At 35.7% G+C, this 288,358-nt stretch overlaps 11 protein-coding genes across 24 annotated transcripts in view; 6 read left to right on the forward strand and 5 right to left on the reverse strand.

Moving 5' to 3' along the window:
* Window positions 1–7,957: 7,957 nt before the first annotated feature.
* Window positions 7,958–55,683, reverse strand: LOC149953523 (four-jointed box protein 1-like). 3 transcript variants are annotated; one of them, XM_090168876.1, is made up of 6 exons: window positions 55,294–55,683; window positions 12,509–13,237; window positions 11,298–11,474; window positions 11,025–11,208; window positions 10,798–10,956; window positions 7,958–8,556 (listed from the first exon to the last, which is right to left on the reverse strand). In XM_090168876.1, exons 2-6 carry the CDS (start codon window positions 13,155–13,157, stop codon window positions 8,109–8,111), a joined length of 1,617 nt encoding a protein of 538 aa, XP_090025002.1. In that variant the 5' UTR covers window positions 13,158–13,237; window positions 55,294–55,683; the 3' UTR covers window positions 7,958–8,108. The 3 variants fall into 3 exon arrangements, with proteins under 3 accessions (XP_090025002.1, XP_090025003.1, XP_090025004.1); XM_090168877.1 differs by having other exon boundaries at window positions 55,630–55,654; XM_090168878.1 differs by lacking the exon at window positions 55,294–55,683 and adding an exon at window positions 55,095–55,112.
* Window positions 55,684–64,485: 8,802 nt separating this feature from the next.
* LOC149953524 (C2 domain-containing protein 5) lies at window positions 64,486–74,172 on the reverse strand. 5 transcript variants are annotated; one of them, XM_090168881.1, is made up of 26 exons: window positions 74,004–74,172; window positions 73,813–73,914; window positions 73,663–73,749; window positions 73,425–73,596; window positions 73,268–73,363; window positions 73,097–73,184; window positions 72,902–73,030; window positions 71,007–71,138; window positions 69,188–69,864; window positions 69,029–69,105; window positions 68,868–68,958; window positions 68,637–68,769; window positions 68,127–68,579; window positions 67,908–67,965; window positions 67,709–67,837; window positions 67,576–67,641; window positions 67,424–67,519; window positions 67,121–67,354; window positions 66,970–67,056; window positions 66,686–66,775; window positions 66,528–66,609; window positions 66,340–66,441; window positions 66,215–66,273; window positions 66,016–66,141; window positions 65,123–65,269; window positions 64,486–65,054 (listed from the first exon to the last, which is right to left on the reverse strand). In XM_090168881.1, exons 2-26 carry the CDS (start codon window positions 73,900–73,902, stop codon window positions 64,956–64,958), a joined length of 3,600 nt encoding a protein of 1,199 aa, XP_090025007.1. In that variant the 5' UTR covers window positions 73,903–73,914; window positions 74,004–74,172; the 3' UTR covers window positions 64,486–64,955. The 5 variants fall into 5 exon arrangements, with proteins under 5 accessions (XP_090025007.1, XP_090025008.1, XP_090025006.1 ...); XM_090168882.1 differs by having other exon boundaries at window positions 66,215–66,261; window positions 67,121–67,357; window positions 74,004–74,171; XM_090168880.1 differs by having other exon boundaries at window positions 67,121–67,357; window positions 74,004–74,171.
* Window positions 74,173–74,302: 130 nt separating this feature from the next.
* Window positions 74,303–80,757, forward strand: glu (structural maintenance of chromosomes 4-like protein gluon). Its single transcript, XM_090168879.1, has 17 exons — window positions 74,303–74,512; window positions 74,578–74,720; window positions 74,782–75,358; window positions 75,419–75,648; window positions 75,711–75,944; window positions 76,015–76,268; window positions 76,339–76,447; window positions 77,231–77,362; window positions 77,429–77,631; window positions 78,097–78,518; window positions 78,583–78,726; window positions 78,810–78,861; window positions 78,927–79,383; window positions 79,450–79,674; window positions 79,743–79,954; window positions 80,021–80,204; window positions 80,267–80,757. The coding sequence occupies exons 1-17, from the start codon at window positions 74,356–74,358 to the stop codon at window positions 80,597–80,599; spliced, it is 4,068 nt and encodes a 1,355-aa protein (XP_090025005.1). The 5' UTR covers window positions 74,303–74,355; the 3' UTR covers window positions 80,600–80,757.
* A 13,173-nt stretch (window positions 80,758–93,930) lies between these two features.
* Window positions 93,931–101,000, forward strand: LOC149953526 (adult-specific rigid cuticular protein 15.7-like). The gene is made up of 3 exons (XM_090169827.1): window positions 93,931–93,960; window positions 100,377–100,457; window positions 100,662–101,000. The coding sequence occupies exons 1-3, from the start codon at window positions 93,958–93,960 to the stop codon at window positions 100,998–101,000; spliced, it is 423 nt and encodes a 140-aa protein (XP_090025953.1). The 5' UTR covers window positions 93,931–93,957.
* Window positions 101,001–103,752: 2,752 nt separating this feature from the next.
* Window positions 103,753–106,723, forward strand: LOC149953527 (uncharacterized). Its single transcript, XM_090170270.1, has 5 exons — window positions 103,753–103,812; window positions 103,886–103,975; window positions 105,391–105,561; window positions 105,627–106,108; window positions 106,176–106,723. Exons 1-4 carry the CDS (start codon window positions 103,801–103,803, stop codon window positions 106,071–106,073), a joined length of 720 nt encoding a protein of 239 aa, XP_090026396.1. The 5' UTR covers window positions 103,753–103,800; the 3' UTR covers window positions 106,074–106,108; window positions 106,176–106,723.
* Window positions 106,724–109,225: 2,502 nt separating this feature from the next.
* LOC149953528 (uncharacterized) lies at window positions 109,226–111,188 on the forward strand. The gene is made up of 5 exons (XM_090169829.1): window positions 109,226–109,309; window positions 109,406–109,495; window positions 110,291–110,461; window positions 110,526–110,966; window positions 111,031–111,188. Exons 1-4 carry the CDS (start codon window positions 109,226–109,228, stop codon window positions 110,928–110,930), a joined length of 750 nt encoding a protein of 249 aa, XP_090025955.1. The 3' UTR covers window positions 110,931–110,966; window positions 111,031–111,188.
* A 5,552-nt stretch (window positions 111,189–116,740) lies between these two features.
* On the reverse strand, window positions 116,741–118,275 carry LOC149953529 (uncharacterized). The gene is made up of 3 exons (XM_090169830.1): window positions 118,222–118,275; window positions 118,042–118,146; window positions 116,741–117,967 (listed from the first exon to the last, which is right to left on the reverse strand). Exons 1-3 carry the CDS (start codon window positions 118,231–118,233, stop codon window positions 116,741–116,743), a joined length of 1,344 nt encoding a protein of 447 aa, XP_090025956.1. The 5' UTR covers window positions 118,234–118,275.
* A 4,316-nt stretch (window positions 118,276–122,591) lies between these two features.
* Window positions 122,592–129,391, reverse strand: LOC149953530 (uncharacterized). Its single transcript, XM_090170272.1, has 2 exons — window positions 129,284–129,391; window positions 122,592–123,427 (listed from the first exon to the last, which is right to left on the reverse strand). The coding sequence occupies exon 2, from the start codon at window positions 123,407–123,409 to the stop codon at window positions 122,666–122,668; it is 744 nt and encodes a 247-aa protein (XP_090026398.1). The 5' UTR covers window positions 123,410–123,427; window positions 129,284–129,391; the 3' UTR covers window positions 122,592–122,665.
* Window positions 129,255–130,750, forward strand: LOC149953531 (uncharacterized). Its single transcript, XM_090170271.1, has 2 exons — window positions 129,255–129,423; window positions 129,900–130,750. The coding sequence occupies exons 1-2, from the start codon at window positions 129,412–129,414 to the stop codon at window positions 130,659–130,661; spliced, it is 774 nt and encodes a 257-aa protein (XP_090026397.1). The 5' UTR covers window positions 129,255–129,411; the 3' UTR covers window positions 130,662–130,750.
* A 5,136-nt stretch (window positions 130,751–135,886) lies between these two features.
* LOC149953532 (uncharacterized) lies at window positions 135,887–141,040 on the forward strand. The gene is made up of 4 exons (XM_090170273.1): window positions 135,887–135,898; window positions 136,280–136,369; window positions 138,630–138,803; window positions 140,303–141,040. Exons 1-4 carry the CDS (start codon window positions 135,887–135,889, stop codon window positions 140,636–140,638), a joined length of 612 nt encoding a protein of 203 aa, XP_090026399.1. The 3' UTR covers window positions 140,639–141,040.
* A 47,658-nt stretch (window positions 141,041–188,698) lies between these two features.
* The window catches only part of LOC149953533 (TOX high mobility group box family member 4-like), a 108,455-nt gene continuing 8,795 nt past the window's right edge, over window positions 188,699–288,358 (reverse strand). Inside the window, exons 2-11 of one of the 8 annotated variants that reach the window (XM_090168890.1) lie at window positions 220,067–220,252; window positions 200,469–201,119; window positions 198,619–198,842; window positions 198,084–198,219; window positions 195,646–195,726; window positions 194,322–194,445; window positions 194,125–194,270; window positions 193,781–194,053; window positions 191,271–191,491; window positions 188,699–190,442 (exon numbers count right to left, since the gene is read on the reverse strand). In XM_090168890.1, the coding sequence (XP_090025016.1) occupies window positions 190,370–190,442; window positions 191,271–191,491; window positions 193,781–194,053; window positions 194,125–194,270; window positions 194,322–194,445; window positions 195,646–195,726; window positions 198,084–198,219; window positions 198,619–198,842; window positions 200,469–201,119; window positions 220,067–220,252 (2,115 nt within the window). In that variant the 3' untranslated portion in view covers window positions 188,699–190,369. Of the gene's footprint in view, window positions 190,443–191,270; window positions 191,492–193,780; window positions 194,054–194,124; window positions 194,449–195,645; window positions 195,727–198,083; window positions 198,220–198,618; window positions 198,843–200,468; window positions 201,120–220,066; window positions 220,253–225,369; window positions 225,514–225,826; window positions 226,262–226,646; window positions 226,766–288,358 lie in introns of those variants that run through there. The other 7 variants (XM_090168889.1, XM_090168891.1, XM_090168888.1 and 4 more) reach the window with 7 other exon arrangements.

The raw sequence follows: 288,358 nt of genomic DNA on the forward strand, positions 1-288,358 counted from the left end.
GGTGACGTCTGGTGGAATTTAAAAGAACCACGATTGTAAAGTAGACATTTTGTATCGCTTTTATTTATGATTAATATAGTATTTAGAACTTTTTATAAGATCCTTTATTCTAAAGTCTCTATTTAAATTCTAAATTTTGAAATTCAATGTTTAAAAAAATAAACGCTAGATGGCGAGAATAGCATTGAGTTTAACATCGTATGGGAGGCAATGTGACGTCATCGATATTATTTGTTATTTTAAATAATATTGACTGTCAACTGCGATTAATTAAGTAATTAATGCAAGGAATCACTTTTTTTTGTAAATTTTTAGCTTAGAGTGGAACACATTTACCAAACTTTGTTTATTAAGAGTAAATCAATGATTATCACTAGCAGATGTCGCTAGCGCATAGTGGGGACGTTGCTTAAAATAAATACGGCGCGAATTTTAAAAAAATAGTAATGTTTGAGTTGTAAGAATATTCAAAGCTCAACCCTCGCTTACTTTAAAGTAGAAGTTCGTGCTCTTTCGATTTTTCGTGACACTTTATCACACAGACGCTCGCTATCTATGTTTAAGTTTTGCGTTTAAAAAGCAGACGAATATTCGCTGCGAACATAATGAAAATCGTCCTCGACACGTGAACGGTAAACGGCAACGAAGTCTCTATTCGCTACATTAACGAGCATAGATGGCGCTACGGAGTCACGTTCTTCCGAGGTAGTGCCTATGATATAATCGTCTGCTACTGTTTAAATAAAAGAAAAATCCTTGCCTCGTAATTTCTCTGTTACCATGGAAGCAAACCAAAACAGCTTCTATTTCGTCCATCATAAACCTCGAATATGTGAAATTAGGCTTTTCATAAAGCCATCTAGCGGCCAAAACAAGAAGCTCATCAACTGTAGAATTTGTGTCTGCGATTTTCGTCTGCTACAAAGAGTCTGCTTAGCAGACGTAAAGCCAGTAATTTATGAGTGTGTTGGCCGCTAGGTGGCTCTATATAACATGAAAAGGCTAATTATGTACTATAAAACGTCCTTACGCTACTGTCTGCAAAACACTAATACCTTCTGCCAATGCCATACTTAATTAGTTTTAGACGGAAACCAAAAATATGGTAACTTTCGGTCGCGAATAGAATGGGTGTCTCGAACTCTTTGTGTCTAGGTGGCGTTTTTCTGGTGCAGTGAGACGCGCGAAAGCAATTTTCAAAAACTATAGTAAAATGGTTTCCAATATCTACTGATACCAGCTCACTAGTAAAAGTAATTTTCCTTTTTGATTAATATCCAAATATTTTAGATCATATCTTTCGGTAATTGAGCAATCGATTTTTTTTGGGTCGGTCGGATTGGGGATGCTCAAGTACTCATTTGGGGGCGCTGAACATCCCCTGGCGCCCAGGGGCGGATTAACCCTTTCGGCGCCTTAAGGCACAGAAAAATTTGGCGCTACTTCGCATTGGTCAGCTAAGGAGGGGCGTATCGGTTTTTAATAAATAAAAAAATATATTTTCGTTTCCCCAAACCTTTTCGGCGTTATTTTGAGTAGGGGCAAGCCAAGTAAATGGACCGTGGGGCTTTATCAGAGTTTTGGCGCCCCTAGAAAAATGGCAAAAAACGCGAAACTCGTATCAAATAGATCTTCGAGTAATTACTCGAAGATCTATTTGATCCGAGTTTCGCGTTTTTTGCTCGAAGACCTATTGGGTACGAGTTAGTAGTAAGTTTTTTAATTTCTTCAAATTTGTTTAGGATTTAGCTATTTTATCCCTTTAATTATGGACTAATCTACTTTTTCGCATATTTTATCATCCGATGCCAAAATTATATTAATATGCAAGTATCATTATTTATATAGTCAAATTAACGAATAACTAATAGCGTCTGCTTTAGCCACTACCTATCTAGGTTTCAATGGCGAACCAAAGGGGGCGTAGCGATAGTTTTCGTTGTTTCACTTCTGTAAAAAATGACAAACACTTACAGTCTTAGGTGCAGTGGTATGATATCGTTAATTTCACAAATAAGTTTTAGTACTATTATTACTTGGTTCAACCAGGAAAAAAAGCTTTTAACGACTAGACTAGACAAGACATAAAAATTCCAAACTCCGCAGGTATGCTAAAAGATTTTGTTTTATTTCCGAGGCGATTCTGACATCTTTATGGCTACTCTTACAAGTTAACGGAAGTTACAGACAGACATTTAAGACGTCACGTGGAGTGGCGCCATCTACAAATTACGACTCGCTTCTCTAAACAGAGAATCGTTTCTTTTTCGAAAATTGTTAACGATTCCCAAACACAGGCGGCGCTCTTAACCTAAAACTAAACCAGCTCCTAAAAAACGCATTAAAACACTCCCAAAATTTAGGTACAAACCTCAAGGAACAAATTGAGAATTTGGATCGACAAGGCTTACTGGGACCAAAAAAATAAAAATAAAAAGTAACGAAAAGTTCCTCCCAAACAGCCTAGAAAGAGAAACATTTAATCGCCCGGTTAGAAAGGGGTAAAATGTTATTTTTTCACTCGCTATCTTCGACTATGTTAGGCTTAGCACCCATTTTATCGTCACCATGGTAACGCGTGAGGTAACAAGGTACTAACAAGAACGATATGGCCTGGAGAGATTACCACTGGCGCCCCTATCAGTGCAAAACGAGCCCAGGGAAATTTATGAACACCCAGAAAGAAATTTCCGCTTGGTGGAAGTCGCTTTCGTGACCGCTGTTTATCACTGGTTTACGCGACTTCCCCGTCGTCGTCCGTCCGTACGTTCAATTAAACTGGTTTCGTATCGGGGTTTCTGACGGGTAACTAACGCGTTGGCTTGTTTCGTTCGCGGGCGAAGTGGCCAGGAGGGAAGATTACGTTAAATCTTCGGGGCTTAGGAACTCCCATCTATTTGGAGAGCCCAGTTCTTTTGGAAGTTCCGACTGCACGTTCGAGGGAAAATGCAACTCGCCAAAAGAATCGCGTGCCAGCCTGGAATATTCTCCCTTCTAGAACGTGCACGACGGACATTATTATTTTATACATCCAATAAGGATAATACATTCCGATAAACCCCGCTAGATGGCGTAAATCTCACTTGAAGAATTCAGTGTTTTTGCTATCTTAATTGCCATTTTATTATCTACTATTAAATAACATAGGAGACATTTATAACCTTTGTAACATTTTGATTCTAAATAATGTATATTTTTATTTTAAATAATAATAATAATAATAATAATAATAATAATAATAATAATAATAATCAGCTAGGCTAATACCCAAGGCACCACCTTAGGCCCAAGTCATCTAGCAACTTTTGAAGCCATTAATTCAGGTGGCCGGGTTATTATAAACTGACTAATAAACGATATAAATGAGAAAACTATGAATTTATTTGCTATAACAGCATCATTTAAGAAACCTATTTTTGCACATCAAATTTTAAAATTTCAATTTGTCGAGTTTTATATTATATTATTATTATATATAAATTATAATAATTAAATCAATAATCTAATAAATAATCTAATAAATTTGAGAGATATAAACTTTGACCTCCAATAGAGTCCAATATCACAGACCATAGATGGAATTTAGAAATTCGGACTTCAGGATAATAATAATCAGCTATGCTCAAGTCATCTAGCGACTTATAATGCCTTTAAACAGGTGACCGGGTTATAGTGCGTAGGAGAGTGGTAAGAGGGTGGTGGCAAGCCCTGCATGCCACGAGATCGAGCCAACACTAACTATTACCGTTAACCTCGACAAGTTTAATATGATAGACAGGTATCAAAATTAGTTCATTTTAATGCGCAGAAGGGTGGTGGCCAGCCCTTCACGGCACGCGAGCCAACAGCTCCCTACCCTACACTAACTATTACCGTTAACCTCAACAGGTTTTTATGGAAGTGGAAACCTAAGACCTCGGGGGAAACCCCTTTAACCAGTGGGGAGAGAGGGAGAGATCTTGCAAACTCAACGCAGGAGTTGTTCCTAGTTTTCACCCAGTGCCAATAGACGAGTAAAGAAATTGGTTGCCAGTTTTTCTTTAATTTTCAGGTGGAAGGTATTTTGAAAAAGGGGGAAGAAAATAGGGGTTATCCAGCCTAGTCACGTGGTATTTGTGATGGTAGCGACATCTTACGGCTGAGTTTTACAACTATCAACCCTTTTTGATTGGTCTATGAACGTCGGCTGCTTATGTTGTCATTTTTTGTTTACGATATACATAAAAGACCTCTTATCGTTTTACTATTATTAAATATAATTAGTTTAAATTAATTTTGTTACATGAGTGTACATGGTGGTTCAAAGTGTTGCGTTGAAGGTTGTAGAAGCTTTCCTTTTGGTAAACTTAAATCTTAATTTAAAATCACTTTCAAAGCAGACCTACATTGAAAGATGCATTAAGCCTTAACCGAAAAACATTTTTTAAGTTCGATTTGAATATTTTCAAACCTTTTTTTCTAGTTGTAAAGTTCATCTTCAGGAACTACGGTTTTCTTATTCCAAAACCGTTTAAATCATTAAAACTTAATAATTAAATAAATTACAAATATAAAATAAATTAGTAGAAATTATGTTTAATTCAGAGAAAACTGCATGGTATTAGAAGATAAAACTTATTTTATACAAGACGTTTCGAGCCGAGGCTCTTCTTCAGTCGTTCGTTAGTTTTAATTTGATTTAAAATTTTACCACGCGCCATATTCAAGTTCTAATATCACGCGAGCAGAAGGTCAGCGTGTTAAAAAATAAACAAAAGTTTTACTGATTTTAACAATTTACGTGTGTAATAGAATCAATGTAACCGATAAATCCAAAGTATATGTAAGTCAGTGTGAATTATTAAAATATAAATATAAAATAAAATAAAATTTTAAATCACAATATTACCCCAATTAGTTACTTCTTGACATCCTTTATCTAAATTTAAATTACCTAGTTTACGAATATACAATCCTTCATAGAATTTTCTTTTGTACCAATTGGTTTCCCGTTTTAAAATTTTGTAATCATCCCATTTAATAGAGTGGTTTAACGTAGACCAAATATGTTTTGAAATTCCGTTATTCATATCGCCCTTAGCCACGCAGGATTTATGTTCACGTATCCTGTCTAAAATGGAACGTTTTGTTTCACCAATATACGTTTTTCCACATGGTAAATAATAAGTTTAATATATAAAATAAATTAGTTTAAGATGTGGAACACTGAACCGCCGCTACTTGTAAAAGTGTACAAGTAGGATAATATAGGTTCTGCGCAGACTCCCGTAATAGCCAATCCGGTTCTCCTTTCCTACCCACAATTCCCTCGGAAGTTCGTTAAAAATATTTTAAATGATAAGCGGTTTTCTTTACGCGTCTATAGCTGCGATCGAACCCGTCTAATCTTGCTGCGAAGCGAAAGTGCTAACCACTCCGCCACCCCGCTAAAACTAAAGGCTACCTATTAGCAGTAGTTTATAATGTGTATCTTACAAAATTAGAAGTTTCAATGTAGGCTATAAAAATAAAATGAAATTTCAAAAACGCGAATAGGTTCAAAAGTCCATCAATAACCGGGGAAAAAAAACTAACGAAACTCGGTCCAAATAGGCCTTCGAATAGTAATCGAAATAAAAATTATGAAAATTAGACTGAATTCGGGCTAATTTTCATCATTTTTAATTAGGTTGTAATAGTGTGCTTATCAAGTTAATGTACGGGGTGATTGAAATATCGTTAATATTTAATGGACAAGGTGATTAAAACAGCGTGGTCATGGGTCTTTCTTTGAGTTAAAATTACTCTAAACTAATAAAGGACATATCTTGTACATAATTAAGAGATTAAAATAATTAAAAACCACTATTGTACAATTAAAAAGTTTTATTACAAAAACACAGCTACGGCCGTTTCGACGCCAACACCAGCTTCGTCGTCAGGCTAATATACGGCCGTAGCTGTGTTTTTGTAATAAAACTATTTTAATTGTACAATAGTAGTTTTTAATTATTTTAATCGCTTAAAATTACCCTTTGGTTGATACTTCTTAGTGGGTTAGTTATGTTAATCGACAGGGTTATTGAGATACAATTTAATGTACAAGACGATTGAAAAGTGTTAAATTGAATATTCAAAATATATTTATAGGGGAACGGCCAAGCTTCTCCAAATATCGCCTTATTTGCATATCAAAAGATCAACAAGACGTTCAATATACTTACACGTACCTTATTTGTCTTGAAAAAAATAGTTTTTGGCCTAAAAAGTTGAAACGCCACCTCGCCAGCGTCAGCACGACCTTAGCGAGCGATTTGCGAACTATCCTGACTTTTAAAAACGCGCAATTTAGGCTTAGGTCTCGTACAACTGGAACGCGCCGCGCGTGAAAAACCATTTTTTTAGTTTTTAACGGGCCATAGGGCTATCTTACTGGTTAAATCTTGACCGTTCTCCTTTAATACATCGGGGGGATGGTGTGTACTTAAGTGTCCGTGACATCTTGTTATTTTTTGGCCAAATGTTTTCTGAGTTGAACTTTTTATATAGTTCGGCTGTCTCGTCGTGGCAAAACCTAGTAAACGCAAAATTGGAAAATTTCGAGTTAGAAATAAGCTAATTTCTCGCCACATCGCGGAAGTATACACCTCATATCACGGCTCACAATTTACCCCATTTATTACTCAGTGATGGGCACTCTCCTCTCACCGTGAGATCAGTGAGAGTAATTGAGAGGAGGTGAGATGCTCTAAGCTTCCAATGGAGAGGAGCGTGAAATGAGTTTCCAAGCTATGAATTTAAGGGAGAGGAGAGTGAGAGAGGAGGTAAGATTTTTCAAAGAAAGTGATTGCAGTGTGCGCGAGGTTAGTTTAATTAGCGAAATTCGATGAGAGGAGATGAGCTCAGAAGTTAGTTTACGGTGGTGAGAGGAGATGAGTTTGAGTTTAAAATTTTGGAAACGGGAATGAGATGGAGTGAGAGTTATCACAAAATTCTTAAAAATGCCCATCACGCCTAACGATGAAAAATGTATAAAATAAACTGCGGAAGGCTATTTATAAATATATAAGTTATATTTTCCCTCTGTAATAAACTATTATATTTTTAACCATGCACTTTGAAAAAACTCAGTTTGAACCTCTGATATTAGTGTTCGCAGTTTCCTCCAGCTAGGTGTCGCTATCTAATCTGAAAAGGTTAGCCATTAAAACCACCGCAATTTAATGCAAATTATTAATAGACAGTATTAAATTATTTTTTTTTATTTGATTAGAAAAATTGGGAGTATTTTTACAAATAAATTATTAAGTCAAACTATGATACAATTCAATTTTATTTAAAAGTTTCTATCGTTTTGTGTTTAAAACGTTTGATATGAATCGGCGTTAGGGTCAATGAGGTAAATTTTTAAGAGCAGCCACAGATTAGATGGCGCCACTAAGTACTCGAAGGGTTAAGATACTTCCACCAATAAAAAAGCGTGACCTTTCAAACGCTTTCCCATTGGTGGAAATACCTCAACTCGCCTAGTACTTACAAGGAGACTACCCGAGGTGGTTATCAGCGATTTTGTTGAAACTCGGGGGTTAGGTAGACCTTATGGTAGTATGAAAATTCGCAAAGGGAAAAGTTGCAATGGGCTTTAGTTTTCCTATGGCAACCCAAAATGGTTTTGACCTCTCCATTTAAAAAAGCATGGGATTTTCTAGGTTACCCAAATTTTGTTAAAATTTAACCAAAATTTATCAATTTTAGCCAAAAACATTGATCAATTTTACCCAAAATAGGTCAAATTAATCTTTTTGGGTATGTTTTGAAAATAAAAAAATTTCAAATTTTTTAAGTAAGTACCCTGTGAAACCGAGAAAATCCCATGCTTTTTTAAATGGAGATTTTTTTGTTATGAGAGATCAAAAACATTTTCGGTTGCCATGGAAAAACTAAAGCCCATTGCAACTTTTCCCTTTGGCAAATTTTCATACTACCATAAGGTCTACCTAACCCCCGAGTTTCAACAAAATCGGTGATAACCACCTCGGGTAGTCTCCTTGTTAGTGGCGCCATCTAATCGGTGGTTGCTTTTAAATTTCTCTCATTTCCAAAACGTGATTGGTCAATGGAGGGGGCGTTTACGTGACGTCATTTTGGCACCGGGTCACGTGATCGCGAACTTCGCCGAGTCGCTTCTTAAAATTGGCGATGAAATGAACGTTTTTTGTGACGTCGGGGAGTTTTTTAAACAAAGGTTCTCGTTTGACGAGAAAGTCCAACAGCGTCCGAGCGGGTCGCTTTTTTTGCGCCAACCAATTGACGCGTTGAACGGTTGAACGTCGAAAAACGCACGTGGTGTTCAACATGGCTTCGTGGAATTGTACGAAACGATTGGCGCTACTCCAATCGTTGGTTCCTCCGCCATTTTGAGAGCCGTACAGTAACGAATACGCGTCCAACAAACCGCTTTCGTTGTCGATCAACCAAATTGTGTTGGCCTTCCTCGATTTGACCAAATTGTGAATCGTCTCCAACAGAATCGAAGGTTTCTTTTCGCGATCCGCCGCGTCTTGCATACTGGCCACCCTAAAGGTCAAAAGGTCATTAAGAAATGTCTGTCAATGTAAAGGGTCATTTTTAGAGAAGCAATGAAAAAATAGGTCATAACGCGTCAAAATCGCGCTAAGCCTAATAGCCAGCTAAGGGAATTGACGCAAAAAATGGAGTGAAGTCTAGAATAGCTTCCCCCAAATGAATCTTTACCAAATGTGGTTCTTAAAAATTCCTCTTGCTTATGCAATAAGAATTTCGTGGCGGAAACGTTTTTTTTTTAATTTGAAAATTAAAGCTAAAAACTTACGTTCTACAGCGTTATTTTATTCATATTTATGTCTATTATTAGTGAAGTAGGGTAAACGACGATTTGAGGAAAATAACTATTCGGTGGAGTAGGGTACATGATGATTCCAGGAAAATAACTATTCGGTGAATAGGGTACACGACGATTTCAGAAAAATACCTATTCGGTGAAGTAGGGTACACGACGATTTCAGGAAAATAACTCTTCGGTGAAGTAGGGTACACGACGATTTCAGGAAAATAACTATTCGGTGAAGTAGGGTACACGACGATTTCAGGAAAATAACTATTCGGTGAAGTAGGGTACACGACGATTTGGTTTATTCAGCTATTTCACTTTTTTTGCCGTTAGGGACTAGTTACGATGTCAGTAGGTGGGATTTTTATATAAACACACAGTGATTTTAGAGAACTGGGGTTGGAGGGCGCCGCGAATTAAATAGTTACTTTGGTTTTATTGTAGTCGCGTGTTCGGCTGCATCGTAACTTTTTCGATTTTCGCCCTCGGCGGGTTACATTAATTTTCAATAATGAATTACTCGGAAAATAATTATTTACGCCAAGAAATTTTTGCATAGAAATAATACTCAAAGAAATAAAAAAAAACAAAGAGATGGGGGCGGCTATTTTTTAATTTTGCCCAAAACATGTATTAGGCCTAACGGAAATTTCTGCGTCTATACCATAGGTCGACACTCACAATTGTCAGTGAGACTGGGTCTAAATTGAAGAGCTATTTAATGAAACCGTCATCAGAAAGGTATAATAATACTCAACTGTTCTCAGTTGCAGGTTAAGAAAGGCAAAATATCTAGTATATTTGGCGGAACGATACTAGCACGAATTTCCGGTAAATCGTCGACGAAAATCTCGAATTTGGCCGGTTTACGGTTGAATTTCTAAATATACCCGCGCGCGTTATATAATTTTGGAAAAGAAAGACTATTGTGTTATATTTCAAACTGATAAGTAATTCATTAATAAGATATTAATTAATATTAATAAGATATTAATTAATATTAATTAATATTAATAAGATATTAATTAATATTAATTAATATTAATTAATAAGATATAAAAACCGTTGTAATAACTTATTTTTAGTGTTACAAGTGAAGAATACCTAAGCAAATTCGGTTTGCCGAGTCCAGGGTAAGTATATTACCACTTTGACGTGATTTGATGATTGTTTAGTAGCATAATACTATAAATTCGCTATAATGAAGCTTATAAATAATAATATATATTAAATATTTATTGATAACTTTGATATTTACGCAATAGACATTTCTAAAATGGATTAATATAACACGAGCAGGATTCTTTAGGAATTCAAAAGAAAATAGGCGAAATTCTTAATTTCCGCCGACGATTTACTGGAAAGTCATGCTAGTATCTTTCCGCCAAATGTACTAGGTATTTTGCCTTTCTTAACCTGCAACTGAGTACAGGCATCACCCTAGGCCCCAGTCATCTAGCGACTTTTATTGCCTTTAATTCAGGTGGCCGCGTTAAATTGCGTATAGAAGGGTGGTGGCAAGCCCTTCAAGCCAACAGCTCCCTACACTTAATAGTGCTAACCACTATCGCCACCCCACCTGATTTGCGCCAACCCAATAAAAACTGGCAATAGGTGCTTTGAAAAACCTTTCGCGTTTAAAGTTTTAAACCAAGGATGATCTATACCTACGTTTCAGGTTTGCCAAACGACGTTTTGGAGAGCAAACTACTTTTCGCTACAAAGACTAAATATAGCGCTCACTACATTTGCTAGTCCTAGGCCGCGTTAATTTCTTCTTTGCTACGTGTCGAAAACAAGATGTTTCAAAAGTTTTACGTTGGCGGTATAGGGAGTTAGAGGCTTCTCTTATTATAGGCTTCTGGTTTTACCTTCCTGGTAGCCTAGTCCACGTTAGGAGCAAACAAATCAAATTTCTAATCGTGAAAATTGATAAAAACGAGACGTACCGATCGTAATTTCCGGTGATGTAATCGAAAAGTATCAAATCGCTCCATTGCATTAACTCTACCAGCTGATTGGTCGATAGGTCCCGCAGTTCATCGCTCATTGGTCGAATGGTTTTCTTCTGCCTGAGCGCTTTCAGTATCAACCTCGGCATCTTATCTCTAAAGGATGATGTTAAAATAAAGGGTTAAGATATTACAAGGAAGACGAGACGAAATGCAATTACTACCTTTCGAGGCCGTCGATCCATTTGATCAGCGCCACGGTGGCGTTGCGTTCCCAACCGGCCTTGTCCAAGGAACGCGCGACGTCCGGACTCGTCCACTGACGGCCAGCGTTGACCGACGACAGCGTGACGGGTGGTATGACGCTGATACCGAGTAGACGTGAGAGATAAAAAGACATGACTTCTCCTGAAACGGAAAGATTAGAGACGCGCGTCAATTAGCTTCTGTCGGTTGACGGCTCTTTTATTTTTAGGCCTTGGCTCGGTTTAACGAACCTTGTACGAGATAGTGATGGGGAGATCTGTATCGGGCGCAGGCGCGGCTCCCGTCTTCGAAGACGACAAATTGGTTCTTGGGTCGGCCGCAACGGTTCCAAGTGGGCGCCTCCACCCGCGCCACCCTCCCGTTTTTGGTTGATCGCAGGAACGATAACACCTCTGCGTCACTCATCCCTTGAAGCGGCGATGAGAAAAATTACAAGATTAAAATCGCTAAATTTCAATTATGGCTGGTTTTCACTAGGTCAGAAACGTCGACGCAAAAAACTCGTTAGGCTTAAGGACTGCTTTTTACTAGGGCCAAAACGCCATAACGGTGAACGTCGACGCAAAAATTACCGTTAGGACTAAGGGGTGGTTTTTACTAGGGCAAAAACGTCACGACGGTGAACGTCGACGCAAAAATTAACGTTAGGCCTAAGGGTTGGCTTTTACTAGGGCTAAAACGCCACGACGATTAACAAAGACTCAAAAATTCCCGTTAGGCTTAAGAGGTGGTTTTGACTAGGTCCAGAACGTCACGACGGTGAACGTCGACGCAAAAATTACCGTTAGGCCTAAGGGGTGGTTTTTAGTAGGACAAAACCTCACAACGATGAACAAAGCCGCAAAAATTACCGTTAGGCCTAAGGGTTGGGTTTTAGTAGGACAAAAACGACACGACGGTGAACGTTGACGCAAAAATACCTGTTAGGCCTAAGAGGTGGTTTTTAGTAGGGCCAAAACGCCACAACGGTGAACGTCGACGCAAAAATTATCGTTAGGCCTAATACCATATTTTTGCGTTGACGCGTTTTTGCCCTGCTAAAAACCAGCCCTTAGACGCTTCAATGATACAATATCTCCAAGACATCTGACTAAACGTAACAACGGTTCCTAGTTTTCATTTATCCAAAATCCTCCCATAAAACAGACTTGATGAGGTAGTTCGCAGCCAATGAAATTGGGAATCGTTGCTACGTTTTGTCGCTTCTTCTCGAAGTGAGAGCTTTGGACAAAATGTTTCCGGTTCATCGGTCAGCCTGGCTAGTCAAAGAAGCCCAGAATAATCCATTCTCAAGTCTAAAAAAAGTCGACGCTCGCCATTCGTGGTCACGTCTTTGGCCCAACAGCAAAAACCATATGAAGAGTACCTTGCGCGTCCAAGCTCTATGTATCAATAAATCTTAGGTATTGGGACGCGAAATACGAATCCGATAAACACACACCTTTAGGGTAGCCCTTCTCCAATTCTTTACTCCAAAAGATGCCGTCGCTGATAACTACACCACCATTTTGACTAGAGTTCAGTAGGACATCTCCGCTAATATTCGTCCTAGTGACGCGACCGTCCACCGAGGTGACCATATCGGTCTCATTGTCCGCTTCGACGCCGGTGGCGTTGGCCATATCGTAATCGAAATCACCGACTCTAAAAACCGGGTTCGGATTGTCCGCGTCGTCATCTTCGTAATTCAAGTCACTCTCGTACGACTCATTCGCGTCTTCGACGATATCGAAGTCCACGTTGTAGTCGTCCGACTTTTCGTCCGTCAACCTATCGGAGTCCCTCGACAGGACGTCATTGCCCGAATAGGCCACCAACAAACGCAGTTTTCCGCCAACGTAGGAGATGGCGCTCGATATGGATGTCCCACTGACCACCCCGCCACTGACGCTGCTCAGAAACATCGAGGGTTCCGTCCGGATCTTGCTGGCCATCTTGGACCGCCCACCGTGTTCCGAGAGGAGAGTGCTGGGCTCCGGGTGTCGGTGGTACTCGCGCGTGACGCCGTTCAAGGTGATCATGACTAGACCTAACAGGAAGAGGCAACAGACTCCCAACATTCGCCTCCATAACAACTGATACACTCGCATCTTGGAGGTCAAAGGTCATCAATGAATATAACCCTCCTTGATCAACCGAATTCATTGTCGTAGAATGATACGCTGGTAATCTGTGAATAAAATAAAACGTGTGACTAAGGGTTTTTGTTTACAAAGAATTAGCCGCTGCAGTTTACATAGAGACACCTAGGAGCCACAAACGCAGCACTGCCCACACAAGGGGAACGCAACCCGTCAAAAGTCGTGCATTTTATTGTGTACAGTTTTCATTGGTTAGAAGCTTTCGCGCCTGCTGCCGTTGGAAGGGGAAAATACGGAAATTGTCCCCCCCCCGCCCGTAATACGTGCAGCTTAAAGGTTCGTCCAATGAAATTTGTACACAACGCTGCGGTAGCTTGTTTAACCTGAAACGGCTAATTTGAAGTTTGGAGTTTCTCTAAATACGAATAAAGTGCTTACAGAGAAACAAACATTTAGAATGAAGCCCTCAGAGTTTCGGTACAAATACCATAATTTCGTATCATGTTACAAATGGTACTATTATTTTGAGAGCGTACTATATAGTACCAAAATGTAGCACATTTCCAACCGATTTACTATAATTGTACTATTTTTATATTTAAATTATTTCTACTACTAAAATAACAAGAATTTCTTATTAACTATACATAAAATCGTCGCCTGAAAGCAAAAACCACGTAACTTCATACTAATTAAAAGTATAGTTGAATTTACGTAGTTTTTGCTTTCAGGTGACACGTTCAAATGTTGCCAGATCACATGATAGTTGATACCAGATAAATAGATATTTCTAATCGAAGCGCGGCAAAATTTCAAAAAACGTTCTAGTTCCGATTTCTATACTGACTATACATCCACTCCTCATGCAGAAACGGCACACGAGAACAGTTATCTGCATGTTTAGCAACAAACACTTTAAATTAAAAGTAATTAATACTATTTAATATTAGTACCATCAGTAAACTATAGAAGTATACACTTGGAATGTCTTGGTTCCATTGGGACGGTGATACGAAAGCGCGTCGAGAAAAAGGCGGGGCTTAACTACGTCAAGTGTAAGACGTAACGCGACATTTCTAATTCATTGGCTCGAGGTTTGACGCGAAAAGAATGCGTCGTCATGGTAACAAATAGGCGATCTTCCCGCGCAAAATAGGCTTATTTAAAAACCTCAATTTGTTATTGTTCTTAATATTTTGAAGTAATTATAATGTTCTTCGCGAAAGAAGTGTAGTGATACCTAATTTCAGGTATTTGTAAGGTTATAAAAGAGATAATCAGGTAAGCTAATAATATAATAACCATGACTAGGCTTAATGACGAGTTTTCGTCGAATGAGGGTAGCGAGGCGCGAGAGTTTTTCCGTGAGTTTTCCCCGCTTTAAGACACGCCCATTTCTACGAGCTTCATCACGGCCGTAAAAATCTTCCTTGGACCGCTTGGACATTCCAAGTGTACCTTTTTTTTTATTATTCAAAGAAGAAAGGGCTGATTGAATCTGAGAAGACCGCGAGCCCGGCGAAGACACCATCTGATTAATCAGGGCGAGAGATGTGTAACGGCCACGCCAACGGGGGGATACGTGGGGACACGGGTGGGGACACCAGTGGCGGAAGTATTCCGACCACCCGTTGGGGGACTGGTGGTCGTCCTCACACGGCCATCCACAAACTCTGCCTCCCGGACGCCTGGGATTACAGGAGTGAGCCACTACTCCCGGCTCAAGTGTATACCTATATATTTCCTGGTACCATAATTCCTATTGTTGTACTCATTGAGTTGGGAATAAATAGAGGTACAACTAAATCTGGCTGGCGCGGGACCAATTTCTTTCAATAAGGAAACTTTATCAACTTTATCGTTCTACCGTGGCGGCATCTGTCTCTGGTGGTGGCCACTATATGGCAATTGAATTTTTGCGCGAATCTGACGCGAAATTAAAATGTATGATTTCACGTAACAAACAAACCTTTGAAGTTGTTTAAAAATACAAGTTACGGTGAGTTAGCTAATAATTATTTATTTTTAGCCATATAACTTTACAAAATATAGATGGCACTACCGCCTAATTATAAAGATGAATTTCGTACAGTCTTCTCAGAACAGGTCCCGCGTAACCATGGCAACCGAAATCGTAATTGTAATTCTAGCAGTATTATTCCCAATGGACGCTTCAATAAAAGATACTCGGTTTTTACTCCCCTCTCCAAATTCATCTGGGAAGGAGCTATTTCCGGTCGGTCGGTTAAACGGTTAGAATGGCTAGCCAAAAAGTCATATTTAAGCCAATTGGAGACGCGTTTTTGCCCTCATGAGAATTTTGCGTCAGATAAGAAACGCGTCGGCTCACGTGTATAAGGAACATACTAATGTTAATTTTCGATAATATATTTTAAGGTAAAATATATAATGTTACTAAAACTAAGTATAAGAAGATATTATTATTATTATCATCCTCTTATGTTATAAATAATTAAAATTATATGTAATATTTTTATAATACCGTACAATTTTAAAGCTTCTCATGGAGGCAGAGTTAATTCATTTCGTATAAAATTCTCTTTTGGAAAAAGATGAAAACTCATTCCTTTAGAACTAAATATTATTAATTTTGCAGTACGGTATGCAACAAGTGTTTCCTTTTAACCAGGTAACTTTTTTGGCATGTTAAGGCTTAGCAAAAAACGGATGTTACTTTCGAGAAAGTTTCCAGCTTTCTAATATTTCAACAAGCACTATATAAATAATAACTTATGAGTCCTGGCTGTCGTAAATATTACTTATTGGCAATTTCTGGGAAGATGTTTTATTTAAGCGCCTATTCAATGTTTGTACTATAATTCTTTAACCTTTGTACAATAATTCGATCAGAAAAATCTGGCAACGCTGTGCTCTAGGGCTCTGTTCAGTATCAAAATGGCGCTCGTTATTAGGTGTGTGAGGAAGTGTGGGGATGGGCGTTTAGAAATGACGCGTTCGTCTCCTCGACACTAACAACTGGCTGCGGAGGCGAAGAAAGACAAGCGATTGCGGGCCGACCCTCTAATAAAAACATTTTCGCGTCGGGACGAGATGTAGAAAAGAAAATAGCGTTAAAAAAATATAGCCGAGGCTTAGGGTTCGCGTCTGTACTCCAGTTTGTTTATTCGCCCCAATGGCTAAAGCACACGCGATAGAAGTCTTCAACAGCTGTGCCTGTCCAAGGACGTACTTGGCGTAAAAAAGACCAACTGGACAGGACCCAAAAGTAACTGAGTCATCGTCACTTCAGATCAAATCGATACCGTTATCAAAGCGCAAATAGAAAGGATTTTCACCATAAATAAAAGATACGGTTTACTGTACTTTAAGGGTCACATAATTAAAATGGGAAAAATTAAAGCCAGAATTTCAAAATGCTTTTTTTTTCCCAAATACAAAATGCCAAATACTTTCTCCATAACTGAAAATGCAAAATACTTTCTCCATAACTCAAAATGCAAAATACTTTCTCCATAACTCAAAATGCCAAATACTTTCTCCATAACTGAAAATGCAAAATACTTTCTCCATAACTCAAAATGCAAAATACTTTCTCCATAACTCAAAATGCCAAATACTTTCTCCGTAACTCAAAATGCAAAATACTTTCTCCATAACTGAAAATGCAAAATACTTTCTCCATAACTCAAAATGCCAAATACTTTCTCCATAACTCAAAATGCAAAATACTTTCTCCATAACTCAAAATGCAAAATACTTTCTCCGTAACTCAAAATGCCAAATACTTTCTCCGTAACTCAAAATGCAAAATACTTTCTCCGTAACTCAAAATGCCAAATACTTTCTCCATAACTGAAAATGCCAAATACTTTCTCCGTAACTCAAAATGCCAAATACTTTCTCCGTAACTCAAAATGCAAAATACTTTCTCCGTAACTCAAAATGCCAAATACTTTCTCCATAACTGAAAATGCCAAATACTTTCTCCATAACTCAAAATGCCAAATACTTTCTCCGTAACTCAAAATGCAAAATACTTTCTCCATAACTCAAAATGCAAAATACTTTCTCCGTAACTCAAAATGCAAAATACTTTCTCCGTAACTCAAAATGCAAAATACTTTCTCCGTAACTCAAAATGCCAAATACTTTCTCCATAACTGAAAATGCCAAATACTTTCTCCGTAACTCAAAATGCCAAATACTTTCTCCGTAACTCAAAATGCAAAATACTTTCTCCGTAACTCAAAATGCCAAATACTTTCTCCATAACTGAAAATGCCAAATACTTTCTCCATAACTCAAAATGCCAAATACTTTCTCCGTAACTCAAAATGCAAAATACTTTCTCCATAACTGAAAATGCAAAATACTTTCTCCATAACTCAAAATGCCAAATACTTTCTCCATAACTCAAAATGCCAAATACTTTCTCCATAACTGAAAATGCCAAATACTTTCTCCATAACTCAAAATGCCAAATACTTTCTCCGTAACTCAAAATGCAAAATACTTTCTCCATAACTGAAAATGCAAAATACTTTCTCCATAACTCAAAATGCCAAATACTTTCTCCATAACTCAAAATGCAAAATACTTTCTCCATAACTGAAAATGCAAAATACTTTCTCCATAACTCAAAATGCAAAATACTTTCTCCATAACTGAAAATGCAAAATACTTTCTCCATAACTGAAAATGCAAAATACTTTCTCCATAACTCAAAATGCCAAATACTTTCTCCATAACTCAAAATGCAAAATACTTTCTCCATAACTCAAAATGCAATGTAGTTTCCTAGAAATACAAAATGCAAAGTAGTTTCCTAGAAATACAAAATGCAAAATGCAAAGTAGTTTCCTAGAAATACAAAATGCAAAATGCAAAGTAGTTTCCTAGAAATACAAAATGCAAAGTAGTTTCCTAGAAATGCAAAATGCAAAGTAGTTTCCTAGAAATGCAAAATGCAAAATAGTTTCCTAGAAATGCAAAATGCAAAATAGTTTCCTAGAAATACAAAATGCAAAATAGTTTCCTAGAAATACAAAATGCAAAGTAGTTTCCTAGAAATACAAAATGCAAAGTAGTTTCCTAGAAATACAAAATGCAAAGTAGTTTCCTAGAAATACAAAATGCAAAATGCAAAGTAGTTTCCTAGAAATACAAAATGCAAAATGCAAAACACTTTTTCTGGTGATAGCAAATACGACCAATAAAGTTTTGGCATTTTTAAAGTTCAAATTTAAACGATTTGAATTTTAAGAGTGGGGCCTACATAATCACGTGTTATGGGAAGCAGGAAAAAATGCTTGTGACGGAAGGAGAGAAGTTAGCTAAAATTTTGCCTGAATTGTTTGGACGATTTTCTGGACCTTTAAAACGTTTGTTAGGTCATTGTTTAGGACGGCGTACGCTTTGGATGACCGATACCCGCGGGACAGTACCCGTATTTTACAATCATTCACCAACCATCGCGTGAACACATTTCAATTTTGACTATTGAAGTGTACACATCCGCGGTTTGGCGGTAAATCGGCCCCCATTTAATAGCCTAGATAAATTTATATAATACGAACTTCAGCTAATACTCAAACCGAACTTTTCCAAATATCATTCCAAAAAAAGAGTACTATCCGGAGGGGATGTAGTTAAAGGTTGAACCCAGCCGAAAGTTTTACTACATGTGTCGCATTTTGTTTTTGACACGAGCAATTTTTCGGCTTTCCTTTGATTGATGCCTGTTCGCCATAAAAAGAGAAAACCCACCAAGGCTTAGTGCTTTAGCAGACATCATAGACTACTCCAAAATAGGCGCAAACTTTACCACCCCGTTCGCCTTTAACCTCGAGTGGGGGGGTGTCTGTTCGAGACTACCAAAGGACCCCAGCCAGACATTTTTTTACGATCTTCATCTGGCTGTTTTTCGCATATGGCGGGGGGATGGGAAATGGGGTTGCGGGCCCCGGGACACGTAACTGTCCTAACGGCGTATTTAGTACCAAACTCCTCGAGCGCCATATATCACCCTGACGTGACCTCCGCGAAACCCCGCCGTTTCCAGCGTCCTTTCTGATTGGGACAAAATTCGAGCCAAATATTGGATTCGCTTGGAACCGTATCGAAAGGACGGATATTTTTAGAGTGTCACCGTGGCGGCGTACGTGGCTGCTAACTTATTCAGAGGGTAGGAGGAATCCTTACAAAGGAGACCAAACCAGGAATAGATGGGACTTTAAATTACTTTCAAATGCCTGTACAATCGTTTGAAAAATTTGGGTCGAATTTCAGGGCCTTCATTTTGCCAACTCCATCCTAAATAGGCAAGTTGCGGTAGCTTGTGCAAAGAATATAAAGCCCGTAGCTCCGTCTAGTGGAACTTTTGCGCCTCTCGTTTTTAAAGAGAGACCGGGTTGCGTTAACCGTTTCCGGTTACTCTGATTTGCTTTGCCAATTCGATCCTAAATAGGCAAGTTGCGGTAGCTTGTGGCACTGATGGGTGAAAACTCGGTGCCACTCTTTCCTTTGACTTTGCAAGCTCTCTAAACCACTGGTTAAAGGGGTTTCCCCCGAGTTGTTCGGTTTCCCCTTCCCATAAAAACTTGTTGTAGGGAGCTTTTGAGTCGCGTGGCATGAAGGGCTTTCAACCACTCCTCCCACGCATTGTAACCCGGCCACCTGAATTAATGGCTTTAAAAGTCGCTTGATGACTTAGGCCTAAGGTGGTGCCTAGCTGATTATTATTTTATTATTATTATCATAAGTTAATGATACCTCTAAGTAGACAAATGGCTATGCTGCCTATGGCGGATATGCTTGTCCAAATCGACCTATGTCTCTCCGTACTGCGTATCAAAGTAGCCTTAACAAACACTTGGAACTGCCGAAGCTGACGTTTCTTTAATCCCGTTTGGTGCAAGGCTAGCTTGAACTTCCCCAAAAGAGATACATTTCGGTATTCCCTTAGAAAATTCGTTCCCCCCACAGAGGCAAAAGAGCGTTTTTTTGCTATTGGTTTATTTCTCTCAGCCCAATATAGTTTCATTCTCGACCGCACAGCGGCGCTGGGTCCGAGATATTTTTCAAATCTTTCATTTTCGCGGGAATCGGAGAGACAAGATTTGACATCACATTTTCTGGACAAAGATTCCACCTTGAAAGGGCTTATTTGTCTACTTAGAGGTATCATTAACTTATGTTATTATTAAATGGTTATTTGAACTCAGCTATCGCAAAAAGTGGATTTACTTTTTAATTATCGAATTAAATTAAATCTTGAGCAAAATTGAGATGAGGGAAAATTTTGCCGCTTAAATATGAGCCGAATGAAAGGAGCAAAAATTTTGCCGCTGAAAAATGAGCCAAAAGAGAGAAGATAATATTTCCGCTCAAAAAAATGAGCGGCAGAAGAGGAAAGAAAATTTTGCCGCTCTAAAATGAACGAAATGAGAGGAGCGAAAAGAGACATGTTTTACCGCTCAAAAATATGCTTGGGGGAGCGTAATGAGAGGAGCGGTTCTTTAACTAAATTGCCCATCACTGCTCTGTGCTGAGAGCTAAACCTTGATTGCGCAATAGCTCTGAAAATCATTTCAGTTATAATTTTTCCTAATGGACCATTCTATAATATACTACTTATGTGATTATTTACTTTTGTGTATAGAGAGGCAGAAGGTTTAGCCTGATTTTTCATGAACCAGGGAGGCTCAAAAAAGGATTCTCTGGCAAACCTGCTAACCTAGTAGTCTTGATAAAAAGTGGATTTTTTATCAAAATCCTAATCATTTAACGGTTATAGTTTTATACAAACCATTATAAATAGTTAATTAACTATATCTCATTAATTTGATAAATAGTTCAGTTATGGACTTACTATATTTTGAAATATACTATATTAACGTAGGCTACCTTAGCTATATTTTGAAAATCGAGCTTATGGGTGACGGCTCAGAACGTACCAATCAAATAGGAATGAGCGTATGCAGAATTTTTAAAACCAAAGTATAAATAAGTTACTGAAGTAGCGCTATGTCTTTGTTAAAATGTTTGGCCTGTTTAGCTAGGAATTTTTAGAAAGGTCTATTGACATACTTATGGTTATTATGTTACTTATGATAATATGTATAGAGAAATAGCTAGAAATTCATTATGGGTTCATAAATAGGGGTAAAAATATGGGCTCAGTGCAGAGAACTAAACTTACATTGCGCAATAGCTCTTTAAATCAGATGATAATGTTATTGTTCTTCGGTTACTTATGCTTTGACTAGTATCTGATATCGAAAAATCGCAGTAGATGGCGCCACAGCAAATATTAGTATTATTATTGTGATAGTGATGATGAGTCTCTGACTAGAAAATTGTAAAAAAATGAAAGACTAGAACACGTTTTTAACCTAGGCTTAATGAAGCAGCCCCTATGTTTTAACTACGGCCAACCCCGTACTGTTTAGCGCGTTATAGAAGTTGGCAGTGCTATGATGGATTTCCGGGAACATTTTAACAAGTTAGCTAATACCAAAACAACTTACGCTATCGCCTATTGAACCATCGACAAACTACTACCGGACTTGTAATGTATAAGCTTATACATTTTCGTTTACATACTGCCGCGCCAAAATTTCTGGGGACGGCCAGCGCCACCTAGTGAATTTTCTTGCATTTAAGAATCGCGTACAAGATGGCAGCCTCCATGCAAAGAGTATGGAAGTAATAGAGATAAAACCACCGGGAGAGGTCCGCAACGAAACGTTCACCACCGAGGGGGTTGATAATGGGGGAAAACATCTGTAAACCGAGCTTCAAAATAGCTACCGCAGCGCCATTTCGGGATTCTTGTCCTGCTTTTCGTTTTGAAACTTTTGGTAGATTTCACTTTGCCATATTTATGATCTAAATTCATTTTCAAATTAAAAAGTTACTCTAAGGAAAGACCAAGCGCTATCAAAGAATTATCTTTGGCGCTATTGTTGCAATTAAATTTGTGCCTTTTCGATTACGAAGAATCCCGGAATGGCGCTGTGGTTGCTATTTTGAAGCCCGGTTTCCAGAGGTTTTTCCCCATTGTCAACCCCCTCGGTGAACCTCTCCCGGTTTTTTTATCTCTATTACCTCCATACTCTTTGCTCCATGGAACCAGAACTCGAGTGAGAAACTTGTAGAGTTACTTATTGATTAATACTAAACCATTACTAAACCATTACTAAACCATTACTAAACCATTACTAAACCATTACTAAACCATTACTAAATTAATACGAAATGTTCTTGTTGCTCTAGGTATTATTGAAAATCAGGGTTGCCAAAAAACCGGCTTTTTTAAAAATTGAAAAATCCCGTATGGTTAAATCCGGTTGTAACCGGTTAAAACTATTAATAAAAAATGATCAAATTGCTTATATCAAGCCCTCATTGCTCAAATTGCCCGATTTCAAAATTAAGTTTTTGCGCGTGACAGTACCTTTACATTGTGAGGTATAGCAGACTTATTTACCCGCTTTTATACCCTAACATGGCAGCGTATTTTCACGCGCAAAATTAATTTTAAGATAAACTAATTGCTTATATGTTAGCTCTCATTACTCGCGACAAAAAGTGAAGGTTAAATTTTGTCAATGTTTCTAATTAATTTCTCAATTTTTTTTATAAAAAAATTGGTTTTAACCATGGATTTTATTTGGTGGTTAAATCCGGCTTAAACCAGGGCATGGGTCTTATGTCGCTTTTGACCAGGGTGGTTTAATCCAGTCTGGCTGGCTCTTGCCAACCATGTTGAAAATAGATTGTAGTTTGTCGATGCTTAAACCTCGCAACTTTTTAATCGTAACACTATTTTTCTGATAACGTCATCAACATGGAACTATTATACCAAAATAAACCAGTCACACGAATATTCAAATGAAAGACTTAATTTATTCATAATCGAAACGGCGTCGCCTTATAGTTAATTTTCCTCGCAATACGGTTTGTCGAAGCTCAGCCAGAGTCCGCCGACCTGAGCGACGTAAAATCGAAAATAGGGGCTCCGGATGAATTACGACTGCAGCGCCACCTCCCAGTCGCCGAGAGAAACTTCAGTCGAGTGCGCACCCCCCTTACCTACCCCCTGCCCTTATCTCATTTGCATAATGTCGCCGCTTTCGTCCAGAATTCACGCAATTATTATTCAAGAGGCGTAGGACCGAAATTCTCACTTATTAACTATCTGGAAACCCCCCCCCTCCTCACGCCCGTAACGGCCCCTCCCCCTCTTTAGATTATGCCCCCCCCCTCTTTCGTAAGCGTCTTTTGGGTCTTTTTCAAATGAACGCCGACCAAAACGATTCTTAATTCTTTTTATGGCCTGGAAATAAACCCTCCTTTTGCCTTCTTATTAACCGAGGCTTAAGTTAGTCGCTCGATTTTTACCGAGAGTTTAATTGTATTTTTAAAAATTGTGGGAAGATAATTAAGAGTTATACGGGAAGGTATTTAAAAATATATATTGAAGAATTTTAAGAATACGATTCAAAATTGCGAGAAGATATTAAGATAAATGCGAAAATGCGAGACGATATTGCGATAAATGCGACACGATATTGCGATAAATTCGACCCGATATTAAAAAGCGAGATGATATTAAAACGCGAGACGATATTAAAACGCGAGACGATACTAAAATTCGACACGATACTAAAATTCGACACGATATTAAAACGCGAGACGATATTAAAACGCGAGACGATACTAAAATTCGAGACGATATTAAAAAGCGAGACGATATTAAAACGCGATACGATATCCGCGAGACGATATTAAAATTCGACACGATATTAAAATTCAACACGATATTAAAACGCGAGACGATATTAAAACGCGATATGATATCCGCGAGACGATATTAAAATTCGACACCAGATTAAAATTCGACACGATATTAAAACGCGAGACGATATTAAAACGCGAGACGATATTAAAATTCGACACGATATTAAAATTCGACACGATATTAAAATTCGACACGATATTAAAATTCGACACGATATTAAAATTCGAGACGATATTAAAACGCGAGACGATATTAAAACGCGAGACGATATTAAAACGCGAGACGATATTAAAACGCGAGACGATAATAACTCAGAATTTTAATATCAACTCTTTTTGCGAGAAGATATTAAAACAATTGCGATAAAAAAATTAATTTATACTCCCGATTACAGTTCTATTGAGTCGGATTCCCGATTACAGTTCTATAGAGTCGGATTCCCGATTACAGTTCTATAGAGTCGGATTCCCGATTACAGTTCTATAGAGTCGGATTCCCGATTACAGTTCTATAGAGTCGGATTACCGATTACAGTTCTATAGAGTCGGATTCCCGATTACAGTTCTATAGAGTCGGATTGCCGATTACAGTTCTATAGAGTCGGATTCCCGATTACAGTTCTATAGAGTCGGATTCCCAATTACAGTTCTATAGAGTCGGATTCCCAATTACAGTTCTATAGAGTCGGATTCCCGATTACAGTTCTATAGAGTCGGATTCCCGATTACAGTTCTATAGAGTCGGATTCCCGATTACAGTTCTATAGAGTCGGATTCCCGATTACAGTTCTATAGAGTCGGATTGCCGATTACAGTTCTATAGAGTCGGATTCCCGATTACAGTTCTATAGAGTCGGATTACCGATTACAGTTCATTAATAATATAATTCCGATTACAATTTTATAGAATTTCAATAGAAAATAGTTTTAATGCAGATTTATATCAGAAACTATATAATATTATGACGTTTTATCCACATGAGTCTAAGTCATATCTATAATAATGACCGCCATTACCCGGGAATAACCTGAAAAATTAAACCATGCCGTTCTGGGCGACATCATAAAAACTACATTACCAAATGTTTTAGAATAAATTAATACGAAAGCCGCTAGCGATCGGGGGCCCGGTGTACGGAAATTACGACCGTATCACATTACAGCAACAGACGCTTTTTCGGGCTCTTGTCTGCTGAATCCAGTTATGTTAAATGCACGGGGTTTTTTCATCCTTAAGTATGAAATTAAAAAAAAACTAATAGTTCTGAATTATTCATGAACTTCATCGGAAAAAATACCGATTCCTTTTTGCCTTAATAGTGGGCAGGGCCTGGGCAATTAGTTTGGAAAATTTTAAAGAAAAACTCATTAGCGCCGTCCCCATCCCAATTAATAACGTCTGCTATTAATGAAATATACCACATCACAAAATTTGATAGAAAATATTATTTTCCAACCTTTTATTGGTTATTTGAATAGGAATTAAGCAAAAGTGTGTAAAAAAATTAATGGTCTAGTGAACACTACCAAGTTAGATTGACGAAACGGTACCAAAATACTACTGTTACGGTAATTTTTAAAAGGAATATGAACGTGAGGTTTATTTTTCTAACACTCGTGGCGCTGGCGTATACTTTTTCAGAGGCTGTGTGTGTCGACTCTGTCGAGACAAATACTTTAAATTCAAATATTTTAATATAATAATAATTATTATTATTATGTAGCCTACAAAAGTATTTTTTCAATTATTGTGGCATAAAGATAAATATTAGCAACGTCTGGTAATATTAATTTTAATATGATCGTTTCACTTTAAAACTAAATATAATAGAGAGGTTAAGCTAGCACCCGAAAACACGTAAGAAAATCTTGAGTGTAGGCGTACACCTCCTACAACTTTTACAAGTTCCCCGTACACGTTTCCTTGTACAGGCTTAACCTGTCTAAATATTGTTTATATTTAAATTAAGATCATTGTAGTAACATTTAATAACACCACAAGTAACGGCACTATTTTAAGTATCACACGTTCATTATGACCCCAGGAAACACTCTAGTTGTTTATAGGAAATTATAGGAGTAATTTTTAGGTAAATATAGGAAATTATAGGAATGTTCAGCAAATTTAAAGGAAATTAAGGGAATAATAATTAATAAAGTTAAAACAAATGCTTTTAAAACGAACTTTGGTTGAATAGTAATACAGGGTGTTTACTAAAAAATGAACCAGCGTGAATATCTCAAAAGCTGTTTTAGGTACGATTTTGAAATTTTCAAGTCGTATACAAGATGTAGGGGAATCCTACTGCAAAAATTTCGATGACCTTGAACACTTTTCTAATTGGAACCAACTTTCTAACAATTACGGTTCTCGCGTTAGTTTTTGGATGACCTTGAAGACATGGTTCAAGGTCATTTAAATTTTTAAACTAAAGACCCTCAATCCTGATGACGATGTGTAGCAAGTTGTAGTACTCTAACACGAGTATCTTTAGAGTTATCAGCTCCCGAACCTCGCTTTCGACACGTTATCAACTTAACTAACTTCTTGTTTTTCATCTAGCATTTCTCGGCTTCCTATTGGTCAAATCCGATCAGGTCCAAGCTATTTGTACTTAAAACGTCACGTGGAACACTTTTCTTATTGGAACCAATTTTGTTACACTTACGGTTCTCGAGTTAGTTTTTGGATGACCTTGAAGACATGGTTCAAGGTCATCGACATTTTCGCAGTAGGTTTCCCCCTACATCAGGTATACGACTTGAAAATTTCAAAATGGTACCTAAAACAGATTTTAAGATATTCGCCCTGGTTCATTTTTTAGTGGACACCCTGTATTACATTTAATATGAAAACAGAAGACTTTGTGACTAGATAAATTTATTGAAGTAAAATTGCATTTTCATTTTAAAACAGCAGCCAGCCCGGCCCAGCCGTAAGAGTCAATGATATTTATTAGTGTTTTAGTAAAAGGCTGGCGGTTTTTGAGCGCCTACTATCGAATTTTAAAATTATATTGAAATCCAAGCGCGAAGTACGAAAAATACAAAAAATGTCAAATTATAGGAATACGAAAAATTATAAAATGTAGGAAAAATTATAAAGTTAAGGAAAAATTATAAAATGAAGGAAAAATTATAAAATGAAGAAAAAAATTATAAAATAAAGAAAATATTATATAATAAAAGAAAAATTATAAAATAAAGAAAAAAATATAAAATATGGAAAAAATTAAAAATGAAGGAAAAATTATAAAAAGAAAAAATTATATAATAAAGCAAAAATTATAAAATACAGGAAAAATTATATAATAAAGGAAAAATTATAAAGTAAAGAAAAAATTATAAAATAAAGAAAAAATTATATAATAAAGGAAAAATTATAAAATAAAATTATAAAATAAAGAAAAAATTATAAAATAAAGAAAAAATTATAAAAATAAAGAAAAAATTATAAAATAAAGAAAAAATTATAAAATAAAGAAAAAATTATAAAATAAAGTAAAAATTATAAAATAAAGCAAAAATTATAAAATAAAGCAAAAATTATAAAATACAGGAAAAATTATAAAATACAGGAAAAATTATAAAATACAGGAAAAATTATAAAATACAGGAAAAATTAAAAATACAGGAAAAATAAAAAATAGGAAAAATTGTAAAATATAGGAAGTTATAGGAAGACAATCGAAATATAGGAAATATTATAAAATATAATTGTAATTGTATAACAGTAATTTCTTAAAGACAATGCGTTTCATCAAAGACCACATCAATCAATAAACCAAGTATTTTACCACAGTTTACACGATTTGTTTCTAGTCTTTGTGAACTGTCAAGTAACGAAGAATCATTGATAAATCTCTCTAAATCAATAACAGAGCCCAACCCAGACAGACAGCTAAAAATATTTCGCAAATAAAAGCGGATATGAAACCAGACTGCCATTTCCTAAAATTTCCCGCCAAAGTTTCGCCATAAGTATCTTGGTAGACGCGACTGAGGAAACGGGGGAAGGCGAACAACCCAGCGCGCAGCGGCTAAGCCTAATCTCCCACGATAATGGGGGCCGGCTTTTGTAACAGTCAAGCTCGATAAACTGCTGTCGGCTATAGAGGGCGCCACCACCACCCCCGGGTGAAATCGTGACTGCTTCCCCCTCACTCTCTAAATTCGCATCGATGGGTCGGAGCATCTTCCGGAAGAGAAACTATGACGTGAAAGAGGGGGGGGGGTCTGAATCCTCTCCTCCCCATCGTCTCATCTTGAGCTTCCTCCACCTCAATTCGGAAAAATCGAGAGACGGGTTGAAAAATGGGCGGAAAATCCGATCCAGAATCCAGATGCGAAGGGGGCACAGCAAAAGGGGGATAGATAAATACAATAGAACGAAGGGAGCGCTGATTGTAACGTTTTTGGGGAGCTAACTACAGTTCCCCTTTATTAAAAAGCTAAGCCTTTTTGAGGGAGAGAAATCGACCAAATCGAAGTGAAAACGTAGAAGGGAAAAGCAACGTGGACTGAGATTATTTTAAACAATTGACTTTGACGCGAATGTCGACTATCGAAACACTATTTTAAAAAATCTCTTATTCAGCTATTTAACGTTCAAAACACTATTTTAAAAAATCTCTTAATCAGCTATTTAACGTTAAAAAACACTATGTTAAAAAATCTCTTAATCAGCTATTTAACGTTAAAAAACAGCATTTTAAAAAATCTCTTAATCAGCTATTTAACGTTCAAAACACTATTTTAAAAAATCTCTTAATCAGCTATTTAACGTTCAAAACACTATTTTAAAAAATCTCTTAATCAGCTATTTAACGTTCAAAACACTATTTTAAAAAATCTCTTAATCAGCTATTTAACGTTCAAAACACTATTTTAAAAAATCTCTTAATCAGCTATTTAACGTTCAAAACACTATTTTAAAAAATCTCTTAATCAGCTATTTAACGTTCAAAACACTATTTTAAAAAATCTCTTAATCAGCTATTTAACGTTCAAAACACTATTTTAAAAAATCTCTTAATCAGCTATTTAACGTTCAAAATAGAGTTGTAAATCGGAAAATAAGGTTTTGATTCCATGAATAGCCTAATATTGTTCACAAATTTAAATTTATATACATTTTCACCTCATTTGATCCGAAGTTATCAGACTGCTATACTCCCCATGTTGAAGGCGTTTTCCTTATGAAGTTAGAATTTGAAATTTTGCGAGCTCTTAGGCCGAAAAAAAAAACGTTGTTTTTACGAAACCATTTTTTATGGATAGAAATAGCTATACCCACAATTCCCTAGTGCAATGTATCGTGTCAAAATGTGGGAATGGAAATTAGCTTTTATTTGACTCGATTTTATCATCACTTTCATCAGGAAAACGCCCTCCGATTCTGAGCGCTATTTCGATAACTTCGGTTCATTTACTTCTGATTTTATCGAATCCAAAAGTTAAAACTAAACGTCTGATCAAATAATAATCCCGAAAAAATATAAAATAATGTATGTTTTAATTTTTCCGATTTGCGAAAAATGTTCCGAATTTAATTTTTCTGGAAAATTAACAATTGTAGTTCAAAACGATATTTAAAAAAACCTCTGAATCGGCTATTTATCGTTCAAAACACTACTTTAAAAAAACCTCCAAAAAAACCAATTAGGGAAAAATTATAAAAAAAATAAATGTATCTGGATCGAGCGGACGTTAAAAATAGAATCAATCAAGAAGCTTCTGAAAAGCAAAGCATTTAGCCACTTCTCATTTTTTTAACAAAGGGAGTCAGACGGCTGTTGGAGGAAATCACTTTTTCGTTCGCAAAGAAAGACTACCACCCGGGGAGGCAGGAAACGGGGGGGGGGGGACGAAATCGATGTATCGATTCTTTCCAAAAAAAACCGGGCAGTAACAAAGAAAACTAAACAGCCCCAACGTCAAGCCATTCCTAGTTAAACCGTTTTTAAACTCGAGACAAATTATTCATCAGCTAAAAAAGGGCAACGCCAAAAGACAAAAGAGTTCCATTCTGTTGTGTCACACGTTTTTTTGTTTACCAATTAAAAAATCTGCGAGGGATAATTTCAAAACGTTGTCAGAAGAATATTATAAAACACTTATAAAATATATTACGTATACTTCTGATACGACATATATAATTATAAAGATATTTTATACAAGGTGTTTCAAAAGGTTATGCAAAAATTTGAAGGAGTTGTAGGGTGGTGAGTTGAGAAGTATGCCTGTTATTTGTCCCCATTTTCCTACGATGAGTTAAAAGAGCCCCAGAGAGCTTCAAAGTGTGGCCTACCAGCCCCTGGAAGTAGGCTGCAACCTACTTATATTATATTTATGCTTATATTAAACAAAAAACACTTAATAAAAGATTATATACTTCTTAAACTTACACAAAAGAAACACTAAAAGATTTTATATACTTTTGATATAACCAGAAAGATATAAGACATATTTAACGAGATACGTTATATTTTACACATACGGGGAGATTAAACCAGGCATTGAAAACTAGCTTCATTCTTTAAAAAAAGTCTTTTGTATAATTCAATTTTATATTAATTTCTACTTAGATAGGCACGAGGGAGGGTGGTGGGAAAACTTCAGAAACGTGCGCTAGAAATCGTTTCAACACAGTCATGGTATAAAATTAATAAATAAATACTATTGGTATATTTTTAAACAATTATTTTTTAAATATAAAGACACAAAAGTATCCTTGAGTGAGGGTTCCGAAGTGGTATTTAACAAGTGGTAAATAATGGTAAATAACGTTATGGTATAAATTGAGAAAAGTGGTAAATAATGGTAGATAATGGTAAATAATGTTTCCATGAATTATTTGTTCGGTTTGAGTCTATTTGATCGATTCCCAAATGATCGAACGGATCCCATTTGATCGAATGGCACTTGATCGAACGAAATTTGATCGAAAGCTACTGTAGGGTAAAACTACTATTTTTTGGGAGTAAATCGAAAAGGCAACGGTGCATACGCGCCTACGGCGCGCGTACATCAACCTAACCTAACCTAACCTAACCTAACCTAACCTGACCCTATTTATATATATCAAAAACAACGGGCCGTTATCGTCGATGTCATAAAAAATTCCATCATATAGTGTATAAAGTAAAAACCTCTTCATCTTTGTGGCTTAATACAGTTAAAGCAATGAATTATTCCATCATTATTCCTTCTGCACTTAAGCAATGAATTATTACATCATTATTCCTTCTGCACTTAAGCAATGAATTATTACATCATTATTCCTTCTGCACTTAAGCAATGAATTATTACATCATTATTCCTTCTGCACTTAAGCAATGAATTATTACATCATTATTCCTTCTGCACTTAAGCAATGAATTATTACATCATTATTCCTTCTGAACTTCATATTGACATTCGGTAAAATAAAAACATACCAACTGGTACTATAAATACTTTTGAATTCGATCAAATGGTATTCGATCATTTGAAGGTTCGATCTTATGAAACAAATGACAAATGGGATTCGATCAAATGGAATTTCGATCAATTGCAACGTATAATGATCGACTGTGGTATTGTTTGGAACACTGCCTTGATTTTTCTGGTGAACGTTTACTTAAATTAGAGTCTTTCAAAGCGCCGTAAAAATTTGTTCGTTTTGAAATTGAAATAAAACATTTTTACACGGGGGGGGGGGGGGCAAGGTGGAGAAAATCAGGTTTAGCGCAGCCTGATTCATTTTGACAAGAGTGGTCGTAAAAATATATAAAAATCTCCGCGGGAGATCCAAAAAGGAAAAAAAAAACAAGTCTTACGAAGAACCAATTCCAAATATTAAAACAAGCCGGACACCGACATAATAGGATTCACGCGCGGGTTCTAGTAATAATTTATTCATTGCCGTTAGACCAAACGCAAGAAAGGGGAATTAAATCAATTTTATTTAAATTAAATCATTTATTGAAATCGAAGTAATTTTGAAAACGTCAATAATTCGTTTTTCTAAATATTCTAATTAAAGAGCACGCCATATGAAATATATCAATTCAAGGCAAACGAAATTACTTGCAATAGTTAAATGACAAACGAAATTACTTGTAATAGTTAAATTTCAAACGAAATTACTTGCAATAGTTAAATGGCAAACGAAATTACTTGTAATAGTTAAATGGCAAACGAAATTACTTGCAATAGTTAAATGGCAAACGAAATTACTTGCAATAGTTAAATGGCAAACGAAATTACTTGCAATAGTTAAATGACAAACGAAATTACTTGCAATAGTTAAATGGCAAACGAAATTACTTGCAATAGTTAAATGGCAAACGAAATTACTTGCAATAGTTAAATGGCAAACGAAATTACTTGTAATAGTTAAATGACAAACGAAATTACTTTTAATAGTTAAATGGCAAACGAAATTACTTTTAATAGTTAAATGGCAAACGAAATTACTTGTAATAGTTAAATGGCAAACGAAATTACTTGTAATAGTTAAATGGCAAACGAAATTACTTGTAATAGTTAAATGGCAAACGAAATTACTTGTAATAGTTAAATGGCAAACGAAATTACTTGTAATAGTTAAATGGCAAACGAAATTACTTGTAATAGTTAAATGACAAACGAAATTACTTGTAATAGTTAAATAACAAACGAAATTACTTGTAATAGTTTAATTTAATTAATGTTCATTTAAATTAATTTGTAACAATAGAACTTATAATAATCAAATTTAATTAAGTTTAATTTAAATTAATTTATCACGGGGAAAGATCAATAAAACGTACAATCAATTAAGTAAAAAAAATAATACTTACTTACTTTTAATTTCAAATAATCATAAAAAATATTAAAATAAAAAATTCGATTTAAATCAAATAATTTTAATTTTTTTTCTTCAAAATGATATTCCACAGCTTTTCAATAGTCAATCGAGTTACTTAAAACAAGCTTGACGTAGTAAACTGGTAACAAAAATGTTTGAAACACACAAGAGGATTTCAATAACTCCGTTCAAACAAGAGAGTCTTTGGGTGGAGGGTAAGAAACAAGTTAAAAAATACAAGCAAGTCTCAGAGTGTAAAAACGAAAAGAAGTATTTCCCTTATCTGGGTGTTATAATCGGCAAACTCAAGGGAAACATCTTGTTCCATCAGTTACCGAAACGAACTCCCCCTCGCCAAACCAATCCCCCCCCCCCTCCTCGTCGACCCCATGGCCAAAAAAACTGTCAAAATCACTTCGAACGTGTTTCCAAAAAGTGCCTCCCATGATTCGCTCGCTTGTCCACCCAGAGACGGTACACAAGAACAAGGAATGGCATTAGGCGCTTTCGAAAGAGGAAACAGTACACCAAACCGAATGCTCCATTTCAATTTTGTTAAACTACGTCGTAGCTGCGTTGTTGTTCGATTTAAAACAATTTTGTTTAAATCAGTTATTTAAAGTAGAATATGTATTTAAAACAGTTACTGCTGACTAAATTACAAGTACTAATTAAAATTAATTTGAATTATTTTAAATATTGGTTGAGGATTTAAAACAATTTTGTTTAAATCAGTAAAGTAAAATATGTATTTAAAACAGTTACTGCTGACTAAATTACAAGTACTAATTAAAATTAATTTGAATTATTTTAAATATTGGTTGAGGATTTAAAACAATTTTGTTTAAATCAGTAAAGTAAAATATGTATTTAAAACAGTTACTGCTGACTAAATTACAAGTACTAATTAAAATTAATTTGGATTATTTTAAATATTGGTTGAGGATTTAAAACAATTTTGTTTAAATCAGTAAAGTAAAATATGTATTTAAAACAGTTACTGCTGACTAAATTACAAGTACTAATTAAAATTAATTTGAATTATTTTAAATATTGGTTGAGGATTTAAAACAATTTTGTTTAAATCAGTAAAGTAAAATATGTATTTAAAACAGTTACTGCTGACTAAATTACAAGTACTAATTAAAATTAATTTGGATTATTTTAAATATTGGTTGAGGATTTAAAACAATTTTGTTTAAATCAGTAAAGTAAAATATGTATTTAAAACAGTTACTGCTGACTAAATTACAAGTACTAATTAAAATTAATTTGGATTATTTTAAATATTGGTTGAGGATTTAAAACAATTTTATTTTAATCAGTTATTTAAAGTAGAATATTTATTTAAAATAGTTATTGTTAACTAAATTACAAGTACTAATTAAATTTAATTTAGATTATTTTAAATTATAGTTGAGGATTTAAAACAATTTTGTTTAAATCAGTAAAGTAAAATATGTATTTAAAACAGTTACTGCTGACTAAATTACAAGTACTAATTAAAATTAATTTGGATTATTTTAAATATTGGTTGAGGATTTAAAACAATTTTGTTTAAATCAGTAAAGTAAAATATGTATTTAAAACAGTTACTGCTGACTAAATTACAAGTACTAATTAAAATTAATTTGGATTATTTTAAATATTGGTTGAGGATTTAAAACAATTTTATTTTAATCAGTTATTTAAAGTAGAATATTTATTTAAAATAGTTATTGTTAACTAAATTACAAGTACTAATTAAATTTAATTTAGATTATTTTAAATTATAGTTGAGGATTTAAAACAATTTTGTAAAAGTAGAGTATTTATTTAAAATAGTTACTGTTATCTAATTTTAGTTTAAGATTTAAAGCTATTTTATTTAAATCGATATTTAAAATAGAATATTGATTTAAAATAGTAGTGAAAACTAAATTACAAGTACTAATTAAATTTAATTTAAATTAGTTTAGGATACTACGTCGTAGTAGATCTCGCTTTTGTTCGATTTAACTCAATTTCATTTAAATTAGTGATTAAAATCGTGATTTAACTCAATTTTATTTAAAATAGTGATTAAAAACGTGATTTAACTCAATTTAATTTTAACTAGTTATTAAAATCGTGATTTAGCTCAATTTCATTTAAAATAGTGATTAAAATCGTGATTTAACTCAATTTCATTTAAACTAGTGATTAAAATCGTGATTTAACTTAATTTCATGTAAATTAATGATTAAAATCATGATTTAACTCAATTTCATTTAAACTAGTGATTAAAATCGTGATTTAACTTAATTTCATGTAAATTAATGGTTAAAATCATGATTTAACTCAATTTCATTTAAACTAGTGATTAAAATCGTGATTTAACTTAATTTCATTTAAATTAATGATTAAAATCGTGATTTAACTCAATTTCATTTAAACTAGTGATTAAAATCGTGATTTAACTTAATTTCATGTAAATTAATGGTTAAAATCATGATTTAACTCAATTTCATTTAAACTAGTGATTAAAATCGTGATTTAACTTAATTTCATTTAAATTAATGATTAAAATTGTGATTTAACTCAATTTCATTTAAATTAATGATTAAAATCGTGATTTCGCTCAATTTATTTTCTTAATTATTGGTTTATATTGCGTATTTCCGAAACTGTACCAAATTAGTTTATTAAAATATTTAAGAATTAAAAATAAATAGATTGTTTTATCTTTTTTTAATATGAAAAAAAAACCATACATTTTTATATATATTAAAATTCTAAAGGGATATTTTCGAAGACAACCCAAAAAATACACAATTTATTCCAAGTTCCGTTTATAAATTATGAATTTTGGAATTTTATTATTTCTAACATGTTCACTATAGGTAAAATTGACCTTGACAAGGCCACGTTTTGATATTCATCTAATTAAAACAATAAATAATATAAAAACCGGGAAAATGTTCAACGTGAACCGACTACATTAAATTTGGCAATTATGTGTACGCTTAAATACAGGCTTTTACGAATATGAAAGGATTGGCCGGCATCGCTAAAGAAATATTATAAATTTACGAATATTGCAAATCCGGTCTTTGACAGGAAGGTGCGCCGTAAAACCTGTCAAAAGGTTCAATTTTTTAGATATGCGTGTTTGGAAAATGAATTAAAAAATTGCGTCGAAGGGTACTATATAAACGCATTTTTAGCCCCAGTAGAACTTTTTCGATTTAATATTTACACCCAGACTAGACAAAACTATTTTCAAATTGCTAGTTTTATATACTTCTCAGGGCCCCCACTCAAATCTTAAATTTTTTATATTAATATAGTTATAGGACTTTATATTACTATTTTTTCAAAATTATAGTATCTTATAGGACTATTTTTCAAAATTATAGGACTTTATAGGACTATTTTTTCAAAATTATAGGATTTTATAGTCCTGACTATACAGGGTGTCCACTAAAAATGAACCAGGGCGAATATCTCAAAATCTGTTTTAGGTACGATTTTGAAATTTTCAAGTCGTATACAAGATGTAGGGGGAAACCTAATGCGAAAATGTCGATAACCTTGAACCATGTCTTCAAGGTCATCCAAAAACTAACTCGATAACCGTAGTGTTAGAAAGTTGGTTCCAATTAGAAAAGTGTTCCACGTCACATTGTAGGTCTAATTAGCTTTGATTCGATCGAATTTGACCAATAGGAAGTCGAGGAACTGTTTTTCAAAATCACAAAGGTCGTTAAAATGAAAATTGAAAGAAAACGCACCTAACTCGAAACCAATTCGTGTTACATCGAAATTTGCTAGACAAACTCATTATGGTGGGAGTTTTTCAAGTTTGTAAAATTGGATGACCTTGAAGACGTGGTTTAAGCTGATTCAGTTTCAAGTTATTTCTCAAGGTCATTTTTGAATGTCTTTGAAGACATGGTTCAAAACTACTTTGACGAGAAAGTGGTGATTAGCAAATTTCCTATTGAAACCTAGTTTCTAAACCCAATGGATCGCGAGATAATGTTTTCACACCTTAAACCACGTCTTCAAGGTCATCCAATTTTACAAACTTGAAAAACACTTTTCTAATTGGAACCAACTTTCTAACACTTACGGTTCTCACGTTAGTTTTGTATGACCTTGAAGACAATTTTTAAACTAAAGACCCTCAATCTTGATGAGGATGTGTAGCAAATTTCAGTACTCTAAAACGAGTATCTTTGGAGTTATCAGCTCCCGAACCTCGCTTTCAACACGTTATCAACTTAACGACCCTCTTGTTTTTCATCTAGCATTTCTCGGCTTGCTATTGGTCAAATCCGATCAGGTCAAACCTGCATGTACTTAAAAAGTCACGTGGAACACTTTTCTAATTGGAACCAACTTTCTAACACTTACGGTTCTCGAGTTAGTTTTTGGATGACCTTGAAGACATGGTTCAAGGTCATCGACATTTTCACATAAGGTTTCCCCCTACATCTTGTATACGACTTGAAAATTTCAAAATCGTACTTAAAACAGATTTTGAGATATTCGCCCTGGTTCATTTTTTAGTGGACACAATGTATATGCTATTTCATTTACTAACCTTATGCATTTAAAAACAAAATCTATATTTAGTAAAATAAATCTTTGATTTTCGATTGAAAAACAGAAACTATTTCACCATTTTATCACAAAAATATACTAGTAGCTTACCATGTTAACAATACCAAAAGTAAAGACTAGAATTACTTTGTATAGGAATTTATCTTATATAGCTAAATCTAGCAATTTAACCGAGTGACGGGATTTGAAATGGGCAAAATATCAAAATTATATGACTTTTTAGGGATTTGCCTAATAACATACGATTTTATAGTACATTTTTGAAAATATAGTATTTTATAGGAATTATAGAACCTCTGGGGATCCTGTACTTATATTACTATATATACTAATATAATTTATACACTTTTGATATTACTTATAATATAAAAAAAATGTATATACTTCTGATATGGCGTATAATAAACATAAAACAATTTTATATACTTCTCATATTGCGTTTATAATAAACATTAAATATGTTTTATATACTTCTGATATTGCGTATAATAAACATTTATAAAATATATTTTATATACAGATCTGATATTGCCTATAATGATAAACATTTATTAAATATATTTTATATACTTCTAATATTACGTATAATAATAAACATTTATAAAATATATTTTACATGCTTCTGATATAACGTATAATAATAAACATTCATAAAATATATTTTACATGCTTCTGATATAACGTATAATAATAAACATAAAATATATTTTACATACTTCTGATATTGCGTATAATAAACATTTATAAAATATATTTTATATACAGATCTGATATTGCCTATAATGATAAACATTTATTAAATATATTTTATATACTTCTAATATTACGTATAATAATGAACATTTATAAAATATATTTTACATGCTTCTGATATAACGTATAATAATAAACATTCATAAAATATATTTTATATACTTCTAATATTACGTATAATAATAAACATAAAATATATTTTACATACTTCTGATATTGCGTATAATAAACATTTATAAAATATATTTTATATACAGATCTGATATTGCCTATAATGATAAACATTTATTAAATATATTTTATATACTTCTGATATTTCGTATAATAATAAACAAAAAATATTTTATATACTTCTGATATTACGTAGAATAAACATTTATAAAATATATTTTATATACAGATCTGATATTGCCTATAATGATAAACATTCATAAAATATATTTTATATACTTCTAATATTACGTATAATAATAAACATAAAATATATTTTACATACTTCTGATATTTCGTATAATAATAAACAAAAATATTTTATATACTTCTGATATTACGTATAATAATAAACATTTATAAAATATATTTTACATACTTCTGATATTGCGTATAATAAACATTTATAAAATATATTTTATATACAGATCTGATATTGCCTATAATGATAAACATTTATTAAATATATTTTAGATACAGATCTGATCTCTTACGACTGAAGTAACCATATATTTTATTTAATGCCAGCTGGTGATTTTGGTAAATTCCCATAATTTCCCTACAATCACCTTAACAGCTGCTTCTATTTGAGTACTTTCTTCCTTTTGACTATGAAGTGTCCAAATATTTTTTTTCGAGCTTTTAAATATTTAGATATGCGTGCGAAACCCCACTCAATTATTGGTTCAATTTTCGAAAACAAACCATTGTAACGATATCCCAATATTGCGTTCATACTCCATTTATAATATTCCAGTGCTTTAAAAATACTTTTTTCGAATATTAAGCATATAACTGGTAAATAATGGTATTGGTAAATAGTGGTAAATAATGGTATTGGTAAATAGTGGTAAATAATGGTAAATAGTTGTAAATAATGGTTAATAGCGGTAAATAATGTTAAATAATGGTAAGTAATGGTAAATAGTTGTAAATAATGGTTAATAGCGGTAAATAATGTTAAATAATGGTAAGTAATGGTAAATAGCGGTAAATAATGGTAAGTAGTGGTAAATAGAGGTAAGTAATGGTAAATAGCGGTAAATAATGGTAAGTAGTGGTAAATAGAGGTAAGTAATGGTAAATAGTTGTAAATAATGGTTAATAGCGGTAAATAATGGTATTGGTAAATAGTGGTAAATATTGTTAAGTAATGGTAAGTAATGGTATATAGCGGTAAATAATGGTAAGAAGTGGTAAATAGAGGTAAATAATGGTAAATAGTTGTAAATAATGGTTAATAGCGGTAAATAATGTTAAATAATGGTAAGTAATGGTAAATAGCGGTAAATAATGGTACATAGCGGTAAATAGCGATAAGTAATGTTATAAATGTTGTAAAATGTGGTTAAATGTTGATAAATTTTGTTTAATGTGGTTAAATGTTAGTAAATATTGCTTTATATTGTAGGACATTATGTGAAATCAAGAAAATCATTCTAAAAACGGTATATATCAACTTTAGAAGATCTGAAACTTTAGGTTTACGCTCTAAATAATGTAAATAATTCCTGGAAATATATTATTTACCAATATCTACCACGTATCCAATTATATATCATAACGGTATTTACCATCATTTACCACCTGTTAAATACCACTTAGAAACCCTGTAATATTCCTTTATATCGAAAAAATATTCAATTTACGCAGGTGAGCTTACAAGGAGACTACCCGAGGTGGTTATAACCGATTTTGTTGAAACTCGGGGGTTAGGTAGACCTTATGGTAGTATGAAAATTCGCAAAGGGAAAAGTTGCAATGGGCTTTAGTTTTCCTATGGCAACCCAAAATGTTTTTGACCTCTCCATTTAAAAAAGCATGGGATTTTGCTAGGTTACCCAAATTTTGTTAAAATTGAACCAAAATTTATCAATTTTAGCCAAAATCATTGATCAAGTTTACCCAAAATAGGTCAAATTAATCTTTTTGGGTATGTTTTGAAAATAAAAAAATTTCAAATTTTTTAAGTAAGTAAGTACCCTGTGAAACCGAGAAAATCCCATGCTTTTTTAAATGGAGATTTTTTGTTTTGAGAGATCAAAAACATTTTCGGTTGCCATGGAAAAACTAAAGCCCATTGCAACTTTTCCCTTTGGCAATTTTCATACTACCATAAGGTCTACCTAACCCCCGAGTTTCAACAAAATCGGTGATAACCACCTCGGGTAGTCTCCTTGTTAGTGGTATTTGTGATTTAAAATCACACAAGATTAAGCTCATTTTTGGTACTGACTTTAAAATGATAAAAATTATTTAAAGCATTCGGTAAAGTTAGTATTTCCAGCGTCAATACAGAAATTAGAATTAAATCTATGTAAGGCAATGGCCACCGAATTTTTTCCCATCAAGAACCATTTCCCCAAAACTATTTGAGCCGTGAAATGTAATGTACAAACCAGAGCGAAATAAAATGTTGGGAAAACTTTTCCGCTAAAAATAAACAGTCTAACTATAAAGCGAAACAGTTTTCGGAGTAAAAATGTCAAATGTCCGAAATAACTAGTCGCGTTGCCCAAAACCTTTCAACGGGTCCTCCCAATAGTTGATTTTATAAAATAAAAAGTGGTCTTGCCCAACTTGTTAAAATGTCACAAGACCCAGCTTTATTTGTGTATTCTTCGCACGAGCGATTTGCACGCGCTCTAGAAAAAGCTATATTCCTCGCGACTGTAGCGCGCGCTCGTAGGCTTGTCAAAGTAAGAGACTGTGACGTATAACATTTCAACAAGAAGGCCACGTTAGTTTATAAAAAGAACTATTCCAGAAATTTCATTTCCAACAACCAGAAGTATTCGTAGTTTGCCTGGTGTGTATGGCCTATTATCGTGGCCATGGTAACGCGTTGAAGGTAGGCCACGTGATTTTTTCGCGGGATCGTGCGGCGTTTGAAACCACGGACCGATTTACCTCAGTAAGAAACGAATAAAGTTTATAGCTCTGGTGTTAGGATGTTATATCGACGCCCCGCCCTATTTAGACTCCATCTTGATTTTTAGGTCTTTCGCGCCATCTCTAGAACGGAATAAGAAATATTAACCATTAATTAAATAGTTTGATATATTAAGTTTTAAAAATTCGTCATATTTTATAATATAGCTCAATTACATTTCATTCATATTAAATTTTGTTGTTTTATTTTAAATGAAATTTATTAATATATTAATAATAAATATAAAGTACTTATTTCATACAGGGTTGCCACAAAATTTTGAGATTCAAATTCCCTAATTATTCCTTGACCATTTTAAGAGATTTCCCTGACTTTTAAAGGCAAAATTATTATTTTATATTTTACTTTTATAATAAGTTAAATTTAAATGGACTTATTTCGGTAAAAAGGCTATTGCAATGTTGAAAAAATTAGCCAAACTTTCAAGGAAATAAATGACAATCATAGAATTTGTCATAGATCTAGAGTAAAATTAACTTCAAAAAGTGTCAAGACTAAATTGAATTCCCTGACCTTTCCCTTCAGGACTTTTTACAAATTCTTAAAATTCATTGACTTTTTAGGTCCATTTTTAAATTCCCTGACTTTTCCTTGATTTCCCGGACGTGTGGCAACCCTGTTATATTTAACATTCCCCTTACAGTATTTTCCAAAGTATATTTAGAAGTAAAACTTTCCATTATGAATATTTTCGATTTCGGTCAATAGAGCAACATTTTTGTCGGTTGCAGGTAATCGTATTAATATTACACATGTAATCGTATTAATATTACACATGTAATCGTATTAATATTACACATGTAATCGTATTAATATTACACATGTAATCGTATTAATATTACACATGTAATCGTATTAATATTACACATGTAATCGTATTAATATTACACATGTAATCGTATTAATATTACACATGTAATCGTATTAATATTACACATGTAATCGTATTAATATTACACATGTAATCGTATTAATATTACACACGTAATCGTATTAAAATTACACACGTAATCGTATTAATATTACACACGTAATCGTATTAATATTATACACGTAATCGTATTAATATTACACATGTAATCGTATTAATATTACACATGTAATCGTATTAATATTACACATGTAATCGTATTAATATTACACATGTAATCGTATTAATATTACACATGTAATCGTATTAATATTACACATGTAATCGTATTAATATTACACATGTAATCGTATTAATATTACACATGTAATCGTATTAATATTACACATGTAATCGTATTAATATTACACATGTAATCGTATTAATATTACACATGTAATCGTATTAATATTACACATGTAATCGTATTAATATTACACATGTAATCGTATTAATATTACACATGTAATCGTATTAATATTACACATGTAATCGTATTAATATTACACACGTAATCGTATTAAAATTACACACGTAATCGTATTAATATTACACACGTAATCGTATTAATATTATACACGTAATCGTATTAATATTACACACGTAATCGTATTAATATTACACATGTAATCGTATTAATATTATACATGTAATCGTATTAATATTATACATGTAATCGTATTAATATTACACATGTAATCGTATTAATATTATACATGTAATCGTATTAATATTACACATGTAATCGTATTAATATTATACATGTAATCGTATTAATATTATACATGTAATCGTATTAATATTACACATGTAATCGTATTAATATTATACATGTAATCGTATTAATATTACACATGTAATCGTATTAATATTACACATGTAATCGTATTAATATTACACATGTAATCGTATTAATATTACACATGTAATCGTATTAATATTACACATGTAATCGTATTAATATTACACATGTAATCGTATTAATATTACACATGTAATCGTATTAATATTACACATGTAATCGTATTAATATTACACATGTAATCGTATTAATATTACACACGTAATCGTATTAATATTACACATGTAATCGTATTAATATTACACATGTAATCGTATTAATATTACACTGGTAATCGTATTAATATTACACACGTAATCGTATTAAAATTACACATGTAATCGTATTAATATTACACACGTAATCGTATTAATATTACACATGTAATCGTATTAATATTATACATGTAATCGTATTAATATTACACATGTAATCGTATTAATATTATACATGTAATCGTATTAATATTACACATGTAATCGTATTAATATTATACATGTAATCGTATTAATATTACACATGTAATCGTATTAATATTATACATGTAATCGTATTAATATTATACATGTAATCGTATTAATATTACACATGTAATCGTATTAATATTATACATGTAATCGTATTAATATTATACATGTAATCGTATTAATATTATACATGTAATCGTATTAATATTATACATGTAATCGTATTAATATTATACATGTAATCGTATTAATATTATACATGTAATCGTATTAATATTAAACATGTAATCGTATTAATATTATACATGTAATCGTATTAATATTAAACATGTAATCGTGCAGGTTCTCCCTCGCGTAAGTCGGTTCTTGGTGACACTATAAGGACAGACTTGAGCCATTAAAAAAAAGGTCCGATTTCCCCTTCTGAGTTATAACAATAGAGAAAACCTATTTTTAGAAGCACCAAAGTGGCTCGAAACCTCTTCTACGAAACGTCTCTATCGAGACCCCCTACAAGAATTTATTTCAACTTCGAGAGAATAACTACACTCTGAAGATCCGAGGGCATTTGGGTCGAATTTTCCCCAAAACTGGAATTATAGTATCAAAGCATGGACAGTAAATTGCAAGGTCGTTTGTGCCACGTGATATTAAAATTTCAAAATGCAAGTCTAATGCGGTTGATATTGTTACGTAATTTTTTGCGCTTTATATTTTAGTAATTTTTAATTTTGGTTTTTAATTCAATAAAAACTATCAACTGATATTTAGTATATCATATTTAATCTATAAAAACGTGAAAAAATACCTTTTGGCGTAAAAATGTACTTCGTGTTTATCTTTTTTCTTTTCGAACAATATCGTCCACTCTTAGTGATACTTGTTTTTTTTTTCAAATAACCTTGGCCGACTCCCTTAGTGTGATTGGTTTACGGGGGCTAAAAAACAGGCTTTTTACCGATCCTCTAAAATCTACTATCCATGATCGAAGTCCAAAAGTAATCGAATTTTCTAAAAAAAACTATATTACAAAAGTACGTCCAACTTTGATTACTCGCTATACCATGGTAGCACTTGATCATAGTTGGCCGTACTCATATATTTATCGCGTCATCCCCTTCTAAGTTCCACGGCCTATTTCGTTCCTACACACTTGATTAATCTAAGAAGGTACCAAACAAACACTCCAAGGAGTATAATATTTACATTATTATATTATATTATATTATTATATTACTCCTAGTAAGGAGTAATATAACCGACTGGAAACGGCGTTCTTAGCATGGTTGGACATAAGGATATTTTTTTAGTAGTTAGCCTGACTAGTGAGCCTCCTATCTTCATTTATTTTAGAAAAAAAGGGGGGTAAAAAACAAGTTACGGAACAGCCAACATTTTGGCCGATCACAATTTTTTTTAATCAAACGGGATTGATGATTGATGAATTTTTGATACGCCATATTTGCCATGTTTAGGTTTATTTTTCACTAGTCAATTTGACTAGTGAGCACCCATATTTCGATTAATTTTAGTAGTATTTATTTTAGTAGTCAAATGCCGTGACTAGTGCCTTATGTCCAGCCCTAGTTCTTAAGTTAACAGAGAGCTACTTTCTAAAATTTATTTAATTCTCGCAAAAATTTCGGATTATCGAAATGTACTATAATTATAGTACGGTTGGCAACGCTGCCTGGTACTAGGGGGGGGGGGTTCTTTTCAAGTTCATACTTTGGAGTCGAAACCTTTTATAACAGCGTTTAAATGAAAATACTGAATATTACAATTTTCCTGCTCAACAAATCTCGATAATTATATTAGGTTTTAAATTTCAAGCGAGGGGCAGGTCACTTCCTTGATTAACGACGCACCCCTCAAAGATTAAATCCGATTTAATCGTGATTATTTTGATTAAATTCAATTTAATCGTGATTAAGTTGATTAAATCACGTTTAATCATGATTAAATTATTAAATCTGATTAAAATTATTAAATCTGTTTAAAATGATTAAATCCTGATTAAAAAATTATATCGTGATTAGTATGATTAAATCGTACTTAGTTTTGATTTTATTGATAAATTATCTATTCGACCTATTATATTGATTAAATAGTGATTAAAATGATTAAATCGTGATAAAAATGATTAAATCTAATTAAAATGATTAAATCTAATTAATATTATTAAATCTAATTAAAATGATTAAATCTAATGAAAATGATTAAATCTAATGAAAATGATTAAATCTAATTAAAAATATTAGATCATGATTAGAATGATTAGATCTCGTTTAAATCGTGATTAGATTTTTTAATCTTGATTACCCTGATTTAATCATTTTACTATGATTAAGACGCACCCAAAATGGAAGTGACCTGCCCCTCGATTTCAAGTAACATGCTTTTTTAGTAATCGTAACTTCTAGGCCTTGTATATTATAAATGAGATCCGAGACACATTTAAAATAAAGCTAGGGTGTTTGTGTCCAGAAAACAAATGTTGGTCTTTTGTTGAATATGCTCACAGCCATACATTAATCGCTATTTAGTATTACTTAGAAAAGGTTATATTTTCGACGTGTACTCGGGTTTAGCAAATATTTCTAAAATGTGTTAAAATTCTATCGTAACTGTACGCGTTTTCTTTAGCAGGTTTAACCGATTTTAAAGAATTTAATTTCACAATCGTCTAGATACTCCCGACGTTGTCGTTCAAATTTCTAAAACATCTTGCTTAACATTTCTAATCTAAAAAATTCCCTAACTTCAACCTATTCAAATTTATTGGTATCAAATTAGTTGTTCTGATCAGATGCACCAAAAATGGGTTTATATTAAATTTTGGTGGGACGCGATAGTAGTGTAATAATAATAAAGTTTATTAAACAGGAAAATAAAGTTTACACTTATTGCGCCCTGCTTTAGTAGGGAATGGAGGTAATATAAAATACCACGAAAGTTACGCAAAAATAAGAACGAAATAACAGCAATGGCGATGGATATGGCAAAAGGTACAGTTGGGAAAAGTAAAATATAAATAATTTTTTTTGTCGTGTTATACAACTATATACATGAAAAATATTTACGACAATTATTCACAAGAGGGCGAACTATACTGTTACTTGTATGAAATTTAGAAGTTGAGTTTCACTTTTAAAAATTATTTCGATTATAGCAATAATCAGGGGCGTAGGAACCGGGAGGGGCAGGGGGGCAATGCCCCTCCCTAGAATTTTGCTGGGAGGGGCAACTAATGTTATTGCCCCCTCCAACCTTTGGTCAGTTGAAATCTTCAAAAGGCTCAAATTATCATTTTAAAAGCATATACAGTTTATAGAACCTCAACTGTGTTTAAATTTCAGTCTTTTCCCGCCAATTTACATAGTAGTAACAAGTACACACGCATTCGGAGAAGCTACACTCCAAAAATTAAAAACCATTCTCCAGACCCCTTTTCGTTTATCTTTGCCCCCTCCAACTTCTAGAACGTTCCTACGCCCCTGGCAATAATATATAGTAAGTGGTAAAAGGTTTAATTTAATAGACCCATAACAAAAGAGGGGCCGCAGACGAGGCTTAAGTGAGACCTTTGGACGGAACATTCTGTTTGTGACGTTTTGAACCACGTGACCGCCATTGAAATATACAGGCGGAAGTAAGGAAACGGATGTTCCGTCCAAATGCTGAGTTGCCAGGTAAATATGTTAATTTTCGGCCCCCCAACTTTCAACATGGGTCTATTCGTTGAATTTCCAAAACAAATTATATCTAAACACAAATAGTCACCTACACGGAAAAAGTTCCCCAAAAATTGTACGAAACAAATTGGCCTTTAAAGTTGTAAAGTTCAAACGCCCCAAGTTTAGTCATTCTTCCAAAATAAAAATAAATAAATTCTTGCATGGTTTAAATAATAAAAAAATGTCCAAAATATATAAAAATTTACGACGCTTTAAGGGTTAGGAGCATCTCATATATTCTTGTTTTGTACTTCGAGAAAACTGTCCAAATGGAATCGCGTAAAAAATCCAGGAGAAAAACAGAAAAGAATGGATTCTCTGTGCGCGGGCACTTGACAAAGAAACGGGAACCGGCCCATTTATTTTCAACATAACAGTGTATACAAAAGCAGGATGCTAGTGAAGGGAGGGGTCCTAGTTCCCCCGCGAAGGGGCCGAAAGAAAGCACCGAAAAACAGGGCAGAAATTCGAATCCCCGAACGGAGGACCTTTTGGGGATAAAATGACGAGATCGCCCGAAAAACGGCACCTCGGCAGGTTTTTATCTACGCCTCTTCTCGCAACTAAATATAACTAATATAATGGAGGGAAATGTCTCTATGTTAAATAAAAAGAATGTTAAATATTGGTCAATGTTGGTAAATGTTAAAAGATGCTACCAAATGTTAAAAAATGCTACAAAATGATAAACATTTTAAAAATGATAAACATTTTAAAAATGATAAACATTTTAAAAATGATAAACATTTTAAAAATGATAAACATTTTAAAAATGATAAACATTTTAAAAATGATAGAAAATGTTAAAGATGATAGAAAATGTTAAAGAATGATAGAAAATGTTAAAGAATGATAGAAAATGTTAAAGAATGATAGAAAATGTTAAAGAATAATACAAAATATTAAAAAATGATAGAAAATGTAAAAAAATGAGAGAAAATGTTAAAGATGATAGAAAATGTTAATAAAATGATAGAAAATGTTAAAAATGCTGGATAATGTAAAAATGCTGGAAAATGTTAAAGAATGATAAAAAAGTTAAAAAATGCTGGAAAATGTACAAAAATGCTGGAAAATGTACAAAAATGGTAGAAAATGTTAAAAAATGCTGGAAAATGTACAAAAATGGTAGAAAATGTTAAAAATGATAGAAAATGTTAAAAATGATAGAAAATGTAAAACAAAATATTAAAAAATGATAGAAAATGTAAAACAAAAAAAGAAAATATTACAAAATGATTGAAAATATTAAAAAATGTTGTATAATATTATGTGAAATCCAAGAAAATAACTCAAAAACGTAATATATCAACTTTAGAAGATCCTAAACTTTATTTTAACTACTTCACAAGAGTGTTCTAGATCCCACAAATAGGTTTAAATTTTGAATACGGTAAATAATTCATGAAAATAGGGTACATTAAAGCTAAAATCTCGACTTGAACGTAGTTTAGGTTTTAAAATTAATAAGGACACTTGTACATAAAATAACTTAAAAACAACAACATCCACTTCTTGTACAATAAAAGTTTTTATTTTTAAAAACGCCAACTAGTCTCGTTACGTTTTTTAATTATTTCTAACGACTCTCTAACATTGAGTTTTAAATAATTGTCAATTTTAAATAAACGGGTAGTTTTTTCGCAATCAAGTTTGTGTCCAGTGTTAGATACATGTTCGGCTAGGGCTGATTCATTAATTTTTAAATTGCGGACGGCAAACTTGTGCTCATTAATTCTGAATTTAAAATTTCGTTTAGTTTGTCCTATATAGACAGAGTCACAATTACAGGGGATTTGGTAAATTCCGTAATTTTAGGAAAGTTTAATTTTATCTTTGGTGGAAGTAAAAAGTGTTTGTAATTTATTAATGGGTTTATAAACAGGTTTTATATTAATTTTACTAAATTCATTGCCAATAGTACTCGAGACATTAGTATACGGTAGAACTACAATATCCTACAATTATTTAAAACTCAATGTTAGAGAGTCGTTAGAAATAATTAAAAAACGTCATTCTGACGAGCACCTATTAAATAGAGATGACGGTCCAGGCAGTTTTGTCGCTTTGTTTTGGTATAAAAATCTGTTTTGATTTGTTATTTTTAACCTCTTTTAATCTCTTTACCCGACACGTCGCTTTGTATGTACTACGCTTGAGTTAGACCTGAAGGGCTAACGAAACTAGTTGTCGTTTTTAAAACTAAAAACGTTTATTGTACAAGAAGTGGATGTTGTTGTTTTTAAGTTAGTTTAGGTAAAAAGGAAATTTGAAGTCAGTTTATTGTATTTTATATAGCATAAGTTTTTGGAAAATAAAGAAAAATATATAATTTCTGTAGTAAAATCACGTTGTTTTATATTAAAACACTTAATTAAAACGTAAAAAGTATGTAAAATAAGAAAATAGTGTAATTATAGAAAGTTATGGAAACACATTGAAAATGTAGAAGTATGTAATATTTATATATATTGCAAGATGACTTTCTATACTGCCTGTAACCCGAGATTAGAATTTGGTAGTCCACCCCTACCCCTTCTTAGCTTCAGTTTACATTCGTTGATTAATGATGGTTAACTGCGCTAACGGAGTCACCAAAGTAACAGCGCGGCTTACGACGTTAAATGAAGAATGCAAAACGTTGCTAGGAAACGACACAACGCGCTCGAAAGGAGGATGGTGGGTACAGTCTTAACACTACTCTAGCCACGATCCTTACAGCCTTAGCGAGGCACCAAATGAGAAGGACGTACTAGACTATACGACATTCAATGTCTTCCTATTGGCTATTTTTTATTATTAAGCCTTTCAACTTAATTAATGAAGGCAATTGGATTTCGGCCGCTCGCTCCAATTAGTTCAGAACCCAGATAACAGGGGTAATCCTACAGACAGGCGGACTGAGGGAGGGGGGGGGGCGAAGTGGGGGTGGCTAAGGCGGCAATGTGGTCCCCTGTCGTGGGGTGGACTACCCTTTCTGGGGAGTTAAATTTCCTAACTCGATTAGACCTCGAAGAACAAAGGAGGCACTTATTCCGAGACTCTCTGTGAAGGAAATTTCCCGCGGACGACTTGGAATCGAGTTAATCCAGAATAATGAAAGATTTAAATTAACGATACTAGATTCTCTTCTCCCTCTTACTTAGGAAAGTGGGGGGAGATTACGCTAGGCAAGGCGGTCAGCTGCTCGCGTATTTAATGTTAAAATCAATACATTGTTGAAGATACTACTCACGATCGAAACAAGTTCAACACAGGTTTTAACGAACTATTGTATCAAAACGCAACACGCGATCGAACTGAAAAACACTGGGATTTACAAATTGCGGTGCATATCGAAATCTTTTTCTGAATTCCGTAGTTTTACAAAGATTTTTAAGCCTTTTCATGAATTTTTATATTTTGAATTCCCCACCAACTACCGCCGACCACATTGCCCCCTGAATACCACACGACCCAACTCCCCCCCCCCGACTACCACACGACCAAAATCCCCCGGACTACCAACGACCAAATTGCCCCGCCGACCACCACACGACCAAATTCCCCCCGACTACCTCTGACCAAATTCCCCCGCGACTATCTCTGACCAAATTCCCCCCGACTACCACACGACCAAATCCCCCTCCCCCGACTACCACACGACCAAATCCCCCCTCCGACTACCACATGACCAAATCCCCCCTCCGACTACCACATGACCAAATCCCCCCGACTACCACCGACAAAAATCCCCACCCGACTACCTCTGATCAAATTCCCCCCCCCCCCCCCCCGACTACCACCGACCAAATTTCGAAAAACCCTTAATCATATTAGGATTTCGTATTTTGATTTCACCGTACAGCGTAAGGAGATAATTAACGAGCGTCCGACCCCTCGACCGGAACCAAACCCAAAATTTTAAACATTTAAAAAACGATTAAATCAATAGTTAATTTGTGTAATTACCTTCTTAATGATACCATACTCATCGAGATAAAACCAATCCGTTATATTAGTTGTATCTTGTCAAGTACAGAAGCCAACGTACAGAAATAATCGCGCCATTCAATAAAACGATTTAAAAGTTTTCATAGCAGGCTTATCAGAGCGAAATCATTGGAGCCATAGTTCCAATAAAATACACGAGAGGGCGTCATTTCGCACCTTTTAAAATAATAGAGAGATGGCAGATAAAAAGGCTGACTAAAAAGACGCGGATAAAAATGACAGGAGAGAAGATTTACAATAGAAGATTGGCGCCTCTACTAAATCCTCGAGACGATGACGATAATAAATTATATCGAGCGAGCTTATCGAGATGGGCTCAGCTTGTCAAAATACTCGAAACTTGAAATTCGCCGATTCTCGATTATCAGGTTCTGCTAACGCCGATAAAAGTGAAGAACTACGCGTTAAAAAGAAAATTGCAAAGATGAAAGAACACTACGATAAAAAAAAATTGATCCTAGCGAAGAGATGAAAGATAGAAAAATGAAGTGCCAGAAAACTAATTCTTATTCCTGGATGGAGATCTGCGGGACTTGGCCTTCTCGGGTTAAAGAAAAATAATAAAACAGACGGGTCGACCAAAAAAAAACAGCAACGCAACGAAACAAACTACTTCGTTGTTCATTAATCAACGGATGAAAAACAAGATAGCCACGGGTATAAGACCGTTTACTCTCACCCACAAATTAAATATTTAAACACATTTAGGACTTCTATTATAGGCGACAACAGGAATCCGTACCTCTACTTGGAATGCTAATCGCGGCAGATTTTCGTATCGATGTGGCTGACGGTTTTTTTGACGTCACTATGCTAACTTAACAAACAACAACGTGAGAGGGGAGCGCGCGCAGAGGGGATTTTTCCGTCAGAGTGATCTTACCATAAGCAATACGGCAAGATAAGCATTCCAAGTAGAGGTATGGATTCTGGCGACAAAAATTGGAGGTTGATATTGTATATTGGCTTTAGAAAAAGAAAATATTATAAATCTGAGGGGTACGTCACCATACTCTAGGGTGTCCCAATAATCATGATTTAAATAATAAAAATTTCCTAATTATTTAATCGTTTCAAATCACGATTAAATCATTCAAATTTAAATTTAATCAATTTAATCGTGATTAAATGACTAAAAATGTTATAATTATATAATTATTTAATCGTTGCAATCATGATTTAGTCATTTCAATCACGATCAAAAAAATTCGGTTTAATCCATTTATCCATGATTTCATAATTTCAATCACGATTAAAAACTACAAATTTCGATTTAGTCCATTTAATCATGATTTTACTTCTTGAGGGTGCCCTACTAATCTTGATATAATCATTTTAATAACGATTTCATCTTTTGAGGGTGCCATAATAATCTTGATTTAATCATTTTAATAACGATTTCATCTTTTGAGGGTGCCCTAATAATCATGATTTAATCATTTTAATAACGATTTCATCTTTTGAGGGTGTCCTAATAATCTTGATTTAATCCTTTTAATAACGATTTCATCTTTTGAGGGTGCCATAATCATCTTGATTTAATCATTTTAATAACGATTTCATCTTTTGAGGGTGCCATAATAATCTTGATTTAATCATTTTAATAACGATTTCATCTTTTGAGGGTGCCATAATGATCTTGATTTAATCATTTTAATAACGATTTCATCTTTTGAGGGTGCCCTAATAATCTTGATTTAATCATTTTAATAACGATTTCATCTTTTGAGGGTGCCCTAATAATCATGATTTAATCATTTTAATAACGATTTCATCTTTTGATGAATGCCTAATAATCATGATTTGATCTATTTAATAATGATTTCATCTTTTGAGGATGCCCTAATAATCATGATTTAATCATTTTAATAACGATTTCATCTTTTGAGGGTGCCCTAATAATCTTGATTTAATCATTTTAATAACGATTTCATCTTTTGAGGGTGCCCTAATAATCATGATTTAATCATTTTAATAACGATTTCATCTTTTGAGGATGCCCTAATAATCATGATTTAATCATTTTAATAACGATTTCATCTTTTGATGAATGCCTAATAATCATGATTTGATATATTTAATAATGATTTCATCTTTTGAGGATGCCCTAATAATCATGATTTTATCTATTTAATAATGATTTCATCTTTTGAGGATGCCCTAATAATCATGATTTTAACTATTTAATAATGATTTCATCTTTTGAGGATGCCCTAATAATCATGATTTTATCTATTTAATAATGATTTCATCTTTTGAGGGTGCGTTAATAATCATGATTTTATCTATTTAATAATGATTTCATCTTTTGAGGGTGCGTTAATAATCATGATTTGATCATTTTAATAACGATTTCATCTCTTGAGGGTGCGTTAATAATCATGATTTGATCATTTTAATAACGATTTCATCTTTTGAGGGTGCCTTAATAATCATGATTTGATCATTTTAATAACGATTTCATCTCTTGAGGGTGCGTTAATAATCATGATTTGATCATTTTAATAACGATTTCATCTTTTGAGGGTGCCTTAATAATCATGATTTGATCTATTTAATAATGATTTCATCTTTTGAGAATGCCATAATAATCATGATTTTATCTATTTAATAATGATTTCATCTTTTGAGGGTGCCCTAATAATCATGATTTGATCAATTTCATTATGATTTCTACTTTTGAGGGTGCGTTAATAATCGTGATTTAATCATTTTAATCGTGATTTCATCTTTTGAGTATGCCCTAATAACCATGATTTAATCGTGTTAATTGTGATTTCATCTCTTGAGGGTGTCCTAAATTCCTAATGATCAGGATTCAACTATTTCAAATAATTGAGATAACATGAGCAGGCCCATTTTTAAACTACCTGACTTTACACTGATTTCCGTGGCAACCCTGTATTATAAATTTCTATTTGCCCAAATTTTGATTGTACTAGAATTTTTCCCGTACAAAGGTTGCATTTTAGTATAAATCTACGACAGCACCTACGACAACATCTATGACAACACGTTCTACAACAACTACTACAGGTCCCGATTCTTTATACGCGTTCGATTTGCGATAATCCGCAATAGACTAAAGAATAAACTTAGATTCTTCAGCTACGCATTCAGAACTACTCATCTTTCGCATCACAGCCGTTTCAGGGCTACCCGATCCGAAATGGCCCGTAGGCTCGAATCGGTTTTTCACGCCCCTGAAGCTCAAAGCGGTTAGTTGAATACTATAAAAGTTTTAGACCTATTCGGGGGAACGGCAGACCATACATAAAAGTACAACCAACTTTGGGAGCACAATTAGAACGGGGGTATAAGAGGAGAGCTTCCAAAATTTGAAACGGTGCGAAGATTGAAGTGATTTACACCCCTGCGAAGGGAATAAAATATAGGGTAGACCCGGTATGAGAGGGGCAAGCCAACCGTTTGACCTTTTACGTTTTTCGGCAGGGGTGGGGCCGAAACCACCCAGACCCATTTTTCTAATAAAACGATTCGAAGCCTGAGGGTCAACTTCCTATGATTTCAGGGAAACGTAGTTTAGAGAGTTATTTTAAGGGAAGGTTTTGAAGAGTTTTTTCCTCTTTATTATAATGAGGAATGCGTGTGATCTTAAGTAACGTAATACGTTTAAGTGTGACAAGTTTTATTTTCTCAACACAATCCTTTTTGTTTAACTAGTAAGTCATAAAACTAAGGATTGACAAAACCTTCGAGATATTTGATACTGGTCTTTGGAATTTCCAAGTAATGATAACTTATTGGCAATTTAAATGCTTTTCAGAGTAATAAATAAATTTTACTTTCACAAAATAATTATCAAATATTAAATTGGCTTGAAATATTTACTAAAAACCACTTTCACCCAACTAACTCGACAGTGATTCTTCAAACAAAGAGTAGACAGTGACGAGTTTCCTGTTCCCAAAGTTCCGATAACGAAATCATTCTGATATCGTTTAGTGTCAAACTTATAGTTTTATGTTATTTATGATATTAAGTATTTCAATTAAACCCCTTACCTTATCGTTCTATTGTAAAACTAATTTAAATCAAATGTTTAAAAAACTCACGATTAAATTCTCCATAGATTATGGTTAAAGTAGATATTTTTAAGGTCCAGATGTAACTCTTTACATCCACGTGTTCGATGGTTAATTGTCACCGACGTCCGTAGAAAGTCACATGTTCAGTCTATTCACCTGGTACCTACATTGTCAACAACACAGGTGACAGCTTTAAATAAATCAACTAGTTGGCAATAAAACGACGCGCTTACGTCTTCATTGAACGTTAGTGTAATTAAAGTGAACAATTTTAATATCAAGTAATAACGCGGAAACCCTAAAGCAAGACTCAAAATAATTGGGACGCGAAATCGAACGCAACATTCGCTACGAAATCCTTACCGTCTCTGCCAGACCGAAAAATTTACTCCGAGACTCCGCCAAAACTACCTTCAGTCTCGGAACACCGGCCCAAAAATTAAAAAAAAAAACGGTTCAGCTCAGTTCAGTTCAGTTTGACTAGGGAGTTCGATTGGTAGAGTACGGAAAACGTAACGCCATCTATCGCTCATTTCTCGGCTACACGATTTTGATATTTTAAGTATGAAGAAGGCAATCGGCGTATAATTATTGCACATTTTAAAGAAAATATTTTTTAAAGAGTTTGTTTTTACCAGAAATTATTATTATATAGAAATATTCAATTCCGTTTCAATGTCCAACTATCGGAATTCTAGATCTAGGAAGGATTTTGACAATACGAAAAAATTGTGAAACGCGTTTCATCCGTGATATGTTTATAAAACATTTATAAAATATATTTTACGTAGTTCTGATATTACCAGAAGTTTATAATATATTCTACCAGATAAGTATCCATCCCTCTATATTGCTAATGGGCAATATATAATATGCCCGCTGATTTTTCAGAAAAAAATAGTGGCGAGCTGAAATTAGCAATTGTAACATTTTATCAGACGCGTTTGATACACGCTGTAAATTTTCAGCCATGATGTTTGTGGGGTATTTAAAACAAATAAACGTTATTCCTATTTCCCCCAAGCGGTGATTTTTGGATTCTTATAAAGGAACAATGATAAAGCTGAGTATTTTCACAGGGTTTCCACGCAGTTTTCGTTTTAATTTATTAAATTTCTAGTGAAAATTATTTAGCAACACGGTTTATTAACGACACTGAAACAGGACTAGCATACATTTTCGAGGAAGAATAAATTGTTCCTTTATAAGCTTTCCCTCAGATCGCACACAACGCGTTGTAATCAGGCTTGGAAATAAGCGGTGGTCACTGGGTCAAAGACCAGTTTATTAATTGCTCGGACCAGTTTTTTTATTCAAAAGCTAATGGTTCACTGGGCCAATGTCCAGTTTATTAATTCAAAATTATCTACCGTATTATTAACCAACGGACGCTTCAATAAAAGATACTCGGTTTTTACTCCCCTCTCCAAATTCATCTGGGAAGGAACTATTTCCGGTCGGTCGGTTAAACGGTTAGAATGGCTAGCCAAAAAGTCATATTTAAGCCAATGGGAGACGCGTTTTTGCCCTCATGAGAATTTTGCGTCAGATAAGAAATGCGTCGGCTCACCTGTATAAGGAACATACTAATGTTAATTTTCGATAATATATTTTAAGGTAAAATATATAATGTTACTAAAACTAAGTATAAGAAGATAATAATATTATTATTATCATCCTCTTATGGTATAAATAATTAAAATTATACGGAATATATTTATGTTACCGGGCAATTTTAAGGCTTCTCATGGAGGCAGAGTTAATTCATTTCGTATAAAGTTATCTTTCAGAAAAAGATGAAAACTAATTCCTTTAGAGCTAAACGTATTACCTTTGCAGTACGGTATGCAACAAGTGTTTCCTTTTAGCCAGGTAACTTTTTTTGGCCTGTTAAGGCTTAGCAAAAAACCGATGTTATGTTCGAGAAAAGTTTCCAGCTTTCTAATATTTCAACAAGCACTATATAAATAGTAACTTAATAATAATAATAATAATAATAATCAGCTATTACCGTTAACCTCAACAAGTTTTTGTGGAAGGGGAAACCGAAGATCTCGGGGGAAAACCCCTTAAACTTATGAGTCCTGGCTGTCGGAAATATTACTTCTTGGCTATTTCTGGGAAGATGTTTTATTTAAGCGCCTACTGGTCTACGTGACCACTTAAATAATTCAAGAGTTGGGAGTCACTGGCCAAATAGACCAGTTTAGAAATAAACCTTATTTCCAAGTCTGACCACAAGTCATCTTTAATCATAAGTTGGCTTAAATTGAAATTGTAGTGAAGTTTATTAATACGTTGCCTTCAATTGTAAATGGAAGTAATGGAATGCTTCATTTGTCATAATTTTATTGGATTTGCCTTAATTTTTTCTAAGCAAAGCTGTTTAAAAACAATAAAAATATAGAAAAACATTTGAAATTAAGCATTTACAACTAATTTTTACAAAAGGTAAATCAGGAGATTCAATCTCTTCATTGGGCAAAAACATTAATTTTGAAGCGTTTTTGAAAGTTTACCCCTGAAATTATATTTAAAACAAACAATTTAAATGTTTTTAAATATGTAATAAAGGAAAATATTTTAACTTACGCAATAATTCGTAAATGTTTTTATAACTCTTTTAACTATTAGCGTAAGGATAGAACGAATCAATATCAATTTTAAAACAATTTATGACTACATCGATGATAATTAAAATTGTAATACTAACCATTCGACTTTTTAGATTTGGGTTGTTTCTTTTGATAATAAGCGTGATCCATTTTTAGCCCGAGGCCCGAACGAAGTCTAGATACCGAAGCAGAAGAACCCCCACTTCTCCCACTAGTGAATGCATGAGACAACGCATTTCGCGTACGTTTCTACCCCCTGTTCTTACGCAGTTTCCAGCGGTGTGCCCCAATGGTCCGTGTTAGCCGACGGGCTAACCACTCTTAGAAAGTCTGTACATCGATTACGCCGGATTACGCTTAGATTAGCACTGCCAAAGGCAGGGACTTCAAAGATTACACGTAATCCCATTAGTACAGTCAAAGGTACGGCTTTGTACAACGATTACGTGGAGTGATCAGCCCCTCGGTGTTAGCTCCCTTGTTGTTCGCAATTTATATTAATGATCTACCTTCTACCGTCTTAAACTCATTTGCCAGCCTGTTTGCTGATGATACTAAACTCATTAAAGCTCTGGCATCTCTGACCTCTTCTACCGAACTGCAACAAGATCTCTTCCGTGTGGAGGCATGGGCTGCTGAATCTGGTCTCGGGTTCAACACAACGAAATCCAATGTTCTTCACCTCGGAAAAGACAACCCAAAGACAACTTACTACCTTTATGGACAAGCGATACCATCAGTAAAATCTGTTCGAGATCTTGGCGTGCAAGTGGACGAAAAGCTATCCTTCTCTGATCACTGTAGGATTATTGCAAAGAAAATCAACATGTTCACTGGTCTTGTCCGACGCACTTTTCTCTTTAAAACACCTTAAGTCATTAAGACCATTTTTACAACTTTATCTTACCTTTACTGGATTTTGCTTCACCAGTTTGGTCCCCCCACTTAAAAAGAGACTTGGACCTCATAAACAAGTCAGTCAACAAACTCACTAAATTAGTGCCAGCCTTTCGGAACGAAACAGCTGCGTACCGACGTAATTTTCTTCATATACCAACTCTTCAAGAGCGTCATTCGGCTACAGACCTGGGAGAAGTTTTTTCAATTTTATTTTACGAGAAGGTGATTTTTTCACTCGTTCTTCTACAACATTTACTCGAGGGCACGACCAAAAACTTTTTGTACCGCGTGTGACTACTTCGATCCGCAAGCACAATTTTTTCACTCGCACTGTCCCACTCTGGAATCAGCTCCCACAGTCAACGGTGTCTCTCAAATCTAAACCACTCTTCCTTAACAACCTTCGCACCCTCTGAACGCCTATAAGCAGCCTCTGGCGGCTTTGGTGCATTAAACAAAGAAGAAGAAGAAGATACATCTGAAAGCCTTGTCAAAACTAAATTTGCTATTCCTCTTCTACATGATGAAGGCCTCTGACCCAAGTTTGATGGCTACTATCCTCACTGACCATTTCATCTCTGTTTCCTCTACCTTCAATCAATCATTTTCGCCCTGTACTGTGCCTCCCACCCCTGGCAGTGCTCAGCCTTCTCTCGAATCCTTTTCTTGTACTACGGCGGATGTACACAAACCCAATCTGCTGGCCCCGATGGGCTACACCCGTTCCTGCTTAAACTCCTAGGCAATACGCTAGCCTCTCCGTGATCATGTACAATATTAGTTTCACTACAGGGATTGTACCACAGCAATGGAAGAGTGCCAACATCACTCAGATTCATAAAGCGGGTGCCCGTGACAGCCCCGCCAACGGCGCCAATTACCACCCTATTGCCAACACCAGTCCCGTTGCTCGAATTGGAGAACACTTGGTTGATAAACCAATCCGCGCCTTCCTGGAGGACATCAGTTTTCTCCATCCCTCTCAACATGGATTTCGCGGCAAACATCCTTGCATCTCAAATCTCTTGTCTTCCACCAACGACTGGACCACCTGGTTGGATGAGGGGAAGCCTGACGATGTCATTTATTGTCCTGAGTTGTTGTTCCACTAGGATCACTGAACTTCCTAAAGTAACTTTTACCAAATCACCAATTTGAATAGCCCGCCGTTTGTTAACATTTCAAATTGCCCCGAGACTTAAGAAAACCCAAACTTTTACCTGTACAACGACACATTATCGTCCACCGCAAATCGTTTTCTTCATGTGGAAATGAAGCATCGAGTAGCCATAACAACAAACAATGCAATAGTTATCCAAAACGTTTGCATATAAGACAAAAATCTTTGCGAGTAAAGAAACAGTCTACCATGTTTAAAAACTACATTAAACTCGATTGACGTGGGCCAATCAAATGCTGGTTTTAAACTTTCTTAAGGTGACGTAATCTAAAATCGAATTATTATTTTCAGAAATTCAAAGTTTCAAACTAGATAGCAACGAGTCGTTGCCGTAATCACACTTTGAATCGTGATTGGCTGATAATGACGAAACCTTCGTCACCAATAATAATAAAATAATTTAAGTGTCTGGGCTAGGGCCGACTTTGACCTCGCGCTATAGCGGCCAACCCATTCGACAAAATTCCGTGAGCATTGATTTTCCCGCTATAACTTATACAGTTTTTTTATATTGGCTTCAATGCAAAAACTATTCAAAAAAATAACCGCTAGGGCCGCTCAACTCAATACAGTTATCATTTGCTCGTAGGTTCACATAATTATTAGAAACTTGAACGAATGGGTTTCCCGCTATAGCACGAGATCAAAGTTGGCCGTGTCAGGGAGGGGTTTAGTGCCCCCTGGCCGTGTCTGGGCAAAGCTCCTACTTGGCAGCGGCGCGTGGATTTGAGACGTACTACGACGCGTGATATTTTATATTTGCTAAGTGTTAGGCCTAACGTTTTTTTTTTAAACAATGAGCGGTATGGATGACGTTAAACTTTTAATTTTCGAAGCGTTTGATAGCAGCATCGAAATGCCCATTAGTTCTATGTTAGACTCAATACGGGAGTTAAATAACAACGCTTTATTAAAACTTACCTCAGTTTTCGGAAAATTCGATCGCGACGACTGGGCCGTTCTCCTCGAAAACATCCACAAATCTTCCAAGGCTTACGTTGGTATTCACACGGGGACTGCCACCGTAAACGAACTCGACGTCGTGAAGACCCATTCTCCAGATACCGAAGAAAGGCACAAACAGGAATGCAAAACCAGATCATTTTTACTACGAGAAATCGTCATTTTCCTAACTAAATGCTTTGCCCTAATACCATCATCGGAAGCGAGAGCCTTGCTAGATACCGTCAAGTTATTTAAACCTTTTCTGGAGTCCGTCTCACTGAGCGACAAGGGTTTGCAATCACCGTGGTTAGAGGATGCAATTACCACGCTTTTTGAGCAATATTTCCAAAAAGACTTGGCAGAGAAAGAAACCATAGGCTTCGCGGCTATCAGGTACCTTTTGAAACGTTACTTTCAGAAACCAACTGTGAAATATATAGCTAAGATAGCAAAACTAAAACAAGCCGTCCGTTCACATTTCTTGCTGAACGACGACTTTAACTGGGAGTTAATGGAAGACATTTTGTCCAACCACAAAATGATTTCCAGAAACGACGGCCAGAAATTCGTGGTTGTTTTCTTTTGTCTCGGTCGAACGGTACTTCGAAAGGTGCACGCGATAGTTAAAATCGTACTCTGCAACTGTACGTTGGATCACGCTCTCTGTCTGGGACAAATTTACCATCGCGTTTGGTGCAACGTCAAAGATAAACGCAAGGAAGTCTTCGAAATAGAATGCATCCAGGACATCATGTTGGGTGCCATCTACGGCGACCGTCAGACACAAAAGAAAATCGTCGTGGCGTACCAACACTTTCTGTCGTTTTTTCACAAGCGAAGTTACAATTCGGGTGTCAATTGCCTTCTGCAAAAAATGTACGAGCCAATATTGTGGGGAAATCTAGAAGTTTGCAATTGCTACGTACGGGAAAATGCTACCATCATCTTGTTCGATTGCTTCCCGTTGATTTCGAAGGCAGGGAATCGGCTAGTTGCTTTGGAGAAATTCCACAAGCAAATAGACTGTATGATCGAGAAATTATTTGACTTGGAGGTGGACATTCGCGATGTGGCCATCAGAGGAACCCCAAACGCCGTCTTTCGCGTTTGGTCGGATCTAGCACCCTACCAGATCCGAAGATGGTTCAAAGTCATCTTCAACAGATGTCTTCCCGATTCCTCGACGTTCAAACTCAGAAAAGCAGCCGTTTACTGTATACATAACCTCGTTCAACACGAGCAAGCTTTCGAATACTGTAAATCCCACTTGCACAAATTAAAGGACAGGTTCCATGACGTATCGGAGGAGGTTCGGATCGACGTTTGCAGACTTTTGAAGACAATGAAACACGCCAAAATAGTGAGCTTGAGTAGTATAGTCAAACCAGACGAAATGTTGTACCGACTAGCCAAAGACGACAGTCCCAAAATCCAAATGGCGTTGACAGAACTCGTCCAGGAAGCGTTTTTCACAACAGAAAGCTGGAAGGATCTCGAAAGACTTAACACCTGTGTGAAATTAATCGAGAAGAATGAGGAAGCCGCTCGTATTTTCTACACTAATCTTCCGGCTTTCGTGGATTTAGAAGATCTTGCGAAGTTCGTGATCACTATCTTAAATGCCATTCACTATCACTGCAAAGAGGAATCTAGATTGGGAAGGCTACGATTTTTGGAGGACGTAGAAAATGTCATGGTCGTATCGCAGCGCGATCCTGTATTGAGCAAACCTGTAGTGGTCTCCGCCCTCTTTAACATAGTTTCCATATTATACATGCGAATCGCGAATCTACTTGTCAGGGATGAATACAAAGAACTGGAAACCCGCTTCTATAAGAAAGTAAAAGTTTTATTACCGAGATTAATAAGAAAATACCTAGTATCCGACAACGTCCACAAAGATTTCTTGTTTATGGCCAGTATGTTTAATGGTATCACAGAACCCAGTTTAGCAACCGAATGCATGAACAGAATTTTCTTATTGGATAACGCCACAGCTAGCGAGAGAGACTACAACACTTATATCCTGAGCATTTACTATCTAGGCTGCGTCGAACCACTATTAGACAAGTTAACGAGTGACATAATCGTTACCAAAAAGGTCGTCTATGGCACATTAGACATTGTCCTGGCAAAAACCGCACCCAATACTGTAATAGACTCGTTGGACTTGGATAACACCAAACCAACCCTGGCAATTCGAGTTATCAAATCCCTGATCAAACGAAAAGCAGATGTTGTTGTAACACACAGAGATAAATTTTTGAGAATACATCAACAACTGGAATTCATTCTTACAGCCATTGAAGCTTTAATTCGCAAACAACTCGAGGAATTAACTATACCTCGTGAAGTCCTGACAGAAGGGTTGGATCTGTACTGCTTCCTTACAATATGTCTCCACAAACCAGAAGAGGACTTCGATGTCAACGACGTCATCTACGCCATGATCAAATGGGCCCTACCTTTACAGCGACGGGCAATGTATTTAGAAGGCACTAAACAGGGCAAGCGCAAGTCCATCATTGAAGATTATGTTTACGAAATTCTTCAATGCTCTTACGTATCCATCATTAAGACCATCACTGATTCATTCCAACTCAGTTTGGTTAACAACCAGTCAATTAAGGACATTATCTACTTCAGTGAATTGATACAAGAGCGCAATACCGTGATAGAATTGGAAATTCCAATAAGCTTATACCTAAAACTATTTGAAGAGTTTGTAGATTACTTACTGCATCGAGACGATCTAGGTTGGAATGATTCCAGCTTAAGTCTTCAAAACTTCAGTAGCCTTTTTCAGTCTTTGTTACGAAGGGTCAAAACCGAAAGCGAAAGGTCTGACCTTAGTAACTTTTTACCCATATTCCAGAAAGTCTTGAACAAAGAAATCACAGTAATCCTCAAAGAGAGGGATAAAAATATGTGGGTTCAAAATTTCATTGAGGACATAATGTCCACCATTTTCAACTACATCTATCAAAAGTTACCAAACACGGTACAGTTGTTTGATTTAAACCTAAATTCGCTCGGCACTGTATTAGTGGACCTTTTGCTCAAAACACCTCTATTCGACTCACTGCTCGGGTATATCATTGTACTGGTTAATGAAGAATATAGTCAGAAAAATATTTATAGCTTCATAACTATTTACCATATTGTAAGATATATCATTGAAAAAGTGTGGGAAGATAGCATTAATTTCAATGACTGGGTTAACATGATTGATATAATTTTGGAAAATTTGAAGGATAGGGAACAGGACCTGTGCAATGGCGCTGATGACACTGAGAAGACCAAAAACACTATTGACTTGTTAAAAGTTAAACTACTGGAATTAAAAGTCACCAATAAATCCATTGATGAGACTTTCTAAATAATATATGTAATATATATATAAATATATATATGTTTGTTGTTAAGGTTCAATAATAATATTTTAACAAATTACAATTGTTATAAAAGCTTTGTAACTCCCAATGAAATGGTTTATTTTAAATTGAGTTTTCAAATTATTGCACCTATTCAAGTATCTTACATTAATTAAAATACCTTATTGTAACAAATCAATGACGATTTCAAGTTAACAAAATTTTATGAAAACTAAGTTTCAAGAAGAGAAGAGTTAGTGATGATAAAAATTGGTTAGCCTGCACTCGAGATGATCATGATACAGGCACTCGTGGGGGGTATGTTGCGCTTTTTTAAGTCTTTTCCCCTATTCTTTCTGCTTTGAGAAAATCTTAGTAAATTATCTAGAAAGCCCTCAAAGGCTATTTATTTTTTGCATAGAACGGTATTTTCAACTTTCTCTCATTAAAAAGAAATGCATTATAATTAGGGTTAGGAGAAAATTTTAGTTATTGGAATGTAAAAAATAAAATCTTAAAAAAATTGCACAATACTTAAGAGAAAAATTATCTCCTGAAAAATTGAGATTCTAATAATTACGTTTTTAACTAAAAAAATGTAATTTATAATCTTTAACTATTTTAAAAGAGAGATTTGATTTAAAATCCGTATAAAAGCAATTTTTTAAATTACAACTAGTCGTAATTAGGGACTGAGGGTTGACCCGATAAATGCTGAGAAGTGGAATATTGAACACTAACTGCGTCGCCAGCCACGTTAATTAAACACTGACCCTGTTAATTAATTAGTGAATTAGAAAAATTAGTTTAGAGATTGCTTAAAATAGTTGAAGCTTATTAACCTGATTCTTATGTGGATTATACATTAAAATACATTTGGTCATTTGGAAAGCTATCATGGCATTTCCCCCAAGACTGGCTACATGTGCGCGTACGATTGCAAAAACCTCAGTGACGAAACTTTGAATGAATCCACTCAGACCACCGGACTAAAAGAAGAGAAAAATATTTGCCAGATGTAGATATCGTTATTTGTTATAAGAATATTCATTTACTCGATTTGTTAGTTTTTGATTTAATCTAAACCATAAGTAACATTATATTAAAAAATATTTAGCTAGTTTGGTTTAAAATTATAGTACAGTGGTGTATCTACAAAGGGGTGGGTGACTTGGCCAACTGCCTGGGTGTATAAATCACTTCCAAAAAGTATTTGTCAGTTAACAAAAGGTTTTAAGTAATTTTTTTACCCAAAAAGAGTTAAATAAATTGAAATTTGGGTAGCAAAAAAAGCCCAATTATTTTTAAATAAAATATGGGAGATATTCAAGAATTTGCCCTCATTAGTCTACTGTAATTATATAATATTTCAAATATGTAAAATGAAGTATAAAAATATGCTATATGATCCAATTATTGAAGTTCAGCACTTCAATTTTCAACCAAGGTTCGTAAAACCATGAATAGGTATATTATATTAAAATTTGGAATTAGAGATAAAATTTCAACTGTGTGGCAGCCCCGCACACTCACTCTTTGGGCACCAATTAAAACTTGGAATTAGAGATAAAATTTCAACTGTGTGGCAGCCCAGCACACTCACTCTTTGGGCGCCAAATTTAAACTAATGGAAGAGGCATGCAAGTATGGTAAATTTAAACAGTGTTAACCTCATAGTTATGGAACATATTTAGCCAAATTTTTTTCCAATAAAGTAATTGAAAATGAAACTGACCTCTCTAATGCTTGTACTTTCTCTGATGAAGAAGAAATCAAGATTGCCCAAATAGTGTTCGATTTTTCCACCAGGAACATAGCTGAGCGGCGTCAGTTCAATTCCAAAATGTTCACGACGAACACTCTACAAAATAAACCCAAATTAAACTATTTTGCTAGAATAACTGTGACAATGAATGGAAACTAAGTATATATACATGGCAATTGAACCTTCCTTCTGCAGACTGACTTAAGGAAATTTGAGCTTTAGGTTGAGCTAGGGTGTAAAAACTTTCATTATCAAGCAAACACTATTAAACTAAGAGTAGAGAGGGGTATTTACTAGGTTTCTCCGAATAGGAACGTGTTACTTCGGAACCTTTATCAATATCCATGTTAAACAATAAATCAGGCTCTGATTCAGTCCCGACACTTGGCAATGAGTCTATATTTCGTAACAAATACTTTAACATTCTCAAAAAAAAAACAATGTAAACATAAAGAATAAGAATGAAAAAGAGAGAAACTAACTATGTTTAGCTTTGCTTTTTTGACTAGCAATAGATAGTAAACCTGGATCGCCCAGCCCAACGGCTATCCCATTTGCATAGACCTAATAGAGCGTATCATAAAAGCATTTTAAGTCAAAAGCACAACAACTAGGACTATTTATTAAGGGTTAGACTGACTTGAAGTTCATCTTGATCGATTAGATCTATTTGGAAATGTAAACCAGCGATGCAACAGGGTGCAAGCTTCCGTAATTTTACAAATAAGCTCTGCAGAAAAATTTAGAACCATAATGTAGATATGTAAAGCTCACTATAGCAAAATAGTAAGTTAGTAACAATTTAAGATAGTAAGATTTAAATTATTTCCCAGAAATTCTTAAGGCAAGGTAAACTGGTTGGGGATTTGGTCAAGGTTTGCAATTATGACCATTAAATTCCAAGAATTTAAAAGAATATACTACCTGCAAAAGAAACTCAAAATGTTGACCAAATTTACTGCTGATTTGATGTGTTGCCATAATTTTGGTTCTGTACACTCTCGTAAACATCTACAGGAACAAAAACCCTTTAAACGTTCCCAATTAAAATAAAATTATCTAGTAATTTAAGTACCTGAATATTTGAAATAAAATTATCCATTCCCGGAAGGGTCTCAGTATTGCATAGATCAAATCCAGGAGGTGGTTTAGGGTCGTTTAACAATGACAAAATATCAACATCTGCATCATCTACTTCCAACACAAAGGCATCCTTATTGCCTGAGGAAAAATCAACATCACCCAAGAACTCCTCTATCACAGATTCTCCTTCCTCCGTCTTTCCATTTACATGCTCCTCAACTGTCTCCTGCTTTATAAGTATTAATGCATTTAAATTAATATTCAAGTTTTGTAAAATTCTTCAATGAACGCTTACAATTACTGGTGGCCGAAGTTCATAGCATTCTTTATTCCTAATCACGGTGTCTTGCACCAATTTTTGCATTTCAATCATTTTAGAGGCATCGGCACCCTACATCAATTCAAAAAAGAATGAATTACCTAAAGTAAAATATTTAAAAAAATTACCTTTACACAAGTTATTTTGGGTATTGTAGGAACGGGTAATGCAGTCAGATAAGCTCCAGTACCTGACTATACAACAAAATACAAGCTTTAGTACCATCTGACTAAAGAAAAAATTATATTATTTTAGGCTTACAGCTATTCCTATGATAACTTTTTCTCCAACAGCAATACTTAGATGAAGCCCAAAGAGCCCATTCATGCCTTTCACTTTCAGTTTGGCAAGAAGCTGCTTATGCAATTCATACTCCAAAAATGGGAGACCCTAATATTCCAAGTTTACATTGCTTTAAACAAGAACAAAATGTTATAAAACATAAAAAAATACGACTAACATCACTAATGTCTTTGGCATTTTGTTCCCCCTTACTATCTTTCTTTACACGAATCACTCTAAAAGAAAAATGTAAATGAATCTTAGGATATGTATTAAGAAAAGACCAATGAAAAGCAAATAGCCAATGAACATAAATGGACCTCAAAATTTCGCCTTTGTTACAAAAGTACTTTTAGTTAATCTAAATACTATTTAGGCAATAGACAGAAATACGAACCTAGCTTGAATAAAACACCCTTTACCGGTAATGGGTATACCGGGTGGCGGTTCGATAGTCATAAATAAAACGTCAGGTACTTTGGAACGTCTGCATATGGCACAGTAAGTGAGATTAGAAGAAAAAGGCACACTGGCTTCGCTGTATGGAATATGACACAAGCTGCAAAGGGTATTATTTGACAAATCATGATCGCCCCGAGTTTGATTTGCTAGGTTAACATCAACCCTCAATGGCCTCTCTTTGTCTTTTAGAATAGATGTATCTTTCTCCTTCTCACATTCAACGAGTCCCGAACTGACTCTCCTGTCCATACCAGCGACTGGACGTGATGTCAGAGCAAGACCCAGCATGGGGGCATTATTGGCCCCGGAACTAAAATTATTGTCGTATTCGCCGGCTGGTAATAGAATGGCCGCTGTCCCACTCGCTGATAAGATACATACGTCGTCACTATAATCAAGAATATTCAATTTAAGCAACACAAAAGTTCCATGTGACAAAAAGTACCTTATATTGGTTGATTCGCAATAGCCCAAGACAACATTACAACCTAAGGCTCTGGTATGAGATCTAATTTCTTTACGTATTTCAGTCCACCATGCATCTCTCGTCTCAGGGTCATCAGGATTGTTAATTTGGTCTAATTCAAAAAAAAGGTCCAAGCAGTTTTGAGAATTTTAACTTCTAGAATTTGCACCATCAAAATGTGCCAGTCACAACATTTCAATTCAAGGTTACCAAGTAATTTAACGGATCTTGCTGAAACAACGCCACCAATGTGTTGAATAACATGGGATGGAAAATTCTTCATCGTTATAAACGGATATTCCTTAAAAATCATACAAAGATATAAAATTTTGGTCATGATGGTGAGGATTATAGAGCTGGGCAATAAATACCAGCATGTCCAATCCGTCTTTGTTTAGTGGTGGACGATGAACAGCTGATTTGCCTCCACTTCCTCCACTTCCTGTCCCTGAAATATATATGGTTGAGTATTAAGGTAGAAAATCGCAAGATTTTTACCATTTAAGATAAAAACTAAATGGTCTCCTCACCTTTAGGAGTTGTGCTTAGATCAGGATCTGATAACCTACGAACAGCCAATGTTCCAATTCCAGTTTTCGTTGGCGAATGTTGCATTTTGTTAATAGGAACTGCGCCAACAGGAGAAATGTGTCCATGTTGAAGGGTGGCTGGTGGATTATCATCAAGACCAGGTGACCTACTGGGGCAAGAAGGATCGGAACATATTCTTTTCAAAGTACCGCCGCCACCATAATTAGCTGATGGCGTTGGGAAAGAAGAGGTAGAAGGTTGAGAAGTGACCCGTTTTATCCTTTGCGTTAATCTTAAGCTGGCCTGTCTCCTAAACCTCCCAACTTCCGGCGGTGGTTCACCACCAGATGGTTTGACAGAACCAACGCGGCATCGAGCCGTGCAAGGAGGTGAGGGCATACGGCACGAAGAACTTATTTGGCATTTTGGCAATGGTCGAGGTGAGCATGGCAGCCATTTGAGCGGCGAGGGAGACCTGGAGCCACCTCGTCCCCCTCCGCCAAGGATGCAACTTTGACGATGTCCGCAAGGCGGAGAGGGCGGGGAACAGGATGAGAGGGAGGCCGTGGATAAGACACGACGCAACGATGTAGAGGGAGACGTGCGTTTACGATAGACAGGAGCAGGGCAAAGAAGAAGCGACGGGGATGAGCCAGATGTACTCAAGTATGGAGCACTTTTGAAGAAGAGAGAGTACCACACCACCAACCACCAGCACAACATGAAAAATATAACCAAAACCAAGAAAAAATACAGGATAGGAACGTATTGCAAATGGGAGAAAAGAAAAACAAAAAAGAAAAATTTGCAAGCTCAGAGAAAGAAAAGACAACCATAAACATTGGCTAGGCCTAATATGAATATGATATCCATCTCAAAAAATTACAGTTTAGGACATAAAGAATCTATAATTATACACTCAATGTTTAGGGGTCTAAGGCTGCAAAGAATTAAATCATTAGAGATGGATGTCACTTATATGCTAAAAACTGACAAATATAAGACCAGAAGAAAATGAAACAAAGTTATCAAATAGGCTTCTACTAGTGAACAGTAAATTTAATGAACTCTTACGCACAAAAACTCCCTTCCATTTGAAGGGAACTTCAGTTATTTATTAGAAACCCCAAATTTAATTGTTTTAGAGACTTACTGTTAAAATAGGCAAGGCAGTTAACTTAATTTTAACTTGTCATTATGTTCGCTAGAAAGGAGGGATGTATTAGTTGAGGATTCTTTAAAAGAGCATTAAAACTAATGCTTTCAATAACTTCTGTTCATTAACTTCTGATAAGACTAATTAAAATTAAACATCTACAAGCCACAACATGAGGATTTTTTTAGTGAGTTGCCGGGCATTTAGTGGACGTAATTTAGCGAGCTAACGGTTACCCAATACAATTATATAGATACACGGTAAATCTTAAAAACATGGAGTCAAAAATATAATCCAATTCTACAGTTGCACTACAAAAAACATGCATTATCATTAATATTTCACGTCTACATGCTTTGTTACGCCCACTTTAATCACAATAAGCTTTTTTGGCCATTAATTTTATTATACCTAAAAGACTTAAGGCTGGCATGATCCTAGACCATTTTTAAAATTTTCTTAGTTACTTATGTTATTATATGGGGAACAAACATAGCTGAGATTAGGCAAATAGGATTAAATTAGATCAAATTTATCAATATTAAATTATACACGGTTGTTTTCCACAAAATTATAAAAACACGGAAAAATGATTGTAGGTCTTAACTGAGCAAATTTTAATATAGGCAGATCAAAAAATTAACAAAATTTTCAAAGCTTACTCCCTGTTTGATTCTTTTGGCGGTGACATAGTTAGCGTTCCTTCACTAACTAAACGAACCAAAGTAACGGCAGTTCCAATACCGCGAACTACAATGCCAGATTCTCCCTCCATATCAAAACACTGATGGTACCTAAAAAAAATTTAGTAAGTGTTATAACTGAATAACATAATCTATAATGAGAAGAGTATCCTTCTGGGTCATGAAAATGAAATCAACAAATAATTAAATGGGTTGAGAATTTAATTTTTAGCTACCAAGACCAATCAAAAATTTTCAGCTTTATTTAAGAATATTAGTAAATATTATTTGCTTTATTTATAAACCATATTTTTCCCCATGTAATTGTTTCAGAAAAATCTCCATATAATGTATTTTTCATAAGGCTGGGCGAATAACTGAATTATTCAGTCAAATAGATATTCAATTCACGCCTCTTTCGGTATTTGATCAAATACTGAATAACATTTCTATTATTCCATCTTTATTATTCTTTAAATATACTCTTATTCCCGCCTCCCCAATTGGTCTGTGCCACCAAATACTTGTCTAAGGTGAGGGTGAGATGATCCCTATATTTTTATTTTTAAATAAAATAAAATTCTCGTCCAAAGTTAATTGAACTGATTTTCATAAGCTAAATTCTTCAATATTATAGTAGTACCATAGATTGTGTATTGAAGTGTTATTTTAAAATTAATAATATATATTTTTTTGAGATAATGGATGGTACTTAAACTCATACCGTTCTACCGTTTAGATATTAAAGTTTAATATATTTTGACTATTAGATCTGTTATTCGACTAATATTCGGCATATTACTCAACGAATATTTCTGCATATTACTCGACGAATATTTCTGCATATTACTCGACGAATATTTCTGCATATTACTCGACGAATATTTCTGCATATTACTCGATGAATATTCGGCATATTACTCGACGAATATTTCAGCATATTACCCAACGAATATTTCAGCATATTACTCAACGAATATTTAGGCATATTACTCAACGAATATTTAGGCATATTACTCAACGAATATTTAGGCATATTACTCAACGACTATTAAGTCATATTACTCAACGACTATTAAGTCATATTACTCAACGAATATTCGGCATATTACTCTACGAATATTTCTGCATATTACTCGACGAATATTTCTGCATATTACTCGATGAATATTCGGCATATTACTCGATGAATATTCGGCATATTACTCGATGAATATTCGGCATATTACTCGATGAATATTCGGCATATTACTCGACGAATATTTCAGCATATTACTCGACGAATATTTCAGCATATTACTCGACGAATATTTCTGCATATTACTCAACGAATATTTCTGCATATTACTCGATGAATATTCGGCATATTACTCGACGAATATTTCAGCATATTACTCGACGAATATTTCAGCATATTACTCGACGAATATTTCAGCATATTACTCGACGAATATTTCAGCATATTACTCAACGAATATTTAGGCATATTACTCAACGAATAATTCGGCATATTACTCAACGAATAATTCGGCATATTACTCGATGAATAGTCCGGCATAGTACTCGACGAATATTCTGCATATTTCTCGAAAAATATTCGGCAAAAACTAATATTCGTTTCGATATTCGATTAGAAAAATTTCGGTATTTGATATTCGTCTTGATAAGCTTAAAGTGCTATTCGTCCAGCCTTAATTTTTCATTACTATTTTTTGCTTTAAGATAGTTAAAAATCAGTGAAAGAGTCTACGAAGGTACATGTTTCACGGGAATAACATTAGCAGTACATGAAGATGAATACATTATAGCCTCCTGGTTAAATTTAGTTTATCATTTAAGTTTAAGACAAAGTAAAAGCTGGTGTAAATAAATACCCTATCACAGCATTTCCCCCAAGTTCCAACGCTTTAAGACCAATTTTTCGTTGTACTTCACCAGATAGTTTGGAAAATAAAGTTTGGCGGGCTTCATTTGAAGCTCTAGGAGTTCTGATTTTATCTATCCTATTTTTAAATTAATAATCCACTATAAACACATAAATTTAAATTAAAGTAGTGTTTATATTGTACCATTGATATTCGGGATCATCATTTACAACCAATTCTTCCACAAAGCCAAGAATAGCTTGAGCCCGGTAGCAAACTGGAACTCCATGGCCTGAAAAAATATAACATCAGCATCTGACAACATTTCAAACCCATGTATAAATAGTTTGTATTATGTTACAGACTAGGACTTACTATAAAAAAATAACACTCCACAAGACGACTCACGATATTTGTTTGAATCACTAAAAAGATCTACTTTAACCATCACATGAATTTCTCCTCTCAAACCTAAGAATTTAACAGCTTGAATTTTAAAAACTGTTAAACATTTATAAATAAACAAAATTACCATGCATTGTGTCGTATATTGGAAACCAGCCTGACATAACAGGTCCAGTTTCTTTATTCAACAAAGGATTTAAATCTATATACACTTTCCCAATTGCATCGTTTGCACTGTAGGTGTCATAATCCATAATTCTAACTTGCAATGGTTCATCTTGAAGTTCCTCATCATCCACCTTAATAATAATAATAATAATACTTTTAATAATAAAAGGAGAAAACCTAAATACAAGAATTCTTACTTCAAATTTAAACCACTCCGAATTCCATTGAGGGTTAAGTGATCTACGACAAACTTCAGTTTTGTATGTTGTGTTGCCCAGTTTTACCTTAAAAGGTTTTGAGATATAATTCAATAGATTTTATAAGTTGATTTTATGTTTATAACATACTTCAACGTATGCATCTGACGTATCACTAGCTTTGTCCATAACAGGAAGGTTTCTTCCAGCCAATATTCTTACTTTAACTTTTCCAGGCATTTTGTTGCGCTTCTAAAATTTAGTAATACACTGCCTGTCAAGCCAAGGCTTAAAGAAATAGAGACATTTAAGAACCAAAGTTCATTTTGTAACCAACTTACGCAATTTGCTTCTGTCTTTAATACGTTAAATCATTTATTTACCCCAATTGCTTAACGAAACCCTACAATTACAACAAAAAGTATATGAAAAACATTTACAGATCCAACGCCTCCAGTCGAAACAGAAACAAACTACGTCACCACGGCCATCTGGGATCCATTTCATAGTTAGTGATCGGATCTAAGAAGTTGGCCGTGTCTTCTCGCTTCGATCATTTATTTTATGATCCGTAGAAGAACTGTGCTCTTTGGTAATTATGTGTAGTCTGTGCGTTTAATTTGGCGGGAATATACAATAGAAATCTGCAAATTAGTCAATTTCTAATTTACAGCTTTTAATATTTGAAAAGTAATGAATAGTGCAAGGCCGAAGGCCAGAAAAAGTGGCCAGGGTCAAACAGCTGGTGCAATGGCTCGTAAATCTACAAAGGCAACTGAACCTTGCGAATCCACTGACGATTTGGCATTAGGTCTTGAAGAAGAATTGGATGAAGAAGAAGGAGGGCTTCGTAAGTTACGTTTATGGCAATATAAGAGCTTTGGTTTCGATACACCCATTTTCCTTGAAATTTAGGTATTGGTGATATTTATGTTCCACCACCGCCACCACCATCACTTACGTATGATTGTACTGGACCACGATTGATAATTTCACACATTGAGAATATCAATTTCAAATCTTACGCTGGAAAAGAAATACTGGGTCCTTTCCACAAAGTACACTTTGTATATATTAGTAAAATTTTTATTAATAACCACAAACGTTTTTGTATTACAGAGTTTCACATCTATTGTTGGTCCTAATGGCAGTGGAAAATCAAACGTTATTGATTCTATGCTGTTTGTTTTTGGTTATCGAGCGCAAAAAATTCGATCTAAGAAAATTTCAGTTTTAATTCATAACAGTAATAAACATCCGAATCTTCAAAAATGCACAGTTACTGTCTATTTTGAAAAGATTTTGGACAAAGGAGATGATTTTGAAAAAATTGAGGGAACCAGCTTCAAAGTTTCACGATCTGCTTTTAAAGACAATTCTTCTTTTTACGAGATCGATGGACGTAGAGTTACTTTTAAAGAAGTTGGCAAATTGTTAAGGCTTCAAGGCATCGATTTGGATCATAATAGGTTCCTAATTTTGCAAGGGGAAGTGGAACAAATAGCCATGATGAAAGCAAAAGCCCAAACTGAACATGATTGTGGGATGTTAGAATATTTGGAAGACATAATTGGCAGTCATCGCTTCAAGAAACCTATAGAGACTTTATCTTTACAAGTTGAGGAGTTCAGTGAGCAAAGAACAGAAATGTTAAATAAGGTTAAAACCCTTGAAACTGAGAAAAACTCACTTGAGGGTAAATTATAATTATACTTTAAGGAGTTTTAAGAGTTCTACATGTTACTTTTCAATTTAGGTCCACGGAATGAAGCTGTGCAGTATCTAAAAAAAGAAAACAAAATTACGTTTTTGAAGAATAAGCTCATGCAGGGCCTGAAATTTGATAAAGAATCCCAATTAAAAAAGGCAAATGACAGGTACGAAGAATCTAAAAAAGAACTGGAAATAGTTGAAAAACAACTTGCCAAAGTTAGAGATCAACAGGAAGAAAAGGAAAAAGAACACAAAGCTAAATCCAAAGAGGCGGTAATACAAAGCTTAATGTAATATTGTTTTTTTTTATTAAAATATTATTTCGATATTTTTAGGCAAAATGTGTTAAAAAGTATGAAGAAAAGGATGCTGAGTTTAAAAAACTAGAAAATAAAGACACTGAGCTACGGGAGGGCTTAAAATACGCTAAAACTAAGATCAAAACTTACAAAAAACAACTGGTAACGGAAGAGGAAAAATTGAAAGAATTACAAAATCTTCCTGAGCAAGTCGAAGCCCAAAATAAAGAGCTAGAGAAGGAAAAAATTAAACTCGAAGAAACATTGGCTGTAATAAACCTTATATTTATTGATATACGATTCTGCATTGGTTCTTAAGAATAAAATTTTTAATTAATAGAAAGAAGAAACAAAATTGGCAGCTGTGATGGCAACTTTAAGGGATGAAACAAAAGAATTGCAACAAGAAAAAGAGCAACACGAAAATAAACTAATCGGTTTGAAGGCTAAAGTTGATGAGACCAAATCTGCTCTTAACATCTTGCAAACAGAGTTGAATGTTTATCTCAGTGCTGAACAGAAGGAAAAGGACAAGATGGAATCGTTGACGCAAAATTTTGATAAAATTGCCAGTGATATTAAAGATAAAGAAAAGTATTTTCTTTGACTTAAACATATACTTGGAGTTTATGTTAATTTTTATTTCTTTTGTTTTTCATGAAAGAAATATGCAAGAAGTTGGAAGACAAATACCAATTACAAGACAAAAATTGCAACAAATTCAAACTGATTTAAAGGAAGCCAATAACAGAGAAGCCACTTTGTCAGCGAAGGTGTATATTACCACTTATTCTCACTAGGCATGTGCGAGTACTTGATTTCGTTTGAATACTCTGCTCGAAGCTCGAAAAGCCTTTATTGAAAAGCTCAAAAATGGTTTGAGCCTCAAATCAAGGCCTAGGCTTAACTTTTAAGTACTCGAAACTATAGCGAACTAACACTCCGTAGCTTTGGCTGTGGCTGTCATGTTGGGTAGAATTTTTTTCCAGTAGGATAAAGCATGGGTGACGTAGAACTGTTAGCTCCCTATTATTCTTACCAAAGCACTACTCACAAGCTTTTAGAAATGGGGGGAAAAGCTACTTAAAAATTCCCTTTTGGCCCGCCTTATGATCTCTTATTGGGTGAGGTACAAAATCCTAGTTGTTTGTGATTGATCATTGATTTACATAACGTAGGGTGCCCTAGCTGTTTATTTTCAGTTGTTTGGCAGTTCATCAGTCCCCTATTTTCTTGTTGTAATCCCTTGTATGGCCAGTTATTAATTTAGAATTCACGTAAAAACTCTCGCAGTAAATATTGTTTTAATGAAGAAATAGTAGAACCTAGTGATAGAGCTGTAACCCTAATTTTTCGAATACTAGAAACCCCCTATATAAGCTAAGCCTAATTATTCGAGTACTCTAAATCACTTTTTAAGCTAAGCCTAAAAGCTCTATACTCGAAAAGTGAAATTTTTCATAATCAAAGCTCTACTCGAAACCCAAAAATCATGGCTCGCACATGCCTAATTCTCACAAATTGAACTAAATCAATATAATTTCTTATACTTATAGTTACGATCTGACAGGATGAGAGTTGAAGAGACACGTACAAATCAACAAGCTACGAGGAGTCGTGGCCGTGTTTTTAATGAAATTATGAAGCTTAAGGATAAAAAAGTTATAAGGGGAATTTACGGACGTTTGGTACATTTCCTATTGAAAATGTCAAATGAAAGCAAAGTAATAACTTTAAGCTTTGTAATTTAACAGGGTGATCTTGGTGCTATTGATGAAAAGTATGATGTTGCGATATCGACAGCATGTGGTCCATTGGATAATTTCGTAACTGACACAATGGAAACTGCCCAAGCATGCGTGCAACATTTAAAAGCTAATGATGTTGGTGTTGCTACCTTCATCGCCTTAGACAAGATGGAAAGATGGATTCCTTACACAACGCAACGAATTCAAACGTATAAAATTATTCTAAATCTTTAAAGCAACTGTCGGCTCTATCATTGCCACCTGTTATTAGAGATGACTATGAATCTATCCGATTCTTCAAAAAAACGACTTTACTGGACAGCGTGGTGCCATCTATTAATGGCAAAGGAAGCTAAAATTCAAAATAGCAAAAAAATAATGTCGTCAGAGAACCATTTATAATTATTATAATTGGACAACTTATACTCTACTTAGCGGACTTTAACCTAAATTGTATATCCCATATAAAATAGATTGTTAAAAATTACTATAAGTTAAGTTATGGTCAAATTTAGAAAAGAACCAATCAACGCGAGGGGTACTTTTGGGACAAAATGTAGCTTCAGCATCTTGTTTTGATTTCGATATCTGTTGAAAAAGAACTACTTCACATCGAGCCAACAGTTGCTTTAAATTAATTTGCAAATGGAATTAATCTCTTTCTATTTTAACAGGCCCGAAAATGTCCCGCGTCTCTTTGATTTAGTGAAAGTCAATGATAATAGAGTTTTGTCTGCGTTTTATTACGCATTGCAAAATACATTAGTGGCGGAGAATCTGGATCAAGCAACGAGGATTGCCTTGCAAGGAACTACTCGTAACAGAGTCGTAACTCTTAAAGGAGAATTAATCGAGAAAGCTGGTACTATGAGTGGAGGTGGAGGCAGAGTCAACCGTGGGCGAATGGGTCAGTCAGTTGTGGTTGGGCAAGCTGGCCATGAGATGGATAGTAGTATGGACATCACTGGACTGCAACGAGAAATAGATGCCGTTTCTAGAGAAGTCGAGGAGTTAAGAACCAATATCAGGTCTTTTGAGGAACAAGGAAGAAATCTTGAAAGAGATTTTCGTATTATGGGCCAAAATAGAGAAAAATGTAAGATTGATTTTAAAATTTTATACTTATGAGCAAAATTGTTTACAGGTCTTTCCTATCACAGGGGGGCGTGAATTGGAACTTCTAAATGTCCAAATTAAGGGGCTAGAAACACAAATAAAAGAACAAAAAGAAAGAGTTGACGCAGCAGCTCCCGATCAGAATGAAGTGAAAAGGATGCAGAAACCCATAGATACAGCTAAAATAGGTAAAATTTTATTTCATTTCACTTGTTGAAACGTTTTTTTAATACCAAGTGGTGTAATCTATCTTTAAAAATTATATTTGCAGACTTTGACAAAGCGAGTGAGGCTGCTGGAAAAGTTTCCACTGAAGTAAAACGGTATGTTTCCTTAATGGAAATTACTATTAAAATTGTTGAGTGTTTTTCTTTTTAAATATGATTAGAGTTCAGGAACATATTGACGAGATATCCAAAAACAAAATGGGCAATGTAAAAAAAACAGTCAATTCTCTTAAAAAGAAACTTAGTGAAATACAGACCGAAATAACGAAAGGAAACGTGGCCGCCAAAAGTGCTGGGAGAAATACAAAAAAGTGTGAAGAAAAGATTGCATCTTTGAAAGAAGACATTGCCGAATTTGAGAAAACTATCGCTACTGGCGGAACGCAACTGAAGGATCTAGAAATTGATGCTCATAAAATTATGGAAGAATGTAAAGTTGCCAATGATGCCAGGGCGATGATTGAGGATCAATTAAAAGCCATTGTTAAAGGAATTGCGGAAATTCGGAATCAGTCAAAGCACTTACAAGAAGAGCATATAGATACCAAAAACGAGTATGAAAAATATTCTACTATCGTTGGAGAACTGAAGAAAAATATAAAGTTGTACGAAGAACAAGTAAGCAGGCGTTGTTACTTGTTTAAAGACTTGGGGGCAATTACCCAAATTTTCCATTTTACTTAGCTAGAGAAACTGACTTTACATAAAATAGATGAATTAATCTCCACGGGTGATGAAGAAGAAAATTTCACTGAATTGCCAAAAATAGCGGAGGATGAACTGGAAATTTTGGATTTGGGCAAAATACGATATGATATAGGAACAACAGAGCAATATTTGAAAGATAAAAACTGTAATATGATGGCCATTGAAACGTTTAAGCGTAAAGAAATACAATACCTAGCTAAGGTAGGTTAAGTTACAAGGATCTTATGAACTCGAATTGTTGAATTAAAGTTAGATTCAATCACAACTAGGTGGATGAGTTAGAGAAAATAACGGAAGAACGAGACACCAAACGAAAATACTACGATCAGTTGAAGAAGGAGAGATTGACTGATTTTATGAATGGGTTTACGCTAATTACTAATAAGCTGAAAGAAGTTTATCAGATGTTAACCCAGGGCGGAGATGCCGAATTGGAACTTGTTGACTCTTTGGATCCATTTTCAGATGGAATTGTGTTCAGGTAATACACTTCAAATTTGTTATAAGCCAAGAAATTAGCTTATGATATAACTTAATTTACAATTAGTGTTCGTCCACCTAAAAAATCTTGGAAAAATATCTCGAATCTTTCTGGTGGTGAAAAAACCCTCAGTTCCTTAGCACTTGTCATGGCCTTACATTACTACCGCCCAACACCGCTTTACGTTATGGACGAAATTGATGCGGCACTTGACTTTAGAAACGTGTCCATTGTAGGGCACTATATCAAGGTTAACAACGCAATGTTTTTTAAATGATGATTGATAATTAATAATGATCCATATAAATGCAGGAAAGAACCAAAAATGCCCAGTTTATAGTCATTTCTTTGAGGAATAATATGTACGAGTTGGCTGACAGGCTAGTCGGCATTTATAAAACATATGACTGCACGAAATCAGTAACGTTGGACCCAAATAAACAAATTGAAGTAGCTGTGACTGAGCCAGTGAAAGCAATAGAAACATTAAAAACAACATCAGCAAAGCCAACAGTAGTGACGGAACCAACAGTTGTGACTGAACCAACAGTTGTGGCGGAGCCAACCGTAGTAGCGGAGCCAACCGTAGTAGCAGAACCAATGGAAGCCGTGGAGCCAATGGAAGAAACAGAACCTGAGCTTTAACTCCAATTTAATATTTGTTATTTCACCATGTATATATTGTTTTAACATTTTGCTACATAAAAGTTATTAAAAACATTTTACTTCTTAAAACACACAATGATAAGTCTTTGGAATAAATTAATTTTACATCAATAAATAAAATTTTTACTTTTCGAAACGTCCCTTGTAACGAACGTTGCTTTTTAGGAACGTTTATTGTTAGATACCTCGCTTGTTATCAAAGACTATATATTACGCTTCGCTCACTAGACAGGCGTGTTCCTAGGAATAACCTGTTAACACCTCTGTAGCACTGTAAAAGCTGGGTAATATTTTGACCCGCGGCTAGAGGCGCCACTAGTAACACAGCTAAAGCTAGGGGAAAATTTTGACCAGCGTCGAGATGGAGCCACAATCGGTATGCAAGTTGAGCCATAGAACACGCCTGTCTAGTAACCGAAGCGTATATATAGTCTTTGCTTGTTATGGACGTTCATTGTTAGTTACTTCGCTTGTTAGGAACGTCACTTATAAGCAGGCCCGGTCCTACCATAAGGCAAACGGAGCGGCCGCTCCAGGCGCTAAGTGTCGGGTCGCCTCAGTGGTAAGGGAAAAAAATATTTTTATATTAGGGGCCAGCAAGGGGGGCGCCATAATCGGATCCATCCTAAAACTTGCCTCGGGCTGGCACTGCTTGCAGGGAACGTCCCTTGTTAATAACATCACTTTTAAGGAACGTCGCTTGTTAGGAACGACCATTGATAGGAACGTCGCTTGATAGGAACGACTCTTGTTAGAAACGTCACTTTTAAGGAACGTCCCTTGTTAAGAATGTCGTTTGTTAGGAATGACCCTTGATATGAACGTTGCTTGTTAGGAACGTACCTTGATAGGATCGTCACTTTTAAGGAACGTCGCTTGTTAGGACCGTCAGTCAGTGACGTATCTAGGGTTGGGTACGGTCCGCCCCGGGTTCCACCCGTTTGGACGTTATTTGGGGGTGACACCCGACTGTGAAAAAACAAAAACTTACACAAACTACCATGATATCCACCCCGGGTGTCACCCATGCTAGCTACGCCACTGCCGTCACTTGCAAGGAACTTCCCTCGTAGAGTCGTAGGGATCGTCACATGTAAGGAACGACCCTTGATAGGAACGTCCCTTGTAAGGAATGATTAATTTATTAGGGGAGCTTGGTAGGGGTGGGACTAAAATTCCAAAAACGTCAGAGGTGACGTGGTTTTGGGGTATTATTTTTCGAGGGGAAGGGACCATGTGGTCAGAAATTTTTATACCGGTGCTCCAAGCGATCAAACAGCCTACTACACCGGTGGTCTCATCAGAATGCCCTACGCCAGCGTCCACAAGCCCGGACAGGTGACAAATCCAGCATGGGTAGTAGAGCCCTACTACTGATAGTCTCAACCTCCAAAAAGCGCAACAATGGGACGACCAGCCCCCACTTCGCGCACAGCTGTGAGTGGATGCTATAGCAACTCCAGCCGACACCCTACCTACGTAGGTAAAGAGCCATGCCCTTTGGAGAGAGCTCCTAAAGGGGAACTACGAGCACACAGCGGTCCACATAACCCGGTGGGCTCCAAAAGGCCGGGAAACAGGCTGCCCTTCTTGTTTTTATACCCCCTTTTACCCCACTAGTCAGTGATTACTAAAATAAATTAAGATTATAGGCTCAATAGTCAGGCTGACTACTTAAAAATATCCCCATGTCCAAACCTTGTAGCACCTATAATCTAGCGTCTGCTACCTAGAAAGTCATAAGAACGTTTTTTCTTAAATTAACTTATCAAAATAGAAGAAAACGACTCAAATATTATGTTAAAATGCAAGTATCATTATTTATAAAGTCAAATTTAGAATCCCGATGAAGAAAATCTAATAGCGTCTGCTTTAGCCGCTACCTATCTAGGTTTCAAAGGTGAAACAAAGGGGGCGTAACCATAGTTTTTGTTCGTGTATAGTGATTCTCACGAAGTGGAAATAACTACAAACTTGGTTAATTATTCGCGACAAAAACGAGTCTAGGTGACGCTGTGGCATGTGTAGGATCTGTTTTACCCCTAAGTCATGAAGTTAATTTTGACCAGTACTATGATCCACTGCTTATACGAAGAACGTATTTAGGTTCCTAAAAACTGTTGGATCGGCTCCAATAAAAGTATAAATTATATTAAAAAAATAAATAATAAAAACTTTGTATAAATAGTTCGGTATTCCCTTGTGTTGGGATCAGTGTTGGTGTTGCGTTTTAACAATAAAGATTTGGTAATGTTAGCTGTAGTAAGTTCTTATAGCGTTACAACAGTTTTGGCAACGGTGGGATACGCAAGATGTCGAAAACCGAAGACCCACAAGCCGTTGGCTGATCTGGGTGATTTCCTCAACGCTTTCACGCGACAACAACTGACAGCTCAACAACAGAACCAACCTCTCATCAATCCCCTCACAAAAAATATCAGGCATCCTAGTACGTCCACTTCCATGACCACGGTGGCTTCCTTGGACATTCCAGTTTTTGAATGGGATGATTGTGATGGTGAAAAATTCGAACAATGGTTGAAGAGATTCGAATATATCTTGGACATCAGCGCTCCCAATCTCACCAACCGTGACCGAGTCAAATACCTAGTTTCGAAATTTTCGAACGAAGCTTTCAGCGAGTATTACAAATTGTGTATGCCCAAAGAGCCGACGGAATTTCCGTATGACACGACGGTAACCAATATCAAGAAACTCTTCGGTAAGAAACGAACTATTTTCATCGAACGTTTCAATTTTATGCGTATTCAGCGTCAATCAGGTAAGTAATATAGTCAGTATTTCAATCGAGTAAAACTTCTTCTAAGGACCAATTTGGCACTCTAGTGGCCTTGTATCTGCTTGTATGGATAATCGCGGCCGGAAGATGAACCAATAAGAACGATAATCTTGCGGCGATTGAATGCCGAGGTTGGCATCAAACTCAAGGAGTTAATAGACGAAGTCCTAACCATCGTTGCTATGAGGACTGAACAGATCGTGTTTCAAGGGAACACTATTCCGGAGAACAGCGTCCGCAAACAGAATTCCGAGCAGAGTTCGTCCAAACCGCCATGGAAGCGTCGTTCTCGATCAGCGTCCAGGTCAGCGAAACCACCAACATACGCTTGTTTCAGATGCGAAGTGATGCACTGGGTCAAAGATTACTCACACGCCAAGGCTACTGTCTCAAATGTTCCCGAATTGGTCATCTCGTCTCCCAATGTGAGAATCAACATAAGCGTCAACCGCACTCGAGGAAACGGGGAAAGAATGAAGTCAAAGCCATTCGCTCCCCACGGTTCGACTAAACTCGATGCGTCCATCGAAGCTCATCACTCGGGAATTCCTATTTAACAACGTACCAGTAACGTTCTGCTTAGAAAGCGTCGCCGAAGGCAACATTATCAATCAATCAACGTATGAGCAGAATTAGATTAGATTAGCCTGAAATTTTGGAAACGCAAATGCCTTACAAAAGCAAGGGGTTAACATTCTTTCTCGTTGAAAATTCCACCCCCTCAAGAGGTGAGAAGTTTCTCGAGGGACGCTGGGTAACGATACCGCCATCTAACGAGAGCTAACGAAATGAAAATATCGTCTGCTATATCGTAACGTTCGTATTCGTACGTTTTACAAGGCTTATATATTAAGTGTTGTTAGCGAGCGGTTTTTAGACATGGAAGGGTGGGACTGGGATGACACCTATTTACATAAGTTACTAATATATTTAAAGAAAGATGTAAGTTTATTTGTTCAGTCAAGAACCGTGTTATTTAAAACATATGCTTCAATATTCTATACATTTTTTATTTGACCCACTCATTTGACAGTTATTGTTAAGTATTCTTAAAGCCCCTACATCAAATATCTTAGAATTTTGAGCTCTATTTAATGAAACTAATCACAGTGTTAAATATAAATTAACCATAATGTTAAACTAAAAAACTTAAATAACTTTTGAACCATGCATACAAATTAATTATAGTTTTTAAGCCTTATAGAACTCGATCAACCCCTACGATAAAATATAAAATTAAGATAATTAATTAAACCATTCCCTCAATATAAATTATAAACTAAATCCCTGCCTTCAGCAAGGCTAAAATTAATCCCTCGCTAATGAAAGTGTTTTTCTCTCGATCACAAGAGCATTCCGATCCATCCCAACCAAGGTTTTTCCCCAAAACTTTCTGAACTAGACCAGTAAAATCCCCTTAGCTCACAGCGATCCCATGAAATCATTTCAAGTCCACAAGCTTCATATTAACTATCAGGTGGTAAGATCCCAAGAAAAGTGCACGTTTTCCAAGGTTGCCGCCATAGGGTCGCGAGGGCGCCTGGACATTTCCGCTTGGAGACAAAAAGAAGGTAACCTCGAGCAAAGAGTATAAAAACTACGTAACCTAGAGATATAATGACGGTCGAAAGCAGTAAAGAAAGTTGTAGCAACCGGGGGGGAAGTCACTCAGTGAATTTGCACTTCAAATTTCGGTACCGCAGCGCCACTACGGCAGTTTTAAGTGGCAATCATTTTGATTTAGTTCAACATTCTTGAAAATTCCTTTAGGAATTGGTTACCTTTAAGATTTGGCAACGTTAGAGAACAAACGCCTTATTCTTCACTTTTTGAAAATAAACACCGAAACAACGAATCCACAAATTCTAACTAAAAAAATCACGAAACAGTAACCAATTACTGTCACTTTTTTGAATTGACAGATATTAGACAATTAAATATCCAAAATGCCAAATTTAGCACCTCCGCAACACCGTAACTGCCATTTTTCTCCGGTTTTATTATTTATTGTACTAAATACTGCCGTAGTGGCGCTGCGGTACCGAAATTTGAAGTGCAAATTCACTGAGTGCCTCCCCCCCCCCCCCCGGTTGCTACAACTTCCTTTACTGCTTTCGACCGTCATTATATCTCTAGGTTACGTAGTTTTTATACTCTTTGCCTCGAGACTCCCTGGCATCCCACCCCCCCCTGCAACCCCGAGCGACCTTTCGTAAATCAGACGACGTCATACGTACCATGACAGGACACGAGTCTTAGGTACACCAATGACCCACGTAAAATGGGAGGTCACCAATTACTTTTGTTTCAACTCCGCCTACAATCCCCGGAACAAAACCAAGAGACAGAGCCCCAAAGAGACAGAACAGATCTCGAGAGAACTGGAGAGAACTCTGCTTCTCGGGCAAGAGAAGAACCATGTCGAAATAAATATAAAATAATGTGCGATGAAGTCACGCTTAGATATTAATTAACCCTCAATACAACCCTCATGACCGTAACAACCCTCACTGATTGCCTAGATGACCCGCAGCCAGGACATTCCGACCGGAAGAGCATAATCCAAGCAGTAATAAGGCTGAGAGGCGTAATGCTCTCAACACCCTCGAATCACCCGTTGATCACCCAATATCTAGCCGTACCGAGAGAAGAAAGCCAGATGACCGAGACCGACTCCCTAGCCTAGCCGGACATTTCAGACCGAAACCCGAAGTACCTAAGCTAAGGCTAGGCTCTCTCTCTGAAACCGGGGAGCATCTCAGTCTACTGTAGGGCAAGATCAGTTCCCTACGCCGCTCGTGAAACCTGAATTAATGGCTTTAAAAGTCGCTTGATGACTTAGGCCTAAGGTGGTGCCTTGGGTATTAGCCTAGCTGATTATAATTATTATTTTTATTATTACGTTCTTAAGGCAGTCGAGCATACACATTGGGCCGCTCCGATAGCGAGTATTGGGAAACTAATGGTACTATTCGTCTTGGTGCAGACTTTTCTACTGGGTTAAGGGACGCCATAGCACTCAACCAGTACCCATTGTAACGATAGTTTTGGGTTAATTAAAATAAATAATTAACATCGCCATAATAATTTAAATATTATAATATAGGCCTAAAACATAATTTCCAAAACGTTAGGAAAGGGAGTGTTGGGAAAGATGGTCAATTTCCGCTCCTGGCCAGCTGGTTTTTACCCTAGAACATCCCCTCTTTCTTAACAATAGAACGCGAGGGTTTACACCTTTTGTTATAGTTTTTTAAGTATGTATATAGTTACTTCCAAATGTTTCGGGAAGATTCCATACGGTTCAAAATATCGCGATTTGTGAAAATACCCGGACGGTAGTGACGTAGATGGGAAAGTTTAGAAAGTGTGTGTCGTGTGGTGAAATACTGGACGGGAAAGAAAAATAAGTGAGAAGCGCAAAACGGCAGAACGAACTTGGACGTTCGACTAACCACGTCTATCCGACTTCGACCAGAAGCTGAAACTCTACGCTCCACAGTCGTGAACAGTTTAAATTAGGGAAGTCGTCAAGTAGTTGCCGAAAATGTAGTTTTCGTTCACCGATGGGACTCTTCGACCAGCCACCAACTACGCTCTGTCGACGGGATCGACCCCAGCAGCCATAGGACGCCTGAGCCGACGCTCTAATGAGCCCACGCAGAGATAAGTAACATTTGACTCGCTGGGTTACCCAGATTGCACGCATAGGCCATTCGTTGGCATTATCAAGAACTTCGTGTTCGTCGTTTTGAGGAGTTCGTCTCCGCTTTCGATAATTAGTCGCGCATTAGGTAGTCAGTGGGGTACCCCGTTTTTGTTCGTCAAAAACCTAATTTAGAAATCTAAAACTATACTCGTCACTACCGAACCGAAAAATAACCAAGATTGCTGTTTATTATCTTCCACTTAATGTCAGTGCCGTTTTAATCATTTCATTTAATGTATAATCTAAAGAATTTGTAATGAGTATAATATTTTAATAACATTTTAGTATAAGAATTTAGGATAGCGTTCAGCGTAGGGACTTTAGCCATTTAGCTTTTAGGTTTTTAGTAGTGTTTTAATTGTCTTGTAAGTATTTTATGTTAATATTAAACGTGTTTTTAATCTTTAAACCTTTGCGTTCTGAATCGTCCTTAATCATAAAACAGTTTTGATTAGATTTATTTGTAGCGTTATAGATTACGCTGGTCAGGATGGGTAATCTGCTATCTTAACCAGGAAACCGTTACACCATTACCATTGCCGGAAAACATTTTCACCACACTCAACAGGGGAAAGGTTTTCTCACAATTGGAATTGTCCGAAGCATACTTGTAGGTAGAGCTGGACGACGAATCAAAAGGAAGGTCTTTGTTCGGTTTCCACACACAAGGGAAATTTCCAGTACCAACGACTTCCGTTTGGAGTAAAATCGGCTCCCGGCACTTTCCAAACAATAATGGACCGCATGCTCGCTGGGCTCGAATTTGCAACATCTTTATCGTCAGTCGGGACTTCGAAGAGCACAAGCGACATCTTCAGGAAGTTTTCTAAGATTATGGCTTCATACTTCGTCTTGAGAAATGCAAGTTTTTAATGAAGCACATTAAATATCTTGGTTTCATTATTGACAGTGTTGACCAACTCCCCGACCCGGCGAAGATAAGGGAAATAGTTCATTTCAATGCTCCGTTAGTTCCTTGGAATGGTAAACTATTACCAGGTTTTTGTCACTAACACGCGATTTATCCGACAGCGACTGGATGAGCTATTAGAGACAAGCTGAAAATGGCCCTGGACTTTAAAGTGTCAGGAAGCGTTCGAGAAAATCAAGGGAATTCTACAATCCGACCTTCTCCTCACGCATTTCGATCCAACTCTCGATATCATCGTGGCGGCGGATGATTTGGACTACGGAATTGGGGCTGTCCTTCCGCATCGGTTTGCCACATGGGACGATTCAGGCCGTAGGCCATGTCTCCAAAGCGTTAACACCTGCTGAAAAAAATTACAGTCAAATAGAGAAGGAGTGCCTTGCTCTTACCTTCGCGGTTAAGAAGTTTCATAAGATGATTTATGGTCATCTTTTCACGCTGCTCATAAACCACTTCTGTCAATTCCGGTGCACACAGCTGCAACCGGCTACAACGCTGGGTACTCATTCTGATAGCCTACAACTTCAAGATCGAGTACCACACGACGACGTCGTTTGGACAGGCGGATGCGCTGTCCCGCCTAATCTCATCGCAGCCTTCCCCAGAGGATGACATAATCATTGCCAGTCTGCAATTAGTTTCAGATGTTCAAGCCGTAGCCAGGAAATTCAGACAGTGATTCGCTATGATCCACTCATGCAGACGGTAATGACCTATATAAAAACTAATTGGCCTTCACTCAAGGAACTACAAGCCCTGCGGGAGGGGACAGAACTGGAGCAATTCTATCGGCTCAGGGAACTGTTCACCATCGAGCAAGATTGCATACTTCTACGAGACCAGGTCGTAATTCCTCGCAAACTGCAGATCCCGGTTCTGAAATTACTTCATCGTGGACACCCAGGAATCAGTAGAAGGAAGTCCTTAGCTCGTACTCATGGCTACTGGCCATTTCTGATTCCCAAATCGAACAGTACGTCGCACGATGTCCTAGGTGCATATCGGCCGCGAAACTACCGCCTAAAGCTGTACTATGTTCCTGGCCGAAAACCGACAAGCCATGGCAGCGAATTCACCTTGGTTACGCGGGTCCTCACAACGAACATCAGTACCTTCTCGTCATGGATTCCTATAGCAAGTACCCTAAAATCTTCGACTTTAAATCTACACGGCGTTAGCCACAATCTCATCGCTGGACAACCTTTTCACACATCGTAAGTGACAAAGGAACGCAATTATCTTCTAGGAATTACGCCACGTCCCGTCGCAGTAAAGGGATCAAGCGCATTTTTTCCCCACCTTACCACCAACAGTCCAATGGCCAGGCCGAGCGTTTTGTGGATACGTTCAAAAGGGCCCTGGTGAAACTGAAGGGAGAAGGGAATGTTCCATACATGCTGAAAGTTTTCCTGCTGACATACCGATCAATCCACGCCGAACTATCGTATCGATGGCAAAGGTCCGGCGGATTTTTTCCCGGGGTGGAAACTTGGAATTGATTTGGATCTTATACAACCTCCAGAACCTCCATCGTCAGTCCGCGACCGTATATGCCAGACAGCAAAGTGCTAAGACCTGGCTCCCGGTACGAGCTAAAGCCGTTCGGGGTGTCGTGTATAGCGTTCTCTACCAAAACCTTCCATCCCAAAGCAGCTTCAAACGCGACTGGACGTTTTTGGTTATGTCTGGCTGTCGTAAGTTCTTTAGGTGGCGCTGCGGCATGTGTAGGATCTGTTTTACCCCTAAGTCATGTAGTTAAATTTGACCAGTACTATAATCCACTGCTTATACGAAGAACGTATTTAGGTTAATAAATACCTTGAATGGAAATTTGGAACCTGATACCGACATGCGGTTATATGTTTTACCATATGTAACATAATCACTCATAAGTATGCCGTAAAAGTATTTTCGTTAATGAAACCTTGTTCACGGGATATAACGTAAATTACGTCACAATTCCGTGACGAAATTTACGTCATCAACTTTACTGATTGGAAACGGAAGTTAGTGATAATTCCTCGCGCGTTTCTGGCTTTGCCCATGTCAAGTTAAGCTCGTGTCTCGTGATCACGAGATTTTGTTTCCTTGGTAACATTTTCAATCGCGCAAGGATTATAAGCATTTTTGCATTTTTGGGTGAAACAAGGTCTCATTGAATTTTTTTCAATGGAAATGTTATACAGAGGCATACTTATGAGTAATTATGTTACATATGGTTTTAAGCACTGAAATTGCCAGTATTGGTATTGTTGTTAATATATGACCCAAGTTTAAATTAGGGTAATATTTTAAGTACTAAGTATTCGAATATCAAAATACGTTTTTCAAGGTCACCGAAAAAGCTCGTAGTGATTATTTTGGTTTGCGTATAGATCCACCTAGCGGTCAACGAAAGCAATTCACTTATACCACCTTCAGAAGATCGTAAATAAAGCCGATTTCGGTCTTTTATGAAAGAAGTTTTCAACTACCTATCCTGCTTGATACATGTACCTCCGCCGGCTCCCGTTAATAGACGCTTCAATAAATCATCCTCCCGGGAAATCTCCAAGAAGTAATATTTCCGAGAGCCAGGACCTGCAACAAGCGTTCCCGGTTTGTTATGGGGGTTTCAAGAATTTCCCGCTACGCGGTGCGGGGGTCGTGAAAGCCATTTCTGTTATATATATATGGCTTATATATATCCAGGTAACACTATTATAATATGTAACAAAATTTGCTCATAAGTATGCCACTAGCTCTATTTCTGGTATGTTCCCATTTAACTCAATTTTACCTTCTCCCAAAAACATGGTGTCCCATTTGTCCCAATTCCATCTCTCCGAACCCTAGTTCATTTAACCCAAAAATATGTATTCCCATTTTTCCCAACGATCAAGTTTCCCAAAAATATGGATTCCCCTTTCTCCCAATCATTATTTTCCAAATATATGGTAATTGCGCGGTTTTAGATCTCATCGGTACGAGTCGATATGTCGAGAAAAATACAGCGTAACATTTTGACGGCATTATATTTTTGGACGACATTGTCTAATAAAATAGGAAGGGGCCCATATGTGAATTGACTTGGCGTTAGGTTAGGTTAGGTTAGGTTAGGTTTACCATATTCATATGGGCAAAATTTGATGTACTTGCATATTAAAATAAAACTTAGATTCATGTTTATACCAAGTGTAATTTTGGGATAAATGGGATTTGGGATAACTATTTTGGGACAAATGGGATTTGGGATAACTATTTTGGGACAAATGGGATTTGGGATAACTATTTTGGGACAACTATTTTGGGACAAATGGGATTGGGACGAATAGGATTGGGAGAAATGGGAATTGGGAGAAATGGGATTGGGAGAAATTGGAATTGGGAGAACTATTTTGGGCGAAATGGGGGTAAACCCTCTTTCTTCACTAACGGTTTGTTCACAGATATTGCGTCATCTGTACCCTACGTAATATTTTATGTCATATTTGACGTCATCGAATCTCAAATGCCGATTATGCCGTCGCACAATTGGCTCTACGCATAGATATAAGAAATGTATATAAAGGTCTAGATAAATTTCGGGTCGTCTAAGCCTAACATAAAATACGGAGTTGACCCCTAGCAGACACCGAGGAAGGCACGTGACCAAGAGCGCGAGCTCTCTTAGCATTTTAGTACTAAGTGCTTGATCTTTCCGCAGGCGGAAGTCTTTAGACACCATCTGTTGGTGACTTTTAGTATAATTTTTAAGCAGGAGACAATGGCTCTCGCGACGATAGCACGAGCTTTCTTACCGATAGATAGCGCGTTATAATTATAGCCTGCAGAAATTACGCGTTTCTGCTAGCTGTCGCCTCCGTATTCACTCCCTTTGAAATATTTTATCTAGACCTTTATATACGTTTCCTATATCTATGGCTCTACGTCTGATAAACCGACGGCCATTATTTTAGTAAACAAACCCGTTTGAACCACTAAGGCAAAGCTTAGGAGCTAAAATGAACTACAATATAGTGCCAAGTTTTGTTAATGTAATTAATTTGCAAATTAATGAAGCAGGTTTAGTGGGAATAATAGTTGAAATTCAGGTTGAGCTTTTCTGGCGCATCTACAAGGTGCCTGGTTGGAGTCTTTGCAGATTCTTTTGAGCCTAGGCCTAACTCTTCTAGGCTTGATATGGATTTTAATAACGCTGGTGAAATATCCCACTTCGACGACTTGTTCCATTTTCGGTATTGGTCATTTTCCCCAACCTTTTCTTTTTCTAAACTACTCATTATTTAACTTCATCCACACAAACCGAGCGAGTTTATAAATTTCAATAAAGCTACATTGGGCTGATTAAATTCCGACCGTCCGACGCAAAAAATTCCTTCTCAATTTAGAGGTTTTCCATTGGCTTAAATAAATATGTTACTAGCCAATAGTGTGACTCCCAAAATTACTAGGTTGAATAAAATGGTTAAAATCTAACGTAGTCCACCTTTTTAGTTTTACTGGTTCGTGGTGAAACAAACCGTTAGTGAATATTTTTGAATGGAATAAAGGTACAGTGGCATACTTATGATTAATTTTGTTACATATGCTATTACTAATCCAAGCTAAGACTCAACTAAGAAATTATTATCGAACACTGGACTAAATTATTGGATATTTTGTACAAAATAATAATAGACCAACTAATTTTATCGTACAATTCAGAAAACAATGTAAGAGATTGTACGCCAAAGATTACGATCAGAAAATGCGCGTACAGTGTAATCAAAATCGCGCCTTAATAAAATATATTTTCGAAAAAAGCGGTGAATATCCCGTTATCTATCGAAACCAGGAAATATAGAAAGAATGTAAATCTCCTCAGTACGGATATTGGGCGTTGGTTTCCCCGAAATTCTTGTTTTCCTATTTAGATTGAAAGTGAAAAAAATCTAGATCTGGAATAAAGAACCAGATTGTAAATTTACATCCACATTGTACACGAGTATCATACGCGTTGAATCTTCGCCAAATGTTGTTCCTTAAAAACGCCCAAACCAAAATAAAGAAAGCAAAAATATCAACGACGAAAGATTGCCTTTTTATCAATAGGCTTCGAGCTTAGAAAAGATAGCGCCATCTACTTTAATGCCTGTCAACTTAATGTGTGAAGAAATAGCAGACAACCTTTGAATATGAATGTTCTTTAACTGAAACGTTCATCTTTTATATCTAGAAAATTTTGAATGAGCAGACAGCTTTCACATATTCGATTTAAAACTCAGTCGGTAGGCGGCGATACTTCTGACCAAAGTTTAAACTACGCACGAAGCTTATACATAGGCATATTTACTAATATATAAATCATATTTTCCCAATGCAATGGCAAGAAAAAGTCAGTATTTTACGAAATCGATCGACACGAACTATTTTTTATCTCATATGGGAAAATCAGTAGGATCTGTATACATGTTATGCAGGAGCATGTATAGGCGAATAACATTACATGGAGATTTATTCATTTCTTTAAGTGTGTTTTATATACTCCTGGCAATATTTACGGTTATATTATTGCGTCGTCTTCTTACAGTTTAAAAACCGCCAATTTGGGCTAGAAAAAACCCAGCTGGCATTTTGTAGTTGTTCCGTCAAGTTGAATTTAAGGGGGGGGGGGGAATCGTTACCTCCCTCTGAAGGTCGCGCGCGCTATGTCTTTGGAATAGAGCTGATAATTTACCATTTTCGCTGTTATTAAACGAGACTAGCGCCGCCTGGTACCGCATCTTATCAAACGCGCGGTTTACAATAAATAATAACGGGTATCTTAAAAACGTCGTACGTGAGCTCCAATTTTTTTGGCAGGCGCCAAATAATGAGGGTTGTTTTTTTTTTGCAACAGGCTTCTTACTGGCAGGGCGTGAAAGTGGCTGCGTAAAATGGTATTGTAATTTGGTGGTGTTTCGCCGACAGGAATGTTTCATTGTTTCTCTGGGATTGTAACCGTATAATGATGATGGCTCTAATCCGATACGGCTGCTATTTATTGCCGAGAAAGTGGATTACAGATGCACTTTACACGCTTGGTCGCTTATTGCGAATTTGCAGAATACTTGAGATATTTCTTCGTAATTCGATAACTTAAGATGGAATAAATACAAGGAGATCAACCGAAAATTTAAATTCCTTATGGGAAAATTTTTATTGTATTCGTCAACTTACAAGGAGAGTACCCGAGGTGTTTATTGCCGATTTTGTTCAAAGTCGGCCTTAATGTAGACTTATATGAGATATGAAATTTCCCATTCGATTTGCCATGGCAACTGAAAATGTTTTTGACCACTTAAAACAAAAATAAGAATTTTTCTCTTTTTAACCCAAAAAGTGTTACAATTTTACCACAAAAAATGTTCCAATTTACCCAATCTTGATGAAATTTACCCAAATGTGGTCCAAATTACCCATTTCGTGATTTTCAAATTTAAAAAAAATTTCGTAAATGGAGTTTTTTTTTGTTTTAATTGATCAAATACATTTTCGGTTGCCATGGCAAATCGAATGGGTAGCGCCACGTCTCCTTTTGGGAAATTTCATATGTCATATAGGTCTACATTACGCCCGACTTGGAACAAAATCGGCAATAAACACCTAAAGTACTCTCCTTGTTAGATTATACAGGATAATTTTTTTTAATTGTATTCGTGCATTTATAGGATTATACAGGTAACGAAAATTTATTATAGTCGCTAATTTATAGGATTATACAGGATACAAAATTTGATAATATTCGTCAATTTATAGGATTATACAGGACACGAAATTTGATTAAAGTCGCCATTTTATAGGATTATACACGACACGAATGTTGATGGCATTCGTCAATTTATAGGACTATACAGGACAGGGAATTTTATATTCATCAATTTATAGGATTATACTAAACACAAAATTTTATTGTATTCATCAATTTATAGGATTATACTAAACACAAAATTTTATTTAATAATAATAATACCCAAGGCACCACCTTAGGCCTAAGTCATCAAGCGGCTTTTGAAGCCTTTAATTCAGGTGGCCGGGTTACAATACGTAGGAGGGCATGCCACGCGAGTCAACAGCTCCCTACACTAACTATTACCGTTAATCTCAACAAGTTTTTATTGTATTCATCAATTTATACGATTATACAGAACACACAATTTTATATTCGTCAATTCATACGTAAGATATTATTATAATTAGGGGAAATTTTTACAATAAAAATAAAGAGTAAAATAGGAACCAAAGTTTTGAAAATTTCCAATTAGTTGTAAATATTGTGTATCAGGTTTGCCTATTTACTAAACTTCTCTTAAAAAAAAATTTACTTACTTTACGTTACTTTGTGTAAAATACATCCTATAACGTGAAAACATTACAAACTTATGATGGCACTAACTTAATTAAAAAACTTTTAAACAAATGCTTACTAATTAAGTAACTCAAACCTATCAATATACCGAACAATACTCCTTTACAAAAAAAGCAAAATTGCGTAACATGTCGGAATTTTTGAAAAAGAAAAATCTATAACGAATTATTACCTGTCAGGTATTTTGATGATATTTTAGAATCTTAAACTTCGATTTGAAACTATCGAAAATATCTTTAAATTTCCCGGAACCTTTCAATCTATTTGTTAAGAGCGTAAACAGTACTAAAATGGAATTAAAAATACATTTGAAATTTCGAAAACTCACTGAAGGTCAAGTCGTTTCTTTAGCTTCAAAACCAAGTAACTCGACTTACGCTTATTTGGGTTTTTCTTGTTGTTCGAAAGAGTATTTAGAAAGTAATTTACACTAATTTTTTAAATAGTTGTTTAAAACGTATTTCTTAAATTATAGATTTTTTAATTTTAAAAATACAGCTTAATATTGAAATGAAATTTTTCTCTAATTTCATGTTTTAAGATACCTGTTTTTGGAACTAAGGTAGAGCAATTGGGGAAATATTATTGCAACCACGTAATTTCGATCAATTTGACAAGATTTTGTCAGCAAATTTGAGGGTGGAAAAAACTACCTTCACCCGATTGATACACAAGATTGAACGCGAAATACACAATTAACACTTAATAACAGATTTTCTGCTTCCTCAATTTTATCCTCGTTTTAAGATGGCCGTCACATTTATTCGCGCGTCAGGCTTAAATAAACTGAGTTCAGATTATTTAAGCCATGGCTTAAAGGGCATATGAACTTCTACATTTATGGTGGATCAACGAATTTCGCCTTTATGCCAACAGATTTAACAGAATCTAGCTGTGATTGGTGCTTTTTACGTCAAAAACAATTTGTAGTTAATGTTAGCAGACGTTTTTTCAATTTAGTTTCTACTCCCTTTTAGTTCATAGTCCCTTTAAGAATTTAACTGCTCGGATCTGCTCTCACTAAGACTGGTCACTTTAAATTCGGGACAACTTTTTCAAATGATTATGTTTCCCTTTAACGCGTAGCCGTCAGTCCTTCCAGCCACAAACTATCAGATTATAAACTTCGAAGTAAAAAAATCCGGGAGGAAAGATTAAGAAAATTAATTTATTCAATCCCACGTTATTAATTTAATATCTAGGGTTAATTTAATGATTACGTAGCACATCCGGGATCCCCGAAGAATACGCCCGACTTTTGAACCCTAAAAAGCGGGCGTCACGTAAAGGAAAACGGTTCCCCATTGTTGTGGCCAAATTTCGTGCTCAGTAACAAACAAAAAAAAATCAGTGAGAAAAATAAAATGAGAAAGAACTTTCATTCTTTGCGGAATCACGGCGAGGCTTAGCAGAGCCAAAAACGAAACTCTCGGACGTATTTAGGTGAAGGTCGACTGAAAACTTTCGCGTCGGCCCAAACATATTCTACAACCACCACACCCAAGGACCAAAGACCCAACGACCACGCGCTCAGTACTTATCCACGCAGTGGCCTGGTATTTGGATACCAGAATTTATTTAGTTTAGAAGAATTTATGTCGGATTTTGTAAATTCCGACAGTTCTCAAATAATGATAAATATTATATGAATTTTATTATTTGATTGTCGTACAAATTTTTTTCAGAAAGCTTTAAAATTGGTTTTTAAATTTTTTTTTTAAATATAAAAAATAATTTAGTCGAATTAAATAAGATTTCTTTTTATGGCTCTTTAAGTATTTAATGCCGTTTTGCCATAAAATTCTCAATTAATTTATCGGTCGTATTAAACCTTTTAGTACACTATCCCTTATTAAATATTTATTTTCAAATTGAATTAATCCTTATTAAACGTTTAAATTAAATTAATCCTTATTAAACGTTTAAATTGAATTAATTTTTATTAAACGTATAAATTAAATTAATCCTCATTAAACATTTAAATTGAATTAATTTTTATTAAACGTATAAATTAAATTAATCCTTATTAAACGTTTAAATTAAATTAATCCTTATTAAACGTTTAAATTAAATTAATCCCTATTAAACGTTTAAATTAAATTAATCCTTATTAAACGTTTAAATTGAATTAATTTTTATTATCAAATATTTCTATAACTTTATTCCTTATTAAATAGCTAAATTATATTTATTATTTAGACTAAATTAGTATTTAAATAAAATGTACTCTTATTAAATATTTGAATTAAATCAATCACCTTATATTACTCCTTATTAAATGTTTATATTTAGACTAATTTAGTATTTAATTTATATTTAGAATAATTTAGTATTTAAATTATATTTAGACTAATTTAGTATTTAAATTATATTTAGACTAATTTAGTATTTAAATTATATTTAGAATAATTTAGTATTTAAATTATATTTAGACTAATTTAGTATTAAAATTATAATTAGACTAATTTAGTATTTAAATTATATTTAGACTAATTTAGTATTTAAATTATATATAGATTAACTTAGTATTTAAATAAAAATCTATTCTTATGAAATATTTAATTAAAAATGTATTCTTATGAAATATTTAAATAAAAATGTATTCTTATGAAATATTAAAGTTAAAATTTATTCTTATGAAATATTAAAATTAAAATTTATTCTTATGAAATATTAAAATTAAAATTTATTCTTATGAAATATTAAAATTAAAATTTATTCTTATGAAATATTTAAATTAAATTAGTCATTATCAAATATTTAAATTAAATTAATCATTATCAAATATTTAAATTAAATTAATCATTATCAAATATTTAAATTAAATTAATCATTATCAAATATTAAAATTAAAATTTATTCTTATGAAATATTTAAATTGAAATAATCATTATGAAATCTTTAAATTAAATTAATCATTATGAAATCTTTAAATTAAATTAATCATTATGAAATATTTAAATTACATTAATAAATATTAAATTAAATTATAAATAATTAAATATTCACATTAAATTAATTATCACAAAATATTTAAATTCAATTAATTATTACTAAATATTTATATTAAATTAATTATCTATAACAATTTACCTTAAATTAATTATCACTAAATATCTGCGTTAAATTAATTATCACTAAATATTTGCGTAAAATTAATTATCACTAAATATTTGCGTTAAATTAATTATCACTTAATATTTACGTTAAATAATTATCAATAAATATTTACATTACCTTATATCTTATGGAATATTTAAATGAAGTTAATAATAATTGATTATTTAAATTACTACAGAAAAAATTTAAATCCTTTCCAAAAATTTATATAATTTATGGATTTTATAACCGCGTTTATAACTTATATCAATGCTTTTTAAGTAAAGTGATTAATCAAAATAAATCTTCTAAATTTACATATTTAGATATTTGATCAAACGTTTATAAAAATACATATTAATAAAGAACCTTGAAAGAAGTAATCCACTTCAACACGGAACACAATTTTTTTTAATACTATTGTTTTAATCTTAGTATGTAAATTTATCATATCTGGCGGTCAAAACGGTATTCTTCATTTTGAAATTGATAAATATCCCTTTTGTGGAATTTTGGGAAATTTAAAATAATTAAATTCGAGGGAAAGCTAACAAAGAGTGTTTGACCCTCAGAAAGGTGTCGGAGATGCAACCAAGCGTGAGAATGCACTTGGCCGAGAACATTTTTCACCATGGCGTACACCTCGTATTCTCTTTAGATTCGCTGTAAAAGGATTCAATTAAACACTGTTTCACCTATTAAACAAAGCTAAGCTTGACTTGGCGCATTTTCGCGGTGGTAAAAGTAATGAATTATCTTTCAAACCGGGGTATATAAAGCTTGTTGATTTAGAATCTCAGCCCATTTCAAACTAATTCTGAAAATTTCGGTACCAGTATCAACTGTTTACCATTTGCAATCATGTCTTTGAAGGTATGTTTAAATACTTAACTGTTATTACCAGTTAAATAGTTCATAAATGTTAACTAAATAAATCAGGATTTTAGTGTCTTCTCGAAGGTTCTGAATTGGTTTTTAACACTTTTACGTTAGTGGACTTTAAGGAAAACTTAAATATAGTTAATAGCAACTAAGGAAAAAGCTTTAAATATTATCAGAAATGTATAAAATACCGAATATTATTCGTTTGAAATATGTACCTCCAACTATATTTTTCAAATCGGTTTTTGAAGAAAAAATAGTTCAGGGCGAAATAAATAATCTGGTGGTTTCTTAAACCATTAAATCCGGAAATTATAGATGTAAATATCCCTAACTGGGGGTACTTTTAAATTTTTCCGCATTTTATTTTTCCGGAAAATTAACTCTACTTTATGAAAAATAGTATCAAAATATTATTTTATTGTTTATTTTAAAATCTCAAAGTTAATCAGGAAATTGTTTTGTACGGGAAATGAGAAGGAGAGAGGTGTTCAAAGTCGGGCGTAATGTAGACCTATATGAGATATGAAATTTCCCGAAAAGAGACGTTGCACTACCCGTTCGATTTGCCATGCCAACCGACAAGGTTTTTGACCACTTAAAACAAAAATAAGATTTTTTCCTTATTTTACCCAAAAATTGTTACAATTTTACCCCAAAAAATGTTCCAATTTACTTAATCTTTATGAAATTTATCTAAATGTGGTCCAAATTACCCATTTCGTGATTTAATTTTTTTTTTAAATTTTCCCATGCTTTTTTAAATGGAGATTTTTTTTGTTTTAAGTGGTCAAAAACATTTTCGGTTGCCATGGCAAATCGAATGGGTAGTGCAACGTCTCCTTTTGGGAAATTTCATATCTCATATAAGTCTACATTACGCCCGACTTTGAACTAAATCGGCAATAAACACCTCGGGTACTCTCCTTGTGAGTCCTTAAATAAGAAACCTTTTGTTTAATACAGGTAATAACTCTGGTAGCTCTGGTAGCGTGCGTCAGTGCTGGCCACCTTGGAGGCAAAAGCGTCACCAACAGGCAACAAGACGTAAAAGACTCTTAAGCTGGTTTCACACTCGACGGAAAATTAGCAGCGTAAAGTTGAACGTTAGCGGTATATCGAATGGGAATCAATTTTCAGCTCGGCGTTTATTATCGTCTTTCCGGCATATTTTCCGTCGAGTGTGAAACCAGCTTTAAGCGGGGAATAAGAAGGCGACCATCTAACTTTCCAGATTCTACCATTCCTCAGGGTCACGGCAACTACGCTTTCAACTACCAAATCGTGGACCATTTGGGCGCTTCCAACGGCAGATCCGAGACCGGGACTCCCCACGGAGTAGTTGGATCGTACAACATCGCGGACATCGACGGGCGAGTGCGTCGGGTGGACTACGTGGCTGACCACAACGGATTCAGGGCCAAGGTGCACACCAACGAACCGGGAACGGCACCCAGTTTACCATCAGCCGCCATCATCGATTCCGCGTCTTCTCCTCATGTTGAGAACATCGGCTATGGACCCGCAGTAGCTAGTCCCCATTTAGCTGGTTACGGTGGTTATGGACTGAACGGTTACGGATACTACTAAACGCTATGGTATACAATTAAGCTCCGCAAATTGTTCAATATCAAGAACGTATTTAGGTTAATGAGAACACACGACCCGTTTTGATAAGACAGAAGTACAAACCAATGCGGCACTAAAAATCGCAATTTAAATGGAAAAAAGTCCCTATATCGGTAGTGAACGTGGTTTAAAATATTTTTCAATGATACAATATTTACAAATCTATGGTGATTTAAAAATATGTTATTAAATTCAGCTTTAATTGAAGTCGCTCCAACTAAATTAATAGTTAAATTTAACTTTTACATAAATATAATAGCAGATATTTGACGTTCTTTCGATCGATACTAGAGGGCGTGATACAATTGAATAAATATGGAGAGTTTCCGTTTGAGGGAAGATCTGAGGTATTAGATCATGTTAGTGGATCTCGAAGGGAGACTCGTAGGTTGTCAGTACCTAAATAAGTTCTTGTAAATACCAAAGGATTATTTTAATTTATTTTTAGGCTTAGGCAATGGTGTAGCTTGCGCGTTTAATTATTTAAATTAGGGCTTTGATATTTGCTTAAAACACGGTTTTCTATAGCTCCTAATTTTCGTTATCTAAGGGTTATCTATAAATAAAGTCTACTTTAATGCGACAATAATGTTAAAAATTAAATGTTTTCTAGGACAAATTTCTTTTAAATAGTTGTTAATATGTACTTCGATTTCTACTTCTAAGTTTTATTTAAAGTATAATTTATTTGTCAATATAATCTGGAATTTATAATATGCTTTATTAATTAACGCTACGCTGCTAACTATTATAATATGATTTATTAATTAACTAACTAAATTTGCAGCTTAGGAAATTAAAGTTGAATAAAATGTGGCTATAAAAATATGTAAAGTGTAACACCAATTTATATAGTATATTTAAAAGTAATAAAAAATATTATTTTAATTGTATCATCCTTGAGTGTGTAGAAAAAATATATAATGAGGATAATATCTAGGCTAACGGAACTAATAAATGAGCTGATTATCGCCAAATTGGATATTTCGAAACCGTCTTTATACACTTTCTACGATTTCATCCTCACATGGTTTAGCAATTGCTCACTGAAGCGATCACCAAGTATTAACAATTTAAGTCGCAATTTTTATCGAATTAATTCGACAATTTAGTAACGGAAATTATTTACAGAGATGCAATAAACCATTGTCTTTTGATATGACGAATAAAATGACCCAAAATAATGCAAAGATAAATTTTAATTTAGGTTTGTGTATTCGAAAAGCAGGCTCCGGGAAAGAGATCTGTTTGAAATGTATCTAGTTTATAAAGACCGTTGCTATAATCTTGGCACCACACCCGATTTATTTTTGTCGGTAGTTGTTCGAAGGTTAACCGCCTGACGAGTACAACGGTAGTTCGATATTTAACGTAAATAAAAACATGATTGACTGTACACAGGAGTGTATGATTCTTAAAATTTGTGTTGCAAGAAATGAAGGTTTGAATTCGAACTACTTAAAAAGCAATAATCAAAATTGATCGGTAATAAATATTTTTAATTAGACTCTTTGGATTCCGGGCTCATTTTTATTTGACCTTTTTTATTTGTATTGATACAACTGAAACTAATTATTTGAGTTTGACGGTGTAAGATTTATTTTACATTGAACGTTTAACTAATAAATTAAGTGATAAATTAAACGAGAAATATCGAACAGTCATGCAATTGCTGTCAAGAATATAACAATAAATTGAAACGTACAACTCACATATAAATTATATTATTTTAATTAAGTTATTTTTCTTCATCTAAAACACGTTGTGAAAAATTAAAAAAAATTTGAATTCGTAATTTTGATTTCGAAATTGAATTATGGAAATTGGCTTTATTATGGTATGGTAATTTTAAGTAAAAGTTAAAACTTACTGAGAAATTGAAACCGAGAATAATGGAAATAATCCGGGTCGCCAAAGGGTTAAAACAAGTTAAAAAACGGAAGTGGTTCTATTTGAAACGACACAAAACTAAAAACCAAAAACTTGTAAATGACAATAACGACCACCCGAAGGCAAAACACATTTCCAGTAGAAAGTGGAACTTGCAATTAAATTATTCTTAATTGTACGTTAATTAAAATCAGAGGCAATTAACAACAACACAAAAGTAGGGAAATTAATGAAAACCAAAATAAGGGGTTGAATTCGAGCAGTCACATCCGTAACCTTCAAGTCCGATAATGTTTTTTCTTTATCCCTCAATTTAAAATTCATTTTCAATCCCATTGGAGTGTATCATTCGTGAGAAACTAGATTATACCTACGTAAAAAACACGCCCATAAATTAAACAAAATAGCGTACATTTTCAAAAAGGAAATACCAATTTTCCCGCGTAACCTTCGGATAAAAACGAGAAAAGTCGAAATAAAAGAAATTTAAAGGTTATCGTGTAAGTCAAGAAGGGGGAACACACCCTCCTACGCCAGGATGGTCACTAGAAACCCCCCCTGGCTAATGTTGTTTCGGTACTTATATTTGTAAATAACGGGAATTTATACAAGGCGACGCCTTTAAGGGCCGATCCGACTCTCCATCGAACAATACCTTCATTACGGACACCCTTGAAAAACGTATCCTCGAGGTGGCTAGATGAGTCTGGTACAGACGCCTCTTTGTTGTTTGGCCCCTGGGCCAATAAGGAGGATGAGGTAACTCGCGGGTATATATAAAGGGTTTCGATGGCTGGTACCGGCACAAACCGTTCGAACTTCGAAGCAGTTATCGCAGCTAGGAACTACCGTGTTTGAAGTACATATCACAATGGTCGCCAAGGTAATTTCTCGGTGGATTATGAACCGTAGCGTTTCGATGATGATTTTTCAATTTTCAATTGGTTTTTTCTTAGTTCGTCGTATTAGCAGCCCTCGTGGCTATCGCGCACGCCGGAGTGGTTGGACCCCACGGTGGTACCAGCATCAGTAGCAGGCAACAAGATGTAAGATTGCTTTCCTTTTCGTAGTTTAAGTTTAGTGTCAACGGATGGTGAGATGTTCGCTATTTAGCGTCATCATAGCTAATTGAATTACTGGGAATGACCATTCTGAGATTTGTAGTTGTGGAAATACGAATACAATGAGCTCCTTTTGAAATGCCTCTCTTTGAAACGGATACAGCCATTTTTAAATGTGGATTCTTGGTTTAAATGGGAACGTTTTTGAAATGTGGCACTTTGGTTAAAGGGGAACTTTATTGAAATGTGGCACTTTGGTTAAAGGGGAACGTTTTTGAAATGTGGCACTTTGGTTAAAGGGGAACGTTTTGGAAATGTGGCACTTTGGTTAAAGGGGAACGTTTTTGAAATGTGGCACTTTGGTTAAAGGGGAACGTTTTGGAAATGTGGCACTTTGGTTAAAGGGGAACGTTTTTGAAATGTGGAACTTTGGTTAAAGGGGAACGTTTTTGAAATGTGGCACTTTGGTTAAAGGGGAACGTTTTTGAAATGTGGCACTTTGGTTAAAGGGGAACGTTTTGGAAATGTGGCACTTTGGTTAAAGGGGAACGTTTTTGAAATGTGGAACTTTGGTTAAAGGGGAACGTTTTTGAAATGTGGCACTTTGGTTAAAGCTGGGGAACGTTTTTGAAATGTGGCTATTTGGTTTAAGGGGAACCTTTTTGAAATGTGGAATTGGTTTTTAAGGGAACCTTTTTGAAATTTGGCACTTGGTTTAAACGGAAACCTTTTGAAATTTGGCACTTGGTTTAAGGAGATCTTTCGAAATGTGGAACTTTGGTTTAACGGGAACGTTTTTGAAATGTGGCACTTTGGTTTAAGGGGAACCTTTTTGAAATGTGGAATTTGTTTTAAAGGGAACCTTTTTGAAATTTGGCACTTGGTTTAAAGGGAAACGTTTTGAAATTTGGCACTTGGTTTAAGGAGATCTTTCGAAATGTGGAACTTTGGTTTAACGGGAACGTTTTTGAAATGTGGAACTTTGGTTTAAAGGGAACGTTTTTGAAATGTGGCTTTCTGGTTTAAGGAAATCTTTTTGAAATGTGGCACATTGTCTATGAAACATTTAGAACAGTAACATTTTGAAATGTGACACTTTATACTAGGGTAACATTTTTGAAATTTGACACTTGTACTAAGGTAAAATTTTGAAATGTGACACTTAGACTAGGGTAACATTTTGAAATGCGGTACTTCGGTAAGGGGACGTTTTTGAAATGAGGCACTTTCCTAGATTAAACTTTTTGGAAATGGGTTGATCTTTTCAAAATATGTTTCAAAAGTCCTATTGAAATGAAATATGACCCATTTATAAAAATAGACCCAAAGGTACTATGCTATTAATTTTGAAAATCAGATATTGTTACGTTCGGTTAGATATTAAGATATGTCAATTTTAGGACCATGGCAACTACGCCTTCCAATACCAAATCAATGACGGTGCCTCGACCCATGGTCGCGCCGAAGCTGGCAACAAAGCCGGAGTCGTTGGATCTTACAATTTGGGCATCATCGATGGTCGCAAGCGTCAAGTCAACTACGTTGCCGACGGACACGGATTCCGCGCCAAGGTCGCCATTTTTGAAAATGACGTTATATTTATTCCATTCTCTAAAATATATTTTATCAAAAACAGGTCGCTACTAACGAACAAGGAACCGCCCTCTCCGCCCCAGCCTCCGCCATCATCGCCTCCCCCTACACCGGCACCGCCGCCGTTGGCCACGCCCCCGCCATTGCTGTCGCTCCAGCTGCCGCCATCGCTCCAGCTGTTGCCATCGCTCCAGCTGCCGCTTACGGAGCTGTTGCCGCTGCTCCAGCCTTGGCTTACGGAGGTTACGGAGCTCTTGCCGCCGCTCCAGCTGTTGCCGTCGCTCCAGCTGCCGCTTACGGAGGTTACGGAGCCGTCGCTGCTCCAGTAGGAGCTTATGGAGTTGCTGGTTTGGGAGGATACGGTTTGGGAGCTTACGGAGCGGGAGCTTACGGAGCGGGAGCTTACGGAGCGGGAGCTTACGGAGCTGGAGCTCATGGTCTCGGAGCCTATGGCGCCGGTTACGGAATTGGAAAGCACGTCCTCGGTTAAACAAACTCCAAAACGCATTCATCCATAGTTCAAAGGTCAGTTATAGATCGCTTTAGTCATAGGTAACGAAAAATATCCTAACTTGAACTCATTTCACAACAGAAAATACGTTTATTCGCCGATCCACGTCATTTTGTGTCTTGGATAACCAGTGAGAAATACTGCCAGTTTTATATGAAAAACACAACGTAGTTCCGAACTGTCTCTTGTCCCGTATTTATCAAACTAGCAATTATTATTTTACCTTTTCGTCTACACTTTTGCCAAAAATGAAAATCAGTTTCTTGACTTCCCTCACGAACTACCTTCGTCACTTTATTCTTTATCCCAAGCCTGTCAAACAGCTCAGCTTTTGCCAAAAACTTAAGAAACAAACACCGCGAAGAAAACATTTCTTCGTACGAGATACCCTAAATTATTATTATTATTATTATTTTTGTATCCCAGATACCGTCGTCGTGTTCGTGGTGAGAGAATTGTAATTAAGAACAATTATTTTAGTTCGGATCGTGACGGCGAATGGATAACTACGGGCTCTACGCCAAAATGTATGCTAACGGTTTCTTGTAAAAAGCGAGCGGTTTTTCAAACGTTTCCTCCTTTGTAGAAATTTCAACGAAACTTTTAATAAAATGCGGTGCTCAAATATATTTATTTTCGTATCGTTTATTTTGGTTTTAAGCCTACTAATTTTAACCGTGAATGATTATGATAACCATTTCAATCATTTCACACACCGCTATTAAATTTTATTATTAAATAAGTAGAATATTTTAGCATTAACGTAAGTAACTGAAACAAGTACCTTTGAAGGTTCGAAGTATTTTCCAATGGGTATCAGTGTGAACTTGTGAAGGTGCATGTTTCAAGCGAATAAAATTAGCAGAATAGGGAGATAAATAATTAAATCTAAATGCGTATTATCATAAGACTAAGTTTGAAACGAATTTGAAAGTTAGACAAATGACCGACCAAACTGGCTACATTAATCCATCTGGTGGTGAAAAATTGTAACTTATGCCCAAATCCCCCAACACGCGTGCTACCGGATGGCAAGAGGTAGTATAGATAGTAAGGGTGGGGGTGGAAGGATTTGCTATTTTTATCCGCCAGGTAGCGTAGATTCTTTTTTATTTTGGCCCCACACCTGCCTAGTCCTGAATACATGCGCCTTTATGCCCAATTCAAACTTAGGGGTGCCTTGATAGTCTTATGGTATTATATACTTCTGGTATTATATACTTCTGGTATTATACGCTTCTGGTATTATATGCTTCTGGTATTATATGCTTCTGGTATTATATGCTTCTGGTATTATATGCTTCTGGTATTATATGCTTCTGGTATTATATGCTTCTGGTATTATATGCTTCTGGTATTATATGCTTCTGGTATTATATGCTTCTGGTATTATATGCTTCTGGTATTATATGCTTCTGGTATTATATGCTTCTGGTATTATATCCTTCTGGTATTATATCCTTCTGGTATTATATCCTTCTGGTATTATATCCTTCTGGTATTATATCCTTCTGGTATTATATCCTTCTGGTATTATATCCTTCTGGTATTATATCCTTCTGGTATTATATCCTTCTGGTATTATATCCTTCTGGTATTATATCCTTCTGGTATTATATCCTTCTGGTATTATATCCTTCTGGTATTATATCCTTCTGGTATTATATCCTTCTGGTATTATATCCTTCTGGTATTATATCCTTCTGGTATTATATCCTTCTGGTATTATATCCTTCTGGTATTATATCCTTCTGGTATTATATCCTTCTGGTATTATATCCTTCTGGTATTATATCCTTCTGGTATTATATCCTTCTGGTATTATATCCTTCTGGTATTATATCCTTCTGGTATTATATCCTTCTGGTATTATATCCTTCTGGTATTATATCCTTCTGGTATTATATCCTTCTGGTATTATATCCTTCTGGTATTATATCCTTCTGGTATTATATCCTTCTGGTATTATATACTTCTGGTATAAGTAATCAGAAAAACTGTTTGTGTTTAAAGGGAACATGCGTAACTTCTTGAGGATTCTATATAGAAGAACCCAACAATTTTGGGGACTATTTCCCTAACAAACCAATTAACAGATACTAGGTTATGTTCCCTTTAAATGGGCATCCATTTTGAAATCCAATATTGACGTCAACGGCAACAATTGGAATAAACCTGCAGGGAAATAACTAACTACCAAACTAAGACGTATCAGCTAAGTTTAAAAAACTTCCGCCATTTGATCGTTTTTGTATTACAATTACTCTTATATAGTTATGACCTAATTTATTGGCAGTTGCGCGGTAGATAGTAAATAACAAATGAAGAATTTCTCCTTGAAATATGTCACCCTGGACCATAATTATAAGCCATAAAAATTGGACCTTATATAATAAGACACATCGCGAATCAATGTCGCTCCCCAAATATTTTAATAGCTTTCAAACGAAATCAAGTCTGACCAAATCTAAAAATCCGCGACTGATAGTTAAACTTTCGTAACAATCAACACAAAATCCAGTCCAGTATAAATTTTGCACTAATGGTATGATCCTTCAATTAATGCTTATAGGAATACCAACCGCTACTAGAAACATTATAAGTATTTAAAACTAAACTATATACTTTCATACACTATATTAACAATATTTTTATGGAATGTAAGCCTTCCCAGAATCAACGCGGACTTATACGATTGCCCGTTTTGTAAATTTTACCTTCCCTAATCACGTGCTGGTTATCCCTGAACCACCTTATTCAAAGGCTCTATTAGCGAGGATTCACCTGTAACTACGTCCGAGAATGGACAAGTTATAGACGCTACGCGTTTTGGAAGCAGAGGTGGGATTACGAAGCGTCAATATCAAAATAAACTAACACCACCCACTTAGTACCTCCGCATCAGATGACGCGTTGATCTATAGCACCACCCACTTAATCAAACGCCACGAATATGAATATGGTGGCGCCGACAAAACGACCTTTTGATTTCAAGGGCCCAGCCCAAACGCGGTATGTTCGATAAATAAAAATAATAAACAACTTCGAAAAAAAGTGACAAATCCACATTTAACGGGATAATTAAAGTTCGCAACGTACGATCTGGCATTGAATCACGGCGGGTATATAAGATGGGGAAATCTAAGAATACGGCATTGTACAGCGAATCATCGAATATAGACAAACAACACTCTACCAGAATAATGGCTCTCAAGGTATATTCTGACGATATTCTCTGTTGGATTAATGTGTTTCGTGTCCCGCGCGATGTACTTATCCGTTACAATGGTAACCTTTGTTTCCCCATCTAGTTTTTCGCTTTATTGGCCATGGTGACGGTGGCAAGAGCCGGAGTCATCGCAGTCGGCGGTGGTACCAGCGTCAACAGTAGGATTCAAGATGTAAGTAGAAAGATATTTTGTTTTGGCAACATGCAATGATGTTAGCGAAATTATTTACCATTATTGAATGGTTGTTTGATATTCATTGAAGAACTTTGGGTGCTCGGGTATCTGTAAGATAAATAACTCAAAGTCAAGTTGGAATCTCTAGTTGAAATTGTGAATTTGGTATTTATCCCAACGTCGGATTTCGAGCGTGAAAGTTGTTTAATGAAAAATGAACCACCATTCAACAGTGGTAAAGTATTGAATTAGACAGGTCACATAAATATGGCAAATTAGTTGCTTTAGTTAGTTAGCCGAAATTTGACTTTGATACTAAAGACTGTTATTTAAAAATATTTCATCATTTCAAATTCGAAATTCACCACTTATTTTATGGCTATTGAATTAGCCTAGCTGATTATTATTAATATTATTATTATTAGCTACCTCATAGCAATATTCTAATAAAATTTAAATATAATTATTCGAAATTGTACTATGAGTTTACCATGATAATTTTTTCTAAGTTCCAAGTTACCGATATGAGAAAAGCATTAATCAATAGGCCAATTTCAATAACAATACCGCCATCTATCGGCTTAAAAATATTTGCTCTGAATAAGGCAGCTCGTTCTTAAAAGTACCATCTTGGCCAATCGCACTAAAATAAAAGCGCGTGTCAAAACAATTAAAGTAGGCTGTACTCGTGGTATTTGAAAACACCTTTACATTATTGAATCTGGCGAATTGTACTGGAAAATAATATTTACCAATCATTAAACCCCAAAAACATTGTTTATAATAAAACAGGATGCTGGAAACTACGCCTTTCAATACCAAATCACCGACGCTACTTCCACCCATGGCCGAGCCGAAGCCGGAAGCAAAGCCGGAGTAGTTGGATCCTACAACTTGGGAATCATCGATGGGCGCGCCCGAAAGGTGGACTACGTCGCCGACGGAGCCGGATTCCGCGCCAAGGTCAGTACTTCCGAAAGTAACGCGATGTCTCGGCAAATACTAAACACTCTTACCTCAAAACCAGGTCGCTACTAACGAACAAGGAACCGCCCTTTCAGCTCCAGCCTCCGCCCTGATCGCGTCGACCAATGTTGGAACCGCCTCGGCTCCGGCTGTAGTCGCTACATCCAACTCCATCATCGCCGCTCCGGCCGTAGCCCCCGCTAACGTCGTGGCTGCTCCAGCTACCGGCCCAGTAGCGGTAATCGCAGCCGCGCCGGCCCCAGTAGCCATAGCGGCTCCAGGACTCATTGGTGCCGTTCCGGCCTACGCCGCCGCCGCCCACCCATACGCCGCCGCTCACCCATACGCCGCCGCTCCATGGGGTGGAGTGGCCGCTCCATGGGGTGGAGTCGCTCCTTGGGGTGGAGTTGCTCCTTGGGGAGGCATCGCTCCGTGGGGAGCCGTAGCCGGTCCATGGGCTGGTTAATTGCATTTTACTTCGTACCCTAGTAATAGTACAAAAGTAAATTTGACAAATTATAAATTTTGTGAATTTTTGTGAAATTAATTTTCGTATTTCTTGACAGTTTTGTCCACGTTCTAGCGATCATTTTCAATCTACCACTTTTCCCTGTTAATTCCCTTTTTCGAGAGATCAGAATGTAACTAACCGTCTCGCGACAACTACATCGAACTTGACAGACTCTCCTCTCTCTCTCTCATTTCAACTAATATTTATGTATATTTCGCGACGATGTTGAAAATAAAAACCTTTTTAAAACACGATTGAAATTCGCATATTAATTATCGTATATTTTTATATTTAATGTACAGAAAAGAATTCTTAACAATATGGACAATATCTAAAACAGCACTCATAGCGAAAAAACATCATATTCGTTGATCCACTATCGAACCTTCTTTAAACTCCTCCCTTTAAGCTAGGAGCAACAAACACCAGAAGAACGCAGCTAGCCTTTCAAAGCGCTAACGCAGTGTTGTGTACAAATTTCATTGGACGAGCCTTTACGCTGACAGTGACAGGAAAATACCCGTGGTGGTTATCACCGATTTTGTTGAAACTCGGGGGTTAGGTAGACCATAAGGTAGTATGAAAATTGCCAAAGGGAAAAGTTGCAATGGGCTTTAGTTTTCCCATGGTAACCGAAAATTTTTTGACCTCTCCATTTAAAAAAGCGTGGGAATTTCTCGGTTACCCAAAATCCTTGATCAATTTTACCCAAAAATAGGTCAAATTCATCTTTTTGGGTAAGTTTTGATAATTTTTTCAAATTTTTTAAGTAAGTAAGTATCCTGTGAAACCGAGAAAATCCCATGCTTTTTTAAATGGAGATTTTATTTTGAGAGATCAAAAACATTTTCGGTTGCCATGGCAAAACTAATGCCCATTGCAACTTTTCCCTTTGGGAATTTTCATACTAATAGAAGGTCTACCTAACCCTAGAGTTTCAACAAAATCGGTGATAACCACCACGGGTAGTCTCCTTGTGAGTGTTTTACCGAAAGGGGGGAGACAATTTCGGAATTTTCCCCTTCCGTCGGCAGCAGGCGCTAAAGCGTTTAACCAATGAAAATTGTACGTAAGAAAATGCACGATTTTTGACGGGTTGAGTTCTTCTTGTGTTGGGTGCTGTGTTTGTTGCTACTAGCTTTAAGCCATATGTGTAAAAATAGGTATTTCTATAAAATACGGGAGGTCACGTGTAAATGTGTTGTCTACGTCACTAGCTATAACTATTGAAGATATAGAGCACGCGCTCGAGTCGATAAAGATTTTGGAATTAGAAGTCCACGTGCGAAACGCGCGTGCCAATAAAGTACTAAAAAGTCTAAGCTCGTGACGCGGAGAAAACATTTTATAATTTTAATTTTTTTCTGGTTTTATTTTATGGAAACACTTATTGTTGTGTTAAGATAGTATTTAGTTTAGTTAGAGGTAAGATGGCGGAGTGGTTAGAACTTTCGCCTCGCAGCAAGAGACGCCGGGTTCGATCAAAGCTTGAGACACTCGGAACAACTCTTTCCTCGTTGAGTTTGCAAGTTAACTCCGCACTGGTTAAACGGGTCTTACCCCAAGCTCTTCGGTTACCCCTGTCCATAAAAGCTTGTTGAGGTTAACGGTAATATTTACAATTGTTAGTGTTGGGAGCGGTGGGCTCACGTGGCTTGAAAGGCTTGCCACCAACCACCTACGTAGTATAACCCGGTCACCTGAATCAATGGCATTAAAATTCGCTAGATGACTTGAGCATAAGCTGGCCTAAGCCTAGCTGATTACAAACTTGATTTTGCTGGTCGAAAGATCAATATCGTTGTAGACTGCTTTGTTATGACGAATACTCGCCAATTAGACTTTCAAGTTAAAATAGAGAAGCTCCCTTAGCTGCATTACTTTTAAAATATCTAATGATCGTCTGCTTGGGAGAGTTTCGTATGGCCAACTTCTCATTTGGCCGACCACAAAATACACGTTACGCCGACTGTCCATTGGGCCGACTGCTCATTTGAACGACTCAGTCGGTCAAATGAACTGCTCATTTCACCGACTGTTATACTATAGCCTGTCTTTAGTGTTAGGTTGATTTATAGAACGGGCAATGTATTCTAAGTATTGGCGCCCCCCAGCCCCGTTCTTTATAACCAAGCTGGGCCTTCTAAAACGCGACCTAGAGGACAGAACCTAGCCAAACGCACCTAGTATCGTCCAACCGCCAAATGAGTAGTCGGCCAAATGGACAGTCGGACAAATGTTCAGTCGGCCAAATGAGCAGTCCATTTAGCTGACTTCTCAATCGGACAAATGGGCAGTCGGCCAAATGGACAGTCGGCGTAACGTGTATTTTGTGGTCGGTCAAATGAGAAGTCGGTCAAACGAAACTCTCCCATTTGGCTGACTACTCTTTTAGCCGAAATTCTGGTCAGCCAAATGAGCAGTCCATTTAGATTTTCACTAATATGGACTGAACCAGGGCAATAGTTATTACGTCTAGTAATACATAGCATATGGCCAAATGAGCAGTCGGTCAGATGAGCAGTCGGTCAAATGAGCAGTCGGTCAAATGAGCAGTCGGCAAAAACGAGCAGTCGCCCAAATGAGCATAAGTATATGTATTTGTACCCCGCTGCTCCGCCTTAAGCACTACAGCGGCCACCTAAAACAACCAGCCCCGGACAAAAGTGCGCTTTGCGAAACAACGTTCGGCCAGTGAGACAGCCATTTTGACCGCCTCACATATAGCAAAAAAACGCCCTCATCACGGCCCAACAAAAGGCGACACCATGGGCTGCCCGAGGCCCACCCTCGCACAGCTGAGGACTAGAGTGGCTTCCTCTTCCACTGCAAACTACCCTCCTTAGTAGGTCACAGAATGACGAGTGTGGAACACCCATGAGGTTCCAGTGACCCAGCGCCCCGATCACATGACCTTGAGAGCCGGGTATGGAGCCCCCCACAGGCTCCAGTGACCCCATCACACCAAATGAGCAGTCGGTCAAATGAGCAGTCAGCCAAACGAGCAGTCGGCCAAACGAGCAGTCGGCCAAACGAGCAGTCGGTCAAATGAGCAGTTGGCCAAACGAGCAGTCGGTCAAATGAGCAGTCGGTCAAATGAGCAGTTGACCAAACGAGCAGTCGGCCAAATGTGCAGTCAGCCAAACGAGCAGTCGGTCAAATGAGCAGTTGACCAAACGAGCAGTCGGCCAAATGAGCAGTCAGCCAAACGAGCAGTCGGTCAAATGAGCAGTTGACCAAACGAGCAGTCGGCCAAATGAGCAGTCGGTCAAATGAGAAGTTAGCCAAACGAGCAGTCGGTCAAATGAGCAGTCGGCCAAATGAGCAGTCAGCCAAACAAGCAGTCGGTCAAATGAGCAGTCAGCCAAACGAGAAGTCGGCCAACGAGCAGTCGGTCAAATGAGCAGTCGGCCAACGAGCAGTCGGTCAAATGAGCAGTCGGCCAAACGAGCAGTCGGTCAAATGAGCAGTCGGTCAAGTGAGCAGTTGACCAAACGAGCAGTCGGCCAAATGAGCAGTCGGCCAAACGAGCAGTCGGTCAAATGAGCAGTCGGCCAACGAGCAGTCGGTCAAATGAGCAGTCGGCCAAATGAGCAGTCGGCCAAACGAGCAGTCGGTCAAATGAGCAGTCAGCCAAACGAGCAGTCGGCCAACGAGCAGTCGGTCAAATGAGCAGTCAGCAAAACGAGCAGTCGGCCAACGAGCAGTCGGTCAAATGAGCAGTCGGCCAAACGAGCAGTCGGTCAAATGAGCAGTCGGTCAAATGAGCAGTCGGTCAAATTAGCAGTCGGCCAAACGAGCAGTCGGTCAAATGAGCAGTCGGTCAAACGAGCAGTCGGCCAAATGAGCAGTCGGCCAAACGAGCAGTCGGCCAAACGAGCAGTCGGTCAAATGAGCAGTCGGCCAAACGAGCAGTTGGACAAATGGGCGGTTCAATTGACCGACCAGAATTTCGGCTAAAAGAGTAGTCGGCCTTATATTCTGTTCATTTGACCGACTTTTCCAAGATCGTTCCAATAACTTTAAAATGTCTGATTTTCAATTTAATTGAGAACAATCAAATTTTACTTTTCATCGTTGCAGTTTATTTATAAAACATAGTAACTTTTTTTTAACCAAATAGGCAGTCGGCCAAATGAGCAGTCAGCCAAACGAGCAGTCGGTCAAATGAGCAGTCAGCGAAACGAGCAGTCGGCCAAACGAGCAGTCGGCCAAACGAGCAGTCGGTCAAATGAGCAGTCGGCCAAACGAGCAGTTGGACAAATGGGCGGTTCAATTGACCGACCAGAATTTCGGCTAAAAGAGTAGTCGGCCTTATATTCTGTTCATTTGACCGACTTTTCCAAGATCGTTCCAATAACTTTAAAATGTCTGATTTTCAATTTAATTGAGAACAATCAAATTTTACTTTTCATCGTTGCAGTTTATTTATAAAACATAGTAACTTTTTTTTAACCAAATAGGCAGTCGGCCAAATGAGCAGTCAGCCAAACGAGCAGTCGGTCAAATGAGCAGTCAGCGAAACGAGCAGTCGGCCAACGAGCAGTCGGTCAAATGAGCAGTCAGCAAAACGAGCAGTCGGCCAACGAGCAGTCGGTCAAATGAGCAGTCGGCCAAACGAGCAGTCGGTCAAATTAGCAGTCGGCCAAACGAGCAGTCGGTCAAATTAGCAGTCGGCCAAATGAGCAGTCGGTCAAATGAGCAGTCAGCGAAACGAGCAGTCGGCCAACGAGCAGTCGGTCAAATGAGCAGTCAGCAAAACGAGCAGTCGGCCAACGAGCAGTCGGTCAAATGAGCAGTCGGCCAAACGAGCAGTCGGTCAAATTAGCAGTCGGCCAAACGAGCAGTCGGTCAAATTAGCAGTCGGCCAAATGAGCAGTCGGTCAAATGAGCAGTCAGCGAAACGAGCAGTCGGCCAACGAGCAGTCGGTCAAATGAGCAGTCAGCAAAACGAGCAGTCGGCCAACGAGCAGTCGGTCAAATGAGCAGTCGGCCAAACGAGCAGTCGGTCAAATTAGCAGTCGGCCAAACGAGCAGTCGGTCAAATTAGCAGTCGGCCAAATGAGCAGTCGGTCAAATGAGCAGTCGGTCAAATGAGCAGTCGGTCAAATGAGCAGTCGGTCAAATTAGCAGTCTGCCAAACGAGCAGTCGGTCAAATGAGCAGTCGGTCAAATGAGCAGTCGGCCAAACGAGCAGTCGGTCAAATGAGCAGTCGGTCAAATGAGCAGTCGGCCAAACGAGCAGTCGGTCAAATGAGCAGTCGGTCAAATGAGCAGTCGGCCAAACGAGCAGTTGGACAAATGGGCGGCTCAATTGACCGACCAGAATTTCGGCTAAAAGAGTAGTCGGCCTTATATTCTGTTCATTTGGCCGACTTTTCCAATATCGTTCCAATAACTTTAAAATGTCTGATTTTCAATTTAATTGAGAACAATCAAATTTTACTTTTCATCGTTGCAGTTTATTTATAAAACATAGTATCTTTTTTTTAAAACAATATACAATAAAAAATATATCATTTGAGAACAATCCAGATTATGGCATAGGACAAGGTTCTCACTTTATAGTAACAAAAGACGAAAACTCCCAATTAATTAACTAAACAAAACAAAACAAAACAAAACAAAGAAGTAAAATCAAATTTAACAATATCAAAACTTAACAATGGACTTTCTAAAATGAGAACAAAACAAACCAAATTCAAAAATTTCAAAACACAAAAACATTAGGAAAGAATTTAAAAATTTAAACCTATTAAGCTCGTTTACCACCATGGGTTGGCCATGGCCCATGGGTTGGAAGAGGCTGCAGCGGCGCCCTGTGCTTTGGCCAAAGCGTTTTGAGCCTGAACTTGCGCGGCTTGAGCGGCGAGCTGAGCCTTGACTTGAGCTGCCGCAGCGTGAGCGGCGGCTTGAGCCTTGGCTTGATTGGCGGCGGCTTGAGCGGCAGCTTGGGCCTTGGCTTGATTGGTGGCGGCTTGAGTGGCAGCTTGGGCCTTGGCTTGAGCGGCGGCGGCTTGAGCGGAAGCTTGCGCTTGAGCTTGAATCTTGGCTTGAATGGCGGCGGCTTGGGCAGCGGCAGCGTGTTTAGCTTGAGCCGCAGCTTGGGAAGCTTGAATCTTGGCTTGAATGGCGGCGGCTTGGGCAGCGGCAGCGTGTTTAGCTTGAGCCGCAGCTTGGGAAGCTTGAGCCTTGGCGACGGCTGCGTGAGCGGCTTGAGCTTGAGCGGCACGGGCAGCGGCGGCTTTGGCAGCTAGAGCTTGGGCCTGAGCGGCTTGAGCTTGGATGGCTTGAAGGGCGGCGGATTTGGCGGCGGCAGCTTGAGCTTGAATTTGAGCGTTAATAATGGCTTCGGCTTTAGCTTGAGCGGCGGCGTTGGCGGCAGTGGCGGCGTTTGCGGCTGGATCGTACGCTTGTCCCGGGGCTCCTGGACCAGGAACGTGAAGAATGTTGGTAGAGTAAGTAGCTGGGCCGGAACTGGAAGAGGGAGCCCATGAGGCCGGAGCGGAGTAAGTAGTTGAGCCGGAACCAGAACTAGAACCAGAACCGGAACCGGAAGAGGGAGCCCATGAGGCCGGAGCGGAGTAAGTAGTTGATCCGGAACCAGAACCAGAACCAGAACCGGAAGAGGGAGCCCATGGGGCCGGAGCAGGAGCGGAACTAGCCCAAGGTCCAGCGGCGGAGTTTCCAGCGGCTGCGGATGCGGCGACCGACCAAGGGTTGTTGGGGTCAACTGGAGCCATTGGCAGAGCGAACGGAGAGCTGTATCGAGCATCGGCCGGGTAGCTGGCAGCGGTTCCTTGTTCGTTCGTGGTCACGGTAGCTTTGAACCCAGAAGCGTCAGCGGTGTAGCTGACACTACGACGTCTGCCGTCTGGGTCGTTGATGCTGTAGGAACCGGCAATGTTTCCAGTGCTTCCAGTCTCTCGCCTTTCGTTGGAACCTCCTTGGGCGTCGTTGATGTTGTAGTTGAAGTTATAGTTACCGTTTGGCTTAAATAAGACGCGAAAACAACGTTTACACCAACCCAACAACATTCAACCCAATACCCTCTCCTAAATCTTACATCTTGGGATCTGGATCCGGTACTGGTACCACCGGCCCACCAAGGAGTGGCTCCTCCGTAGTACCCGGCTTGGGACAAGGCGACGAAAGACACGAAAAAGACTACCTAAAAATACCAACCCGAAAACGGTTAGAAAGTCACCCAAAACTTCGTCGTTTAAATACGGAAGAAACTTCTTACTTTGAAAACCATGTCTCCGGATGAATCGAAATGTTTCTTAGTTAATTCCAAGAGGAGCCGAAGACGACTGATGACTTCGACCACGATTCCAGGATCTTTTATACCCAAAATATTGCCCGTTATAATCCGTATTAATTAGTAAAAGGAAAAAAAAATGTCCAGTCAGTCTGAAAACCCCCCAACACTTTTAAGAAATTTTAATTTGTCTAATCTATTTCGTTATAGTTTGCTCAAATGTTTGTCGGCAGACTTTTAAGGAGGGGGTCGGGGCTACGGGAACAACTTTCAACCCCGTCATTCAAGGTATCAATTACCTATTAAAAGTGTATATTGATACGCGAATATTAAGGTTGTCCGGATTTTTGGCCATAATTACAAATTCCTGATAATAGTACGTATAATTAACGCGAGTTTTTGTAAGCGTTTCGGATGTCGGAAGATTTGATGGCGAGGGAAGCGGTAATGATGCCTCGAACTGGTCTTGATCGAAGTAATTGGCTGGCTTCAAGAATTATTTAAAAAAATCGTTATACCGTTATCTACGAAGGCCAAGATGCTGTCGAAATTGTTTCAAGATTTCGATGCCGTTCTAATTTTAATGAGTTGAAATATTAAAATTTATTCTCGCGCGTTCGCGTCTAGAAAGGTTATTGTTAAATTGATGAATTTCACTTGGCGTAATGTTTCAAATCGAGGATGAGTTGGTCGCCGTTCAGAGCGTCGCTTCATTTGGTTGCTCAAGTTTGAACACTTTGAAGATGGCGGAATCTGGATAAGAGTAAATATGTTTCAAAATATTGTTGAAATAATTTGCATGGTGAAGTTAAGGAGGGCATTGTTTTACAATTTTCTTTTAAAATAATGAAGAAACCTTAAATGTGTCGCCATAAATATACGTAGTTAGAAGTTAGTTGAATCTACGACGCCAATATTGGTCTGAGTATTTCTGGTATGAATCCAAAATCTACCGGGCAGCCACTTGTGTATTCTTGAGGACACTTTTCTTGGTAATACTAAATAATCGCCGTTGGTTAGTGATAATATCACGTTATAATGTACAATAAAATTAATTTTTAAATATTCCCTAGTATTAACCCAAATATTCCGAGAATTACCCCTAATATTACCGAGGATTACCCCAAATATTCCCGAATATTACCCCAAATATTTCCGAATATTACCCTAAATATTTCCGAATATTACCCCAAATATTATCGTGTATTTCCCAATCTTCTTGTGTATTTCCAAAATTTATCGTGTTAACTCACCGTGTTTTTTAAAACTCCCAATGTATTTCTAAAATTCCCTGTCTTTTCTAAAATTTACCGTGTTTTTTAAAAATCCTCATGTATTTTTAAAATGTCCCATGTATTTTTAAAATCCCCATGTATTTCTTGAACGGATTGAATTTTGAACGGATTGAAGTTTCAAAGTATTGAAGTTTGAACGGATTGAAGTTTCAAAGTATTGAAGTTTCAAAGTATTGAAGTGTTTTTAAAACGATTAAAAATTCCCATATTTAAAAATATTAAATCTTTGGTTTGAAAACTTTGCTTTCAAATTTATTGAACGGGTTGAACGAATTTTTACGGATCGGATTATTTAGAATGCTGAATATCGGACGGTTCAGACTGCAATTATCACAGATTGAACGGTTTGAAATAGAATCGATAAATGATAACCCGGATTCGTAGCGAAAGGATCACGAAAGCCCCAATGACTTTCAGAAATTACAGGAAAATACTATTTTCGACAAATATACTTTTCGGAGATTCCTCAATATTATCCTCATGCTCCTAAAAAAATTAAATACACTCCTTACACGGCAGAGCAATTAATATTAAATATTATACCGATTAAAATTCCAATTAGCAATTAACACGGTGATTTCTGCGGTTATCAGGGGACAAAAAAGCTCACATTCGCTCTTAATTATTAAAAAAACCGGCGGCTTGGTCAAAAATATCAATTAGAAGACTTTTTTTTAATATATTCTTAAGATATAAATCGTATCAAGAATAACTTCAAAGCATAGCTTCCGGGGAAAAAACAAGCGAATAAATATATTTTAAATTTTCAAATTCTCATTTGTCCAGAACAGCGATAGTATTAATCCGGCGAATTTTCGCTCCATTTTCGAAGGTTAAGATCATTATTTAGAATTAATTAAGAAGTACATGTCCCGAAGGCGGGGGGGGGGGGGGAATACGGAAATATTTGCGCTGTCGTTGAAAGGTTTAGAAGAGCGAGCCGTCAAATACCTGTTCACCTAATAATACAACGTCCTTCAGAACGCCTCTAGGTCAAATCATTATTTCTTCAAACTAATTGGTGGTTGCATTTTTATCTAACATCTAGTGAAAGTTCTCGAACGTTTTCACTTTTCTAATTCCCGCACTTCGATTAGATTTCATTTTGTAGAACGATTAAGTAGTACGTGTCCACGAGGCTAACGTCTAGAACACATTCGTGCAGGCCCGTCTTAAGACCTTTTGGGGCCCTGGCTTAAATTATTTCTTAAGACCTTTTCGATCCCAAACGGTCAGCCTTTGTATGTCCGTTGTCTAAATTCAACTACGCAATAATCAAACCAAAACTTTTAATTTCAAAAGTATAACATAGGCCTACTGAAAATAAGATTTTTACTGACAGTGACTCGCTGTTAGGTTTTAGAAATTGTAGGTACCGTATGATACGCGATGAGTCAAATTACTTTAGACGTAACTAAAAGATACATAATATTAAATGAGCATAAATAATATTTAACCATCTAAAAACTTATCCCTAGAGTAGAAGCGGTATGGCTGACCTTTCCGGGGCCCCAAAACTGGCTGGGGGCCCTGGGCTGTAGCCCATTTAGCCCATTCCTTAAGACGGCCCTGAATTCGTGGAACGCGTTCAAAAACGTGGTGCTTAACCTATAAATTAAAAAGCTTAGTCATTAATGAATACGGTTAAGACGACAAAACTAAGAGAGGGTTATGACTACGGGGTCGAACATAAGAAAAAAAAGCAGTCCACATTCTTGACCCTTGTCCCTGTGGATGACCCGACCTGACGTCAACTCCACCGCTTAATTCAATAACCTTTGTTGCACTGTCAGTTCATAAATACCCTTATCTACAAAGCATACCTAGTTTCATTGTTATATAGGTTGAAGGGAAACAAAACTAAATGGCAGATTCTGTTCAAACTGCACAGTGACACTGGAGAAACTGAGAAACTGTGGTATAGTTCCAAAGCTATATCTTAAGTCTTTTCCAATTGTAATGCAAATAGACCAATTAAACCGACCTAACTTGTAACGCTCGTCGCTTATTAGAAATACCTTTTCCCATGTTATCTTATGGATATCTTAAGTCTTATCCAATTTCTATGCAAATGTATAAATCTACTAACAAGGACAGTACCCGAGGTGTTTATGGCCGATTTTGTTTAAAGTCGGGCGTAATGTAGACCTATATGAGGTATTAAATTTCCCAAAAGGTGACATTGCACTACCCATTCGATTTGCCATGAAAATGTTTTTGACCACTTATTTTACCCAAAAAGTGTTACAATTTTACCCCATAAATGTTCCAATTTACTCAAATTTGATTACAATTTACCTAAATGTGGTCCAAATTACCCATTTCGTGATTTTAACCGATAAAATCCTATGCTTTTTTAAATTTAGTTTTTTGGTTTTAAGTGGTGAAAAACATTTTCGGGGGCCATTTCAAATCGAATGGGTAGTGCAACGTCTCCTTTTGAGGTCTCATATAGGTCTACATTACGCCCGACTTTGAACAAAATCTGCAATAAACAACTCGGGTACTCTCCTTGTAAGTGTATTGTTGGAACGTTTATATGGTTATTAAAGGGAATATTTAAACTAGGGCTGATTGGCGCAAGATTTGAACATTTAGTTCAAACTTCCTTAAGAACATTTACAAAACTAGACCAGACAATGTCGGTCAGAGAATAGAATTTAATCGATTTAAAGAGTAACTTTTTCTAAGAATTAATTAGTTTCATTTCGGTAAATTAATTAATCCTAAGAACTCGATGACCCCGGTCGATAATGGGTCGTGGGTTGTGAGAGTATCCCACCGTAAAATAAATATCTTCTTATTGTTCAACAGTCGAACTGGTTCGAAGGGCTGGGTTTAACCTACTTCACAGAATGCATCTGTCTCTCTAGCGCTTAATTGGAAAGAGCAGTTAAGCCATATTATATTCAATCTATCGATATTCAAATTAGACTAATTAGAACGTTTAAAAAGAAAAACCACCCTTCAACACGCGGAGTTAATTAAGACGATTCGCTGACTTTGCCCCAGATATCGTTAAAATAAACAGCAACAATAATTAATGGTTAGGAGAAAATAATTTATTCTCTTTTTGTTTGATGTGACTGATAGTAGCGAAGTATGACATACAAAGCGTCCTTTTGATTAAAGCTTTAGATGATGTGCTTGGCGCTGAGGTATGGGGCACCAACGAGGCCGGAGTTGAGGAGTGGGGATCCGTAGATGCCGGAGTTGAGGACTGATGATCCAACGAGGCCGGAGTTAAGGAGTGGAGCGCCGTAGAGGCCGGAGTTGAGGACTGGAGCGCCGTAAACGCCAGCGTTGAGGACTGGGGATCCAACGAGGCCGGAGTTGAGGAGTGGAGCACCGTAGAGGCCAGCGTTGAGGACTGGGGATCCAACGAGGCCGGAGTTAAGGAGTGGAGCTCCGTAGACGCCAGCGTTGAGGAGTGGACCAGCGGAGTGGGTGACGACGGTCTTGCTGGTAGTGGCCAATGGAGCGGCCAAGGCGATTGGAGCGGCAACAGCGACTGGAGCGGCGGCGGCAACGGCGATTGGAGCTGGAGCGGCGGCGACTGGTCCGGCGTATGGGGAGGCGATGAGGGTGGCGGCTGGGGCGGACAGGGCGGTGCCTGGCTCGTTGGTGTGGACCTTGGCGCGGAACCCGGCGGCGTCGGCGACGTAGCTGACGACGCGTTGGCGTCCGTCGATGTCGGCGAGGTTGTAGGAGCCGACGACTCCGTGGGCGGTGCGCACTTCGGAGCGGCCGTTGGTGGCGCCCAGTGGGTCGACTACTTGGTGGCTGAAGGCGGCGTTGCCCAGAGTGTCTTGGCTTTGTTGGGCGACGCTAACGCCTCCGGATGTGGCCACGACTCCGGCGTAGGCGGTGGCCAACATGGCGAGAACGACGGCGTACTGTTTTCAAAAGACAAAAAAATATAATAATTAAATTTTAAATCGCAGTAAGTTCGATAAGAGTCAGTATTTTTGGCTATAATATGAAAAGTAAATTTCACTCTTAAATATTTACTTCGGATAATATTATTAAAAAAAAACTATTTGGAGTAATGAAATTGGCAAACAGATTGAAAAGCAATTTTACCTGGAATGCCATTGCTACTGGTGTAGGATCAGTCAAATCTTAGTTAAAAGACTAGAGTACTGAATGGTTAAATGTGATCGACTGAGTGGTCGGCGGTCCTTTATATAGCGGGGCCCACACCGAATCCAACAGTCACACCCATGGGAGGGGTACAGCAGCTAGAGTCCTCATTGATTGATAAGTTAAAGGTGCACCCCCCAAATGGAATACAACACGTTACCGTCTTCACGGTACAAAACGTACGTGTTCCGAAGCACCCCGGAGGACAATTTCAGTAGATTAATATTTAGAGGTCAGGTTGAGGAACAGACTGGGGAATCTACGTTTTGGCGAAACTGGTTCACCTTTCTTTTCCCAAATGAGCCGATCACAATGAGAAAATAATGTCTCTATAAATATTAGCAGGGTGTAGTGATATAGACAATATACGCTAGCGGTGGCCCCCAAATTGAATACTTGACAGAAACACGACCGTTTTAGATTTATCGTTGCGGAATTCTAATGTCGCGGGGAATTTTGCCAGAAATTCACTGATTTTACGGTAATTGGAATACGTGGTGGTTAATATTAATGGGAGACCACGGAAAAGGTCAAAAACATTTATTGGAATAATGGGGAACATTAAATTGTAGTCGATTTATAGGATTTAAAGGATAATTTTTTGTAAGGTAAAAAAAATTGTTGCAATAAAAAAATTCAAAAAAATTGTAGAAAAAATAGAAAAATTTAAGTTTATTTATAGGATTTTATTAGTGATTTTTGGAAAAAAAATAAAAAATATAGATTAATTTTTGTTGAAATTACAATTAGATATAGATTTTGGAAAAAATTATGCGGATTTTACGGAGTTCAGTAGAATTTGTGGTAGTTAAAATTAATAGTTAACCCCAGAAAAAGTCAAAAGATTTTACAGGAAAAATAGGAAATTTGTAGTGGATTTATAGGATTTTATAAATTTTGTGGTTTTTGTAAAATAAAGAAACAATTTAGAGAATGTTTTGGTAAAATTAAAAAAATATAGAATTTGAAAAATATATAGGATTAAAATTGAAGAAAAAATATACGATTGAAATTAAAGAAAAAATATACGATTGAAATTAAAGAAAAAATATACGATTGAAATTAAAGAAAAAATATACGATTGAAATTAAAGAAAAAATATACGATTGAAATTAAAGAAAAAATATACGATTAAAATTAAAGAAAAAATATACGATTGAAATTAAAGAAAAAATATACGATTAAAATTAAAGAAAAATATACGATTAAAATTAAAGAAAAAATATACGATTGAAATTAAAGAAAAATATACGATTAAAATTAAAGAAAAAATATACGATTAAAATTAAAGAAAAAATATACGATTAAAATTAAAGAAAAAATATACGATTAAAATTAAAGAAAAAATATACGATTAAAATTAAAGAAAAAATATACGATTAAAATTAAAGAAAAAATATACGATTGAAATTAAAGAAAAAATATACGATTAAAATTAAAGAAAAATATACGATTAAAATTAAAGAAAAAATATACGATTGAAATTAAAGAAAAAATATACGATTAAAATTAAAGAAAAAATAAACGATTAAAATTAAAGAAAAAATATACGATTGAAATTAAAGAAAAAAATACGATTGAAATTAAATCTGATATTTTAAATTACTATTTTGTGTCAAATTAATGATTGATTTCTTGTTTTTAACGTTAACTAATCTGAATTAAATGGAGTTACTTCTTGTAACTAAGTTTGTTGACAAGTATAAAAACTAGTTGGTTCATTTGCATAATTTCATTGAAGAAAATAGTAATCAACCAATTTAAATAAAATCAAGTTATTTAAAATTATCAATTATTTGACATTTTTTGCCTAGTAGATTCATTGCAGTATTAACATTTAAATAAAATAGTTATTTTAATCAAAAAACCTTGGGTAGAAAGTGTAAAGAATCTTAATTAATTTCATTTGTATAAAGTTCTACAATTTATTTTATAAAACCGTGATTTTTTTAAATTTTAAAGAAATTAGTAAAAAGAACCCTTTAACTGAACACGCTTTTCATGGTCAAGTCCAATAATATAGTCACGAAATTTAAATTTCTGGAATTTAATAGCAAGCGGAGGCTATACCTTCTCAAATAATTAGTTGCATAAGCATTAACCATATTTCACCTTGGAAAGAAAACATTTTTTACTTTTGAGTTCCAACGTTATAGATTTACTAGGAATGGCTGGCCGGCTGGTAAGTGTTTACTTTCCCAGGTTCATATTAAAAACCTGATTAATCTATTAATTTGGATAATCATGTAGAAGTATGATTTTTTTGGTTAGAGCATCTGTTTAACTACAACATCGACCTGAAAAATGTCAAGTGCAAACAATTTTAATATTAAAACTTTTGATCTTCAGAGCGCTATTTATATTTCATGAAGAAAACTAATTTAACGTGTTTAAAACATTTTAAAAGTATTAAAATATTACTTACGTGTTTGCGAAATTTTAAAATTTTAATTGTTGTTTATCATAACGCCATCTATATTTAGTGAAATTAAATTCAGAATTATTATGCCGTGCTTTAAGTATATTTCTACCATTTAATATTTCAATTGAATACACGTCTAACCAAATGGGGGAGCATTAGTAAAAGACATTTGTCACTTAGTTGAATATTCCTTTATTCTCGATTACCATTTGCGCAGTCGCAAGTGATGTCATTGATTTATCTGAGGGTAGCTCTTACTTTTATAGTCTAAACATGTTAACCATGGTTATGATATAGAGATAAATAATATAATACAATAAATCGTACCACCTAAGGCCCAAGTCATCTTGCGACTTATAACGCCTTTAAGCAGATGGTCGGGTCAGGGCCGTGCAGAGGGATCCTGGGGCCCGGGGTCAAATTTACTCGCGGGCCCCTCGAATTGCACCCCTATCGAGCCCTGAGAACGTTTCCCAAGTTATCTTGATTTGCACCCCCCTTGAACTTCTTCGATGGGCCCTACAGCTACGGGCCCCCCTACAAGTCCCTCATGGGCTTTTCGCCCAGGCCCCGGGGATTTTGCCCCCCCTGCCCCCTTCTGCACGGCCCTGGGTCGGGTTACAATGCGTAGGAGCCACGCGAGCCAACAACTCCCTACACTAACTAGCTATTACCGTTAACATAATATTCATAATATTACCAAGAATGTATTTATTTATACTCAGGGAGAATGTATATGTCGAGACTATCGACGGACACGTTGAGGCCCTAACCCCGTCACGCTAAGGGGGGGGGGGGAGAAAAGGAGGCGGTCTTATTTTTTGCGTCCTCGCAGCAGCGTTAATCTCGTCGAAAAACGTAATTTTTTAAGAACCAATGAGATTGCAGTATTATTTGATTTTATTAAAGCGGAGGAGCATACCGGGGGGCCCAACGGGTGGAATTGGAGAAACGCTAAAAATAATCTCGACATATTCATTCTCCCTGATTAAAAATAAATACATTCTTGATATTACTATAGAAATATTATATTTAATAATATAATATCTTCATATTTTAAATATGCAAAGGTCCTTTGAAATCATTTCAAATGACAAGGTTGCCAGTTAGTTAGTTAGTTAGTTAGTCTCCTAACAAAATGTGAGTTTTATCCTTTAAATAAAGTTTTTAATAATTTTTTAAAATTAGGGCGATTGGCAGCAAAGCCAAAATAGTCCTTCTCCCTTAATAGAAATAAAGATATTCTTGACTGGAGCTTTGATCTCAAAAGTGTAATTTGCCTCGCGGCCACTTGTTTTTATTATAAATGACACTTGGGTAACGCTATCAAAAATAGATTTCAGAAGAAAATTAAAAGATAATTACCACTTTAACAAATTCTTCGAAATGAAAAGCGGTTTTGTTATTGGGAATTCAATTCAATAACGAGCGACCTTGCCAAAAACGTCATTCTTTCAAATAACAATTAATGGAATTGTAATTACACTTTCATTCATGTTCTTTATTTTTCTCAAAGGTCGTATAATTGTACGCAGCTGCGACTTCCGTCAAAATTAACGCCTGAAGTTAAATAAATGGTTAAATTAGTACAATTTAATTGAGAATATAACGTGGGTTTATTCGTTTAAGGAATTACGTACACTATGAAAAAAATTAAAATTTATTTAATTAAATATTAGTTTAATTTGGTTTCTACCAAAAGTAGATGCTATATTTCAAAGGATAAAATTTCGAAATGACTAACTTGGTACAATTTAAATTAACAATAAAATTTCGGTTTATTCGTTTAAGGAATTTTCACGCACATTTGTGAAAATAACTGATTTAATTAAATATTAGTTTAATTTGGTTTCGGGAAAAAAGTAGATAGTGAAATTTTGAAATTTATTCCTATCGAAATGTGAAACGAACACGGAACTCGAAAAGGTCACCCGAAATAATTTTGGAAAATAAACCCACCCATATAACCATTTCCAAAATGTTTCAGAAAAAATTATATAGAACTTTTATTGATAAATACCTACATGTAGGATATATTCTAAAATAAATAAGTATTTTAAAGCAAATACTTGTGGGACAAATTCTAAAGGTATTTTTTTTTATTTTTAATAAGAGCTGGTGTGTAAAAACGACGTTGTCTCTAGCACCTAGTTAAAGAAATGCATTTGTAAACTGACTAATAAACGATATAAATGAGAAAACTATGAATTTATTTGCTATAACAGCATCATTTAAGAAACCTATTTTTGCACATCAAATTTTAAAATTTCAATTTGTCGAGTTTTATATTATATTATTATTATATATAAATTATAATAATTAAATCCATAATCTAATAAATAATCTAATAAAATGGGAGATATAAACTTTGACCTCCAATAGAGTCCAATATCACAGACCATAGATGGAATTTAGAAATTCGGACTTCAGGATAATAATAATCAGCTATGCTCAAGTGATCTAGCGACTTATAATGCCTTTAAACAGGTGACCGGGTTATAGTGCGTAGGAGAGTGGTAAGAGGGTGGTAGCAAGCCCTTCATGTCACGCGAGCCAACAGCTCCCTACACTCACTATTACCGTTAACGTCTACAAGGCATAGCTATGGTAAAAATTTCATTAAAATCGGACAAAAATCGAGGATTTTTGTATTTCGTCATTTGAATCGGATAAGAAACCTTAGCAATGTTATATTTTTCTTAAACCTTTTGTAGGAGTTATAAGCCTAAAATTTATTGAATTTTTTGCATTTGCCATGATAAATTTCATATCTAGATATGCCAAAATCGAAAAAACAAAATAACCGAAAAAAAAGCATGTATTCCAATTTTGAAAATATTGAAGTGGACACAACGACCAAACGGGAGGGAACCAAAGTGACTGTGGCACTGACAGTAAATTAAAAGAATAATTAATTAACGCTAAAGGGCAAACCCAACCCTTTAAAAAAATTTGAACAACTTAACTGGATTCAAAGCGATAATACCATTTTTTTATGTCCGTCGAGGTCGTCCACTTTTTGAGGGGTGATTTTCCCAAAAGACAACGCGCAAAAAACGCGCGCAAGAGAGAGAGTGGGATTGTAACTTTTTCCAAAAAGGGAAGACATATTTGAAAAGGATTTATAAGAACTTTGTATCGATGGAAATTAAATAATTTGGAGGTCGCCAAAAATATGTCTATATACCTTTGCAATTGGGCTGTCTTGGGTGTGACTTCTGGGCGTCAAAAGTCCAGCTCGAGTATATAAAGCGGAGCCGGTGGTGCTGAGGACACACTCGTTCTTGCGCTCGCAACAATTCCACGACTTCAGAAATGGCATTCCAAGTAAGGATTTTACTAGCTAATCTATAAGGATTTAAAGTGGTGCTTTTTTGGTTCACTAGATACCCTATTAAACTTTTCAAAAAATTGCTTAACATATAAGGATTGAGAATAGGAAAATTAGAACTTTTTAATCGTAATTTTGTTAGATTAACCCATTGAGTTTATTCTATTACTAGTTGACCAAAATTAGGATTTTTCCACTTTCGCGGTAAATATTGTGTAGTAAAATACTTTTGATATTATAACCAAATATACCGACGCTAGTCGAACTTACTGCAAATTAAAATATAATTATTATAATTTTAATTTTTTTTCTGAAAACAGGAGTTTTAATCTGTTTGCCAATTTCATTACTCCAAATAGTTCCTGTAGAATAATATTATCAGAATGAAATACTTTAAGAATGAAATACTGACTATAGCCGAACTTACTGCGATTTAAAATTTAATTATTATGTTTTTGTCTTTTGAAAACAGTACGCCGTCGTTCTCGCCATGTTGGCCACCGCCTACGCCGGAGTCGTGGCCACAACCGGAGGCGTTAGCGTCGCCCAACAAAGCCAAGACACTCTGGGCAACGCCGCCTTCAGCCACCAAGTAGTCGACCCACTGGGCGCCACCAACGGCCGCTCCGAAGTGCGCACCGCCCACGGAGTCGTCGGCTCCTACAACCTCGCCGACATCGACGGACGCCAACGCGTCGTCAGCTACGTCGCCGACGCCGCCGGGTTCCGCGCCAAGGTCCACACCAACGAACCAGGCACCGCCCTGTCCGCCCCAGCCGCCACCCTCATCGCCTCCCCATACGCCGGACCAGTCGCCGCCGCTCCAGCTCCAATCGCCGTTGCCGCCGCCGCTCCAGTCGCTGTTGCCGCTCCAATCGCCTTGGCCGCTCCATTGGCCGCTACCAGCAAGACCGTCGTCACCCACTCCGCTGGTCCACTCCTCAACGCTGGCGTCTACGGATCCCCACTCCTCAACGCTGGCCTCTACGGCGCTCCACTCCTCAACTCCGGCCTCGTTGGATCCCCAGTCCTCAACGCTGGCGTTTACGGCGCTCCAGTCCTCAACTCCGGCCTCGTAGGTTCCCCACTCCTCAACTCCGGCCTCTACGGTGCTCCACTCCTTAACTCCGGCCTCGTTGGATCTTCAGTCCTCAACGCCGGCCTCTACGGATCCCCACTCCTCAACTCCGGCCTCGTCGGAGCCCCATACCTCAGCGCCAAGCACATCATCTAAACGCTCAACCGGTTTTTAAAATATTGACAATGCCTATTCACCTGTAAACTAGACAGTCAAAATAAAAGAATAACTTATTAAGTTTGTTTGTTAAAAAAAAGGGACAGTATTTCGTTTCTTTTATATATTTTCAATAAGCCAATTAAGTTAAGTAGCCCAGTGGTTTGCAATCGGCCTTTCGATCCTATTCTTCGACCACACAAACGATAGAGCCGCGCGAAACAATCACAGAAAAAGTTCAGCTTTCTTACGAAACAATAAAAAATTCTGCCGAGATAAAAAATAAAATTGTGAGGGTAGTAGAAATGTCAATTTGTCAAAAACATTATTGTTTAAATTTCTTTTCGTTGAAACTTCCTGAAATTCTACCAAATGTTTCGTAATACAAAAAAAACGTTGAATTTTGAAACCCGATAATTTTATTCAAAAATATTTTAAAAAGCCTATTTATAAATTTAAAAAATGGGTTAATTATAATTGATCCAAATTGAAGATATTTGGGCATTTATCGTCGGGTTTAATTTCATGAAAAATTCGGTTTTTGAAGTACGCTACCTGAGAACAAAAATCAAGCAAGTGGCGAGACGTTATTTTTTTAAATAACAATAATTTAGTATTATTACATTAGAAAGTGTAATGAAATAATCCAAACATTTTTTTACAATTTGTTTTGATTATTACATTACTGTTGTTATTACTAAAGATTTAAAATTTTAATAACTGTGTATTAAAAATTAATTTTTGGACTTACTTGACTTTAGTTATGAAATAGAAACATTAAACAATGAAGAGGTTAAGCTCGAGTTATAAAGTGTAGAACAGCCTATTGTTTAGTGCTTAAAATAATTTTGACAATTTTAAATTTAAAAGTAATTAAGTTATTACGTTTTAATTCGGACCCCCGGAGCTAAACAGGCTGAGCAAGCGCCCAAACTACCCTTTAGTTAGGACCTTATATCTCGTTAACTATTGATATTAGAATTATCAAAATTATTTCAAGCACTAGAGGAAGGCTCAGCCTAATAAGAAAAATATAATTCAATTCTGTAATTGTTAAAACAGAAACGTTCAGCTTGAACGAAAAAGAGGCTTTTATTGTATTCTTCCCCCTTAATCTCTCTAGTATAGAGTTTTAAACTTATAAAATTTTTATTGGGTTTTAGAAGAACTTGTCGTCTACGCGTTTTAATTACGTGTTTATTAGGGCGCGCTTAACCTCCGTATTTAGCGCGGGTTACCTACATTCTTTTATTGTATCGAATTGCGGAGCACTTTCGCTAAAAACAAAGGGGCACCCGTGGACGACCGTGCCACGTTATTAAAAACCAGTTTGCAAGCGGAGACCTTGAGACGGTTTTTGCCCAGAGCTTATTAGAAAAACGCTCTGAAATACGAAAATTGGAAGATTTATAAATGATGGTAGAAACTAAATATATTACACGAAGGATTCGTCAAATTCGTGAAGTGACTTCCAATTGAATGCTGATAAGTTTACCAAATTAAAGTTAATCTATAAACAAAATCAAATTTAAAATTTCCAAAATTGAAATGAAAACGTTTTATTTTGAAATGAAAACGTTTTATTTTGAAATGAAATTTTTTTTAACTTGAAATGAAAGATTTTTAAATTGATATGAAAACGTTTTAGCTTGAAGTGAAAACGTATTAACTTGAAATGAAAACGTAGAAAATGAAAATTAAAACATTGAAAATGAAAATGAAAATTAAAACATTGGAAATTGAAATGGAAATGAAAACATTGAAAATTGAAATGAAAATTAAAACATTTAAAATTGAAATGAAAACGAAAACATTGAAAATTTAAATGAAAATTAAAACAAAAATGAAAATTAAAACATTGAAAATTTAAATGAAAATTAACACATTGAAAATTTAAATGAAAATTAACACATTGAAAATTTAAATGAAAATTAAAACATTGAAAATTTAAATGAAAATTAAAACCAAAAATTAATATTAAAACATTGAAAATTTAAATGAAAATGAAAATTAAAACATGGAAAAATTAATGGAAAATTAAAACAAAAACGAAAATGAAAACGTTTTAAATTGAAATAAAAACGTTTTAAATTGAAATGAAAACGTTTTAACTTGAAATGAAAACGTTTTAACTTGAAATGAAAACATTTTAACTGGAAATGAAAACGTATTAACTTGAAATGAAAACGTATTAACTTGAAATGAAAACGTTGGAAATTGAAATGAAAACGTTTTAAATTGAACAGAAAACGTTTTAACTTGAAATGAAACGATTGAAAATTGAAATAAAAACGTTTTAGCTTGAAATGAAAACGTTTTAACTTGAAATTAAAACGTTGGAAATGGAAATGAAAATTAAAACATTGAAAATTTAAATGAAAATTAAAACAAAAATTAAAATTTAAATGAAAATTAAAACATTGAAAATTTAAATGAAAATTAAAACAAAAATTAAAATTTAAATGTAAATTAAAACAAAAATTAAAGTTAAAACATTGAAAATTTAAATGAAAATTAAAACAAAAATTAAAGTTAAAAGATTGAAAATTTAAATGAAAATTAAAACATTAAAAATTTAAATTAAAATTAAAACATTGAAAATTTAAATGAAAATTAAAACAAAAATTAAAATTAAAACAAAAATGAAAATTAAAACAAAAATGAAAATGAAAACGTTTTAACTTGAAATGAAAACTTTAAAAATGGAAATGAAAAAAATGAAAATGGAAATTAAAACATTGAACATGGAAATGAAAACATTGAAAATGGAAATTAAAGCAATGAAAATGGAAATTAAAACATTGAAAATGGAAATTAAAACATTGAAAATTTAAATTAAAACATAGAAAATTGAAATCTTGAACAATATCAATCTTAAATAATTCAATAAGGATTTTTTCTACTAATAAAAAGTAAAACGATAAAAATTTTAAATTGAAATCTTTCTCGAAAATATTAATCCGAATTAATTGAAATAAGGGTATTTTATCCCTAAAACTAAGTGGAATTTAGAAAAAAATGCATTCTTGTTTTTAATATACCTTAAAATAATCAGTATATTTGCGAAAATTAGTTAATAAAAATATATTTCAAAATTAAACTTTCTGCAAGACAAGACAAAATTGGAATAGGAAATACAATATTTGAAGCCGCTCTCAATAAGAACCTTTAAACATTTTATTAGCTATCTAAGCTTAAAAAAGGTATTGAGACGTCAAGATTTAAACCCAATGCCGCAGGGTTGTTAATTTTTTCAATAAGATCGAAAACAAACGATTTAATTTAAAATGATTTCGAATTTTATTAATTTTTTATTATGCTATTTTCCTCTACAAATTAATCGATAATTCGTGTGCACCGGAAAGGTAAACTAAAATTAACAATTATATTCATTCCATAGGATAATTAAAATTTAAACTAATATTAATTACATAGGATAATTAAAATTTAAATTAATATTAATTACATAGGATAATTAAAATTTAAATTAATATTAATTACATAGGAAAACTAAAATTATTCTTAATTACATAGAAAACTAAAATTATTCTTAATTACATAGAAAACTAAAATTATTCTTAATTACATAGAAAACTAAAATTTAAATTAATACATAAGGTAAACTGCAATTTCATTTAATACTTAATTACGTAGGACAATGAAATTTAAAATAATCTTAATTACATAGGTAAATTAAAATTAAAATTAATATTAATTAAAAACGGTGAACTAAGAATTATATTAAACTTATTTACATATGGTAAACTAAAATTTAAATCTGGATTCCACAGTAGTAATTTAATTTTACATTTACCTACATAAAACTGAAATTTAAATTAATTTTAGTTACATACGGTAAACAAAAAAAATAATAAATCATATAGCAGGGATTTAAATCAACGATTTAAAAAACCATTTTATTTCAAACAAAATAATTTAAATCGTTGATTTCAAACAAAATAATTTAAATCGTTGATTGCAAACAAAATAATTTAAATCGTTGATTTCAAACAAAATAATTTAAATCGTTGATTTCAAACAAAATAATTTAAATCGTTGATTGCAAACAAAATAATTTAAATCGTTGATTTCAAACAAAATAATTTAAATCGTTGATTGCAAACAAAATAATTTAAATCGTTGATTTCAAACAAAATAATTTAAATCGTTGATTTCAAAAAATAATTTAAATCGTTGATTTCAAAAAATAATTTAAATCGTTGATTTCAAAAAATAATTTGAATCGTTGATTTCCAACAAAATAATCTAAATCGTTCATTTCAAACCAACTAATTTAAATCGTTGATTTCAAAAAATAATTTGAATCGTTGATTTCCAACAAAATAATCGAAATCGTTCATTTCAAACTAACTAATTTAAATCATTGATTTCAAACCAATTAATTTAAATCATTGATTTCAAACAAATTAATTTCAATCGTTGATCTTAAACAAATTAATTGAAATCGTTGATTTCAAACAAATTGATTTAAATCGCTAGTTTCAATTAAATTAATTAAAATCAAACATCCATGAACATGGGACCACCAGCGTGATTTCTCCACAATTTAACAAATAAAAACAAGACACCAATTAAAATAAAATATTATAAAATTGAAGTGATAAAAGATAAAATTCAAACACGTCACCCTACGGAACACAAAAGCTCAACACCAAAGTACAGTAATTTTCTTTGAAAAAAGAACAGACTTTAAACTTTTAAAGTGTATGAAAATACCAGCGTACTCCAAGTACCAAGTCAACCGAAACCAATGTCGAATAAAGCACTTCGTCCGAAGGCCGAAACGAGAAATTGGCCCGGACGGTGTTAGAGCACCAAATTAATCCATCAATATGAAACTCCACAACGTCGCCCGTTATACGCGGTGTAAAAAAATGACGGAAATAAGTTACGCTTCCCGGCGAGCTCACGATCAAAGTAGTTTAAGTAATACAACTCCAAAACGGGTAGAAAAATGCGCTTATCCAACTAGCTATAGAAAGGGGTGATTTGGGTGTGCGGGGGGCGCGGGATTCCGGACACGGGGCGGGGGACGCGGAGGGCGGGGGTGGCGGCTGGAGTCCCAAATGTGCGAGGCAACCCCTAGCTCTTGGAGGTCAGCTCAGGGTGTCCCGCCTCTCTCTCGACGGGTATAAAACAGCGCGGACCACAGTGGTCAGAGTCAGAACCGATTCGACTTCCAAGCAAGCCTTACCCCCAACAAAATGGTCTTCCAGGTAAGGATATACCATTCTATCCGCGGCATTACCTCCCAGGTGCTGGTCTCTTTAAAGGACAATGGATTGTTATTCTTCGCAAATCGTGTCGACCCGAATTCGCGTTTCTTTTATATTCGCATTTATCATTTTGGAAGGGCTAAATTCCACTTTCGATATTCGGATTAAAAATATTGAGTTCCTTTCGAGAGTACGTCCGGTTATTAAGTTTCCTTACTCGGGGAGATGGTAATCGAGAAACTGCAAAAGTAAATGGGTTTGGTCTTTTTGATGTAACCGATACGATGAAAGCGTGTTCTCGGGTTTCGGGGTGCTGATGTGGTTCCCAAGTAAGAATGGCATTTTATTATTTAATGATGTGTGTGTGGTGTCTTTGTACAGTGTGCCGTTGTACTCGCCCTTGTGGCTCTCGCCGCTGCCGGAGTAGTCCCCACCCACGGAGGCACCAGCGTCAGCTCCAGGAAACAAGACGTAAGTTACCGACAATTATTATTATAACAATTTTAATTGGGTTTATATCTATTTATGGGGAAGTGGTTGAGTAACTAGTTTCGATAACTAGTGGCTTCTTCAGATTGAGTTTCGATTACCAAATAGGTGGTCCGCTTGAGTTTCGGTCACTAATGGAGTCTACATATACGTTTCCCTTACGAATGGAATTCTCAGAATACGTTTCAATTAACAATCGAGTTCTCAAATTGCGTTACGATTAACAATGGAATTCTTGGATTGCGTTTCGATTAACAATTTAATTCTTGGATTGCGTTTCGATTAACAAATCAAGTACTCTGATTGCGTTTCGATTAACAAATCAAGTACTCTGATTGCGTTTCGATTAACAATTCGAGTACTCAAATTTGGTTTCGATTATCAATGCAATACTCTGATTGCGTTTCAATTACCAATGGAGTTCTCAAATTTGGTTTCGATTATCAATGGAGCACGCAGATTGCGTTTCGATTATCAATGCAATACTCTGATTGCGTTTCAATTACCAATGGAGTTCTCAAATTTGGTTTCGATTATCAATGGAGCACGCAGATTGCGTTTCGATTACCAAGGGGGTTCTCGGTTATCAAAGATTGTTAACGAGTAATGGAGTTCCAAAGATTGTTAACGAGTAATGGGGTTTCAAAGTTTGTTAACGAGTAATGGAGTTCCAAAGATTGTTAACGAGTAATGGAGTTTCAAAGATTGTTAACGAGTAATGGGGTTCCAAAGATTGTTAACGAGTAATGGAGTTCCAAAGATTGTTAACGAGTAATGGAGTTTCAAAGATTGTTAACGAGTAATGGGGTTCCAAAGATTGTTAACAAGTAATGGGGTTCCAAAGATTGTTAACGAGTAATGGGGTTCCAAAGATTGTTAACGAGTAATGGAGTTCCAAAGATTGTTAACGAGTAATGGAGTTTCAAAGATTGTTAACGAGTAATGGGGTTCCAAAGATTGTTAACGAGTAATGGGGTTCCAAAGATTGTTAACGAGTAATGGGGTTCCAAAGATTGTTAACGAGTAATGGGGTTCCAAAGATTGTTAACGAGTAATGGAGTTCCAAAGATTGTTAACGAGTAATGGAGTTTCAAAGATTGTTAACGAGTAATGGGGTTCCAAAGATTGTTAACGAGTAATGGGGTTCCAAAGATTGTTAACGAGTAATGGGGTTCCAAAGATTGTTAACGAGTAATGGGGTTCCAAAGATTGTTAACGAGTAATGGGGTTCCAAAGATTGTTAACGAGTAATGGGGTTCCAAAGATTGTTAACGAGTAATGGAGTTCCAAAGATTGTTAACGAGTAATGGAGTTCCAAAGATTGTTAACGAGTAATGGGGTTCCAAAGATTGTTAATGAGTGATGGGGTTCCAAAGATTGTTAACGAGTGATGGGGTTCCAAAGATTGTTAACGAGTAATGGAGTTCCAAAGATTGTTAACGAGTAATGGGGTTCCAAAGATTGTTAACGAGTAATGGAGTTTCAAAGATTGTTAACGAGTAATGGGGTTCCAAAGATTGTTAACGAGTAATGGGGTTCCAAAGATTGTTAACGAGTAATGGGGTTCCAAAGATTGTTAACGAGTAATGGGGTTCCAAAGATTGTTAACGAGTAATGGGGTTCCAAAGATTGTTAACGAGTAATGGAGTTCCAAAGATTGTTAACGAGTAATGGAGTTCCAAAGATTGTTAACGAGTAATGGGGTTCCAAAGATTGTTAATGAGTGATGGGGTTCCAAAGATTGTTAACGAGTGATGGGGTTCCAAAGATTGTTAACGAGTAATGGAGTTCCAAAGATTGTTAACGAGTAATGGGGTTCCAAAGATTGTTAACGAGTAATGGGGTTCCAAAGATTGTTAACGAGTAATGGGGTTCCAAAGATTGTTAACGAGTAATGGAGTTCCAAAGATTGTTAACGAGTGATGGGGTTCCAAAGATTGTTAACGAGTGATGGGGTTCCAAAGATTGTTAACGAGTAATGGAGTTCCAAAGATTGTTAACGAGTAATGGGGTTCCAAAGATTGTTAACGAGTAATGGGGTTCCAAAGATTGTTAATGAGTGATGGCGTTCCAAAGCATGTTAACGAGTAATGGAGTTCCAAAGATTGTTAACGAGTAATGGAGTTTCAAAGATTGTTATCATTGTTAACGAATAATGGAGTTCCAAAACGTTTCGATTACCAACAAGAACAAGGATTGTAAACTGGGAAAGCGACTAAGAAATGACTTATTCCCTTCCTAGGACTACGGTAACTACGCCTTCAACTACCAAATCGTAGACCACGTTGGAGCAACCAACGGTCGCGCTGAAGCCGGTAACAAACACGGAGTCGTTGGCTCTTACAACATCGGGGACATCGACGGACGATCTCGCCGGGTGGACTACGTCGCTGACGGAGCCGGATTCCGCGCCAAGGTCAGTATTCTTGTAAATCGCGCCATTAACAGTCAGTTCTCCGAATGAAGTAACGAATAATTTCCCGCCTTTGAGCTCTCATAATAAAATAAAGAATAATTTCCGGCCTTTGAGCCCTCCTAATGAAATATCTAATAATTTCCCGCCTTTGAGTTCCCCTAATTAAGTAACGAATAATTTCCCGCCTTTGAGTTCCCCTAATTAAGTAACGAATAATTCCCCACCTTTTGAGTTCTCCTAATAAAATAAAGAATAATTTCCCTCCTTTGAGCTCTCCTAATGAAGTTACGAATAATTTCCCACCTTTGAGTTCTCCTAAGTTACGAATAATTTCCCACCTTTTAAATTCCCATAATTAAGTAACGAATAGTTTCCCGCCTTTGAGTTCCCATATAATTAAGTAACGAATAATTTCCCACCTTTGAGCTCTCCTAATTAAGTAACGAATAATTTCCCGCCTTTGAGTTCCCCTAATTAAGTAACGAATAATTTCCCGCCTTTGAGTTACCATAATTAAGTAACGAATAATTTCCCGCCTTTGAGTTCCCCTAATGAAGTTACGAATAATTTCCCGCCCTTGAGTTCCCCTAATGAAGGTACGAATAATTTCCCGCCCTTGAGTTCCCCTAATGAAGTTACGAATAATTTCCCGCCCTTGAGTTCCCCTAATGAAGTTACGAATAATTTCCCGCCCTTGAGTTCCCCTAATGAAGTTACGAATAATTTCCCGCCCTTGAGTTCCCCTAATGAAGTTACGAATAATTTCCCGCCCTTGAGTTCCCCTAATGAAGTTACGAATAATTTCCCGCCCTTGAGTTCCCTTGATGAAGTTACGAATAATTTCCCGCCCTTGAGTTCCCTTGATGAAGTTACGAATAATTTCCCGCCCTTGAGTTCCCCTAATGAAGTTACGAATAATTTCCCGCCCTTGAGTTCCCCTAATGAAGTTACGAATAATTTCCCGCCCTTGAGTTCCCCTAATGAAGTTACGAATAATTTCCCGCCCTTGAGTTCCCCTAATGAAGTTACGAATAATTTCCCGCCCTTGAGTTCCCCTAATGAAGGTACGAATAATTTCCCGCCCTTGAGTTCCCCTAATGAAGTTACGAATAATTTCCCGCCCTTGAGTTCCCCTAATGAAGTTACGAATAATTTCCCGCCCTTGAGTTCCCCTAATGAAGTTACGAATAATTTCCCGCCCTTGAGTTCCCCTAATGAAGTTACGAATAATTTCCCGCCCTTGAGTTCCCCTAATGAAGTTACGAATAATTTCCCGCCCTTGAGTTCCCCTAATGAAGGTACGAATAATTTCCCGCCCTTGAGTTCCCCTAATGAAGTTACGAATAATTTCCCGCCCTTGAGTTCCCCTAATGAAGTTACGAATAATTTCCCGCCTTTCGAGATAATTGCCTGCCTTTTGAGTTATCCTAATGAAATGAAGTATAATTCTCCGCCTTTGAGCTCTCCTAATGAAGTAACGAATAATTTCCCGCAACCAGGTCAAGACCAACGAACCAGGAACCGCCCTCTCCGCCCCAGCCGCCGCCCTCATATCCTCTCCCTACACCGGCACCGTCGCCGTAGGCCACGCCCCCGCCGTCATCGCCAAGGCGCCATTGGCTGTGGCTCACGCCGCCCCTCTGGCCGTGGCGCCAGCCGCCATCGCCCCAGTTGGAATCGCCGCCCCTTACGGATATGGAGGACACGGTCTCGCTGCGGGTTACGGCTACGGCGCTCCCGCCCTCGGATACGGAGGCTACGGAGGTTACGGATTGGGCGCTTACGGAGGTTACGGAGGCTACGGAGGTTACGGACACGGCCACGGACATTACTAAACGAACGTGAAATCGTATCTTAGTACAGGTTTTTAAAATGCTCTCTGCCAATGTTTTTAAATTTTCATTACTCGTCCAAAGTTTCAAAATACCAAATATTTATTTTCGGGGACTGAACTGTCGTGGCACAAAATGATCTACTTGAGGTTCCTGTTGTCCTTTAGCTTGTTGGCTAGTCCCTTTTTGGTCACCGTGTCGTTTTCGTATTGTCTTTAATTTATTCCCCCTCCTCCCCCAGAGCTTATTTGTCTATCAGAATATATTTAAAATTATTTGTATATACGTGTATAATTTATGTTGGTAATAGGAAAATATTTATTAAGGTTCTTCCCAAGTACTAAATTCTAGCAAAGTCACGCTCAAAATATTGGAACTATTCTATTTTTCTACTGTATTTGTGAACTAAAATAAAAGTTGTTTTTATATAATGAATTATCAGTCTGTATTTAATAATAGTTACTTAGATAAGCAATAATAATGACTTATTCTGGTTGACGGTTAATATTTGTAGCTTGCTAGTGGGTGTTTTCTATTTTCGTTGCCACGGTAACTAGTTTAAGGTTGCTATTTTGCCTAGTGAAATCGTGCCCGGTAATATCATTCAATGCGTACGCTACCTCGTTTTGAAGAAAGGTCAAATAATGCAGTCCATTAAGACGAGGCGGTAGAAAAATGTACCTATAAGTCCATCTCATACCAGACGTACCAGCCCACATATTGACGCGAAACTGCTGCTGGTGTTGATATCGGTATCCCAAGTGAGGATTCTCGTTGCACCACATGTGATTGTTCTGGTGGTTAAAAGGGCAATCCCTTGAGAAAGTGCACTCATCGGGCATTAGCAAAAGAAGCTGAAAATCCTGGTTTTCGTCAGAGATGATGTTAAGCCAGTTTCAAAATTCATATCCGCGTTGCATGTCTCCATTGTGTAGTTTTGATGGAATGTCACTCTGTAAGGATGATAATGGTGACTGTTTATAACGCTATTTGCCACACTCAGGTCATTGATCGCGACTCTAACACTCGATCAGTGGCGTATACAAGGGGAGGGTTTCCGTGTAACTTAAGGTGTACTAAAATTTACCCGCCACGACACCTGGTGAGAAATCGGTGAGACGGAAAAACAACATAAAAGCGCGCGAGACCTAGCCTAAATTTTGGTTTTCAAAGTTAGGATAGTTCGCAAATCGCTCCCTATATAAGGTGTTGCTAGCTCAAACCCAAATACTTGGCGTTATTTTGCGTTTCAACTTTTTAGGCCAAAAACAATTTTTTCAAGACAAAATAAGGTACGTGTAAGTATATTGAACGTCTTGTCGATCATTTGATATGCAAATAAGGTGATATTTGGCGCTACGAGCAAGCACGGAAAGAGAGCAGTACGATGTTCACCTCGTGATGAAAACAGTTAACGCAGCCACATTCTCTGTAACACGAATATGTTCTTGGTAACATCAGAAGTATAACTATACTCATTTGCAGGTTAAGAAAGGCAAAATATCTATCTGCTGGTACACTAAAAACCTAGTACATTTGGCGGAAATATACTAGCACGAATTTCCGGTAAATCGGCGGAGGGAATTTCGAATTTCGCCTATTTCCTGTTGAATTCCTGAAGGTTCCTTCGAGTGTTATAATAATCCATTTCAGAAATGTCTATCGCGTAAATTTCAAAGTAATCAATAAATATTTAATGTAGATTATTATTTTTAAGCTTCATTATAGCGTACTTTTAGTAATATGCTCCTAAACAATCATCAAATCGCTTGTTTCTGTACGTCAACGTGGTAATCTCGTCATTACCCGTTCTATACTTACGCTGGTCTCGCCAAACCGAATTTTTTTAAATATGCCTAACTTTAAAAGTCGCTTGATGACTTAGGTCTAAGGTGGTGCCTTGGGTATTAGCCTAGCTGATTATTATTATTATTATTATTATTCTTATCTTATTATTATAATTGTAGCACTAAAAATAAATTATTACAACTGTTTTCAAATATTATCTATGTTATTTGATTAATTATCACTTTTATTTGAAATATAACCCAATAGTCGGTATTTTCCAAAATTATATGACGCTCGCGGGTATACTTAGAAATTCCACCGTAAACAGGCCGAATTCGAGATTAATACTACTAATTTTATTTGCTGAAAGCATCAATTTCCAAGTTCCCAGTTCGTTTTCAAAATAGGCTTGTATGGTTTGAAGAGAAAATCGTTGGTTTTTTCGGAAACAAAATCGCACGAGATAAATCACCATATTTTGGAAAACTTTTACTTAGAGAATAAATCAGTGATATATCAATAAATTTCTATACTCGGTATTACTTTTACATCTCAAAGCTTATTTTTCCCACCAGCGTTCGTAATAAAGTATTTTATACCACGCTTAAAGGTAAGTTTCCGGGCTGAAAAAGCGTTTTTTTTTTTAAGAACGAATGAATTTTTGTTCAATTATTGCAATAATTATGATCAATAATTTATTAATTTATGAGTTGGGAGATTTACTATGTTGAAATGAACATCATGTTCCTGAAGAGGTAAGGGAAATCATCACGTCACTTTTACGTAACCAATAAGATATCCGAAGTGTTTATTTTGAATCGTTTGCTAGGCGAAAATGGTCTTGAGCTATTTTAGACCGTTTTCTGGGCGAAAATAATCTTGAGCTATTTTGAATCGTTTTCCAGGTGAAAATAGTCTTGAGCTATTTTTGGATCGTTTTCTGGGCGAAAATAGTCTTGAGCTATTTTGAATCTTTTTCCAGGTGAAAATAGTCTTGAGCTATTTTTAATCGTTTTCCAAGTGAAAATAGTTTTGAGCTATTTTGGGATCGTTTTTTGGGCGAAAATAGTATTGAGATATTTTGAATCGTTTTCCGGGCGAAAATAATCTTGAGCTATTTTGAATCGTTTTCCAGGTGAAAATAGTCTTGAGCTATTTTGGACCGTTTTCCGGCGAAAATAATCTGGAGCTAATTTGGACCATTTTCTGGGCGAAAATAATCTTGAGCTATTTTGAATCGTTTTCCAGGTGAAAATAGTCTTGAGCTATTTTTGGATCGTTTTCTGGTCGAAAATAGTCTTGAGCTATTTTGAATCGTTTTCCGGCGAAAATAATCTGGAGCTATTTTGGACCATTTTCTGGGCGAAAATAGTCTTGAGCTATTTTGAATCGTTTTCTGGGTGAAAATAGTCTTGAGCTATTTTTAATCGTTTTCCAGGTGAAAATAGTTTTGAGCTATTTTGGGATCGTTTTTTTGGGCGAAAATAGTATTGAGATATTTTGAATCGTTTTCTAGGCGAAAATAGTCGCTTTTCAGTCGGTAAACGGGCCAAATTAGTATGCATGTGTGTGGCAGCTAATTTGGCCTGTTTTTCCAAAATAGCTGTGACTCAACAGCTGACTATTTTGCCCGTCAGTCTTGAGCTATTTTCACCCGTTTTCGGGCTCTTCTTTTTTCAGGCGAAAATAGACTTCGCCGCACGGGCATCACTATTCTCATCCGTTTTCTGGACCGACTAATTGGGTTTTGAAATGGGCATTCAACGGGACTTCGATCGACAAACACGTCACCTTAAAGCCAAGCCCCCGTATATTGATTTAAAAAAATTAAAACAGTATATTAATCTTAAGGCACGTGCGTTATTTATAAAATTGATATCTTCGCGAATATTAGCGATAAAAAACGGGCATTTGCACCATTAATATAAAAATTCATCGCGAAATTTTAATCGCTTTATAAAGCATAAACCACGTAACTCAAGTACCCCCTTCCATTGGGTAACATCAAAAGAATATTTTAGTTTATTTACGTAACCAACCAAATTCACATTCCAACGTAAAATTAACGCTTTACTACAAATCGAAAATACGACTGGTTTTTAACATACAGCGAGTGTTGACTCGACGTGAAGTAGCTCTTTTTTCAACAGATGTCGCTAGCGTCGAAATAAAAACAAGACGCATAAGTTACATTTTGACCAAAAAGGCGGGACATAAAAGTAACCCATGTGTTGATTGGCTCGTTTGTAAAATTGACCATAACTTAAATTATACTAATTTTGAACAATATATTTTATATGGGATATACAATTTAGGTTAAAGTCCACTAAGTAGAGTATAAGTTGTCTAATTATAATAATTATAAATGGTTCTCTGACGACGTTATTGTTTCGCTATTTTGAATTGTAGCTTCCTTTGCCATTAATAGATGGCACCACGCTCTCCAGTAAAGTCGTTTATTCGAAGAATTGGATAGATTCATAGCCAACTCTACTAACAAAGGCCTTATCATAATACAGGTGGCAATGATAGAGCCCTAAGAGCCGACAGTTTCGTTAAAGGTTGTAGCGTTTTGCAGTGGCATATGGTCGTACGTACAAATATTTTTATTTTTTACTTTTTTTTCAAAGGTGTGCCCCCCCCCCCCCAAAATTCTGGCTACGCCACTGGCGTTTTGTCTCCGCCTAGAGATTATGTTCGGCTATAAACCACAGTCAACCGTTACAATTAAATATAACTAAACTTAATTTAGTTTTAAAGGAATTAATACTTATAATAAGGATTGGCAACATTTAATTTACCAAAACCATAAAATGATTAAAAAACACGGCCATTACAAATCAATAAACACAATACAACAATCAAAAACTAAAATAAAACATCTCAGGCCAATCACTAACGCCTTTCTAAGTTCGCTCTTCAGGCGGATCGCCGGCTTACTCGGACGCTTCAGTCCCATTCGGCCGACGGGCATTTGGGTTCGTCCCATTCGATCGACGGGAATTTTGGGTTCGTCCCATTCGACCGAAATCCCATTCGGCCGACTGGGATTTTGGGTTCGTCCCATTCGACCGAAATCGCATTCGGCCGACGGGGATTTTGGGTTCGTCCCATTCGACCGAAATCCCATTCGGCCGACGGGGATTTTGGGTTCGTCCCATTCAACCGACGGGAATTTTGGGTTCGTCCCATTCGACCGAAATCCCATTCGGCCGACGGGAATTTTGGGTTCGTCCCATTCGACCGAAATCCCATTCGGCCGACGGGGATTTTGGGTTCGTCCCATTCAACCGACGGGAATTTTGGGTTCGTCCCATTCGACCGAAATCCCATTCGGCCGACTGGGATTTTGGGTTCGTCCCATTCAACCGAAATCCCATTCGACCGAAAGTAGGCCAAATGTGCGATTTTTAATTAAATATATTTTTTGTCTCATTCAACCGAAATTCCATTCGACCTAACCCAAACGCACGTGCCTTATGATTAATCTACTCTAAAAAAATTTAAATCAATATACGTAGATTTTGCTTTCGGGTGACGTGTTTCTCGATCGAAGCCCCGTTGAATGTCCATTTCAAAACCAAATTCGTTGGTCCAGAAAACCGACGAAAATAGTGATGCCCGCGCGGCGAAGTCTATTTTCCCCTGACCAAATAAGAAAACGAAAAACGGGCGAAAATAGCTCAAAACTGACTGGTAAATATTTTTGTTCGTTAATTTCGAAGCCAAATAGTGAGCGGTTGAGTCACAGCTATTTTCACCTTAACCGTATGCGTCATGAAAAACAGGCTAAATCAACTTCCACATACGCATACTATTTTGGCCAGTTTTCCGGGACAAAATGGTATACCGCCAAAAAAGCGTCTATTTTTACTCGGAAAACCGTCCAAAATAGCTCAAGACTATTTTCGCCCGGAAAACGGTCCAAAATATACACGGCCAAAGATATATGATCGATTTCATTGACTTTTAATGGCAGACTGTGAGGTGGATAAGGAACAACATAATCATACTCTTTTGCGTATAAATAGATACATTCTGGGTTTCTAATTGTATTTTCTAAAATTATTTCAAAACTTAGTTAAGTTAAATTAATTTAAATTGTGTTTTAGTTGATTCTTTGGTGGTTTGACCACTTGCGTACTGTTGTTAAAACATTTATTCCACTTTTATGTTTTATATAGACCTTTCTCTCTTAAAAGCGAATTATATACTTCTGGTACCACTAATCCGAAAAATATTTGCCTTATTTAAAACTTTACACTGTTGGATTCGATGTCGCAGAATGATAGCAATAGTAATCCGTTACGAAATAATCCAATTTCACTTTTAAGTACTGAAAATTTAAACTATAATTTATGAAAACGCATATTAAATTGGTGAAATTTACGATAAGGGGTCGGAAGTGGGCGCACCATTCGTGATACATTCCAAACCCGACACGAACCAAGGAACCATCAATAAAAAAAGTATTTTAGCGTCGAAAAGCTTTAAAATTATTGAAAAGATAAATCATTTTTCCCCCGGAGTGAAAATTCGCCCGAAATAACGCCAAAAATATACAACGTCCCATTTTTATCGCTTGAAGGGAAAATTTGTTTAGCATTAAAGAATGGAGCAATAGCCAATGGCTGGCTGGATGAGGAGAGAGAAAAAAAGTAGAAATTACCAAATACATTGGCGAAGATGCCTCGCGTAAAATATGAGCTTTCCAATCTAAGAAGAAAGATATTTTTGCCAGCGTAGAAGGTTTTCGGCCATTTTACTCTTACGAATCAATTTCCAAATGGATTTGAAGAAAATTCTATTACAAGAGAAAGAAAAATATAAAGATAACATTTTCAGACCGTCATAAATTATATCGCGAGAAACGAATAAACGAAGACGCCATTTCTTAAAATTTACTATTCCAATATTTTAAGTTTTTTTTGTTGGTTTTATAGATTCGCAGGGTGTTCGGAAAAATAACAAATAAAAATAGAAGTTCAAAGTTTTCGGAAAATTTTAGAATTGCCAATTAGAAAATTGTATTCTAGAAAACCTACTACAGCCCTTAGACAGGCTAATTTTCACTAAAATGTAAGTGTTCGTGGTTTTCCAAATTTCCCATGTTGATAATTTAGCCTTTTATAGTGCAGGGACAAAATGAAACAAGATGTCAAGGACATTTAAACTTGGTGGTAGAAATTGTGAAAATCGTTTATCTACCATCAATATTGAAGTTTATACCCCCTTCAACTTAAGCATAAACAACCTATGAGTAATTTTACCGCGTAGAAAAATCCATTCACAAATGACGTCATGCAGTAGGTGTGTTGTACAAGCGTTATTATATATAACAGGGAGGCTATGGTCCCTTAAATGTTACGACACATATCGTAATTCTATTCCAGAACGTAAATTATCAATTACTTTAAAGTCGAATTTTCGCCAAAACCAAAATAATAATAATAAATCAAATACTGGAAATATTAACATGAAATTTTTTGTGTAACCATTTTCGGACGTCCTCTATCCATTTAAATGGTTTTAAACCAATTTTCGGGTGGTGACAATTCCCCTTTAAGAAACTTTAACAATTTAATGCTGGTTTTTCCCATTTTTATTAGTATTTGTTTTTGAGGTAAAGTAATAACTAAATTGACTTAATTAAATAAATTTTATGAGTTTTTTACAATTGTTACTATGTTAAAAGCGAGGGGGTAGCCACTTGGAAAAAAATTCTGATTTCCAAATATTTCCGATATTTCTTAAATTTCTGATATTTCTTAAATATTTCCGATATTTCTAAAATATTTCCGATATTTCTCAAATATTTCCAGTATTTCTCAATTATTTCCGGTATTTCTCAAATATTTCCGATATTTCTCAAATATTTCCAGTATTTCTCAATAATTTCCGGTATTTCTCAAATATTTCCGATATTTCTCAAATATTTCCAGTATTTCTCAGTTATTTCCGGTATTTCTCAAATATTTCCGATATTTCCGATAATTTTAATATTTCCGATATTTCTCAAATATTTCCGATAATTTTAATATTTCCAATATTTCTTTGGATTTCTCGCTATTTGTACACCATATTTCTTAAAGGGAGTATAACCTTTATTGGAGTTTAGGGGAAAAAGTTTTCCATTCCTCCCAGGCGCCTAATTTAAAAAATCATAGAAGTGTTTTGGGATAATAAGTAAGAATTTTTTACCGCGAATCTTCTTACTGAATGCGGATCAAGTCGATATTTAATAGATAGTTAGGGAAAACTACAAGAAGAAAATATATTTCAAAATATAGCACGTTTATGCCTTAACTATTTACGTAATCATTGAGATATAGTTAATTCACTACTTACGATGCTTTTGTTTAAAAATATAACGGGGAAATCAGTAGGTTAATGACCTTAAGCCCAAATATACAAGTAGATTTCTAGTATAAAGTATAGGTCATTAACAGCGTGCTATAGAGGTTTTATCTGAAAATCATCCTACTATTTCACCGTAGCGCCTCGTCTGGATTTTTGAGGAAGCTTAGTGCACCCTACGAAACACGTAGGGTTATACTCCCTTTTAGTGGCTACCCCCTCGGTTAAAAGGCTGTTTCAGCATAGACTTCACTATAGTTTATTTATTTTTAAATCATCAACATTAGTCAGGATAAAATCAATTACAACGCTTTTAAAATAACTTGTTCTTTGATAAAAGCATCAAAAGTAACACTTCATTAAACAATACTTTGTCCACCTACAGGAAAATACTTGAGATACGCAGTAAACACCTATATTAATGACGTTAGAGACACCACAAAACTGGAGCTGTTCGAGTTGTACACGTTTTAAGCTCTCCGATTGCTGAAGTTTTTGTATGGGTTTCAATGTTATGTACCTATATTCGATTGACGGTTTTGTAAAGAAGCGATTACCCACTTCCGGCACTTTACCTCCGAAAAATCTCCGTCCATCGCTCGCTCTATGGCTCTATCTATAGTTGGTTACCATGGTAACTGTTTTAGCTAATTTATTCGGAGTTCCGGCATTGGTTACCATGGTAATTGTGGAGCTAATTTATTCGGAGTTCCGGCATTGGTTACCATGGTAACTGGGGAGCTAATTTTTTCGGAGTTCCGGCATTGGTTACCATGGTAATTGTGGAGCTAATTTATTCGGAGTTCCGGCATTGGTTACCATGGTAATTGTGGAGCTAATTTATTCGGAGTTCCGGCATTGGTTACCATGGTAACTGGGGAGCTAATTTATTCGGAGTTCCGGCATTGGTTACCATGGTAATTGTGGAGCTAATTTATTCGGAGTTCCGGCATTAGTTACAATGGTAACTGTGGAGCTAATTTATTCGGAGTTCCGGCATTAGTTAAAATGGTAACTGTGGAGCTAATTTATTCGGAGCTCCGGCATTGGTTACCATGGTAATTGTGGAGCTAATTTATTCGGAGCTCCGGCATTAGTTAAAATGGTAACTGTGGAGCTAATTTATTCGGAGCTCCGGCATTGGTTACCATGGTAATTGTGGAGCTAATTTATTCGGAGCTCCGGCATTGGTTACCATGGTAATTGTGGAGCTAATTTATTCGGAGTTCCGGCATTGGTTACCATGGTAACTGGGGAGCTAATTTATTCGGAGTTCCGGCATCGGTTACCATGGTAACTGTGGAGCTAATTTATTTGGAGTTCCGCATTGGTTACCATGGTAATTGTGGAGCTAATTTATTCGGAGTTCCGGCATTGGTTACCATGGTAACTGGGGAGCTAATTTATTCGGAGTTCCGGCATCGGTTACCATGGTAATTGTGGAGCTAGTTTATTCGGAGTTCCGGCATCGGTTACCATGGTAACTGTGGAGCTAATTTATTCGGAGTTCCGGCATTGGTTACCATGGTAATTGTGGAGCTAATTTATTCGGAGTTCCGGCATCGGTTACCATGGTAATTGTGGAGCTAGTTTATTCGGAGTTCCGGCATCGGTTACCATGGTAATTGTGGAGCTAGTTTATTCGGAGTTCCGGCATCGGTTACCATGGTAACTGTGGAGCTAATTTATTCGGAGTTCCGGCATTGGTTACCATGGTAATTGTGGAGCTAATTTATTCGGAGTTCCGGCATCGGTTACCATGGTAATTGTGGAGCTAATTTATTCGGAGTTCCGGCATCGGTTACCATGGTAACTGTGGAGCTAATTTATTCGGAGTTCCGGCATTGGTTACCATGGTAATTGTGGAGCTAATTTATTCGGAGTTCCGGCATCGGTTACCATGGTAATTGTGGAGCTAGTTTATTCGGAGTTCCGGCATCGGTTACCATGGTAATTGTGGAGCTAGTTTATTCGGAGTTCCGGCATCGGTTACCACGGTAACTGTGGAGCTAATTTATTCGGAGTTCCGGCATTGGTTACCATGGTAATTGTGGAGCTAATTTATTCGGAGCTCCGGCATTGGTTACCATGGTAATTGTGGAGCTAATTTATTCGGAGCTCCGGCATTGGTTACCATGGTAATTGTGGAGCTAATTTATTCGGAGCTCCGGCATTAGTTACCATGGTAACTGTGGAGCTAATTTATTCGGAGCTCCGGCATTGGTTACCATGGTAATTGCGGAGCTAATTTATTCGGAGCTCCGGCATTGGTTACCATGGTAATTGTGGAGCTAATTTATTCGGAGTCCCGGCATTAGTTACAATGGTAACTGTGGAGCTAATTTATTCGGAGTCCCGGTATTAGTTACAATGGTAACTGTGGAGCTAATTTATTCGGAGTTCCGGCATTAGTTACAATGGTAACTGTGGAGCTAATTTATTCGGAGTCCCGGCATCAGTTACCACGGTAACTGTGGAGCTAATTTATTCGGAGTTCCGGCATTGGTTACCATGGTAATTGTGGAGCTAATTTATTCGGAGCTCCGGCATTGGTTACCATGGTAATTGTGGAGCTAATTTATTCGGAGCTCCGGCATTGGTTACCATGGTAATTGTGGAGCTAATTTATTCGGAGCTCCGGCATTAGTTACCATGGTAATTGTGGAGCTAATTTATTCGGATTCCCGGCATTAGTTACCATGGTAACTGTGGAGCTAATTTATTCGGAGCTCCGGCATTGGTTACCATGGTAATTGTGGAGCTAATTTATTCGGAGTCCCGTCATTAGTTACAATGGTAACTGTGGAGCTAATTTATTCGGAGTCCCGGCATTAGTTACAATGGTAACTGTGGAGCTAATTTATTCGGAGTCCCGGTATTAGTTACAATGGTAACTGTGGAGCTAATTTATTCGGAGTTCCGGCAAGAAGTGGGTAAACGCTATTGACAACGCGTGCCAGGCAGTGATTTCGAATGTAGGGTACGAGGTATATATTATCTTTGGTACAACACAGATAGGTAATGAAAACTGTATATGTTAACGCTCGCCAAAATTGACGTATAATTGATGTATTGGTTGGCCAATTATGGAAAATACAAGGACGTTGGTGATAAATCAAAAATACATGGTGCAAAAACTAAAATGGACACTGATTTGGGTTTGGATCGTCCCAATCGACAAACTTGACATTAGAGCAGCGAGACTGCCTATCGATTGATGTACTACCTACCCTCCTAACCCCATCGGTTGAGGAATCACAAATATGGGCACTACCAAAGTTCAGCTCTTCACCGAAATCAATATTGGACTATCTGTATAATGCTCTATCGATTGACGCATCATTTAACATTTCAACCGTAACATCTGAAGAGTTATGTTTAGTACGGCGGTCATACTTCGCAATATCGCCCAATATCACATTTAAATATAGGCCAATGTCCACCTACCAAAATTATTGGCATATATAGGATCTGTAATGCTCTCTCATTTATCATTATAATGCTATCGCTTGAAAAGTCGCGGAATACAATATGAAACTAGTACACACAATTCCTCAAATTCCCATTTGTGATTATGTGTAATAAGCAGCAAATTTGTGACTTCCGACAAAGTACATCTGCCAAACAGCTCATACATATTTCAATTTTCTTCCATTTTAATTAAATTAATTATAAAACGTCAGATTTTATCACACATAAATACTCAAAAATTGAAGAAATGGACAGTGCCATATTTCCACCTAGGCCAACCTAGGCCGTGGCCGAGGGGACCATCCTTGGAAGGGGCCTTCCAGTGACCGTAATTACTGTATTCGAAGTCATAAATCTATAATATTAATCGTAATTTATATTGGAGAAATTCCTAGGTAGAAGATTTTGTTTTAAAATTACCAAAATTTCTGTCTGGCAGTTTACGGATGCAGCCTTAAATCACAATGTTGCATAATTATCGCATATTTAGTCGACGATTGTTAACAGCTTTGATTTAGTAATATAACCGTAGAGCTCAGACTTCTACGATGAATCAGGGAAATACAGGCACAGCCTAGCTCCAGGGATAAGAGTAAATGCAGTGCGTGAAAACGGGACCCATACTCCTTAACTGCCTATGGGCCCAGGATCCGGCCGTGGAAATGGACCACTTTCTAGTGCTTATGTACCTGACTACCACATGCGAAATTCGGTAGAACAGTTTCCAAAAATAATAGGTCTTTTTATAAAGTAACATTGGCCTTCTTGTTTTGATGTTGTTGCTGCGTCACGGGTGACGTAAGGATGACGTTTCACTACGAAAAGACCTGGATATATTATAATTTTCCTGCTCAACGTGCGTTTTAGGAATCGTAAATACTGGTTTTAATTGAAACTTTCCTAAACCTCGTATATTATGGACGAAATCGGAGCCACATTTAAAGTAAAGCAGGACACACGAAAACAAATGTTGGTCTTTAGACAATGCTCACCGCCTTACATAAGGCGCGTTTTAGTATTGGTTAAACACTTTTTATTTTCGTCATATACACGGGTTTAGAAAATATTTCTAATATGTGTTAAAATTCTTTTGTACATGTAGCTGTATACACTATACATGTTTTCTTTAGCAGTCAAAAGGAAAGCAGGCTTAACTGATTTTAAAGCAAGTGTCGGCTCGTCGTGAAGTAGCTCTTTTTTCAACAGATGTCGCTAGCGTCGAAATTAAAACAAGATACTTAAACTACATTTTGACCCAAAAGGCGGGACATAAAAGTACCCCTCGCGTTGATTGGCTCGTTTGTAAATTTGACCCTAACTTAAATCATAGAAATTTTTAACAATATATTTTATATGGGATATACAATTTAGGTTAAAGTCCACTAAGTAGAGCATAAGTTGTCTAATTATAATAATTATAAATGGTTCTCTGACGACGTTATTGTTTCGCTGTTTTGAATTTTAGCTTCCTTGGCCACTAATAGATGGCACCACGCTCTCCAGTAAAGTCATTTTTTCGAAGAATCGGATAGATTCATAGCCATCTCTAATAACAAAGGCCTTATCATAATACAGCTGGCAATGAGAGAGCCGACAGTTGCTTTAAAGAGTTTAATTTCACGAACGTATAGATACTCCCGACGTTGTCGTTCAAACTTCTAGAGCGTCCTGCTTAACCTCTCTAAGTTGATCTTCAGTTAATTCCGAGATAACAGATCTAAAGCAATAATAACGAAACCAACCTTGCGAAATCAGAGAAATTTTCTTCAAGATATTTTATCTTGAAGAAATCCTCTATACGATAGTCCAGTTTGTTTAGTACAGTGCGAATTACAGGGCAACCAAAGTGGAATGGCGAAAGCTAAGAGGCAGAATCTGCTCAAACTATACACCGTGACACTGGTGAAAGGGGAAAAAGTGGCATGATCTAGTTCAGAGAAAGGGCGCTTGTGGCGCTCCCGTACAAAGCCATCGGTACTATAGCTTCACTGTTCAATAGGTGCTTAAATAAAACATCTTCAAGGAAATCGCCAAGAAGTAATATTTCCGAGAGCCAGGACCTAAAAAATAAAATGTTTATATAGTGCTTTTTGAAGTAATGGAAACTTTTCACCTGTTAATAGAACTTCATATTTCTGCTAAGCCTTAATACGTCAAAAAAAGCTACCTAGTTAAAAGGAAACACTTATTGCATACCTTACAAGACAGTGAAAAGTTCAATTCAATTCAATTGTTTATTATTATTTTTGTTTGTTTGTCATTGATGTTAGAGGGCCGAGTCTGCATGCGACTTATATACAGATCTCAATGTAAAAAGCGATTAGTTAAAAAAAAGAAAACAAAGTTATTGAAAACAGTAAAACAATTATTTTGTTACAAGACTAACAGAGCTAAGATGAGATTTGATTATTTATTATATATTACTTCTTGGCGATTTCCTTGAAGATGTTTTATTGAAATGCCTATTCGGTCCCTAAAAGATGTACTTTAAAGGGAAGAGTTATCAATGGCGTATTAAAAGATGTGGGGATTAGCATCTTCCACCACCCGAAATTATTATTCTATTTACACTTGTCTGTCCAACTAACTTATGCGTACAGGAAACACTTCCCCCTCTCGCTTAAAAATGTCTTGACAATTAGGATATGGGATATATAATTTAGGTTAAAGTCCTCTAAGCAGAATGTTGCCAAATACTCTGCAATGGCTCTGACGACGTTATCATTTGGCTATTTTGAATTTTAGGTTCCTTGGCCGCTAATAGATGGCACCACGCTCTCCAGTAAAGTCATTAAATTTAAATTCAATTTTCCGTCGTCTTTTAATGGTCTTGAAAATCGATGAGAGTGAAAGAGCTGACCTTGACTACCTTCACTCTTTTCCCGCGAGCTTACTTGGTGAGTCACGAAAATGTGAAAACTCTACTCTTACCCTTACAATTTCACTCCGAGTTTTGCCCATCTCTACCAGCCGTAGCCTACGTGATTTAATCACCATGGCCTATGCTTTAGACATATTGCGGTTTGGGAGCTAATTTGGAATATATATGTCCACCGGACTGAAACAGCGGATAGAAAGGTATTTCGGTGAAGGTCTTGAAATTAATGTAACATTTGGTAATTGGTGATTGGTAACTAGTATAATATTGTGCCGGTCGGTTAAATCATGGATTAATTTAGTTAATTAATCGATGGTTAAATAAATACTTGGAGTTAGAAAATAAAAAACGACTGCCTTTATTTACACGGTAAAGGTGAAGATTTAGTTTTGTAAAAAAATCGTGTTTTTAATAAAAACCCAAAACAAAATCAGGGTTTTTTTAAACACTGCTTTATTTTACTTTTAATCTATTTTTCGCTTTTGTTTAACCATGCATACATATTACAATCAACTGAAAATTAATATGAGTAATAAAAAAATATGCATAATCTCTCTGAAAATTTAATAAAAAAATAGGAAATTTTCAAGCGAATTAAAGGAAAATATAGGAAAAACCATAAGCAAAAATAAGGATTCTTGTCGAAAAACAGTAGATAAAATAAAGTTAGGATGTAGAAGGGTACACGACGACGGGATGTTTTCGGGTTATACTACATGCGAAAACCTAAGGAATTTATTAGATGTTATTGAAAATATAGAAAATGTGGTCCCCTTGTAAATGTTTTTGAAATGTAATAATTTCGGTAAGAAAATGTACCAACATTTTGGAATAATTTTTGGTTAATTAAAGAACCAAATTATTAAAAAAAACATTGGCTTTTTAAGTAAATTCACTTACAAGAGACTACCCGTGGTGGTTATAAGCGATTTTGTTGAAACTCGGGGGTTAGGTAGACCTTATGGTAGTATGAAAATTGCCAAAGGGAAAAGTTGCAATGGGCTTTAGTTTTCCCATGGCAACCGAAAATGTTTTTGACCTCTCAAAACCAAAAAATCTCCATTTAAAAAAGCATGGGATTTTCTCGGTTTCACAGGATATTTACTTACTTAAAGGCCCAGTTTTTCTTCTGCTTGTCCGCCTTGAATTTTTCTTACCTGCAACACTCCCCTGGCATTTATACTTCCCGCAAAACATGATTTTGGCGAAGATTGAGCGTCGTGCCTGCTTCTGCTACCGGGACATTTTCTGCCTGCCTGTTGGCACCCCGCTGAGTTTGGGACGGGGCTGCTCGGGGATGCTCGCTCGTCAGCCTATTCTTTTCGAACTCTCGCTCTTCGCCGGGCAGCCGCCGATTATAATACTACTACCTTCGCCTTACTGCCAAGTGTATAACACCGAATTCGTAGAATTGGAGTTATTGAACTCGTACCTCCTGTCACAATGGGATAAAGCTTCACTACCCTCGCCTTCGCTACTAGGTAACATGCAACCGTATTTGGCTTATAATTCACCTACTATTTTGACAGGGAAACCCTTACAGGAAACAAATATGATAGAATTCAAATGTCGGACGAAGAGTTAGACGCGCTAATACCTTTGGTTTTACACTATATTTTTAAGTATAGATGGTGATATCGTGGGTAATATTTTTAAAGGCTCATGTTTTATTCTGCCTGTACCCCTGGAAATAAACTGGTGAAGGTTTCTTCGTTTGAAACCGAGTAGCTGATCACTCCCCGTAATCGGTGTACAAGCCTGTAGCTTTGACTGCACTAAAATGATTACGTAAGTGAGTACAGAATTAGCACTACCAAAGGCTGTACTGATTTTCATATTTATGTAATCGGTGTACAGATTTTCAGAGAATGGCTAGCCCCTCGTTTGAAACGTGTTTTTTAATTATAAAACACTTGTAAGTACGGTTTTTGTTCTACCGGAGGATACTACTTACAAAATAAATTTGTACGGTTTTGTTCTTATAAAATGACTTTCTGATATGCCTGATGAAAATGATTTACAATAATTTTCGTCTTTGAAATCCAGTTTATTTATTACAGGCCTAGTTTCACTTCGAATCCCGAAAAAAAGGGTTCAGGTGGGTATGTGCCTACACCTCAGCGTTGCCAGATCGAAAATCTGAAATTATCGTATCTAGGCCAAAAAATTATCTATTTTCCTGGAAAATTATCGTACATTTCTTTTTGGCGCTAAATTTTAATTCATACAAAAATGCGTTGAATTTAGATGATTTTTTTAAAGCACTACAGGAGTTTTATTTCAGGGAAATAAACAAAATGTCTATTATCATAATTAACTGAACTGAATATGATTAAAAATGTATTAAAAAATGCGGTAAAAGCTAGGAGTAATAAACTCACACTCAGTACTACGCGTACAGAAAATGTATATCATTCATTTTTAAGAAGAAAAGTTATATAAATTAATAATATATAAATCGTTCGTAGGTTTTTAAAAAAATCTAAAGATTATCGTACATTATAGTACGTTGAGGCAGAATTATCGAAATAATGGTACGATATCGTACGCCATGAAAATTATAGTACGCCCTAAAAATTTTGATTAAATTATCGCACTGTGCGATAATTATCGTACGTCTGGCAACGCTGCTACACCTTCTGACCCCTCTATTCATGTTGGGCTCGCGCTGACCGTCCCGCTCTCACCACTAATCGGATTAGCTTTCCCGCTCTTCTCCGCGTCAATCACGCTACAGTTTTAAACTATCGTGGAACATCAGCAAACGTGTAAAAACCACACGCCAACTTGGTAACGCCGTCATCAACTGGGCAGGTAAAGATCTGTCCCCCTTGAAATTATCTTACCCTCAACACTTTCCCTTGCATTTACGCTTTCCGCAAAACAGTTTTTTTGGAGAGCGTCACTCGGACATTTTCTGCCGGACTGTTGGAATCCCGCTGGCTTGCAAGGAGATCGCTTCGCTTGCTCACTCTTTTCTGAGAAATTTCGCTGGGCGCCGCCGTTTTGGCCGAGCCTAGCCCCCCCCCTCCCCCTCCTCGCTGGTAATGGCGGGGAGTAACACTACCTTTGCGTTATTTCAAAGTGCCATTGACTAATTTATAGATATTTCATTGCCTAACTCGCGTCAATACATAGTTTGCATCCCTACGTCATCAATGACGCAGTTCCAAGTATAGATATAAGAACCAAGAATAAATATTTAATTTGAGCAAGAATGAACGGTTCTTTGTCGCCATTTTTCTGGTGTAGATTTCTTAGTAAAACGGGAGGGTTAACAGTTTCAATCGTCTGTTTGCGGATTTTAATTATTTTCAAATGATTAAGAAATTATTTTCACGTTAAAAATGGTTATCTGCCTGGTTAGAAATTGTTCGAGTAGTTCAATTACCAAGGAAGAGCGAAAATTGTTTATTTTATTCGATAGCGAAGGTAATTGTAAAAGGGAATACCGCAAAGGCCTAACTTTGATAAGCTTTGTTAACTTCTTTTCGTAGATATTTCTGTCGTAATTTGATATTTTATTTAAATAACCCGGCCTTAGAATCTCATCTGGCTTTGTTTAGGGCCCATTTAAAATTTTAAAGCGTAAATCTAATACGTTTTGTAGCTTTGACGAGATTACCAACAAAATGGCTACCTATTTAGTAGCTACGCGCGAAATGGTCTGAATTTTTGATCGCCCTCCCAGTTTCCTTGGAGACCATAGGCCCCTCCCTTCGGTGCAAACTATGTATAGTCAGCAGGGACAGCCTGTATTTTTAGCGTATTTGGATTGGAACGTAAGGGTTATCTTTTTTTCAATTGAGTTTCCATTGTTTCGAATTCTGCTGTTTCCTACTTTTGGAAGGTGTTGATTTTCAGAATCGCAATTTTCCTTTTCAATAATCAAATCTATCGATTGGTCAATGATTTCAGCGAGGGGCTAACCACTCTTAGAAAATCTGTACACCAGATTACGCTTAGATTACCACTGCCAAAGGCAGGGACTTCAAAGATTACGCGTAATCCCATTAGTACAATCAAAGGTACGGCTCTGTACACCGATTACGCGGAGTGATCAGCCCCTCGGATTTCAGCCGAGGATATTTTTATTTAATTTTTGCTTTGTTCCAGTTTTCTTCAAAACATTTATTTCTAAATTGTCTAGCAAAATATATCGAAATAGTTTTTCTGGCTTTAGTTTGATACTTGTAGGTTTTAACACTTCCACCCGAGAGCCTTTTCCGCACACAATTTGTACCAGCATTTGAAATACCACACAACGCCATATTAAAAAGCTAATGTTGTAAATTAGTGTTGTAAGTCGGAAAATTACCGAGGCCTTTTTTCCGGAAAATTTTCCGTATTTTTCCGAAAAATATTAAAAACGTTTTCATTCCATGATTTTTCTAATATATTGTTTGCAAATTTAAATAAAGCGGAATTTTCACCTCATTTCTTCTAATCTAAAAGTAAAACTAAATCTATAGACTAGTTTAAACTGGTTGAAATGTAACACTATTAATGTTTTGTAGGATGTTTACTGATATTAGTCATTTTAAATCGATAAAAAGTTTAAAACATTAAAAACCCTTAAAAAGTAATTTATGTTTAAATTTTTTATTTTTCCGATTTGCGGAAAATTTTCTGGAAATTTTTCCGCATTTTATTTTTCCGGAAAATTAACAACCCTATTATAAATATATCGAATTGTTTCAGCTGTAGTTTTTCGAAGTTTTATTTCCAAACAATAAAACGACCATGCTCTTCTCACTTCCTGGAAAATTTATAAGGGGCCACCAAATAACTAGCCCACCTGTGAAAAAAACCTTATACACATATATATACATATATATATATAGCGAAGGCGAGGGTAGTGAAGCTTTATCCCATTGTGACAGGAGGTACGAGTTCAATAACTCCAATTCTACGAATTCGGTGTTATACACTTGGCAGTAAGGCGAAGGTAGTAGTATTATAATCGGCGGCTGCCCGGCGAAGAGCGAGAGTTCGAAAAGAATAGACGAGCGAGCATCCCCGAGCAGCCCCGTCCCAAACTCAGCGGGGTGCCAACAGGCAGGCAGAAAATGTCCTGGTCGCAGAAGCAGGCACGACGCTCAATCTTCGCCAAAATCATGTTTTGCGGGAAGTATAAATGCCAGGGGAGTGTTGCAGGTAAGAAAAATTCAAGGCGGACAGGCAGAAGAAAAACTGGGCCTTTAAAAAATTTGAAAAAATTAAATTTTCAAAACTTACCCAAAATGATAAATTTGAGCTATTTTAGGTAACATTTTTCAATTTTGGGTAAATTTCCATAAATTACATGAATAAAGTTATATTGGGATAATAATAAATTGGGTAAAGTCAAATAAAATTGTTTGAAATCGAATAATATTGGGTAAAAAATTAAAATTGGGTAAAAATATCAGAATTGGGTAAAAATATCAAAATTGGGTAAAAATATCAAAATTGGGTAAAAATATCAAAATTGAGTAACAAGACCAAATTGGGTAAAAATAATAAAATTCGTTAAATATTAGGTAAAATCATAAATGTGATTAAATTTCGATAAAATTGGATAAACCGCAGAGATTTGGGTAAACCTTATAAAGTTGGACGAAAATTGGGTAAACGAAAAAAAATCGTTAAAATTAGGTAAATGTAATTAAATTACAATTTCGCTATATCGGCACGGCCGAATTCAATTAGTACTAATTCTTTTAAAGAAAGCACAACATTAATTGGATTAACATCCATGATAAAATGATAACCTTACGAGAACTTTGAGTATAAACCTCAAGGGAAAAGCTTTCCAATCTTTTAAGTGACACCAGGGGCGGACCGTTAACTTTGGGGGCCCTGGGCTAACCCCTATTTGGGGCTTTGGGGCTTTGGGGCCTACCCAATTGATCCAAATTTGGGTTAGTTAATTGTGTTGTCATTCGTCATTTTGTCGACAGCTATACAGGGTGTTTCAAAAAGTTATGCAAATATTTTAAGGAGTCGTTAAAAGAACGCCAGAGAGCTTCAAAGTGTGGCCTACTAGCCCCGGGAAGTAGGCTGCAACAAGCGCAAAACGAAGCAGCAGGGAAATGCGAACATTAAGGTTTGGGGTAAACAAATCGAGGTAGCCAGCGTAAAAAAGTAAACTGGAACGGTACTTAAAGTCCCTGCTGCTTGGTTTTGCGCTTGTTGCAGCTTACTTCCCGGAGCTAGTAGGCCACCCTTTGAAGCTCTCTGGCGCTCTTTTAACTCATCGTAGGAAAATGAAAAAAAAAAAAAAAACAGGCATACTTCTCAACTCACCCCCTGGGCCCCTACAACTCCTTCAAATTTTTGCATCATCCTTTGAAACACCCTGTATTTTTAACTTTTTATAATTGAAGAAAAATTACAAGCAACAGACATTAAAGAACTTTATTTTGTTTGATGCACTATGAAAATTGATAAAAATACGTTTTATTATAGAATGTATTTTTAATATATTACAGACATTTACAGAGTAACTCTTTCGCATTTTTTGTGCTGCAAATTGTTTTATTTGTTCATCACATTGTAACTCTTTGGTCAAATCACTGTTTATGGACAGAATTGATAAATAATTTGATCTTTCATTAGTCATTGTTGTTCTCAATTTGTTTTCAATGCAGGACATGCTAGATAATGAACGCTCCGCCTCACAGCTGCTGATTGGAAATGCCAAAAAAATATTAACAATTCGGAAAAACATCTACAAGTTTCTTTTCGTAAATAAGCTTAAATATATCACCGCGTGAGTCGTATGAGTTTCGCGTAGTTTGCAAGTCGGATTTTCACTGAATGCATTCATTTCAAAAATATTCGTCTATGTCATCCGAATAATAATCAACCACATTGCGTGCACTTTTGAAGTCAATATTTTTCATATTAGTGTTTTGCAAATCCATTAAGAATTTGAATATTTTGCTATATTCCCCATAGACATTGCCTCTTCTTTTTAAATTCATAATCAACTTAACTAATGCCACATTTAGTAAAACTTTTTTCTGAAAATTTTGAAGTAATAAGTCTCTTTTTTAAATCACCGTATTTTTTTCCACACTAGTACCAAATATTTTGGCTATCTCTTCGTATTCGTTTAGTTTCTGATCTGATCTCGTATGTTGCTCACGAAGGCTTTTATAATGATGTAATTATTTTGTCCCCTTCACATATGTCCAAGTCTGCGCTTCTCTGTTCACTAAATTGAATCTCTGTAGTATTTCTTCCCAAAAAACAGTTAATATCGGAGTTTCAAGTTTTACCAAATTATTGTATAAATTTTGCGCGTCTCTTCGAAAATCAAGTTTATCATCCACATTGTCACTAAACGTTTTCAATATGTCCATGTAGTAGCCATTTTTAAGCTCTAACAGCGTCATAGTAACAACACCATCGGGTCTGGCTTAGTTTTGTTTTACCATTTAGAAGTTCCCATCTATGACTAGATGCGGAAAAGAAAACATAGAGGCTCTTTCCATGAGCGCAACCAGATCGACCTTTCGGTGTCGACGCATCTGAACGGTCATGGAAACGGGTTAGTGCGATAAAAGTGGTCGACCTTCTTGGCACGACAAAAGAGGTGTTCCGGGGAGAAAATATCGCTATTTTTTGTTTCTTGGAAACGGTCATCGCATCGTTCTCACTACATTTTGGGTGTTTCTCTCCTTATTCCTTCTATACTCGGTGTGCCTCTTAGCCAATTTCCGAATTGAAAAACAACTGGTAAATCTAGCGCTTCTAATTTCTATCTGAACATATCAATCCGTTATCTTTTTCTCACATGATCAGGTACAATCTGAATTATATATCCAAACTGCTTCACTAATTTCACCGTCAAATTTACATTTATATGAACGTATAAATTTGTGGCGTAAGCGTAAGTAAAATTAGTTTGGGTGAAAGTCGAGTTTGACTTAATCCACCGCATTGGGCTAGAAAGAAAATATTAGGATAAATGCTTCAAAGTGCCAGTTAGTAGCGCTACAAATGGAGCGATCTACTCATCAGTGGGGGTTCGAATTGACAATGGAAACAGGCGGCGATATCGCGTCGCGTAATTTTCATGACCGTTCAGATGCCGAGACACCGAAAGGTCGCTCTGGGTGCACTACCCCCAAAAAAATCACAATTTGAGTTGCAACTTTAACCGCTTCCCCACCAACTAGATTTAGGGAGTACACATAATCAGGTTTTTTTTTTTAAATGCGCTTGCACACCATTGTATTGGCCGGACATATTTGCAGCGTTGTCAAAAGACTGTCCTCTACAATTACCCAGTAGAAGTCTATTTTTTTAGAAAAATTCTTGTAAAGAATTATTGTGTTCGCGCGGGAATTCATCAAACTCTGCTAGTAATTCGAGAGGCCCCATAAAATTACCCTTGTTCGGAGAGCCAAATAGTTCTTCGTGACCTCTGAATGCTACGCCCCTTACACTTAAATATTTAACTACTGTGATAACACGAGAGATAAGTGGGTGCGTCTACCGATAAGGGGGCACCTGCGGGCGGGGGAAACGGACCCCTATAGGGGCCCCCTTTTTGCGTACATTTTCGACAGGTCAAAAGGTCAATAGCTGGGGGCACCCCATTTTAGGGTCAATAGATGATTTACGATGTTACCCTCATAAAACCTGGGTCAATAGGTTATCTGCCCCTATGGACACGATGCAAACAGCCGTTAAATAAGGGTGAAACAGGCCCCTGTAGGGCCCCCATTTTGCGGCAATATTCGGCAGGTCAATAGGTTAGCTGATTTACGATGTTAGGTCAATAGGTTATCTGCCCCTATGGTGGTGACACGATGTTATGCAAACAGCCGGCCCGTCATAGTTAATAGCTGGAGGCACCCCATTTTAGGTCAAAAGGTTAGCTGATTTACGATGTTATAACCCATAAAACCCAGGTGCTAACCCATTTTAGGTCAATAGGTTATCTGCCCCTATGGCGGTGACACGATGTTATGCAAACAGCCTAGGTGGTAACCCAATTTAGGTCAAAAGGTTAGATGATTTACGATGTTATAACCCATAAAACCCGGGTTATAACCCATAAAACCCAGGTGCTAACCCATTATAGGTCAATAGGTTATCTCCCCCTATGGTGGTGACACGATGTTATGCAAACAGCCGGCCCGTCATAGTTAATAGCTGGAGGCACCCCATTTTAGGTCAAAAGGTTAGCTGATTTACGATGTTATAACCCATAAAACCCAGGTGTTAACCCATTTTAGGTCAATAGGTTATCTGCCCCTATGGCGGTGACACGATGTTATGCAAACAGCCTACCCGTCATAGTTAATGTCGGGCACAATTCGAGTTGGTTTTCGCCGACAAACACTTTCGGGCCCCTAAGCGTACCGTAAAATAGCGGGCGGTCATCGGTAAAAGTGTTTTGGGAAAAAAAGAGAAGAGTGTATACAAATTATAAGGTTTTATTATTGCTCCCAATCGCTAGAAATTGGCTTTTTTTTCCCATTCACTATAAATCGCAGCAGTTTGCCAGAATTAGGTTTATCTCTCCGAAATAATTAATGTACCCAAAATTGGACCGCCAGTTTATTATTCTTTTTAGGGGGATCTCTATGGGCGTTTAACATTACAATAAAGCTAAAAGGTCCAGTTTGGGGTACATTTGGTCCGAAATGGGGTACATAGGGGCGAAAATGGTGACTTTGGTCGTTTTTAGGGTACATTTGGTCCATTTGGGTCCATTTTTGGGTACATCCGAATTGCAATTGGAAAAACGAAGAGCCGTAATTTGTTCCACCCATCCCTAAACTCCTTAAATTTATTGCTATAATTTATTTATCGCTGGCGAACCCTAGAATATAATTAATAAGGACAAGTTATTTAAATTTAATTTAGAACTTTTGTTTACATGATTACGACTAATCCGATATGATATATAATCCGTTTAAATCGTAATTTATCTATATAATTGTAATTAATTCGACATTTTAAAGGGTTGAAACGAACTACCTTCTGCAACTTGTATAAATAATTTAATTAAAAGTTCTAACTCACGTATTTGTAGTGTCTAGCCGCAGTATCGTCTGACATACGAGGGACAGCGACTTCCCACCCCACCACACCCCACAGTCGCATTCGAATCTTCTTTAACTAAGAACTCTCTGCATAATTAATTTTTATAAAGTAAAAAAATAACCTTATTAATAGTTAATTAATAAGATATATAAATAATTATGCTTTATATGCTTTACGTAATGTGTTTACTTCTATATTAAGCTATTTTAAATACCATTATTGGGCTCAAGTACATACCATAAATATAATATAGCAAATTTGAGGGTGTGTATTGACAATATAAATACCAAAACAGTAAAAAAAAATAACCTTGTTTAGCGTTTTTCGATTAGAAATTTATTATCAATGATCGTTATATAGTGATATACCATTTCTTATCTTGATAAGTTTACAGATAGAGGTAACCATTGTTACGTTACAATGCGGTTTTTGTTATGGAACCAATGACAATAAGCTTTAAAATTTGCTTATCTTTGAAAAAAGTCTCTTATTTCCAAGAACTATCTTATCGTGTGTAGATGCTCTAGAATTTTTAAAGAGGAAATGGCTGTGCGATATAATATTATTTTGGCGTATTTCAATAGGTTTTTCTATAAAATGTTCAACGGCCGGTCTCCGTCACGCAACGCCAACTTCACTAATAAAAGTTGGCAGTACTTTTTTATTTCCTCTTGACCATCGAAATCTCATATGTATCTAGAATGCTGCCGCCTACGGCCGAGCTTGTCGCCAGTTCGTTTTGAACCTTCAGCCAATGAGAGGCCGTAGAGTGGTTCCACCAAGGAGGATAATAATTCTCCTTGGTAAATATAATAAAATAGAAACTTACTTTTTTTTCTCTTTGACGGTACAAAGGGATACAATATTTCCATCAACGTGACTTCCCACCCCACCACACCCCACAGTCGCATTCGAATCTTCTTTAACTAAGAACTCTCTGCATAATTAATTTTTATAAAGTAAAAAAATAACCTTATTAATAGTTAATTAATAAGCTATATAAATAATTATGCTTTATATGCTTTACGTAATGTGTTTACTTCTATATTAAGCTATTTTAAATACCATTATTGTCTCAAGTACATACCATAAATATAATATAGCAAATTTGAGTGTGTGTATTGACAATATAAATACCAAAACAGTAAAAAAAAATAACCTTGTTTAGCGTTTTACGATTAGAAATTTATTATCAATGATCGTTATATAGTGATATACCATTTCTTATCTTGATAAGTTTACAGATAGATGTAACCATTATTACGTTACAATGCGGTTTTTATTATGGAACCAATGACAATAAGCTTTAAAATTTGCTTATCTTTGAAAAAAGTCTCTTATTTCCAAGAACTTGTATAATTATCTAGAATGTACTAGAGCTATTAGATATTTTGGATGAAAGGCGATCTAAAATTTATGCTTGTTTACTTAATTATTTCATTTAACCTCATTTTGGGTATGATCACTCTAGTACAAACATTGATCATAATCGATATCCTGAAACAATCATCAAATTGATAATATTATATTTTTAATGATTAATTAATCGCTTGTTTTATTTTTTATTACCTTAAGACATTTTCTCGTTATTTAATAAATTAATTGTACATTATTTATCGTTATTTAGTTTTTCGTTGAGCAAAGTTTTTTGTCTATGATTATTTGATAAAAAACGTCTCTTATTCACAAGAACTTGTATATTTATCGAGAATGTACTAGCGCTATTAGATATTTTGGAGGAAAGGCGATCTAAAATTTATGTCTATTTACTTAATTATTCCATTTCACTCTAGCCTTAACCCAACCAGTGTTTATTCTTTATATTTAAATAAAGCATATGATGTTTTTTATATTGACAAAATTCCGATTAAACAGAAGCGAAGATATAAGAAAAGGTTTTTATTGGAATATCCATTTCAGAAGACCAACGTCAGTGAATGAATTGGGCTAAATTTGGAATGATGTAATGAATAAGGGAATTATACATAACATAAAACTGAATTGTTGGAAGATACAGGGTTATATCAAATGAAGGTGCTGAATAAGTAAACGTTATCTGAAACACTTAACTTGGAAGAAAATCAAAATAGGGCTGATATTATTTCTACCCTCAGAACCCACATTTTATACTTTATATACGGAGATCCCTCAAAAATCGAGAACAGTTTATGAATAGACTCGGTTCGAGTAAAACGTATGTGTTTGTCTTCTTCGAATATAATCCAAATGGGTCGAAACAAATATATTCAGTGTCCAAGTTGCGAGAAACGAATACGTGGCTATAGATTAAGAACCCATAAATGTAAACGTACATCGTGTACAACATGCAATAAATCGTTTAAATCACAACTGAGTCGGCATATTAGACGGTGCAGTCTAAGCCCTCACAAAGTAAACTTGGGTAAAGTAGAAGCGGAAATTGATAAACAACGAGTCCGCGCAGAAGCCGTTGCTCGATCGGGACTACCATCGCATCTTTTTGGAAATTTGACAAGTGCTTGGGTGGAACAAATGAAAACCCCTAAACGAATAAACAAAGATATAGAACTTAGACCATGGCAGAAAAGTTTATTGGAACATTTAATTCTCTCAGACAGAAAAATAATATTTGTAATAGGAAAAGATGGAAATGAAGGAAAATCGTGGATGTTAAATTACTTGAAATCCCGTAAGCCCGACTTTGTACATTGTCAGCAAGTGACAGTTTCGGGGAGTGAAATGCTTTTTCAATTGAAAAAAGTTTGCTCTGGTGTGAACCACTTTTTCTTTAACACCTTGAGAAGTATAAAAATATGCGACGAACACTTGGCAGTATTTGAAAGTTTAAAAGATGGTGAAATTGTTAGTACGAAATATAATTGTGTGAGTATAAATATTAGTACTCCAAATGTAGTTTGTGTTTTTGGAAATTATATGCCTGAATCTTACGGTTTAAGTTCTGATAGAATTGTACGATTTTATATAAAAAATAATTATTTATGTAAAAATTAATTATGAAATATGTATAGTAGAAATGTTAATATAAAATTTGCATAATTGAGGACGTGTGAATATAAAAATAGTAAACGTAAGGTTGTTTGTGTTTAATTCCCGATTTTTTTGGTATATGTTCATATTATAGCCGTCCTCAGGTTATCTATATAAAAACAAATGGTTGTACAAAAAAATGAAAAGAAAGAATAATAAAATTGTTGATTTAAACCAGAAAAGGTATGTCGGTCAAATGTTTGAGTTTTCTTAAATTTATTTCATATACATTTCTACATGTTTTTATTTCACTGTAATAAAGTCTCTAACACTTATGAATAGATAATTGTATAATTGATTTACAAGTTATTAGAGTTAGAAATTTAGTCTTAGCAATTGTTTTTTCACGCTTTATTTAAGTCAAGCAATAACATTTTTAAAAATGAAAGCTGTTAAACGAAATAAAATAAGCATTTCTGAACTTTTTATATTAATTATGTTTTATTATTTATAACGATATGGATTTCAATACATTTGAAGAAGCGAGTAAACTCAGCTTATCAGACTTGGGCAAAGTGGTTTTTAATTGATGGTGTTATATAATAAAATATACTTCAGCTTTTGAATAAGATTTTTTTCTATCCAACCGATATCCTTTATATAAAAGCTGAAGTAATTTATCCATTCAATTCAACAAGCCCGGTTCAAGTCAGAATAGCTGTGCAAAGTACTAATAACGTAGAAAATGTTTTTGGGGGTTCCATTGACCTGATGAAAAATTTTCATAAGATAAAGTTACTGGACTGATGGAAGCTTCAGTGTTTTCAGAGCGAAGTCTTAATTGCATATTCTAAGTTTTTTTAAAAACAAGTTTATTTCTAAAAATGAAAAGGACATGTTTTATCGGGGGCAAACTTTTTCCGTGTGAATGGAGAAATGATAATTAAAGAGTTAGCTATTTACGATACGGAAACGGAGAAGCATAACGTCTGGACCTTTAAACCACCATATCCATATTCCAGTCTTACGGAAGACGATAAATGGCATTGTAGATGGTTGTATTGGAACATTTGTGATCTCCGTTGGGACGACGGACAGGAAGACTACAACAGCCTAGGAGCCATCGCGAATTATATAAAAGAACAAGGGTTAAAGTTTTTTTTTGGAAAGGTTTAGTAAAGGCCAAAGTTTTATCGGATTTCATAGGAGTTAACGTCAAGAACGTCGAGGATTTAGACTGTCCTACCATTCTTTGTATAAGTGCTCCTAAACATTGTCATTTTCACCGTGACCCTAATAATTTCGCCGTTGTGAAATCTCACAAAATCGCTGTGTGGTACCGAAAAATCGTGTGTAAGAAAATATAAGTCGTTTTAAGATTATTTTTGCTACTTTTTCATCACATTGGTTTTACGTTATGTCTGTTTTCTAAAATTACGTTTCTTAAATAGCGTAACGTATTAAAGTTGAATAAAGAGTTTTTCATTTTATTTTAATTTTAGTGTTTTTATAATATCTTTCTGACTACATGTGTATTGTTTAACTTCTTTCATTTTTAAAAATGAAATTGCTTGATTTAAATAAAGCGTGAAAATTATTAGTTTCGAAATGATATTTACAAATCTTATCCAATCTAAAGTCCATCGTTCGGGTATTAGTAAGTATTTCATACAAACTAACTTAATTCAGTATTTTTAGAAGTGAAGAGAAAACACATTGTGAAAAACCAAATGAAAAGAGACTTTAAACGGTTTTAAAAATCTTAATATATATATTTAAAAAATCCAACGTTTCGGCAGTGTAGCATATGAAAGTATTAAGTTTCAAAAAGTGCATTTAAATTGAAGTGAGGCCTGTTTTGGGATTCCCCTTGTTCCTCCTTCTTTCATCTCAGCATGTTTCCCCTTTTATCATGGTTTCTCTCCAAAAAATAGCCAAAAATCTTAAATCAGTAGGTCTCGATCCTATTTATCTCCCACCGCCCAAATTGTCAGCTTTATTATGTAATAACAAAGAACCAACAAGGCCATCATTTATAAAATCTCCCGTGTTTGTGGTGATTATTACATGGGGGGGGGGCAATGCCGTAGCCCATTTCATCAAAGGCGTAAAGAGCCCCAAAATTATAAACAACCCGTACAATAATTCTCCCCCTTAGCGAACACCTTCGTGTTTTTGGTGCCATAATGCTAGATGGGACTCAATAGACATACTAGCTCAACCCAAAATTACATAAAACTCATTTCAATGTACGCGAATCCATCGAAATTTAAAAAAATAAATCTGCGCAATGTTTAAACCGTGACGATGGTTCCCTTTAACGTAGGCACGTTTTCTCCACTTTTTAAAACGTGTTTATGGTCCTCACCCTCTCACACACACACACACACAACAAACCAATTCATCCTCTCGCAGAATCCACCATTCCGACATAAAAGCCTCGAGCGCGAACGAAGATATCGAGCCCATATAACACTTCGACGGGGGTCGACTCGCCTTTGAGAAAAAACGCTCGCGGCTAAAGAACAGTAGCCCCCACTATATGTATGCATAAATATTTTTTCGTCCCAAAGTTTTACCATCGTACTGTCAGACTTGTAAAAATCCCATGAAGAAGGAGGAACAGTTCCTCCGAAACGTTCGATTTTTTAAATAAATATATTGTGAATTTTAAAAACGGTTAAAGTCTCTTTTCACTAAGTATTTTTAAATATTTGAATATCGGAATTGTATTTCGTTGCGTTAAAAGTAGAGTTTAGATGTATAGTCGTTTTAAGAAATACTCGTGATATAGGTTCAAGTGCCAAGCATATTTAAGTACTACAATGATATTAAAATAAAGTTTAAAAATATTTCCATTCTACGTTACTTTAACAACGAATATTCTATGACGTCAAAACACACAAATCCATGTTTCAAAGTCAAATTAACCGCGCAAAACACTTAAATCTATGTTTTCATTTGATTTTTAAATTAACCGCGACGCGCCCCCAGACCGCGCCCCCCGAGAAATCCGCGCCCCAGACCGCGTCCCCCCAGGGGAAATCAGCGCACGCGCCCAAGACGGCGAGGTGGGGAGGGCTTCGTATATCAACATATTGTGTTCAGGCCGACTTGTTCACTATGCTATATTGTTTTACTAGTCACTATATAATGTCTGAGTTTTACGCGCACTGTGATTTTCGCAACTTACCATTAATATATTAGCATCTCTGTATAATGTATATAAACAAGGTATTTCACAAGGCGTCGGTTAACGCCTTGCAGTTACATTAACATCGCTGCAAAATATCGCGCTAATCATTCAATCAATCAGCTAAACCACATATCGTGATGACTACATGTAAGTCGTACCGGCTTCGTAGGTATGTCTCTTAAATAAATAACTAAATAAATAAATAAATCTAACCGTCATAAAAACATTTGTAACTACACATAGGGCACTTTCATTACTTGAAACTTCAGATTAGTTAGATTGTCTCGCTAATTAATCCACTGAATATTTTAGTATCCCGTTTTTGTGAATAATTCCAAGCCGAGTTAGTTTTTGTTTGAAGTTACGAGCAGACCTGTTTCAATAAAGTATTAAAACGGAATTTATTTTTCCTGTGTGACAGAGAAAAGATTCGTTCATACCAAAAAAGGTAACGTCGTCCATCGTAAGTTAATACGAACTTGCCTTATTGTCGAAAACGTATACCGTTAAATTGTTAAAGCTTTTAAAAGTTGGTTTCCGCTAGGGCAAAAAGGACATACCGGCGACGTCGACGCAAATACTTCCCGGAGCTCATCGGTTTTCCCCTTTCGATAATAACTCGTGGAGGTTTAAGATAATAATATGTAATGACTAAAGTAGCTAAACGCTAATAGTAAGTTTTGACTAACGTAGTTTAATGATAATAGTAAGTAATGACTAAACGCAATATTTAACCATGGTTAATTTAAACTAGTAAATAGTAATTAATATACTATAGAGACAGATACTTCATGGTTTAAAATAAACTTTTATTAAAAAGAATATTGGGGAAGCTTTTTCGAGCCCACTCGTTCCTTTTCAACCCAGATAGAAATGGCTAAAAAATCCAAATACAAACAGATAGAGCGCGTAAAAAGTCATAACCTGAGCGGTGCGCGTAATCGGATAATACAGAAATATAAATTACTTGATCAAAACGTTTTACGAATAATTTTGAGAGCATTATCTATTGAATAAAAGTTAACCATCCCCAACCTCAAAGGTGGAATCGCGCTTAGATAAAAGACCCTATATGTTCGCGAATTCCGACAACGACCATAATTTCAAACTATGTTTTTTATATTTTTTATTTCTTTCTTTCTTTTATTTTGTTTAATTATATATATTTAAAATTGAAGCTGAAACAAATTTTAAAATGACTTTGGTTTCCCATAAGACATGCTACCCTCCCCACCTCGCCGTCTTGGGCGCGTGCGCTGATTTCCCCTGGGGGGACGCGGTCTGGGGCGCGGATTTCTCGGGGGGCGCGGTCTGGGGGCGCGTCGCGGTTAATTTAAAAATCAAATGAAAACATAGATTTAAGTGTTTTGCGCGGTTAATTTGACTTTGAAACATGGATTTGTGTGTTTTGACGTCATAGAATATTCGTTGTTAAAGTAACGTAGAATGGAAATATTTTTAAACTTTATTTTAATATCATTGTAGTACTTAAATATGCTTGGCACTTGAACCTATATCACGAGTATTTCTTAAAACGACTATACATCTAAACTCTACTTTTAACGCAACGAAATACAATTCCGATATTCAAATATTTAAAACTACTTAGTGAAAAGAGACTTTAACCGTTTTTAAAATTCACAATATATTTATTTAAAAAATCGAACGTTTCGGAGGAACTGTTCCTCCTTCTTCATGGGATTTTTACAAGTCTGACAGTACGATGGTAAAACTTTGGGACGAAAAAATATTTATGCAAAGTCATTTTAAAATTTGTTTCAGCTTCAATTTTAAATATATATAATTAAACAAAATAAAAGAAAGAAAGAAATAAAAAATATAAAAAACATAGTTTGAAATTATGGTCGTTGTCGGAATTCGCGAACATATAGGGTCTTTTATCTAAGCGCGATTCCACCTTTGAGGTTGGGGATGGTTAACTTTTATTCAATAGATAATGCTCTCAAAATTATTCGTAAAACGTTTTGATCAAGTAATTTATATTTCTGTATTATCCGATTACGCGCACCGCTCAGGTTATGACTTTTTACGCGCTCTATCTGTTTGTATTTGGATTTTTTAGCCATTTCTATCTGGGTTGAAAAGGAACGAGTGGGCTCGAAAAAGCTTCCCCAATATTCTTTTTAATAAAAGTTTATTTTAAACCATGAAGTATCTGTCTCTATAGTATATTAATTACTATTTACTAGTTTAAATTAACCATGGTTAAATATTGCGTTTAGTCATTACTTACTATTATCATTAAACTACGTTAGTCAAAACTTACTATTAGCGTTTAGCTACTTTAGTCATTACATATTATTATCTTAAACCTCCACGAGTTATTATCGAAAGGGGAAAACCGATGAGCTCCGGGAAGTATTTGCGTCGACGTCGCCGGTATGTCCTTTTTGCCCTAGCGGAAACCAACTTTTAAAAGCTTTAACAATTTAACGGTATACGTTTTCGACAATAAGGCAAGTTCGTATTAACTTACGATGGACGACGTTACCTTTTTTGGTATGAACGAATCTTTTCTCTGTCACACAGGAAAAATAAATTCCGTTTTAATACTTTATTGAAACAGGTCTGCTCGTAACTTCAAACAAAAACTAACTCGGCTTGGAATTATTCACAAAAACGGGATACTAAAATATTCAGTGGATTAATTAGCGAGACAATCTAACTAATCTGAAGTTTCAAGTAATGAAAGTGCCCTATGTGTAGTTACAAATGTTTTTATGACGGTTAGATTTATTTATTTATTTAGTTATTTATTTAAGAGACATACCTACGAAGCCGGTACGACTTACATGTAGTCATCACGATATGTGGTTTAGCTGATTGATTGAATGATTAGCGCGATATTTTGCAGCGATGTTAATGTAACTGCAAGGCGTTAACCGACGCCTTGTGAAATACCTTGTTTATATACATTATACAGAGATGCTAATATATTAATGGTAAGTTGCGAAAATCACAGTGCGCGTAAAACTCAGACATTATATAGTGACTAGTAAAACAATATAGCATAGTGAACAAGTCGGCCTGAACACAATATGTTGATATACGAAGCCCTCCCCACCTCGCCGTCTTGGGCGCGTGCGCTGATTTCCCCTGGGGGGACGCGGTCTGGGGCGCGGATTTCTCGGGGGGCGCGGTCTGGGGGCGCGTCGCGGTTAATTTAAAAATCAAATGAAAACATAGATTTAAGTGTTTTGCGCGGTTAATTTGACTTTGAAACATGGATTTGTGTGTTTTGACGTCATAGAATATTCGTTGTTAAAGTAACGTAGAATGGAAATATTTTTAAACTTTATTTTAATATCATTGTAGTACTTAAATATGCTTGGCACTTGAACCTATATCACGAGTATTTCTTAAAACGACTATACATCTAAACTCTACTTTTAACGCAACGAAATACAATTCCGATATTCAAATATTTAAAAATACTTAGTGAAAAGAGACTTTAACCGTTTTTAAAATTCACAATATATTTATTTAAAAAATCGAACGTTTCGGAGGAACTGTTCCTCCTTCTTCATGGGATTTTTACAAGTCTGACAGTACGATGGTAAAACTTTGGGACGAAAAAATATTTATGCATACATATAGTGGGGGCTACTGTTCTTTAGCCGCGAGCGTTTTTTCTCAAAGGCGAGTCGACCCCCGTCGAAGTGTTATATGGGCTCGATATCTTCGTTCGCGCTCGAGGCTTTTATGTCGGAATGGTGGATTCTGCGAGAGGATGAATTGGTTTGTTGTGTGTGTGTGTGTGTGAGAGGGTGAGGACCATAAACACGTTTTAAAAAGTGGAGAAAACGTGCCTACGTTAAAGGGAACCATCGTCACGGTTTAAACATTGCGCAGATTTATTTTTTTAAATTTCGATGGATTCGCGTACATTGAAATGAGTTTTATGTAATTTTGGGTTGAGCTAGTATGTCTATTGAGTCCCATCTAGCATTATGGCACCAAAAACACGAAGGTGTTCGCTAAGGGGGAGAATTATTGTACGGGTTGTTTATAATTTTGGGGCTCTTTACGCCTTTGATGAAATGGGCTACGGCATTGCCCCCCCCCCATGTAATAATCACCACAAACACGGGAGATTTTATAAATGATGGCCTTGTTGGTTCTTTGTTATTACATAATAAAGCTGACAATTTGGGCGGTGGGAGATAAATAGGATCGAGACCTACTGATTTAAGATTTTTGGCTATTTTTTGGAGAGAAACCATGATAAAAGGGGAAACATGCTGAGATGAAAGAAGGAGGAACAAGGGGAATCCCAAAACAGGCCTCACTTCAATTTAAATGCACTTTTTGAAACTTAATACTTTCATATGCTACACTGCCGAAACGTTGGATTTTTTAAATATATATATTAAGATTTTTAAAACCGTTTAAAGTCTCTTTTCATTTGGTTTTTCACAATGTGTTTTCTCTTCACTTCTAAAAATACTGAATTAAGTTAGTTTGTATGAAATACTTACTAATACCCGAACGATGGACTTTAGATTGGATAAGATTTGTAAATATCATTTCGAAACTAATAATTTTCACGCTTTATTTAAATCAAGCAATTTCATTTTTAAAAATGAAAGAAGTTAAACAATACACATGTAGTCAGAAAGATATTATAAAAACACTAAAATTAAAATAAAATGAAAAACTCTTTATTCAACTTTAATACGTTACGCTATTTAAGAAACGTAATTTTAGAAAACAGACATAACGTAAAACCAATGTGATGAAAAAGTAGCAAAAATAATCTTAAAACGACTTATATTTTCTTACACACGATTTTTCGGTACCACACAGCGATTTTGTGAGATTTCACAACGGCGAAATTATTAGGGTCACGGTGAAAATGACAATGTTTAGGAGCACTTATACAAAGAATGGTAGGACAGTCTAAATCCTCGACGTTCTTGACGTTAACTCCTATGAAATCCGATAAAACTTTGGCCTTTACTAAACCTTTCCAAAAAAAAACTTTAACCCTTGTTCTTTTATATAATTCGCGATGGCTCCTAGGCTGTTGTAGTCTTCCTGTCCGTCGTCCCAACGGAGATCACAAATGTTCCAATACAACCATCTACAATGCCATTTATCGTCTTCCGTAAGACTGGAATATGGATATGGTGGTTTAAAGGTCCAGACGTTATGCTTCTCCGTTTCCGTATCGTAAATAGCTAACTCTTTAATTATCATTTCTCCATTCACACGGAAAAAGTTTGCCCCCGATAAAACATGTCCTTTTCATTTTTAGAAATAAACTTGTTTTTAAAAAAACTTAGAATATGCAATTAAGACTTCGCTCTGAAAACACTGAAGCTTCCATCAGTCCAGTAACTTTATCTTATGAAAATTTTTCATCAGGTCAATGGAACCCCCAAAAACATTTTCTACGTTATTAGTACTTTGCACAGCTATTCTGACTTGAACCGGGCTTGTTGAATTGAATGGATAAATTACTTCAGCTTTTATATAAAGGATATCGGTTGGATAGAAAAAAATCTTATTCAAAAGCTGAAGTATATTTTATTATATAACACCATCAATTAAAAACCACTTTGCCCAAGTCTGATAAGCTGAGTTTACTCGCTTCTTCAAATGTATTGAAATCCATATCGTTATAAATAATAAAACATAATTAATATAAAAAGTTCAGAAATGCTTATTTTATTTCGTTTAACAGCTTTCATTTTTAAAAATGTTATTGCTTGACTTAAATAAAGCGTGAAAAAACAATTGCTAAGACTAAATTTCTAACTCTAATAACTTGTAAATCAATTATACAATTATCTATTCATAAGTGTTAGAGACTTTATTACAGTGAAATAAAAACATGTAGAAATGTATATGAAATAAATTTAAGAAAACTCAAACATTTGACCGACATACCTTTTCTGGTTTAAATCAACAATTTTATTATTCTTTCTTTTCATTTTTTTGTACAACCATTTGTTTTTATATAGATAACCTGAGGACGGCTATAATATGAACATATACCAAAAAAATCGGGAATTAAACACAAACAACCTTACGTTTACTATTTTTATATTCACACGTCCTCAATTATGCAAATTTTATATTAACATTTCTACTATACATATTTCATAATTAATTTTTACATAAATAATTATTTTTTATATAAAATCGTACAATTCTATCAGAACTTAAACCGTAAGATTCAGGCATATAATTTCCAAAAACACAAACTACATTTGGAGTACTAATATTTATACTCACACAATTATATTTCGTACTAACAATTTCACCATCTTTTAAACTTTCAAATACTGCCAAGTGTTCGTCGCATATTTTTATACTTCTCAAGGTGTTAAAGAAAAAGTGGTTCACACCAGAGCAAACTTTTTTCAATTGAAAAAGCATTTCACTCCCCGAAACTGTCACTTGCTGACAATGTACAAAGTCGGGCTTACGGGATTTCAAGTAATTTAACATCCACGATTTTCCTTCATTTCCATCTTTTCCTATTACAAATATTATTTTTCTGTCTGAGAGAATTAAATGTTCCAATAAACTTTTCTGCCATGGTCTAAGTTCTATATCTTTGTTTATTCGTTTAGGGGTTTTCATTTGTTCCACCCAAGCACTTGTCAAATTTCCAAAAAGATGCGATGGTAGTCCCGATCGAGCAACGGCTTCTGCGCGGACTCGTTGTTTATCAATTTCCGCTTCTACTTTACCCAAGTTTACTTTGTGAGGGCTTAGACTGCACCGTCTAATATGCCGACTCAGTTGTGATTTAAACGATTTATTGCATGTTGTACACGATGTACGTTTACATTTATGGGTTCTTAATCTATAGCCACGTATTCGTTTCTCGCAACTTGGACACTGAATATATTTGTTTCGACCCATTTGGATTATATTCGAAGAAGACAAACACATACGTTTTACTCGAACCGAGTCTATTCATAAACTGTTCTCGATTTTTGAGGGATCTCCGTATATAAAGTATAAAATGTGGGTTCTGAGGGTAGAAATAATATCAGCCCTATTTTGATTTTCTTCCAAGTTAAGTGTTTCAGATAACGTTTACTTATTCAGCACCTTCATTTGATATAACCCTGTATCTTCCAACAATTCAGTTTTATGTTATGTATAATTCCCTTATTCATTACATCATTCCAAATTTAGCCCAATTCATTCACTGACGTTGGTCTTCTGAAATGGATATTCCAATAAAAACCTTTTCTTATATCTTCGCTTCTGTTTAATCGGAATTTTGTCAATATAAAAAACATCATATGCTTTATTTAAATATAAAGAATAAACACTGGTTGGGTTAAGGCTAGAGTGAAATGGAATAATTAAGTAAATAGACATAAATTTTAGATCGCCTTTCCTCCAAAATATCTAATAGCGCTAGTACATTCTCGATAAATATACAAGTTCTTGTGAATAAGAGACGTTTTTTATCAAATAATCATAGACAAAAAACTTTGCTCAACGAAAAACTAAATAACGATAAATAATGTACAATTAATTTATTAAATAACGAGAAAATGTCTTAAGGTAATAAAAAATAAAACAAGCGATTAATTAATCATTAAAAATATAATATTATCAATTTGATGATTGTTTCAGGATATCGATTATGATCAATGTTTGTACTAGAGTGATCATACCCAAAATGAGGTTAAATGAAATAATTAAGTAAACAAGCATAAATTTTAGATCGCCTTTCATCCAAAATATCTAATAGCTCTAGTACATTCTAGATAATTATACAAGTTCTTGGAAATAAGAGACTTTTTTCAAAGATAAGCAAATTTTAAAGCTTATTGTCATTGGTTCCATAATAAAAACCGCATTGTAACGTAATAATGGTTACATCTATCTGTAAACTTATCAAGATAAGAAATGGTATATCACTATATAACGATCATTGATAATAAATTTCTAATCGTAAAACGCTAAACAAGGTTATTTTTTTTTACTGTTTTGGTATTTATATTGTCAATACACACACTCAAATTTGCTATATTATATTTATGGTATGTACTTGAGACAATAATGGTATTTAAAATAGCTTAATATAGAAGTAAACACATTACGTAAAGCATATAAAGCATAATTATTTATATAGCTTATTAATTAACTATTAATAAGGTTATTTTTTTACTTTATAAAAATTAATTATGCAGAGAGTTCTTAGTTAAAGAAGATTCGAATGCGACTGTGGGGTGTGGTGGGGTGGGAAGTCACGTTGATGGAAATATTGTATCCCTTTGTACCGTCAAAGAGAAAAAAAAGTAAGTTTCTATTTTATTATATTTACCAAGGAGAATTATTATCCTCCTTGGTGGAACCACTCTACGGCCTCTCATTGGCTGAAGGTTCAAAACGAACTGGCGACAAGCTCGGCCGTAGGCGGCAGCATTCTAGATACATATGAGATTTCGATGGTCAAGAGGAAATAAAAAAGTACTGCCAACTTTTATTAGTGAAGTTGGCGTTGCGTGACGGAGACCGGCCGTTGAACATTTTATAGAAAAACCTATTGAAATACGCCAAAATAATATTATATCGCACAGCCATTTCCTCTTTAAAAATTCTAGAGCATCTACACACGATAAGATAGTTCTTGGAAATAAGAGACTTTTTTCAAAGATAAGCAAATTTTAAAGCTTATTGTCATTGGTTCCATAACAAAAACCGCATTGTAACGTAACAATGGTTACCTCTATCTGTAAACTTATCAAGATAAGAAATGGTATATCACTATATAACGATCATTGATAATAAATTTCTAATCGAAAAACGCTAAACAAGGTTATTTTTTTTTACTGTTTTGGTATTTATATTGTCAATACACACCCTCAAATTTGCTATATTATATTTATGGTATGTACTTGAGCCCAATAATGGTATTTAAAATAGCTTAATATAGAAGTAAACACATTACGTAAAGCATATAAAGCATAATTATTTATATATCTTATTAATTAACTATTAATAAGGTTATTTTTTTACTTTATAAAAATTAATTATGCAGAGAGTTCTTAGTTAAAGAAGATTCGAATGCGACTGTGGGGTGTGGTGGGGTGGGAAGTCGCTGTCCCTCGTATGTCAGACGATACTGCGGCTAGACACTACAAATACGTGAGTTAGAACTTTTAATTAAATTATTTATACAAGTTGCAGAAGGTAGTTCGTTTCAACCCTTTAAAATGTCGAATTAATTACAATTATATAGATAAATTACGATTTAAACGGATTATATATCATATCGGATTAGTCGTAATCATGTAAACAAAAGTTCTAAATTAAATTTAAATAACTTGTCCTTATTAATTATATTCTAGGGTTCGCCAGCGATAAATAAATTATAGCAATAAATTTAAGGAGTTTAGGGATGGGTGGAACAAATTACGGCTCTTCGTTTTTCCAATTGCAATTCGGATGTACCCAAAAATGGACCCAAATGGACCAAATGTACCCTAAAAACGACCAAAGTCACCATTTTCGCCCCTATGTACCCCATTTCGGACCAAATGTACCCCAAACTGGACCTTTTAGCTTTATTGTAATGTTAAACGCCCATAGAGATCCCCCTAAAAAGAATAATAAACTGGCGGTCCAATTTTGGGTACATTAATTATTTCGGAGAGATAAACCTAATTCTGGCAAACTGCTGCGATTTATAGTGAATGGGAAAAAAAAGCCAATTTCTAGCGATTGGGAGCAATAATAAAACCTTATAATTTGTATACACTCTTCTCTTTTTTTCCCAAAACACTTTTACCGATGACCGCCCGCTATTTTACGGTACGCTTAGGGGCCCGAAAGTGTTTGTCGGCGAAAACCAACTCGAATTGTGCCCGACATTAACTATGACGGGTAGGCTGTTTGCATAACATCGTGTCACCGCCATAGGGGCAGATAACCTATTGACCTAAAATGGGTTAACACCTGGGTTTTATGGGTTATAACATCGTAAATCAGCTAACCTTTTGACCTAAAATGGGGTGCCTCCAGCTATTAACTATGACGGGCCGGCTGTTTGCATAACATCGTGTCACCACCATAGGGGGAGATAACCTATTGACCTATAATGGGTTAGCACCTGGGTTTTATGGGTTATAACCCGGGTTTTATGGGTTATAACATCGTAAATCATCTAACCTTTTGACCTAAATTGGGTTACCACCTAGGCTGTTTGCATAACATCGTGTCACCGCCATAGGGGCAGATAACCTATTGACCTAAAATGGGTTAGCACCTGGGTTTTATGGGTTATAACATCGTAAATCAGCTAACCTTTTGACCTAAAATGGGGTGCCTCCAGCTATTAACTATGACGGGCCGGCTGTTTGCATAACATCGTGTCACCACCATAGGGGCAGATAACCTATTGACCTAACATCGTAAATCAGCTAACCTATTGACCTGCCGAATATTGCCGCAAAATGGGGGCCCTACAGGGGCCTGTTTCACCCTTATTTAACGGCTGTTTGCATCGTGTCCATAGGGGCAGATAACCTATTGACCCAGGTTTTATGAGGGTAACATCGTAAATCATCTATTGACCCTAAAATGGGGTGCCCCCAGCTATTGACCTTTTGACCTGTCGAAAATGTACGCAAAAAGGGGGCCCCTATAGGGGCCCGTTTCCCCCGCCCGCAGGTGCCCCCTTATCGGTAGACGCACCCACTTATCTCTAACACGTTTTAAGACATTGTGGTAATATTCCGTATCTTTTCATAGTTGCTCCTGCAACTGCTTGTCAATAACAGACTCATTTTCTTTACGCGTTAACCATAGCAACAATGATTTGTTATGTTCGCGCGGGTGGCAGGGCGAGGTGACGTTTCTCATTACTTCACTTAACGCGTGATAGTTCGATGCTAACAGACCATTTTGCGTCCCGAAGCTTTTCCCGGGGACACCGGGACGGCAGGACGGAGTACCGAAAAAAGGGACAGTCACTTTGAGAATAGCACAACCAAGATCTTTCCAGTCCATTTATAAGGTTTTTCGTAAAGTGCTTATTTGCAAATGATCTATTTTGTTCTTTGTAATTCCTTATTGAATTTGGATATATATTTTTAGTGTCTTTATTTTGTAAATAAGTCATGATTAATAAAATAATCATTTAGCTGTGTAGGCCACAAACCGACGTCACCTTATTTCGCAAGCAACTCTACATTTTCTAAAGCCTTTTCAGCCTCTTTATCACTACCTTCTTGCAAAACTGCAACAAAGACTTCAGAGAACTGGTCTTCTACATGTACGTTATTAAGGCTTACTGTGAAGTGGTTAAGTCCAATATGCTAAATGATTATTTGATGATAAATAAAACTGCGTTATATTTGCATATTTAATTTTATTAAAAGATTAATTATTTATAGTGACCTGACTGGTTTCAATAGGCTTGGCCTATCATCATCAGAGGTTTATATATAATAAATAATTCATCTTTTAATAAAAATAAATACGCAAATATAACGCAGTTTCATTTATCATCAAATAATGTACGTTATTGTGATACATATTTTGTTGTGTTTTCTGTTTATCTTCGGTTGTTATTATCTCTTTAGCATTTTACGGTTTCTTCATCGTTTATATTCTCATTTTTATTTTCCAATACCAGAAAATTAGAATTTTTTATCTGCTTCTTTGTTTTTCTCTATTTGTAATTTTCGTTTTTTCCAGACATTTTTCCGGTATTTATTTATTTTAATCTGTAGGCAATGAAAACCTGAAGTGGATTTCCGCTATTAGTATAGCATAAACAAATTAGCTATCGTCTTGTGTCATCGCGTACCCTACTGCATCAGAAAAAATATACAACTGTTCTGCTAACGACGTTTTGAACGAAACTATAGTTTTAGTTTCACTTCTGATTATGTAATAAAAAAACATATTCAACATAAATTATATATTACTTAAGCTATGATAAAAAATAATAATTTTAATTTAAGTTTCGGTAAATATTATAAAAAAAATAGGTCAAATATATCATTTTGGGTAAGTTTTGAAAAATTTATTTTTTTAAAATTTTTGGAGAATTTTAACATACTTTTTTTTTCAGAGGTCGAAACATTTTCGGTTGCCATGGGAAAACTAAAGCCCATTGCATCTTTTCCCTTTGGGAATTTTCATACTACCTAACCCACGAGTTTCAACAAAATCGATGATAACCACCACGGGTAGTCCAGCCAACTCTGGGCAATGGGTATCCGCCTAGGTTTTGATCCCCCCACCCCTTCAACATGCCAGGTAACCCCCAATAAAGCCTAAAGGGCCGAAACTCAGACTTTGGGTACGTTCAGCAGCAGTCAACGGAAAAAAACGCGATGGATTTGATATTTTCCACCGATGAGCTTTTTCGTCATAATGAAATCGTAACTTCGTAAGTTGCTGAACGCTTTTATTCAGTCATCGGAAAAACCGGCTCTTGAAGCCGATGACTTCGGTGAGCAACCGATGACCATCGTGACGTCAAAACTGGTAACGCGAAAACGCGTACAGTAGGAAACCGATGTCAACAGGGCCGGATTAACCAATAGGCCGAATAGGCCTGGGCCTAGGGCACCAAGCCTACAAGGGGCACCAAGAGGGATCGAAAAAAATAAAAGTACAAAACTTTCATCATTTGCTTTTCACAAAATATTTTAGTAAATGCGTCAACCCCTATGAACCAAAAACGTTTGATTGTCACATTCTCTGACGGAGTGCCGTCTAGCCCCTGACGACCAGTGGCGTATGAACGGGGGGGGGGTGCAGGGGTACCATGTACCCCCCTTAAAATTGGAAAGGGCGCTAAATTGGTGTGAAAAGGGCGCCAAATTGTTTTAAGAGGGGCCTCAAAAAGCCTGTCGATGAGGGGGGCGCCAAATTCAGCATCACAGCTGTACCCCCCTTAATCAAAAACGTTCCTATGCGCCTGCTGACGACATACTAAATCTGGCAGCAAAATGAATTTTCCTTACATTTCTCAATTATAAATTGAGGAATCGCCTAGTTCGCTTCGCTCGCTATTGAAAGGGGCACCGAAATTAACTTGGGCCTAGGGCCCCATAAAGTCTTAATCCGGCCCTGGATGTCAGCGATTACTAATCGGCGAGTCAAATGAGCGCTGCTGAACGTACCTAGTGTCCCGTCGTCGCCGAGGCGAACAGAAGCGAAGGTTTCCTCCTAAATTGGCTGAATTCGAGCAAGCAGGACTCTCCCGTTGTCCTACACCTTAAATTTGGTATAAGAGGGCTAAATGTTGCACTTAGACTAGGCCCTCTATCCTCTATCCATTACGCTTAAAAATAAAATACAAATTTGAATTTTGAATTTTTTGAACATGAAATGTGTATTTAAAAAAAAAGAGACTCATTCATCAAGTGGAGATAAGATTTTAAGGTTGACAGGTAATTGCTTGAGTAAGAAAGTGGAGGTCGAAATACATTTATGGTTAAAACTAGAAATATAAACGTGACAAATCCCACAATAAACATTTTTGGCGCGAAACAGCTAAATTGTTGTTGGTTAAAGCAACTGTCGGCTCTATCATTGTCACGTGTCCTGTATTATGATGAGGTCTTTGTTATGAAAGAGGGAGAGTTTCGTTTGGCCGACCACAAAATGCACGTTACGCCGACTGTCCATTTGGCCGACTGAACATTCGGCCGATTTCTCGTTTGACCGACTGCTCGTTGGGCCGGGCCCTCAATGGGTTGGAGTGTGCAATAACTGGTGGCTTTACCGGGGAGTCGGGGTCCGGCTCTTGTAACCCATAAGGGCGGTGGCGCACTGGGAGATGTTAGCTCTGATCCAATGGGCCTATCTCCACCTCCGACTTCGGTCAGGTTTGGGCTGGATACTGAACTTCGGCTTAGGCTAACGGAGAGGGTCCGTGCAAACTGGCCACCTCGTCGGATTGGGTAGCCTGCTGTGGGACGGTGGGCCTCCGTATGAGGGTACGGCGGTCCTGTTTCCCAGCCTTTTGGAGTCACACCTGGATCTCCGGTGCCAGCTGTGCCGGGTTACTTGGGCTGCTGTGCGCTCGTCGTTCCCCTTTAGGAGTTATCTCCAAAGGGTTTGACTCTTTACCTAGTATACGTAGGTAGGGTGTCGCCTGGAGTTGCTACAGCATCCACTCTTAATCCCACTGCTGTGTGCGAAGTGGAAAATGGTCCACCCATTGCTGCACCTTCTGCTGGGTTGCGTGGCTTGCGTCAAAGGAGCAACCCTCAGTAGTAGGGTGCTACTACCCATGCTGGCTTTGTCACCTGTCCGGGCTAGGTGGACGCTGGAGTAGGGCACTATGATGATAGACCTCCAGTGGTATGGTCTCTGTTACTAGGTACACCGGGCTATAAATTCTGACACACTGCTCGTTTGGCCGACTGCTCATTTGGCCGACTGCTCATTTGGTCAAAATTTAGCCTATGTATCTTGTTTTGATTTCGACGCTAGCGTTATCAGTTGAAAAAAGAGCTACTTCGCGTCAAGCCGACACTTGCTTTAAACATTTTTTTAAATTAGTTTTATGAATTCAAGGGATAATACATCTATATTAAATTTTATTATTCTGATAGGTCTTGCAATAACCTTTAAAAGTCGCGCCCTCTAAGTTCTTACATTGTCCAGTAGATGACGTATGCGTCAATGATGAGTAATATCTAGAACTTTCGGAAGAGACCGGCTAGTGTTTTGTGCCGCGGGAATATGTGTATCATTATTCATTCTTGTTATTTCGGTTAATAAACTGTTTATATTATTTAGATTCGACGTACATGTACATGCGTTCCTAACGGAAATTTGCGGCGAATTCGAAGGACTAGAAAATATTTATTTTTCGAGCATGCACGGGCCTTGATTAATTGCGTGGGTAGTGCCTAGGTTTTGACCTATTAAAATTTCCATAGTCGTGTGAAATTTATTTAAGTAAAGTTCAAGTTTGAGGTCGATTGGGAAACAATTTTTATCTTTTTCCATAAACGTTACTTTATGAAACATTCCCATTTAAAAATTTCAAAGCCGGGAGATTAAAAAGTAGAAAAAAAAACTTTCCCTTGAAATTAATACGACGCTACTATTCCTAAAAATAAAACAATTTTGCAAACCTTTAAACTTTATTCCAATATTGATTTAAAGCTCCCGTTGCCAAATCCATATTTCACAAACAGGAAAAAAAACAGCGCGCCTGTAAGTCAAACAAATAACTGGAATAAAACTCCAATATACATTTCCCACCGACCATGAAATGTATCGGAAGAAAAAAACCTTACAACTTTCAGAGGGAGAATATTTTGATATAAACACGTCATACGAGAGGATACGGATGCGTAATAACTGTTTCCTACGGTTTCCTATCCCTGTCTCGAGCGTTATTACCTTACGTAACAAAAAGTAATAAAAACTTTTCACAAAATTTATTTAAACTAGAAGGGGGATATGGTTATCCAAAAGCTGGGTAGCTACCTTATTACGTTGAGAGGAGACAATCTCCGAGATAAATCAGAGTTTTCCTAAAATAAAATATTTAAAAAAATAGCCTCGCGGTCCGAGAAAAGTTACAATGTTTTTCGAAACTAAATCTGCCAAAGTGGGCATTTTTACGACTCACGTGTTGTTGGAAACAATGAGATTCCAAAATCCGTTAAGCACGCGCCAACTTCGAAAAACGCCAAAACTTCAACGCTTTATATCATTCATCTCGAGAAAACTAGACGCCGAAAGGATTTGCTTGCCGTACTGAAATTGAAAAATACATTTCCTTCCTTCGAATCTTATCAATATTGATGAAGACGGATCTGGAGGGGTTAGCGACGCTCTCTGAATTTCTTATGAGTTTTCTTGGATTGAAAATATTAAATTGGATATTAAAAGGGCCGGATCAAATTTAATTCCTCATAAATAAATCACTATTTCCGAAAGAAATTGAATTTTAAAACGAAATGAAATTGCTACGTTAAAATATTAAAAAAAAAATTAAATTAGAAAATATTGACCACGATATGTAAAATGATAAAATATACCCGCTAATATTAGATGTTTTTGTACCTTACCAGTTTAAATAGCTATACGAGTTTCAATAATTTAAAAATTATCAACTTTTAATTAATGTTACATGAATAAGCTAGTTTCAATAATGTAGAAGTATGTTTTGAGTAAAACAAGTATGGGCAAATTCAGCTTATTTTTGGACTGTAGCTTTTTATTTTAGACTATGCCTTTATATCATGTCAAATATTAGGCTCATGCCTTTGTTACTTACAAGCTAATTATTGGAACTTACTTATTGAATAAATGTGCGACTATTTTCATTAAATTGAATAAAGCTTATTCGGTTAAATTAAAACTGAATAGAAAGCATAACTATTTATAGTAAATTTGAACTTCACTATTGTTAGTAAATTTGAATTTCGCTATTGTTAGTAAATTTGAACTTCGCTATAGTTAGTAAATTTGGTACTTCGCTATTGTTAGTAAATTTGAACTTCGCCATTTTTAGTAAATTGGAACTTCGCTATTGTTAGTAAATTGGAACTTCGCTATTGTTAGTAAATTGGAACTTCGCTATTGTTAGTAAACTTGAGCTTCGCTATTGTTAGTAAACTTGAGCTTCGCTATTGTTAGTAAACTTGAGCTTCGCTATTGTTAGTAAACTTGAGCTTCGCTATTGTTAGTAAACTTGAGCTTCGCTATTGTTAGTAAACTTGAGCTTCGCTATTGTTAGTAAACTTGAGCTTCGCTATTGTTAGTAAACTTGAGCTTCGCTATTGTTAGTAAACTTGAGCTTCGCTATTGTTAGTAAACTTGAGCTTCGCTATTGTTAGTAAACTTGAGCTTCGCTATTGTTAGTAATTATGAACTTCGCTATTGTTAGTAAATTGGAACTTCGCTATTGTTAGTAAACTTGAGCTTCGTTATTGCATGGTTATTGTTAGTAAACTTGAGCTTCGTTATTGTTAGTAAACTTGAGCTTCGCTGTTGTTAGTAAACCTGAGCTTCGCTATTGTTAGTAAATTGTCTAATATTTAAGCTCGACCATTTTTAGTAATTTGTTTAAGCTGGTCTATTTTATGTTATTTGTTTAAGCTTGACTATTTTAGTAAATTGCTTATTTAAGCTCAACTATTGTTAGTAAATTGTCTAATATTTAAGCTTGAATATTTTTGGTAAATGGTTTAAGCTAGACTATTTTATAAAATTGTTCAATATTTAAGCTTGACTATTTATTGAATTTATTAGTTAATTGTTTAATACTTAAGCTCACTATTGTTAGTAAATTGTTTAATATTTAAGCTTATTCGGTTAAATTAAAAACTCAATAGAAACTGTAAATAGGAAAAACAATGAACATTTATAAGTGAAGTTATAGAATTCTTTCAATACTCAACTTTTATTTTGTTTTAAATTAGGTTCTACAATTTTACGACCAAAAGCACATTTTGCTTATGAACGAGAAAAATGGGGGCTAAAGTTAGAAGGGGGAATGGGTACCTTATATTTAGGCATTTTTATTTGGCAGATGAAAATATCCTGACCCAGCATTTTTAAAAATTTATCAACTTTATACAAAATGAAAGTTATCTTATATCTTTAGCTTCGTTAAATTAAAAATAAATGCGATAAAGACTTGGTAAAGTTAATAAAGCAATTCATAATTGTTTGTTTTTTGGCTAATATTACCATAAGCAGGTTTTCAGTACATTCATTTTCTGACAAAATAGTTTTCTGTAACTTTTTTTGAGCTAAACGCTACATTTCAAAAATCTTGGAATGAAAATGATTTTTTATTTTCAAAGTTGGGTTACGTTATCTCATGATATGCTTTTGACAAGATACGGGTAACATATCATTTGGGAATTATTTTGTATGATAATTACAAATTCAGTAGTTTAAGAAATAATAAACCAGAGTTAAAAGACTAGAGAAGTAGGTTAAATAGGAAAAGTAATTAGAACCATACTACTGCGTAAATAAAATTAAATACAAACTGAGAAATGGTTGAAAAATAAGTAGTTTTGAATTTTTTTTCAGAATAATCCATTGTAAATCAACTTTGAAAAATAAATTTTTTCATTCTCAAAAATTGTAGCTAACCTAAAATAATGACCAACTGTTTTTTAATTTGCTTGTAAAATTTTATGGGCTATATATAATATGTCCTCTTTTAAGAATATACAGCTCCAATTTATACAAAAACTTTTTAGTTTCATGAAAGGGGATGAAGCAACAAGGGGAAAAATGTTATTAATCGTATTTTTTCAATATATATTTCATAATATATATGCATACTTATTAATATATATATATTTTATAGCTACAACAGGCCAAAGAAAATTCTTGTATTTCAGTCATTTTATAAATGGTACTATTTTGCGCAGCACAAACTTAATTTGTTTTCGAGGATAGGGGGCAAATATTTACTGCAGCCTGTAAATTGTTTTCATAAAATTTGGACAATATTTAATCCAAAATTTTCGATAATTCTTTTCAAATCGAAAAAGAGTAACCTCACTTTCGCGCACTTTTCATTTTCAGTCAAACATTTTGCGTAAAATACCATTTCCATGATTTTAAATGACTCTTATACACCGCGCAGTCGCACAAAATAATCCGCACATTTTAAAATAGAAATACTTTTTTTCCATATAGTCTTCTTTTAACGCGCTTTAATCAGTCAAAATAACGTTACTCGCAAATTAATTATTCGCAACTTAAGAATTGGAAACCTAGCGTAGATTAAGTACAATTACTTTACCAAATCCTTTTTTAAGTTTAATACTGGCATTTTTTAAAATTTTTATTCGCCACCCATTTAAGTCAATAAAACGAGTGATTTGATAAAGCGCGATGATCGAATTATAACTGTTGTGGCAGTTCAGTTATTTAACTGTCTTTCTCAAAATCATGGGAGGAGAATTCAGTCATTATATTAAGGGGGTAAAAGGTCGAAGTTGGTCAGGGGCATGACCCAAAGAATCGGGGGAAAGAATAAGATCTTTTTACAGGAAATCCTCCAAGATGAAGTAATTCGTATTTATTTGACAGATGCAAAATTGACACTGGCTGCACTCTCTTGCCTAGCAGTTACCCAATTGGTGAAAACGTCTCTGAAAAAGGTAAAATAAAATTTTAGCTTTTACTCCTTGCGAGATTAAAGCTAGCAAAATATTTGGAAATACATGAACCCAAAAAAGTATTAAAAACCAAAAACCACAAGGAAAACGTAGAGGACACAAACAAGCAAGAACTATCAAGGCCCCACTAAGTTTGGAAACATATGGGATTTTAGAGTTAGGCTAATGACTAGCCAAACTAGCTACTCTAATCTACCTGGTGGTGAAAAACCAAACCTTATGCACGAATCCCCCAATGCACGCTACGGGAAATTGCTTCATAGATGGCAAGAGGTAGAGTAGGTGGTAGGGGTAAGGAAGATTGGGATGATTTACTCTATTTCCGCGTCAGGTAGTTTAGATCATTACATTGATATCTCCCGCGCCTGTATACTGATGAAAACACGGGCCCTTATACTCAATTCAAACTTAGGGGGGGGGGGGGCGTTAATAGTCTTCAACATAAAACAGTTTTGGTAATGATAATTTAGCATAAATTGCACTAGTACCTAAACCTGGCACTTATGAAATCACAAGGTAGTTTGAATAACCTTTTAAAATTCTATTAATAAGCCAAATGGTCTATGGGCCAAAAAACCATTGAATAATAACGAGCAGGAAATCATATGAATTGCAATCTCAATACCAAACATACTCAAGTAGCAGAAGTAAGATGATGTAAATAAACTAAATACTAAATAGTTAAAACTGAAGTTAACCAAAGCATTCAAAATTCTCATACAAAAACTCAACCCAGTGAAGCGGGAAAAAAATTAAAAAAAAAAGAAGTTACACATTTAGAAAAATGCAAATGTGTCCTACCTGCAATGAGAGACCACACAGTCGTTGCTACAATATTCTCTATCCCAGTCAGGAGAGTCGACGGCTGGATTGGTGCAGCCATTCCGCAGACATCTCTGTGCACTTGCTGGTTGGGTAACTGGACCAGAAGGTGCAGCAGGAGGAGGGCAATAGTTCTCCTGGTTGCCCCCGCCACTTCCCACCGACGAATTTCCGTCACCACCACTGTTGTTCGCTTGTTGCTATAAAGGAAAAGAACCCAATCCTGGTCATTACCTTTGTTAAACAATTTACGCAAAAAAAAACACTTAATTTGCCATTTAGAAATAAACAGCATTTTTACAAGTCCTTGAATGAGAGGCTCATTGAGAGACAAATTTTTTATTACATGACAATAAAATAATATAATTGAATAATGTACGTCAATAAAAGTTCTTTTTGTATTATTAGTAACTATTATGCAAGGCTTGCCTTATCGACAAGGAAACATTATCTCATTTTCTTTGTAGCGGTGATTACTACGCTGTTCAAAGACACCTCTACGCCCAATAATAATAATAATCTATCACGCAACTCCTAAAATTACTTGTACTTGTCACTCGTGTTAGTGTCTCAATAAATATGAAATTTAATTATCTTTTCCCATAAAGTGAATATAAAATAAAAATTTATACATTTATTTAAATATTCTACAATAATACATTACTAAATCTAAAGGGAAGATATTTAATAACCATAACTATAAACCACTTTCATGAAGGCAAAGTATATTTTGCAAAATTTAGAATAAAAATGCATTAGTCATTCTGAATAATAAACAAATGGATTCTATTAAAAATTATAATATACTTTTGGTGCATACTTATTATATTTGTTATTCAAATAAGCCAAGGGCATAAAAATAGTTTTATATTGAAAAAAAAAAGGAAAAGAAAATTACATGAACACATTTATTTGCAATTTTGCCAAGAAGAAAATGGTCAAGTTCTGATAGCAAAACAGTATTTCAAAAGTTTTCACTTATAGTGTTCGTACGAGAGCTCCTTTAAAGGGTAACAAAATCATTTAAAAAATTTCACTCATACTTGTGATAATAGATTCGCCCTTTATAGATAACTCCCCAGGAATTTAAGAAAAACCATTAACTAAACGAAGGGGTTATGTTTAATATACTGATTTAACCTTTTCAGGTCACATAAAGTGTAGACAGGACTTGCACCAAAATCTTTAAAAAATAGGGAAGTGATTTTTCAGGGTAGAAATAGGGTGAAATAGAAACCAAATTTTGAAAACTAGGAACCAAATAGGGACCATTCTAATAAAAAATTAGATATTTATTTAAACTTTAATTGAATTTTAAAATAGGATATTTCTAACACTGACTTTTAGTTTGAATTTATAAAAATTTTGATCACAAGGAGAGAGAGGCGCATTGTGAATTTTACGTAATATTTAAATTTAGCAAAGCTTGTGGCGCCACCTAATGTAGAAATTTATAGCTATAAACGTGAACCGATACAAAAGTTGATTTTTTAAAATGTCTTTATGCTTGCCCAACTTGTTGAAATGTTGCCCAGGAATAGTTCAGCCAATGCCTACGAATGAGTTCATAAACTCTTAGTGGGAGAGAAAACGTTTCCACAGCTGAAGCGGGGAGTACATTTCAACAAGATGGCCAAGGTTATTTTATAAAAAGAACTATTGTGGTTCAATATTATAAGCCGATGGTGCTTTTCACCAAATTTACTAGAAATAGTGTGATTTAGTTACAAATTTCAGATTTTAAGGTGCTTTAGGATCCACAAAAAAGTAGGGGCTTTTAGCTATTTTAGGGACCTGGTGGGAGTCCTGTCTGGTATTTCGGAGTAGGACAAGAAGAGTAACGTCTTGAAGTCATTATAATCAGATTCTGTGGTGTCTCATCGTTTAAAATTGGGGTCCAAATATTTTTCCAAATTGACTGTCTCTGGCGATTACCCAAATAAGTTCTGGATATACAAATGACTTTATAATTTTACTCCTGCATTTGAGCAGTAAAAAGTGTAGCCCCAATACGGTGACCTTGACGAATTGTTCACTGTGTACAGTAATTACCTTCACCAGAACAAGCGAATTAGTGTAAAAGGTGTACAAGAATACACCTTTAAAAGCAGTCGGCATGATAAACTTAAACTGTTGGATTTTCGTCTGCTAAGTAGACAGTTTGCTATTTTAGAACAAAAAGCTTCTTATCAGACGAAAATCCAGCCATTTATGAGCTTTTCACGTTAATCGCTATGTGGCTCTGTGTAGCTTGAAAAGATCAAATATTTGTTAGACTAAAAAATAGATTTCATCATATCGGTATACTTAAAATTACTGAAACTCAAAATCTGTTAAGATATTTGATTCCCCAACCACAACATATTTCTCCTCCCGTACAAACACTTTAAGTACCAACTTAAAACATGCAGAAATTAGTAAATCACACACCCAGCGTGCAAAGACCATGCTCTTTCATGCAACTCGACACCAATAATACAGATACCTACCCCACCTAGGTAATTTGGTGTGTAGGATGCCGTGTTGCTAGTAGAATTGGCTGTTGTTGAAGACTGTTGATTACTGGTATTCCCATTTCCTTGATGTTGCTGTTCGTGATTACCCGTCGTCTGCTGTTGTTGTTGCTTGGTAGCGTGTTGACTGACAGGCTGCTCAGTTCGCATACTTCCCGAATGCATTATCGACATCATATGGCCTTGCTGTTGTTGTTGGTGGTTTTGAGACTGTTGACCTCCCATATTTGAAGGATTCATGGACGGATGCTATTCGCGTTAATATAACTACGATTAAAACCAAAAATGGACAGAATGTAAAAAGGTATAAAATAATTTACCATGTTCCAAACTTGACCCATCTGCCCTTGGCTATTGCCCTGGTGGACAGGCGGAGAATTGGGAGAATTGCTTCCATTATTCATGTACATGTTAGGGTTGTTTCCGGAGTTCGGTGATTGAACAGGCGCTCCAGGACCTCCCCCACCTTCCATGAGAGATGTTAGTAAAGGAGATTTCTTTTGCAAAGGAGACAGACCTCCGCTGCCGCTGTTGATGTGTTGCTGCTGCTGTTGCTGTTGATGGTGCCCACTGGGTGGAGAACTATTGTTGAGAGCAACCGGATGACTTCCATAAATGCTGTCTGATTGATCAGACGCCGCCTGCTTTGCAAAGGGAAAGAAACAATTTTTTTGATAAGTTACCTGTATTATTAAATATTGAAATAATTGTGACTTATTAGAACTATATAATTAGCCTACTGTCATTTATCAAGAGAAACAATGTCCAAGAGATTACGAGCTTACAAGTAAAAAAGATGTCTGGGTAAAGGTTACATCTACTTATGTTAATACGAAAATGATGTTATTACCAGAAGTTTGTAATATACTGTGAAGGGAGAAGCATCTACTATGCTATAAAAATGATGCTATGCTTCACACGCTCGAGGCACTGTAATTTACTTTAATCTACTAGCAAATTACGAAAGCATATGAACTGAATAAGATGCTACGAATTTGTCCTGCTTATGATTTATGTACTACAGACTACATTTAGTAACAAAACAGATTTAATAAAAACAGAGGCAGCGATCCAAGTTACATGTTTCAAACAAGTAACGAATGTAGTATAAATGGATTCTTCTATCTACGTATGTTTAACACTTCTGCCATAACTAGTTTTCGTAGCGTTCCCTCTTTACAATAAGACTTTCAAGCACCCACCACCTAAAAAAAACATTTGTTACAACGGACTTAAGTCACAATTGTTTTGTACTTTCACGTATTCAATTTAATTAAGTTCAGTAAAATAATTGTTACTCAACTTATTAAAAATTAAGTTTAAAAAAAACCACTTAGCATAGGCAATTTGACAACAAACCAACAAATTATTTTAAATTTAGTAGGAGGCTTCGAAATTCTATGTTACTCAAATACCCCAAAAAAGGTTGCTAAAAAAGTCAAGGACAAACTGCTGACTATTCAATTCATGCCATTATAGATTCTTTTTAAGCTCAACCCACGCGGATGAATTTTCCTTCCTTGGGAAAAAGTTCAAAGGAGAGAGAGAGAAAAATCAATGGTAAAAGGCAACACGTTTTTTTTTTTATATTTCACCACCACTAAAAACCAAATAAGAAACCCTATCAGAAAATCCAATTTATAAGAGTTGCAAAAATTTATAAATTTCATGATAAATGGATTGGAAAGAGGATTGGATATCCAGAGTATTTATAGCCCCAGGTTTTAGTATGCAAATAAAAATTCCAATCTCTGCAGGCGGAAATAGATGGTGGGATGGTTGTGAGGTGGGGGAAGAGGTGATATATATGGTATTTGAGAAACATTAATAAGGTCACTGACCTTTGATACAAGGCTGGCTCTGTAGGCTGCCAAAGCTTTTAAATATTCTTTTTTAGCAGCTTCCGTTTTCCTTTTATAAATCTGTTTGAAAGAGAATAAAAAATATACATAAAAAATGTGTTGAAACCTTCAAAGGCTTTTGGAGGGCAAACCAGAGATGAAATACATTCTTTCTTTAAAGACTGGATTCTAGTTTTAAATTTTCAATGAAGCTAACTAGATTTAAAATACAGAAACCTACGTACTAAATTACATTTCGCTATTGAAGATTTTATTATGAATATTTCAAAATTGTAGCTGCTTTTTCAGTTCTTCAGTCTTACATAAAACAAATTCAAGTGACACTATCCTAAGCACAATTTCGGATGGATTTACAAATGTCGATAAACTTTAATTACTTCATGGCAATTTATTGCGCAGAAATTATCGCAAAAAGTGAAGCGCCTCAAAAGCTAAACTCCGCCGATTTAGAAGCGCCTCAAGCGCTAAACTCCCGGCGATTTAGAAGCGCCTCAAGCGCTAAACTCCCGGCGATTTAGAAGCGCCTCAAACGCTTAACTCCCGGCGATTTAGAAGCGCCTCAAACGCTTAACTCCCGGCGATTTAGAAGCGCCTCAAACGCTAAACTCCCGGCGATTTAGAAGCGCCTCAAACGCTAAACTCCCGGCGATTTAGAAGCGCCTCAAACGCTAAACTCCCGGCGATTTAGAAGCGCCTCAAACGCTAAACTCCCGGCGATTTAGAAGCGCCTCAAACGCTAAACTCCCGGCGATTTAGAAGCGCCTCAAACGCTAAACTCCCGGCGATTTAGAAGCGCCTCAAACGCTAAACTCCCGGCGATTTAGAAGCGCCTCAAACGCTAAACTCCCGGCGATTTAGAAGCGCCTCAAACGCTAAACTCCCGGCGATTTAGAAGCGCCTCAAACGCTAAACTCCCGGCGATTTAGAAGCGCCTCAAACGCTAAACTCCCGGCGATTTAGAAGCGCCTCAAACGCTAAACTCCCGGCGATTTAGAAGCGCCTCAAACGCTAAACTCCCGGCGATTTAGAAGCGCCTCAAACGCTAAACTCCCGGCGATTTAGAAGCGCCTCAAACGCTAAACTCCCGGCGATTTAGAAGCGCCTCAAACGCTAAACTCCCGGCGATTTAGAAGCGCCTCAAACGCTAAACTCCCGGCGATTTAGAAGCGCCTCAAACGCTAAACTCCCGGCGATTTAGAAGCGCCTCAAGCGCTAAACTCCCGGCGATTTAGAAGCGCCTCAAGCGCTAAACTCCCGGCGATTTAGAAGCGCCTCAAACGCTAAACTCCCGGCGATTTAGAAGCGCCTCAAACGCTAAACTCCCGCCGATTTAGAAGCGCCTGAAAAGCTAAACTCCCGGCGATTAAGAAGCGCCTGAAAAGCTAAACTCCCGGCGATTAAGAAGCGCCTCAAAAGCTAAACTCCCGGCGATTAAGAAGCGCCTCAAAAGCTAAACTCCCGGCGACTTTGAACATCAACCGTCCCAATTTCATGAGATTTTCAACCCAGAGTTTGGGCATAACGTTTTTTCTTTATAGTTGAAAGCATTAGTTAAGGCGTGTGGGAATGATAGTACTTTATCTTAAATACAAATTTTGAAAACTTTGTTAAAAAGGGGGGTGACACAAGTGATCAAAATTAAACTACCTAGTATGTACCTGCCTGTTTGCAAAGAAGTAAATTTTGTTATTGACTAAATAAAGTTAAATCTGATTTTCCTGCCCTACCTTAGTTCCAACAACCAAGTAAATTAGCTTAAGGCATATTGAAAGAATTTTAACTTTCTTTTATATTAAAATTATTCAAAATAGGGCCATTATAGTTTAAAAGTTATCAATGCTTTAAGACACAGTATTGAGTAATAATCAACATTAACTTTGAGACACCCAGTTGAACGCAGTTCAACTTTACTTTATATTAAAAATAGTGCCAATATAGTTTAAAAGTTTTCAATGTTTTAACACTTGCATAGTATTGAGTAATACTATTTTTTAATATTTAAATCTTTTTCCTCAAATTTAACTTTTTGGGCTACCTAGTTTTGGAACAAAGGTGATAGGAATCATGGATTAAATAACCTTATTTAAGGTTATTTAATCTACGTAGGAATTAAGTATAAAAAATACAGGTCCCCTCCAAAATCTGTGGGGGGACTTGGAGAGTACATTGCACACTAGTCTACTCTCCTACAAGTTTCCCTTACACGTTTTCCAGAGAGTGGCTTTATCTGTCTAATGATGGGAAACGGTATTGAATTAATATAACTCTTTAAAAAAATGTAAAATACATTATAGTACTCCTCGTATCCATCTCCCTCCCTTCGACCAAGGAGCCACCTCCTTTGATTAATTCTTCGTCCATACCAATGCCAAGCCCCTCCCTCTGGCTTTGACTGAATGACACAAACGTCAACTTACATTTTTATGATCCGCGTCAAGAGTATCCCACATGGAAGCTACGATCTTTGACACTTCGCCAAAAGACGCATTTGGATTTTGGCCCTTAATGGCAGCTTGGGTATCCCGAAAGAACAAAGCGTAAGCGGACACAGGCCTGAAAAAAAAAGACAACAGCCATGATCTCAGCATTCCTTTGAAGTTTGAAGGATAACGGATGATTTAACGAGTTTTACAAGCACCTGGGAATGTGGGAAGGCGCCTCACAATCTGCAGTTACCGACATTACCATATTTAAAGTGAAAATCGTATTATATCAAATAAAATCAAACGCAAAACTGGTACTTTCTCGATATACGAAACGAACAAAAGCTTCACGGAGCGCTTCTTTATCCGCCATTACCGCTTCTCTTTCGCGTCCTACTCTCGCGCCTGCGCGGGTCGATGCGCGCTCCAGAGATTTTTCTCCGCAGCGGCTCGAGCGCTCTCTAGCGGTAGACTGGAGAAGTTTACGCCCGGGAAATATGAAATTTGACAGATTTGGTTCGGTATTTACTTTTGGGGCTCATTCGGGTCCTTTTTCTTCTTCTTTTTCTGAACTTTGGCCTTCTTGCTACCAGGCGTGGCTTTACCAGGAGGCGAACTATTGGACACTGACATATTTGCACCCTGCTGTTGTTGTTGTTGTTGCTGCTGTTGTTGTTGTTGCTGCTGCATATTTGGATGACCGGGACTCGGATCCATCGGTTCGGGACTAGGTCTCTTCAATCCGCCCATCATCTAGCGACAAATACCCCACAATTAGTTCAAACTTAATATACTTTAAACGTAAGTTTATAATTAGAGATACTGTCATACATTTTAAAGCCTTATAAAAAAGATGGAGTTGCCATTCCATATTTATTTTCTATTTTTAACACTATTGGGGGCCCTGTGCAAAGTAGAATTTGGGGCCCCTAAAAAATTCAGACTTTACTTTTTGACTTGAATTAATATTATTATAAAAATGAAAGCTATGTTTATTTTAAAAAACGTCAAATTCAATAAGTTTTTAAAATTGAAAAGTAAGCCATGCTTAAGTCTTCTATTTTTAAATGAAATTTTCTTCGCGTTATATTTTAAACCATGTACAATAATAGTTATACCAATATTTAAAGGTAAGGTTGTATAAACGAAAGAAAATGATCGTTGTAAGTATCAACGGGTTAGAAGTCGATTCCGTTACATATCAAACCTGACAAACTATTTTCTAGGAAAGCCTAAACCACAACCTACGTAATTAATCAAGGCCCGTGCCTGGTTGGAAAAAAATTTGTTTTTTTGGTCTTTCTAATTCGCCGCAAATTGCCGCTAGAATCTACTGCTCAGGCCTTGTCTATAGCATAGGCCATGGTGATAAATCACGTAGGCTACGGCCGGTAGTGGCTTCGTAGGACAGCATTTAAACAATAAACTTATGTTTAAGCATTTTTTTATAAATCTCAATAACTTACATTACCATATTTTAAAAATTAAAATATTAGTTAATCTATATCTATTGTTCAAAGTTGTATATTTAGGCAATTTTTACAAGTAAAACATTTCGAAATTTTTAGCCAAGCCAAGGCTTAAGAAACAGTTATATTTGTGAAAATTGCCAAATAGATATAGCTTAAATAGTATTTCGATTTGTAAAAAAAATGCTTCAGCAGGACACGTTGGCCTACCACCAGGGTACTTGTTTCGAAGGAAAGTAAATTTAAAGGGTGACAGGCACAAGAAAACCTAAGCCTTTAAGCATTAGTTTTTAACCTTTAAACTCAGTCCTAGGAAGCTGCGATGCAGTCTACGTGATTTAATCACCATGGCCTATGCAAGGACAGTAGATACAGGGACGAGAAAGCAGGAAAAAATTTTCTATTTTAAACGTCTTCATATTCACGGGGAGTTAGACGTAAACAAACCGCGGCCATTGTTAAGACGTGGTTCACCATGGACAGTATTATTGTAATTAGTTTTTACCATTTTGATGTTAAATTAAAAATCAAACTACGAGCGTAAATAAAAAAATGCCCATTTGTTTTGAACACTTAAGCCTCGTCAAGAACCGCTAAAATTAGGTGACCGTCATTTTTTTTGTTTATAACTAACTCTCCTCGCGTTTAGGTCGTTTTAGGTGATATATTCCAACAGAGGCCGCCAATACACTTTCTCGTCCTTGTATCTACTGTCCTTGGCCTATGCTATAGATAAGGCTGAAGCAGTATATTCGACGTACACGCGCACCTATCGGGAATTTGCGGCGAATTCGAAAGATCAGAAAATGTATTTTATTTTCGAGCATGCACGGGCCTTGATTAATTACGTGGGTAGTGCCTAAACCCAACAACAGAGTGTTGACTTAGTAATGGTCAAAGGAGCGCTTACCTGGGAAAAGGGTCCACAGTCGTCGCTGTCTTCGCTGCCGGTTTCGAGTCCGGGCGAGGAAGTGTGGTTCGAGTTGGGCGGAGAGCCGCTGCCAGCCGAGCCGGGCCCAATCGGGTGGTGCCCCATTTGGTGGCTTTGCTGCAAGTGCATCATTTGAGGCGGCCTCATCATGTGCATCTGATTGCCGTACACGATATGCTGATTGTTCATGGCCGCCATGTTGGGGTACCTGGCGGGGTCGTACGCTACTTGGTTGTGGTGCTGCTGCGCCATCTGGATTTGGTGCGGCATCCGTTGTTGAGGCGGCATGGGTGGCGGGGGCGGTTGCATGTACATAATTTCGCCACTTCGAGGGCCGTACGTGGGAGGAGGCGGTTGTTGCTGCTGTTGGGGGTGGTGTTGCGCCATCTGCCGGTAATTTAGTTCCAAATGCGAAATGGACGACGAGTTGGGCGGCGGAGGGGCGTTCGCCTCATTGGGGGCGGGCGTGCCCGGTTCCTGCTTGATGTTAGGATGGGGCGACGCTTGCTGGTGTTGATGCATTTGGTGGATAGCGTGAGACACCACGGACTGAGGCGGGGATTGGAGAGCTCCCAAAGAAGGCGGGGCTAAGTCGAAGTCTTCGTCGCCGAAACTCGGAGTGTGAAATGTCTGAAAGTTTAAAAAAAACACGTTTTCGTTAAGTGAACCTTTTTCACAGATACTATGAACATGGACTAATTAACACAGGGACACCCCGCTCCCATGTTATTCCTATGGGGAGCTCCGAAAGACCCTTGTTAAATGCTCTTCCTCTTTTTATCCCCCCGACAGAATTTTACTCGGGTCAAAACGTCACAAAAAGGAAAGGGCTACCGCCATCTAGTAGTTTTCAATATCACTTCAGAATTTTGAAAAAAATAGCAGACGGTTCTATCTCAGTTTTTACAACGGTCTTTTTTTGGCCGCAATAGAGTAGTATCAGTTCTACATCACGCAACGTCACCCATGCTTTTTCCTATAGAGAAAAAAACGCGCCTAAAATGGCGGCCATGGCCAAAAGCTACGAGGTGCTACTACTCTATGTTTTATGATCGTTTTTTAGCATTAGATTATATTTTTATTGGGAAAAAGGAAATAACTAGCTTTTTGTTTCATACCCCCCCCCCCTTTTCTCATCCCCGTTTGACCCTAGTTTTCCGTTAGTTCTTAACTATACCGCTAGAGCGCACATTTAACAATCGGCCGAAGCAAATATTCGGAACGGGGTGTCCCTGTGTTAAGTAGTCCATGCTATGAAGGGCCGATATCTTTTAATGACTATTAGGACATCAAATTATTAAATTATCATTAAACCTATATAAATATTAAATCGTGAATAAAAGCAATTTAATTCTTAATCTTTATTAGACCAATCCATTAACAAAAACAGTTAAATGTAATATATAAAGATAGGAATCTACAGTTTTCAACTTAGTATACCAAATGTGTTCGACCTATCTCATGGTACCCTGACTGTCGTTTTCAACGGTTACGGTCGGCAAAACCACTTTAATTGAATTAATTTAAAAATTAGGTATATCCGCTATATACAAGATACTACACTTTGATGTTAGCCAGAAAACCGAGTTTCTTAATTCGGAGTTTCGTCACCGGCGCTTTTTCCTTGGTTATACCAAGAATGTATTTATTTATACTCAGGGAGAATGAATATGTCGAGACTATCGACGGACACGTTGAGGCCCTAACCCCACACGCTAGGGGGGGGGATTGGTGGCGGACTTATTTTTTGCGTTAATCGCGTCGAAAAACGTCATTTTTAAGAACCAATGAGATTGCAGTATTGTTTGATTTTATTAATGCGGAGGATCATACCGGGGGCCCCAACGGATGGAATTGGAGAAACGCTAAAATTAATCTCGACATATTCATTCTCCCTGAGTATAAATAAATACATTCTTGGTTATACAAATAGCCATATTTCCCCGGGAAATACCGGGTACCTAGCTAGTATTTACATAAAATATTGTTAATATGAGATATTATCCTTAAAAAATTTTGTTCGTCTTTTACACGAGGGGCAGATCACTTTGTTACAGGATGTCCTAATAATCATAATTAAAAATTTAATCACGATTTAATCATTTTTAATCTTTGTACAGATTTAATTTTAATCTAATCTAATCATTATTTAATCATACGAGGGTGTCCTAATAATCATTGGAGTGAGCTGCCCCTCGCTTTTACAGTCAAGTTATTAAATATATATTACCAATAATTTAAGTATTGATAATTTTCTTTAGCCCAAAGCACTCTAGAAATTACCATGTACAAAAATTAAATATTATCATAAAATATCAGTTTTAAATTTCAGCCTAAAATTTTTCGACGCTTTATAAAACAACGAATTATTTTTAAGTAACAATAAACTGAATTTAATGTAGTTATTAATACTTAGATAGAATGACTGTTCGGATAAAAGTATAAATAGAGACCTTATCAATATCGAAGAGAAAAGATTAATTAAATTATTTCCACCATAAATTTCATCTCAATTTTTATCGGTGTAAAAATTAATCTCATATCAAATATTAAATTAACAATTAGCGCGGTAATTAACTAGTATATTACCGCAGAACGAGTCGAAAATAGTAGCGACGCAGTTGCGATGAAGAAAATAGGATTAAAGCGCACACTCTTCCGAAATAATCAAATTTCTCAACGGTAGTCTTTTAAAACCGTGCATATTTCCTCTCGCATTCTAGTCCAATTACCCCGGTGCAAAGGCTTAGCGGCGAGTTACAATTCCAGGGCTCTCTACTCCCGATCCGTTGCGTTAGTCGCCTCCCCTTTGATAGAGCCAAGAGCTGCCTTTATCTAATGGCAGGAACAGCATTCTAGCACTTAAATTTAATTCGCAATTTCCCTAAAAGCATTTTCCCCGGCTAAAATAAATGTATTAATCCTAAATTGCATCGGGAACATCATTGGTGATGATAGAAATCGGAGTAGAACAGACGCGATTTGCCGCGCTGACCAACTATTCGAGCTTGCCGAAAGCGGAATTTCGAACCAATTTTGGATTTGCGTTTAAAACGCGTATTTTTCATTTATTGTACCGCTGAAAATATTTGAAATTAAGCCACGTTTATTCAAAGTTTATTTTAGGGTAAACGCAACCACATTTTACAAGGAAACTTTAGAGGTATACACTTTGGAAAAAAACCCGATGGATTTGATATTTTCCACCGATGAGCTTTTTCGCCATAATGACGTCGTAAGTTGCTGAACGCTTTTATTCAGTCATGGGTGCTTTTTTAAAATGCCGTAGCTTTTATAGTAGTTTTACGTCAGAAATGACGTCAGAAAGCGAAAAAACCGACTCTTCCAGCCGATGACTTCGGTGAGTAACCGATGACTATCGTGACGTCAAAACTGGAAACGCGACAAAGCGTACAGTAGGAAACCGATGTCACCGATTACTAATCGGTGAGACCGATGAGCTCTGCTGAACGTACCGTACCCTTGGAATGTCTAAGGTTCCATTGGGACGGTGATACGAAAGCGCGTCGAGAAAAAGGCGGGGCTTAACTACGTCAAGTGTAAGACGTAACGCGACATTTCAAATTCATTGGCTCGAGGTTTGACGCGAAAAGAATGCGTCGTCATGGTAACAAATAGGCGATCTTCCCGCGCAAAAAAGGCTTATTTAAAAACCTCAATTTGTTATCGTACTTAATATTTTGAAGTAATTATAATGTTCTTCGCGAAAGAAGTGTAGTGATACCTAATTTCAGGTATTTGTATGGTTATAAAAGAGATAATCAGGTAAGCTAATAATATAAAAACCATGACTAGGCTTAATGACGAGTTTTCGTCGAATGAGGGTAGCGAGGTGCGAGAGTTTTTCTGGTGAGTTTTCCCGCTTTAAGACACGCCCGTTTCTGCGAGCTTCATCACGGCCGTAAAAATCTTCCTTAGACATTCCAAGTGTATACCTATATAATTTCCTGATTTACTAAGTTTCTTATATTTCTTGGGCTTGGTTAATGAAGGCGCAACTCTAACGTAATCTAAGGAACTAGTTAGAGTTACGACTTTATTAAACCAAGCCAACGATTTGCTCGTAATAATAATTGGTTTCAAAGGTTATTTATAAAAAATTCACTATTTCGTTCGTTTAATAAGTTATATTTTGTTAGAACGTTTTACAAATCCTTAAAATTCCCTTTCAATTCCCTGACTTTTTACAAATTCTTAAAATTCCCTTTCATTTCCCTGACGTTTTACAAATTCTTAAAATTCCCTTTCATTTCCCTGACGTTTTACAAATTCTTAAAATTCCCTTTCAATTCCCTGACGTTTTACAAATTCTTAATATTCCCTTTCATTTCCCTGACGTTTTACAAATTCTTAATATTCCCTTTCATTTCCCTGACGTTTTACAAATTCTTAATATTCCCTTTCATTTCCCTGACGTTTTACAAATTCTTAAAATTCCCTTTCATTTCCCTGACGTTTTACAAATTCTTAAAATTCCCTTTCATTTCCCCGACTTTTAACAAATTCTTAAAATTCCCTTTCATTTCCCCGACTTTTAACAAATTCTTAAAATTCCCTTTCATTTCCCCGACTTTTAACAAATTCTTAAAATTCCCTGACGTGTGGCAACCCTGTATTCCTAAAATCAATTAGTTATTGCCGACGGCTTTTACCCAGTCTACTTTACGAGACGGCGTTCACGCAAACATGCAACACGATTTCAATAGTTTTCCATTTACGACAAAAACCGGGTGTAGGAGAAGGATAAAAATCGTAAAAATCTATCAATTCTTTTGTCGAAAGTAACACCCCAAAAACATCCTTTTCAGAAAGACGCTTGGAATACTAAACGAATGTTACACGTTTGGAAATAGATAACGGAATGGGGAACGTGACTGTTTGGCGAGTGTCGGGATTAGGATAAAATCCCTTAAATGCCAACAACACGCGGCCATTCTCATCGCTTTCAATTAAAATATTACACCGCGGCACGCTTTCCGTGACCGGCTTTGGTCCAATACCAATTTGTCAATAAACCCCTACGAATTATCATACTGGCTACTTATCAAAACACGAATTAATTCGAATCGCCGGACCAAATTAATCGGTCGTGATATCGGCTCTAGTCGCGATACAGAACTAGGGCAGTTTTGACATAAATTCTTCTTCAAATGTTTTGTTTTAAAATTTGATAGCTTGGATGATAAGTGATTTTCTTTAAAAAATCATTTAATTAAAGTGCTTTTCCTAAACTCGGTAAATTAAATCACGTGATTTTCCTTAAAAATCATGAAATTAAATCACGTGATTTTCCTTAAAAATCATGAAATTATATCACGTGCTTTTCATTAACTCAAATTATATCACGTGCTTTTCATTAACTCAAATTATATCACGTGCTTTTCATTAACTCAAATTATATCACGTGCTTTTCATTAACTCAAATTATATCACGTGCTTTTCATTAACTCAAATTATATCACGTGCTTTTCATTAACTCATGAAATTAAATCACGTGCTTTCCATTAACTCAAATTAAATCACGTGCTTTTCATTAACTCAAATTATATCACGTGCTTTTCATTAACTCAAATTATATCACGTGCTTTTCATTAACTCAAATTAAATCACGTGCTTTTCATTAACTCAAATTATATCACGTGCTTTTCATTAACTCAAATTATATCACGTGCTTTTCATTAACTCAAATTAAATCACGTGCTTTTCATTAACTCAAATTAAATCACGTGCTTTTCATTAACTCAAATTAAATCACGTGCTTTTCATTAACTCATGAAATTAAATCACGTGCTTTTCATTAACTCATGAAATTAAATCACGTGCTTTTCATTAACTCATGAAATTAAATCACGTGCTTTTCATTAACTCATGAAATTAAATCACGTGCTTTTCATCAACTCATTAAATTAAATCACGTGCTTTTCATCAACTCATTAAATTAAATCACGTGCTTTTCATCAACTCATTAAATTAAATCACGTGCTTTTCATCAACTCATTAAATTAAATCACGTGCTTTTCATCAACTCATTAAATTAAATCACGTGCTTTTCATTAACTCATTAAATTAAATCACGTGCTTTTCATTAACTCATTAAATTAAATTACGAACCTTGCCAAATACCTGAGGTTATATTCCCTTTAAATTAAATCCTCCGTGTGCTTTTCTTTAAAAAATCGTTGATTTTAATTGATTCTTTAAAATCATTGACATTAATCATATTTTGTTAAAAATCATTTACTTAAATCACAATTTCAATGAAGGGATTAAAAATACGGCCAAAAAATCTAAAACAATTCCATTCATTTAATGAAATCGGAACGAACTAAATAATTAACAAGTAATTAACTAAATTGAGATTTTCAATTTTGGATTTAAATTAGTAATTTTCTTAAGAAGTAATCTATTTTAATCAAATTTATTCTACTTGAAAAATTAGTTCAACAACAATTACAACACAAAATCTAAGGAAACTGAATTATTAAAAAGCAATTAAAATTTAAAATTAGGGTTACATTCAATTTTAAAATATGTAATATATATAATTAATTAAGACTGAAAAGAGCCATTATTTTAAAATTAAAGGAAATATAACCTGCAAAGCAATCTTTATGGAAGACCCCTTCAATTTTTCAAATGTCCCTGTACAGTGGCGCCAAACATTTTTAAAGCCAAAGGCATGAGCGGCCAGAGCTGCAAGCGTTGGTGTTCCACACCAAATACCTGAGGTTATATTCCCTTTAAATAACTACAAAAAAAAATTAAATTGTTATTTATCGAAATAAATCAGAAAAGTAGCAACACCTGACTGGTAGAGTGACATCTACCGTCAAAAACCAGAACTACAGATAAAACCCGCCGTCAGTCAACTCCACGATTGACCAAACATTATGTTAAAATTGACGAAAACATGAGACTAGGGAAACTTTTAAGTGTCCATACCTCCAAGAGTTCTGCCCCTAATGGTATTATCGAAAAGTTTTGAATTGGAAATGAAGATTTTGTAGGGACGTTCCAACAACTACCTATTTCGACGCGAACTGCACCCCCGCGTTAACCGTACAATATACGTCGGTATCTTTATGGAAAACCCCTCCACGTATTTTTATATTTGGGTTATACGGCAAAGCGCTCCCTCTGCCGGTGAATATTAATAATAGAAAAGCTTGCCTGGAAGCAAAGCTACATTTTAAAAATTCCCCTCTTCAAAAATTTGAATTTAAAATAGACATTATAAACGATCTTGTCAGATGCTTCGTACGAAGCTCGCATTTTAAGGGACGAGAGCCAAGCGAAGTGAAGTGGGGGCGAAAACGGGGGGGGGGGCAATGGAAATGTTTCGACGAAACTCTCTCTCTAACGCATGTTTATTTTGAAATTTTTGGGATTAATAATTTTAAAGTTCCCCCATTCTGTACGGAGGTAGAGAGAGTACGTATTTTTGTCGAGACGCGCATAATGCGATATAGAAAGCACGATTATTGAATTATAAAACAGGGCCCCGGTTGGGGGCCGCCCGTCAAAGCCCCTTTTGAAAGCGACCGCCGCGCCATCTGGAGAGAACAATGTGAACCATTTTTAAAATGTTTACCTAGGAGTTTTACTAATTTAAAGTTGGTCTAGTCAGAATCAACATATTCAAGTCTTCGAATAAAAGTGGGTTTTTCGGGAATTTACGCCGCTCAAGAACTATCCTCCCTGTTACAGCCTTTACGCCGCTCAAAACCTGTCCAGTCTCCCTTTTACCGCGTTTATGCCGCTCAAAACATGTCTATCCTACCTTCGCCGCTCAAAACCTCTTATCCTCCCTTTTACCGCGTTTACGCCGCTCAAAACCTCTTATCCTTCCTTTTACCGCGTTTACGCCGCTCAAAACCTCTTATCCTTCCTTTTACCGCGTTTACGCCGCTCAAAACATGTCTATGATCCCCTTTACCGCGTTTACGCCGCTCAAAACCTCTTATCCTCCCTTTTACCGCGTTTACGCCACTCAAAACCTCTTATCCTCCCTTTTACCGCGTTTACACCGCTCAAAACCTCTATCCTTCCTTTTACCGCGTTTACGCCGCTCAAAACATGTCTATGATCCCCTTTACCGCGTTTACGCCGCTCAAAACATGTCTATGATCCCCTTTACCGCGTTTACGCCGCTCAAAACCTCTTATCCTCCCTTTTACCGCGTTTACGCCGCTCAAAACCTCTTATCCTCCCTTTTACCGCGTTTACGCCGCTCAAAACCTCTTATCCTCCCTTTTACCGCGTTTACGCCACTCAAAACCTCTTATCCTCCCTTTTACCGCGTTTACGCCACTCAAAACCTCTTATCCTCCCTTTTACCGCGTTTACACCGCTCAAAACCTCTATCCTTCCTTTTACCGCGTTTACGCCGCTCAAAACATGTCTATGATCCCCTTTACCGCGTTCTGCACTTATCAAACCCTTTTTTTCTGAATGTACGCCGCTCAAAACATCTCCCTTTTCCGCATTTATCAAACCCTTTTTCCTGAATTTACCAGGCTCGAAACATCTCCCTTTTCTGCATTTATCAAACCCTTTTTTCTGAATTTACCCCGCTCAAAATAACCCCCTTTTCTGAGTTTATCAATCCTATTTTTTCGGCATTTACGCCGCTCAAAATATCTCCCAGTTTCTGCATTTTAAAACCTTGCCCCCCAAAATGTCGGCAGCGAGAGAATATTCGCTTGTAAAGGTTATTTATAAAATTTCCCTGACAAAAAGATTCTCGAGCTTCAATCAAAGGCCACCAGAGGTCGCGAGAGGGCGTGGATGGCGAGCGATGGCCCCGTCGCCATGGCAACCGGAGCTTCAAAAGAAGCTTCATAAATCAACGAAATGAGTTCTCCGCTATTGGCAAAGCAAATAAATTGCGCCTTTACACAGAAAAGGAGGATTAAATGGCGAAAAATTGCAACAAACTGCGGCAGCGCCACGGAGCGGCGGACGAATAAATACTACGGCGTGACGATACTTAAAAACGCTCGTACAACAGAGCCATTGTCGACACACACTTTACGTAATAATTCATGGATACATTTTTATTTGTACCAACATTCTAGTCTACCCTCCCAATCGCGAACATCGAAATTCAAGGTCAACGTTAGAAATGGTTTCTACACAAATTTTTTAAAAAATGGGTGATTAATAGCTCCAAAACAATATCATTTGTGCGATTTTACATCGAAAAAATTCTAAAATAAATTAGAGACAATTTTCTTTCAGGGTTCGTACAAAATTTCCGGAATTAAATTCCCTGGCATTTCCAGGTTTTACCTGACCAAATTGCCAAATTTCCCTGACCATTTTTGTAGAATTAATTAACGTTTTGAGGTAAAATCTTGAAAAATATTTATTATGTATTTTTAATACATCTTTCAAAAATTTATTTGCCGGATTTTTTTGGGGTCATTTTAAAATTCCCTTACTTTTTTTAGACCATTTTAAAATTCCCTGACTATTCCCTGACCATTTGAATCATTTTAAAATTCCCTGACTTTTCCAGGTTTTCCAGGTCATGTACGAACCCTGTTTTTTAAATTGACTGAACCTTTAAAAACGTCACGCGTTCAAAATATTTTTTTTTGAAATGACGTTTCAGACGTCCATGGAAACTGAATATTACAGGGATAACGCCATTCAATTCAGATTTTTATATTCCTAATCTTTTAAACAGACAATTTAATATTTCTCAGAACGCCCCGAATGTTTTTTAAGTGGTTCTTTGAACATTTGGTTAGTTTGTACATCCATTATAATATAATAGACCATTTTATAAAATACTACTTATGTGGTTATTTACTTGTGAAGGTTTGGCCTGATTTTTCATGAACCAGGGCGGCTCATTATTATCTTTTATCTGGCAAACACGCAACACTGGTTGGCTGGTCGATATAAAATATAACTAAATAAATGTAATATGTCTAGCCCGAATAAGGACGGAACATAAGTCAAATTCTTAAAGCAATTAGCACCATTTATTAGCAATAAAAACATTGAGATGCACTGATATGGGTACAGCCGATATATCGGCTATTCGTGACCGATATTAACAAAGTTATCTATCATAACAGTAGTGTATATGATAAAATCATTGTAAAAGAGGTTCAATACATTGTCATACCATTTTATTCTAATTTTTCGTGACAAAAAGTTTGCAAGAGATATCCGAATGTTTCTTTTCATTTTACGTGATATATTTTCTATCACAAATCGAATATCGTGGTTTTTTATTTGTTTGTCGAGAACTTCCTTACTTTTAAATGTTTTTCCTAAAAATATTTTTCTAATACCGGTATCGGCCCATAACGGCATCGCTTAAGCCGATATTGACCGATACCGATATTAGAAAATAGATCAATTTAATCGGTGCATCCCTACTAATGGTAATCCCTAAATATTTGTTTCCCAGTACTTTGTAAATTGGTTTATTGAGTAAATTATGTTGTAAAGAATCTGTCCCCCTCCTAGAGGGTTAACGTACGTAGGGGGGGGGGGGGGCAGGAAAACAAGTATTTCACCCCCTCCGCAAAATTTACGTCCCTGTAATATCTAACAACTTGATAAGATTAAAACCTCAAAAAATATAGCTTGAATTTTCCAAAAGTAAATATAGCAAACATTCCAAATGACCCACAAAACGTACCAAGTTCCCTGACCATGGCCAAAAGAAAAAACTCTACGAATGTAACAACGGTTGCGACAGCTCCAAACGGCTAAAAATAAGTGAAGAGCCGATTTGCTCTGATCATACGGGTCCGTCCAAACGCGCTTGGCAACAAAGAAACCGTCCATCATGGAAATGACGGAAGCGGCCGCTAGATGACGCCAGTTAACCCCCTCCAGAGAAAACCCTTGGTTTTTTATCGTTCTCTCGAATGGGTAAAGCAGGCGTTTAGCGCCTCCGTTTTCGAGAATGGCGTTACCTAGCGTTGCGCCGTAGCGAAAAGAAATAACTACCGAAATTACCTACCCATGAAATTTAGTCTCACCGCCAGGGAACACGTTATAAATAGGATCTCTTGTTTTTTTATTTCTCGGTTTTATGAAAAAATAACAATAGAGAACGCGGACGGGCTTCGAAACTAGTTCTTGTTAGAAATTGCAACGCCTGATAGCTTTGACTTTTATTCGGGGTTTACTTCCTTGTTCCTGACCGCCATCCGACTGGAGTTAGCGTGCTATTAGGACTACAGATATTCCGTTATTGGGAACGAACATTTCGATATTTTACGCAATACCGTAGATTGAAATCTAGAAATTATTTAGAATCATAACTAATCTAGTCATACAATGAGAACTTATATAGTTAGGGCAATTACCAATTCAAGTTATCATCTTCGTTCACGTTAATGGTCGAAGAAAATTTAATCTTAATTCTTAAAGTGGGGTGGCGGAGTGGTTAGCACTTTCGCCTCGCAGCAAGAGGAGCCGGGTTCGATCCCTACTACTATAAAATGTGTCAATTTAAATGAATAAAGGTGGTCAAAATTATTGTTAATTGAATTTAGTTGGGTTTGGTTAGGATAATCAAAAGGATGTGTAAGAAATCATGCTAAAGTCTAGTAGAAGCTTGTTAGAACTCGTTCAGATTCAAATTACCTGACTTCTATAATTTCCAAGAGATTTACCGTGACTCATTAAAAACCACAATCCCCGACTTATAGACAAATTCCCTGAATTGTATAAGTTCTTCGTGTACTGTGCCAACTATGTAGTAGGTTCTTCGTAAGCCTAAGCACGTTCTTTATAAAAAAAACTTTAAACAAAGAAGCAAATAAAACCGTTTGTGATTTTCGATATAAATTTAAAACTACTCTAATGAAACTTCCGAAAATAATTTCCCCCACTTTTCCAGGTTTACCCTGACCATTTTTGTAGAATAAACGAATTGTTTGAGGTTAAATCTTGCCAAATAGTTTTTAATAAATCTTTCAAAAATTTATTTGCCTGATTTGTTGTGGACATTTTCAAATTCCTTGACTTACCACCAACATTTTTGTAACCATTTTGAAATTCCTTCACTTATCCCCGACTTTTCGGAACAATTTTGAAATTCCTTCACTTATCCCCGACTTTTCGGAACAATTTTGAAATCCCTCGACATATCCCCGACTTTTCGGAACCATTTTCCAATCCCTCGACATATCTCGGATTTTTCGGGACCATTTCCCGTGACTTTTTTGAACCATTTTTAATCTTTTGACTTGGCCCTGATTTTTCGGAACCATTTTAAAATTCCCTGACATAACCCTGAATTTTTGAAACCATCGGACTTATCCCCGATTTTTTTAAACCATTTTAAAATTTCCCGACATAAAACTGAATTTTTGAAACCATCGGACTTATCCCTGATTTTTTTAAACCATTTTAAAATTTCCCGACTTTTTGAAACCGTATTCCAATTCCCGGACTTATCCCTAACTTTTGGGAAACCATTTTTAAATTCCCCGACTAATCCCTAACTTGGGGAAGCCATTTTCCAATTCCCCAACTTTAGAACGCTATTAAAGGACTGGCTTTACGATATAATTCCATTTTGTAGCAATGTAGGAATTTGAGGTAATTATTAAGAGTGGAGGTGGGCGAGGGTGTTGGTTTTCCCCGAACCACACCCAAGTTATTTAACACAAACATGGAAATGATCTTAGAGTACATTAAAAGGCACCACCCCCTGTCACCCCCCCCCCCTCTCTTTAGTAACAGATCTCTCTCTCGGCAACACTCGGCTCGACATGTATATAATCCTTTTTATTGACACGCAACCAACAACGTACAACTCGACAAAAGGAGAGTATACCTCGGCTTACGAAGGAAATCGATCCTCTTGGCATCTTACCGCGAGAAAGAATAATCTTTCCTTTAAGTTTCACCGAGAACGTACTTAGGGAATAGCGAGAACGTACGCGGAGATTCCATCAAAATCTAGAAAAAAGTTACAACAGGGTTCGTACAAAATTTCCGGAATTAAATTCCCTGACATTTCCAGGTTTTCCCTGACCAAATTGCCAAATTTCCCTGACCATTTTTGTAGAATTAATTTATTTTTTGAGGTAAAATCTTGAAAAATATTTATTATGTATTTTTAATACATCTTTCAAAAATTATTTGCCGGATTTTTTTGGGGGTCGTTTTAAAATTCCCCGACTTTTCCCTGACCTTTTGGAATAATTTTCAAATTCCCTGACTTTTCCAGGTCGTGTATGAACCCTGAAGTAAGAGTTTTCTCGATAAAAATACGAAACCAATTTCGACCAATGCTAAAATAAAATAAAATCTATATTTTAACTAAAAAGCTGACTTGAATTCTTAGTTATCGGGTCGCAAAAAAATTATTTATTCAGGGTTCGGTATAAAATTTTCCCTGACTATTTTATTACGTAAATGAAAGGTTTGAGGTAAATTCTGACGAATATTTTATGTAATTTAAAAATTACTTTCAAAACTTTATTTGCCTGATATTTTGTGGCCATTTTCAAATTCTTTCACAGAAAACTCGAAAAATCTGATAAAATAAGAAATTTGTAATCTAAGAAAAATCTGATAAAAATATAAAATCCAATAAATCAATTACAAATTTCCTAAGAGATTACTTTGCAAAATGAAGGAAAATATGGGATAATTCCATTGAAATTACAGGTAAATTATAAATTCCATAAAAATTAAAGGAAAATATAGGTTTCACGTACTTATGGAAGTGAAAATGCATGGTTTTAAAGGGAATTTAGTTAAGTTTAGTTAAAAATTAGTTAAGCGAGCGAAGAATTCTAATATTTCTAACTTTGTACATTTTGATATCAAAAGACAATTCCAACAGGTGAAACCGGAAACATTCTACAAATACAGAAACAAATTGAAAGTGTAATTGTAGGGAAAATTAAATATAAAATAGGGACCGAATCCGACCAAATTAATTAAATAAAATTAAAACTAACTATATTTTCTGACTTCTTAATTTTACGCAAAAGAAAATATACAACAGGAATAGAAACCTACTTCCAGTAAGAGTTAAAACTACCTCAACATTTAAGTGATCAAATTAAGGATAGTAATATTTAAAATGTAAGGATTACATCATAACATTACCGGAAGCGAACCGCCCTAACCATATCCCGAGATGCAATTTATATTCCTCAACTATATTTGTTCCTATAGATGGCGCTTAAGTTACCTTTTATGATGTGAATATCCTAACATGAATAGCCTTAAATGTTAAAAGTTTTATCAATAACTGATTTATACTTAAGCACTCAACTCTTCGAGCACTGCTCAACATAGTCATTACCCCTAAATATAAATAAATTTTAGATTTAATTTTAAATTATCCTAATATAGTGTTTAAAAATTTGTACATGGTCGTTAAATAAAGATAAAGACTATATAAACAAAAGTAAATGATCCTTGAAAAGCAACAACTGATTAGAAGTAGTTTCATGGCCACATCAAAACCTGACAAAACTACGTACTAGAAAAAGCAAAACCCATCACCAAAGATATCCAAACACGGTGAAAATGTCGTGGCCTGTAGCCACGTGGTTCTTTCCCATTGACGACAAAAAAGAAATCGGCAAGGTTACTTGAATAAAAACAAGGCCACGCGTAACCGACGGAAAAAAAAGTCCCAGAATGAAGATACAATCGGCGTCCTTAACCTTCCTTCAATGACAGAAGAAAAAAACGCCCTAATAAAGCCCTCAACGTTTTTCCTCAAAGCTAAAAGAAGCCATTGCTTTACTTCGTTTCACTCGGCACTTTCTCCCGGGGGTCGTCGCGTCGAGCGCCGCTAGACCGGAGACCGCGGAGCCCTCGAAGCCGCCGCTGATCAAGAGAGAGGTCTATGGCCTACTTCATAAAAAGGCCTTACACGATTTTTAACATCCAACCTTTCTCCCATTACGCTCGCCGCTTCCTCCTAACCTCCTCATAGCGGCGAAAATTCGACGTAAAAAGTAGAGGAAAAAAAACGTTTCCCCGTTCGAGTCATTTGTAAAGAACCGGGTAGGGGGGGGGGGGGAATGGGAGCCGAGGCTTAGTTGATAGTCTAAAGGACGCGTTGTTCGGTCGGGCCTCGCCGTTGATTGAACCTTTAGGTGGATATAGGGGGCGCGCGTCGGTCTGCCGTGGATGTGTGTCAAGGGAAAGGACGCGGCGAGCGCCCCACGGCGGCGGTCGGCGGCGTGTCGAAAGCGCGTTCCTCCGCGAGCTGAGGCTTAACACGGGTCAATTCAATCGAAGCAGACTGAAGCGGCCGCTTAAAGGCGTAATCCGAAAAATAATACCAGCTACGCCTTTGAGCAATCTCTTCCTAATAGGCTTTTCCCGTATAGCGAGAGGACGGTTTTCTCGCTGCCGTTATATCCGGAGCGCCCCTAGTGCCGACTTCTGTCGATGAGATTGTAAGCGATTGCGCCCCCGCGTATCGGGGATAAGACGGACTTACGGGGGCATTTGCCGGCTGTGCCGAGATTTAAAATGATTAGGCCTACCTACGACCGTATTGTTTTTAAATAGATTGTATATAAATTGTTTTTTCTTTCGATATTATTCCGTACCAAAGGACCGTTTATCGACTCTCCCTCGCGGCACGCTAACTTTATAAGCCCTAGGCCCGTTTATAAACACTCTTAAGCGATAAATTAGAGCGTTGGAAGGTAAATAATATTTTGAACAGGTACGTGTCGGGTTTAAAAATAAAAATCGACAGGAATTATTATAATAATAATTATAATTAATACTACAAATCAATTTGATAGTTGCAACTATACCAGAGGTATATAGTATATATCTTACAGGAAAGTGTGCATCTCTTTATCCTACTACAGGGTTGTTGATTTTTGATTTTTATTTAATTTATTTATTTAACGTTTTATGCGTCATTTCCTTGACAAATTGATTAACAATTTGAGTGGAACGGTAATGTGAAAACTCGGAACAACTCCTTCCGCGTTGAGTTTGCAAGTTCTCTCCCCACTGGTTTAAGGGGTTTCCCCCGAGCTCTTTGGTTTCCCCTTCCATAAAAACTTGTTTGAGGTTAACGGTAATAGTTAGTGTAGGGAGCTGTTGGCTCGCGTGGCATGAAGGACTTGCCACCACCCTCCTACACATTGTAAGTTGTAACCCGGCCATCTGAATAAATAGCTTTAAAAGTCGCTTGATGACTTGGGCGTAAGGTGGTGCCTTGGGTATTAGCCTAGCTGATTATGTTAACTAAAATTTAAATTTAATTAAAAACTATTTAAATGGATACTTATAACGTAAGAATATATTATTTACGTCTGACCATATCTATTGAATTAAAAATTTGCATTGATATATTAGACTACGCGAAAACCATAACAGATTACGTCTTAAGAAACAACAAACCTGATTTTTAACATTCCCCAGGATCAAGCGTGAACACTTATATCGTAAAAGATAATTTACTTCTGACTATACCTATTGGATTAGAAATTTGCATAGATACATTAGACTACGCGTGAACCATAACAGACGGCGTCTTAGGAAACAAACCTGATTTTTAACATATCTGGAAGGATCAAGCGTATTTCTAACAGAATCTCAAACCGTCAAACGCGCGACTAACGCCAAACTCGCCCTAACAAAAGCCGAGGTGAATCTTGTAGCTATGAAAACTACTTAAAAAAATGAACGGGGAGAATTTTGAGAACAGCTTTCGCGTAGATAAGCGGTTTAACTACAATAACACATACTATGTTCTAGCTGGCTTTCTGAAACGATTGGTTGAACGAGATACGGAGTTTTAACACCTGCTTCAGCACCATATGGCAAGCGGACCAGCCATTTTCGGCGCCCCCAAGCGGTTAAAATAAAATTACATTCCCAAAAAAAAATAGAAAACAACCTTAAAATTGGCTTACGAATGAGGCCTTTTACTTGGCGTCTATTTGAACAGGGTCAGAATTGAAAACACAACGCTTATTAACTTTACACAGGAACTGTCTTCGTAAGTGATAACGACGTCAAAGACAAATACTTAAATGAAAGCGGTTCTCGGCGTGCTTATCGAAACCAGATGGTCGTTTTGCAATCGCCTCAATATTATATATATATAGCGATAATATAAACAATTTCCCGCAGTTTACATTTCAACTTGTACAAAATAAATACAACTTTTAAAAGGCATTACAAATTAAAGGTTAACTTTTATTTTTTGCACACATTTTCGTGTTGAAATAATAACATATTTAGCGCCGCGAAGTGGTAAAATTGCCTTCTGAGCTTGTACACATTTCGGTGTTAAAATTATGAAGTATTTAGCACCGCGTGGTGGTAAATTTGCCTTCTGAGCTTATACACATTTTGGTGTTAAAATAATGAAGTATTTAGCACCGCGGAGTGGTAAATTTAACTTCTGAGCTTACATACATTTTGGTGTTAAAATAATGAAGTATTTAGCACCGCGGAGTGGTAAATTTAACTTCTGAGCTTACATACATTTTGGTGTTAAAATAATGAAGTATTTAGCACCGCGGAGTGGTAAAATTGCCTTCTGAGCTTATACACATTTTGGTGTTGAAATAATGAAGTATTTAGCACCGCGTGGTGGTAAAATTGCCTTCTGAGCTTATACACATTTTGGTGTTAAAATAATGAAGTATTTAGCACCGCGGAGTGGTAAAATTAACTTCTGAGCTTACATACATTTTGGTGTTAAAAATAATTACGTATTTAGCTCCACTTTGTAGTTTTATTAAGACCCAACGGAGAGTTACTTATGGCAAGCTTGCCGCAATATTCTCAGATTCAAATTCCCTGTTTTCGCTAACCATTTTAAGTTATTTTCCCTGACTTTTTAAGGCCAAAATTAGACAGTTTTTAACTTTTACATTTATTAGAAGTTAATAAATTTAATCAACTCATATTTCAGTACCAAAGTTATTTCAACGTTAAAAACATTTCAAAGATCTAAATAATAGCAGTATTTGCCATAGATCTAGAGTAAAATTACCTTAAAAAATGTCAAGATTAAACTGAATTCCCCGACTTTTAACAAATTCTCAAAATTCCCCGACTTTTTAGGCCTATTTTTAAATTCCCTGATTTCCCTGACGTGTGGCAACCATGTATGGTCCCTTCCGGGTTGAGTTTTCCCCAAGGTAGGAAGTGATGCTATCTTTTGGTGGCTGTTGGGAGGAGTAGCTGCACCCAGAAAAGTTATACTTTATGGAAAATATAATCATTTGATTAAATTTCTTTAATTTTTCTATTTTAATTTTTTAACATTCTTTGATAAATTGATTAAAAATTACACGCATCGGAAACAAATTAAAATTTATCTTATTTGAACTACTTCTAAGTTAAATGGCGTTGAAATGGAATATTTCCTAAAACTACTTGTGTACATTTTCAGAAATATATTAAAGTAAGCGATTTAAACCAATATTTGTTTGGTTTAAATTCCGTATTATACTTTAATTCTGGGAAAAGCAATTTTAAGTACTAATTAAAATTAATTTCAATTTTGGTTTACATAACCAACGCAAATTATCAATACATTTTTAGGTAAATATTCCTATATTCAAAGGTGGGTTAAAAGGTTGACCTACCCTGCGAAATTTTGTGTATATGAAGAATAATTTCCTGCCTCGCGTAGTTTGGAGTTTTTGGTTTAAAATTGTCCGCGTTTCAGATGACGTGTCCGTGTCACGAAATAGAAGTTTCTTATTGGTCTTTCGTATAAATTTGGATGGGTAGGTCGGCATTTTTACAAACCTTTTAATATAGGTGTATATAAACATAGCAATTAAAATTTTTAAAGAAATTACCATCGAACAAGGTGGTTAATTTTTTTATATCTAAAAACTAATCGTTTAATTTAAATCAGAATTTCTTATTTAATTTTAATAATGATAATCAGCCCAAGTCATCTAACGACTATTAATGCCTTTAAACAGGTGGCCGGGTTACCATGCTTAGGAGGGTGTTGGCAAGCCCTTCATGCCACCTGAGCCAACAGCTACCTACTCGTACAAATACCGTGTTCCGAAGTGGTAAATGTCAGGTGTCAAATAATGTGGCAAAAAGTGGTAAATTGCGACATGGCGAATAATATTTTACTGGCTAATATACCAAATAGGGGAAAATCATAAATTTTAATTAAAATAAAAAAAAACCAAAGAAAAAATATAGTTGTGCTATTTTAGACAAATAAACTGGATTAGTTGCCAGGTTTTGGGCTAGAAACCCAATTATAGCCCAATCTACTTATTTCTTTTGGCTATTTTTCAACAATTATTCGTCTGCTATATATCTTTAAGGTGTTTTTAATGGTTCTTTTGTAAAAAACTTAAACATTATCTCACATGTAAGTGGTGCTACATATCTGAAAGATATTATTTACATCATTTAAATTCATTTACTGATTATTAGTCACCATTTGTCACTTTATGCCACTGACATTGACTTTATTCTAAAAAAGTGACATTTAGGTAACACTGTCACCTAGTGCCACAAGCTGGATAATTTGGTTTTAAAATCCATCAACTATAAAACAGCGACTTAAAATAATAAGTGTTGTTTACCTGATCAGCCATATTGTTATTGTCGGATCCGTAAGAAGCGTTGTGATCGCGGCCAAAATGAAGCTGAAGGCCGTGATTGGTGGATGATCGAGCTAGGCTGTGTCCGACTGGCGAAGAGCGGCTCGGGGGCGGAGAAGGTTCGGCCGGCTCTGATATGTTTAAGGACAAGTCGAAATTATCCACCGGCTACAAACAAAACACAATCGAAATTAATTAACAAATTCAAACTACAACTGTAAAATTAACAAACTACACGGAAACAAACACTCTCTACCTGCGACTCAGCGAGTATTACATAGAATCCCCCCTCCCCCCCCCCACAGACAGACAGACAGACATACATACAGACACAAGTATCTCGTAAATTGACAGAAACAATGTTAACGCCGACGTGGCCAAGTCCGATTTATCGGCGTTTGAAATCGCCCAATGTTTGATAATAAATTACGGATGCTAGCAATACGTGCTCAATCACGTATATTCGAAAAGTTATTTGTATTTTAATTGTCGATTTGATCAAATAAAAAGTGGTCTTGCCCAACTTGTGAAAACGTTGCTCTAACGCCGCAAGACCCAGCAGCTTTATAAGTATAATTCAGCGCACGCGCGATTGGCACGCGCGCTAGAAAAACCTTTATTCGTCTGCCGACTGTAGCGCGCGCTCGTTGACGTAAAAGCAACATTTAAACAAGAAGGCTACGTTACTTTATTGCAATATTTTAATCAATACCGCTGATACACGTATAGTGTACTGATTAAACAAAACTAAAACACTGTTTAATTAAGAGCTTTTGTCAGTCGAAATGGAGCCCAATTTTACCCTACACGGCACTTTAAAAAAGTGCCAATAAACTGATGAAAGGCATTAAGTATTATCAGAAGTTTATAACAAATCTAATGAGATAAGTATCCAACTAGGCCTTTAAAATGTAACACGTATCGATGCATCTATGAAGGATAGACGTTGATTCCATAAAATGTTAACCGTTACAACAGGGTTAAATATTTTTAAAGGAAAAATAGGATTATATTTCTAAAAATATAGGACTTTATAGGACTATTTTTACAAAATTATAGGATTTTATAGGACTTTATATGCTATTAATTTACTAACTTTATGCATTTAAAAACCAAATCCATATTTAGAGAAATAAATCTTAGATTTTCACTTAAAAATAGAAAATATTTAACCATTTTATCACAAAATATACTAGTAGCTAACAATGTTAACAATAACAAAAGTATAGACTAGAATGACTTGGTATAGGAATTTATCCTATAGCTAAATCTAGCTATTTCACTGCGTGGTGGATTTGAATTGGGCAAAATATCAAAATTATAGGGTTTTATAGGACGTTTAGGGGATTTTGCTAAAAATATAGGATGTTATAAGACATTTTTGAAAATATAGGATTTATAGGAATTATAGGACCTCTGGGGGCCCTGGGGTTGCCACAAAAAATTCCCTGTTTTCGCTGCCCACGTTTATAAATTTCTCATTTTGGAACTTTATAGATTATGTCTATCAGATATTACTTTTATCAGATTTTTATTTTTAGTGTAGGCCTACTTTCAAACTTTTTTTAAACCAAGTTAATGTTTCAAGAGAATAACATTAAGATTGGTAGATAAATACTTCTCTTGTAAAAGATATCATATACTTCTGTTATTCTTAATCGTTTCTCTATTTTTAATCATTGGTTAAACGAAAGTAGAGCACGTTTTTAATAACATGCATCGCGTAAATGAGTCTGAACTAACCCAGGACTTAATATCGTCAATACTAGCTCTATTTGACGAGGTAATATTTAGAAAACCTTGCGTGATATACTTTGGATACATGTCCGGAAAATTAACTACCAAAATGGTTTAGATTGACAGCGTAAATTGATGAACCGCGTTTATATTCAAGTCGATTTGATAATTTTTGAACATTTAACGCATCTCTATCCCGTCTAATAGATTAATTAATTGCTTGTATCAGTGGCGGTGAATATTTATATTATTAAATGAAATATTTGGTATTGAAGGAGAGTACGAACTAAATCCTTAAAGTTTGGTTTTTTTAATATAACTAGCGCCATACTAACAAGGAGACGACCCGAGGTGATAATCACTGATTTTGTTCAAAGTCGGGTATAATGTACACCTCTATGTAACTTGAAAAACCTACAAGGGAAAAGTTGCGACGGGCTTTCGTTTTGCCATGGCAACCGAAAACGTTTTTGACAACATGATTTGGAATTATTTCCATTGAAAATAACATGGGAATCTGAAGGATTTTACGGGTCCCCCCCCCCAATTGACCAAATTGCATTTAAACTTGACTAAATTTAATTTTTAAAATCCATTTAATTTTTTTTTAACGGTTTTGAAATATTTAAATTTTTTTCATTTTTTAAAATCCTTCAGATTCCCATGTTATTTTCAACGGAAAAATCCAAAATCACTTTGTCAAAAACGTTTTCGGTTACCATGGCAAAACGAAAGCTCGTCGCAACTATTCCCTTACAGGTTTTTTAAGGTACATGGAGGTGTACACTATACCCGAGTTTGAACCAAATCGGTGATTATCACCTCGGGTCGTCTCCTTGTAAGTCAAAATCATTATATTAGTACCATTAAAAATTTTAAAAATTTAAATAAAATTTGAATACACTTTAAATTCAGGTTGAGATTTTTATCACTTCTTAATACCCAAAATATTATTCACTTTTTACCAGTGGTACTAGTATATATTTTTTGGAAACGCCAATAAATATTCATTAAACAAAACCAACAATTAAAATTGGGAACAATTTACTTTGAATTAGGTATGCTTTTTTAATAAATTGCCATAAATTCGTATACTACATAATTTAAAACTCAAATTCAATTTCAATCAATTAACCTTAATTTTTAAGCACTTTTTTCCGGATTTTATCGAGAAAAATATTTAGGCTTCTATGATTTCTTTAAAAAATCTTTTAAAAAAAGGAAATTTTATAAGTCCCTCAAGCGGTTAGTCTCTAAAAAACAATTCAAAAGGTCATAACTAAAAGAACGATTACCGTAGAGTTTGGTCGCTAAAAATTGCTCATTTTACAAACGTTTAGTTTTAAAAGGGGAATTATAATTTAAGGTTTGAAACAATGCTAAATTGATTACAATGGGTTCCACGTTTTCAAGGTCGACGTGTTTTTGCAATCTAATAAATTAAGCCGCTACTACGAGCCAATGGTGTAATTAGGTAAAGGTAGATATTTTTCGCAAGAGGCACACGAGAGAAAAAAATGACTTAAACCAGTTTTAATTTTTTTAATAAAAATCATACGGGTCGAAATATATATGACGAATTCCAACCATAACGAAAAACATTAATTAACTCAATTATAATTAATCCCTAAATTATGATGTACGTTGGTATACGTTAGTAATTAATTTCTATGGGTATTTTCTCATTAAAATTAATACCAAATTTGTAGTCATTAGTAACCCAAGGTCATTATACCTTTGTCTGTTACCATACACTGGTATGTTTAATATCAAAATAACTGCTATAAAAAGCCCTTTAAATTTTTCTCTATTAAAAACTCTATAGCTAGTTATTAAGTATTAATTATAGTTATTTTCGTGTATATACGAAAGGGCTCTCTATATGATTATAGATTATTTATGGCAGACGTGCAATTTTAATTTGACCGAATTAAATTATCAGTAAGAGCACGACCAAATATATACCTTCATTTGAATAATTACCCCAGTGTTTAAATAACAATATTACTTTTACGGGTTTAAATTAACAAAAACATAGAAATATTGATTTGCGCGTTCGTAAATATATTGTTACTAAATTATGGGCAATATTAACGATACGATTTCAGATAGAATAGATATTGATTTCGGGACGATATAACCATAAGTCTATAATATTTTCTAAAAGTATGACACCACCTACGCTTCACATGCAAAGTCAATGTCTTCCATTTCACCTTTACACGCAAATTTTCCGCGCGTATAGATCAACATTCCTTTAGCGCTTGAACTAGATTTGGTTTCTTAAGTTGATTAGTTAATGTGCTATAACTCAAGGCTAGCGTTTCAACGAAACCAACGTATTTAGCTTCGGGGGGTTTCGCTGATTTAATTAAATTGATAACCTATCAAATTTAAAATTATTTTAAGGAGAGTGAACTTCATAATTGAAAAGTACTGAAATTCGATAATGTAAAATTCATACGAAACTTTCATTATTTAGGTCCCGTTCGACGGCGGAAAGGGTATCGCCAAAGTCCCGTTCGACGGCGGAAAGGGTATCGCCAAAGTCCCGTTCGACGGCGGAAAGGGTATCGCCAAAGTCCCGTTCGACGGCGGAAAGGGTATCGCCAAAGTCCCGTTCGACGGCGGAAAGGGTATCGCCAAAGTCCCGTTCGACGGCGGAAAGGGTATCGCCAAAGTCCCGTTCGACGGCGGAAAGGGTATCGCCAAAGTCCCGTTCGACGGCGGAAAGGGTATCGCCAAAGTCCCGTTCGACGGCGGAAAGGGTATCGCCAAAGTCCCGTTCGACGGCGGAAAGGGTATCGCCAAAGTCCCGTTCGACGGCGGAAAGGGTATCGCCAAAGTCCCGTTCGACGGCGGAAAGGGTATCGCCAAAGTCCCGTTCGACGGCGGAAAGGGTATCGCCAAAGTCCCGTTCGACGGCGGAAAGGGTATCGCCAAAGTCCCGTTCGACGGCGGAAAGGGTATCGCCAAAGTCCCGTTCGACGGCGGAAAGGGTATCGCCAAAGTCCCGTTCGACGGCGGAAAGGGTATCGCCAAAGTCCCGTTCGACGGCGGAAAGGGTATCGCCAAAGTCCCGTTCGACGGCGGAAAGGGTATCGCCAAAGTCCCGTTCGACGGCGGAAAGGGTATCGCCAAAGTCCCGTTCGACGGCGGAAAGGGTATCGCCAAAGTCCCGTTCGACGACGAAAACAATCATAAAAGTCCAGGCGGAACCACGTGTATAATTAATTTTAAATTAAATAGTCCTAAGGTTAAGTAAAACCATTTCTTACCGATCATATCGTTCTATAATTAGTAGGCCATTCTAACGGTTAAAAAAATGTACTTTGCTTCGAGGTCTTATCTTTCGATAAAATATTTTAGATAAGATGCTTGCGTTATATTTACATTATTATTCGCTTATACGTGTAATATAAATATTGGCTCAAAGTAATTTGTATTTTATATTACATTTATGTAATCAGCGTTTTATTTTATTTACGAAAAACAAAGTTTGGTTACAACGTACACGAGATAAAAAAAATGAGAAAAGCCAGCCTCACCTAAATATTTCGCTAATGAAGCTTGGAAATTATGTCACACAATTTGTTTAAAGACACGGAGGAACGCTGATTCGAAAATTGAGGCCAACAGTTGTGCCTCAGCGGGCAACTAAACATACATTGATAAATTGATATGGGGTTATAGAGAAACTAACATCTAGGGTTGCTTTCGCGCACGACAAAAAAACGTTAATCGGGTAAGCCTATATTACCAAGTATATTGAAATAACAAAGGCTATTACTGGGCCTCGACAGTAGCTAAACACGCATATCACACGTGTTTTAGCATCTGACTTATTTGTGTCTTTGATATTTTTCATTTCTCTCAACGGACGCCACGCAGCCCGAAAAAAAAGTACGAGAACACGCGCGAGCAGCTGATAGTCGCGAACCGAGGCTTAGCGAGTATTTCGCGTCAAATGTAAACTTAAACAATTTGCAATGCAAATAAACTCACCCAAGGGGAGAGGCACTTGATCTGCATCGAATATCACAGTTTTATAACGACAATAAAAACGAAATGTAACTTAAAATGAAGTCCTACGAAACGTTAAAACAGCGAGTAAAAACCACGCGCGTCCGATACTTTATGGCGCGGCCATCTTTAAAAATATTGTTTAAAAAAAACGGGGAAGGGGAGAGCGAGAGAGGGAACCGCAGCGCCGAAGGCGACGAAATCGAAAACGAGGAAAAATTTGTCGAAAAATAAAATCCGGGGTAGAAAAGCGGATTTATTTTACCCAACTGACATTGTAAGCGTTTTTCTCTCGATTGAGTAGCTCAAATTTATTCCACTACCCTATAGAACTGGTCCAGAAACATATTTTTCAGACGTTCGAAGGAAATATTTTAACATTATTCCTCTTTTCACGACCGAGGCCTACGAAAGACGCAAAAAAAAAACCTGGTACGAAAGCTGATGCCCACGCGGGACATGGTTTTCCGTGACTTTAAAAAGCGTAATTAGCCCTAATTAAAAAACAGCCTGCAACCTTCTAGCAAAGATGGATGATTAAAAATAATTGTTAATTGCGGTTTTACTCACCCCCGTTGTTAAATAATAATAAAAATTATTACTCCCACAATTATATACAAAGGCTTAAATTGGATGGGTTTTTTATACTAGATAAATTGAGTGCAATAACATCGTACGGTTTATAGTCGTACCTAAAAGTTCACGCAGTTGGAAAAACGTAAATTCAAGTTAGTTTTGAAGTACAGCTTTCGAAGAAACCCCTCTTTTACAACAACAGTTGAGAAGCAATGAAAAAAATTACCTGTCAAAAATGACCAAGAAATGAAAGAAAACTGGTCTTTATGATGCTATTTTTTCGTATTTCAACAATAAGACGGGATTATTCCCAATGTCATTCACCTCCGAAAAACTACTCGAAATGTTTTAGGTTGTTTTTTTAACGAATACAAATCTTGTGTATTTTAGCCCCAGGCTATACCGTTTTTTTCTTGGTACTTTTATTTTTATTTAAACCCTATCGAACTGAACGAACGTTTAAAAAAAATTTAAGTTTATTTCCTAAGGTACCATTATATTTTTGTTATGCCATGGTGAAATAAATAGAAAATGATTCTTAAGTGAAGGCCCAAAAACCGTTTCTTTAGTTTTTATGGGCCATCTAGCAAGAACAACACATACACACGAGAATGATTCTCTCGGAGAGCGCTAGAGGGCGCGTAAGTTGCCGCTACAGCGCGCAACAAGATTAACTCGAGAAATAACTATAAATCTGGCTGAAAAAAAATCCTCAAGCGCCCCCCCCCCCCCCCCGTTTTCATTAAGCTATCAAAATAATAATGGCTTTCATCCCCCCCGTTTCGCTTATATTAAGCAAAAACTAACAACGATAATTTAAATTCGTCCATTTTTCAGCCATCTTTTTTTGTTTACTTTTTTATTCTTCCTTTTATATTTCGTGCCTTTCAAGAAAAATTTCGTTAAAAAACAGCGTTGAGTAAATGAGGTCTTATCGCGACTAAAATGCATAAATTTTCTCCAAAAACCCTTTTTATTGCGTTCTTTCTCATCCGCGGTGTGGCGCTATTTTCCCGCCAAAAACCGTGGCAGCTGCCATGTTAGGCTTAGCGCGAGCTTATTGGCCCGCTTAAATTGAAACGAAAGCGAGAACGATATAAAAACGAGCCGTTGTGTCCGACTGCCTCAATTTGTAACGCGAAAAATCGCGTGAAAACGGTTAATGAAGGTATTTCTATAAACATAAGCCTCGGTTTTAGAATAGAAAAGAGTTAAGCCTCGGTTTCGGTTTAAAAAAAAGTATGCGGACGGGGATGGAAAGGGGGGGTGCAAGTTTTCTAAGCCTCGGCATCGTGGATTCCAGTAGAACACGAGATTGCTTTCGGCCAGAAAACATTATTTGTGTTTCTAATCTAGCAACGGTTATTTAAAGTCTCTTCAGAAAACGTCGGGGGCGGGGGAAGGGGGTGGAACGGGGTAGATGCGGGGGGGAGGGGGGAAAGAAAAAGCTTTCAGAATTGAAAGAGAAGAATTTTCAGATGCAAAGGGTGGTATAAAGGGGGGGACTTTCCAGATTAAAGTAGGGGTGCCGAAGGGGTCGGCAACGAGGGAAGGGGGAGGGGGCCACGTGGGCAATGTACGCTCTAACCGGGGGGGGGCGGCGGGGGGAGGGAATATTGATTGGTGAAATTGCTTCGACTCTGTTGCTTTTACAAGGAGCGCCAACTAGTATCGTTGTACAAGCAAAACTGACACAAAATGAATAGACTGTCAGTTGCTAAGTAACGGATGACGTAAGGCGTACGTCATCCGGAATAGGGATGAGGAGGAGGAGACTGAAATAAAAATGGAACCGAGATTTCCCTCTCATCTCCGCGCCAACCTGTCCGTTTTGAAGTGCTGGCTCGACTGACAGAACGATCTCCGGACTCAGGACGGAAGGTGATCCCGGAGACCGCCGAGGTCAACCGCTAGGGCGCGCTACGCTCTATTTTCGTCACCTCCCCGCGTACACCCCCTCAGCTCCGTTTCCCATCTCACACCTCCACATCCTCCACGAGGATAATTTGCATTCTCTAAATACCTTTATTAGCATGTTCCGCTACTACTAAGACAATTCTTGGGGCATCGTTTGTGTGGTTTTTTTAAGCGGGGGTAAGCAGAGGGGAAGAATTAGTTTCAACCCCGCGATATATTTAGCAGCCTCGCCAAAATAATGATGTGTTAAAATAATGAGGTTGTAAGAGCCTTCAGCGTCCTATTACTCTTCACGTTTGAAATCTTTAAAATCTCCGTACTAAAAACCACGTGTCACGACCTATTTTATGTATTATAAATTCGCCGAATTCACCACTTCAGTATTTATTGCCATCTATGGCAGTTTTTTTCTAAGATTTTTAAGAAAATAGAGAAAAGAAAATATTACTTATTATCAGAAGTAAATGAACCGCAGTTATCAGACCTATATTGGCAATGTTGGAGACATTTTCCTTGTGGAAAGTTGGAAACATAGTTTAAAGCATACTTTAAAATTTCACGAGCTAAGTGGCTATCGAGCCTAAGTTTTACTATCGCCACCTACCGTCTCTCGGAGGAAACAGCTAAGCACCGTACTGAACTACTGATGTTACCTTTTGTTAGGCTTAAGTTACATTTAAATGGATAAAATAACACGTGATATTGATATGATACCTGTCATTACATAATTTCAAAACGAGCGCTCATAATTTCTCACGTTTTTTTTAGAGCGCGCTCTTAAATTACAGAATTATATACAGCGTTAACATAGGGAATATAGTACCCACAATTCTCTAGTGCAATTTATCGTGGGAGTAAATGGGGCTGAACATCAGCTTCGTTTTAACTAGATTTCCATAAGGAAAATGCCTCCCAGTTTTCAGGTCAATTCCAATAGCTTCGGTTCATTTACTTCTGATATTATGCATTATAGTCATTGTAAATGCGCAAAACCTTTATTAGTGAAGTGGTGTAATCTACACTTAATCGTCTCGACGTGAAATAGCTCTTTCTTCAACAGATGTCGCTAGCGTCGAAAGCAAAACAAGATGCATAAGCTACATTTTGACCAAAAAAGCAGGACATAAAAGTACCCCTCGCGTTGATTAGCTCGTTTGTAATTTTGACCATAACTTAAATTATAGTCATTTTTAACAATAATTTTATATGGGATATACAATTTACAAATTAGTTTAAAGTCCACAGTTCCTTTAAAATTAAGGATTACCAAATTATTCGAAGAAAATTTCGGTTTCAAAATATATATTTTTTGTGTTGACCAACTGGGTTTTCACATATTTGAGTGAACTAAATTATTTAATCGATCTATTTAATCAGCTAGGCTAATTACCAAGGTACCACCTTAAGCCCAAGTCATCTAGAGACTTATAATGGCTTTAAACAGGTGGCCGGGTTACAATGCGTAGGAGGGAGGTCGCAGGCCCTTCATGCCACGTCACAGGACGTCACATATCCTATTTCCTATAGAGAAAACAAAATGATCGTTATGGCTAATCCTACGTTGTCATACTGCTACTTTCTGACCAAATTTCGACCCAAGTTGGCCAAAGAAATAATTTTAAAATTTACCTAATTTACTAACTCAATTCCTAGAGTAACGACAAAATAGATTTCAAAAGTCCCAATAGTAATTTTACGTCACCCGAAAAGTTACTCACGAGTGTTGTTAATTTTTCAGAAAAATAAAATGCGGAAAAATGTCCAGAATATTTTCCGGAAAATTTTCCGCAAATCGGAAAAATAACAAATTTAAACAAATTACTTTTTAAGGGTTTTTAATGTTTTCAACTTTTTATCGATATAAAATGTCGAATAACAGTAAACATACTACAAACCCTTAATAGTGTTACATTGTTAATCAGTTAAAACTAGTCTAGAGGTTTAGTTTTACTTTCAGATTCGAAAAAAATAGGTGAAAATTCCGCTTTATTTAAATATGCAAACAATGTATTGGACTAATCATGGAATGAAAACTTTTTTTTATTTTTTTCGGGAAAATACGGAAAATTTCCGGAAAAAAAAAGCCTCGGTCATTTTCCGGAAAATTTTCCGAGCGGGAAATTTTCCACTGAAAATTTTCCGACTTACAACACTAGTTGAAATACAAAAACCAATCTTATTTTATTAAGAATATATTTCAAATTCACTGACTTTTCCAGGTCGTGTACGAACCCTTGCCATGTTTTTGTTTTTATTTGCAAGAAGGATATGTACACGATAATAATAATAATAATAATATATTTAAATGAAATTCCGCCAACCGTTGTCATCCGGGTACCGCCCCGATATGAGAGCGACAATTGAAGTGTGTCCAATAAAGTCGCCAAATAAATCTCTGTGAGGACTGAAATCGACATGTTTCTCGTCGATTCATGGTCGAGGGTTGTCTTGGGAAAAATAAAAAGACGGGAAAACACTCAAAATATTCCGCCATTTCATATTCTAGAAAAATCTTTCTTAAAATCTCCAATTTAAAAAATTTACAAGGTAACCATTGTACGTTTGGTCAGAAGTATAAAATACATACCTTACGATAGCAGTTACCATCTAGGCTATGAAAATATCAAAATAGCATGGATACTTCTACAGTAAGAAATATATTACATACTTCTGATATAATCATAGATTTAATTTTTATAATATAAGGTACAATAGGTACCTTGCATTTTTTTAAATGTGCTTTTGGAAACCAGTTTAGGTATATATTTTCATTTGTATAGCCTGGACACTTCTACAGTAAGAAATGTATGATATACTTCTGATATAATCATAGAATTAAATTTTTTAATATAAGGTATCTTGTATTTTTTATATTAAAATGTACCTTTTGCGATCCTGAGTAGGTACGTGTACAAATCGACTAACATTAGCAGTAATGGAAGATATATACTTACTCTAAAATATATATTATTTACTTTTGGTGACGTTCAACAAATAGGCGGTGCATTATATAAAATTCAACATTTTTAACCCCCGACCTAGGCCGTTCCTTCGTGAGCAAAATCAATATTACAATATACGCTTATATGTGCGAACCAAGGCTTACGGAGAGGTATGATTCCTCAGAATGCGATTATATGAAGTTATTTTTGGTCAATAAACGCATACAGTACATCGTTTTAAAGCCTGTTCACTGCGTTAATACATTTTCTGTTTTATTCGAAAGGGGGATACGTAATGAGATTTTTCGAATTGGAAATGAGCGGCTGTCACGCGACGACTTGCCAGCGGCCCGCCAAATTGCAATTTTAAAATCCATTTTTACCTATTAGCATTTTCATAATAAGCATATTTACAAAACGCTTTTAAACATTAACCGTTTCGGGTAATAATATACGAAACGTTTTAAATATGGTGTAACGAGCACAAACTAAATTCTGAAATGAGTGCCGACAGCGACATCTGGAAGACATACCGATATTAGTAGTGGGATTCAGGCAACATTTGGAAAACAGATTTACCTGCTATTTTCAAGTTACACACGAATTTTCCTTGGTATTTCTAGCTTTTAAAAAAATTCCCTAGTATTATCAGGTTTTTACCCGGTTCCTTACTGATATTTCCCGGTTTTTACCCGATTTCTACCTGATATTTCCCGGTTTTACCCGATTTCTACCTGATATTTCCCGGTTTTACCCGATTTCTACCTGATATTTCCCGGTTTTACCCGATTCCTTCCTTACTGATATTTCCCGGTTTTACCCGATTCCTTCCTTACTGATATTTGCCGGTTTTACCCGATTCCATTCTTACTGATATTTGCCGGTTTTTATCCGGTTCCTTACTGATATTTCCCGGTTTTTACCCGCTTTTTAGTAGTAAAGGTTCTTTTGAGAATAAATAGTAAATAAAGCAATTTGTTTTAAGAACTCAACTCAAAAACTGGTTTGACAAACAAATTTTGGCTTAAATGCTTACTCATGTGATTTGATCTTAAAATTGTGAAACAAAAATGCCATTATTTTAATTATGATAATTATAAGACTAATTAAGGTACGGACCAAATTCGATAGCTACTTTTGGCTAAACAGTCTATGACGTGGCCGCTAACAGCTTTCGGATAGACCAATAATTCCCTACTAATGACAACCGTATGACAATATTTAAAGGAAACCTTGGAGAACTGTCACTGGGTAGCGGTGGAGTTTTGTTGACCTCGTACTGTTCTACTTGTGTCGGGAGGGGGGAAATGGGGAGGTAGAAATTAAATATGCAAAAATTAAATTACAATTTTAAACAAATCATGTCCTTAAAAACCAACCAAGCAGAAATGAAGAATTGGAAAACCTCAAATAAGATATTATCTATTTCAATAAATATACACAAAACAAAAATACGTGTTGTTTATTAATCATTACGATTGAGCGAAACTAAAAATTTATTTTTCGTTAGGCTTAAATTTATGTATTAATCAAAGCCTTTATTTTACAAGTGCTCTTTTATCTCAGCCGTTGCGACGTGGTTTCGTAAATAATTACTACCAGAAGTAAATAGTATATATCTTAGAGATAAGTATGTATCAGCCTATAATGCTAATTTTTACCACTTAAACGTTTACCTTAGTATCTTCGTTGTAGTAAATTTCTATAATTGTTACAACGAGTTTATCCCTAAGCAAAGCAGTTTAATTTTTACATTTTGTATCGTCAGGTGGTTTATTTTTGGGCATTGATTCGGCTTTCCCTGAAAATTTGCGCTCTTCAGAACTCGCGTAGAAACATATTTCATTACCCCGATTCAGAAAGTCAGTTGGTTGCTAAAATGTCACTTTTTGGAATAAAGGTCATGTCAGTGACAAATAATGGCCAATTTGAGATAAAGTGGCATATAGTGTCAAATAATGTCGAATTTGACATAATGTCATATAGTGACAAATAATAGCAAATTTGACATATACTGGCATATAGTGACAAATAATAGCAAATTTGACCAAATGGCATATAGTGACAAATAATAGCAAATTTGACATATAATGGCATATAGTGACAAGTAATGGCAAATTTGACATATAATGGCCTATAGTGACAAGTAATGGCAAATTTGACATATAATGGCATATAGTGACAAGTAATGACAAATTTGACATATAATGGCATATAGTGACAAATAAAGGCAAATTTGACATATAATGGCATATAGTGACAAATAAAGGCAAATTTAACATATAATGGCATATAGTGACAAATAAAGGCAAATTTAACATATAATGGCATATAGTGACAAATAAAGGCAAATTTAACATATAATGGCATATAGTGACAAATAAAGGCAAATTTAACATATAATGGCATATAGTGACAAATAAAGGCAAATTTAACATATAATGGCATATAGTGACAAATAAAGGCAAATTTAACATATAATGGCATATAGTGACAAGTAAACTATTACGTAGCGCATCCAGAAAATATTTTCCAAATACTAATTTTGGTCACCGATAGATGTCACTATAACGTAGCGCATCCAGAAAATATGGGTCTCCTGCTAGCTGTCTCTTCCGTGTTTTTCGCACGGGCCCGTATGCAGCTATTTCTTCACAAGATACGCGTAATAAAATTTCCCCCATTAATTTCGGATTATATACTTCTGTTACAACCAGTATTAAAATCAAATTAACGAGAAACCACGAAGAAAACAGAAAAAGCGTTAAACCATGAACGCAAAAATTGTTAAGCCTAAGCCTTTTCTCCGTGGCCTATTTTCCAGGATGCAAAATTAAGCATCAGAACACCATCTATCGGGATAAAAATAAGGCGTTCCCTCCCAACAAAATCAAAAACTAAAAAAAAAGGGAATATCCGAGAGAACGCCTTTGGAATATTAATGGAGAAATTTATGAGCGTTATTTTGCTTGTTTTATGATTTATACGAGAGTATTATGTCAAAACAACGAGAAATTACAAATATACGACTCACCGTAAATTTACATTCGCTGTTGTTATTATTATTATTATTATTATTATTGAAAGTCGTTAATTAAAAAACAAGGACAAAAGAATATTTTATAGAAATGGTGGATAAGTTACCACCCCCCCCCCCTCCCTCTCCCGACTGTTCACGTGGAAGGTCGAAAATTTAAAAAGCAGACGACAGTTCAGGTTGATTCATTAGAAAAAAGCAAATATTTGCGAGAATACATTTAAAGCGTACACAATGGATTTTAACACATTTTATTCGTTTTGTCGACTTTTATTAAAACCTTAAAAGTTATAAACTTCGTTAGTACTTGTTATTATTTAAATTACAAACATTGTTATTGATTTTTAAGGCTTTGAATAATTGCATTTACAAAATTATAGTTTTTGTTCCACCTACCTATTCAACAATCTAAAAGAAAATGTTTGGATATTTTTGTATATTCAAGAATGTATTTATTTATACCCTGAGTATAAATAAATACATTCTTGGTATATTTGTCTTAACTATAACAATGCGCAGGAGAGTTTTAAAACAAAATGTTTTATTTTAAGGTAATTTTTAAATGTTTTTATTGCTAACTAATTTTATACATTGTTTTTATTATTAAGTAATTTTATATACTGTTTTTATTTTAAAGTAATTTTATATATTGTTTTTATTGTAAAGTAATTTTACATAATGGTTTTATTGTAAAGTAATTTTAAATAATGGTTTTATTTTAAAGAAATTTTATAAAATGTTTTTATTGTAGGATTGTTGTTAAGTGAGGTGGCGGAGTGGTTAGCATTTTCGCCTCGCAGCAAGAGGGGCCGGGTTCAATCCCAGCTAGTGGCACTGGGTTAAAATCCGGAACCACTCCTTCGGCGTAGAGTTTGTAAGTTCTCTCCCCACGGTTTAAAGGGGTTTTCCCCCCGGGATCTTCGGTTTCCCCTTCCCATAAAAACTTGCTGAGGTTAACGATAATAGTAAGTGTAGGGAGCTGACGGTTGGCTCGCGTGGCATGAAGAGCTTGCCACCACCCTTCTACGCATTGTAACCCGGCCACCTGTTACTTGATCACGCACAAGCAACATTGCTTATGTGGTCGAAGGTGGTGCCTTGGGTATTAGCTCTATTTAAAATAATTTTATATAATGGTAATTTAATGTAAGGTAAATTTTAAATAAGATTTTTTATTGTTAAATAATGTTTTTATTGTAAGGTTATTGTTAAATTATGTTTTATTGTAAGGTTATTGTTAATTTATGTTTTTATTGTAAAGTAATTTTAAATAATGTTTTAATTGTAAGGTAATTTTTAAATAATGTTTTATTGTAAAGTAATTTTACATAATGGTTTTATTGTAAGAATGTAAGTTAATTTTTAAATATCGTCTTTCATTTTTTATTGTTTTTATTAGAAGGTCCTTTTTAAATAATGTTTTTATTGTAAGGTAATTTTTAGGTAATTCGTATCTTATAATTTTTTTTATCTAATTCCATTACTTCAAACTAGGTTGCTTGTTTTGGTTTTATAATTTTATTTAATACTTCGAAATTATGTATTTCAAACAAAGAACCATTTAAAAGGTTTTTACCAGCTGTTGCTGAGTTTATGAAAATATTCTAGAAATCTACGTAGAAACCGATCTATCGTTTAAAATACCCTCGAATAGAGAATTAAATTCGATAATTTGAAACAAATCCAATTTATTAATTCGAACAAATGCAACCGAACATTTTTAAAGTGATTCTGGAAATTCTAAACAATGCTACTGCACATCAAATTCAAGCCGTCTTGCCACGAACTATCAGCCTATTACTTTTTATTCCCATATTCAAAACAAAAATTAAAAAATACAGCCCGGTTTATGGGTTACGTAGGTAACATTACCGGTGATGTATTCCCTCTAAACTCTCGAATTTCACGAGAAAGAAGGAGTGCCAATAGGCCCAAACATAAACAATTGAATAATAAGACAATACGTTTCTGCAAAACAACTCACGTTCACGGTTCCTAATTTATTATTATATAAATTCCCGCATAAACAAGCAACAAGCGATAATCGGAATAGCATCATCTCGTTATTCTTAAAAATACAGCCCACCTTGGTTTGGCCAAACACGGATGTGTTTAAAATATATCATTTTAAACTATCGAGAAACTAGCTTGGACATTAATTTCTCGAAACCCCCATTTCGTATATTATTACCACGAATTAAGTGTACGTAAAAGCCTAACAAACCTTTAATGGCCAACAAACAAATGATACTAAATTAAGGATAATAATAACAACAGATTTATTTATTCTTCTTCTTGAATGTTATAAATTGCGAAGAACGTTTGGATGGGGAGGGTGGAAGTTTTGAAGAAAAGGACCCTAATAGCGACCGCAAAAAAACCCAATAAATTAGGAACGAAGTCTTTTTGCGAAACTCAAAATTGCCCTTATTATAGACAATGTTATGAAAAAAGAAATAACAAGCAAGAAATTTAAAATATTATTTTTTTAAAAATATAAAAAACGGGTTATTTATTATGGGCAATTAAGAATGCATTCATTTCTTTCTTTAACGAATGAAAGAACCGTCACCCTTGGTTGATTACCCTTCGAAGTAAATTAACTTTAATTTTTTAAATGTTTTTGACACGGTTCGGGTCAAAATTCCCCGAAATGTTTTTCGCTGTTTACACTGTTCACATTTAGATCACATTCGGTTCAAATTGAGATCACACGGTCAGGTTCTGAGTACATGAACTACGAATCTACTACTGTGTTAAAAATGATCTGAAAGTGTTCTAGAACAACAGTGAGTGTTCTACAGTGTTTTTATAGTGATCCAGATGTTAATTTCGTTTTCGCACTACACCCTTAAAACGTTTTCAATAGATTTTGTATAACATATTATAGAATTCTAAGTTTATAACCGATCAATTCCTAGCCTATTTCTATAGTAAACATCGCTTTTATAAATCCATTTCTACAAATTTTATAGAAAATTTAGGTCATTTTCTATAGAATTTAGAAATGTTTTTTTAAAAGTGACATCTATCTATAGGAAACTAACACTCCGTAGCTTTGGCTGTGCCCGCCATCTTGGGTAGAATTTTGTTCAATAGGAAAAAGCATGGGTGACGTCGTGTCCAGGGTTCATACAACATTTGGAAAATTAATTTCCCTGATATTTCCAGGTGCTAAAACACTATGTTTTCGTTTAATCGAAAAAAATTATATCATTATTAAGGCGCTTCCAGACTCAAACGAATTTCCATGATATATCCCGGTTTTGGTTAAATATTTAAAATTTCCCTGATATTTCCCTGATTTTTTGGAAAGAATCTGTTTCACTGATATTTCCAGGTTTTCCAGGTTTGTATGAACCCTGTGTGACGTAGAACTGTTAGCTCCCTATACCAATAAAACGTATCGTAGTGGATAAGACCACGATTCTGAAATTATGTTATAATTACGTTAAGATTCTTTTCGGGTTAAAAATAATTTCCTTAATTAAAAAATTGCAAGTAACCTCCATAGAATTATTAAATTACCGACATCCAGGAATAAATGAACGCAATTTAATTCAAGGGCATATTTTTCTTCCCCATCATGAAAATTTGATCAGATGAGCAACGATTATTTTTAAATAAAAACTAAATCCTTCTTTCGAGACCAGGATCTTGGCCAGGGGAAATCTCGTTCGCATTAGTCGGAGGCGCGGGGAGGGGGGGACTTAAATCTTTCTTTCCTCCCGCTTTCAAAAAAAATCTCTCAGATCGGCAACCGATAAAACACCAAATTTCGTCACGATTTCGCCCAAAGTTGTTTCTCTTAACATTTGGAAGGCGAGAACTCTACATATTTTCGTCGATTAACTGGCCAGATTAGAAGGAGAACATTTTTTTCTAGCTTTAAAAAAAGTTAATAATAGTTTCACACTTCAGAATTGAAATTTAAAATCTTTTAAAAAAAAATTGTTCTATGAAAAAAATATATAAACAGTTTTAAAACGTATTAGAGAAAAACGTTTCTTTTTGTTTAGGTTTTAGAGCGGGGATAAATGTTTCTGTTTAGAGAAGTAGATTTTTGGCGTTGCATCCAATCTCCCTCACGCTTTTAAAGAAACAAATCAGCTCGCTATTTCATTGGTTCCCTAAAACTGACTTTATCCGACGCGATTGAAGCTTACGCCGGTGACGGGTTTCCCCCCCCTCTCGTGCCTGGGGGGGGGGGGGGAATACGTACTTGGATCGGGTGAATGTTTCAAAAAAAAAACAAAACGTTTCTAACCTATATCTGGGAATTTTAAGAGTAAAAGTCCTATTTCTATTATCCTAAATAAGGTTTTTCTGCAAAGAAAATTTCTCAATGCCTTCAGTTTTTATACAATTTGTAAAGAAAATTTCTCAACGGTTTCAGTTTTATACAATTCGACTTTGAAAAAAGTGTTTTTACCATTCGAATCCTAACCATTTGATTTTCTAGAATTAGACTTCTGTATCCCAATGAAGTTTTTTTTTAACAAGAAAATAAATATTTAACTATTTATTTTAAATATTTAAGTATTTTTTAAAGATAGAATACTAATAAAAAGTTGTAACAGACCGAATCCTAAAGAGGTGTTTCTACAGTGCTAATCCTAAGAAAGTGTTTTTACAGTCCTTATCCTAAGGAAGATTTCTATAACTTCTGCCCTACCCTACAAAACCATTTTGGTGCATTATGCAATAAAATTATAATCTATTAATTAGATTTCAAAATATCTCTCGTTAGTTCGTCGAAAGCTTTTAGAAGTAAAAATATTCAAAACTAGGATAAAATGTTTCAGCCATAAATATTAAATTTTCAAGTAATTATTACTTTAAAAGCTTTTCGAAACTTTTACCAAGACCTTTTTTTATTAATTAAACATATTTTATAACCCCGTGACTAATTAAAATAGAATCTAAATAGAAAAATTTCCGAGCGACCCGTGTATTTATAAAAATGTGCTTACACAATATTCTCAGTTAACCAATTTACATTCTTGGTAAAACATCCTTCTTCGCGAAGGACCATTACATGGTACTTGGGAACATAATCTGCAAAAGGAAATTATCTTTCTTCCCTGACAAACAATCGTTATTAACCAAAATAATAAATAAACAAAAGTAGAAATTAATAAGCGTTTCTTCTCGTTATTCTCGCAAACAATTCTTCTCTTAATCACGACTAAAAAGAACCACCAATTATAATCGCGTAAGATATAAATTATGATATTCCTACTTGGGCCAAATTTATCATTGTTCCCGCTCAGAGGGAGGAAAAAATAAGTAAAAACACATTTTGCATTAGAGAAGCGTATTTTTGGCGCGAGAATTGATGGGATTAATTATTTCATTAAAGTAATTCGTTTCCTTCAAATTACGGACAAATATTACCAGGATTTGCGCGCGACGGGAACTTCTAATGAACTCCTTGATAAGAAATGATAATTAACTGCGAACCTACGGGAATACCAATACCATTACCTCAAATTAAGTTAAATGCTAATGCATTTCTTCATTCATCTGTTATCAAAAGTAAGTGAATAGTCACACTGGAAGTTGTCGGGATTTTAAAGATTGCCGTCGTTTACAAAATTAAGAAATTCGACCGTCGTTTTCGAAATTAAAAAATTCGCCCGTCGTTTTCGAAATTAAGAGATTCGCCCGTCGTTTTCGAAATTAAGAAATTCGCCCGTCGTTTTCGAAATTAAGAAATTCGCCCGTCGTTTTCGAAATTCTGAAATTAACCTGTCATTTTCTTAATTCTGAGATTCAACCGTCGTTTTCGAAATTAAGAAATTCATCCGTCATTTTCTAATTTCAAAAATTCTACAGCTATCTTCTAAATTCAAAATTTGTGCGACAATTTTCTAAACGCAAGAATTTACCTCTCAATTTTTAATTTCAGAAACTCACCCGTCATTTTCTTCTACATTCTTCGGAAAATTACTTCCAAATATCTTTTAGCTCTGTGGCAATTTACTACCTTAATTATAAAACCAGTTACGCCAAAATTAGGATTTAAGAAAAATTAATTTAAAAGAATTTGAAAAATACGATAAACTTGATAAATATTTTTGGTATAAGGTTTAAATTCTCAAAGCGAAAACGTCAATAAAATCAAAAACCGAGGCAAATTTTTATTACAATTTCTTAATTGAATATTTTTCAAGGAAACCGATGTTAGAACAAATAAGTGTACACATAAATATATACATTATATCACATTATATACAAACCGGTATACTAAACTTACCAAACCACAAAATCATAATATTTGATCGACCCATTTTAAAATAAATAAAAAAATCTAGTTTTTTGTCGATAAGGGCCGAAATTCTAATAAATAACAATGATTTTAAAAGGTAAATATTCAGGTACCAATAAAATTTCGTAAGAGGAAAACTAAAGATTTTCAAGGTTGCCCGAGATTCTAATCGGAAATTTTTAAAACTCGCCGTTTCGTCCCAAATTTGTACGTTTTAGGTCGTACATTCAATAAAAAAAAGGCAAATTTCCTTCCAAAAATTTCTTCAAACATGCCCCCTTTTTACATTTTTACAATTTCATTAAGATTGCGAGCTACAAGAGAAAAAAAAACAAATTATCTTTAAAATTATTTCTAATATTTGGTGTTTCGTTTTCCTCGATTGAATTGGAATGTCTTTGAAACCATTGAACTGGATAATTAAGCGTTTTCCTGCTTTAAATTTATAATATTTCCTTTCATTAATTATGGCGAATCTTTTCGGAAAATTTCCAATTTTATCGAAATTATATTCATATGAATATTTTTCTTCAGATTGATTTTTTTTATTTATTTGTTTTATAGTTACATTCCAAATTTAAATATTTTTACTTGGTAATCAGAAAAAGTTTCGAAAAAGTGTTATAAATAAATGTAAGAGATTTCGATTTTGTGAAATAATTTCTTATTCTCAAATATGCTAATTTCTAAATTTTATCCGGAAAAATAAAAAACTGGTTTCCAAATAGTTGAAATAAAAACATGAGATATATTGATGGAAATATACATAGCACTGTACTGCTGAAGTTATTAGCTTTAAATATGGAAAGACAAATTGTGAGTTAGAAGCACGTTATATATTGTGTTTCTACAAATGTTTTAAATAATAAGCAAATATTAGTCAGGAGTGTAATTTCTTACAGCATTAAGCGTAGAAAAAAGTGACATATTCGTGACCTAGATCGATATTTCTCTCGTAAGATATATATTATATACTTTTGGTATTGAGAAGTACAGGGGGAAAATGGTTTGAATATTTCTAGCATTTTTATTCTTGCTTAAAGGGATTTATTAATATTTTTAGTACGTATTTAGAAATATGATTTTGCAAAGTCTATAAAAATAATTTTACTTGTAGTGGTTAACGGTAATAGTAAGTGTAGGGAGCTGTTGGCTCGCGTGACATGAAGGGCTTGTCAGCACCCTCCTACACATTGTAACCCGGCCACCTGAATTAATGGCTTTAAAAGTCGCTAGATGACTTGGGCTTAAGGTGGTGCCTTGGGTATTAGCCTAGCTGATTATTTATTATTATTAACGTATTTATTAATTTGCATATTTCAATCATTTTTAAATATTGCTTAAAGTGATTTATTAATATTTTTACGTTCCATTTATTTTTAGTACGTATCTAGAAAATACGGTTTTGCAAATCCATAAAATTTAACGTTACTTGAGGTACCGTACTGTGTTTTGGTTATTTATTAATATTAATGTTTTGATTCCAAATATGTAAGTATTCAGAAATATGGTTTTGAAAAGTCAACAGTATAGTAATATTTTTAATTTGTTTTTGTACAACACCACAAAAATGAAAACTTTCAATTTATCATTCAACTTCCCGCGTTCCGAAAACAGAATGAGGACAGAGATGTTTATAACTGATATCCAATAGTTGAAATGATACCACCAAATATTTGATATTAACAATTATAGACGGGAAAATATTTATCAAGTTTTTCGAAACACTACACCGTATTTTCTATAATAAATTTGATGAAAACACTCATAATCAATTTCGCAACGTTTCGGAATGTATTGAGATAAACCACTTTTGAGATATGAATATTTATAATTCGCTTTAGTTTGATAAAACTACGGCTTGTCAAATGATTTATAGGCAGCGATCATCTCCCGGAGATTGCAAAAATTACAGTTAAACTATATATATATATATCTATATATATATCTATTTTACTTTTAAATCTTTTCCTAAAAAAGTTCAAGAGACCCCAAAACTTTCAGCTCGGGAATTTTAAAAGTAAGATTTGGTATTTAAATGTAAGTTCCACGAATTAGCTATAGGGGGGGGGGCAACTTACTTAGGAGTGTGAACAGACTACACCCCCTCCCCCTGTCAGTTTCATCTTAAGTCCAAGTTCACATAGGTTTTGGTGAAAAGTATAAAAAATTATTTATGTATAAACATTAAGTGACATAAAATTACAATCAGTACGACCGCTGTAGTTTTCTATACGTATTTTTCTTAATTATAAAAAAGAGTAAATTCTTAATTACTTAAAAACTTCGAAAGCATTTAGATTCCAATACGACATAATATAGTTCACGAAGTTGCTACAACGTGACTATATTTGTCGACACTATTAAAATCTGATTTGATATACTTAAACAAATGGTTTAAAATAAATGTTCAAAATCAGTTCTAAACAACCACTTTAGAAAACAACAATTTGTTTAAAACGTTTGAAACAGCTTTAAACAGTTTTATGCAGTTTTAAACAGCTTTAAGTAATTTTAAGCAGTTTTAAACACCTTTACGTAATTTTCAATACTTTTAAGCAGTTTTAAAAGCTTTGTTGCAGTCTTAAATAGTTTTATGCAGTTTTAAACGTGTTTTTATTGTAACATTTTTTAAATACAGGTTTTACGCAATAAAAATATAGCTCAGAGTTTAAAACGCATTTGTTTTTAGTGTGATTTAAAAACGGTTTAAAACAATAAAAGGGCATTGTAAACGCCAAACCAATGTTTTTTCAAACCAACAAAATATGTTACCTAAGGCAATACCAAGTCTCCTTAATATGTTACTTATGGCATAAATCAATTCGATACACATAATTTATTCACAACAACTGTTCGCTATAATAATACGTTTCGAAAGCATAAGCGTATAATCATTAGACAAGTTAAGCTACCCTTCGGAAACGTGTAGAGTGAGCTTGTAGGAGGTGCAGGCTGCACAGAATAAAGCTACGTTTACACTCAGCTACAAGTTCCCCCGTTCACGTTTTCCGGAACTAGCTTAGCCTATTTCTCGGCCACAGACAGGTAGAAACAGTCTGCGCTCAATAAAACCACGCGTCTATACGTTCCGCCTACGCGTTTCGTGGCACGCGCTTAACCTGTCGATTGTCAGAAGCGATTTTCAATGTCGAATAAAGAGAAAAACTCCGAACAGAAACTCCTCATAACATCCTCCTAAAAATCGCATTGAATATATTTTTGTTACAAAGGGAATTTCTTCCGTTTGGGGACGCTCCATTAAAATACTGCGGCCTGGAAATTGAAATTGCTACGTAGCATGCGGGGGGGGGGGGGGGGGGGGCAGAGTGGGCAGGGCTGCGAAGAGGGTCATTTACATCTGTTAAATCAATACGACCTCCGAGTCGAGCCACTCGTAACACAGTCACGAGTCACGGTTGAAAACGATTAAGAAGAAACATGACCATATCCCGACGTTGGAAACTGTAAAACGTTAAAACACGTTCGGCTATTGGCTATTTGTTTATTCGCGACATACGGATCGTTTAAGGGGTTTCACGCGGGGAAATCTATTTGTTCGAGGAATGGTTTTAACCTTATTCAATTTATGGTTGTTAAAAGAGGTTGAGCGACGGACTGTGCCGTTTCGTGCGGATCTTGTTGCTTAAAACCCAGTTTCAGTCAGTGTGAATGCCAGATTAGGTCGGTTTTAACGCCAGTTTAGGTCTGTTTGGACGCCAGTTTAGGTCTGTTTGGACGCCAGTTTAGGTCTGTTTGGACGCCAGTTTAGGTCTGTTTGGACGCCAGTTTGGGTCTGTTTGAACGCCAGTTTGGGTCTGTTTGGACGCCAGTTTAGGTCTGTTTGGACGCCAGTTTAGGTCTGTTTGGACGCCAGTTTAGGTCTGTTTGGACGCCAGTTTAGGTCTGTTTGGACGCCAGTTTAGGTCTGTTTGGACGCCAGTTTGGGTCTGTTTGGACGCCAGTTTGGGTCTGTTTGAACGCCAGTTTGGGTCTGTTTGAACGCCAGTTTGGGTCTGTTTGAACGCCAGTTTAGGTCTGTTTGGACGCCAGTTTAGGTCTGTTTGGACGCCAGTTTAGGTCTGTTTGGACGCCAGTTTAGGTCTGTTTGGACGCCAGTTTGGGTCTGTTTGGACGCCAGTTTGGGTCTGTTTGAACACCAGTTTAGGTCTGTTTGGACGCCAGTTTAGGTTTGTTTGAACGCCAGTTTAGGTCTGTTTGAACGCCAATTTAAGTGGATTAGAACGCCAGTTTGTATCAATAATTTTGAGACAAACTAGCTACGAAAACGGGTTTGAAGCAGTGACGGATTAAGCCATTGGTTTAGTAGGGTTAGTTAAGCCCAAAAACGTGGCGCCATCCTTAGAATGGTTACTGAATTATTAATGATCCAAACTCTACTGTCATCCGCTAAATACCGTTTCAACGACGAATCAAGAGATGGTTCTTGGGTAAATAAATCAGCAAAGTGAAAACTATATGTTTTGCTCGACCAAATAGCTCTCGCGTAATCTAAACCTTTCTACTCTGCTAAATATTAGTTCAACAAGGAATCTAGCGTAAATAAACCAGCAAAGTGAAAATTATACGTTTTGCTCGGTCGTACACTAAAACCTTTCGATTTCAAATCCACGAGGTCATTAGGGAAACGGTCATTGAAAGTTAGTAAAGGTCCCGAGTGGGTTTTCAAACGAGCCAGTAGTATGTATTTATTACTTCGAATCAAAAGCTTTTCATCACACCAATCCATGTAAAAGAACTTCATCCAGCGTCTGATATTCGCCTCTTCGAACTAACGAAGGGAAAACAGTCTAACTGAATCGACAATCGAACTTCAACAAGAGGTTTTCGAGTAACGGAATCGGTGGAACGGGCGAAGAAGGAATTGAATGGAGCGATCGACTTATAGGAGAGCGGCCTGATTATAAAGCCGCTAATGCAGTGTTCCTAAGCGTAATTCGTTTGAAGGGGGACCATTCGCGAATACAGGAGGTCCCTCTGGTCAACGATACACACTTCTTGGAGAGAAGGGAATTATGGGATGGGATCCGTGGATAAGATTAATTACGAGCTGAAAATTTGATAAGGCCAGGTAACACGAGACACGCTGACGACAATGGCTCCCTCTCTCGCTCTCTCTTGCAACGGCAACGACCAATGACGGCTAAATCCAAACGCGGCCTTGCATCCGATGCCGCAATTAGACGAAGCTACGAATTCGATGGGACGTCTCATATAAACGACATTGACTTGCGAGTCGTATCTGACCAACTGATATTCGTAAGAACATAAGTTAATGATACCTCTAACGACGTAAGTAGACAAATAAGCCCTTTCAATGTGGAATCTTTGTCCAGAAAATGTGATGTCAAATCTTGTCTCTCCGATTCCCGCGAAAATGAAAGCTTTGAAAAATATCTCGGACCCAGCGCCGCTGCGCGGTCGAGAATGAAACTATATTGGGCTGAGATAAATAAACCAATAGCAAAAAAACGTTCTTTGGCCTCTGCGGGGGGAACGAATTTTCTAAGGGAATACCGAAATTTATCTCTTTTGGGGAAGTTCAAGCTAGCCTTGCACCAAACGGGATTAAAGAAACGTCAGCTTCGGCAGTTCCAAGTCTATGTTAAGGCTACTTTGATAACAGTACGGAGAGACACAGGTCAATTTGGACAAGCATATCCGCCATAGGCAGCATAGCCATTTGTCTACTTAGAGGTATCATTAACTTATGGTAAGAATAATACGTTAAACAAGAACACTAATGAACGGAAAAATGATCGTTGTCCATCGTTTAAAATGTATAAAACGGTTACGGTATTTTTGAAATGGAGTTTCAATTTTTCAATGTAAAAATATAGTTTTCAAAATTACGTTTTTGCGCGTGACAGTACCTTTACGTTGTGACAATAGTAAATGAACCGAAATTATTGAAATAGCGCTCAGAATCGGAGGGCGTTTTCCTTACGAAAATGATGAGAAAATCGAGTCGAATAAAAGCTAATTTTCATCCCCGTCTTTTGGCGCGATAAATTGCACTTGGGAATTGTTGGTATAGCTATTTCGATGTATAAAAAATGGTTTCATAAAAACGAAAACTTTTTATTTGGCCTAGGAGCGCGCAAAATTTCAAATTCGAGGTAAAAATTTAACTGCATAAGGAAAACGCCTCCAACATCGGGAGTATAGCTGCTTCGGTTCATTTACTTCTGGTTGTGAGGGATAGCAGGCATATTTACCTCATAGATATAGGAAACGTATATAAAGGTCTAGGATTAGGGGCTTCAAAAGTCGCATGATGACTTAGGCCTAAGGTGGTGCCTTGGGTATTAGCCTAGCTGATATTTCAAAGGGAGTGAATACGGAGGTGACAGCTAGCAGAAACGCGTAATTTCTGCAGGCTATCCTTAAGAGGCGCTATCTATCGGTAAGAAAGCTCGTGCTATCGTCGCGAGAGCCATTGTCTCCTGCTAAAAAATTATACTAAAAGTCACCCACAGATTGTGTCTAAAGACTACGGCCTGCGGAAAGGTCAAGCACTTAGTACTAAAATGCTAAGAGAGCTCGCGCTCTTGGTCACGTGCCTTCCTCGGTGTCTTGCAGTCTGCTAGGTGTCAATTCCGTATTTTATGTTAGGCTTAGACACCCCGAAATTTATCTAGACCAATTATATACATTTCTATAATTTATATCTATGATTTACCTGCTTATATATCCTAACATGGCGGCGTATTTTCACGCGCAAAATGAATTTTAAGGACCACCAATTGACGTTTAAAACCAAGAGCTTTCGAGCTCGTGACTCTTTTGTCAACTGAATGTTTTTAAAGATGAATATAAAATACGGGAGGTCACGTGTAAATGTGTTGTCTACGTCACTAGCTATAGCTATTGAAGATAGAGATTTTGGAATTCAAAGTCCACGTGCGAAACGCGCGTGCCAATAAAGTACTAAAAAGCAAGCTTAACGGTAAAAATTAGTGTAGGGAACAGTTGGCTCGCGTGACATGAAGGCCTTGCCACCACCATCCTACGCGTTGTAACCCGGCCACCTGAATAAATGGCTTTAAAAAGTCGTTTGATGACTTACAAGGAGACGACCGAGGTGTTACACACCGATTTTGTTCAAACTCGGGGGTTTGGTAGACCTTCATGTAACTTGAAAAATCCTAAAGGGAATTTATTCAATGGGCAACCGTTTTACTATGGCAACGAAAAATGTTTTGACAAAATAAAATGGAAATTTTCCCATTGAAAATAACATGGGATTTGGACCGATTCCAAAGGTCCCCCCTGTGAAAGATTTTAAAAAATTAAAAAGTTTTAAAATACCAAAATTATAAAAAAAATTACAAATTGACGAAAAAAATCATCAATTTGAACCAAATGGGTGAAAATGAACCGATATGGCTTAAATAGGAAAAATTTCAATTTTATGTTGTCAAAAACATTTTTCGTTGCCATGGCAAAACCGTTGCCCATTGAATAAATTCCCTTTAGGATTTTTCAAGTTACACGAAGGTCTACCAATCCCCCGAGTTTGAACGAAATCGGTGTGTAACACCTCGGGTCGTCTCCTTGTTAGGCCTAAGCTGATTATAAATATTTATTATCGTCTCTCTGGTAAAGGTGCCAGGCATAATACTCATTTTTTTGCCAACTATATTGGGAATATTCTTCGCGATGCAAAGTTTGTTTACTGATAAAATGCTGGACTTTTCCCTCAATTTGGAAATGCCTGACTTATCCAGGTTCGTACGAACCCTACATTATGTATTCTTATTATTTAAGTTAATTTCAACGCGGCGCCACGAAAAAGAACTCATTTCAATCCACCAATGACGTCTCAATCCATCCACGTCATTTCATCCAATAAGAAAGCGGCATTTACAAGCTTCACCAACCAAAAGACGACACGTCATAATTAAGCGAGAAAACGTGAGCCCAATTTACTTCCCCCATTTTTTTTTGCCCGAACACCACGACCCGTAAGAAACAGGCGATTAGCAAAGACGCATAAAAACCAATTAGGCCTAGCGAGATGACAAGAGGGGGGGGGGTGGCGAGATGAGGGAGGCGAATTAGCAGAGGCGGCGACTGGCGGCGAACAGGAGACACTCTTGAGCTCTTGAAACCCGATTAGGCCTAGCACGCTATTTCATTAAGGAGAAAAACGCTTCGCCTTACCAAGAACAAGAATTTTTTTCGCCTCCCTACCACTTTGCTAAACGGAACAGGAAAGGAAGAAAGGCCACTTCCGATCGGAAGTAGCTCCGCGGAAGTACCCTGTCACTCCTTTTTACACCAAATGTTATCCGCAAACAAGACGTCGCTTTATTCCGAGTTAAAAACGAAGCGAGGATTAAATGTGTCATTTTTACAAAGTATTCGTAAGAAATAATTAATTTTTATCCATGGAAAAGACGATAAATTAAAGGGAACTACTTTTTCTAGCGTAGGACCACGTGACTATTGCCCGTGCATATTCGGGTTGGTCGTTTAAGAAGCCCTTTACCTACGCGCGCCCAAAATTGAGAGAGAAAAAAACTCATTTTTGTTCCTAATTAGAAACGATAATGAAGGCAGAACGACGCGGAAATTAACAATTAATGACACAAAACTGCTTTTGTTTTTGTGCCGTCGCTACGTTTCCGTTTTTTTTTTGGCTGGTGGTCGTCTTTTACTTCTAATATTCTCAGTTCTTCGTTTCCTCACGCAAGAAAAGTAATCACCCCACGGACCCGCAACCGGGGTTTGATTTGACTTAACTGGATTAACGTTTTCATCAGTGCTTTTTCTAAAGTCAATTGCAGTCCTTAGAAAAAATCTAATAGATTGCTTTTAAATAATATTAGTATTTAATTTCCGGAATTCGGAATTCCGGAAATAAGTATATACTGGCCCAAGTTGTACTAAACTAAAGGTTGCAACTAGTTATATGTAAGCAGTTAATTCTAATTTAGTACAACTAGGATATCGATGGCTATTTGAATTTGCAAGAAATAAGCTAACGATCATAGTTGTCTCTTTGCATTTGCACTAAATAAGATAACGACCATCGATGGCTATTTGCATTTGCAAGAAATAAGCTAACGACCATCGATGGCTATTTGCATTTACAACAAATAAGATAACGACCATCGATGGCTCTTTGCATTTGCACGAAATAAGATAACGACCATCGATGGCTCTTTATATTTGCACGAAATAAGATAACGACCATCGATGGCTCTTTGCATTTGCACGAAATAAGATAACGACCATCGATGGCTCTTTATATTTGCACGAAATAAGCGAACGACCAACGATGGCTCTTTATATTTGCACGAAATAAGATAACGACCATCGATGGCTCTTTATATTTGCACGAAATAAAATAACGACCATCGATGGCTATTTGCATTTGCACGAAATAAGATAACGACCATCGATGGCTATTTGCATTTGCAAGAAATAAGCTAACGACCATCGATGGCTCTTTATATTTGCACGAAATAAGATAACGACCATCGATGGCTCTTTGTATTTGCAAGAAATAAGCTAATCACAATCGATGTCACTATGCATTTGCAAGAAATAAGTTAACGACACGTTTAAATTATTATTTAGTCATACAAGAGTTTCTTAATAATGAAGCAACTTATATGCCTTTTGCACAACTGCAATCCAGTATAGAATCAAGGTTTCCTCAAAAACTATTATTAGTAACGTGACTACAATGCATAATTTAGAATAATACGATAAATAACATCACGTCACATTGTTAACATTTGTCGTTTTCAAAACCGTGAACCAAGAACATTGAAAAATAGTCAAAATCCATGCGAATAATTTTATTTTAAGGTTGTAGATTATCTCCGCGTTGTTGTTTTGGTCGTAAATCAAGACCAAAAAATGTCCGTTCTCGGGTATTCATTTTTATTAGGCGTGAAAAAAAAATGAAAGTAAAAAAAAATGAAGAATGGTTGCGCATGCGCCGCGGACCCTCCCACCATTCTTCGAGCGACATTTTTGAAAGCCATTACAAATGCATTAAAACGATTAAAATCGTTCGCGTTACTCTTTTCACCCCCCCTCTCATTCCTTTCCCATTCAAAAGGGGGCGACACCATCGAGAGGGCGGGCCCCAATTCGATAGAGCACCTCCATTATCCGGACGACGAAAAAAAGAAATAGCATTAGCCTTAGTTACTTTTCAATGGCTGCGGAGGCCATTTCGTTTCGGCCCTAACCTAACATTACCGCCAATTTAATATTTTATACACATTGTGTGTATTGTCGCTTCGTATTATGCGTTTTTTTAGAATGAAATAGCAACTGTACGGGCAATGTTGTTCCCATCATGTATCGCGACCGCCCGTCTCGAAATAAATACCCGAAATTGCCATTGCAATTCGTTTTAGCGTCCGTTCTATTGGAATTCGACGGAAATACATCAACAGTTAAAAAGAAAGGTTTGCATATAGTGGTGATGTCAGACATGTAAATGGTGAGGTCGTATTATCTGCGGGGGGTGATGTCGTACTATCTTCGGGGGGTGATGTCGTACTATCTGCGGTGGGTGATGTCGTACTATCTGCGGTGGGTGATGTCGTACTATCTGCGGGAGTGATGTCGTACTATCTGCGGGAGTGATGTCGTACTATCATCCGAGATGAGGTCGTACTATCATCCGAGATGAGGTCGTACTATCATCCGAGATGAGGTCGTACTATCATCCGAGATGAGGTCGTACTATCATCCGAGATGAGGTCGTACTATCATCCGAGATGAGGTCGTACTATCATCCGAGATGAGGTCGTACTATCATCCGAGATGAGGTCGTACTATCATCCGAGATGAGGTCGTACTATCATCCGAGATGAGGTCGTACTATCATCCGAGATGAGGTCGTACTATCATCCGAGATGAGGTCGTACTATCATCCGAGATGAGGTCGTACTATCATCCGAGATATAATCAGCGGTGAAATCGTACTAGCCGTGGTGAGAAATGTGGATATCTTCAATTCGTAATGGTACAAATGTAAATATATCTTAGATGCCTCATGACCAAAATGCAAACAAATGCGTCATGAACAAAAATGTAAAACAAAATGCCATAAATGCGACCAAAACAGCCACGGTCAACGCGTCGTGGGAAAAGCAAGACAATGAGACACCTTGAAAACCAGTTGATGAGAGTATATTCGGATAGCGGTAAATACCAAAGACGATTAATTTCGCTCGAAACCCCAGTTCGAACATTAGCGTCGATTTAAATAAAATTCTAGTAAAGGTTTATCGAAATAAATTATTTAAGAAATATAACGTTGCTAAATTTATTTAACACGCCTCGTAAATAATGAGTTTCTTTTCCCCAAAAGCTTTTAAATTTCGAGCATAACACGCGGTTATAAATAAAGACGTAAACATTATTAATCTGCTAAAATAAACGGGCACCAAATCGATGGTGCATTTTCTGGAGCTAAGATTTTAAAGATATTTAAGATCCCATACGTAAGACCAAGAATACATTGGGGTCCACGAAGAATACGTAACTGAAACTATAGTCTGTTTTCCCGAATAAATTCTTGGTTTCTCATCTATAAGATATTAGTTTTGCTTTACTCTCAAATAGATTTTGTAAACACGTATTTATTGAATACGTTCAATGGGCGATAAACATGTCGATTCCAGACAATAAATTGGCTGATGGAATGCGGATACAGAAATGAATAATTTTTTGCTCTGCTTTTCATCTTAGAAGAAGTGCCAGACTATTTGAGTATACTAATTTCCGTACTATTTTAAATTCTGAGATCACTTCGGGTGGGCGTAAGTTACACTATTTCGAATTCTGAGAGCGCTTCGGGTGGGCGGAGATCAAACTATATCGGAATTTGAGATAGCTTCGGGTGGGCGTAAGTTACACTATATCGGATTCTGAGATCGCTTCGGGTGGGCGGAGGTCAAACTATATCGGATTCGGAGATCGCTTCGGGTGGGCGGAGGTCAAACTATATCGGATTCTGAGATCGCTTCGGGTGGGCGGAGGTCAAACTATTTCGAATTCTGAGATCACTTCGGGTGGGCGGAGGTCAAACAGTATCGGATTCTGAGATCGCTTCGGGTGGGCGGAGGTCAAACAGTATCGGATTCTGAGATCGCTTCGGGTGGGCGGAGGTCAAACAGTATCGGATTCTGAGATCGCTTCGGGTGGGCGGAGGTCAAACAGTATCGGATTCTGAGATCGCTTCGGGTGGGCGGAGATTAAACAGTATCGGATTCTGAGATCGCTTCGGGTGGGCGGAGGTCAAACAGTATCGGATTCTGAGATCGCTTCGGGTGGGCGGAGGTCAAACTATATCGGATTCTGAGATCGATTCGGGTGGGCGGAGGTCAAACAGTATCGGATTCTGAGATCGCTTCGGGTGGGCGGAGGTCAAACTATATCGGATTCTGAGATCGCTTCGGGTGGGCGGAGGTCAAACAATTTCGCATTCTAAGATTGCTTCGGGTGGGCGGAGGTTCAACTATTTCAGATTTTAAGATTAAAATATTTCATATTTAATTATTACTTCGGGGTGGGCGATGATTCTAGTGAGTGGGCAGAGCTATACGACAACTAAAATAGCTAATCATAATTTAAAATATTCCTAAAGAACTACGTAAGATTTAAATTTAATGGATTTAGACCGCCATTTTGAAATTTGTAATTCCCTTTGAACAAGCATTGTTTTGACGTTTTAATTTTACGCTTATTTTTTGGCGACACCCCCTCCCGGCCCTGTTTCGAAAGCACGCCCGGGAATGTTAATTTAAATTGAAAAAAAAATTCCGCTTTAATTAGACAGAAACTAAAAATGAAGAGAAAACCTAGAATGGGCGAACAGTAAATGAAGAAATTTATTCCATTTTCATTTTGAAGAGTGAAATGAATAAAACATGTTTCTAGATAAATTACCGCCGAATAGAAAATAAAATCAACTAAAACACAAAAGGTACTTAAAATTAAGGATTATAATTACGCTTTGTTTTATGGAAGTCCTTGAAAATCTTTGCAACGAGAGACACTGAGCTCAGGTACCAAAATACTCATTGTCCGCGTTCAAGACGGGCGCTTCATTTGAGACAATAGTTGATTTTATAAAATGTCTTTACGCTTGCCCAACTTGTTGAAATGTTGCCCTGGAATAGTTCAGCCAATGCCTAAGAATGAGTTCATAAGCTCTTTAGTGGGAGAGAAAACGGATCCACAGCGGAAGCGGGGAGGCAACATTTCAACAAGATGGCCAAGGTTATTTTATAAAAAGAACTATTACCGAGAAATTTTAACTTTATCCACTTCGCCATCAACGCTCGTAGACATTGTATCTACGATATTTGAAAAGATATTTATAGAAGGGGATTAAATCTACCTTTTAAGATCAGTTTCACAAATTTTTTACCGGAACATAACCTTAAAATTTGAGTCGAACTTCTTAACTATTTTTTCAACCTAGACGTTTTGACGATACCCCCACGAACGTTCCCAGTATAGCCCGCCAACGTTCCCAGTATAGCCCGCCAACGTTCCCAGTATAGCCCGCCAACGTTCCCAGTATAGCCCGCCAACGTTCCCGGTATAGCCCGCCAACGTTCCCGGTATAGCCCGCCAACGTTCCCGGTATAGCCCGCCAACGTTCCCGGTATAGCCCGCCAACGTTCCCGGTATAGCCCGCCAACGTTCCCGGTATAGCCCGCCAACGTTCCCGGTATAGCCCGCCAACGTTCCCGGTATAACCCGCCAACGTTCCCGGTATAGCCCGCCAACGTTCCCGGTATAGCCCGCCAACGTTCCCGGTATAGCCCGCCAACGTTCCCGGTATAGCCCGCCAACGTTCCCGGTATAACCCGCCAACGTTCCCGGTATAACCCGCCAACGTTCCCGGTATAACCCGCCACCGTTCCCGGTATAACCCGCCACCGTTCCCGGTATAACCCGCCACCGTTCCCGGTATAACCCGCCACCGTTCCCGGTATAACCCGCCAACGTTCCCGGTATAGCCCGCCAACGTTCCCGGTATAGCCCGCCACCGTTCCCGGTATAGCCCGCCACCGTTCCCGGTATAACCCGCCAACGTTCCCGGTATAGCCCGCCAACGTTCCCGGTATAACCCGCCAACGTTCCCGGTATATCTCCCGAACGTTCCAACGATAGACTCATCAGTCAAAAAATATAAAATCTCGGGTATTATGACGTTTTACTCTCGTATTCAAACCGCCAAAAAAAATTAGAAGACTTTCCCCACAAAAGTAATTAACTCCATTATTTAAAACCTTTTCTATGACAGGTTTTTGGCAAATAAAAAATATGAAAAACCATCTGACAACAGGTGTGGTCAGAAAGAGGTTTTTTTTTCAAACACAGAGGGGCCACAGAAGGGGGGGGGCAGGCGGTGTTTTGGTGGGCGGAGCCACGGGGAAATGTTCTCGCTTACCAGATGTTATCGCGGAAAAACTATATATTTCAATCCTTGTTTTTGGCCAACATCCGCCTTAAATGTTCCACAATGGGCCACACGCCGCATCGAAAACACTAACGACTTCATCGTCATTATAGTAAAAATGATGCAAATTGTTATTTTGAGAATGGTACAATTCTTCATATTAGAAAACTGACCTACATTTTTGAAAATTCTTTATTTAATTTCTTAAAATATTTCATTGTTACACCGTGATAACGCAAAACTAACGAAAGGGTTTATTAAGTAAGAGAAAAGGTAGATATGGTAATGGGGTATATTTGGTAATGGTAAGGGTATATTTGGTAATGGTAAGGGTATATTTGGTAATGGTAATTGTATATTAGGTAACGATAAGGGTATATTTGGTAACGGTAAGGGTATATTTGGTAACGGTAAGGGTATATTTGGTAACGATAAGGGTATATTTGGTAACGGTAAGGGTATATTTGGTAATGGTAAGGGTATATTTGGTAACGATAAGGGTATTTTAGGTAACGGTAAGGGTATATTTGGTAACGATAAGGATATATTTGGTAATGGTAAGGGTATTTTAGGTAATGGTAAGGGTATTTTAGGTAACGATAAGGGTATATTTGGTAATGGTAAGGGTATATTTGGTAATGGTAAGGGTATATTTGGTAATGGTATTGGTATATTTAGTAATGGTATTGGTATATTTGGTAAGTTTATATTAGATAATGGAAAGGGTATATTGGGTAACGATAAGGGTATATTAGGTAACGATAAGGGTATATTAGGTAACGATAAGGGTATATTAGGTAACGATAAGGGTTTATTAGGTAACGATAAGGGTATATTAGGTAACGATAAGGGTATATTAGGTAACGATAAGGGTATATTAGGTAACGATAAGGGTATATTAGGTAACGATAAGGGTATATTAAGTAACGATAAGGGTATATTAGGTAACGGTAATTGTATATTAGGTAACGGTAATTATATATTAGGTAACGATAAGGGTATATTTGGTAACGGTAAGGGTATATTTGGTAACGGTAAGGGTATATTTGGTAACGGTAAGGGTATATTTGGTAATGGTAAGGGTATAGTTGGTAATGGTAAGGGTATATTTGGTAATGGTAAGGGTATATTTAGTAATGGTATTGGTATATTTGGTAAGGATATATTAGATAATGGTAAGGGTATATTGGGTAATGGTAAGGGTATATTAGATAATGGTAAGGGTATATTGGGTAATGGTAAGGGTATATTAGATAATGGTAAGGGTATATTGGGTAATGGTAAGGGTATATTAGGGCATTATTTGTCACTGCATATTATTTCCGTGAAGGTATTCTATCCAGAAAGCCCACAGTTGGTTCTCTACATAAAATAGAAACAAAATGGCTGCCCAGAGAAAACAGCCAGAAAAGTTTGATGAGGACTGTACGTAAAGTAATTATATTACCCAATTATAAAATAATAAATGAGCAGGTATAGTACTACGTACCACTCGACATTGAAACCGCACATTCGCGAGACTTTCGGGAAAATTTCTCAATTTCCAACTTTTTCAAATCTGATTAGTTTATATGAGGCAATGGGGAAAAAGTGGTCAAATTATGGATAGCAAAAATTTCGCCGAAAAACAGCGAAAAAAAATGGTATTAGTATTCATTATACGCGTTTGGTATTTGAGAAAAACCTGTTATATTAAAGAAACGCGAGAGAACACGCATACCTGGCTAAATTGGCCCGGCTACGTGTGTGACCCAAAAAAAAGAACTCAGAATTCGACACAAATGCCTATTTTTTTTCATTACTTTATTAAAAACTTGTTTCCAGCCCACAGAAGTAGATTCCCTTCTTAAGTAACTGAAGAATGTTTAGGGATTTCTCCGAAATGCAAAAAGAACGGTAATAAACGAGCCGAGATTAGATATTGATAAATCGTTAAAACCTTATATTAAATAAATTTGTGTATCCAAGTCATTGGCACAGACATTTACCTTTAACGAAGGTTGGTTTGTGTTTACTACAAGATATGATACTTTTAAATATTTTCACAGTGATAAATTAGGATTAGTCCCTTTTAATTTCTTTACGAAATTTTCTCTATCGATAATTTGTCCACTTAGTATTGATACTTCTCCAATTTCATACTTTGCCAACCCAATATCGATACTTCACCCACTCGATATCGATACTTACTTTACCAACTAAATATCGTTACTTTACCAAATTCATACTTTGCCCACACAGTATCGATACTTTACCAATTTCATACTTTGTCCACAGTATCGACACTGTAATACTTTGTCCACAGTATCGATACTGTACCAATTTCATACTTTGCCCACAGTATCGATACTGTACCAAATTCATACTTTGCCCACACAGTATCGATACTGTACCAATTTCATACTTTGTCCACAGTATCGATACTGTACCAAATTCATACTTTGCCCACACAGTATCGATACTGTACCAATTTCATACTTTGTCCACAGTATCGATACTGTACCAAATTCGTACTTTGCCCCACACAGTATCGTTACTTTACCAAATTCATACTTCTGCTCCCCTAAAACGTAAAACACTAATTCTTCCGATCTCTCTCCCAACTAAAAATGTTTAACTCACAATGCACATGCGTGACGGTATCGCAAAAAAAAGCATAAGATATCTTACCGTTTTAAACAGGACCACTCCTTGTGGTACCTCTCTCCTATTTTTCCGATAGAGGGATAAGAAGTAGGAAAATAGTTATCAGCTTAGAGAGACTGATAATTATATGAACTATATATACTTTCTATCCTACCGAAATACCGAATGAAATACTTCAAAAGGGAATATCAAGTTAAAAGTGCATTTTTTCCGAAAAGAATCGCAAATGACATCGAAGTCACGGATGCCATATTCGTGACATAATCAAAATTAATAGTCTTAAAAGTCCATAAAACGGGACAAAAACACGATAAAGCTCGTTTCACTAACGGCAGCGCCCCCTATCTTTGAGTCCGCGAAGTGCGATAGAGAATCTCCGGGAATAATCCAGATAGATTTCCTCGATTATTAAAATTAATAAATTAGTCCGAGTTCTCTCCGCGCGCGTGGCTTCGGGCCAGGCCCGCTACAACGTAGGGCCCCTTATAGCGCCTATTGGGTAATTAGTTAAAACAGCAATCCATATTATAAGGAGTTTTCCACGTAAATCATACATTATTAATTCTCGGTTATTTATAGCTTTAGCTTGAGCTCGCGGATTAAGGCCACCAGGGAATGGGGGGGCTACTAAAAAGGGGGAAAGCACGGGTAAAACCAAGTGGGGGTCGGCGAGTTAGAGGGGGAAAGGACAGCTCAGTTAGCGCCCGAGGACCCGGCGCGTGCTTTACAACGAAAATTAGCTTTTGAATTTATGAAAGAGGCATCGTATACAAATGCACTTTGCTTATATCGCGAATAACGGACATAAATATTCGAAGATCCATCCATAACTTTGCCGTTATGGGGATCATCAACCATTTCTCAGACTCTCTGTACGCCTTCGCCGGATCGTTTTCCAAGTTTTGTTTAACGCCGTCGTTTCGATAGCGAAGTATCTGTTATTTTGTTCTCAAATATATTTTGCCTTGAAGCTGTCGTATTTGCAGTAATAATTGTTTAACAACGACGGTTCTTCAATATTGAGTTTCCTTACAAAAACAACCAATTTATAATTTCCACAGAAAAACAACCAATTTATAATTTCCACAGAAAAACAACCAATTTATAATTTCCACAGAAAAACAACCAATTTATAATTTCCACAGAAAAACAACCAATTTATAATTTCCACAAAACTACAACTAATTTTTAATTTCCATAGAAAAACAACCAATTTATAATTTCCACAAAACTACAACTAATTTTTAATTTCCACAGAAAAACAACTAATTAATAATTTCCACAAAAAACTAGTTTATAATTTTCATACAAAAACAAATAATATATATTTCCCATAAAAAAAATATTTATAATTCCCATAAAAAGCAATAATTTATAATTCCCATAAAAAGCAATAATTTGTAATTCCCATAAAAAGCAATAATTTAGATTTTCTACCAAAAAAAACGATAATTTATACGCTAAATTGAGTTACTTTCCAAAAAAAGCTACTAAGATATTTAGTAAATGCGGGTTTCTATAGAAATTAATCTAAAAAAAAAGCAGATGACGATGGTACATTGACGTCCCGAGTCCGATCATGTCACCTCGATATTTGAAGTGAATATTTTTCAAAACGTTCGCGATTACGGTCACAATGTGGTGCTAAATTCGTAAAAGATATTGTTATCCGTCATTCTTCAATGTCGCGAAATTGACGCCGTGGTGCCATAAGTCTATAATATATCCATAAGTATGCCACTTTCCATTCTTCACATGCTAAAACTTTACAGAGGGTTTTTCCGGTGTGACCAGGAAAAATAGGAAATTTGAACGCTAATTATAAGAAAAAATAGGATACAAAATAGGTAAAATAAAGGAAAATATAGGAAACACTATAGGCAAGGTAAAGTAAAATATAGATTACCTGTGGGTATAAGACGACGAAATGTTTTGGGGTTATACTACATGGAAAAACCAAAGTTATTATTCTTGCGTATTATGACAACTTTAGAAAACTATTTCAAACATACATTCCCGAAAATTAACCCCGAAAACATAACACCCCCGACTTTATTTTTATTTTCGATACCGCGGTCGGGCAGGGCCGCCGAGAGCGGGCCCGGGCCCAGACAAAACAATACTTTCGGGCCCCAAGAGCTACCTTATTTTTCTAATTAACAATGTTTCGCGGGAGAAGTATAGTAGAAGGGCTCAAACGTGGGGCCCCAAAGCTTGTACGGGCCCCGGTAATTTGTACCGGCTTCCCCCTCTCTTGTCGGGCCTGGGGTCGGGATCGGGGTCGGAGAAAAATATCGGGGTGTACGAACAGCCCTTATTCTCATTGGATCCCTAAAACTGGCGCGTTTAAGGCGTACAACGGTGATATTTTTTAATTGAACCCCTCTCTTGCCAGTCAAAAATTCGAAATAGACATTGTCCCTAAGTATAAATAATTAAATTTTTGGTTCGACTATCTGATCTCATATTATTGCCGGGTGATCGCTTTATGAAGAGGACTATATTTCAGGCGGAGGTCGAAAAATCTCATTCTTTGGGTAGCGAGTGGGTCGCGGTGATTTCCAGTAAAGAGGTATTTGAAAAGCGCAGTCGGGCAGAAGCAAATCAAGCATTCGTCGCGGATAAGCCGGACATTTAGGGACGCAAAAAGGCCGTACGGTGATGACCGCGCAACGGCAAAAGAGAGCGAGCGGATCGGGGTGGCCAGGGGGCAGTTCGTAGACCAAATTAATTAACTCGTGCCATTAATTTCGACGACTTTGGCCATTAATTAGATGAGACGGCGAGCGGCGGCAGAGATAGGGAGCGCCGGAATTATTAGCATCGCACTTTCTCCCTGTTCGCCGCTCGAGCCAGTACAACACACCGTTAACACAGACTAACAGTACTAATATAACCGAGGCTTAGCGCTTACGTCTTCTCCAATCGGTATAGCGGAATATTTCGGACATTACGCCAAAAGGGGGAATGTGATCATCTTAACCAGAGAACGCGTTGGGTCCGGTACAATGGTCTCGCTATTAATAATATACAGTGGTGTCGTCCATTAACGCAGCCCGACGATAGTCAACCGGTATCTCGTCCACACTGTAGAACCGGTCCCGCCGCCTTTGAACCTCGCTACCAAGTCAGGTTGGAGCTTTCCGGGGTTGGAGAGTATTAATCAGACGTACTTAGTCATCGCTAGAACACCCCCACTTTTGCTTAAAAAGTAATTTAATGAAGATAAAAATGTATTATAGTACGCGTCGGGTAAAGAGTTGCCAGTAATAAGGAAGTCATCAATTCGAATTAGCCCTTTTGCGCCACCTTATGTTCCTTTCATTAGCGTCGAACAAAACGCGTTTTACAAAATTACAAATAACGTGTCGTTCAATTTATTGTTTTCGGATTATTTTGGTTGTTTGCGGTAGATTCCAGGAATCTGTTCCAATGCGCCGAATCCCATTCGACCAAAAAAGCCGCACTTTGGCGGATTTAGGATTCGGTCCGAGGGGTCGGACATTTGTACAAAATCCCGTACACTTCGCAAGAAATCTCTGACCAAATTTCAAAATCTCTGACGAAATCGTAAAATCTTATGAAATCCCGAAATCTTTGACGAAATCCCGAAATCTTTGACGAAATCGCGAAATCTCTGATGAAATCGCGAAATCTTTGACGAAATCGCGAAATCTCTGATGAAATCGCGAAATCTTTGACGAAATCGTGAAATCTCAGACGAAATCGCAAAATCTTTGACGGAATCGCAAAATCTTTGACGGAATCGCAAAATCTTTGACGGAATCGCAAAATCTTTGACGGAATCGCAAAATCTTTGACGGAATCGCAAAATCTTTGACAAAGTCGCGAAATCTCTGACAAAGTCGCGAAATCTTTGACGAAATCGCGAAATCTTTGACAAAATCGCGAAATCTGATGAAATCGCGAAATCTGATGAAATCGCGAAATCTGATGAAATCGCGAAATCTGATGAAATCGCGAAATCTGATGAAATCGCGAAATCTCTGACGAAATCGCAAAATCTCTGACGAAATCGCAAAATCTCTGACGAAATCGCAAAATCTCTGACGAAATCGCAAAATCTCTGACGAAATCGCAAAATCTCTGACGAAATCGCAAAATCTCTGACGAAATCGCAAAATCTCTGATGAAATCGCAAAATCTCTGATGAAATCGCAAAATCTCTGATGAAATCGCAAAATCTCTGATGAAATCGCAAATCTGATGAAATCGCAAATCTGATGAAATCGCGAAATCACAGAGATTTCGAAATCACGTACGCTTTTTTTGGGAATGTCCGACCCCTCGATTCGGTCTAATGGGATTGTCCCATTCGACCGAAAAACCCGCACTTCTCCGGGTTTAGGATTCGGTTTTATCCGTTTCAGCATCTGTCAGAACAGCATGCAGTGCTACCTAACCTAACCTAACCTAAAGGAGTAGAAAAAAAAACTTTTTTTTTGCGGTCGCTCAATTGTGAATATTGCGTCGGTCGATTAGAAAAATACAAAACCCGCCTTTGGGCTAATTTCATCAAAAACATTGGCGGAATTCGGTCTAATGGGATTCGGCGCAATGGGAATATACCGATTCCAGCGTGTTGAAATTATCAGCAAAACTGAAAAACGATTTTCGTCGTAAGGGAACTAAATTTTGATACGTAACAGAATCAGTAAATTTTCCAGGATACCGCGAAACCACGAAACTAAGTGATTGTGAATTTGAGATTCGTGACCATCCTCGAAGGCACTAAGGCTCGCGTATGGGAACGGGTGCTCGAGCCCGGGTCAAATGTTCGGCCAATCGCCCAGATAAGATCGCGATCAATTGGAGTCGAGGATCCATCGAGGGAAGTTTATCAAAGCTCGCTTCTGTCCAAATGCGTATTCCAAAACAGGGACCGGCACAAACACGCCGTGTGTTGTTTCATTTGCCGTCTCAAAGTCTCAATTCGAATTGCCCTTTTGAGGCGTAAATTCACTATTACAACTCAAACATTCGATTTGGCAGAACTATTGCATTTGTGATAAACGATAAGATGATAAAATTTAATAGTTTTTAGTACATAATTAAAACTTCTTGCCATTACGAAACTCAACGCGACTTGCTAGCAGATAATTCAAAATTCTTGCTACAGATAATTCAAAATTCTTGCTAGCAGATAATTCAAACTATTTGCCTGTACAGAATTCAAACTATTTGCCTGTACAGAATTCAAACTATTTGCCTGTACAGAATTCAAACTATTTGCCTGTACAGAATTCAAACTATTTGCCTGTACAGAATTCAAACTATTTGCCTGTACAGAATTCAAACTATTTGCCTGTACAGAATTCAAACTATTTGCCTGTACAGAATTCAAACTATTTGCCTGTACAGAATTCAAACTATTTGCCTGTACAGAATTCAAACTATTTGCCTGTACAGAATTCAAACTATTTGCCTGTACAGAATTCAAATTATTTGTCTGTACGCAATTCAAACTATTTGCCTGTACGCAATTCAAACTATTTGCCTGTACAGAATTCAAATTATTTGCCTGTACAGAATTCAAATTATTTGCCTGTACAGAATTCAAATTATTTGCCTGTACGCAATTCAAACTATTTGCCTGTACAGAATTCAAACTATTTGCCTGTACAGAATTCAAACTATTTGTCTGTACAGAATTCAAACTATTTGCCTGTACGGAACTAAACTATTTGCCTGTACGGAACTAAACTATTTGCCTGTACGGAACTAAACTATTTGCCTGTACGGAACTAAACTATTTGTCTGTACGCAATTCAAATTATTTGTCTGTACGCAATTCAAATTATTTGTCTGTACGCAATTCAAATTATTTGTCTGTACGCAATTCAAATTATTTGTCTGTACGCAATTCAAATTATTTGTCTGTACGCAATTCAAATTATTTGTCTGTACGCAATTCAAATTACTTGTCTGTACGCAATTCAAATTACTTGTCTGTACGCAATTCAAATTACTTGTCTGTACGCAATAGTGCTCCGCATGGCTCCGGCTCCAGCTCCGGCTCCAGGTCCGACTTAAACCCTATCGGCTCCAGTCGGCTCCGGCTTTAGTTCCGGTGAAGGCCGGAGCCGGATCTGGAGCCGCGGCTCCGGTTCCAAGTGTTATAAACCGGCTCCAGGAGCCAGCTCCAAATTTATGGTAATTTCTTATGTCTAAGCTTAAATTTTTGTTATGAATTTATGAGTCCTAGCAGTAGCAGACTCCACTGACAATTTTGTAAATATTAATTATTTAAGTCCTAGCAGTAGCAGTGGTACAGTCCACTGGTAAGTTTGTTTTCTATCTTGTGTAAAAATAAAATAAAATATTATTATTAGTATTGATGAATGATGATGTTGTGAAGTTTATTTAACGCTTTGATTAGCTTTTGAAACACAATAGTGTATTCTTTCACAGACAAATTAGTGTTAGCTTAATATATACATGCGCTTAAAAAAAATTAGTGCAATCGGAGCCGGCTCTTGGCTCCGGCTTTTTAGGGGAGCCGAGTTTTGGCTCCGGCTCCGGTACCGACACATCCTCTGAGCCGATATCGGCTCCGGAGCCGGATCTGCGGAGCACTAGTACGCAATTCAAATGACTTGTCTGTACGCGATTCAAACTATTTTCCTGTACGGAACAAAACTATTTGCCTGTACGCAATTCAAACTATTTGCCTATACATTAATTCAAATTATTGGCCTTTACGCAATTCAAACTATTTGCGTGTACGGAACTTCTTGTACAGAATCCAAAATTCCGGTAAGTACGTACAACAAATGAATACTGACTATGTACAAGGACCTTACCAATTACAAAACAACCCCGAAATTCCAAGAAAGGTGAAATACAAAACATAATTTACAGAATGACACGGAATATCCATAACCATATTCCCTCTTTAGAGAGAGAGGGTAGAGGTATGAGTGAAAGAGGCAGTGTGTCTAAATTAAGCCATCATTATCTTTCAAATAATGAAGAGTGCGCTATACGTAAATATACAAAAGGGGTTGAAACTAGTCTTATAACACACACACGAGCGGGAAGGGAGAGAATATGACTTGTCCTTACAATCGTAGATTTTTCCATGAGCTAAGCGCAAAAATGGCAAAGTTCGGCGCTCAGTCGGAGAGAGAGAAATTTCGAGCCGTCTCAGCGATAAATCACTTTCTAATGCCTAGCTTTCAAAATCATCCAGGCACCCATTTTTATATATTCATTGTATAGTCCCATAGTTGGGAAACCTATGATTAGAGAACATTACGCCAAAGAGAACCTACTACCAGCGCCATCTATGGTTTGTAACTTTGGGCCATCGAAAATCGCGCGCTTCTGCCAAATGTCAAATTTGACTCGGGAAAAAATAATTCACTCCAGCTTTCTCGGCGTAAAAGGTTACGACGCCGACGGAAAATTTATTACTTCGATGATGAAGAATGTTAAAAGGGACTTAGTTTCCTTTGATTTAATTACGTTTAATTGGAGGATAAAGTGTAAAATGGTGTGTTGATATTGATTGATCTAATTTCTCTTAGTTTATAATTATTAAATTATAATACAATACAATATAATACAATACAATACAATACAATATAATACAATACAATACAATACAATACAATACAATACAATTTAATTTGTAAATAATAATAAATAATTTAATTTGTAAATAATAATAAATAATATAATTTGTAAATAATAATAAATAATATAATTTGTAAATAACAATAAATAATATAATTTGTAAATAATAATAAATAATATAATTTATAAATAATAATAAATAATATAATTTGTAAATAACAATATAAATACTATAATTTGTAAATAACAATATATAAATAGTATAATTATTATTATTTTTTAATATATAATATAATTAATATTTATTATTATTTTTTAATATATAATATAATTAATATTTATTATTATTTTTTAATATATAATATAATTAATATTTATTATTATATAATAACATAATTAATATTTATTATTATATAATAATAATATAATTCATATTTATAATTATAGTATATTATATTATAATTAATATTTATTATTATATAATAATAATATAATTCATATTTATAATTATAGTATATTATATTATAATTAATATTTATTATTATATAATAATATAATTAATATTTATTATTATATAATAATATAATTAATATTTATTATTATTATATAATAATATAATTAAGATTTATTATTATTATATAATAATATAATTAAGATTTATTATTATTATATAATATAATTAAGATTTATTATTATTATATAATATAATTAATATTTATTATTATTATATAATATAATTAATATTTATTATTATTATATAATATAATTAATATTTATTATTATTATATAATATAATTAATATTTATTATTATTATATAATATAATTAATATTTATTATTATTATATACTAATATAATTCATACTAATAATATCATTAATAATGGTATAATTATAATATTTTGGCAAATTTTGATTTAAAAAGAGGTAAAACTGTAATTTTTGCCTTTTTTAATTTGAAAAAGGTAAAGCTGTAATTGCTACAGGTACTCAATATTAAGATTAGCAAAACTGTAATTGCTACAACTACTCAATATTAAGATTAGTGGTAAACTGTAATTGCTACAGGTACTCAGTATTACAATTGGCAAAACTGTAATTGCTACAGGTATTCAATACAAAAAACAGAAAAACTGTAATTGCTACAGGTACTCAATACAAAAATCAGCAAAACTGTAATTGCTACAGGTACTCGATACAAGAATTAGCAAAACTGTAATTGCTACAGGTACTCAGTATTACAATTGGCAAAACTGTAATTGCTACAGATATTCAATACAAAAATCAGCAAAACTGTAATTGCTACAGGTACTCGATACAAGAATTAGCAAAACGGTAATTGCTACAGGTACTCAGTATTACAATTGGCAAAACTGTAATTGCTACAGATATTCAATACAAAAATCAGCAAAACTGTAATTGCTACAGGTACTCAATACAAAAATTAGCAAAACGGTAATTGCTACAGGTACTCAATACAAAAATTAGCAAAACTGTAATTGCTACAGGTACTCAATACAAAAATTAGCAAAACTGTAATTGCTACAGGTACTCAATACAAAAATTAGCAAAACTGTAATTGCTACAGGTACTCAATACAAGAATTAGCAAAACTGTAATTGCTATAGGTACTCAATCAGTGGCGCCGATCACTTTTTTCACCAATGGGGGCCGAAGCTCACTAATAAACTTGGAATGAGGCTGCTGGCAACACTTTCTTGCTACGGATGCCTTAAAGTAAACGGCCTTGAACATCGGCGGTTTTACCAATGGGGGCTTTGCCCCCATTGATTTTTCCCAATGGGGGCTTCGGCCCCGCCGCCCCCATGGGATCGGCGCCACTGTACTCAATACAAAAATTAGCAAAACTGTAATTGCTATAGGTACTCAGTATTATAATTGGTAAAACTGTAATTGATGGGAAAAAAAAAACTTATATTACTTTTTAACGAGTTTTATTCTGGACTAGTCTAGTTTTACTTTTTGGGTTCGATAAAATGAGGCTAAAATGCCGCGAAATTTAAATTTGCGAACAAAATTAGGCTAGTCATGGAATTAAAACTTTCTTTTTTTTCGGAAAAATATGGCCAATTTTCCGAGCCGGAAATTTTCCGACTTACAACTCTAAAAAATACTAATATTTAGGATGAAAAATAAGGGAGTTATACATTTGAAAACGTACATTTAATTTGGAAGGAATTAATGGCAGTGCAAGAGGAGGAACCAATCTGTTTCGAGGGTGGATTATATGAATGAAATTATAACCGCACCCTTTCCTGGATACGCGTTTGGACAAGCTAAAAAGGAGTCGCGTACAAAGGCATACATCGATAAGGAGGGAGGGAGTGGGGGCCCCGGGGTGAGTCGCCGATTGCCAGGTCCGGCGGAAGGACACCGGTACAATATTAAAGAGCTAACTTAATAGCTCCACCACCTTAAATACGAACCGAGGACGAAGCCGGCAATTAGGGTGAAGTTTACGAGGCGTGCTTATATATCGTTTCATCGACTTAACGCGGGGAGGGCTGATAAGGTTTGATACCGCCCCATATAAAAGTAATCGTACTTAACACCTGTTTTGATTAAGCCCCACATCGAACCCCGGCGTAGTTGTACGGCGGATGTTGTAAATATTGTTTTTCACCTGACAATTTCCACCGATATTTTCGATGTTTACTTTGTGAGGTTAAGAATGGGGAAAAATAGTTATTGGTAGCAGGATTGATATTTATAGATTTTATTTTGGAATAATTCAAATTAATCAATTTGTTCTGTTTCAAAACGCTTTTTTCGAATTTATTGGGTTTTTTCCCTGTCTAATTTAAGGCAGTGGCGTAGCCAGGGGGGGCACAGGGGGCACATGCCCCCCCGAAACGTATGGTCGTACGTACAAATATTTTTTTTTTTTTTCAATGGCGTGCTCCCCCGAAACAAAATCCTGGCTACGCTACTGATTTAACGATATTTTAATTCAATTTGGCAACTAAAATTTAATTTATTGTAATTAATTTAAATTACTATTTAGGATTTTGTTTGGTTCGGGTTTAAATTGAATTGTTACAGTATTTCTTTGGCATTTTTTATTTCCTACATTGAAATATAATAATAATAATAATAATAATAATAATAATAATAATAATAATCAGCTAGGATAATACTCAAAGCACCACCCCTTAGGCCCTAGATGTAATTTAATTCAATGACTTAAAGAATAATGTAAGTATTGATTTAACTCAATGATTTTTTAAATGAAAGTTTAAATCTTGAAAATATATCAACGATTTTTTAAACCGAAGTTTAAATCTGGAAAATGTAGCAATGTTTTTAAAAACCGAAGTTGAAATCTGGAAAATGTATCAATGTTTTTAAAACGAAAGTTGAAATCTTGCAAACGAAACAATGTAAAATTCAATATTTATAGTGGGCCACGTAATTTCAAATTTCCAGTAATACGGTTAATACCAAATCGTAGTACGCGTAAGCAGACGACCTTTAGATTCGGAACATACTCTTTAAAGGTCAAAAATTTCTCTTAGTGAAAGAGCATTGTCGTAGCAACTGTGGCCTACTCGAAACAGAGCGAAGACGACTTCATTGGCCGGCTAATGTCTGGCCTTACCAACGGGGAAGATTGCGGCTACGAAAGCGAGCCAATTATGGTTAGAAGCCACCGCGGAAGAGAGTGGGAGAGCCATCCAAATGCGGCTGTTATCGCATCAGCTACAAATGTACCGGAGTAATAGCGGCAAACATCGTTAAAAGCTTGAATTCCGAAATAATACGCTTGGATTTCTCCGCTGGCATGCCCGCAGTCGAAAGTTTAATTTTATTAATATGTCAATGTTATCACAATTATTACGATGTTTTCAGAGAGATTACCATGTTGCCATTTAATTTATAAGAATGTGCATTCTTATAAATTAAATTATATATTTTTATTTTTCCCGTAAAAATTGATTTTGGTGAAAAGCCAAACCGAATTGGGAAATATCCCTAATTGCTTTGGTAAAATAACAAAAAAATTATCGATAAATATCCCAAATTGCTTTGGTAAAATAACAACAAACTTTTCCATAAATATACCAAATTGGCAGGGGAAGTACACACTTTCTCGGTAAAATAGCGGAAAATCAACTAGTAATATCCCAAATTGGCCGGAGAAATATCCCAAATCAGTGGCGTAGACCAGGGGGGTTTCCGGGTTAGACCCCCCTTGGGCCTACTAAATTTCCACCCCTTCTCGACCCTCCTCTTAACATTCACATAGTTCAACCCCCCTTGACGAATTTCTGGCTACGCCACTGTCCCAAATTGCTTGGTAAAATACCCCAAAACTGCTTGGTAAAATTCCCCTAAAAAGCCTGGTAAAATATCCCAATATTGCACTACAAATATCGCTAATTGATGGGGGAACAAACCCCACGTAGTCAGGGAAATAGCCCTAATTCGGTCGGGAAAATATCCCCAAAATGGAAGTAATTAATATACACCGCCCCACACTTACCAAAATACCGGTAGTTTTGAGATACAAGTCACGCGCCGGGTGAAGTCGGTAAATAAGGCCGATTTCCTGTTTAGACAGTCGCCATGGCAACGGTTTCGAATGACGTCCCAACGTTATCTACATAACGGGTAAGGATTGATAACGGGCGATAGTTTTTGGGAAACTACAAACTCAAATTCGCCACGAAGCTGAAATTCATTCGGGTTTTTGGCGGATGCCGAAGAGAGCGCTCAATATGACACGGCTCAAAATCTCGAGATGGACTTTCCCTGTTCCGGCGCTGCTACAAGATGACGGCGGACACGAGAGCCTAGCCTGCCGTGCAAAGCACACAAGCATTAACGACCAAATTTTCGATTTACAGATTTTGGTTTTATTTCTCCTTATTTTATACGTTAAATTCAATTTTGAACTAATTTTCGAATTTAAAATTTTTGTTCTTAGAGAAATGACTTTTTGCAAAACGCATTATTTAAGGTTTTTGCATTATTTTCAAACCAAAAACGCATTAATGCGTTTATTTTCTTTAAAAGTCAAATCAAAACGCATTTTTTTCGCGTTTTAAGACATGGTTTTAATGATATTTCTGAAATATCGTTTGGCCTGTAAATTGTTTAGTACCAGAATATAATTTGAGTTGAAAAATCCAAGTCTACTATATAAACTTGAAAGAAGTAAGTTGGGGTATCTTAAGGCAAATGAAGTTTGAATTTCGCGGGTTTTCTCCATATTTTGGTTTTGGTCGTTAATGCTTTTGTGCTTTGCACGGCAGTCTAAGCCCCCTCCCAACTGTCAACACGCTAAAACTGGATCCGTAGCTTCGGCAAACGTGTAAAAGCTTAAATCCACATTCCCACCCATTCGTAAACGGACAACGTCATTTAGTTACTATGTTTCCAACTTCAAATCGGTTTTTGTCATTTATTTTTTAATAAAAACATTTCTATGTAAATGCTTTTGGGAAATTGAGGGATGTCATGGTTAAAATGATCGAGTTGCGAAAGACGGAAGTTTGTTTAACCTACTTAATAAAACGGGTTAAGCCCAGCGATAGAAAACGTCTAAGGTTGAACGTGTAGCGGCAGCTTTGTCGACACGCAGACCGTTTACCTAGCGCGAACTTAACTTCCTTCATACCAGATAATTCCGATTATCTTATGCAAATCGAACGTCATATTTTATCAGAATTTATGATGATTTAACGAAATTCGTTTTTGAACTTTCAAAAATATCGTAATACAATTCCAATTATATATGATGGATTAATTACCTGCTTAAGCTAAATAATGTAACCACGTTAACTTACTACTAGATGTGTTTCGTACGCCATCTGGTTTATTGGACCAATTCAAGCTCAGTGTAGTTATCAACATCTTTCAACGAGTTCATTAATCAATGTTTATTTGATCTTAAACTATTTCGTAATAAGTATGACAACTGTAGTCTTACTTGTGTTATTTTCTATACAAAGCATATTTTACCATTGACAAATACATATATTATAATATATTACACATTATATATATAATAAATATAATGTATTATAATACATATATTATAATATATTATACATTATATATATAATAAATATAATGTATTATAATACATATAATATAATATATTACACATTATATATATAATAAATATAATGTATTATAATACATATAATATAATATATTACACATTATATATATAATATAATATATTACACATTATATATATAATAAATATAATGTATTATAATAAATACAGGGCTCCCACCAAAATCTCAAAATAAAATACGGGATTTTTCTGGCTTGAAATAGGGTGAAATAGGAACCAAATATTTTAAAGTAGGAACCAAATAGGGACCATTTTAATACACAAAAATAAGATCTTTATTTAAATTTTTAAAAGCAGCAAATTTTTAAAACTGACTTAGTTTTAATTTAAAAAAATGATTTATCACAAAAATTAAGTACTTAGTTTTAATTTCTAAAAAAACTTTTATCAATCCTAAAAATGACTATAAATTTTTTGTAATAATTATCACATTAAATCGGGGGGTTTTTTTTTTAGCTTTTCTACGAAATATTTTAGGCCGGTGGTACTTTTCACCAAATGTACTAGAAATAGGGTGATTTAGTGACCAAATCCAGATTTTATAGTGGTTTAGGGACCTCGAAAAAAAGTAGGGGCTTTTAGGCATTTTAGGGACCTGGTGGGAGCCCTGTAAATATAATGTATTATAATACTTATAATATAACATATTACACAATATATATATAATAAATATGATGTATTATAATACTTATAATATAACATATTACACAATATATATATAATAAATATGATGTATTATAATACATATTATATATTACACATTATATATATAATAAATTTTATGTATTATAATACATATTATAATTTATTACACATTATATATATAATAAATATTATGTATTATAATACATATTATAATTTATTACACATTATATATATAATAAATATTATGTATTATAATACATATATTATAATATATAACACATTATATATAATAAATATAATTTATTATAATACATATATTATAATATATTACACATTATATATAATAAATATAATGTATTATAATACATATAATATATATATTACACATTATATATATAATAAATAAAATGTATTATAATACATATATTATAATATATTACACATTATATATATAATAAATAAAATGTATTATAATACCTATATTATAATATATTACACATTATATATAAAAATATAATGAATAAAATATATTATAATAATATATCAATTTTTAAATATTTTATAATTGGTGTGTATATCCTTGAAGATATATCTGTACTGTTGATATGCACATTAAACAGGTCATTTCATAATCTACATTATAATACAATAATATTTTCGAAATTTGTCAATTTTCAAGATTATTGGTTAGCATCAGACCCTTTCTCAAACCTATTTGGCTTTTCCAAAACAAATGCCACTAGAGGTCTCTATCGAAACAAGAATCATCTATTAAACTTTAACTACAAATCCGTTTAGTTGAAATCCGATTTGGTTAAGTTAGGAGCAGTCAGTGAATAGTGGACTAGGCCCAACCAATGACTCAATCAATAATTCAGCAGCTCTCGTTAGAAACGTGAACATTCAAATTAACGATAATTGGGATCTCAGTCTTCGGCCCCATTTTGATCCCCCCTTTCGGCAATTAACATAACATTCGTATTGTAGGTCCAAAATTTAAACCCAATAATTTAGTTGTAACTGTACGGTTTCGCTCAATCTCAAATATCCCGATTGGGCTAGCAACGGATCTGATTTACTTGGTTGTTCGGGTAAGGGTGGGGTTATATTGACAGCCAGCGCCATTTCGACGTCTGGTAAGGGAGTGGAGGTCGTGGTGGGTGGGTAATGTTATGGCATCCCGGAAATAGATCGCTCTCTCGACGACTGTCATGAATGAAAAACTCTTGAATATAATTAATAAGGATTCTGTCGCATATCATTAACCTTTTCTGCCAATATTCATACATCGGCCCGAATGTTACTGGGCGTTTCGAGGTGGCGTCTAACTTAGGAAATTTTAATTACAGTTTTCCCAAAATTAAATACGAAACCCGTAAATTTATATTTCAAAAATTATTTCGGTAACTTGGTTTGATCCCAGCTTTTGGCACTGGGTGAAAACTCGGAACAACTCCTTCCGCGTTGAGTTTGCAAGTTATCTCCCCACTGGTTAAAGGGGTTTTCCCCCGAGCTCTTCAGTTTCCCCTTCCATAAAAACTTTTAATAGTTAGTGTAGGGAGCTGTTGGCTCGCTTGCGTTGTAACCCGGCCACCTGAATTAATGGCTTTAAAAGTCGCTCGATGACTTAGGCCTAAGGTGGTGCCTTGGGTAATATATAGCCTAGCTGATTATTATTATTATTAGGTCTGGGAAATAGTAAAGACTGGTGTTCACTTGGGGCAGTTCTGGGCAATTCTAAAACCGACGGGTTAACCACTTTTGAAATCAGGTGTACAAATCAGCAGTGAAATCACTGAAATCACTTTAAATCAGTAGCTTTCATAACGTTAAATCAAAAGTGAAATCACATGAAATCTGAAATCAGGTGTACAAAGTTTTGCAACAGTGAATAACCCCTCGTCTAAAACTCGGATTTTCAGTTCTAAAATCGTATTTGGGTAGTGCTATTTATCGGTAATAGAGTGTTGTCGTCTGAAACCCTGCGACGTCACCATTGTAATTTGCCTATTGATAAAAAACGGTAACTGTCATGGCGGCCACTAGAAACACTACAGCTGTGACGTTACAAGTTTTCAAAATCGTATCAGACGACAACACTCTATAGCTGATTATTATTATTTATTAAGCTCGAAAAACTGGTAATAAATTGGTCCTCTTATTTAAGTGGTTTTAAGTCGAATTATCCGTACTTCAAAAATGCACAATGTTCAAATAATATATATAAGCAATCTTTTGAAAATTGTTGAAATTAAAAATAAAGTAAATATTAGTTTTAGCCGAAAATGTAAATTTTATAGTATTTTAATGGGGGGAAAGGTGGTCATTTGAAGAAAAAACGCACAGATCCGTGCGCACTTTTAATTTTGGGTCACACTAGTTAATAGTAAATATTTACAGCATTTATTGCAACCTCAGAGTTTAAAAATTATAAATGATAAATATTTACAGCATTTATTGCAACCTCCGGGTTTAAAAATTATAAATTTATAAATTATAAATATTTACAGCATTTATTGCAACCTCCGGGTTTAAAAATTATAAATTATAAATGATAAATATTTACAGCATTTATTGCAACCTCAGAGTTTAAAAATTATAAATGATAAATATTTACAGCATTTATTGCAACCTCCGAGTTTAAAAATTATAAATGATAAATATTTACAGCATTTATTGCAACCTCCGAGTTTAAAATTATAAATTATAAATATTTATTGCCACCGGTGTTTAAGATTATTTATTTACTTATAATTTATAATTTGGATTTCTTCATTTGAAACTATTAAATTTTAGTTTATTGATCAGTGTATCTCAAATCGTAATCAACCAAACGTTAGATAGTTAAGTCCGAAACGTTGTGTCTTAACGCTGATGTCTTTTTTTCATCACGTTTCGTATTTTGTATGTTTATTTTTAAAATATTTTAAAATTATTAAAGTATTTTTAAAATAGTACAATCAATCTCATGAGTTGTCCGTAATAAATTCATATATTTTTATTTAATACCACCATGACAAAAATCAGTTCTTTTATTCTTTTATAAGATAGTACCAATAAAATAGTTTTAAATCAGCACCTATCAACAATCTTGAAGGATTCTCAATCGGGCCGAAACTTTTCAATCACGCACGTATCAAAAATAATATAATTGGAAACCGGTAGCTGGGGGCATTTAAATCTTGGTTAATCACGAAATGTTGGGGTGTTAACATCCTCGAAAGTGGCATAGAATGAACAGAGAACCAACACGAAGTCTGCCTCCCCCTCTCGAACGCAAACAAACTTATAGTTTAGTTTAGCACGATTCCAATGTCATTGACTCTACTGTACCCGCGAGATACGTCCTCTCTATAACGCGACAGTTGGGTCAACATCAACGGCGTAAACCGTACCCGTTTCGCGATATTGTACGAACTGCGAGATTAACTGGAAAGTCGACTATATGGAAACGACTACATCGCGTAAGCCGAAATGTTTTCACGAGAAAACTACGATATCCTGTCATCGGAAAAATACCCAAAAACTTTCCAAAGTTTTCACCAAAATTTACCGGATATTGCGATATTTTCTATTTGTACAAGATTGGAAATGACGTAATTTTTCAAATATTTAACTTTTCAAGGCGTGAAAGTGTCCACTATTTTTTACGTATAGTGCTTAAATAGTTTTAGTATTTACTTGTATTAAAACCATATTTCCTGATTTAATTGTTTTACAAAAGTTATTGTACTATTTAATTAGTCTCACATTTATTTTATTTTGAAAACATATTTTGAAAAATTATTTTGAAAACATATTTTGAAAACATATTTTGAAAACATATTTTGAAAACATATTTTGAAAACATATTTTGAAAACATATTTTGAAAACATATTTTGAAAACATATTTTGAAAACATATTTTGAAAAATTATTTTGAAAACATATTTTGAAAACATATTTTGAAAAATTATTTTGAAAAATTATTTTGAAAAATTATTTTGAAAAATTATTTTGAAAAATTGTTTTGAAAAATTGTTTTGAAAAATTATTTTGAAAAATTATTTTTCAAAATTATTTTGAAAAATTATTTTGGAAACATATTTTGAAAAATTATTTTGAAAAATTATTTTGAAAAATTATTTTGAAAAATTATTTTGAAAAATTATTTTGAAAAATTATTTTGAAAAATTATTTTGAAAAATTATTTTGAAAAGATATTTTGAAAAATTTTGAAAAATTATTTTTCTAAATTTTTTCAAAAAATAATTTCGAAAAATAATTTTGAAAAATTATTTTGAAAAATTATTTTGAAAAATTATTTTGAAAAATTATTTTGAAAAATTAGCGGGACCATTTGAAGGTACATGTTTCTTGCTAACAAAGAGATGGATACTTATCTCGTAAGATGAGTTTATTATATACTTCTGGTACTGTGTACGTTTAAGGTCGAATTTCTAAAAACTTATTTTACTAGTTATCGGTTTTTTTTTTCGTGATCAGATAATGATATTTCAATGGTATTTATCGAAATTGATTGGTTACGTCCTTGGAAATATTCTATAATGATAAATAATAATTTCCAATCGTACCCAAGGCACTCCAGCCACCAATTGGAATGCCATCGATATTATGTCGTCGATAAACGTTGCAAAAATTTCCATTTACTCTTTGAAAAAATTAATTGTTCTGAAGTAAAAAACTTCGTTTAAAAAATTCATTTTAATGATTAGTATTGCGAACACGAGTTCGGGAAAAAAATGAATCCATCAAAGATTAACTTTTTAAAAAATAGGAAAGCAGTTTCGCAAAAAAACTAACAAAGTTATTAAACTTCAATAAATAATTAGCTAATTATTAAAAACGAAAACAACCCTGAGGCTAGCGATAAAGCCAGCTAGATTAATCACAAAATTATAATCGTGGCAAAACCAATTACAATAAATTTGGGTTAAGAAAAAGGTCAAATCATTTCGGAAAAAAATTGCTATAAATTTTAAATTGGCATAAGCAAATTTAAAATTTAAAAATATAAATTTACATTTTTTTTCTCGATACGGTCCGTTGAGATACTATGGAATGCAATTTTCTGTTATTTTAAATCTGTTGAAAGCGTAGTAAACCTATAATCAAAGACTGGAGTAATATATGAATTAGTAATAATATAAGAAATAGAAAAAAATTCAGTGTAAACGTACAAACATAATAACACGTATTGTCTTTAAATTACACAGATATTTTATTAGAGTAATAATATCGAAAATGGTCGACAGCGCTGCGAAGCCGGGGATTGCGAGTACGGTTTGCGTGGCATAATCCCAGCTAGCAATATAAGAATTCTAATAAGGTCATAACTAAATAATTCAAGAGTCTTTACTACCAGCAGCAAAATCGTTATAATACTTGATTATGGTTTTAGAAAACAGAATATAAAAACCTGTTTTTTATGATAAGCAAAAACACTGTCTACCCCCTGTTCACCCCCCCCCCTATTTATGCTCTTTTTAAAATGACGTCAACCCCATTGTTTGCATACAAGGAAGGGGGGTCGGCACTTTTTCATATTTATGGGAGAACTTTCCGAATATTAAATTTTGTAAGCTATTTTTTTCTCTATTCTCTCCAGTAAAAAAACCGGTTCATATAAAAATGAGCGGATTTTCTTTTGGAAATTTCTTTTCTAAACGCGAATAATGTACAGCCAAGGTCAAAAATCTAAAAATTATACCTAGCTGTTATAGTGTCTATATTTTGATTCCGAGAATTTTGTATCGCCGACATTTCATCGCTTTTTGTTGGCGTTTTTGCGCGGAATATGACGCTCGTAAGAAGGTAATAATGCTATGCAAATACCATTTTTGTAGGATCGATTTGAATATGAAAATAGACACGTCAAATATCAAATTTAATATTTAAAACGTCGAATATTTATAGGGGGGAAAATCCATTCGGATAAAGTATAAAACCAAACGGGGCATGGAATAATTTATCAAATAGTAAACCGAAAATCCAATAGTGTACCAAATAGTGAGCTGAATATCGAATCATCTCCGAGCTGGCAATTTCCCAAATTGTACGCGGAATATTCAATATTTTGCCAATTATTAAGTCGACTATCGAATATTTTGTCATTCGAATATCAACTATATTACCAACTCATCATTCTAAAATCGACTAAATTACCAAATAGTAACTAATTTACCAACTGGTCATTTGAATATCGACTAATATACCAACTTATCATTTGACTATCGATTAATTTACCAACTTGTCATTCGAATATCGACTAATATACCAACTTGTCATTTGAATATCGACTAATATACCAACTTGTCATTCGAATATCGATTAATTTACCAACTTGTCATTTGAATATCGATTAATTTACCAACTTGCCATTTGAATATCGATTAATATACCAACTTGTCATTTGAATATCGACTAATATGCCAACTTGTCATTTGAATATCGACTAAAATACCAACTTGTCATTTGAATATCGACTAAAATACCAACTTGTCATTTGAATATCGACTAATATGCCAACTTGTCATTTGAATATCGACTAATATACCAACTTGTCATTCGAATATCGATTAATTTACCAACTTGTCATTTGAATATCGACTAAAATACCAACTTGTCATTTGAATATCGACTAAAATACCAACTTGTCATTTGAATATCGACTAATATAACAACTTGTCATTTGAATATCGGCTAAAATACCAACTTGTCATTTGAATATCGACTAAAATACCAACTTGTCATTTGAATATCGACTAATATAACAACTTGTCATTCGAATATCGACTAATATAACAACTTGTCATTCGAATATCGACTAATATAACAACTTGTCATTCGAATATCGACTAATATACCAACTTGTCATTCGAATATCGATTAATTTACCAACTTGTAATTTGAATATCGATTAATTTACCAACTTGCCATTTGAATATCGATTAATTTACCAACTTGTCATTTGAATATCGATTAATATACCAACTTGTCATTTGAATATCGACTAAAATACCAACTTGTCATTTGAATATCGACTAAAATACCAACTTGTCATTTGAATATCGACTAATATGCCAACTTGTCATTTGAATATCGACTAATATACCAACTTGTCATTTGAATATCGACTAATATGCCAACTTATCATTTGAATATCGACTAATATACCAACTTGTCATTTGAATATCGACTAATATGCCAACTTGTCATTCGAATACCGAAAAATTGGCCAAATAGTAGACCGAATATCGAATAATTTACATAACACCACAAATACGTTCTAAACAACGTTATTCAGGTTACCCAGGAATATGGGGAAGTAGAATTCGCCTCGAAAATACTTTGTAACGAAAGATCGTTTGTTTGTTAATCACACCACGTATTCGAAAATTACGAGTGAGAGTCACTAAAAGTAAAAAGCTGACGAGCTTTCGCAGCCAGCGGCAAATGCTACCACCAAATATTTTTAACACCTGAATATATTGTTCGTTAAAATAGCGAATTTTAGTAAATTCATGTTAAAATTAAATTAGTATAATAATTGTTTGTAACATTCGCAAGGCTCCCAGCGATTTTTTTTAAATATTATAGGAATTATAGGAAATTTCATTATAGGAAAATTTTAGCTAAAAATAGAAATTTATACGGACAATTTTGAAAAAAATAGGAAATTATAGGAGTATATTGAAATTATAGGAATTTATAGGAACTCTGGGAGCCCAGCCGTGGAAGTTTTCGGGAACACCGGACCTAAGCCAGAGCTAAGCTCTATTTAGAAGGCAAATTTTTCCCAAACGTTAAGGCTGTTTTCTAATACATTATTTTTAAAATTATAGGAATTTCTGGATATAGCTAAAGAAAAACTAGAAAATTTCGAAAAAATAGGAATTTAATCAGCTAGGCTAATACCCAAGGCACCACCTTAGGCCTAAGTCATCATGCGACTTTTGAAGCCCTTAATTCAGGTGGCCGGGTTACAATGCGTAGGAGGGTGGTGGCAAGCCCTGCATGCCACGAGATCGAGCCAACAGCTCCCTACACTAACTATTACCGTTAACCTAGACAAGTTTTTATGGAAGGGGAAACCGAAGAACTCGGAGAAAAACCCCCTAAACCAGTGGGGAGAGAACTTGCAAACTCAACGCAGAAGGAGTTGTTCCGAGTTTATAGGAACAATTTTGAGAAAATAGGAAATTATAGGAATTATAGGAACTCTGAGAGCCCTGCATTCGTTGACTTATTATAACACCAGCTTTTATCTGTTATCACAGAAATTCTGTTCAATTTGGAAAATGCTGAAATTCTCCCACATAAGCAAATGATGCGTAAAAAACAGCGAATTGTTACAAAGATAATTTTTCGTTGTTACATTCTTTATCAATCTTTCGCCGACATATTTTTGGCCTTTAGAAAAAAGGAATTTTTCGAGGTTCCTTTTATACATTAAATTCATTTTTTTTATTATAATTTAGCGAAGCTAAAATGAATTAAAATTTTTGTATAAGGCCGTCATGTCAAACATCTGACAGTCGAAGAAAGGAAGGAATTTTTAAAAGAAAAATCCTGTAGTTGGGAGGGGGGATGAAAAGGGGGAGGAGACCACGAAGAAGATTGTCTGAAAGGACCAAATATACGCCCAAGATTATAAAGAAATTAAAACTATTTTTTTCATTTTCCGCGTTGCCAGGGGTAATACAAGTTTTTTCCAGTCGAAATAGTAATTATCCAGAATGTAGGTCTGTTCTTTGCGCCTTGTAAAGACCACGATTTCTATTGTACGACATAACTTTAAACATGGTGAATTAAATTAATTATAATTAATGAAGTTACAATAAACCGAAATAATTATTACTAGATCACGCTAATTGTTCTTTTTTTTTCTAAATTAACTTAGATGACGCCAAATTCTAAATTCAATAATTAACTGTGAGTCAAAGTACTTAAGATTCAGGGTTCATAAGATTGTAAGGACTGAAAGTACTTTTCAATTCAAGCTTGTGTTCAGTGTTACCTAAATGTCACTTTTTTAGAATAAAGTCCATGTCAGTGGCATAAGGTGGCAAATATCTCCAAAAGTGGCAAAAATGGCCAAAGTGGCAAAAATGGCCAAAAGTGGCAAATATGGCCAAAAGTGGCAAATATGGCCAAAAGTGGCAAATATGGCCAAAAGTGGCAAATATGGCCAAAAGTGGCAAATATGGCCAAAAGTAGCAAATATGGCCAAAAGTGGAAAATATGGTCAAAAGTGGAAAATATGGCCAAAAGTGGAAAATATGGCCAAAAGTGGAAAATATGGCCAAAAGTGGAAAATATGGCCAAAAGTGGAAAATATGGTAAAAAGTGGAAAATATGGTAAAAAGTGACTAATAATCAGTAAATGCATTTAAATGTTGTAAATAGTATCTTTCAGATATGTAGCATCAGTTACATGTGAGATAATGTTTCAGTTTTACATAAAAGAACCATTAAATACACCTTAAAGAAAGACGAATTCAAACTCGGGAAACATCGTTGAAAAATAGCGTAAAGAAATAACTAGATTGGGCTATAATTGAGTTTCTAGCCCAAAATCTAGTAACTAATCCAGTATATTTTTCTAAAATAGCACTAATAAATTTTTTCTTTGGTATGTTTTTTTATTTTTATTACAATTTATTATTGGCCACTATTTGGCAAATTAGCCAGTAAAAGTATAATTCGGCATGTCGGTATTTACGACTTTTTGCCACATTATTTGACACCTGACATTTACCACTTCTGAACACTGCTTCTGTTCGAAAATAAACACGTCCATTTACGTAGTAAAAATAATGAGTTTGCAAATCTCCAACTTTGAATGATCAAAAATGCTCAACCTTAATTATCAAATTGGACCAAAAACGAAATTTTTTTAAATTTAAATTAATATTTCTAAAATAAAACTATTTACAGTTGTATGTGGTTGTTTAAAAGTCATCAAAACAAAATTTGTAAATATTAAAAATATATTAGATAATAATTTAAAAATAACTATATTTTAAAATAATATTAATTTGGAGTTGCCCTAACTTAATTCCGGGGATTTTCCTTCACTTATTTTATTGCAAAATTTTTAAATTTTTTACTTATAGGTTAAACCTATTGGCAATCAATATTTTTAAATAAAAATAATTCAACTCAAATATTTTTAAATAAAAATAATTCAACTCAAATATTTTTAAATAATAATTGAACCCAATATTTCTTAAATAATAATAATTTAACTCAATAATGAATTAACTCATTTTTTAAATAATAATAATTTAACTCATTTTTTAAGTAATAATAATTTAACTCATTTTTAAATAATAATAATAATAATAATAATTTAACTCATTTTTAAATAATAATAATTTAACTCATATTTTATAAATAATAATAATTTAACTCATATTTTATAAATAATAATAATTTAACTCATATTTTATAAATAATAATAATTTAACTCGTATTTTATAAATAATAATAATTTAACTCGTATTTTTTAAATAATAATAATTTAACTCGTATTTTTTAAATAATAATAATTTAACTCATATTTTTAAATAATAATTTAATAAAAACAAATATTTCTAAATAATAAAAACAAATATTTCTAAATAATAAAAACAAATATTTCTAAATAATAAAAACAAATATTTCTAAATAATAAAAACAAATATTTCTAAATAATAATTTAATAAAAACAAATATTTCTAAATAATAATTTAATAAAAACAAATATTTCTAAATAATAATTTAATAAAAACAAATATTTCTAAATAATAATTATTAATTAATAATATTTTTTTTAAATATGCACAAATATAATGAATTTTTTTAATACCGTCTTGTAAAATAGAACGTAATTGTTTGTCGAGCTTAGTAAACAGTCCATAAATTGAAATGTCGTTGTTAACGAAAATAAAAACGCAGAAGTCTATTCAGTGACGTATAGAAAAAGTTTCCAAAATTGGAAACTTTTAAAAAAATTCAAAAAGTCTATTGTGTTTCTACTGGTAATACGTAAGCTACGATATATGGTGACATATTTGAAGTACTGGTTTTTATGGTACTAAGTTGTAACGGAAACTTTTTTTGAGGGGGTTGTAGGGATTATATATTCTATTATTCGTCTGGAGTGAGTCTTCATTGAAAGTCCCGGGATGCTGGGGTACTTGGGTGAGGACGTGGCGGGTCCCCTCGCCGGGAGATGGCGTGTAACCAGAGCCCCGTTAATCTGATTGTCGCATCGTATCAGCCTGCTGTCCACAAAAGTCCGGATTACGCCTCCCTTATTTGCCCAGTGACTCCGCGTGACGACATGATTCACGCGACGACTTATTGCAAACATGATTTATCCCTGATATTACACCAGATGAGCTATTGTAGCTAATCAATATTCGACTATTGATTGATAGGTGCCACAATGTTAGTTTTATCGATATCCGCGGTCGAGTTTTCGTCGCATTCCTATATTTCCTCACACGCGATGTTAAGTTATTTCCAAGATTTTTATGTAGATTTTCAGATTTTTGAAGGACCATTTTAAGATTTCTGTAAGACCCCATTTCGAGACAGCTTTAAGGCCACATTTCAAGATTTCTTTAAGACCCCATTTCGAGACTGCTTTAAGGCCACATTTCAAGATTTCTTTAAGACCCCATTTCGAGACTGCTTTAAGGCCACATTTCGAGATTGCTTTAAGGCCACATTTCGAGATTTCTTTAAGACCCCATTTCGAGATTGCTTTAAGGCCACATTTCGAGATTTCTTTAAGACCCCATTTCGAGATTGCTTTAAGGCCACATTTCGAGATTTCTTTAAGACCCCATTTCGAGATTTCTTTAAGACCCCATTTCGAGATTTCTTTAAGACCCCATTTCGAGATTTCTTTAAGACCCCATTTAGAGATTGCTTTGTGGCCACATTTCGAGATTCTATTAAAATCCCCGTTTCGAGATTTCTTTAAAAGCCCCATTTCGGGATGTTCTCAACAAAACCCCATTCGATATTTTCTTGAAAACCCTTTCGAGATTTTCTCTATAATCCATTACAACTCGAATTTCACATATTTATCTATTACTTAACATCGTATAGTATGGCAAATAATTCCATCGAAACGGTAAATTCCGAATAGGTCAAACGCGTTTCGATATTTAGATTCCCCCTTACAAAAGATAAGGTTATTTCCAGATGGGTAAAGGTTGGGGCCAGATCTGTCGTTGTCAATTTGGTCGTACCACGCAATACGGCACTGGACAATATTTATTAAAGAGGAAGAAAATTCGTAATGACACGCGCATGCCAATGGCGGCATCTCATCTTTCTACTTAGTTTAGAATACGAGATTGGACCGGCGCAGCGAACGGCTGGAGGAACACAGAGACGAAATTGCTTGATCAATTATGAATGGACCACTAGCCCCAATCTTGGATGCTCCCAGGCTCGTACGAAGACACCTCACCTAGCACTACTTCCAAAGGGGGAATCTATAAGCGTCCCATCCCGCTTTTGGTACGTAGGTAACCGCGACCATCTGCCCCTGGATACGAGTTCCCCCTTGATACGCGAAGCCTAAAAACGCATTAAAGAAGGAGGGGGGCCGTACACGGGGAGGGATGGAAGTAGTTTCATTTCTAAATACATGTTTTATTAGCGTTATAAATTCCGGTTGCCAAATGCATCTTCTTCCTTACCATCTTTCTCTTGACGCGCGGAGTACATGGAAACGTGAAAAATGATACACGAACCTACCGGCAAAAAAATTATTTTGCCAGAAACTATATCTGGGGGGTCGTGGAGGAGTGAGGGCGGGGAGAGGAAATATCAGGGTTTTACAGTGGTGCCATCTTTACTTCATTTTTAAAGCGTTAATGTATTTCTACAATGAGAACTTTAAAAATTTATTTTAAATTTTATAATTGAATTATAACAGAGAAGATACTTCATGATTGAAATTTTAATAAGAAAAATGTAATAATTAAATTATTATATATTAAATTTTCAATCACGAAGTATCTTGTCTCATTTATTATTCCACTTTAAAATTTAACATATATAGCCATGACTTTTAAAAATAAAAATTTTAAATAAATTATTGTAAAAAATTATATTTTAATAAGTAATAAAAATTAGAACTGTAAAAATCTATATTTTAGTTAATATTATAAATTAGGACTGTAAAAAATCTATATTTTAGTTAATATTATAAATTAGGTCTGTAAATATCTATATTTTAATTAATATTATAAATTAGAACTGTAAAAAATCTATAGTTTAATTAATATTATAAATTAGGACTGTAAAAAATCTATATTTTAATTAATATTATAAATTAGGACTGTAAAAAATCTATATTTTAATTAATATTAAAAATTAGGACTGTAAAATCTATACTTTAATTAAAATAATATATTTTCAAAAAATAAAAATGTAAAATCGATATTTAAATAAAAATTGAAAATGTAAAATCGATATTTAAATAAAAATTGAAAATGTAAAATCGATATTTGAATAAAAATTAAAAATATAAAATCGATATTTGAACAAAAATTAAAAATGTAAAATCAATATTTGAATAAAAAATTTCCGTATTTTTCCAATGCAGGAATCCCCACCGCTACTTGGCATGCTTATCGCGGAAGATTTTCGTCTCGATGTGGCTGACGGTTTTTTTTGACGTCACTATGTTAACTTAACAAACAACAACGTGAGAGGGGAGCGCGCGCAGAGGGGTTTTGTGACCTTACCATATGCGATACGCCAGGATAAGCATTCCAAGTAGAGGTATGGATTCCTACCTAATATAGTTCAAAAATTTTAAATTTCCCGGGATTTTCGGTCCATTTTTTCGAAATCCAGAAGTAAAACTAAACCTCTAGACTTAGTCTAGAATAAAAACCTTCAAAAAGTAATAAATGTTTCAATTTTTTATTTTTCCGATTGGCGGAAAATTTTCCGCATTTAATTTTCGCGGAAATTTAACAATTCTAGGGCGTAGCGATAATTTACGGTCGCGAATAGGAATATGGAAACTTTTCTGCTTAGATATACTTCTGATTATACTGACTAAAATTTGGTAAATTTCGTAGAAGCCACGACGCAACCGGGGTCCATATTAACCACCAAACGCGACGTCTTGTTCCGTATTTAAACCATATGGTCCCAAGGAAAAGTACAAGGCTTAACATCTTTCTCTGGTCCCGCCCCCGAGCCGACCCCCACCTGGTGGCCGCGCCGCTATAGTCGTATCGATTGAAACTTAAAAATGCAACCCCAAGCTAGAGGCCCCATCCCCATCCCCGCCGAAGTTGCGAGAAAATTCAAAACAGAGGGAAGAAAGCTTACAACAATCCAATTACGGGAGCTATCCATTTTAGAATCCCCCGGACTTTCGGGCCCCGAGATAGAATTTAGATTGAAAAATAAATTAAAAATAAGTAGAACTTGTAAACCAACCCAAAAAATTGCAACAAAATAAAAAAACATCTTCATAGTACGGTTTTAAAATAGCGATTTCAAAAAAAAATATGGACTGTTAGGCGACGCGACAGGTGGCAGGCCTGTAAAATGGAGCCCGTGACGTCACGATGTAGCGGCAGCTGCTACGACAGCAGCTGTTATTCGCCCTAAGCCCGACCCATCTCCCCCCCCCCCCTCTATAGACATCCTATTGAGATAAATATAGGAAATTTATTGAGTTTAGCAGCTATCCCCAGAATAAAGGATAAATTTATTTTTAATTCAGTGTTGTAAATTGTATCTGTTAATCTTAATTTATGGTGAGTTATTTATTTTATATTTAAATTTATTTTAGGTTTTTATATTTAAATTTATTTTAGGTTTTTATCATAGCTGTCAGTTAAATTTATAAAATCTTTTTTTTTAGTTTTAATGAAATTCAGCGACTTTTATCGAAAATTAAGGCTTAAAGGGATTTGAAATCTAAAGTTAACTTCATTATCTCGAGACCGTTGCGTCTTTGATTGAAACATTGCTTTATTCTCTCGAGACCGTTGCGTCTTTGATTGAAACATTGCTTTATTCTCTCGAGACCGTTGCGTCTTTGATTGAAACATTGCTTTATTCTCTCGAGACCGTTGCGTCTTTGATTGAAACATTGCTTTATTCTCTCGAGACCGTTGCGTCTTTGATTGAAACATTGCATAAATTCTCTCGAGACCGTTGCGTCTTTGATTGAATCATAGAACTCTTTTGAATTTATCGCATTTGATACGTTCTCCGGGTATTTGACGGCTTTGAATCAAACATCGACTTTTTTCTCTCGGGATTTTAGCTTGTTTGATTCAAACATCGACTTCTCTCTCTCTCAGGATTTTAAGTCTTTGATCGAATCATCAATTTCTTCCTCTTGGGATTTTCGCCTCTTTGAATCAAACATCAATATCTCCTGGACCACGAGAATAATACGAAACTCGATCAATCGTTTAATTATCCAACCTCTGGGATTTTTTACCAGACATTTCATCACTTACAAGGTTGTCTCACTGACGTCGGTATTTTCCCATCAGCTCGCCAAATATATTAAGTTTGTTTACCAGCCTTGACTAGGAATAATATGAAAATGAATCGCTTGAATATTTTCATCGCAATTGTGAGAAGAGAGATACATAAAGAAAATATTCGTGGCATTTTATCCAAACGCTTATTGCGGAATAGCCCGGGCAATCGGAACCCGCGATTGCGAAAGAAGCATTCCTCAAAATGCAATTAGGAAATAGTTCACCAGGAATTTTCATCTAGTCCCTTTTATAGGTCCGCTACCCTCCCTCGGGCTTCGTCTCGTTCTCTGGCTGGTTCCACTGCCCCCCGAAAATCCTTTTACCACAAAATTGTTGTCAAAATTTAAATCAGATACAAACAAGTATTATATAAGCTTCCACGGACAACAATGAAAATTTCATAAACGTAATTACTTCGCGTCCGTTAAGTGTGTGTTTTCGTTGGAAATGATGAAAGGCCTGTAAGCGTATTATGCCAACTGTGCATACTGAAATACTGCTGCATGGCAAAAAAATTAAGCGCAACCAGAAGAAAATAGGGGGAAGTACGCTTCTAGTCAGCTTTGGAAAGGCGTCACTTTTCGCGAATTTTCGCGCCAAAACGGTTTGGCAGGAAATCGCGGATGAATACATCGTTTAAAAAATCAATTTTTCTTAAATTGAACAATTGTAACATATTGTCCTTCACATTCTCTGCTAGTTGAGCTAAGGCGTATTTGCTTTCGTCGTTTATAGCCGTGTTGAATCAAAAGGAAAGTGGAAGTACTTTTTCAGTTTG

Source organism: Leiobunum rupestre, chromosome 3 (genome assembly GCF_980474605.1).
Source record: "Leiobunum rupestre chromosome 3, qqLeiRupe1.1.hap1, whole genome shotgun sequence".
Lineage (NCBI taxonomy): Eukaryota > Metazoa > Arthropoda > Arachnida > Opiliones > Sclerosomatidae > Leiobunum > Leiobunum rupestre.

Coding starts and splice junctions, on each gene's coding strand:
- LOC149953523 (XM_090168876.1), bottom strand. CDS start 13,157: ATGCGAGTGTATCAGTTGTTATGGAGGCGAATGTTGGGAGTCTGTTGC. Junction 10,957..11,024: donor TGGATCGACGGCCTCGAAAG/GTAGTAATTGCA, acceptor ATCATCCTTTAG/AGATAAGATGCCGAGGTTGA. Junction 8,557..10,797: donor ATCACCGGAAATTACGATCG/GTACGTCTCGTT, acceptor TTTGACCTTTAG/GGTGGCCAGTATGCAAGACG.
- LOC149953524 (XM_090168880.1), bottom strand. CDS start 73,902: ATGCCTGGAAAAGTTAAAGTAAGAATATTGGCTGGAAGAAACCTTCCT. Junction 68,770..68,867: donor AAGATCCGTTAAATTACTTG/GTAACCTTGAAT, acceptor TTTTTGAATTAG/ACCAAATTAACAATCCTGAT. Junction 66,776..66,969: donor ATTTTGAGTTTCTTTTGCAG/GTAGTATATTCT, acceptor ATTTTTCTGCAG/AGCTTATTTGTAAAATTACG.
- glu (XM_090168879.1), top strand. CDS start 74,356: ATGAATAGTGCAAGGCCGAAGGCCAGAAAAAGTGGCCAGGGTCAAACA. Junction 78,727..78,809: donor CATAGATACAGCTAAAATAG/GTAAAATTTTAT, acceptor TTATATTTGCAG/ACTTTGACAAAGCGAGTGAG. Junction 79,955..80,020: donor TCAGATGGAATTGTGTTCAG/GTAATACACTTC, acceptor ATTTACAATTAG/TGTTCGTCCACCTAAAAAAT.
- LOC149953526 (XM_090169827.1), top strand. Junction 100,458..100,661: donor TCACCAACAGGCAACAAGAC/GTAAAAGACTCT, acceptor ACCATTCCTCAG/GGTCACGGCAACTACGCTTT.
- LOC149953527 (XM_090170270.1), top strand. Junction 103,976..105,390: donor TCAGTAGCAGGCAACAAGAT/GTAAGATTGCTT, acceptor TGTCAATTTTAG/GACCATGGCAACTACGCCTT. Junction 105,562..105,626: donor GACACGGATTCCGCGCCAAG/GTCGCCATTTTT, acceptor TATCAAAAACAG/GTCGCTACTAACGAACAAGG.
- LOC149953528 (XM_090169829.1), top strand. CDS start 109,226: ATGGGGAAATCTAAGAATACGGCATTGTACAGCGAATCATCGAATATA. Junction 109,496..110,290: donor TCAACAGTAGGATTCAAGAT/GTAAGTAGAAAG, acceptor ATAATAAAACAG/GATGCTGGAAACTACGCCTT. Junction 110,462..110,525: donor GAGCCGGATTCCGCGCCAAG/GTCAGTACTTCC, acceptor CCTCAAAACCAG/GTCGCTACTAACGAACAAGG.
- LOC149953529 (XM_090169830.1), bottom strand. Junction 117,968..118,041: donor CCGGATCCAGATCCCAAGAT/GTAAGATTTAGG, acceptor GTCTTATTTAAG/CCAAACGGTAACTATAACTT.
- LOC149953530 (XM_090170272.1), bottom strand. CDS start 123,409: ATGTTGGCCACCGCCTACGCCGGAGTCGTGGCCACATCCGGAGGCGTT.
- LOC149953532 (XM_090170273.1), top strand. Junction 136,370..138,629: donor TCAGCTCCAGGAAACAAGAC/GTAAGTTACCGA, acceptor TTCCCTTCCTAG/GACTACGGTAACTACGCCTT. Junction 138,804..140,302: donor GAGCCGGATTCCGCGCCAAG/GTCAGTATTCTT, acceptor TCCCGCAACCAG/GTCAAGACCAACGAACCAGG.